This window comes from Eurosta solidaginis, chromosome 3 (genome assembly GCF_040869045.1).
Source record: "Eurosta solidaginis isolate ZX-2024a chromosome 3, ASM4086904v1, whole genome shotgun sequence".
Taxonomy (NCBI): Eukaryota; Metazoa; Arthropoda; class Insecta; order Diptera; family Tephritidae; genus Eurosta; species Eurosta solidaginis.
Window position 1 is genome coordinate 165,758,694 of NC_090321.1, and position 250,330 is coordinate 166,009,023.

The window sequence follows — 250,330 nt, forward strand, 5'->3', positions numbered from 1 at the left end:
CTTTAAGCGGATTTAAACTGCTTAGTTGCTTGGTGCAACGCAAACTCAATGCCGCTGAACCTCAACAAATGTAAATTCATGTGCCTCTCTCGAAGATCTTTGCCAGCAGCCTCGTATGTAATTAATAATTTTTGTCTTGCATCAGTTAATTATTTTGTGGTCTTGGGAGTTACGATGGTTACTAAACTTAGTTTCAACCTTCATATTATGGCTATTGTCAATAAGGCTAGAGGTGTTCTGTTATTCGTGAAACGATGGTCTAAAGAATTTAGTGACCCTTATGTAACTAAAGTCCCTTTTGCCACATTATTTAGACCGATACTAGAATACGGATCGATAGTCTGGAATCCGCGATTTCAAGTTCATGCAGATAGACTAAAGTCAATACAGAAGCAATTTTTACTTTTTTCTTTAAGGAATTTTCATTGGGACTCTGGGTATAATCTTCCACCTTATACTAGTCGGTTAAAGCTTATCAATCTTCCAACTCTCGCAAGTCGTAGAGAAATGCTAGGCATATTATTCGTGGCTAAACTACTGAATGGACTGATATCTAGCCCCTTTCTTTTGGACGAAGTAAACTCCAATATCCCATCACGAGCCTCAAGACATTACAAACCTCTTCTTTTGAGGCAGTGCATAACTAATTTCGGATTAAATGAATCTTTTCGGTGTTTGTGTTATGATTTTAACTCCCATTCCAACTCGTTTGATATAACATATTCACTTTTTACTATAAAGAAAACTGTCCTGTCCTATCTTAACTCGTAACAAAATAAAAAAATAAAAAATTAAAAAAAAAATTGTATCTTTATATAAAATGTTCACTTATTTAACAATAAAATATATGTATTATTTCCAACTGTTACGTATAATACTCAGCTAATGATATTTATTCTGTAGCTGAGCAGTTTTAGATCTCAACGCTTAACAAACCTCCGCCTATCAACAACTCGGCGAAAACAAAATCCCTGCGTCATGTGGATACGCCCCTCGTGTCGGTTGGGTGGGCTTTGGAGGGTATTTATCCGTTGGGTTTATTATTATTATTATTAATATGACCTGGCCGCTGATGGAAAATTTACCGCAAACGCTTGAAAGGACTTTAAATGCGATACTAAGGAGGCTGATTCCGCGATAGTTAGCGCGGTTTGCAGGATCCCCTACTCGTGAACTGGTTAAACAACGCTTAGATTCCACTCGTGCGGAGCACTCTCGTCCGACGATATTTTATAAACTGTAAGTTATTTTTTACCAGTTTATGAAATTATCAGGGGCATAATAGTATAAGTTTTATTGCATAAACATTGCTTCATAACATTTTTTTAAAGAAAATTTAAAAATTTGTATCTAATAGTAATTATTAGTTCTTATTTTTCCTACAACAATTATTTGTTAACGTTTACTTTTATTGAATGGTTTTCTTTTGTTGATTGTCCGACAGGGTGGATAATTGGTGTAAATTGGATCGATTTTCCATCAATCCTTCTAAAATTTGGTTTTGGAGACAAATCGGTTTCGGCGTTGCGCCATCATAAGTGTCATTTTTCGTTTTCGCTCGTTCGATGACGGGCTTTTATTTCATTGGATATGTTCTGGTTAGTCGATTGCATCTTAGTAACTATCTTTTTTTTTTACAAATAAAGGCGACATTAAAACTGAAACAAAATGTGATTGCATATAAATGAGTAAATATCTACAGTGTTACGTTTTCTTGCCGCGTAAAAAAGAGAGCCGAACTTTTAAGATTCGCATTGAGCTGCTTCTTAAGTGCGCTTCCGCCATTTATAATAAACAGGGTAATCCAAATAGAACATAAACAGTACTCAGCCGATAACTTTTTGCCTTTTTGCTTTCAATGAAAAACTTTGGTTCTGTTCATTCAATCCATTAGAATTTATTCCATAAAGCCAAGAAAACTAAGTCGGCCATCCATTTTATGGTGATTCAATCTTGCTAGAACTTAGGCGACAGGTCTTATCATCCCTATCGAATAATTATCCTATAGGCTTCAAGAATCTGAGGTTTATATTAACATAAGTATGTAAAGAAGTCTGGGTCGGTCAAAATGGGGTGATCCGGACGGACAGTGCAAACCATAAAAACAAGGGACTAATAGTCTACGGTAATGCTTCCTTCAGAATGTGTTCCGATGCGACATTTGATGACATTTGCAAAAGTTTAAGCGATTTTCAATAGGGTGGTTACTTTTGGTCCACCCGGTACTTTCCGAATATAACAGCATATTTTACGGCTTTTTTGGATTGCCCTAATCATAAGACAAATGAGCCAAATGCGCTTTATAGTAAAATGTAAATTATTCAAAACAAAAACAATTGTAAAATGTAAATTTTTTTTCTTTCACAAAATCAATAAAATGCTTAGTTCAAGAATTTGAAACCAAGAGTTGCAAATAAGTGAAAAAGCTTAAAGTTTGTTTTAAAACTCCCATAAATTTTTAATTCAACAGTAAATACCAAAAATATATGTAGATGGGAGTTTGTAATTTTCGTGTGTAAGTGAAGGCGAGTAATACTACGGCGAGTTCAGAACTACATATTTGCATTATATTATGCTAAACACTATATAGTAGGTAAATAAAAATAAAAAGGCTTAAGTACTACTTCGGAATTTTCACCGTGCAGAAGGTGATAAATGCAAACTGGAGCACATCGTCTCTTTAGGGTAATGCCTTGCGAGTTTCAAATACAACGAACATCCGCAAATGCATATACACATACATACATACATATGTACCTACATTTATATGAAGTGCTGCGATCATCATTAAAACTGCAACATTTAGTACGGGTATTGAGACCACTTGTTGCCGCTACCAACCATAGCCACCAGCAGCAGCAACATAAATTTAGCAAACAGAAAACGGCAAATAGAAGAAGCAACAAATACATAAAGCAAAGGCGACAGTGAATAGCGAGGGAAAATAACGGAATAATGCAGTATTAAACAAAATGTTTTTAGCCCAAACGCATATACAAACATACCACAAACAAATATCTGTGCGAATATATCAATTTGTTATTGTTGTTGTTGTTGCTGTTGCTACCTTCACAGTCACAGTCACCGTCACAGTTACACTCTCCCAGCCATCGTCAACGACAATCGAACTTTTCGTCTTAACTCTGGTCGTTGCTGAAGCTAAAACTGACGTTTGTGGCAAAGTCATCGTTGGTGCTTCTAACAACAAAAACAAATACAGCCAACACCGCCAGCACCACTGCCAACAACATAACGAGCGTAAACGTTACTGCTGCCTTCCCTTCGCTAGCATTCAAGACGTAGTAAAATGGAACCCTCATATGATCACGAACAACCACATCATCTGCTAACAAATTACAAGTAATATTTACATTTTTCCCATGGTTGCTTTTTTTAGTTTAATTACACCCATCTGAAAAGTAGTAGTAGATACATATCTTTGAGATAATAACCATAATGAATGAAAATGTAGTTGTGAAACTTTTTTACATAGCATACAAATGCATATACATACATACGTGCTCCTATATACATCCATACATATATAAACTTATTTATTGACCCAGTAGGAAATGGCTATATGTGACTATATAGATGAATTTCCTATCAAAACCTATAAAAAAGGCACATTTTGAACCCAACCCCTCAGATTTTGATGACATTTTGCATAGAGGTACACTTCACCTATACAAACACAACCTTATTTTTAGAAATTGAATTTTTGAAAAATTGTGGGCGTGGCAGGGTGTCAAAAATGCGTAAAAATAACGGTAATAGGTACTTCTGAGCTGTGATTACTACGGAATGGCTCAACCGATTTCAAAGATCTTAGTACCATTGGAAAGGTATTCAGATCGGCTTTACATGTACTGAGAAAATTTTTATTACACTGAAATCCTTTTTTGTTTGTTTTTAAATGCTAGATCTTTGTAATTTTTTCAATTTTAGTTTTTAAAAAACTTAAAAAAATGGCTTTTCAGCAAACTAATGTTGCCGTACAAAAAGCCTACTCCAAAGGTGGCCGTATACTGAGACTAAAAAACTGCTTTGTATTTTAATTGGAGTTTAAATTTTTGTAGAGTTTAAGCAACTACTGAAAACAGGGTCTAAAAGAAGCTATGCAAGAACATAATGGTTAAATGGCGTAACATTATTTAAGTGCCGTAGGAAGTTATTTTATAACATATGTAGGTCCTGGTTTTTGATAGGGGTTTTAAATTTGGTTGTTAAAAAACTTCTGGTAACAATATGGTAAGCTCATTCAGTCTATAGTACCGTTCCATTGAGTCATCGAGCTCTGGATCACGATCAAATCTCATTGGAACGACCAGGATCGGTACGATGAGATTTGGCAGCACTCAACGAATGTCTACACATAATAGGGTGGCTGTTATTTTCCACTTTTTCTTTCCAAATCGCTCCATAAAATTTTACTTAAAAAATGAAAACAAATTATCAAACTAATAACTAGTGCTATTAGTTCTTTGAACCATACCATAAATGCTATATGTTTTCCATATAAAATTGTATGGGATTTCACACTTCACAAAGGGGTCGGCAGTTAAATGTCGGGAGAGGTACCAAAAGAAATGCTTTGAACCAAATAATTTTCGTCCCAAGGCTGATATTAAAAATTTTACTTCTGTTAAGAGCTTTATGCAAAAAGCATTGGCACATTATGTTGTGGTTCTTGTAATTTTTATATAAAAAAATATATAGCTTTTCTGTCATGATTTAAAATGAATATAATGTATTTATTTTATGGCATTAGTAATTAGTTTTCAGACAGTTTAAATTTATGGGTTTTCGAGTGGAAAAAATATGTTAAACGTCGGTTCCCTAGTGCATAACTGCTACAAAAAACAGAGGGTATGTGTCAAACATTTTCCACAAAAAAAATCCGAAACTGATCCAGATAGATATCAGGATCACAGCGTTGTTCTTGCATTTGCATGTTAAATATTTATCCGTATCAGAATCACGCTTCACTGTAACGCAACTTTTGTTAGGTCCTCAGAGACCCGCCAGTTCAGCCTAACTTTAGTGCTGTACCAGAGTTTTAAATAGTCACTAGTTTTTTGAAGCCAAATTGACAATTCTGCCAGAAAATCTTTTGTATTTTTATACTCAGTTGAGCAGAGCTCACAGAGTATATTAACTTTGATTGGATAACGGTTGGTTGTACATATATAAAGGAATCGAGATAGATATAGACTTCCATATATCAAAATAATCAGGATCGAAAAAAAATTTGATTGAGCCATGTCCGTCCGTCCGTCCGTCCGTCCGTTAACACGATAACTTGAGTAAATTTTGAGGTATCTTGATGAAATTTGGTATGCAGGTTCCTGAGTACACATCTCAGATCGCTATTTAAAATGAACGATATCGGACTATAACCACGCCCACTTTTTCGATATCGAAAATTTCGAAAAACCGAAAAAGTGCGATAATTCATTACAATAGACAGCTAAAGCGACGAAACTTGGTAGATGAGTTGAACTTATGACGCAGAATAGAAAATTAGTAAAATTTTGGACAATGGGCGTGGCACCGCCCACTTTTAAAAGAAGGTAATTTAAAAGTTTTGCAAGCTGTAATTTGGCAGTCGTTGAAGATATCTTGATGAAATTTGGCAGGAACGTTACTTCTATTACTATATGTACGCCTAATAAAAATTAGCAAAATCGGAGAAGGACCACGCCCACTTTTAAAAAAAAATTTTTTTTAAAGTAAAATTTTAACAAAAAATTTAATATCTTTACAGTATATAAGTAAATTATGTCAACATTCAACTCTAGTAATGATATGGTGCAACAAAATACAAAAATAAAAGAAAATTTCAAAATGGGCGTGGCTCCGCCCTTTTTCATTTAATTTGTCTAGGATACTTTTAACGCCATGAGTCGAACAAAAATTAACCAATCCTTTTGAAATTTGGTAGGGGCATAGATTTTATGACATTAACTGTTTTCTGTGAAAATGGGCGAAATCGGTTGATGCCACGCCCAGTTTTTATACACAGGCGTCCGTCTGTCGTCCGCATGGCCGTTAATACGATAACTTGGGCAAAAATCGACATATCTTTAATGAACTTAGTTCACGTGCTTACTTGAACTCACTTTATCTTGGTATGAAAGATGAACGAAATCCGACTATGACCACGCCCACTTTTTCGATATCGAAAATTACGAAAAATGAAAAAATCCCATAATTCTATACCAAATACGAAAAAAAGCATGAAACATGGTAAGGTAATTGCATTGTTTTATTGACGCGAAATATAACTTTAGAAAAAACTTTATAAAATGGTTGTGACACCTACCATATTAAGTAGAAGAAAATGAAAAAGTTCTACAGGGCGAAATAAAAAACCCTTAAAATCTTGGCAGGTATTACATATATAAATAAATTAGCTGTATCCAACAGATGATCTTCTAGGTCACCCTGGTCCACATTTTGGTCTATATCTGGAAAACGCCTTCACACCACTCCCTTTTAAAACTCTCATTAATACCTTTAATTTGATACCCATATCGTACAAACTCATTCTAGAGTCACCCCTGGTCCACCTTTATGGCGATATCTCGAAAAGGCGTCCACCTATAGAACTAAGCCCCACGCCCTTTTAAAATACTTATTAACACCTTTCATTTGATACCCATATCGTAAAAACATATTCTAAAGTCACCCCTGGTCCACCTTTATGGCGATATCTCGAAAAGGCGAACACCTATAGAACAAAGGCCCACTCCCTTTTAAAATACTCATTAACACCTTTCTTTTGATACCCATATTGTACAAACAAATTCTAGGGTCACCCCTGCTCCACCTTTATGGCGATATCTCGAAACGGCGTCCACATATGGAACTAAGGATTACTCCCTTTTAAAATACTCATAAACACCTTTCTTTTGATACCCATATTGTACAAACAAATTCTAGGGTTACCACTGGTCCACCTTTATGGCGATATATCGAAACCGCGTCCACCTATGGAACTAAGGATTACTCCCTTTTAAAATACTCATTAGCACCTTTCATTTGATACCCATATCGTGCAAACGCGTTCTATAGTCACCCCTGGTCCACCTTTATGGCGATATCTCGAAAAGGCGACCACCTATACAACAACCACCACTCCCTTTTAAAACCCTTATTAATACCTTTAATTTGATACCCATATCGTACAAACATATTCTAGAGTCACCCCTGGTCCACCTTTAGGGCGATATTTCGAAACGGCGTCCACCTATAGAACTAAGGCCCACTCCCTTTTAAAATACTCATTAACGCCTTTCGTTTGATGCCCATATTGTACAAACAAATTCTAGGGTCACCCCTGGTCACCTTATGGCGATATCTCGAAACGGCGTGCACCTATAGAACTAAGGATTACTCCCTTTTAAAATGCTCATTAACACCTTTTTTTGATACCCATATTGTACAAACAAATTCTAGGGTCACCCCTGGTCCACCTTTGTGGCGATATCTCGAAATGGCGTCCACCTATGGAACTAAGGATTACTTCCTTTTAAAATACTCATTAACACCTTTCATTTGAAACCCATATCGTACAAACGCATTCTAGAGTCAACCCTGATCCACCTTTATGGCTATATCCCTAAATGGCATCCACCTATAGAACTATGGCCCACTCCCTCATAAAATACTCTTTAACGCCTTTCATTTGATACACAGTCCAGGGTTTCCCTCGGTTCATTTTCCTACATGGTTATTTTCCCTTATGTTGTCACCATAGCTCTCAACTGAGTATGTAATGTTCGGTTACACCCGAACTTAACCTTCCTTACTTGTTATATCTATTTTCTTTATTTATCGTACCATTGCTTAACTAATAACATCAGTGCATTTCCTTACGATGCATTGGTGTCCTGGCAGTCGAGTCTTGCAGGGAACCTTAAGCGAACTGCGGCCAATGCTAAAAGCCGCGGCACAATGACATTTTTCATATCGACGCGTTTAACACAAGATATTGCATTCCAATAACATCGCCACAATCAACCAAGATGTTGTGTTTGTAAATATGAAGGAACTTCACACTTGGCAATTGAATTTTATTTTGCCTTGCCCATTCACATACAAAATTTCGCGAAGCACTGTTATAATTATTCTCCCTATACAACAAAAATACTTGCTAACATATTTCATGTCGTATTCGATTGTTATATTGCAGTTCTTAATTGCGAAATATGTTAGAAAAGTTACCAACGTGTGGGAAAAATAGTTTCACTTGCAGAGTGTGCCAACACCCTTAGTCAAAGCAAATGTCAAATTCTTCTTCTTATGATTTCCTTGCAACAAAATTTGGGAGTTGGCTACTTTTCCATATCAGATGGCGCCAGTGTCACTCAATCTACCGTTCTCCATAAAAATACGTGCAATCTACTCATAATGCATAAAATTTAGTTAAACGCATCTATATGAAAAACTGCTTATGTGTTGCGGCTTTAACGATCTTAAATGACTTATGTGGGAGAACGCTTTTTTTCTGATTGAAAAAACTTGGCGGCCATCAAAACATATTTTGGTCCAGTGGAAATGTAGGATAACTTTTATTTTTAAATCAAATAAGCCAATATACATCAAACTGATTCGTTATTACGCAGCTTGCGCTGATTTTATACTCTCGGTTTCCTCTTTCACCCATTTCTCCTAAGGTCTAGTAATTTCGCGAACTTCATGCTTGGTTACCAGCTATATACACGTATATTTGTAGTTTGTAGCCATATGCGTGTGTGTGAGTGAGTAACTACTTCGGCTGATGACTACATATTTTCATGTGTGAGATATCTCTTCGCCGCTTTCTACATAAGAGTGGATGCTTTATTGTTCTTGTGCATTTATTTAGTAGCAGCTTAGTGATGCTAATATTCGTCACACTGCCCTCCACCTAAGTCGGATTTGCCCGATCAGACAAATCTCTCGATCTAAACGCTACTAGCCTCTCCAAATGAACCACCCTTCTATTTCGTGGTTTCACAATTGTTTGTATGCGGTATATGACGTCACTGATCTGCTTCACAACTTTGTACGGGCGTTCTCAGCTACATTGAAATTTTAATGGAACACCTTTCCGCCGGTGCACAGTGGCATTTTTGCATGATTTAAACAAAATTAATATCTCACTGAAAAATGAATATATTTCACTAAAACCCAGTGTATATGTTTGCATGCCAAACAATTTGCGTCGGCAACTGAAATATTGGAATATATCGAGGTGGTAAAAATTCAGAGCTTTATAAACACAAACGCAAAGCCCACATTTGCTGAAACTCTATCACACGCTCTGATTTAGGAAACAGCCTCTCATTTGTGTAAGCCAGCATTCAAGGCGCTCCGTGTGGAAGTGGAAAGGCTATACTGGGTAGACACAATATTGGAAACACTAAAAGGATGGCAACAGCGGAGAGCTTGCTCCAGCTATTAAATGGGATATTGATCTGTATCTTAAATTGGAAGAAAATCGAGCAGCCTTACTGCTGGAGGATATGTGGATGGCAAGGAGCGTTTACTGAATGTAGATAAGAGCTCATCTCGTTCCATAATCCGATCTGAGTTGGTCAATAGGAGTAAAGCCATTACATGGAGCGAGAATAATTAAGTCCAGGGTAAAGTGGTATGTGAAGTCTTAATTGGAAAGGTCAGTGTTCTACACAAATTCTTTGCGGCAGAGATCGTTGATGAAGTTATATTGGAAGTGGACTTTTTTGTTGACCATGTCATCAAGCTCTATATGCAAAGAAAGAGTATGCGTTATAAGAAAAAGGATGTGCCACTTTACTTCAGCTTTAAGTAAGGGTTCAGCAGTAAGCGACTACTGGAGGAGGAGAGTTGACAAAGACCACAAAAGTCAAAGGTAGTAGACCGGGCAAAGATTGGTGGAACGAATGGAACACACAAATCAAAACCGAATGTACCTGCGGGAAAAACACAGGCATCGACAAACCCAAATGGACGTACTTAAACGAAGGAAAGAATTTTCCAGGAAGAATGCAAGGGTGGTTTCAAGCCAGGGCGCACTACTGCATATAGTGCGAGTGCTTTGCGAAATTTTGTATGTGAATGGGTAATGCGAAGTAAGTTACAATTGTTCCTTTATATTTACAAAAGCAACATCTTACGTGATTGTGGGGATGTTACTGTCATGCATATGACTGTGTTGATTGTGTATTTTTTCATCGGGCGCTTTCAGCGAAGGCAAGTGTTGATCAACTCTTGAGTGATAATTCTCTGAACGCACAGTTGAGTATTTTTGATTCACTCTACGGTTGGGATTTTACGACAAATTACTACCCTTCAAAAAACGCGAGTACTGCATAAATAGTGTAAGGAATACTCCTTTACGAGTATATGAGTGTTCCAAAACTAATCTGTATTCATACAAAAAATGTGCTCCAATTAACATTGCGATGTCCTAGGAGAGGAGTAGGTGATCCCACTCTCGCTTTGTTTGTGAGTATTCCATAGAGTACATACGTGAGAGTACTTTCCAAAGTACTTTCACTGTAGTACTCCAGGGAGCAGCCACAGAGGATCATATGCCAAAGAACTAAAGAGGAACTGTGTTGTCGGAAAGAATAATCGGAGTGAATTTAATTTAAAATGAAAGTAAATGAAGAGGGGCAATACAACTTTTATATTTTATACTACGAATATTCTTATGTTATTTAGCATTTGCGTGAATAAAGAAACTACCCTTCAAAAAACGCGAGTACTCTATAAATAATGTAAGGAATACTCCTTTGGGAGTATAGGACTGCTCCAAATCTAATCTGTAATCATACAAAAAATGTGCTCTAATTAACATTGCTATGTCCTAGGAGAGGAGTAGGTGATCCCACTCTCGCTTTGTTTGTGAGTATTCCATAGAGTACATACGTGAGAGTAATTTCCAAAGTAATTTCACTGTAGTACTCCATGGAGCACCCACAGAGGATCATATGCCAAAGTACTAAAGAGGAATTGTGTCGGAAAGAATTATCGAAGTGAATTTAATTTAAAACAAGTCAACCAGGCGGAATTTATGAGCATTAAGAGCATAACTCTAGAGTAATTCGTACAAAACAAAATACAAAAAACAACAAGTAAGGAAGGTTATGTTCGGGTGTAACCGAACATTACATACTCAGTTGAGAGCTATGGTGACAACATAAGGGAAAATAACCATGTAAGAAAAACAACCGAGGGAAACCCTGGAATGTGTTTGTATGACATGTGTATCAAATTAAAGGCATTAAAGAGTATTTTATGAGGGAGTGGGCCATAGTTCTATAGGTGGACGCCATTTAGGGATGTAGCCATAAAGGTGGATCAGGGTTGACTCTAGAATGCGTTTGTACGATATGGGTATCAAATGAAAGGTGTTAATGAGTATTTTAAAAGGGAGTGGGCCTTAGTTCCATAGGTGGACGCCGTTTCGAGATATCGCCATAAAGGTGGGCCAGGGGTGACTCTAGAATTCCTTTGTGCAATATGGGTATCAAACGAAGGAGTTAATGAGTATTTTAAAAGGGAATGGGCCTTAGTTCTATAGGTGGACGCCTTTTCGTGATATCGCCATAAAGGTGGACCAGGGGTGACTCTAGAATGCGTTTGTACAATATGGGTATCAAATGAAAGGTGTTAATGAGTATTTTAAAAGGGAGTGGGCCTTAGTTCCATAGGTGTTCGCCTTTTCGAGATATCGCCATAAAGGTGGACCAGGGGTGACTCTAGAATTCCTTTGTGCAATATGGGTATCAAACGAAAGGAGTTAATGAGTATTTTAAAAGGGAGTGGGCCTTAGTTCTATAGGTGGACGCCTTTTCGAGGTAACGCAATAAAGGTGGACCAGGGGTGAATCTAGACTTTGTTTGTACGATATGGGTTTCAAATGAAAGGTGTTAATGAGTATTTTTAAAAGGGAATGGGCCTTCGTTCTATAGGTGTTCGCCTTTTCGAGATATCGCCATAAAGGTGGACCAGGGGTGACTTTAGAATATGTTTGTACGATATGGGTATCAAATGAAAGGTGTTAATGAGTATTTTAAAAGGGCGTGGGGCTTAGTTCTATAGGTGGACGCCTTTTCGAGATATCGCCATAAAGGTGGACCAGGGGTGACTCTAGAATGAGTTTGTACGATATGGGTATCAAATTAAAGGTATTAATGAGAGTTTTAAAAGCGAGTGGTGGTAGTTGTATATGTGAAGGCGTTTTCCAGATATCGACCAAAATGTGGACCAGGGTGACCCAGAACATCATCTGTTGGATACCGCTAATTTATTTATATATGTAATACCTGCCAATATTTTAAGGGTTTTTTATTTCGCCCTGAAGAACTTTTTCATTTTCTTCTACTTAATATGGTAGTTATCACAACCATTTTATAAAGTTTTTTCTAAAGTTATATTTCGCGTCAATAAAACAATCCAATTACCTTACCATGTTTCATCCCTTTTTTCGTATTTGGTATAGAATTATGGCATTTTTTTCATTTTTCGTAATTTTCGATATCGAAAAAGTGGGCGTGGTCATAGTCGGATTTCGTTCATTTTTCATACCAAGATAAAGTGAGTTCAAGTAAGCACGTGAACTAAGTTCATTAAAGATATGTCGATTTTTGCTCAAGTTATCGTGTTAACGGCCATGCGGAAGGACAGACGGACGACTGTTTATAAAAACTGGGCGTGGCATCAACCGACTTCGCCCATTTTCACAGAAAACAGTTAGCGTCATAAAATCTATGCCCCTACCAAATTTCAAAAGGATTGGTTAATTTTTGTTCGACTTATGGCGTTAAAAGTATATTAGACAAATTAAGTGAAAAAGGGCGGAGCCATGCCCATTTTGAAATTTTCTTTTGTTTTTGTATTTTGTTGCACCATATCATCACTGGAGTTGAATGTTGACATTATTTACTTATATACTGTAAAGATATTAAATTTTTTGTTAAAATTTTACTTTAAAAAAAATTTTTTTTTAAAAGTGGGCGTGGTCCTTCGCCGATTTTGCTAATTTTTATTAAGCGTACATATCGTAACAGGAGTAACGTCCCTGCCAAATTTCATCATGATATCTTCAACGACTGCCAAATTACAGCTTGCAAAAGTTTTAAATTACCTTCTTTTAAAAGTGGGCGGTGCCACCCCCATTGTCCAAAATTTTACTAATTTTCTATTCTACGTCATAACTCATCTACCAAGTTTCGTCGCTTTATCTGTCTTTTGTAATGAATTATCGCACTTTTTCGGTTTTTCGAAATTTTCGATATCGAAAAAATGGGCGTGGTTATAGTCCGATATAGTTCATTTTAAATAGCGATCTGAGATGAGTGCTCAGGAACCTACATACCAAATTTCATCAAGATAACTCAAAATTTACTCAAGTTATCGTGTTAACGGACGGACGGACATGGATCAATCAAATTTTTTTTCGATCCTGATTATTTTGATATATGGAAGTCTATATCTATCTCGATTCCTTTATAAATGTACAACAAACCGTTATCCAATCAAACTTAATATACTCTGTGAGCTCTGCTCAACTGAGTATAATGAAAGTAAATGAAGAGGGGCAATACAACTTTTATATTTTATACTACGAATATTCTTATGTTAGAAACTAATATTTCTCTATAATCTATACTATAGTATGTATACATAAAACCAGTGCGCGGTTGCATTTTATCAGAGTTGTCATAGTAAAATTTTATTATCAGTTATTTGTATGCAATATTTTACTTTTGGCAATTCTGTTCGATCGTCATCGTGTCGGGATCACTGTCGTTAAAAAACGAGCAATGATCGGCTGATGGTGGTCCACAAACGCATTGCAAAGGAGTATTGTTAGAGTACTCCAACATGAAGAAAATGGAACACGTAATCCAACAATTTTTGCAGGGTAAGCATACATTTTGGCCGTACATTCACTCAACGTGGTGGCTATATGATAGTTCTTTGACACTTTAAAGTGTTTGTGAATACCATTTTTCCTCTTAATATTATAGTGAAGTGTGAAAAATAATTGAGGAAGTATTTTCCCTTAAAATTTCATTTGGCATCTAACCGTTCACTGGACAAGTTTTCTATCACTCAACTGAAGGAGACATTTTGCAACGGATCAACAAAAATTGTGTTAGTTGAAAGCGCCCATTGTGTTATTGTTGGGCTGTTAAGCGCCAAATACACGACACGAACATTTCCGCGAACATTCCCGTTATGTCATGTTTCTGCGACCTTTTCTGTCGTGTATGGTGGTGTTTGCCAGTTCGCGCAAATGTTCGCCAAAAATCAAAATATTTTAATTTTTGGCGAACATTTGCGCGAACTGTTCGTGCGTGTATGGCGAAATAGCTCATAATCGTAGTAATTTCTGAACGGAACAGACGTGCGCGGAAAAGTAAAATGGACAATAAAAAATTTCTGAGTGAATTTATTGAAATGTATAAATCTTTGCCATCATTGTGGCAAGTAAAAAGCAAAGATTATTGTAATAGAATTAAAAAGAATAATGATTATGCGACTTTAATCGAAAAGCAAGGCGGTGATGAGGGGAATCGCTTCTCTAATTATTGTATCCCGTTTCGTTATGAGTGGCAAAATTTTTTGTAAAAGTTTGTCAAATGTTGCCTTGCTCATACGAACGTAATTTTTAAAATCATTTTGTGACGTGAATTCCAGTTCTTTAATAAGCTCACTTTGTCCAAGAACTGCTCGTTTTTTAAACTATTCTTTGCACCAAATTCTTTTTTTGCGATCTTCTATCTTTTTTTTACGCTTAATTGCCACAGCGAGCAATATTGCTGCAGCACAATTGTTGTCCGTATTCATCGCTGTCTGAAAGAGAACTAATGTCAAAGATGACTTGATACGAAAATCTCTCATTTTTTGCGCTCTCACGAGGGATTTATTTAAAATTTGAGCTGGCAACAATCACAGATAAATCCCTCGCGCCAGCTGAAGCGGGTGCCAGAACAAAAAATGTGCCAGCTAAAATGAAAAACGGGCCAAAAATTTCGGTAAACTTTAGTTTGACCTACAACTGTAGAAATGCGTTCAAAAATTATGGGAAAAAGGATAAAAATACTTGTTTTAGTGTATATATTATTAGTTCGAAGGCGGAGGGTAAATATTATTTCCCATTCAAAAGTTATCACTAAAAACAGGTTTTGTAAATATGAAGTCCCGATGCAACAAGTCCATTTTGATCACAGAACCTGGAACATCAGACATGTAAGATAAGCCCTATCCATTAAATGATGCTAACTATTATATCCTAAGTCCAATTTACTCAAATTTCAAAAGAATATTTGGTTTTCACTGTGAGTTAAATGCGTTACAATATTTGACTAATTCATTTAATCAAAATGTAAATTTTATTTAGATTTGTTTATATTTAACTCTAACCAGTCGTATTATTGTAATATAAATTTAAAGAAATGAATATTTTACGACTATCATTTTATTAAATGATTGAAACTAAATCGCCGAAATGTATGTGAAAAATCCCCATAGTCAGATCCGTTCATTTTAGTTTGGAGTGGCATCATTCACAAATGTTATAAAAAATGTGCATTTTGACAGCGCTCTCTCGAAACAAAGAGTTGCAAATCCATTCATCTATGACTAATGTTCGGCCAAAAGTTCGTATGGTGTATGGCCAAAGCTGCGAACAAGAAATGTTCGTGTCGTGTATTTGGCGCTTTACGATGTACATATCTCGCTGGGTATTTGTCTACTACTTATACATATCGCTCATTTGCAGAACATGAATTTTGAGTTAATAACATATAAACGTACCCAATATCATGATCTATGTTGTATAAAAAAATCTTCGTAATCCGTTAAAAATTCAGCACGTGTTATAAAAATGAAAATATGCCTTTATATGCGCAACATATGGCAGTTAAAATCTTTGAATGGCTCTCCTGGAAAATTGTGTTTTTTGAGTTATGACGACGTTGCAGCAAATGAGCGATATGTATTTATTCGTGAATTTCTATATAAGGTGTATTTTTTTCAAGCGAGCTTGAAGAAAACACTTCAACTAGCTAAATAGTTTAATTATGCCAAAACCATACAGATGGTGGAGCTTTATCAGCTAATTGTTACTTTTTTTCGCTGCTATGACATTTCTACTTCTAGCGCAGTATGTTTTTGACACTCAACCAGAGAATTACATAAACAAAATACACGAAATGCGTGTGTTTGTTTGTATGTATGTCACCCTGCCGCCACGCTGTTATTTTGTTATTTTTGTTTATCTGCACATTCGTATGTTCATTTCATTCGCTCGTTCACAATAGTGCCCTATTTTTGAATACGCAACACTATACAACACTATCAATCAGGTCGACAATTACTTAAGCGGTTTCAACTGAAAGCGCTTAGCCAACTCAACTCGATTACTTTTTATTGTTGCTTTCCATGCAATTCGGTAAGCTAGCTAGTGTTTTAATTGTACTAGTTAGCAACGAAATACAGCTTTAGTACATGAACAAATCAATCATCATTTACACACATACATACAAGGCAACGAAGAGATAACTCACACACAGCTGTAGTCTTCATCCGAAGTGTTACTCACACATGCACACGCACCAAGCAGGAGGTACAGCAGTTCTAGAAGGCGAAACGTCTAGACCAGAGGCCGGCACAGTGAGAGGACGCAATATGTGGGAATATTAGTGTGTTACGCTCAAAAATGCTTATGTGTTGGTGGTATTGCACTGGCAAAAATGTATATGTTGTATAAGTTAACAGATAAATCTTGACGTGGTCGACGTAACTTAAATTGACAGGAAAACATAAAAATCTTATGTTTTGTTTCTACTTGAACTTTTTTTTCAAGTTTTTTGGAAATTTTTTGAAAATTAAATTTTTTTTGTTTTTTGTTTTTGTAATTCATATGTGGGTTTTTTAAGAAATCAAGCCAACGTGCTTCAAGCACATTTTCGGAATTCAAAATGTACCTATGTATCTGTTGTATTAATAGTTAAATTATGAAGGTGGCTTAACTTAGATATTAATAAAAAAAATATGTGTGTATGATTTGTGTTTAGTTTTTCTTAAGTTGTTTATCAATAAATAAATAACTTTTTTTTTAAATTAAAATATGGGTTTTCAACGAAATAAAGCGAGTGTTTCAAGCACCATGAATTTAAGTAAGTTCTGTAATACGAAAAGTATCTGTTGTAGGCATAACTTAACAGATAAAAATACCTAAATATTAATAGAAATTTTTTTGATTTTTTTTTAACTTTTTTTTTTTCAATAATTAAAAATACAATTTTGTTTAAAATTCATATGTGGGTTTTCAGAAAAATAAAGCTAACGTACTTCGTGTACCTACTATGAATATTCAAAATAAGTTAGGTAATTCAAAAAAGAAAGTAGCATACCTACATATGTATATGTAATTTTTACGTGATCGTAGTAAACTTTTCCTTAGGGGAGTATGTATTAATTATTTAAGTTTTTTACATTTTGAAATCAATATTAATTTTTTGATGAAATATAAACTAATAATGTGATGATAATGATAATTACAAACTACAGAAAGTTTAAAAAGTTAACTATTTACATAAATTGTGAAACTCTAATAATTTTTCAATTTGAATTTCCTTATCGTAGCACTTTATTTTGAGCAATGTTTCCAAGTGCTTGTCCGTTAGCTGGCTTCGATGTTTGCATTTTATGAGAGACATTGACGAAAATATAGACTCACATATATATGTTGTCGAAAACATTGAATACATGTTTAATACAAGGTCCCTAGTGGCCCTGTATTTGTTAGGGCAAATATCTTTCCAAAAAGGAATGCCGGTTTCCAATGGAATAGCTAAATCCTCCCTCATTGCTAATAGCTCATCTTGAATATTTATAGGTACATTCTCCAGTGAGCATGTCGATGGACTATGAAAAATGTTTATAACACATTTCATTGAAAAAACATCTTTAAATCTACTGTCAAAGTTTGTTATAAGATTATTTATTTCTTCCATGAATTTATCTAATTTTTGGGGTCTTGGAAATTTTGAATATATTTCGGAAATTTTTGGAAAGTTAACAAAGTTTTGGCAAGCCATTTCGTTCTTGAAACTAATTAGCTTTGTGGAAAACTCAATTATTGCTTGAAGCAAGCCGCATATGCTTTTATTTTTTCCCTGCAAAACTAGATTTAAATTATTTATTTGCAACGTAATATCTGTAAATAAAAATTCGGGACATCTAATGGTATTAATTACTTGAGCATCCTTTGGAAGAGCCTCGGACTCCAAAAAACGAGCTACTTCTTCTCTAAGACAAAATAAACGATCTAAACTTTTTCCCCGACTGAGCCACCTGACTGCTGTAAATTGTAACACATACTTGTATTCTAAATCTATTTGCTTCATAACTCTACCAGCTTCCTATGTATAAGAGCGTTGTGTCCACCTTTCACACGATTGATTATTTGCACAGCAGTTTTCATTACTTCGACAAGGCCAATTGATTTTGCAAATAGAGCTTGTTGGTGTATAATACAATGAAACGTGGGAACAATTATTTCGGCCCTACAAAACCCCGCTTACGGCCAACCAAAACAGATGCTCCGTCTGTACATATAGCTGAAAGCTTCTGCTTGCCTACTATTGATAAAACATTGCGCTCGAAAGATTCGTAAATTTTTTCCCCAGTAACATTGCCATACATTGATTGCAGATTTAAAATCTCTTCAGATGCATTAAAAAAGTTGTGAACTGATCTTATGCATACAATCATTAGGCTAGTGTCGCAAATATCGAGGCTTTCATCAAAGCAAACCGATACATATTTAGCATTTTCTATACGTTCTTTGGTCTCCGCTTGTAGGAAATTCCTAACAATTTCACTTCTTCGAGTCATAGTTCTGGCAGACAACTGAAGACCATTTACGATTGCAGTCATTTGCTTCCCTACGCTTCCGAAAAACGGAAATATTTCAAGGCAAATTTCTTTAAAAAAACCCCCATCCTCAAAAGGCCTACCTTTCTTTGCTAACGCTACAGCTATTGCATATGTTGCCTTCAGTTGACTGTCTTCCAAAGCATTATAGTCAGCATGCTCTGTATTCAATAATTTACTATATTTTATCCTAAAACAGTCTTTAAGTTTAGCAATCAACTGATCTCTCTCTACTCCTCTTACTAACTGGAGATCAGGATGACGAGCGTTATAATGGCGCTTAAGGTGAAATTCGTCTTTGCATTTTAAAACTTGGCTGCATACAAGACACTCAGCATCATTAAAAATATTTAGACAAAACAAAAAATTGTTTTCCAACTCCATCTCCTGATCAATAAAATATAGTTTGCATTTTTGTTTAGTGTACCATTAAATTTAAATTTAATGATTAAATGATTAAGCAATGCGGTATCAACCTGCTTCATTTAATGCTTGCATGAAACTGAATAAAATTCGATCTTTTTGTGCTCTGCTTGTTGACGCTCGTGTTGTGTGCGTGTAATTATGTACTATGTACGTGAGACGGCCGAACATACTTCGACTCCTAGGAAAATATTTGCCTGCCTTTGGTCTAGACTTTAGTAGAAATATGTGAATGAAACAACGGAGAGTATAAAAGCAGCGCAACCTGAGTAATCAGTAATCAGTTTTGATTTAAGCACGCTATTGGTTGTGAAGTATAAGTGTTATTACTCTCAAAGTATTCTAATAAAGACCATTTTGCATTATTGAATATTGGAGTGATTTATTCAACAGTTAGCGATTCGAACGTTGGCAGAAGGTTTTTTATGCAAAACGAAATTTCTCAATGAAAGGCTATTCGAAAGCGAATACTGAAATGCTTCATGTCCAAACGATTAAGCACGTTTTGTGCTCATGCCCTGCGCTCGCTAGCTTAAGGCTCCAGCTAAGGAGTGACGTAGGTCCTAGAAAGCTTTAATAATTTACCGAGAGAACGGAGTTATTTTATAAAATAGGTCCTGGTTTCGGTAGGGCTTTATGTCTGGTCGTTGAGCAAGCTCCTGGTAACCCTATGAACCCATTCAGTCAATGTGAGGTCTTCAAGGAACCAACTAGTTTAGCCTAACCTATGGCGTTTAAAGTTTTGTGTTGAGTAGGGATGGGCACTGGCACTCATAATTTGCAAATACTTACTACCTCCTTATTTCTAGAACAAAACAGTCGACACACTCAGAAAAAAACGCCGTTCTAAAATCCAGCACCGTCGGTCTTAATTCAAGCTTTTCATGTTCTTACTTTTTGGTTCAAACGAACGACCAGTTCTTAAAACAACAAGCTTGTGCTTGAACTGACACCGTTTTCTTGAAAAGAGAACGGCTGGTCTTAAAATGTGAACAAATGTTCTAATAATGAGAACAATGTTCTTAAATTGAGAACGATGTTCTTAAATTAAGCTCAACAAAAAAGAAACGGAACAATTCGTGTGCACTACATTGTTAAATACAACATTTGGCACAAACTATCATGCATATTATGCATTTTTTCTTAAAATGCTGGACTGTATTAAAAATTTTTTGTTAAATTTTTTTTTTTTTATGGCAAAAAAATTATTAATAAAAAACAAATGGGTACCTATTGAAAAAAATACTTTTCCCTCCCATCAATGATCAAGCACAAACCGTTCTTGAATTTATCACGAAAACTGTTAAATCGACCACATGTCGTTCTCGAAGCGTGAGAACGAAAAATCTTATTTTAAGCACAAATAGTGCTTGAAATGAGCACAGAAGGTTCACACATCAATACCAAAGTGGTCATAAAATACGAACGAACGTACTTAACAGACTTTTGTCAATGAATCTTCTTAATCTTGAACTTGTTTCGTTCGTTTTAGAACGATTTTTTCTCTGAGTGTACTGCATTGCATCGGGTACACGGTCAAAAATTTGAGTTTAAATCTTCAGCAGTTTAAAAATTTTTTTTTAGAATATATGTGGAATATTGTACCGAATTTAGGAAAATACCGCTTATTCGAAACCTTCTGCTAACGTTCGAATCCCTGAACTGTCGAATAAATAACTCCAATATTCTGTATTGCAAAATGGTCTCTATTAGAGTACTTTGGGGGTAGTACAATTATACTTCACAATCATACTGCACTTCGTAACTAATAGCTTGTTTAAATCAAACTTATTTAGTTATTACTCAGCTTGCGCTGCTTTTATACTCTGGGTTTCCTCGTTCACCCATTTCTCCTAAGGTCTACTAATTTCGCCAACAGTTGTACCTCATGCTTGGTAACGGAGCAAAATATAGGCGTGTGTATGTGTGAGTAACTACTTCGGCTGATGACTATATGTGTGTGTGTGAGATGAGATATCTCACTTCTGGTCGCCTTCCTTGTATGTGTGTAAATGATGATTTAAGTGTTCATATACACAAGTGTGGTTTGTGTTGTTGCGTGATTATTTACTAACAGATTAGTGATGTCAACATTCGCCACAATATTTTAAACCTTAAAACAAATTTGAAAAAAAAAATGTCGTCTATAATTGAAACTGAACTGAAAAATACATGTGATAAATACATAGATTTAATTGTATCAAACAAGTTTAAAACACCCCAAACATTTTCGGAGCGCTCATAAATTAGGAACCGAATATGAAATACGATCTTATATGATATGATGAAAAATTTGAGTCTTTTGAACGAGTCTACCCACTCAGTAAAAAAGACAATAAAAACTGTGAAATTTACTGGACTGGCAATGAAAATAAGCGTAGTTTCGGCGTTGTCCGCTGCATCGACGGAGGAGGACGAAGAGGTGAAGTACGCATCCTACGAGCGCTGCTTGGCGAACGCCAGCGTGGGCAAGGAAGGACTTTTTTCCCCACGACGGAAAGTTCAGCCTCCACAATGAAACCTCTACTAACGAACTGAGGCTGATCGATTGCGCCGGCGCCCGAAACATGGTCATAGTCAGCACCAAGTTTAAGCATAGAGATATATCAGCCCACATGGCAGTAAAGCGATCGAAATACATGTAACTAGGCTGACCATGCTGTGATAGACGGCCGGCATTTCTCCCGTGTTTTAGATGTACGCACGACTCGAAGACCTTACCTCATCTTGGATCACTATCTTGTAGCAGCCAAAATACGCGCCCGCCTCTACGCGACTAAAAGCAAGAAACAAAAAATACAAGGAAAGTCGTCGGAAAGTTGCAACCGCAAGCAGCAACAGAACAGCTTGAGTACGAAAAGCTTAAGCTGCTAGCCACTAGGAATAACGCCCGCAAATTCTACCAATCATACATACAGTTTGTCCAAACTCATGTAAAAATGAAAACGGAGACCCCTTAACTGATGTACAGATTATGGAGGGAACACCTTTCTGTGCCCCTAAGTGGAGAGAGCGATGAAACGCCCAGGGAAGATAATGAACCCGAGCCCGCAATCGATGATGATGGAATAAATGTTCCCCCACCCGACTATGTCGAAGTAAGTAAAGCGATAACCATATTAAAAAATAACATGGCCTGTGGAGCTATTCAAATACGGCGGAGAGGAGTTGTTAAGGCGCATGCATTCACTCCTATGCAAAATATGGTCGGACACTTGTCCGACGGGCGAGACGGGACCTTCATGTTTTTTGCTGACTCCGAACGGCAACTGCAAACCATCACTGAGACGCTTTTCATGGCAGGAGTGCACAGCGAGTGTTTGCCAAATAACTGCCGAGGGGCGACCCCGCTCAGAAACAACTTTTTTTTCTAAGTTTTCGATGTTGCTTTTCCCGGGACTTGAACCCAGATGCTAAGCTGACACCACACCACGTTGGTCTCCATATCATAAATATATTGCAAGTCCCGTTAATTTATAGGAAAACTGCTCGAAAATTGGAAGAGAAGCTCGGCCTAAAATCTCTTCGGAGGTTGATTGCGCCAAGTACTATATTACCAGTAGTGAAATAATTGGACAAAGTACGCGCCTTGTATTTATTTAGTTAATGTTAAGATTAATCCCATAATCAATTTTCTTTTAAAGAAGTGGGCGTGGTCGTCAATCTGTTTTGCTGAGATCTAGTATGATACTGTTACGAATATTAGCAAAACTAAGGAGTGCTGCCATCTCCAGGCCGATGCTAAGCAGTGACGTGAATTCACATCAATAATTCAATCATTATGTATCTACATAAACGAATCAATAATTGCGTCTACACATATGTACACATTCCGACGAGCAACATTTACATACAAGGCAGCGAGAGATGAGATGTCACACACAGATGAATTTACATATACGCTTATGTGTGTGCGGGAGACTGTAAACTACAAACTCACATATGTACATCTGAGAAGCGCTAAAAAGTAGACAATTGTAAACAAGTAGAAACTGTATGAGAACTATACACACACGAATATAGTTGGTAAGTTCTGGAAATGGAAGAGCCTAGAAGTATGCAGCGTAAACTATAAAAGCGGGGCAGGCGAGTAAGAAGTAATTCAGTTTGAGTTGAGCTATCAATCAGTTTGATTAAGCACGCGATCTGGCGGCCAATAGTAGAGTTTCATTTGAGTTATTAAGTCAGCGAGTAGCAAAGTATAAGTGTTATTGTGAAGTACTTTAATAAAGGCCATTTTTCCATTATTCAATATTGGAGTTATTTATTCAACAGTTTAGTGATTCGAACGTAGCAGAGGATTGCAGATAAGAGGATTTGCAAGTAAATTCGTTACAATTGGTGTCAGAAGAGGAATTGTTGAATAAATTCCAGAGGACAACAAGGACATGGCAAAATTCAGTGAATTGAAGATCCAGCAACTGAAGAAGGAGTTGGACAGCCGTGGATTGAATACAACCGGCAATAAACTCGAACTTCAGGCACGACTACGAGAGGCAATGGAATTAGAGGGAATTAACGTGGAAGAGTATGTCTTTCACCTTGATGGCGAGGAGACAACAAAAATTGAAGAGAAAAACGAAACATCGCAGACAGTTACCAGCACAGACTTGAACATGATATTGGCTGCAATATCTGCACAAACATCGACAGTAGCATCAATGTCGTCGCAATTGGCATCCCAATTGGAAGCGCAGGAGACACGAATAACATCGAAGATTGAAGCACGGGAAACACAAATTTCTTCACAACTTGAAGAACAGAAGACGTATATGGTATCCCAACTGGAATCGCAGGAAACCCGTATAACATCACAATTGGAAGAACAGAAGACATATTTGGCATCTCAACTGGAAGCGCAAGCGGCACGTATATCTGAAATGTCGGCACAAATTTCGGAACAGGTATCATCGCAGCTCTTTGTGAAACTGGAAGAGCAGGATGCAAAAATTTTACAACTCGAGGACAAAATTGATGCCGAAATAGAAGCGTTAAAAGGTCGTATGGAGCAGTTACAACTAAACCGCCCAGCTGTTTCAGCGAGTAATCCAAAGGTAAAGACACCATCCTTTGACGGTTCTGTTCCTTTTCAGGTCTTTAAGCTACAGTTTGAGAAGACCGCAGCAGTGAACCAATGGAATGCGGAAGATAAATTTGCTGCACTGTTCGTGGCATTGAAAGGGCCTGCAGCGGAAATTTTACAGACGATTCCAGAGTACGAACGGAACAGTTATGAAACATTGATGGCTGCTGTAGAACGACGTTATGGAAGCGAGCATAGGAAACAGATATTCCAAATTGAGTTGCAAAACCGTCACCAAAGAGCGAATGAGACTTTGCAGGAGTTTGCCTCGGATGTTGAAAGGTTGGCTCATCTCGCAAATGCGGACGCACCCGTGGAATACACCGAGAGGGTAAAAATCCAGAGTTTCATAAATGGCATACGGGACGTGGAAACGAAGCGAGCTACATACGCAAACCCAAAGCTGACATTTGCTGAAACGGTATCGCATGCATTGACTCAGGAAACGGCCTCACTATTGAGTAAACCAGCATACAAAGCTCATCGTGTGGAAGTAGAAAGGCCAGAGTGGGTAGACGCAATATTGGAGGTGCTGAAAGGATCGCAAAAGCGGAGTGAAAAAGTTATCAAATGCTTCAAATGCGGGAAGTCTGGTCACATTGCACGTCATTGCGATCTTGGTCCTAATAGTTCCAACAATGTGGGTGGCCGTAAACGCAAAGCTGGAGGAGATGAGCAAGAGCGAGTAAGAGATAAAGAACGAAAATTTGCCGCGGCTATTGAATGTCCTGTGATATCTGTGTCGCAAATTGGAAGGAAATCAAGCAGTCTTACCGTCAGAGGCAATGTGGATGGCAAGGAGCGTGTACTGACTGTAGATACGGGCGCATCTCATTCCTTGATTCGATCTGATTTGGTCTACAAGAGAGTAAAGTCATTACCTGGAGCGAGGTTGCGTACGGTTACAGGCGAATATAACCAAGTCCAGGGAGAAGTAATATGTGAAGTCCTAATTGGGAAGGTCATGGTTCTACACAAATTCGTTGTGGCGGAGATCGTTGATGAAGTTATATTGGGAGGGGATTTCTTGGTTGACCATGACATCAGGATCGATATGCAGAGAAGGGTGATGCATTATGAGAACCAAGATGTGCAACTTAACTTCAGTTTGGAAAAAGGGTTCAGCAGTAAGCGAGTGCTGGTGGAGGAGATTCGACAGAGACCACGGAAGTCAAGGAAAGTAGATCGAGCAAAGGTTGATGGATCGAATGTGCCAACTAAAGCGAAATTAAAAGTACCTGCGAGGAAAAGACCGGCATCAACAAACCCTAATGGACGCACTAAAATGACTGAAAGAATTTTTCAGAAAGAATGCAAGGATGGTTTCAAGCCAGCGCGCACTTTTGTTGGGAAACGTCGGAACGGTACTGAGTATGTGAAGCCAATCCGTCAAGAACAAGCTCTACAAAGTAGTTCTTCATTGACCAAGCAACCGAGTGCGAGAGAACGATCCAGAATAATGAGTAGTAAGATGGAACACAGGTACGACAGGGAAAATAATTCGGAAGGTTTCCGGAATGGAGATTTGGTACTGTTAAACAACCCTCACCGGCGGAAAGGTGTTCCAGCCCAATTTCGGTGCAGTTGGGAAGGCCCGTACAAAGTTGTGAAGAAGATCAGTGATACCATCTACCGCATACAAACCACTGGGAAACCACGGATTAGAAGGGTGGTACATTTGGAGATGCTAGCGGCGTTTAGATTGGGAGATTTGTCTGATCGGGACGATCAGACTTAGGTGGAGGGCAGTGTTACGAATATTAGCAAAACTAAGGAGTGCTGCCATCTCCAGGCCGATGCTAAGCAGTGACGTGAATTCACATCAATAATTCAATCATTATGTATCTACATAAACGAATCAATAATTGCGTCTACACATATGTACACATTCCGACGAGCAACATTTACATACAAGGCAGCGAGAGATGAGATGTCACACACAGATGAATTTACTTATACGCTTATGTGTGTGCGGGAGACTGTAAACTACAAACTCACATATGTACATCTGAGAAGCGCTAAAAAGTAGACAATTGTAAACAAGTAGAAACTGTATGAGAACTATACACACACGAATATAGTTGGTAAGTTCTGGAAATGGAAGAGCCTAGAAGTATGCAGCGTAAACTATAAAAGCGGGGCAGGCGAGTAAGAAGTAATTCAGTTTGCGTTGAGCTATCAATCAGTTTGATTAAGCACGCGATCTGGCGGCCAATAGTAGAGTTTCATTTGAGTTATTAAGTCAGCGAGTAGCAAAGTATAAGTGTTATTGTGAAGTACTTTAATAAAGGCCATTTTTCCATTATTCAATATTGGAGTTATTTATTCAACAGTTTAGTGATTCGAACGTAGCAGAGGATTGCAGATAAGAGGATTTGCAAGTAAATTCGTTACAATACCAAATGCCAAGTCGCAAAATGATTTCAACGGCTTTTGATTTACGGCTTTCAAAACTTTAAAATGTTCTTCTACCAAATGATTGCGGTGTTATTTATGCCCATTTTCCAAAATTTCTTTATATTTCCATATTGTTTCATAAAATTAATCCACTCGCCAAGTTTCACAACTTTATAAGTATTTGTTTACACATTGTGTCAGTTTTTACATTTTTTGAAATTTTCGATATCAATCAGATTATGTCCCTTTTCAATACCAACATAATTTGTGTTCAAATAAGGTAAGGTATTTAAATTTGTGCTCAAGTTATCGTGTTAATGGACGGCCGGAAGGTAAGGTAGAAAAAAGGGGCATGGTTTCCAAACGATATCGCACAACTATACTAGATCGGTTACTGTCAAAAAACAATGGTCTTGCAGAATTTCGTTAGAGATATTTACTACAAAAATTGCGGGCATTTACTTATTTAAAAAAACTTTTAGTTCTCGTACTTTGCGCAACCTAATTAAGTCTGACGTGAAATATCAGTGTAATTTTGTTATATATCGTAAATATATTGAATTTATTTAACATCACATTTAAAGTGATCGTGGTCGCCAACCGATTTGCTATGTTTCACTTAAACATGATGGCCCGTAATCATAGTCACTGACTAAAATTCCTTTTAGTTAAAATCTTGCCTAAATTAAAAATGGGATTTAAAATTTTGGTCATAGACATATTAAATACAGCTTTCAGCTAAAATAAGCATGGACAGGGTATCCGCATGAAAAAAAGGTCTTGATTGAAGAAATTTTTTAGAAATTTTAAAAGTTCGCCCTGTTCCTTACAACCGTGGTTACTTGACTCCACATATAAAAAAGGTAATTTTTTACTTGACAAAAACTCTTACAATACCACAAAAATTGTCAAAGGAGTACCTTAAAACGCGTTTTCTATTTAAAAGTTATTAGCAAACGTTTTGTAAAAATTCGCTGTTTTTTATCAGCCGTCAATTTAAAATTGAGTGCACAATCCTTTAATTGAACATGAACATACTTATTTAAAGAAAATTTACTTAATTTCGTTATTAAAAAAGTACTTAAATCTCGCAACATAAAGGAATAAATAGTCAAAGCGGATTCGGGCTCCTTTAAGCAAAGGAAGCAACAAGGCTGTCCTCTCATACACTCGTATTCATGTTGAATAGTTTATATAGTTTGTAAGAATGTTGTAAAGAAAAGTTGTTTGCATTAAGACAGATGCGACGGCCAAAATGATGCAAACCTTAAATGTTAGGTGGCCCCAACCGTTAAAGCCGTTTAATTTAATAGACCCGAAACCTGATGGGGATATCTCTAACCTCGATACTAATAAGTATGCAGGACATTCAATGATAATCAAGTTAAATCAAATTTAGGTTTGTGTTCGCAAAGTCAGCATAAATAAACGGAGTTTAGTATAATTTTCCATAGGAAAGAAGTGACCTAGAATGTTGAGCCATTGTACATGGACCTGCAAAGTGTAAGTCCCTTTTACATTAGAAAATCATTGAACTTAAGTCGATCATGACATAGACTAAGAGGATGATATAGGGGGGAAGTAGTTCAGCAGCGCCCGTACCAGGCAGTTCTTAAAATTTTTGTTGCTAATTCTTGTTGTATTCCGCGTTTTATTTCACTCTTTCTTTTAAGAGGAATTAGCAAATGTAAAGGGGAATAAAAGACACAAAAGGAAATGCCAGCAGAATTGAATTCAAGAAATCTGTAATGTAATTCAATAATTAGAAGTCGGAAATAAGAAATTGTTCTTTTATTAATAGATATTCACAAAAAACCGAATAATTACCCTCAAACGGCTGCGAAACTGGTGAAAATTGTATCAGCGCAAAACGCCTTTTTAGTTAATTCTTTTCTGTGTACAATAATATCACCAAAATTACATCAGCCACATGAAAGTCTTAAACTTTTTTTGTGCAAAAATATCTTGACAAAGTAAAAGTATTACTTTGCCGCCTTCGGATTATTGCTTATGAAATTAAAACGCGTCATTTGACACCTCTCCCGAAATTTTTTGACATGTATTAAAAATCGACGCCTGTGCTAAATAATTCCTTCCATTGAATATTTATTCCTAAATTTAATGCCAAAATCAGTATAGGATGCCACTTTTTCTTCAAAATATACTAAAATATCAAAACTCACAAATATCTTTGAATGCGGAATAGTCTTATTTAAAGATTTTGCATATGTGGAGCCAAGTAACCATCGCACAGTTTAAGATTGTGTAATTTTCATCACAAATATGTTAATACGCATTCTAGGTGTAATAAATTAGCTCCTGACATATAGTTCCTTGTCGGGGAAGCCTTTTTTCACTTCCATTTATGTTCAGCGCGTTTAAATAGCAAATTGTTTAATTTCTCGCACGGCCGTAGCCAGAGGCACGCTTGGATGAGCTGAGCTCACCCAAAAATTGGTCGAGCTCACCCTAAAATTTTATTGAAATATTTCTAAATTTCCGACTAGAATCGATTTGAAAAAAAATATTATTATAGTAATTACAGGTTATTTCAACATTATTCGGACAACTTATTAGGTATTTTTGTAAAATAACTGCAAACGATCCATACCCATCATACAAACGTATTTATAGGCAACACTGTCATGTATGAAAACAATCAGCTGACACGTACTACGTTGTGAATTGAACACACCCTGTGTTTTTTTTGTTGTTTTTGCCCGTTCCAAAAAATCAGCTGTTACTTGCGCTACTAGTAAGGATATACAATGTCGTACGCTATACAATGTATATGTGCAATGTATACTAGATATTGTGAACTACGGTATTTTATACATAACAAGTAAGGAAGGTTAAGTTCGGGTGTAACCGAACATTACATACTCAGTTGAGAGCTATGGTGACAACATAAGGGAAAATAACCATGTAGGAAAATGAACCGAGGGAAACCCTGGACTGTGTATCAAATGAAAGGCGTTAAAGAGTATTTTATGAGGGAGTGGGCCATAGTTCTATAGGTGGATGCCATTTAGGGATATAGCCATAAAGGTGGATCAGGGTTGACTCTAGAATGCGTTTGTACGATATGGGTTTCAAATGAAAGGTGTTAATGAGTATTTTAAAAGGGAGTAATCCTTAGTTCCATAGGTGGACGCCATTTCGAGATGTCGCCACAAAGGTGGACCAGGGGTGACCCTAGAATTTGTTTGTACAATATGGGTATCAAAAAAAAGGTGTTAATGAGCATTTTAAAAGGGAGTAATCCTTAGTTCTATAGGTGCACGCCGTTTCGAGATATCGCCATAAGGTGACCAGGGGTGACCCTAGAATTTGTTTGTACAATATGGGCATCAAACGAAAGGCGTTAATGAGTATTTTAAAAGGGAGTGGGCCTTAGTTCTATAGGTGGACGCCGTTTCGAAATATCGCCCTAAAGGTGGACCAGGGGTGACTCTAGAATATGTTTGTACGATATGGGTATCAAATTAAAGGTATTAATAAGGGTTTTAAAAGGGAGTGGTGGTTGTTGTATAGGTGGTCGCCTTTTCGAGATATCGCCATAAAGGTGGACCAGGGGTGACTATAGAACGCGTTTGCACGATATGGGTATCAAATGAAAGGTGCTAATGAGTATTTTAAAAGGGAGTAATCCTTAGTTCCATAGGTGGACGCGGTTTCGATATATCGCCATAAAGGTGGACCAGTGGTAACCCTAGAATTTGTTTGTACAATATGGGTATCAAAAGAAAGGTGTTTATGAGTATTTTAAAAGGGAGTAATCCTTAGTTCCATATGTGGACGCCGTTTCGAGATATCGCCATAAAGGTGGAGCAGGGGTGACCCTAGAATTTGTTTGTACAATATGGGTATCAAAAGAAAGGTGTTAATGAGTATTTTAAAAGGGAGTGGGCCTTTGTTCTATAGGTGTTCGCCTTTTCGAGATATCGCCATAAAGGTGGACCAGGGGTGACTTTAGAATATGTTTTTACGATATGGGTATCAAATGAAAGGTGTTAATAAGTATTTTTAAAGGGCGTGGGGCTTAGTTCTATAGGTGGACGCCTTTTCGAGATATCGCCATAAAGGTGGACCAGGGGTGACTCTAGAATGAGTTTGTACGATATGGGTATCAAATTAAAGGTATTAATGAGAGTTTTAAAAAGGAGTGGTGTGAAGGCGTTTTCCAGATATAGACCAAAATGTGGACCAGGGTGACCCAGAACATCATCTGTTGGATACAGCTAATTTATTTATATATGTAATACCTGCCAAGATTTTAAGGGTTTTTTATTTCGCCCTGTAGAACTTTTTCATTTTCTTCTACTTAATATGGTAGGTGTCACAACCATTTTATAAAGTTTTTTCTAAAGTTATATTTCGCGTCAATAAAACAATCCAATTACCTTACCATGTTTCATGCTTTTTTTCGTATTTGGTATAGAATTATGGGATTTTTTCATTTTTCGTAATTTTCGATATCGAAAAAGTGGGCGTGGTCATAGTCGGATTTCGTTCATTTTTCATACCAAGATAAAGTGAGTTCAAGTAAGCACGTGAACTAAGTTCATTAAAGATATGTCGATTTTTGCCCAAGTTATCGTATTAACGGCCATGCGGACGACAGACGGACGCCTGTGTATAAAAACTGGGCGTGGCATCAACCGATTTCGCCCATTTTCACAGAAAACAGTTAATGTCATAAAATCTATGCCCCTACCAAATTTCAAAAGGATTGGTTAATTTTTGTTCGACTCATGGCGTTAAAAGTATCCTAGACAAATTAAATGAAAAAGGGCGGAGCCACGCCCATTTTGAAATTTTCTTTTATTTTTGTATTTTGTTGCACCATATCATTACTAGAGTTGAATGTTGACATAATTTACTTATATACTGTAAAGATATTAAATTTTTTGTTAAAATTTTACTTAAAAAATTTTTTTTTTTTAAAAGTGGGCGTGGTCCTTCTCCGATTTTGCTAATTTTTATTAGGCGTACATATAGTAATAGAAGTAACGTTCCTGCCAAATTTCATCAAGATATCTTCAACGACTGCCAAATTACAGCTTGCAAAACTTTTAAATTACCTTCTTTTAAAAGTGGGCGGTGCCACGCCCATTGTCCAAAATTTTACTAATTTTCTATTCTGCGTCATAAGTTCAACTCATCTACCAAGTTTCGTCGCTTTAGCTGTCTTTTGTAATTAATTATCGCACTTTTTCGGTTTTTCGAAATTATCGATATCGAAAAAGTGGGCGTGGTTATAGTCCGATATCGTTCATTTTAAATAGCGATCTGAGATGTGTACTCAGGAACCTGCATACCAAATTTCATCAAGATACCTCAAAATTTACTCAAGTTATCGTGTTAACGGACGGACGGACGGACGGACGGACATGGCTCAATCAAATTTTTTTTCGATCCTTATTATTCTGATATATGGAAGTCTATATCTATCTCGATTCCTTTATATATGTACAACCAACCGTTATCCAATCAAACTTAATATACTCTGTGAGCTCTGCTCAACTGAGTATAAAAAAGGAGAGAAATAATACAATAAACGTTACAAATATGAGTAAACGTAATACAAATCAATTGAATCAGCTAACAAAGCAACCAAAATTGGATTATTGTTTTGGTAAGAATATTATTGATGGAAATTTACATACGAATGCATTTCGATTTCTTAAAATGAAAGTGGTATTGGCATTTGATTTGAAGATTGCTCATGGTCCGATGGATTTGATTTTTCCACGTAGCTCAAATTCTTCTAATGCTAACCCAGCGAATCAAAATTCAGATGTGGAACTAATAGTGCGAGCAACTGGAAATCAAAATATAGAGATCGAAACAACTCAAGTCACAGCAACAATAACATCATCGTCGTCAACGTCAACAATGGCCAACATTTCATTATCTTTGAACCGTGAGTGGCTTTCACGTAATCGATTAAGCTTAAATATCATTCGGCAGATGTAATATCATATGTTTTTTTTATTTAAGAAATTGCAACATCATCTGGAACTAATGTCATTTCCTCCGATATTTCACCAAAGGGATCAACAAAGCTTGAGCATCGCTTAGAAGAATACAAATTTCCAAAACAATCGGACGGCAGATCATTCCAATTCAAATGGTTGAATGCATATCAATGGCTTGAGTATTCCAAGCGAAAAGATGCTGGATACTGTTTCCCGTGTCGTCAGTTTGCCATTACGAATTCAAGTGATATTTTTTGTACTTGCGGATATAAACTTTGGTCGAAAGCACTCGCCAAAGGACAGGGTTTCAAAAAGCATGAGACGAGCAACACACATCTTGATGCTATACTTGCTTGGAAGCTGCATTCGCAAACAATTGCAAAAAATCAAGAAATACCAAGCCTTCTTAATAATAGTGTGCTTGAAAAGAGGCGGTACTATTTTAAGGAAATTGTTTCAACTGTTTTATTTTTGGCAAAGAACGAGCTGCCTTACCGTGGTAATTGGAACAACGACGAGAATGAAGAATTGGGACTATTCAACAGTTTCTTCCAACACATGCTCGAAAAAGATGATCATTTGCGAAAGTGTCAGGAATCTATGCCCAAAAATGCCATCTATACATCGCCTCAGATACAAAATGAAATTATCAACATTATTGCAAATTGTCTTCGTGAATTAATTGTCATAGAGCTAAATGAATCTTCATATTTAACACTAATGGCAGATGGTTCAACAGATAGAAATGGGAACGAGATATTTTCGATTGCATTTAGATACATTGTTGATTGAAAACCAACCGAAATACTACTTTCTTTCGAAAAAGCTGATGATATCACAGCCAAAGGATTCTGCCAACTGATCATCGATCGCTTGCAAGAGCTTGCAGTGGATTGCAAAAAGATTTTGAGCCAGTGTTTTGATGGAGCAGCGGTAATGAGTGGTCGATTGGGCGGTTTACAGGCTTTGATGCAGATATATTTTGATCGCAAAATACCATATGTACATTACATTAATCATCGCCTTCATCTTGTCGTTGTGGAAATCGTGAAAAATAATTCTGAATCCCGACTTTTCTTTGATCAAGTCAAACAACTTCACAATTTTTTCAGTCGCTTCAAAGTTCGAAAATTGTATGAAGGAGCAAAAATTCCTCTGCTTATTGAGCAACGTTGGTCAGGACATTATAAAGCAATACTTGCAATCAAAAATAACTTCGATAAGCTACTCAATTCGTTGATAAAAATAAAGGATGGAGCAGGACATGATCTTGGTGCAGACGATATGCTTTTAGCTGTTGGATTGCTTGATTCCATGGTGAAGGAAAAATTCATATTTTTGCTTGAATTTCTTAGCAAATTGTTAGGAATAATGGAACCAGCAAACAAACATTTGCAATCACGTGATGTTGGCTACCGCAAAGCAATGCCTGTAATTAAGGCGGTGAAGGAAAAAGTAAGCGCTTTACGAACCGATGAATCTTTTTCCGAATTTCTAGGCTCAGCTAAAAAAAAAACTTGATGACGTTGAATATGCGCCGGTTCCGAGACCGTTAAGAATTCGACATCGATCCTATCTACTAAGCGAGTCCGTTGTATTCTCTACTCTGCGTGAGCGTGATATTGATAAAATTTCTTCTTTAAAGCGCATTTATTTCGAAATAATTAACTCGATTATTTTGGAAATGAATGAACGATTCGAAAACAATAATGATATCCTGATTGCAGTCGAAGCTGCAAACAACTTTTTGGATGAAAATTTCGACTACAGCCCTTTAAAATCATTGGCTGAACTTCAAATAATATTGCCATCACGAGAAGAGTTTTCTGTTGTCAAAACTTTTCTCATTAATGAGAAAAATAAACCTGAATCGAATGACAAAAGTATTCTTCAAATATTGTTTCCCGTCAAAAGTGCATTTCCAACAACGTATTGCCTTTTTGAGGCCATCGAGACATTTGGCGGAAGTACATCAATCAACGAATCATCATTTTCTGCGCTTTCAAGAATAGATGCGATTCGGCGTTCAACAATGACCGATCAACGGTTACGAGATCTTTCATTTCTTGCTTTTGAAAAAAAGAGATTGAATTCATTAAAAATTGATGATATTTTGCGTAATTTTGCCGACAAAAATAGGAAAATACAACTTTATTAACGTTTAATATGCATTTTTGTAATAAGTTGATATGTATTCATTCGATTTACGACTTCATCAATAAAAAAGGTGCCTTCTAATATCAACTGTTACGATTTTTACTAGAAAAAATTTCAGCTCACTCGAAATTGGTCGAGCTCACCCAAATGTTCACTGCTGGCTACGGCCGTGATTTCTCGCATTGCCAGCAGACCACTTTTGACAGCAGACCACCAACTTAAAACCTATTTTAAAAAATTTAATTCGGGCTCATGTCATTTTAAATTTAAAATACTTTTTTAGAGATAAAATAGTGTTTAAGAGGACTATAACAGACTTAAAATGATATTTAATTTAGAACCATGTTTAAACCAATAAAACTCTATTTTATTTCGACTATGATTACGGGCCGATATCTTTAACGGCTTTTAATTTACGGCTTTTAAAACTTTTAAGTTTTCTTCGTTTAAATGTGACAATGCCTTTCTTAATTTCAAAAATTTAGTCAAGTTGCTATTCTTCGACGTAAAGTTAGCCCACATATTAAGTGTCATCACTTTATCGGTCCTTGGTAAGGAATTCCATTTAAGAAATTTCGATATGATTTTTTTCAAGTGGGCGCAGTCGACAACTGATTTTGTTGCAAAAGTTTTAATTTTCTTCTTGTAAATGTATGCGGTTTCACATCAATTTTCCCAAATTGTACCAAATTTCTAAATTATTATGATTCCTTAGCTGGAAGGACTCGTTGTATAAAAAAAACTTTTTAATTTTCTTGTTTTAAAATTCATATATTTATATATATTTATATTAGCCAATATTTCGACTTCAATCTGAAGTCATCATCAGGAACATATCGATATGTATGATACATGCATGAGAGAACACTTTGGTATCAGCTTCGGTGACGTCACTCTCGGAAAAAGGCAGTTACGCAACGCCGCTCATGGCCGAGTCACAATCAAGTTTTTCAGATGCGTTTAACGCAATCCTGTGCATGGTGAGCAGATTTCACATATTTTTATGGAGAACGGCAGATCGAGCGACACTAGCGTCATCTGACATACAAAAATTGCCAGTCCTCAACTTTTGCTACATTCAAAGCCTAAGAAGGAGAGTTCGACATTTGCTTTGGCTAAGGGTGCTTTCACTTTTTGCAAGTGAAAATATTTTTCACTCGTTGGTACTTTTCTAACATTTTTCACAGTTAAAAACTGAAATTTAACAAATTAATAGGACACACAATATGTTAGCAAGTATTTTACTTGTATAGTTAGAATGTTTATAACGGCGTAAATTTGTATGTGAATGAGCAAGGCGAAATAATTTTCAGTTGTTAAGTCTGAAGTTCCTTTGAAGGTGAAGTCACTGTCATGAATAAGATTAAGTTAAACGCAGTTGCATGAAAAAGTTAATTTTGGCGAGGCCATCAATGTTACGCAGTTTTAGTATAGATTTTCCTTTTCGTACTTAGTTCTACCGATTCTTTACTGAGCTGAACTCATAGTACCTATAATGCAATTAAAAGCTACAAAAATATTGCAACATTTTTTTTCAACGCATTTTTCCTTATGGCTTTTAAAAGTTTCTTCTATTAATTGTAGGCGGTGGCACACTCATTTTCCAAATTTTGTTAATACATTAATTTAACCTTTTCCAAACATTCCTCATTTACATTTCTTTGCGTCTAGATTTTTCAGCTGCGAATTCGCAAACGACATCATCACAATCGATAGATAAAAACAATTCTGATTATATCGTCAACAACGCAAGGGCATTCAGTTTGTCTTCGGCAATGAAGATCTGAGGTAGTTTTTCACGCGTTTTAAAACAAAACGATCTCTCTGCGCTACAATTTGCAATAGGATTTGAAAGAAACATTCGCAACGCAATAATAGCATTAGGGTAATGGATATGCAAATTATCCTGTCTCAGCATTTTCAACATTTCCAGCGAAGAATAATTTGAAATGTTCTTTTCGAAGCTTTGACAAAGAGCATTTCACTTCCCAAATTTTCCACAAGATCGTGGGTGTAGTGTTAGGTTTCTAACTCGCGTGATTAGAAGTTTTATGCAAATTTTTACGCCTGATATGCGGAAAAATAATTTACAGCTTCCTTCTAATTTTGAAATGCATAAAAAATTATGAATTATTTATTATAATATTCAGACAAAAATACTATTTTAGGTGCAGCAAAATCAAAAATTAATCGACTCGAATTTTGCCGCTCTAGGATCTAGCCTATGTTGCCTATATGGTAAATCCGTCACTGGAAGTATCGCTTCTTCTTGGGGAGTGTTATCGATGTTAATGGTCCTTCGCCGCATATACATAGATCCGATACGTTCCGGTTACAAGCACCATTAAGATACTAACCCGATCATCTCTAGAACGATTTAATATGAATCTTCTAGGTATATACACGATGAATTTAGTATATGCTTATTTTGTCTTTCGTAAAAATCCAGACAAATGAAACTCATCTTACGATCTTAAACACACATAAAAATGACTGTGAAAAACCTTTTTGAATTTTTCACTAATAACATCACACGTAAATTCAATATGAAGTTGAGCTTATTTGCCTATATCCACGACATCACACATCTAGACCAAACCTGAGCTAACCCATGTATCAAGATTTTGTAGTTATGTATACCCTTAGCTCAACTCAGACCGATCTGTATGATCGACTCAATATTGGCTGATACAAATTTTTGATAAAAACTAATTCTGTTTAGTTCATATCGTTTATATTATTTTTTAAGTTGATCGCTTTCTAGACTGATATGTATTTGAGTATTCTGTCATATCTTTCAGTTTTTAAATCTTGCTTCATCCAACTGCATTAAAACTTAATTTGTGAAAAGCTTATAATATACTTGGTATTTGAGATTTAAAAAATGAAGTGCCTGTATTTTTATAATATTTTGAGAGCGGGTATGTAAGCTATTAAAGAACAAGTAAGTAAGTCTACGATCGGGTGAAACCAATAATTACATACCCAGCTGTGCACTTGAAACGCTGTTGTTGTTTGCTTTATGTGGTTAATAGTTTTATACGGCTGCGCAATAATGTTAATGTCAAATTTAGCTCGGATTGGGAGAGGTTCGATTTATGGTATTAAAAGTATTTTGGAAAGAGTAACAAAAAAGAGCGCGTCGCGCCCATTTTCAAAATTTGTTTGAGTTTTGTTCTTAGCTCAACCATACCCCTACTGAGGTAAAATATCAGTCAAATGTAGTTAAATACAATAGAGTTATTGCAAACTTTGTTAAGGTTAGACCTTAAGGAAAAGTGGGCGTGGTCTTTAACTGATTTTTAATATCTTCACTCAGTCTACATAATTTTGCAAGGATAGTGTCTCTGCCATATTTCAATGTAATACCTTTAACGGCTTTTGATTTACTGCTTGTTAAACTTCCAAATTTTTTTCTTCTAAATGTGGGTGGTGCCAAGCCCATATTCCAATTTTTTTTGGATTTAATATTTTGCATTATAAAACCAATTCACCTACCAAATTTCGTTAGCTTAGCGGTATTCGTTTTTGAATTATGCATCTCATAAATTTTCAATACCAAAAAAGTGGGCGTGTTTATCGTTTTATTTCGCTCATTTTCAATAACAATCTATTCTGGGCCCAGTTAAGCTCGTATACCGAATTTGGTGAAGATATCTGAATAGTTGCTCAAGTTATGGTGTAAAAGGACGGACGGACGGACATGGCTAATCAAATTTTTTTTCGATACTGATGATTTTGATATATAGAAGTCTATATCTATCTCGATTCCCTTATACCTGTACAACCAACCGTTATCCAATCAAAGTTATAAAACCTCGTGTACAAGTACAGCTGGGTATAAAAATGTATGCATAAACTAATGTGCCTACATACATACTTACATGTACGCAAGTCGATAGCTATAAATATAAGTAAAAGCAAATATGTACATATGTAAATCCCTTGAGGGGAGCAACTGCAATTCAGGCTGGTATTAAGTTGACGGTATTATCATCTTGCCATGCTATTTACCACGCAAGCTGTGAGAATTAGGTCGAAACAGCAAGGCTAACAAATTCCAACAGACAATCAAATAAGAGAGACCAAAGTAAATTAATTTTATTCAAGCACACATATGCATACATACGTATGTATATTATGTATGTATGTTTGTACGTGGTATATATAAGCATGGAAATGTGGTCATATCTAGGTATGATGTATGTATATGGTTTTATATAAAATCAAAAAAGAAAAAAATTTTTACCACACAAAATAGTGTTAATAGTTATAAGTAATTAAGAGTACTTACACCAATCGCCGTTCTTGCTCATTTTACATTAGGTGTAATGCAGAGTAAGATAGAGAGATAAATATTGTGACAAATATTAGCATCAATAATTGATTCACATCACTAATCTGTTACTAAGTTAATGCACAACAACAAAAACATTAATGCAAGCTACATAAACACATTAATCATCATTTACCCACATACATACAAGGCAACGAAAAGATAACTCACACACAGATGTAGTCATCAGTCGAAGTAGTACTCACACATACACACGCATATGGCTATGCGAGAGGCTATAAACTACAAATACACACGCATATAGCTGGTAACCAAGTAGAAAATTCTAGAAGAAGAAACGTCTAGACATTTGGGGCAGAAAGTATAAAAGCAGCACAAGCTGAGTAGTCAGTAATCAATTTGATTTAAGCACGCTATTGGTTGTGAAGTTAAGTGTTATTGTGAAGTACTTTCAAAGTAGTCTAATAAAGACCATTTTTGCATTATTGAATATTGGAGTTATTTATTCAACAGTTTAGCGATTCGAACGTTTGCAGAAGATTTGGAATAAGCGGAATTTCACTAAATTCATTACAATATATTCACTAGGAAAGAGTACAAAGCGCCTACAACAGAACTCGGAATGCTCAGGTGCCTGGTCAGACAATCAATTTAGATTTCGTAAATCAATATCAATTATCTCGAATATGGCACGAGAAGCCAATACCGGAAACCAAATTGAATAAAACCACTAATCTCTGATTACTTCGAACGTTTAGAAATTTTGACATTTGCGAATTAGATGCAGACAATGATAATTCTGCGGCAGTCTCGTTGTGATTGCTCTGTATAAGAATGAAATGGTTTATTTCACAAAAAATAATTAAGTGTTGATAGTATTGTTACTCACCAGCAAGGCGGCTTCGTTAAATATTTTTATTTATTTTAAATTTAGTTTGAGTCTACAGTAAAAAATACCTTACACAAAAGAGGAATATATCTTGATGAAATCCAGAAAGGGGAGAAATTATTGTAGTACATAACACATAAACACAAGTTTCTTACAAACAAATTGCATTAAGTGTTTCTATACAGTTAGATTTTGAAGAAGAAAATCAAGATGATTTGAAGTGGCGCAATACTCGCACATTTTGTTTGTTTCTTCACGGAACATTAAACTTATCTGTTTGTAAAACTTGGTAATCAGTTATACCATTAAACGCGAACCCAAGTGAAAGAAATTTGCTTAGCTTTTTCAAAGGGACCACATTAATTAGCATACACCGGGAATCGTGCGACAGAACTGGATCCTCGAACCTAGGGATCAATTGCATAAACAAAATGCGGCAAATAATTTGTGGGAACAAGTTTTGTAATTGCTCTGTTATCATATAACCTTCGCTGATAATGCCTGCAACCGCAGCTTTTCGTGTCCTGACGAATTTGGGCCTTCTCATTGTTTCACTGATAATTTACGGCGCACTAACAGAAAGTCTAACCGACATGTATTTGTCGAAATACATAACTTCAATAAATTAAGTTAAGATAGTATTATTTAAACTTTTTTCCCAATGTGTTTCGGCTTAAATTGGCGGCTAAACCGGAAATTTGCTAAAAATTTAAGTAACGGATGGCGTTTAAATGAATAACCTGCAATCTATCCCTATTAAAAATTTTGATAGCCTGCAAAAAACACAACAAAAGAAACATCTAGCATCGCCATTAATTGGCGCTTAACCGCCTAAGCAGAATCACGCCAATTGAGAACACCAAAAAAATATTTTTCCCCGGGCGCAAGAAAACATCATTACGCCACTGAAAGTGACTGTATAATTTTACCCTCATGCAACAATCTTTACAAAAAATTATTGTTCTGGCCTTGAGCTCGTTTCGAACCTTGAACACTTTATCAGTAGGCCGATAAAACAAAAACAATTGTTAATAAACCATGAGCACTTGAGAAATGTCAAACAAAGTAATTGACAATAAACAAATCCAATATTATCAGTGTCTTGCAAGAGATGGCGCAACGCTGAATAAATATAGTTGGTAAGAAGGAATAGAAGTAGCAATTTGTCAGTCAAACAAACCACCGCTGTATAGGTAAATGGTTAGCGCAATGTGCCTAAAGCGTACTAATGATGAAGGCTTAGCACCCTTCGAAATGGATAAATCTGCGCAACTATGGCAGGTTGTATGAAACAGTTTCTACTTACTATTCCAAAAACAAAATAAAATTTTTCAATTATAGAAAAATTAAAAAAAACTCATGCAGCATTCTTAACGGTTAAAATTGATGGTACTTATTTTCCCATTCAGCGGGAAAAATATTTTGTGAAATGAAAACGCAAATTTACGACAGGTCTGAGAAGAGCCAAAGAAGACACAGAGATTTTCAGGAAAGACACCATTTATCGCACAAAAAACAAAATACTCAGAAAATGCGAAAAACCGACTGCGTCCCCCATATGTTCTACGCGGTTTTTATTTGTTTACAACGTCTCGCTGAATAGTGGAGGTATTTCCGAATCGAAAATACAGCTCGGGTTTCGATTGGGAAGCTAAGTGTTATGTGTGCGATAATTTTTTTCATACCTCGTATGAAAATGCAATAGTAAATTAAGTTTGTCACGAATCTGCAAGTTCTTAGAAGAAAGGGTGGAGATCCACCAATAAGTATACCGAAATGCTCAGTTTTACAATCTGAGTTGATTTAGCCATGTCCGTCTGTGCGTCTATCGGTCTGTCTTCATGAACACAAAGTAGTACCTAAACCTATATTGATGAAATTTGGTGAGCTGGTATATTTCGGTCTCCCACTAGACATTTCTCGGACCGCCATATATTCCTTCATTTATCAGAGAAAAGCTTCATATTTCACCAGATACTTTCGTATTTGGCACATATTGTTGTCCGAAAAAATTGTAGAGATCGGACGTGTGTATTGTATATATCCCATACAACCGATTGTTGAGATAATAAGCTTTTCTTAATTTCTGCCCCATTTTGCTAAAAACTTCAAATCTCACTAAATGCTTACTTTTATGGCATCGCTTAAGTACGAACATTTATTCTCTATTTACATATTATATATCTTATACAGCCGGTTATTATTTTGTGCCCTATTCATTTGTTAAATTTCAGTTTTTAACTTTGAAAAACGTTAGAAAAGTACCAACGAGTGGCAAAAATAATTTCACTTGCAAAATTTTTAGGAACCCTTAGCAAAAGCAAATGTAAAATTCTCCTTTTTCTTTGCTTGCAGCAAAAGTTGGAAGTTGTCTACTTTTTCATGTCAGATGGCGCCAGTGTCGCTCTATCTGCCGTTCTGCATAAAAATACGTGCACTCTACTCATCATGTATAAGATTGCGTTAAACGCATCCATATGAAAAACTGCTTCTATAAGGGCTTTAACTTTCATGCAAGGTAGGAATGTTGTGTGTAAAGTTAACTTAGAACAAGTTTTTTATATTCCTGTTTTCTTTTTTCTATTCTTTTTCTTTCTTTGCTATCGCATTAAGAGAAGCTAATAACTAGTTCTAGTGGTGTCCTACCGCAGTTTTTTCAACTGACACTTTTAAAATTGTGATGTCCTACGAAATGCCAATTGCCTTCTGCTGACCTTTTGAACGCATTGTTAACTGTTTCAGTCGTAGGTGGATGTGAAATAGTCAAAGCGTTTGGTTAATTAATTTAAATACTTCTGCGGTGCTGGAACAAGTGTGGTTACCAACTGTGCCGCTCTACATCCGGTAAGCACCAGTTCGGTGATCGTCATTCAACTTGTAGTGCGAAATAGTTGCCTTGCTTGACTGTCTACCACTTTCTCTGCAGGGTATATGCACTCCTACATAGATTTATATAAATATCGACCAATCGTTCGTGTTTCTACGAGCCTTATCACCAAAGAATTTTATCGTCGTTGTGATTGCCGCATCATCGCTCCTCTCAGGTGAAAAATTATACCACCTATACATATGCAGATAAAGGGTGATTGTTTAGCAGTAGCATTTTCCAATACAAATCGAATTGGAACGGAATTATACTGAAGGATATGATATGTCCAGCCACACAGAGATTACTGCTTGACTCTGACGGAGTTTTAAATAATTTTTCGCTTTTCACTATATAATAAACAGGGAAATATAGATACTAAAAGAATGACTCATTGAGCGGGCATACACCTAACTAGGACAAAAAATTCGAAGTATTAGAAAAGTAATGAGTGAAAGGGAGGAGAAAACGAAAATGGAACGGAAAAGTAAAGGTAAAATAAAGAGGATAAATATAGCCTAAAGAGGATAAACATATCGGTAGTTATATCCGCCTACCACGCCGAGGATCCTTGGTTCACGCCTCGTGAAAAGCAACATCAAAATTTTAGAAACATGTTTTTTTCAATTGGAAGAAAGTCCTAAAATCTCTTCGGAGGTTATCGCGCCTTACATTTTTTTTAGTGTTGATCAGGATGCTAATAATGATGATAATTATGATGAAGAGATGTTGATGAATGCGAGATTAAAAACTAAGTCGAAAATGAAGAAGTGTTCCGTTAAGCCTCGTTGCAGTAACAGTTAAAGTAACCACTTTGATCAATACAATTCAATTTGCGGATGAGACAAGTTATGGTTAGCACGGTTAGTGTAAATGCTACGATTACTACTACTACGGTTTAAGTTAACACCTCCGGTCAAGGATACAGTTACGTCACAGTTATGCTACGCCAACCACACCGAAGGTCCGTGGCTCAACGACCAGGAAAAGAAAAATCAAAATTTTGAAAATAGCTTTTTTAATTAGTAGAAATGTTTCGAAGGGTGGTTGTCTCTCAGCTTTTGACCGTTGTTTGGCAAACACTTCGATTGTATTTCTGCCGTGAAAAGTGAAAACCCATTTGCTTGTAGATTTCGCATTAAAAATGTAGATCCCGTTCGGTCAATTTGTAGGAAAAGCTAAAAAGTAGCAAGACACCAATTGCAAGAGAAGCTCGGCCCGAATCTCTTCGCAGGGTAAATAGCACCAAGTCTTTATTTATTTATTTTTTTCATGGTTGTGGACATTGTTACGGTAACCCGACCGGTAATGTTTATCAGCACAGCTAATATTAACGGATGTGGCTTTGATTATTATAATCGGTATCGGTTATGGTTATGGTAACGCAAATGGTACAGAATCTGGCTTTATAAAATAAAACAGCCTGCCTTTGCCTCAAGCCTCGTTACTTGGGTCAATATTATAAATATATAGAGTTGTTCGTACTGTTGGTGCAAACAAAAAGAAAGCTTAAGACATTTTCGAGAACAACACGTTAGGAATATTTGAATTGAAGCTCACCTTTCTAGAGCTCGCTATATTTCAGTCAGCCTCCGCGCAATATCAGGTCGGGGCCGCCGTGGTACGGAGATAATGTGCTGGACTAAATAACCGAAAGTTCAAGACTTAACTAAAATAATAAACTTGGTCGGCTGTCGGAAGTGTGTTTAAGCTGTGAAAATTTTCTTAGCGGAAATTCATCAGCCTTAGGAGTCAGCATAAAACATATACGTCCGCCAACGTGTAGCAAAGATGAGAAAGAGCACATCCCAAATAGAAAATTAAGACCGATCTTAGCCTCACCTACATTGCTAGTATTATAATTACATATTAATTTTAACAAGTCCGAGAGTTACTTTTTCTCATATCATATGATGCTTTTTCTAAACGAATTCATATCGTATGCGAATCCATTTCAAATCACCCTTTATACACCAAATTACTAATATACATACATATTCATATATAAAAGTATGCGCAAAAGAGTCAGTAAAAATGCAGCATTGCATTCAGAATACAAAAAAAGGCAGTGCTTATTGGTCATTTTAAGATAAGACGGCGTCAAGTTATTTAAGCATATCACACCTGGTTCCTTCGTCGTCGAATGGGTTTGTTGTTGGTCGCTTGGTTATTTACCACTCATTTCCAAACCACATAGCCGCAAAACAGTGAGCTATGGCGGCCGCACAGCTTGTATGGCTATACTAACCTTCATACATAAATGCATACATATGTACATACATACTTACATATTGTATTAATAGCCCAGACTGGTTTCTCTTGAAATGATCATGCGCCCCTTGGCACACGCCAGCCAACGAGCGAACGAATCTCAACAACGAGAGCAAACAAATTTACCATTAAACAGATGCAGCCAATGAACTGCCAACTATGTAGCAGTGGATGCTGAGCTTTGGTTCTGCTTCATTTAGCTATGTATGGATTGGACACACCCACTAATAATATAATAAAAAATTTAAATATGTAAATTAATGAAATAAATTACATATATTGGCTGTTAATTTTGGGAAAATCACAATTTTAAGTATTTCATTTACATATGTACTTGCCTATGTATGTAAATGAAATGTGTAATTATATTGATGTACATTAGGGTGAGTCGATTTGTATGGACGAAAGTTAACCAATATCGCGCCATCGATTTTTCGATAGGATTTGGTGTCAGGAAAAAAGTACCACTACGCATACCCAAAAAAATAATTTTCGATCCTGCGAAGTTTAATTTTTTTTTACTTTTTTTCGACCGTGTATACCGTGTGCGACCCAAAAATGTCCGCTAAAAACGTGGTCGATAATAAAATTAAAATATTTTTTTTTTTCAAAATACTGTTATCGACAACGTTTTTAGCGGACATTTTTGGGTCGGACAGGGTATACATGAAAATTTTACAATCAAATGAAAATGTTTTTGGTAGGTCATGAAAAAAGCCTTAAAAATCAAAGTCGAAAAAAAGTCAAAAAAACGAAATTTCGGAGGCTGGAAAATTATTATTTTTGGGTATGCATAGTTGAACTTTTTTTCCTGAGCCCAAATCCTATCCAAAAATCGATGGCGCGATATCGGTTAATAAATCGACCCAGTCTAATACTGTTTTCACACAGAAACTTAATGATCTCATTTCACCTGCTAATAAAATCGTAAATTTTTTGCTTTCACACAGAAGTAACTGCTCGATTAGTATGAAGGATGAGACAGACAATCATGGCGGAACGATACAAGGTGGGAGCATGGTGACATACCTACAAACAAAAAAAATTCCATGTACTTGTAAATTCGATGGACAAATGTCTAAATCATACTGCGCCGGTAGTTGATGTATTAAATCAAATAAAAAAGTTATAATCAGCTGTTCGATGCGGCCACCTTGTATTGTTCCGCCATGCAGACAATGACATTTGCTTTGACAAATGACATTTTTAAGCACTGAACACACCAAAAACTAAGAAGCGGAAACGGAAGCGGAACGCTGCCAACAGAGTTGCATTGTGCTTTTGACTTCATTAGGCATTCGATTAGCTACTAATGAAATAATAATAGATTCGAATTTTGTAGGGAAGATTGAGCTCAATAAGCGTCTTAATGTAGAAAATTGCCTTTATTATTCAATAAGCCGCCTGTGTGAAAATAGTATAAAGTACATACATACATAGATAATGGAAAGACTTAGGAAAGAAACTTGATGTCCAAAGCGCGCCAGTGTTACTGATTACGCAAGCAGTTATGTGATAGATTAAAAAAAAGTGACAGAATTGAAAAAGCGTGCCAGAACTTTAAATAACGAAAAGCTTAAAAGTATTAAGGAAGCAGCGGCATAACAATAGGGTGGCAGGGCTTGCAAAATGCCACGGGCCTCCGACCCAAAAGGTCGCGAGCTCAAAAATATTATGTGGACTGATATTGAGACTCTTGATAAAAATTAAAAAAAAATGTTTAAAATGGGTGTGGCACCGCCCACTTGTGATAAAATCAATTTTACAAATATTATTAAACATAAATCAAAACCCGTTAAACCTATCGTAACAAAATTCGGCAGAGAGGTTTCCTTTACTATGAGGAATGCTTTGAACAAAAATTAACGAAATCGGTTAAGGACCACGCCCACTTTTATATAAAAGATTATTAAAAGGGTCGTGGACGAATAAAATAATGCCTCTGTTACCATTTACAACTCAACTCTGGTTGGGTTGAAATTTCGCAATTTGGTATTACAGATTACAACTCAACCTGTCAAAAAAATTTCGGTTGAGTTGTCTAGTCTAACAACTTTTTGTGGCTTTACCGTTTACAATTTTGTGTTGCCAAAGACGTCAAAATCTTAAAACTGATTACTAGCAGTTGTCTCATACATTTTGCAGTTGTTTTGAAAAAATGTACCGTTTTACAAGACGGTTCACCGCCGAATTTTTAACAAAAATTTTCAAAGTTGTTATCAAAAGACACGCTTCGACCTCCGATTTAAGAATCTGAAAACAAAAAAAAAAATAAAAAATTTAAAGCCGGTAGTTAAACCTTTTTTAGTCAAACAATAATCAACAATTTTGTACACATTTGTAGAAAAAACAAGTTTAAACGGAGGATTACATTGAATAACTTTTTGACTTTATGGAGCGACATTCCGAAGTTGGACGAGGCTGGCCGCAGTTCGGATGCAGCCAAAGTAGGTGAAATTATGCGAACGTTATACTCCTGGGAATCCTGTTTTAGAGTGGTTTTTAATCCACTTCGCACAAATATGCTCCTCAATAATATCTAAAACCAGTCCAACACCAAAATTATTTCCACAGCCTATTTGATAGCTGCCGTCAGCAAGGAATCAGAGTGTGGCGCATAATTTTAAAATAGGGGTGCAGCCGTCCCTAGAATGCGTTTGCGGCAATGGACCTTATTTTGTTTAGTAAGAAACAAAATGCTTTCTTACTTAACCGAAAGTAACTTAGAAATCTGCGAAATAACTTCATTAGAAGCTCATCATTTGTCACTTAAACATTTTCTTACTTGGTGCTTGGTAGTTCCAAGGGATTGGAATGATCACGCGAATGTTTTCCGTATTCGCGAAATGTCAATCACCAACATTTTCGCTATTATAAAATAGATTTCATATAATATCCGTTTTGTTTTTAATAACAAAATCACTTTTGGAAATGCTTAAATTTCCGCCACAAATTGATCAGCTGTTCATTTATCTGTCAAATCATCACTTTCTGAAGTTAGCAACTCAATTCAACTTCAACTGAAATAAGTTGTAATTCGTAATACCAAACCGGAGTTGAGTTGTCTTAAAGTTGAGTTGTTTTAATTACAACCCAACTAAGTTGAGTTGTAAACGGCAATAGGGGCATAAGCTATATCTTTGCAAAAAAGAGCTTTATATACGTGGTATTTCATTTCCCAAGTGGATTTATAACAATAAATAGGAAAAACTTTAAATTAAAAAAAATGGAAGTGGCACCGCCCCTTTTATGACTAAACAATTATCTATGTTTCGGGAGCCATAATTCGAAGAAAAATTAGTTCAGAATAGAACCAAATGTATATATATTTGTCTAAGCTTTGGGCAATTGAGGGCGAGCAGTTTAATAAGAGTTATAAATGAGTAATTTTATGTGCTTGTAAGCGTATGAGTCGTGGCATAGTGGCTGACGTACCCGACCAAACGCCCGGGGTTGCGGGTTCAACTCCCACCAAGCATTCCTTTTTTTTAAATTTATAAATTATTATTATTAATGGACTGTATTGAGTTTATGGGGTTTTTGATTTAATGTATTCCATTTATTGAGTTGGGTAGGTTTAGTGTTATTGGTGTATTTAAGTCATGGGAGGATGCATTGCATCAGTACACCTTTATTTATTTATTTTAAGGGATTCAGTTTATTAAGTTGGGTAGTTTTAGTGTTATTGGTGTGTTTAAGTCATGGGAGGATGCATAGGATCAGTACACCTTTTATTTATTTAATTTGGGGGCGAGCACTGGGGGCTCTGAGGCTTCGCTCTACTGAGCCACCTCATCCTCTATTTGAAGAACCCTTTAAAATGTGATATGGAGGCGAGCACGGGACGGCTCTGAGGTATTGGCACCCCATTTTCTACAAGAAAAACCTCTATTTATTTAATTTGGGGCAAGCGTTGGGCACTCTGAGGTTTCGCTCTAATGAGCCACCTCATCTTCTATTTGAAGAACCCCTTCAAAGTGTGATATGGAGGCGAGCACTGGGCTCTGATGTATTAGCACACCATCCCAAGAACCTCGCTTTTAATTAAAAAACTCAAACTATGTCTTTAGAATATTTCACTAACCAGTTGAGAATTACAAGCACACTCAATGGCTACTGAAACAAATGAACGAAAAATGTTCATAGTTTAAGTCGCTTAAACAGTATTATTGCGCAGCCTTGTAACACTATTAAGCACACAAAGCAAGCAACAACAACATTTCAAGTGTACAGCTGGGTATGTAATGTTCGGTTTCACCCGAACTTAGACTTCCTTACTTGTTTATATTATATTTCAGTGTTTTATTTAATTTGAAAGGTATATTTTTATAAGTTCTGATTAAAATCCAAAGTGACACAACTAAAGACCATAATACAATTTTAAGTTCATCAAATGCCTTAAAACGTTTAAAAAATTTTCTAGAAGACAGACAGAACGTGTATTACGGGAGTCCCTGTCGTGAAGACTTACCTCCGGTGTAAAACACAGATCAATGTCCGTTGATCTTCGGCCCAACAAGTTGGTACCAAATCGGTGAGCTGGGGTGTTCAAGTCAACCAGCCTTGGTTTGGCCGAGGAGGACTATCCATCCTCCTCTTCCATTTTCGGGTCATGGCACCCGGTTGCACGGCAACTCCACCGCGAGTTCCGTGCTTGCCTCAGAGTCCCTCTTTCATTGATTTTGATATCTCGATATCTTATTAACAAGTTAACCAGATTGAGATATTGTGTTTTTGTCGCAATTTAGGAATGTGACCAACCTTTTCTGTTCTGCAGTGTTACAACAATGTATAAATACATTGTTAACGACGGAGCTTGGTTTTGCTTAGATATTGCTTAAAGGGCCGCACTACGTTGACAAACAAAGTGAGCTTGGCATCCAATTATGCTCCGTCTTAAAACTCCATCACAATTAAAATCAAGGGATGTGACCAACCTTTTCCGCACACAGACCTGTGAGTGCCGAGTGCCCGCCTCAACAATGCCCCTCGACATCGCTTGAGGCCACACTACGTTGACAAACATTGTGTGCCATATTGTCTACTATTGGCTTCCATTTTTGCTACTAATTTCGCTCCAATTTCCACTCAATTACGCAACAATTATGCTCCGATTTGCCTCCAATTAAACTCCTACCACAATTAAGGGATGTGTCCAACCTTTTCCGCTCACAGACCTGTAAGTACCGAGTACCTGCCCCAGCAACATCCTTGCATTGCAGTCCGCCACACTGCAGTGATTTGACAACGTCAAATCTACCACATATAGGATGTGGCCATCCACACAGCGAACGCCTCCTATTCGCTTACGCAGTCTAAAGCAGCCTCAAACATCTCAAAAGACGAGATGAGCACCGGCCCACTCGTACAATTATCGATTGTTTTTCGGCTGACGATAGACATGCGTTCCTTCACCATCTTTCGTCAACTTATTTGCAGCATATTTGTCACAAATTAAGGGATGTGACCAACCTATCATCTGCCCCTCAGGGTCAGTTTCTCAATGAAATTGGGACTGCCGTGGCAAGCATGAGACCGAATTCCCTTGGGTTTGCACGTCCCAAGGGAAAACAAGTCTACTCAGAGCGTGTGTCATAAGTGAACTCTATTTGAAACCACAGCCACCGCGATGCTCCCACAAGGGGGCCATCCCAGGACAGGAGGTGAGACCTGAGTACAAAGCATCGTTCGATGCAGTGCACCAGATCACACTGGCTTCTCCTGCTCCCGCGGTAGCAGTTTTTATAAAGACCTTGCCTAGGGTCCCACAGGGTGATACACCGCGTCCACCCTGCTAACTTTCGAGTAAAACACCTTACTCATGGATTGGGTACCCATGGTATTATGGTCGCCTTTTACGACCGGTATACCTACCGTGGGCATATTCTAACCCCTAACCCACAGGGGGAATTTTCTAGAAGAATTGGAGAAGTATTTGAAAATTTAAAAATGGAAGCAAATAGTGTAGCAGATAATGGTCCATCACCCTTGAATTTTCTAAAACTCGCCATTTTGATTATTTTGCGAAGATGAGCGTATCCAAGATCTGAAAAATTTGTTCAAAGTGAATATATTTTTATCGAGTATTGGACATTATTATAAACCCACTGAGATTGTGTTTCATTACAAAGAATGAAATTGTTTCAAATTTCACTGTTTTGCAACCTTCAACTTTAAATTGAGAAAAGCTCTAGAATTTGTTGTGAGACGTATCTGAATCAATTGCCAGAGAAATCCTTACTTCTCTGTCCACTTTCAGAGACGAAAAGAAAAATCATCGTGTATTAGAGAAGGTCTCTATTTATTAATAATAAAATATCGTTTTATGTCTTGCAGCTTTCCTGAAGTATGCATTGCATTACTTTATTTTTTTATTTTATACAATTCATTTGACTACAGCTAGGACCGAATGGTCATTTTTAAATTGATAAAAACCTATTTAAGAAACTTTATGAGACATGTCAGGTGTTTTACCCATTTATACCCGAACGGGAACAACAGGACCAATGCCCATATGGGAGCGAATGAAGGCTAATCACTTTTCTCATCAAAAATCTTAGTTTTCGTATGGTGCGATGTTATGCACATTTTATACACAATGATAAAACTTGCAAAAAATTGTTAGATACATCTATGTATGTAAAAAAAAATATTAAGTCGCCAACTCATTCCAAGAGATATGGGCCGACGATAATGGAATATATGGTCCAAGTCATTTAGGTTCGGTATAGCGCTCCGCATTTTTCTTCAATAATTCGAATCAATCCTATAACCTTTTTTATTTAATTCACTTCGTTGCCGCTTTTTTATGTTTATTAAAATGAGCAACATAGGTTTCAACCTGACTATTCCCAACTGTAAGCAAAAGTGACTAGAGAGGATCAATTATGCGCTAATATAGACAAATCAATCGGAGATCGCTCTCTTTAGGGAATCGTCGCACTATTTTTTGCAGGGTGTGTTTTGACATTCCCTTTTGAAACAGTGCCACCATATCCTTAAAAAATAAACGTCCCAAAACGATATTTTTGGTCGTAATTCTATTTGTCTCTCTTCCAAATTTTGGTATATTTTTTGACGTTCAACAAGCTGCTCCAAACAGGTGTTGAACACAAGACTTGTACAGGAATATACAAGAATTGTATCTGCGGAAAAATGTGTATCTTGCCCGTTTGTACTAGGTTCAATACAATGGTTACTCCGAACTTGGCCCCTTCGCAAACATACATCAGTTTGGTTGCCACCATTGGATCTTCATTGCTAGGACAGTGACTTATACGCTTGCATGCGTGAATTGCGCTGTAGTTGAACAGAGGGCGCTGGTGCCACGAAGTGATTGATAAGAATACTCGACTGTTAAATTGTGGACCTCGACTAGAAATCCACGTCCGGGACAGTTACACAATTAAATTAAAATTTTTTTTAATCAATTTTTTTTTCTATTATTTCTATAACCAAGGAAAAACATCTTAGTTCCTTTGTTTTCAGGAATTTTTTTTTAATGTGTGCTGCTAGAAGATGCAGGAATTCTTGTGAGCAATTGTCTATCGAGACAATGGAGATAAGTTGATAAGCATAAACAATATTAAATAAAAAATAAATATAAGGTGCAATAACCTCCGGAGAGATTTGAGGCCAAGCTTGCCTTCTAACTTACGTCGTGCTCCTTTTAATTTTTCGTACAAATTGGCAGCAGGACGGAACCTACTTGTGTTATGCCGACTCCGAACAGCACCTTCAAGGCAGATGAGTTTTCACTGAGAAGGGCGACCCCGCTTAGAAAAATTTTCTTCTAATTGAAACAACTTATTCCTAACATTTTGATGTGACTTTGCCCGGCGGGAATCCAGGATCTTGATGTAAAAGGAAGTTTTTTCAAACTCCTAAAGCCAGGCAAGAATCCCATGTGAGTCTGATGACCTCCAAACTTATGGCATAATCAAAACCGTAATATACCAATTCGGGATTAAAAGGTACTCCGCATATAACCGTCCTTATAATAAGCAAATAGGCGAAATTTTAGCTGTATTAACCATCATTCACATCTTTCAACAGCTCTATAAATACTTATGCTTTTGATAATTAAATTAAAATACCCCACAAAATATCTTAAATCTTAAACATTATTTTGTTGAGGTGGCAGTGCTTTTTGAGAATTTGACAAATTGCATCTCTTATAACTAATACATTTTATGTCAAATACGTCAAAGTGAAATCAATTTAGTAATGTTCCATTGAGTCACCGATCACAGGATCACGATCAAATCTCATTGGAACGATCAGGATCAGTATTATGAGATTTGGCAGCACTAAACGAATGTGTACACATAATAGAGTGCCTGTTATTTTCAACTTTTTTCCCCGAATCGCTCCATAAAATTTTACTTAAAAAGTTGAAACAAATTATCAAACTAATAACTAGTATTATTAGTTCTTTAAGCCATGCCACAAATGCTATATATTGTCCATACAAAATTGTATGGGATTTTGTACTTAAAAAAAGCTAGATACTAATGATTAACATTTGCATCACTAGGCTGTTATAAATAATCACGCAACAACAAAAACATTAAAGCGAGCCACACTGGTGTACATGAACACATAAATCATCATTTATACACAACATAGAAGGCGACGAAGAAATATCTCACACACACACACCCATGTAGTCATCTGCCGAAGTAGTTACTCACACTTACACACGCATATGACTATGAGAAACGCATAAACTACAAATATACATGTACATATATCGCTGGTAACCAAGCAGGAGATTCTAGAAGGTTAAACGTCTAGACCTTTGGAGAAATATGCTGACGAGGCAACAAAGAGTATAAAAGCAGCACAAGCTTCGGAATGACAAGTCAGTTTTGATTTAAACACGCTATTGGTTGTGAAGTATAATTGTGAAGTACTACTCACAAAGTAATGTAAATAAAGACCAGTTTGCAATACTGAATATTGGAGTGATTCATTCAGTAGTTTAGCGATTCGAACGTTAGAAGAAAGTTTCAAATAAGCGGAATTTCCGAAAACTCGTTACACTATTTTTTCTCAAATACAGCATTTGATTAAAACTTACGTATCAGACCGAATTTTTGTTGTAAACAGTTTCTTTCTTTCTTAATTATTGTGATATTTATATGTTTGGATGTTTAATGGTGTGTTCACATGGGCGGATCTGGATAGGCATTTTGGGGTGGAACTTCACGAAAAAAATCTGATTTTTCGGTAGCCACTATCGTCTTGATCGGTGGTAGCGCCTAGCGATATTTTTTGATATCCTACTGTCATCAACCAAAAAAAACTTTATGTTAACATTGCTCATCCACTCTTCGGTCTATCCGTCAGCCTATTTGTCCGAACGATCATTATCACACGTTTTTTTTGCAATAACTTTCATTTAAAGAAATGTATTGTAATGAAATTTAACGCACTACTTCTTCTCCTGTAGAAATAAATATTTCAAAATAAAATTTATCTCTGTGATAATTCAATATTTAACGGGATGTTGCCGTCATTTATAAAGCTACAATGCTAAAATTTTATAGGATCAACTTCGTAAGGTTGACTTAAAAACTGTATTTAACTATCTTGAGAAAAAAAAGCGTGGCAACGTCTACTAAGGACGCCCCAATGTTTTGATATTATTTATAACCATCTTCCCTTTTCAAAATAGAATTTCCCTAGACAAGAATCTTAAAATCAGTTGATTACCACGCCCAATTTCTATATAAAAATTAAATATACCCATATAAAACACACATACAAATTCGATATCTGTAGCATCTACAGCTTTTTCCCGTGAATTTGGCGATACAAAATGTACATTGACGATCAACTTCTATGTTTCCCGAAATGTTTTCGCGAACTGGTAACCAATGTTCAGAGAGTGCTCAGATTCGTCCACGTCATCTAGCAAAGGTGATAATTTTCAACCCGCTCTTCACAATAATTGCTACTGGAGCATTCCATGGTTGGTACGGGACAAATCGTACGCATTTTTTTTTCATATTTAGACCTTAAAAAATTAGAAACTTTAACTTTTTCAACCAAAGTATTTAGTGCATTAATATTATGTGGGACATGTCGAAAGAAAAATAGAAACTTATTCTAGAAATATTTGTATACATATATTAAGCGTTTTCTGTACAGCGGCCTAAGCGATTTTGGCCCATTTATAACAAGTCGCGCCAGCTATCCCTGTTTCGAGATAAGTGACGGCAATTGGAAGCACCTCTCCCAAATCAGGGAGAGGAAGGGATCCCCCTTCCTCTGCTTCCAAACTGCGTTGTCGACTGAAATACTTTCTTGGCCGGAGCGCTTTCGTCCATTCGAATGACATGACCTAGCCAGTAAAGCATTTGGATTTTTATTCGCTGCACTATCGTAATATCTGCGTAAAGCACATACCGCTCATTATTATACCTCCTTCGATACACGCCATCGGCATTCGGGCAGGACCATAAATCTCATATTCTCTTGTCACCGTCCATGACACCGAGCCATACATCAGGACAGGTTTAATGGGCGACTTGAAGAGCGGGATTTTTGTTCGTCGAAAGAGGACTTCACTTTTCAATTGCCTACTCAGTCCAAAGTAGCACTTTTTGGCAAGAATTATTCTCTATTTGATTTCTAAGCTGACATTGTCAACAGTAACCTGGCTGCTAAGGCGCCAATGTGCTCTTTCTTTCTTGGATGACAGCAAGTACTTCGTATTGTCCTCATTTACCGCAATACCCACATTTTTTGTTTCTTTATCTAATCAACACTTATTGCTTAGAGTCTGTGTAATATTTGAAAAATTAAGAGTACAGTTACGATAAACTGGAGTATTCGATATTTGTGGTATACTAGATGCACTTTGGGTTCTTCTAGTCGACAATGGATCGAGGTCCCTGTATCCCGAAATCAAGAGGCATACTAGATTGTGTATTTGCGCTATGAAAATCCTCTTTTCTTTTGGTAGTAAAACGGCTTTGTAACGAATCTATAACAAACAGATGCATTCCCATTCATGGAATAAGACTTTTTGATTGCGGTTTTTATTCCTTTTTTGAAAGTAATGAATACATTTTTTTAGTCATTATTCCTTTTTGTTAATCCGGAACAGTTATTCTATTTTGCATTCCTCGCATAGCATAAAAGAAATTAAAAGCATTCCTCTTTTGGAATAACAATAATTGAATAAAACTAATGAAAAGCATGTAGTGAATAATCTCTTTAAAATAGTTTTTTTTTCATTATTTTATGTAAAATGGCCATACTTAAGTCTTTGTAATCAAAATTGTAAATGATTGATGTTACAACTTCCAGTTTTCTCAAAGCCACAGTTAGATTTATACTTAGCATTACTGTGATAACACTTTAGAAAAGACGCTCGGCCTAAATCTCCTCGGAGGTAAATAGTGCCATTCAGCCGGTTTTAGCCGCCCATATCCCCTCAGCTCTTCAAAATCCCGAAATGAATTACAACGGCTTAACGGCAGAAAAAAGAAGTTCGTTTCTCCGCTATTAAGCACAACTAGTTTTGTAGCGGGTTATTCAACCACTGCCTTCGCCAATAATAGCCGCTGGATGGGTGTCCTTGCGCGCCTAGCCTAGAGAGTTGCAAACATACAAGTGAAGCTAATACATTTAAGCGTGTTAAAAAGCGTTTCATTTGAAATGAAAAAAAAAAAAAACGAAAAACAAATAAAAATTGTAGCACCCGTAAAACTTACGCTCCTCTGCTGGCTGGGTCAAAGAGGATAAATATAATAAGAGCCGTCACTCGTTATTTTTTAGGCATTTACTCGATGTAAACTGTGAGGTAGTCGCTACTTTTGTTTTATGAGGGACATTTTTGAATTGCCTTCCATTTATCCATGCGGCGTTTTCACTTTATGCAAACGTGTTTTTTGGAAAGATAATTAAATAATTAATTAAATACAGTCGGAAAAATTAACACAAATACCCCATGAAAATGTATAGAAGACATTTATAAACATCTCGCCCGAAAAAAAGTAGCGACTAACTCATAGTTTACATCGAATAAATGCCTAAAAAATAACGAGAGACGGCTCTTATTATATTTATCCTCTTTGGCTGGGTTTCACTTGATTTGAAACGCCCGCGGGCGTTATTTCTTTTTTTTTTAGGAACTAACGCCTGGGGTTTATTTTTTTCAAAAGGAAATAACGCCCATCAGAAAAGGCAATAACGTCCGAGGGCGTTATTTCTATTTAGAATTCTTTCCAACTTTTGGAAAATAGCGCCCGCAGGTGGTTTTAAATGCAAACAAAATACAAATTACAAAAATAAAAAATATTAAAATATAACAAAAGTAGAATAAAACAAAAAAAAAAAAAAAATAAATAAATAAAATAAAATGAAATAAGACAATGTCAAAAAAAAAATTAAAAAAAAAAAAATTTAGTAAAATAGAAGGGTTGGGTATACATTAAGGGACTATTTGATTTTATTCGGAAACTAAGGAGGTTTGATCTCTGAAATTTGACATAAATATTATCTGATTGTTTCGTAATGAGTATTAATCAGTTCAATTGTTATACAAATTTATAAGATATTTGTGGTTAAAGTTACTTCGGTAGTAAACCTGCAAAAATCATTGGATCATGTGGTCCACTGGAGTACTTACCATTATACTCCACTGTAATACAGCAATGGACCAACTCATGTTTCTACACGAACATATTGTAAGCCGAGCATTGCTCGTTTTTACGATTGTAATCACTACACGATGTTTATTGGGCTGTGGGTACTCCATGGATTACTCTGATATAATGCGGAGCTGGAGTATATGGTCCAGTCCTAGGACATCGCAATGTTAATTGGACCATATTTTTTGTATTAATTGTGGTTAATTTTGGAGCACTCGGTTGGTCCATAGCGAGTACTCCATACATGCGTGCATGGAGTACTCGCGATTTTTGCAGGGAACATCACTGTTTACACCTTTTTCATTAAACTTCTTGTATTTATTTAATTCACAAAAAAAAATTAATGATTGCGCGATTCTTTTAATTAAGTTATTTTGCAGAAGCTTTTTAATTTTTATACTCAGTTGAGCAGAGCTCACAGAGTATATTAAGTTTGATTGGATAACGGTTGGTTGTACATATATAAAGGAATCGAGATAGATATAGACTTCCATATATCAAAATAATCAGGATCGAAAAAAAAATTGATTGAGCCATGTCCGTCCGTCCGTCCGTCCGTTAACACGATAACTTGAGTAAATTTTGAGGTATCTTGATGAAATTTGGTACGTAGGTTCCTGAGCACTCATCTCAGATCGCTATTTAAAATGAACGATATCGGACTATAACCACGCTCACTTTTTCGATATCGAAAATTTCGAAAAACCGAAAAATTGCGATAATTCATTACAAAAGACAGATAAAGCGACGAAACTTGGTAGATGAGCTGAACATATGACGCAGAATAGAAAATTGGTAAGATTTTGGACAATGGCCGTAGCACCGCCCACTTTTAAAAGAAGGTAATTTTAAATTTTGCAAGCTGTAATTTGGCAGTCGTTGAAGATATCATGATGAAATTTGGCAGGAACGTTACTCCTATTACTATATGTACGCTTAATAAAAATTAGAAAAATCGGAGAAGGCCCACGCCCACTTAAAAAAAAATTTTTTTTAAAGTAAAAATTTTAACAAAAAATTTAGTATCTTTACAGTATATAAGTAAATTATGTCAACATTCAACTCCAGTAATGATATAGTGCAAAAAAATACAAAAATAAAAGAAAATTTCAAAATGGGCGCGGCTCCGCCCTTTTTCATTTAATTTGTCTAGGATACTTTTAATGCCATAAGTCGAACAAAAATTAACTAATCCTTTTGAAATTTGGTAGGGGCATATAATTTATGACGTTAACTCTTTTCTGTGAAAATGGGCGAAATCGGTTGATGCCACGCCCAGTTTTTATACACAGTCGTCCGTCTGTCCTTCCGCATAGCCGTTAGTTAACACGATAACTTGAGCAAAAATCGACATATCTTTAATGAACTTAGTTCACGTGCTTACTTGAACTCACTTTATCTTGGTATGAAAAATGAACGAAATCCGACTATGACCACGCCCACTTTTTCGATATCGAAAATTACGAAAAATGAAAAAATGCCATAATTCTATACCAAATACGAAAAAAGGGATGAAACATGGTAAGGTAATTGGATTGTTTTATTGAAGCGAAATATAATTTTAGAAAAAACTTTATAAAATGGTTGTGACACCTACCATATTAAGTAGAAGAAAATGAAAAAGTTCTGCAGGGCGAAATAAAAAACCCTTAAAATCTGGGCAGGTATTACATATATAAATAAATTAGCGGTACACAACATATGATGTTCTGGGTCACCCTGGTCCACATTTTGGTCGATATCTGGAAAACGCCTTCACATACGCAACTACCACCACTCCCTTTTAAAACTCTCATTAATACCTTTAATTTGATACCCATATCGTACAAACTCATTCTAGAGTCACCCCTGGTCCACCTTTATGGCGATATATCGAAAAGGCGTCCACCTATAGAACTAAGGCCCACTCCCTTTTAAAATACTCACTAACTCCTTTCGTTTGATACCCATATTGCACAAACGAATTCTAGAGTCACCCCTGGCCCACCTTTATGGCGATATCTCGAAACGGCGTCCACCTATGGAACTAAGGATTACCCCCTTTTAAAATACTCATTAACACCTTATTTTTGATACCCATATTGTACAAACAAATTCTAGAGTCACCCCTGGTCCACCTTTATGGCGATATTTCGAAAATGCGACCACCTATACAACGACCACCACTCCCTTTTAAAACCCTCATTAACACCTTTCATTTGATACCCATATCGTACAAACATATTCTAAAGTCACCCCTGGTCCACCTTTATTGCGATACCCCGAAAAGGCGCCCACCTATAGAACTAAGGCCCACTCCCTTTTAAAATACTCACTAACTCCTTTCGTTTGATACCCATATTGCACAAACGAATTCTAGAGTCACCCCTGGCCCACCTTTATGGCGATATCTCGAAACGGCGTCCACCTATGGAACTAAGGATTACCCTCTTTTAAAATACTCATTAACACCTTATTTTTGATACCCATATTGTACAAACAAATTCTAGAGTCACCCCTGGTCCACCTTTATGGCGATATTTCGAAAATGCGACCACCTATACAACGACCACCACTCCCTTTTAAAACCCTCATTAACACCTTTCACCACCTTTATGGCGATATCTCAAAAAGGCGGACATCTATAGAACGAAGGCCCACTCCCTTTTAAAAATACTCATTAACACCTTTCATTTGATACCCATATCGTACAAACATATTCTAAAGTCACCCCTGGTCCACCTTTATTGCGATACCTCGAAAAGTCGTCCACCTATAGAACTAAGGCCCACTCCCTTTTAAAATACTGTAACGAATTTGCTGCAAATCCTCTTATTTGCCCTTTTGCTAGGTTCGTATCGCTAAACTGTTGAATAAATAACTCCAATATTGAATAATGGATAAATGGCCTTTATTAAAATACTTCACAATAACATTCAAACTGTGCAACGAATAGCTTAATAACCAAACTGATAGCTTAAATGAAACTGACTTTCAAAATAATACTGCTATTGCTCGCTAGATATCGTCTTAGTCGTAACTGCTTGACACTTCAAATCAAACTGAATTACAGCGCCTCTACATCTGTCGCCTTTTATACTCTTTGGTTTCCTCGTTCGCATCTTATAGAATTTACTAGCATTGTCCATGAGCTCTCAAACTTCTCAGCTGTAACTACAATTGCACAATTTTATAGTTTTTCTCATTGCATACTTATAGGAGTATCTCAGATTGACTCTCCGCTGCTCGTATACGTACATGGTACATATATGTAGACGCAGTTATTGTTTCGTTTATGTAGATACATGATGATTGAATTATTGATGTGCATTCACGTCACTGCTTAGCATCGGCTTAGAGCTGGCAGCACTCCTTAGTTTTGCTAATATTCGTAAAAATACTTATTAACACCTTTCTTTTGATACCCATATTGTACAAACAAATTCTAGGGTCACCCCTGGTCCACCTTTATAGCGATATCTCGAAACGGCGTCCACCTATGGAACTAAGGATTACTCCCTTTTAAAATACTCATTAACACCTTTCATTTGATACCCATATCGTGCAAACGCATTCTACAGTCAACTCTGATCCACCTTTATGGCTATATCCCTAAATGGCGTCCACCTATAGAACTATGGCCCACTTCCTCTTAAAATACTCTTTAATACCTTCCATTTGATACACATGTCATACAAACACATTCCAGGGTTTCCCTCGGTTCATTTTCCTACATGGTTATTTTCCCTTATGTTGTCACCATAGCTCTCAACTGAGTATGTAATGTTCGGTTACACCCGAACTTAACCTTCCTTACTTGTCAAAAGGTAAATAAGGCCAATCGAGAAAAGGAAATAACGCCCGCGGGTGTTTGGGAAAAGTTTAATTTGGCCTGAAAATACCATATTAGGGGACAACACTTTACCCTTTGAAAAATTTTATAAATTTGTGTCTGTCTCATCAGTAAATAGAATACATACCCACCTTTACCGTTAACTTTACCAGACTCTAACTCACAGTTTAGGGTACATTTTTGACCGCTAAGTCAATGGGATGTTGACCCAAAATATGTACCCTGGTCAGTTTCGAATGTGTTTCTACCAAATGAGAGCTTCAATATTGAAACCATTTTATTGCAACATCTTAACCCATTTGCGAGATATAGGGCAAAATTTGGCCCAGGACTTACGATATAGGCATTAAAAAAAAGTATGGAGGAGAATATTAACAACGAACGATTTTTATTTCAATATCGTAATTTAGAATATTTTTATATAAATATAGATAAGGGGTAGAACTAGAATGCGTTTCTACAACATAGGCATCAACGCAAGTAAAAGGGTTATTTTTAGTGCAATATCCTCATCCCTGAAGTATATTTGACACCCTTTGAGTGATTAAATTGCTGAATAGGAGGCACTTTAGTAAAATTTTGTCTATAAAAATCGTATTTTACGATCAATTTTACTCACAGATCCAACAACCTGTTAAATCTACTATCGACCAGATCTTCACAAAACAAAAAATCCTGAAGAAGACTCAAGGTATACATAAGACTCAAGGAAAGGTGCCACCTCCTTGCGTATTTCAAAGCAGTTTTCGACAGCTGGAAAAGAGGTTGTTTTGTATGCTGCTATGCCTGAAATTACGTTCTCTGAAAATTATATACGCCTTTGCCTAATGACGTTAAGCGACACCAGCAGCTTCCAAACTATTTGCTGGAGAAAATAATTAAAGCTTGTGTGCTGATAATATGAAAATCATTGCCTTAGCAAACGCGCAAAAAGTTTTCTGAATTCTCTGGATTTTATAAAAGGCAAACAGTGGGGAATTGCGGTGAACGAGAATGTGTTATGAAATAGCGGGTGTGATAATTTTGGTAACGTTTTACAAGACAGGAAAACAAACTTCGTAATGGGAACTATATGTGGCCTCTATATAGTATCTCGATTACTTTATTCAGTTACCAACCACCGTTACGCTATTAAAATTATCAAAGGTGGTATCAAAAGACGCGTTACTAAATACTAAGAGTGCAAACCTGCTAAGTACCCATTTTTTCAAAACTGACTTTTTCATGCAGTTTGATGGAGCAGAAGCTAATGCAGTCACTTTAAATATTCGCCACACTCAAAGTAAATCAACTTTATGATTTCACTTCCTATGCTTTCAATGAAAAATTCAAATAGTTTTTTGCCTACCGTGCAAAGCTTTTTTGTGCCGGTTTGCAGGTTTGCACTCTAAGCTAAGATATAATTCTTAATTTGACTGCGAAAACACGTTAAAAAAAATTGATAAATATTAATTTTACTGGCCTATACAGGTTCGAGATAATACAAAAAAGTTCTTGAAACATTTCCGAAAATAACCCGATATTTTGGAGCATACGGCAATACGATTTTTTCGGTAGGCACTATCCTACTAGATTCAACCGGAAAATTCGGTGGTCTCAACTGAAAACTAAGCTTATGTTAGCAATGCTCATCCCCTCATCGGTCCGACCGTCAGCGTTTTTCACCGAGGTGTCATCATCACACGTATTTTGCAATAACTTTTATTTAAAGAAATGTATTGTAATGAATTTTAACACACTACTTCTTTTGACAGCGACTAATACTCCTGCACAAATTAAATATTATTTCAAGATTAGAAATAATTAAATAAAACATTTTCTCTAAATTTGATACTAGCCAACGTAAGAGCAAAGAGAGAAGTCGCTATAGCAGTTGCTTCCTCAGGAATCGCGGATACCCTGGTGTGTGGTGGACGTACAGCTTACTCCACATTTAACTTACCACTTACCTTCCGATACACCGATTTGCAATATAAGCAAAAGGTCAGGCCAAAGTGAGGTTATATAGACATTTAAGCGTATCGTGTGGGATTAGTGCACCATTGCGCATAAACATTCGCTTTAGACCGAACCCTTAAGACCCTGAGGGGTAATGATCATCCCATGTTCCGAAAGGAACACTCGTAAACGAAGTGAATGTGTGCCCAAAATCGTGATATCTATGGCATTACGTACATAAATTAAACTCTGTACAAATATGAGAGCGCATTTGTGCGGAGACTCTTCAGCAGAAGCTTTTGTTAAATTATTTCTTGAAATCGGTAGTGGTAACGTTCCTATTTTTACTGCCAGATTTCATTTCCTTCCCTCCAAATTTTCGCAAACTTTTGACATTGCCTGAAGCTTTTATAGCTAATGTATTTCCACAAATTGAATCTAATTACACACTATACATAAATGGCTCGAGAAAGGTCAATTTTGGCACCTAAAAATGAAGATGTTAATATCATAAATGCCAGAATCCAAGAAAAACTACCAAAACCCGAAACAACTTGTAAATCAATTGACACAGTCCTGGAAGAATCCCAAGATGTGCATTACCTGGTTGAGTTTCTTAACTCTTTGGAGCCATCAGAAATTCCTCCTCATCGATTGATCCTTAAAAAGGTCCATAATATTTATGCTTCGTAATTTATATCCTCCGTTTTTATGTAGTTTTAACAAAACAAAGCTTTCCTATTCCTATCAATGAAGTTAAAGGACAGTCATAAGCTTTAGCAGGAGTCAATCTTACCAACTCATGTTTCACCCATAGCCTGCTGCAGAGTTGGATCCTCGAAACTCGATATATTCGTTCATACTACAAATAATATTACAAAAAATAGCGCGTACCCTACGGTTTCAGCAATACCTTAATTTGTAAATAAACAAACTTAAAATAAGTTTAAAATTTGTTTTATTTATTCTGCATATTTTAGAGCAACCCACGACCAAAAGCTAGTATATTATAAAAGCGAGAGTTGAAGGGTTTGGACGCCTGGATGACCCAAAGTCATAACCATTTAGGAAAACGGTTCCAGGGGGATCTGTTCACTTCTCCATAATTGCTGGACCTTCATCTATGTGGTTTATTTACCAAATATCATTTTAGTCAACTTAAAGTCGGTTACTTGAGTTACTTAAGTTTTTAGTTAGACTTTTTTAGCAATTGCAACATCCGTTGGCACCCCAAAAAAATATTACGCTTTTTATAAAAAAATGTTAAAATGGATGGCAACCGAACCAAAAGACAATTAAAATAAAATGCATGTCCAACTATTCATAGCTGTTGCAGTTTAACTAACATGTGTCTATTCTTAAAAAATAAAACTTTTGATTTCTTTGGTGTTTTCATATTTTTTATAAATTATTGAAGATCATTTATTTTTGATTGTGATTTTTTGCATTGACAATAAAGTCCGAAACACCAAGCTAAGCCGACTAACGCCCGGTTTTTCAGTACAAGTTCAACTCAGTTTGTCAGTTAAACTACGCTTAAACTTATTCTGCAGTTTGTGATTCCACTTCTACTGAAGTGTAAGCTGAGCTTAAGCGGTCGATCTGGCATTGTTAAACTCTAGTTAACCTATCGGTGATTTGCGTTCGTTCGAATTGGCGTCAAATATACTCAATAAGCATTTGGGTTTGAGTACCATTAGAGCTCATGCTGATTAATAGCTTACTTCTAAAATTTCAAGAGTTATTTTGAAACAGTTGCTCAACTTGAGAATCATAGCGTACTCAGCAAAAGAGGGAACTTTTTATAAAACGAAAAATGCTATTACTTAATTTGAAAATGACAGTTCCCAACTTGTGATTCTTTAACTGGACTCAAGTGTAAGATTCCAATACTAAAGTATTTTCCCGAAAATAAAATAATATATCTATAATTTATTTTTGATTAATTACGCTTCATTACTGCTATCAATCAGGTGTTTATTTCTCACATAAGTAACTGTTGGCTTCGGTAGTACCATTTTGGAGATTTTTTTTCAACTTCACCTCAACTCTATATCCAATGTAGCATATCAACTGGAGAAACGTGTTGAATATTCATTTGAGAACTAAAATTCCTCAAAATCTCTCAAAGGTTGGATAATAATTTGAAAATGCTAATGACGTTGAAAATCAACTCGAAAACTTTAAATTTTACAAAACTTCTCAAAGGTTGGATAGTGTTTGGAGAATGAAGTTGGATACCAATTCGAGAACTATTTGGTTTAAGAATAACTAGATAATGATGTTGGATATCACCTCCGGAACTAGATATACGTATATTTCGCTGGAGAAATATCTTTTAATGTTTGTTGGGTAAAGAAAATCCAGCTGTTGTCGTATCTAAAAATTATCTAGATAATAAAAAATAATTGTTGCCGTACAAAAAAGCCTACACCAAAGTAGAGTTGGCAAATATCCCTGTACCTGTGATTTTGTCACAGCTACTGAAATATCACAGTACATTTCAGCGGCAGCTTCGAAGGAATAATCGTGACAGGAACAAATCTCTTCTATGCTATGAACTAATAAAATGAGCGTATCATTTAAGCTGTAACTGAATGGCAGTATATGTCCCAGAAAATGATACAGAGGCGGATATAGAAGCACGCTCGGTAACGAATATATCCACTGTTAAATCGATGGTCGCAGTAATAGTAATGTTATGTATGTATATATATGCTACTAGTGAGTGAGTTAGTAGAGGCTGTTCCTTAGTGTTTTTCTGCGATATCTGCTACTTATTCGCAACACAATCCGTAGGGAAAAATATAAATTCATTTTCCGTTGTTGTTTTTGTTTTGTTTCAGTAACAGTCGCGAGTAAAAACCGCTGTGACTGAGAGGTCAAAATCAGATATAACGTTGTTCCTCAAAAATCACGGGATCGGCCAACATTACACCAAAGGCGGCCTTAAACTCTGACTGAAAAACTGCTCAGTAATTTAACTGGAGTTGTAATTTGGCTAGAGTTTAAGAACACTTAGTTCAGGCTTAGCTTAACCAACTACTGAAAAGCTAGGCCTAAATCTGTGACTCCATTATGAGTACGTCATTGATTGGCATCACGTTGGTGGCATAAAAATATTAAACATATACTAAAAATGATAAAAATTTAAGTAAAACATATGCCTTATGGCTGACGTATGTTTAAAGTAAAAAATTGGCAAATTATGACGGATGTGACGACTGATACTTCACACAGCCAACTCTTCTGTCAGTTTCTTCCTTATCCGCCAAGTAAGTCACGTTTTGTATCTGCATAAGCCATTAGGCATTCAATAAAGCAATAATGAGATAATTAAGAATTTGTGTTTTGTATAGAAGATTGAGTTCAATAAGGACTTTAACTTAGAAAACTTAACTTATTATTTAATTAAGTGTCTATGTGAAATTGGTATAACCTTTGAGTTCAATTAGAGAACCAACTTTCTCCTTTTGAAGTATATATATGTAGTCGATCCCTTTTGCCTTCAGTACAAAAACGTTGCGAGCCGTTTTCCAAAGGTGCGTAACATGATTCAGTATTATTCACTAAACAAAGGTTATTTTGAGCCATGTTTTTACCGGACAGTTGTAGAGTGGCGGGGATATTTTATCTTGATCCGGGGATTTCAACGTGTAGAAAGTTTCCAAAGCCTATCCCATCTTGGTGTCAGTCACCAACCCAGGCACCACTAGCCCCTTCATATGGATGTAACTGTTTCTACGGGCTCTTTAGTATCACATCCCGATATAGCCATATAGCTATGTATTGTAACGAATGTAGTGAAATTCCGCTTATTCCAAACCTTCTGCTAACATTCGAATCGCTAAACTGTTGAATAAATAACCCCAATATTCAATAATGCAAAATGGTCTTTATTAGACTACCTTGAGAGTACTTCACAATAACTCTTACTTCACAACTAATTGCGTGTTTAAATCAAACTGCTTAGTCATGCCTGAGCTTGCGCTGCTTTTATACTCTCGGTTTCCTCGTTCACCCATTTCTCCTAAGGTCTAGTAATTTCGTGAACTTCATGCTTGGTTACCAGCCATATACATGTATATTTGTAGTTTGTACCCATATGCGTGTGTATATGTGTGTACTACTTCGGCTGATGATGACATGCGTTTGTGAGTATCTCTCCGCTGCCTTGTATGCATATGTGTAAGTGATTGATTTGTTTACGTACATACGAGTGGCTGCTTAGTGATGGTAGTATCGTTAGTGATGCTAATATTCGTCACAGTATTTGTATAATAAAATTTTCAAATTTACTGTTAAATCAGTAATTTATTTATGAAGATAAACTTTGGACAAATACTTGGAAATTTAGTAATTCAAAGATCAAGGATTTTTGAAAAGAATTTCACCCAAAATGCCATATTTATGTATGCAGATGTGTATAAACAACTTGATCATTAAGGTAGCTATGCGTAAATATTTGGTGCTTTCTATAACCTCAAGCAACAAATTCATATATCACGTCATATGTACATACATGCGCACATATGCATACATTTATTTATGTCAAAGCATGAATAAATATGTATATGAAGATCAATAGCATGGACTTATTGTAGATTCATCCATGGCTTAGAGTTCCACTAAGAAAGTAGAGGATGGACAGTGTATTTCAGATATTTTTGTAATCGTAGCAGCAAATAAAAAAACAAAAACAAAAGCAAAAACCTTAGTCAATCGGCCCTAATAAATTATCCTGTCTCAATTGTCCCCGTTGCGTCGTCGTATAGCGAGAGTGTCGCGAATGTCGCAAATGCCGCATCTTTAGACCGTCGTTCAGCGAGCTTTGAGCAGCAATGAATGTAGTACGGCTCACCACTGTTGGCGATTTATAAGTTAACCACAAAAATAAGGCCAAAATGTGGGGCTGCTGTGAAATATTCAATTAGGCTAATTGATGGCTAAGCTTGTGCATTTCTCTCGATTTTGCTATGCACAAAAGCAAATATACCTACACAAAGTTTAACTACTATACTATACTAACTATATACATACATGTACATATGTACATCCATATATATGCATAAAAATATGTATATACGAGGCGTCCAACAAAAGTTCGCATAATTGAAATATACTTAATTTCGTATTTGCTGTTCGAACGTCGCGTGCCTGAACTTCGACGGAGATCTAAGAGACCCAATAGCGTTGGAGAGGGTACGGAAATGGCAAAATACACGATACACGTGTACAACGATTGTTCTAAATTAACAGAAGTGGGCGGCTCTGCTGTATACTGGGTCGATGTTCAAATAACAGATCCTAAAGGCGGCTAGATCAATGTAGCGTCTTTCAGGCGGAAATTGTAGTAGCGAAAAGAACAGCAGACATTTTGGAGGAAGTTTTTTCAAGCTGCAGTCGAGTCAATATATACTACATATACTGACAGCCAGGGTCTATTAAGGCAATAATCCCAAACAGCACTTCATCAAAAAGTGTCTTGGGGTGCAAACAAGTATTAGGGAGAGCGTACATCTAAATTAGGTTCCCGGTCATAAGGGGATAGAAGATAAAGAAAAGGCCGTTGAGTTGGCAAAACACCACTCGATGAACAGACGTCCCAATCCGCTTTGGAGAAACTTAAAGAAGACAGAAGCTAAGTTTCTAAGATCAAATGCAAATCTTATTATATTATTATTCTGAGGCCCATGCTTATTAATTAGGCTTCGTCAGTAAAAGCAGATGCAGTATGTGCGTGCTGCAGAAAGAAACAGTTGAGCATGTTCTGTGTTCGTGTCCTGTGCTCGCAAGGTTAAGGCTCCAGCTACTATAGGTTGGCAGAGATGTAAGATCTTGAGGCAGCCAAATGGGAATGGGTGGCTTGGTAAACTTCGCTCAACTGTAAAGTCTAGCTTAAATAAGCATAGGTAATTAATTTTGGCGACAAAAATATGTCGGTATTGAAGAAAAGCTCCGTTCTAACATATACTAATACAAGTTTTCAAACAAATCTGCCCTTCTTTGTCATTCCTGAAAAATGGCAACGCGCAAAGGGCAGTGACGTGTAACTCTACATATACTGATATGCAGGTATGACGCCTCTCATTTTTATACCTTTCATGAAAATGAAATGGTATATTAATTTCGTCACGAAACCCAAAATTGTAAGTCCTTAAAGGAAAATAGATAGACCCACCATTAAGTATACCGAAATAATCAGGATGAAGAGCTGAGTTTATTTAGCCATGTCCATCTGTCTGTCTGTCCGTCTGTCTGTCTGTCTCTTTGTATGCAAGTTAGTCCCTCAATTTTTAAGATATCTTGATAAAATTTGGTGAGCCGGTGTATTTGGGTGTCCGATTAGACACTTGTCGGAACCGGCCGGATCGGACCACTATAGCATATATCCTCCATACAACCGATTTTTCAGAAAAAGAGGATTTTTGTGATATCTTCCTCAATTTAAATAACTGAAGCTTCAAACTTCACCATATACTTTCGTATATTGCACATATTGTTGCCTGAAAAAATTTATGAGATCGGTCGTATATATAGTATATATCCCCCACAACCGATTGTTCAGATAAGGAACTTTTCGTAATTACTGCCCTATTTTAAGAGCTAGAGGCTTCAAATTTCACCAAATGCTTACGTATATAGCATATATTGTTGTCTGAAAAAATCATAGCGATCGGTGGTATATATATTATATACCCCATATAATCTCTAATTTTTGCCCCTTTTTTACGGCTAGAAGCTTCAAAATTCAACAAATTTCATCAAATAGTTATGTTTACGTCATATATTTCTGAAATACGTGATTCGTAGTCATAGTTTTTACATGCAGACCACAAAAAACGTGAAGCTTTGCATCCTCAAACAAAGTACCTACCTGGTATATTAACTATGGTGCGATGTTTGTAACGTTGAGAAATATAGAAGATAGACTCACCATTAAGTATACCGAATTGATCAGGGCGACGAACTGAGTTGATATAGTCATGTCCGTCTCTCCGTCTGTCTGTCCGTCCGTCTGTCTGTTTGAACGCAAACTAGTCCCTCAAATTTTGAGATCTTAATGAAATTTAGCACAAGGATGTATTTTTGTATTATATTAGACATTTGTCGGATCCGGTAGGATCGGACCACTATAACATATATCTCGCATACAACCGATCGTTCAGATAAGACGATTTTGGTCATTCCTGCCGCAATTTACAAAGTATAAACGTGAAACTCGGTGATATATATTCTAATATATCTTAGAAGTTATCCTGAAAAAATCACTTTGATCGGAGCTATATATAGTATCTATCCCATACAACCGATCGTTCAGATTGAAAGATTTTTGGCAATTTCTCCCTTAATTTCCAATATAAAAACGTTAAACTTGGTGATATTTATTCTAATATATAATAGAAGATTTCATGAAAAAATCATTTCGATCGGAGCTATATATAATATATATCCCATACAACCGATAGTTCAGATAGAAAGATTTTTGGCCATTTCTCCCTTAATTTAGAAGGTATATACGTGAAACTTGGTGATGTATATTCTAATATATCATAGAATATGTTCTGAAAAAATTACTTTGATCGGAGCTATATATAGTATCTATCCCATACAACCGATCGTTCAGATTGAAAGATTTTTGGCAATTTCTCCCTTATTTCCAATATAAAAACGTTAAACTTGGTGATATTTATTCTAATATATAATAGAAGATTTCATGAAAAAATCATTTCGATCGGAGCTATATATAATATATATCCCATACAACCGATAGTTGAGATAGAAAGATTTTTGGCCATTTCTCCCTTAATTTAGAAGGTATATACGTGAAACTTGGTGATGTATATTCTAATATATCATAGAATATGTTCTGAAAAAATTACTTTGATCGGAGCTATATATAGTATCTATCCCATACAACCGATCGTTCAGATTGAAAGATTTTTGGCAATTTCTCCCTTATTTCCAATATAAAAACGTTAAACTTGGTGATATTTATTCTAATATATAATAGAAGATTTCATGAAAAAATCACTTTGATCGGAGCTATATATAGTATATATCCCATACAACCGATCGTTCAGATAGAAAGATTTTTGGCCATTTCTCCCCTAGTTTCGAATATAAAAACGTAAAACTTGGTGATATATTCTAATATATCACAGAAGATTTCCTGTAAAAATCATTTCGATTGAAGCTATATATAATATATATCCAATACCGATCGTTCAGATAAGGGGTTTTTTTCCCATTTTTTATCTTATATTTATCTTAAAATCGTTTAGGTATGTAGATCTTTTCACTATATATTTCTTATCTTATACATCCGATTATTTGGAGATTACGAACGGGATAATTAATTAATTTAATTTGGTCGGGAAGTTATATAATATAAGGTTGCAAATAAGATTGCAATAACCCAGAAAATAATTTCAAACCAATCTCGAAATAGTCTCGACAACGATCTCGAAATGGATCCCAAATGAACTCTAAATTATTTTGAAACTATCCAAAAGGATACCGAAAATCTCCCGAACTATACCATGTATACTATGGGCGTCATGCATGCAAGGCGAGAACTTTCTCAGACTCCAGTTTCTGACCTAAAGGTTGGTATATTATTTGCAGCAAAAACAACTCAGAAACTTGGGGTTTGCTGTTATTTGATATGATTAGGTTATTCGAAATTGTTTAAAAGTCATCGACCAAGCGAACTTTTGCTAGTACCTCGTGTAGATATATATTACCTATTATAGGTACATCTTAGTGCAACCAATCCCGAAATCCGAAATACCGAATTAAGGACACATTTTCATATCCCGAAATCTTTTAATTGGTGCCTCGAGATTCTAACTGCATTCGTTCAAGAACCTTGTACATGACTTTGTACACTGAAAGAAATAAGCTGGTAAAATCAACCGAATTACGGGTCAATTCAAACGATATTTCTCTCAATTTGTATCCATAGCAAATTTTTGTTGACAAATTGTAGATTCTGAGTTAAATGTTTCAACGGTCTAATCAATAAAGCTCTGTAAAAAAATGCAGAAATTTTGTTTCTAACTGAATCGACTTTTTTCTAAAGATTTCAAGTTACTTTTTCCAGGCTTGGACCAAGGACTTTCGGTGCTATAACAGAGATTTTTGTGGCACGACAGTCATAAGAACAAAGCAGTGAGCGCCGTGAGCGTAAGTTTCTCTTTAAAATTAACTGCTACATTTGCATAATATTGACGTGGGTTTGCTGTTGAAATAATCGATAAAAGCAGTTGTTTTAGCAGAAAAGTCAGTTAGATTGATTGAGAATCTGTAATTTTTACAGCACGTTGTTAGCATGAGATCAACTGTTTTACTTTTGTTGAAAACTGAAAACTAAACAAACTTGGTTTCTTGACAAAAAAAACTCGGTTGAATCAATCAATATTCGATCAATTTTACTGAATGTCTGTTAATTCAAGAACAACAAATCTGATTTGTATATATTATAACGATTTTACTTACAAATCCTCTTATTTGCAACCCTCTGCTAAGTTCGAACCACTAAACTGTTGAATAAATATATAAATAATATTAATAATGCCTTTATTAAAGTACTTCACAATAACACTTATACTTTGCAACGAATAGCTTGCTTAATAACCAAACTGATTGATAGCTCAAATGAAACTCTACTTTCAAAATAATACTGCTATGGCTCGCTATATAGCGTCTTAATCGAATCTGCTTGATAGCTCAACTCAAACTGAATTCCAGCGCCTCTACATTTGCTGCCTTATATACTCTCTGATTTCAACGTTCGCATCTTCTAGGCGCTTCCAAAATCTACTAGTTTCCATCAGCTCTCAAACTTCTCAGCTGTAACTACAGTTGCACGATTTTATAGCTTTTCTCATTGCATACTTTTAGGAGTATCTCAGATATATGCATGTGTTTGTGCATTGACTCTCCGCTGCTCGTATACGTACATGGTACATACATATGTGTAGACGCAATTATTGTTTCGTTTATGTAGATACCTAATGATTGATCTATGGATGTGCATGATATCACTGTTTAGCATCGGCTTAGAGATAGCAGCACCCCTTAGTTTTGCTAATATTCGTAACACTGCCCTCCGCCTAAGTCTGATCGTCCCGATCAGACAAATCTTCCGATCTAAACGCCGCTAGCATCTCCAAATGTACCACTCTTCTAATCCGTGGTTTCCCAGTGGTTTGTATGCAGTAGATGGTATCACTGATCTTCTTCACAACTTTGTACGGGCCTTCCCAACTGCACCGAAATTTGGCTGGAACATCTTTCCGCCGGTGAGGGTTGTTTAACAGTACCAAATCTCCCTCCAAGAAACCTTCCGAATTTTTGTTCCCATTGTACCTGCGTTTCATCTTACTACTCATTATTCTTGATCGTTCCCTCGCACTCTGTTGTTTGGACAATGAACTTCTTCGCAGAGCTTGCACTTGACGGATCGACTTTGCATCATCATTATCGTCTGGACGTTTCACAACAGTAGTGCGCGCTGGCTTGAAACCACCCTTGCATTCTTTCTGAAAAATTCTTTCAGTCATTTTAGTGCGTCCATTAGGGTTTGTCGATGCCGGTCTTTCTCCCGCAGGTACCTTCGGTTTTGATTGGTTTGGTCCATTCGTTCCATCAACCCTTGCCCGATCTGCTGCCTTTGACTTTTGCGGTTTTTGTCGAATCTCTTTCACCATCACTCGATTACTGCTGAACCCTTCTTCCAAACTGAAGTTAAGTGGCACATCCTGGTTCTCATAGCGCATAATCTTTCTTGGCATATCGATCCTGATGTCATGGTCAACTAAGAAGTCCACTCCCAATATGACTTCATCAACGATCTCCGCCACAACGAATTTGTGTAGAACCATGACCTTCCCAATTAGGACTTCACATATCACTTCTCCCTGGACTTGGTTATACTCGCCTGTGACCGTACGCAACCTTGTTCCAAGTAACGGTTTTACTCTCCTGTTGACTAAATCAGATCGAATCAAGGAATGACATGCGCCCGTATCTACAGTCAGTACACGCTCCTTGCCATACACATTCCCTCTGACGGTAAGACTGCTTGATTTCCTTCCAATTTGCGACACAGACATCACAGACATTCAATAGCTGGAGCTAGCTCTCGATTTTTCCATCTGGCACGCTCTTGCTCATCTTCTCCAGCTTTGCGTTTACGGCCACCCAAGTTGGAACTGCCAGGACCAAGATCGCAATGACGTGCAATGTGACCGGGCTTCCCGCATTTGAAACATTTGATAACTTTTTCACTCCGCTTTTGCGATCTTTTAGCGCCTCCAATATTGCGTCTATCCACTCTGGGCTTTCTACCTCCACACGGCGTGCTTTGAAAACTGATTTACACAGAAGCAATGCTGTTTCTTGAGTCAGTGCATGGGATACCGTTTCTGCGAATGTGGGTTTTGGGTTTGCATATGTCGCTCGCTTCGTTTGGACGTCCCGTATGCCATTTATAAAGCTCTGAATCTTTACCCTTTCAGTGTATTCCACGAGTGCGTCCGCATTCGCTAAATGTGCTAGCCTTTCAATATCCGACGCAAACTCTTGCAATGTTCCACCAGGCCTCTGGAAGCGGTTCAGCAACTCCATTTGGTATATGTGTCTCCTATGCTCAGTTCCGTATCGTCTCTCTAGAGCGCCCATCAATGCTTCATAACAATTCCGTTCGCCCTCTGGAATGGTTTGTAAAATCTCAACTGCAGGCCCTTTCAACGCAATTAACAGTGCAGCAATTTTATCTTCCGCACTCCAGTTGTTCACTGCTGCGGTCTTCCCAAACTGAATCTTAAACACCTGGAAAGGAACAGAGCCGTCAAAAGATGGAGTTTTTACCTTCGTATTGCTTGCTGAAACAACTGGGCGAATTAGTTGCAACTCTTGTATACGACCTCTCAAAGCATCCACCTCTGCCTCGAATTTTCCTTCAAACTGCGTTATTTTCTCGTCCATACGCGCTTCGAGTTTTGATGATATACGCGCCTCACGTGATTCCAGCTGGGATGCCATATATGTCTTCTGCTCTTCCAGTTGAGATGACATTTCTGAGATACGTGTCTCCTGTGATTCAATCTTCGCTGTTATACGGTTCTCCTGCGATTCTAGTTGTGATGCCATATATGTCTTCTGCTCTTCCAGTTGTGATGACATTTGTGACGACATTCCTGACATTTGCGACGACATTGATGCTACTGTCGATGTTTGTGCAGATATTGCAGCCAATATCATGTTCAAGTCTGTGCTGGTAACCGTCTGCGATGTTTCGTTTTTCTCTTCAATTTTTGTTGTCTCCTCGCCATCAAGATGAAAGACATACTCTTCCACATCAATTCCTTCTGCTTCCATTGCCTCTCGCAGCCGTTCATGAAGTTCAAGTTTAACGCCGCTTGTATTCAATCCACGGCTCTCCAACTCCTTTAGTTGCTGGATCTTCAATTCACTGAACTTTGCCATGTCCTTGTTGTCCTCTGGAATTTATTCAACAATTACTCTTCTGACACCAATTGTAACGATTTTACTTGCAAATCCTCTTATTTGCAACCCTCTGCTAAGTTCGAACCACTAAACTGTTGAATAAATAACTCCAATATTTAATAATGCAAAATGGCCTTTATTAAAGTACTTCACAATAACACTTATACTTTGCAACGAATAGCTTGCTTAATAACCAAACTGATTGATAGCTCAAATGAAACTCTACTTTCAAAATAATACTGCTATGGCTCGCTAGATAGCGTCTTAATCGAATCTGCTTGATAGCTCAACTCAAACTGAATTCCAGCGCCTCTACATTTGCTGCCTTATATACTATTTGATTTCAACGTTCGCATCTTCTAGGCGCTTCCAGAATCTACTAGTTGCCATCAGCTCTCAAACTTCTCAGCTGTAACTACAATTGCACGATTTTATAGCTTTTCTCATTGCATACTTTCAGGAGTATCTCAGATATATGCATGTGTTTCTGCATTGACTCTCCGTTGCTCGTATACGTACATGGTACATATGTGTAGACGCAGTTATTGTTTCGTTTATGTAGATACTTAATGATTGATCTACGGATGTGTATGATATCACTGTTTAGCATCGGCTTAGAGATAGCAGCACCCCTTAGATTTGCTAATATTCGTAACAATATTATTTGCATCAAAAACAACTCAGAAACTTGAGGTTTGCTGTTATTTGATATGATTAGGTTATTAGAAATTGTTTAAAAGTCATCGACCAAGCGAACTTTTGCTAGTACCTCGTGTAGATATATATTACCTATTATAGGTACATCTTAGTGCAACCAATCCCGAAATACCGAATTAAGGACACCTTTTCATATCCCGAAATCCTCTAATTGGTGCCTCGAGATTCTAACTGCATTCGTTCAAGAACCTTGTACATGACTTTGTACACTGAAAGAAATAAGCTGGTAAAATCAACCGAATTACGGGTCCATGTTAAGCTGCAGAATGATCACACCGTAATGGGGTCTGTGCGAAGCATCGAAATCTGTAAACAGAGGAACGGCGCAGGGTATCTATTAGTTTTACATATGGAAGTGAGAGCGAAGAAAGCCTCCGCGGCACTGTATGCATGCAAGGGGATGCCAGGATTCACGTGGGGCCTATCGTCCAAACTCTCTCATTGGGTATTTACGGCAATTGTTAAACGCATAACTTTACTATGGGGTTCTTGTTTGGTAGACAGCCACACAAAAAACTACGTATACCAAAAAAATTGGGAGGGTATGCAGAGTACCAATGATTAGCATAACGGGATCCTTAAAAACTACCCCGACAGCAACATTGCATGCCATTCTACACATCCCGCCTGCAGGCCTAACAGCCAAAAATATCGCGTTAACGACTACTTGAAAAAGTTACCCTTCCACTCCCCCCATGCCACATTACTGCAGCGTTTTTCAGGCGGAAATTATGGCAGTGAAGAAAGCAGCAGAAATTCTTCTGGAGGAAGCGTGCTTGAGATACAGTCGCGTCAATATATATATTGATTGTGAGGCTGCGATTAAGGCAATAATCTTACACAGTACTTCATCAAGAAGTGTTCTAGAATGTGAAAGAAGAGGGAGAAATCAAAAGGAGACAGGAGTTGCATATGATCCATCAGACAGGAAAGGCGTGGCCAAAAGCTCGGGGCTGCAAAATTCACTCCCAAAGTGGCTCATATCTCTGAAGAAAGAACACTTAAGGCTCACAATGGGCATACTGACTCGACACTGCCTTCTGGCGTCACATGCTTATAAGTTAGGTCTCGTCAGTAACAACAAGTGCAGGAAGTGTGAACTGCAGGAAGAAACGGTTGAGCACGTTCTGTATTCGTGTCCTGCGCTCGCCAGCTCAATTCTCCAGCTATTAGGGCGGCAGAGTTGCCAGATCTCGAAGCAGCAATTAAGCTGGGTCCTAGAAAATTGCTAGTATTTGCCAAGAGGACGGAGTTATTCTACAACATATGTCCTGGCATGATTTGTGTTCTTCCGTTTGGTAGTCAAACAAATTCTGGTAACACTATGGACACATTCAGTCTATGTGAGGTCTTTATTGACCGGTCAGTTCAACCTAACCTAACTCCTCAATTTAGCGCCATTCACATGAACATAACGAAACTAAATTTTCCACTCAAAAATTTAAAAATTTTTTAAATGTTCCAGAATGTTTTTTACTTCGCATAAAGATTATTACATAGGTTTTAGAAAGTGAAGTTAAATCTTATCCATATTTCGAAAAAAGTTAAGGTTGCACTATTGCGGTTTGATTTAGAACTCCTTAACTATTGTAAGTCACTGCGAGCCGGAATATTGGAGTAAGATTTGAATCTTTTAATGGAAGTTCTCAAAATATTGGACTAATTTGTATCGTCCTTTTCATAAATACCGAAGTTTTTCGGCATCTCTGAATAATTTTTGGTATTTAGAAATCCCGTAATTGGTAAAATGCCTCAATATTAAAGACCCCAGTATCTACACAAATACATATTGATATCAAGCTCAAATACAATTGGTTGTTGTTTTTTGTTTTTATTTTTGCATAAAAAGAAAAACCTAACAACGATAAATAGAGCAGAAACTTTTCCCCGACGACATCTGGCTGGAGGTTCAAGCGCGAAAGTGGGGTAAGGTAAATAAAATTAAAGCGAAGCTGCATTCGGCAATTGCAGTTGTTCCACTGTTCCACGTTCAAGTGGCTACTGCTGGTTGTTGAGCTGCCGAACTGCCAAACTGGAGTGGAATATATTTTATTTGCCAAATTCTTGGAAGGCGAATTACTTCGAAATGTGTCGATATGTCGCATCTTCTAAAAGACTTGGTCATGCAGCCGCTTATGATATCGTTGCTCACAGCTTGCAGCTCGACGAAGCTCAATGCTTCCAACTTTGTGTCTGTCCATTTGTTTGTTGTTGGCTGTTGGTTGTCTGGCTTTTGGCTGCTGAATTCTAGTATGGTATATTTGCCTGGCCTGCCGTTTGCTTGTCTGGCTGCCGTCGGCATTTGGTGGGGCAGCGGTGCGGCCTTCTTTGATAGCACAATAGCTGCACGCGCCCAATTTACATTTATGTCTACCGAAGAATGAAATTCATGGGCCACATTCACATTCATATCCATACACAACAACTACCGCTGCGGAACCGACACTGCCACTGTCACCGCCACCGCATATACGTATGTAAGACGTTGTGCAAGCCGGCAGTGTCTCCATAAAACTTCACTGCGATTTGATTATCCTATCCTCTGGTGCATGAAAATTTGGTGGGGTAATAATGTCGCAGCAGCGGCAAGCATGACAGAAGGCGATGCGACAGTGCCGCCATGGTGGTGTGGTAGCAGATATGCGAGTAACGTTTTTTTACTTCTTCCTTTTCCACCCTCCTTTTGTAAGATTTAAGGGATACTGTCAATATATCTGTTTTGAGTATATTTTTACCGACTTATAAATCGATGGACGGCTGTAGGCTTTTGCTTGTTGGTTGTTCGTTGCTGGATGCTTTCGAAATGTTCGTTCTTATTGCTGTTCCACTAGTGTCCAATTTATGTGGACACTACAGTGCAATGGTGACTTCACCTTGAAAACCGCTGCATAATTACAGTGGTTTAAAAGTGTAAATTTTGTATCTAATGAAATGGTTTATTCGAGACACCTCATTGTTATTCGAATACCGGAACTGTCATCACCAAACCAGTGTTTTAATTTTATAAAAGTTGCATTCAAAGATATTTAGTTTTATTTTGTGATATTTTCTATTTCTGGATCACACCTACGGGGTATTCTCAGGGTAAAGCAACAATAATAATAATGGCGTAGGCCTTAATTTTCCGCATATTCAAGTTTGTACGATATTAACGACATGAAACGATAGAAACTAATTTAATGGTTGGGAAGTTAGCTCTTAACTTAATCGAAACACAAGCTACGGCCTTCCTTTGTGGTGTTATCGAAAATCCTTAATATCCAATATCCTCTAGACAGCAAGCTGTAATAGAACCTATATTGAGGACTGGGGTAGGAAGGCTTCGGCTGCCTCATTCTGCTGTCTATGGGCAATTAGCAAACGCTGGGGCTCTGTCCGTGGGTGGCTCATTGGCTGCACGATTCTCTTCTATGGCGTTTTGGTGTGATGGAGAGCACTAGACACTGCTTCCCAGTCAAAAGGTTGCAAGCAGTTCAGCGATTGGTGATGGTTGCAGTTATAGTGGTCCTTTGTACTACATATTCATTAGCTCTGTACGCAATGCTGAATTTTTATTCGGTTGACATCCAGGGCCACAGAGAGCCGAGCCGGGCCCCTGGGACAGTTGGCATTTACGGGCCCCCCTAAAAAATAAACTCAATCCAGTAAAAAAAATAACATAACATACATATATTTTTCAATTCACATTGTCGGTTTTATTTCATATAAAATAAGATTTACTGGAGCACTTACATAAATAAATGAAAGGTTAGATTTCATTGTTTGATTTGCTTACATTAACTTCTTCTAAATATGTACATTTTAAGCATTTCAATCAGCCAAGAAAACCCTTCCGTGCTTTTTGGTCTGCGAATATGGAAATTACCGATTCAAAACTAATGCTGCGAGCAAGGCTGGACTCCAACGCCAATGTTCCAAGGCTTGTCAAGTGATTTTGGCTCATAGTAGAATGTAAAAAATTTTTCACGCGAGACAATAGACTAAAAGAACGCTCCCCTTCAGCCACACTGACTGGAAGTGTTCAAAATATTCTTAATGCTATTCAGATGTTAGGAAATAATACCTCCATCTTCAGGTCATGAAATTTGTTCATAAGTTGAAATGGTGGCAGCGAATCACATCCCAAATTTGCTAAGTGGATGGCTTTGAGATTAATGATTTCATCTATTAGATCCGTAGAAATATCGATGGCATAGATCGTGCAGAATGCCGCTGCCTTTTCTCTGATCTCTTCGTCCGTCAGATCCTGATACTTCCACAAAAAAACCAAATTTAATCGCAATGTCATTTACGGCTTCGAAACGTCTTGTCATGTTACCAATCAAGCAGTCCAAAAGAACGTAAAAAACTTGCTGTTTGAATTGAGTTTCGGAATCACACTCAGGTGATTCGCCAGGTAATTCATCGAACTGGCGCTTTCTTATCTTCCTTCTTTTCTCTGCGAAGGTATTCGCCACTCCCATACTCCCTGCCAGAACCTTACATTCTTGAAGTATGCTCGACCATTGATCCCTGACCTTATTCAACTCATCAATGACCTATTTAAGCTTATCCACGGCATACTCATATGTTTGCACAAATTTGCGCTTCGCAAAACAAGTCAGTGTACTAATTTTTTCAAATTAACGCTCTAATTTATAGTCGAAATAAAATGTGATTTTAAGTTAGTTGAAGCATTTTTGACAGATAGCGCTTATAAATTGTGTCAAAAACGTTTATCTAACTTAAAATCACATTTTATTTCGACTAAGACTATGCCCCATAGTATTTGATTGGATGCTTATCATTTTAGTTTAGTGGTTTTCAATTTTAAAACAATTTTTTGTAGCAACAAAATATGTATATGAAATCCTAGTTAGAGTACTGTCAATACTGCTTTGCCTTGCCGGGCCGCCAAAAACCTTCCGTGCCCCAGGGCAATTGCCCTGGCTGCCCTGCCCTCTCCGCGGCTCTTTTGACATCATGGGCAAAATGGCCACAGCCCGGGCGGATATAAGCATGTGATATACGGGACTCTAGCATACTAACGGAGTTTGTCTTCATCCCTGGCAGAACAGCCTACTGACACCGACTTCCGCTCTTGTTTCCACATTCACCATTCATATTCCCGTCATCCAGGCGGAGATTGCCACTATTAAGGATGTGGTAGTTGGCATGCCAACCGCCGCTGTTCTGTTAGACACATTTTACATCCACTTAGATATTCAGGCGGCTATCACAGCCCTTAGTCTAAAAAGATGGACCGCAAATAACCTGCGTGGTCGACAAACGTTGGTTTAATTTAAGAACCAAAACTCAAATCCTCGGAAAACTAAGCAGGGATGGTGCCTAGTGGTGTCCTATCCCCGATACTGTTTTATTTATACATATCGAAGCTCCCTTCACCACCTGGCCCCTCAATAGACGAATTCATTTCCAAAATGAATAGTTACCTATCCCGTCTTTCTTTATTTTGCTTCTGGTGATCTGACCAAGTTCACGGCAACTCTCTTTAAGACGTGGGATAGAATATTGGACATTCACGTCGATAGCGTTATGCTATCAACTGCCAGTCACCCAAAGATGTTACGTGTAACTCTCGACAGCACTTTTACCTTTGCGGCACATGCCTCTGAAATTGTATATAAAGTAAAAAGGTGCAAAAAAATGTGCACATCGCTTACCGGAAGCATAACTTACAAAATGGAAAAGGCTGCAGGCGTGATAAAATACTGCAGTCATAACTACCACAGATGTTTTCTTATGATCTCTGAACACCACCTACATAGTGAGACAAAAGAGCTTAACTTAAAAGAGCATAACGAAATGCCGAACAGACAGTTTTATCTGAAATGTCACAATCACATCCCAGCAGACAACTGCTTGATCTAGTCCAGTATCCCATAGGGATGAGGAAACTTCTCCATGAGCACGACTGTGAAATGCGGCACCTACCAGCTCAGCCGATCTAAACCACACTGAGCTGGTAAATACCTTTGGTCGATCACGCCTGTTATCATGATGCTGATGCTGACGAAAAGACTGATATTTTGATATTTCGTAGGACGGTGCCGTGTTAAAAATACGAGTCGCTAATATGGAAAAAATTACAAAACTCGAAATAGTTAAGACTTTTGGCAAACTAGGTTTCTGCTTGTATTCAATAAGTTGTTTGACTGCAGGAGTATTCTTAATGATAACCTCTCTGAATTTTCGCTTCTGGAAATGTTTTAGCATGAAGTGGTTCAGACTCATGCTCAAAGGGTTTTTTTTATCGCATAGAACCTTTGGCAAAATTTATCTTCAATGAAATCAACATAAACGAAAAAAGAAAATAAATAAGGAAGTATCGCGTTTTATTTTCTGGAAAAAACGTTACCCTCATGCTGCACTCTTAGATTCTTACTTTTTAACTAGGCAACCTAGTGCTATCGAAATGACATTATTTGTAGGTATTGAGATCACTTTTCTTACTCAGTGAAAGATATTGTAACGAATGTTAGCAGCACTGAACGATGCTATCGTCTCTAAGCCAATGCTAAGCAGTGACGTGAATTCCCATCCATAGATCAATCATTATGTATCTACATAAACGAAACAATAATTGCATCTACACATATGTACCATGTACGTATACGAGCAGCGGAGAGTCAATTCACAAACAAAAGCATATATCTGAGATACTCCTATAAGTATGCAATGAGAAAAATTATAAAATTGTGCAATTGTAGTTACAGCTGAGAAGTTTGAGAGCTGCTGGGCTAGTAGATTCTGGAAGCGCCTAGAAGATGCGAAGGTTGAAATCAAAGAGTATAAAAGGCGGCAATTGTAGAGGCACTGGAATTCAGTTTGATTTGAGTTGTCAAGCAGTTTCGATTAACGGGCCGATTCTGAGCGTTACCGGTAAAATAGTACCCAGAACATTATGTAACCGAAAATCGTTACCAGTTCTTTTATTCGCGATTCTGGCAAAAGTGGTAATGCTGTCATCACTGAAAAACTCACCAATGTCTGTGGTGAAATTTAAAAGTTGGTTTTCTTCGCTTTACCGATGGCGGAACGATACAAAGTGGCAGCATACGACAGCTGAATATAAACTTTTTTATTTGATTTGATACATCAACTTCCGGCGCAGTACGATTTTGACATTCGTCCATCGAATTTACAAAAACAAAGTACATGGAATTCTTATTTATGTTTGTAGGTATGTCACCATGCTGCCGCCTTGTATGGTTCCGACATGGCTTTACCGAAAATGTGTCACTCGTAGACACGAGGTTAACGAATAAACGAGACGATGTGTATATATGTACATACATGCATAAGATTGTACATAGCTATATTGTAATTTATTCTGTGAAAGTACATAATGTAAACAAATATATAATATATAGCAAGAGACAACACTTTTTTACTATTATGTTTACTTATTTGCGCTTACAATTCTTTATTTTTCAGTTTTGCCTTTTTCTAAACAACAGCTATTGTGTGGTTATTTCGATGTAACCACCTACTTTTGTGGGTAAAAAATTATCCGGCTACTTTCGTGGATAGAATACCAAAAGGGTGTAAAAGTTTCCACATGATTTCGTTACCGTGGTGAAGAATGTTGTTACCACACTAGAATCGGGGCGTAAGACGATATCTAGCGAGCAATAGCAGTATTATTTTGAAAGTCAGTTTCATTTAAGCTATCAGTTTGGTTATTAAGCCAGCTAATTGCAAATTATAAGTGTGATTGTGAAGTACTTTAATAAAGGCCATTTTTCCATTATTCAATATTGGAGTTATTTATTCAACAGTTTAGTGATATGAACTTAGCAAAAAGGCAAATAAGAGGATTTGCAAGTAAAATCGTTACAATATGTTGTAAAAGAAACACACAATATCCCGAGAGATCTCAGAAAACCCAAGAGGGCGACATTATTTGCAGAAAAAAACGTTATTAGAGAGTAACGAACATTATATACTTAGATGTGAGCTTCTATCGTACAGTTAGTTTAGTCTGAGTATTGGAAATATATCACGAGTTCAGATCGCGCGAGGTGAAAAAAAAAACAGAAATACTGGGTAGATAAATATTAATTTTAGAAACTTCTTCGTCTATTGAGGGGTCAGGGCCAGTTGTGATTATCGTGCAGTCGTCGGGATAGGATATGTTGGTATCTCGTCCTGGTTGTGAAGGGAGCTTTGATATGTATAAAATATGTGCAATCGGGTATAGGACACCACCCTGAACCATACCTTGTTTAATGCTCGTAGATTTCTAAGTTTCGCTCTTAAATTGAACCGACGCTTGCCGACCACTTATATAATTTGCGGGCAATCCTTTTAGACAAGGGGTGAACCTTCTATGTCTAGGAGTAGTGTACGGTGGGTGGTTGACGGTGACAAACGTTTCCAAAAGGTTAAGTGCCACGAGCACCGTGCTATGATGGAGTTTTGGGTGGTTCAGTCCGCAGTTTACCAGGGTGTTAATGGCGTTAAGCGTATTGGTAGCGTTCTGCATTTTACGGAAGCCATGCTGATGGCTCGCTAACCGAACACTTGCGTTTAAAATGAAGGAAGAAAAACTGTTTCCAAAGTCTTCGCTACTTACTAAAGGAATGATAACAACTCACCATCGTTAGCTGGATTTTTAGGCTTTAGTGGTGGGATTATCCGTTCGATTCTTCATTATTGTGCAATGGAAAGGGCAAAAACGACAAGTAGAAAACATGCGTTAAGGTGTTCTAACATCGGCGTAGCTATTCCGTCTAGGCGTATTCGTTTAGAAGATTTGTCATTTTTAAAGGCTTCATTAATCTGCAGAACTAACGGAAAAGTATTCTCTGATCGCGTTTGTGTTTATGTGCCGATTGATTTGTACGACGTATAGCCTTGTTAATTGAAGTATGCATTGCAAATTGCCAGCAGAAAGCGTTTATGTATTTCAAAGAATCCAACAGAGAATATTCTTCTCAATGAACTATTCAAAATCTAGCTAGTATGAATAACCCCACAAAATTCTAGTCAATGAACTAGAATGTTTTCTGACTACTTTGGCTTTTGACTGCAAGGAGTTTCCATTGGTCTACATACTTAATACAAACATTTTGAAGTGGATTTCACGCCATTTTGTTTTCCATATAAGTTTTCTTAATTTTAGACCACTTACCAGACAATCTTTCTGGATGAATTTCAATGCATCAGTATCACGATGACCAAATACCTTTTGCCAGTAGTGTTGACAATCTTGCACTGCGAGACCTTTTCTTCAACTTGGTGCTTTTATCGAAACTAACCATCTCCAAGAACTGCAACTCCAATTTCTATTTTACCTATCTGAGTTCTAATGCTACATGACGACTTATCGAACATAATTTTTAGCCCTTTTTACAGTAATTTGTTTACATATATCAGGTTTCCGTGAGAGGAAGGTATGAATAACACTACCTCCACTTTAACCACATGATTTTCTCCGCTACTGGTGTACAATGCCATTTACCGCTTGCATAAACCGACTGCCCATGCGCCACTTGCCTTACAAAAATTACACCTCTTCTCCAAATTTCCGTTTGTCTTAGTTATTTTCATCACTGAGCCTCCTTCACAGAATTAACTTCATTTAGCCGGAAACATTCTTCCAGTATACTCGTCTCAACAACTTTAAGTGAGTGTTAGTTCCTCCATTTTTCTAGCTTCTAAAGCAATTATCAGGGTATCAGATGAAGATGGGAAGCTACTAAGCAGCATATTCATTGATGTTCAAATCCCTGATAATCTCATTTCGCTAATGTGTTACATTATTCGCACGCTACTCCCAAGCATTTCCTTTTGATGCTGATTTCGTAATATTTCCTAAGCCTCGCGAGCCGTTTCGCCTTTTTATCAATATGGGCTGATTGCCCTCGATACTTAAACTAATGGTTACAGTTGCCTCATCATCCAGCTGCTTCAAAGCCTCATATGGTTCTTTAAGCTTAGGTGCCACGATTCACTTCCATGTTCCTTCTTTTCGCAAGATCAACTCCAATTTATATTTCCATAAATGATACTTGTCTGCATTCAGCTTCGTTAAAGATGGTTTTAAAAACTTTAAGAAAAACTAGGGTTTTATAAAAAGACTTTATTGTAACAAAACTTCTTACAGAATGAAAATTGTATGTAGATGACAGAAATAACTCGATTAGATTATATGGTTTTTTAAATTGTTATGACAGTGAAAATATAACAAAGTATTATACGGTATTAAATTGATATCTCTTACAAAAAGAAGTTCAAAACCTGTAAATCTCATAAGCCAAAAAATAGTTTTATTTGAAATGAAAGAAGTTTAATTTGAACTGAAAAAAGTTTCATTTGGTTTCAAAAAAAGTTTGTTTCATTTGAACTGAAAATGCTATGTTATAGCGAACAAAATCGGCAACTACACTTTCTAGTACCTGTTTTAAGCCTTAAAAACTTATATTTTTATAATAACTTCTAACACACTTCACACTCTTACATAAATAACCGCCCCATCTTACAAAAATGTTTTTTTTCTCTTTTAGCCATAAAAAATATCAGCCATTTATGTCCCGAATATCCCACTACAGTCTCACACACGATCTACAAGACCAGAATATGGGCATTTCAGGAAGCGATTCTTACAGTGTTCAACACGATAGTGAACACTCTTCACCCAGTTTACATTCACCAGCCATACACCAAACCACATACGAAACAGAAATTGTCGATAGATCATTACAACAAAGTGAAGCGAATACTGTTTATTCATCACCATTTCTAACAACTACATCATCTTTAATAAATTCCAATATTCCACTTATCACGAATAATCAAGTAATGTTAAATAAATTTTTAACTCATCCCAATATGGTTACTGTAAGCGTGCCACCGCATGAAACGGATGATTGTCGAACGAGGACTGATACACCAGTATGGAACTATAATGATTATACTAAAGATGATATTTGTGCCGTAAATTGTTCATATTTGGATAGACAACAAAAGGTGAACGAAGCAAAATATCGTACTGGCGTCAATGCCACCAAATGTGCCAAAGAGACCAGAATACGGAGACCAATGAACGCTTTTATGGTGTGGGCGAAAATCGAGAGAAAAAAGTTGGCGGATGAAAATCCAGATCTACATAATGCAGACCTTAGCAAAATGTTAGGTAAGTTCGTTAACTTTTTATTCTTACGAATTCCACACTCACTAGTAACACTCTGCATACAATATTCCCAGCCAGCATTTTTTGAAAATTTTGATCAAAAAATATTTAAATATCATACCCCAAGATGATTAAAAACGTTCAAATTTAAAAGCATTTTCTGTTCGAAAATTAACGTAACGTCGGGAGAAAAATGTACCATAAATGTGATTATTCCTGAATAATAATTTATGATTCCTAATTCGAAACGCTTTTTATTCATATTTGATATCATTGTATAATTGAGCTTTAATAGTTTTTGAGTAATATTTGACTGCTTCTCACAGTCAATTTCTGATAATATTCGTGAATATATTTCAATCGTTTTGGTTGAGATTTTTCAACCATTTTTGGATGCCATTATAATGCATTTATTCTTCATATCTCATTCAAAATATGATACTACATAATAATCTTATTTCATAAGGAGAAAGCATGCGAAAGTGAGCTATTCGAATCACAGCTAACTCGCGAACAAACTTGACCGATATACACCTGCGACTACAACATCCAACATAAGCATGTCGTCTGCATCGTAAAATACGGATACGATACGGGATGTTGAAGCCGTATCCAGGTATGTCAAGATAGTTTCACTTACCTGGGGTTCAAATAGCTCACAACCTATGTATTGTCCAATCATTATGTATTTTCTGGGAAGCTGAAGGGAAGAAATTTGGCGGGGAATCTTCGTTCACGAGCAGCATTACATTTTTCTCTTGAAGAATGTCTTTTGCATAAATAATAAAATTTTTATATATTTTTTCTTAGCTTCATGATTGAAAAAATATGTGTATGTGAAAAAAATAAAATTTTTAATGAAAAGTAAAATTTCAACAAGTATAAAAGTCATTATTCAGTCAACAAATATATTCATAAAAGATTCAGAAAGCTGAATGAAAAATGATTATAAACTTTTGATCACCTAAAGTAAACACATTTGATTCAAAAATGATTCCAAAATGTGATTGAAAACTATATTTAGTTTTTGGTCATCAAATGTAAGCATATTTGATTATTCTTTTTGTTAATTTTTATGAAATATTAAAATCTAGTCATTAAAGGACTTCAAAAATGATTCCAAAAAGTGATCGAAATATGCTTTTTAGTTTTTCATCATCAAAAGTATTCATATTTTATTATTTCTTTTGCTCAATTGTATAATAACTCATTATTTAGTCATAAAGAGTAATCAAATTGTATTGATATGTAGGAAATTCAAAATTGAATCACCTAAATGCTGAGTGGGTTAGAACTGACTTATTTTGTTTTGTTGATTTTCCGACCGGGTGCATAAATGATGTATATGGAACGATTTTCCGTCATCCTTCTCAATTTGGTTCCGAGACAAGCCGGTTTCAGCTTTGTGCCATCATCAGTGTCGATTTTCGTTTTCGAACGAACACCAGAACATCAGAGCGGACAGTCGATAGGTGTTTCGATTATACTTTGAAAGAGATTATACTTTGTAAATCTCTTCAAGAGACAGCTGTCGCCTTGTCCGTCCTGATTTCTCTATAATAATAATATTTACGTACCCGCATAACTTCTCAGGGAGGCTGAGGTAGTTTTATACCAAAGGCGAGGTAAGCCTCCCACTCAAAATCACCAGATTTAAGGCACATAAGCCTATCTTAATTTTTTCTTAAAACTTTACAAATACTTCTGGAAGAATTTGTCTAGAGATCGATTGACCCATCTCAAACTACTCTGAACTGCTAATATACTAAATTGAGTAAAGAAGGCAATAGCTGCTGGTGTCTCATAAGGTTTATCTCTTAAATACTATATTGAGTCTATGCAGTCATTGTGCAGCCAATTCTACTTCGTGTTCTCGTTAGTTGGCCGGCACTTAAAAAGCCCACATACTTCAAACGCTTTTAAAAAGTCCAGAGGAGCTTGGAGTCTTGCATTAACGCCGCCCTTGGGCCCACTCCGACCAAGGCCATCAAACACTATCCTACCACAACTGAATTTGGTATCGAAGAAAATGGATGTAATCGAAACCCTGCGAATGAGAGAAACTGGCAGTTGGAAGATTTGAGGAAGCGGTCATGCTACGATTTTGCGCATCATTGCCACAGTTTCAATAACAATACGCACTGAATATTGCACTTCTAGCGATATTTCCACTAGACTGTATGCAGTGTGCATTCCACACCACAGGAATAGGCAAATATTCCGTTCAGGCTACCATCTGCATTGTTATCGGTACCTATAAGTTTAATAGGAAGTTGGTGGTAGTATAATTTCACCTGAGAGATCTCCTTTCGCCTTCCCGACCATTGTAGCATATGTATATATAGCGGAAAATGTACTTGAGCAATACGCAGTGCTGTAAGTCATTTGGCAACTGTTCCGGAAAAAGGAAAAAGCGTGATTATTTTCTCAGACAGCCAGGCCGCGTTAAAGACGTGGACTCCTGTGACATTAAGTCGGTCATCGAATGCCGCAGATCTCTCATTCAGATGGCTCGGAACTTAAGTATGTGCCTTGTAAAGTTATCTGGACACAGGCATATTGAAAGCAACTGTAGAGCTGATGAGTGGTGATATGGTGTACTCCCTGCCATTTCGACCAATTTTGAACCCGACCCCTTTAGAATTGGCTGAAAGTTTTTCTTCTTTTTCTAGCTTACGAAAGACGATTTTCAGAAGTTTTTCAAATTTTTTCATCCAACTCAAAAAAAGTTATGAATTTAAAAAAAAAACACCGTTTTTGTTTTCAAAATACTATAACTTTTTCAAAAATTGACCGTTTGGGATCTTTTTTTTTTTTTAAATGTTTTTTTTAAATGTACTTTTCGGAAAAAATACAAAAAAAAATTTTGTTTTTTTTTTTCGATTAAATAAAAAAAAAAAAAAAATTCTCGGCCCACTCCGGGATTAGTGGGGAAGATTGCAGAATTGATTGAAGTTTTTTATGAGAAAAAAAGGGGAAATTCGAAAAATCTCGAAAAACTGAAAAATTACAAAAAAAAAAACTTTAAACATGTTTTTGAATTTTTTTCCGAAAAGTAAAAAAATATTTAAAAAAAAAAGATCCCAAACGGTCAATTTTTGAAGAAGTTATAGCATTTTGAAAACAAAAACGGTGTTTTTTTAAAAATCCATAACTTTTTTTGAGTTGGATGAAAAAATTTGAAAAACTTCTGAAAAACGTCTGCCGTAAGCTAGAAAAAGAAGAAAAACTTTCAGCCAATTCTAAAGGGGTCGGGTTCAAAATTGGTCGAAATGGGATGGAATACCCCACATGTATATGACCTCTTTTAAATTCTGTACGAGCATAAACGCTATAAGAAGGGCAAATATGCTCTGGTTAGCACTTCCTACATGCAAAAGTTAGTTTAACCTTTCTATGATAAAAAAATTACTAATACTATTTTGACAATGAACTGAGTGCGGACTTATGCTACGATGCGTGTAAAGGCTCTCACTGGTCACTGTTTGATAAACCATATATAGTTAGGGTTACTTACCGTTTTGGGCATAACAATGGACCTGTTCATGCTAATTTATATTCCTCATGAGTCACAACCTGTGTACTCGAACGGCCAAAAACAAACGCGGGCGAAAATTATTTCCCTATTACAGTCCTTCTACGGTCACTACGGTGAAATATATACAAGACACCATCGCTAAGTTTTGCCATTTCACTATAATCTCAATTCCTGTTGTCGACATGCCGATGACCTCCAAACAAATTTATATTACTGAAATACAATTTAATGGGAAAGAAAGAGCGAACAAATTATGGTTCTGTTATATTTCCTCGGCCTGTGTAAATGATAAGCTCTTCTGAAACAATTTATTTTGTCGCTAATTATATACATATCTGCATTAAGACCTTAGGGCAGTTCGAAGAAAAAATTAATTTTTCCTAAAAAAATGGAGACAGTGTGGATACTAATAGGCCAACCGAATAAAAACGCATTGCGGCAGTTTTCAGTCAAAAATGTTTTATGCACATACAAATTGTATGAGAGCAACCGAAATTGAATCAATTACGTAAAAAGCTAACTCGACTTCCAATTTTAGTTCTGCGTGGCATTTTGGTTTGACGTGTTTTACACGAGGTTATCGCGCCTTACATTTATTTATTTTATGTTTTACACGCATACGCATACTTAATTCAGTTAAGGCCCAAACACACTCGACTTTGTCGCCGTTTTAGCGCTTACGTTGCGTTACCAGCTGACTTTGGTCACACACGTCCCCATGGCTATGTTCTCCATTTATAGTCAATTCACCGGCAGCCCCAAAGTAACTGGAAAGCAGTTCAAAAACTTACATTTTGCTGGCATTGTCAGTCTCTTTCTCTGCAGCTTTGAATTTTTTCTCAAATTTATTGTATTTGCAATTATTCTTTTTCAATATACAAAAATTGTTTTTTTTTTTTGTTTTTAATGTAAAGATTTATGATTTACATCATTGTGGATAAGACAAGTGTGATAACTTCTGCATAGACGTCAAAATTACAAATAGAATGGATCACCTGATTTTCAAAGTGACTGTCCTGCTCTCATCCTGTATCCCTTTCTATCACTCGCTGAAAATAGGCGACCGTATGCGCCGCCATATTGCACAACTTGATTTATCCACAATGATTTACATGTTTGGAATGACTGAAAGTCAAAATTTGAGTTTTCATTTTGCGTTAATTGTTGCAGGAAAAATCTCAACGTGCGTTCTTTCAAAGTGATGCCAGCGTTAAAACGACACAAGAGTTGAAATTTTTCGGGCCGTTAGGGCAAAAAAGTTGTATATATTTGTGCCTTACGCAAACGCAATGCATTTTTATAAGGTTGGCCTGTAATGTTGTAAAAACCTTCAGTCAATCTTAAAATGGCCGCTTTTTTCTAAAGCTTAAAAACAATTTTTGTTGTTATATCGGTCTACTGATTTGTAAGATCGCGGGTTTGAATCGAATTATTTTATCATTGCCATGAAACAAGTCCAATTTTCACATCAATTCTGCAACAGATGTCGCGGGGCTGTGAATATCAATGGGCAGGAACCGAATAGAAGTAGAAATAATGAAGACAAACAAAGAACCGCTGTGATAACTGAATGGTTATAGCAGCGGCGCCTAAACGTTGCCGATGAAGGAATTTAGCTGTCCCCAAAATGGATCTATACAACGAGCTTTGGCAGTTGTCTAAAATTTTTCTTTCTTCTATACTAATTTAAAATTTTTTCAATTAAGAAAAAATTTATCATAACAATAATAATGATAAAATAATTATTGTTAGGATTTGAGCTCGATTCAAACCCGTGATCTTAAAGCTTAAAAATTTTGTCTGCTCGCTTGGAAAAAAATTCAATTGCATAGCAAAAACAAATTAAACAATCGCGCTTAATTTGTTTTTGTTTTCCAGTTGAAAACTCGTCGTATTTCATTTACAATGTTAGATCTCGTTTCACAATTCAGTTTTGACTTCTTCGAAGTTGTCAATGTTATTCAACAATGAATTATGTCCCACCCGTGACAAGTACGCTAAAACAGATGTTAGAAATGAGTAGACATTGCTAATACGCTAAAAATAAATGTAAGGGGCGATAACCTCCGAAGAGATTTGAGGCAGAGCTCTTTTTCCAATTTGCATCGTGCTCCTATTAATTTTTTCTACAAATTGGAGGGACGGGACCTAATTGAGAAGCCATGATGTCATCACTGCCGAGGGGCGACCCCGCTTAGAAAAACTTTTTTTTTTCTAATTGAAAAACTTGTTGTTCCAAATTTACGATGTAGCTTTGCTCGGGCATGAACCCACGATCTTCGGTGTGATAGGGGGACCACGCTACCCCCACACCACGACGCCAATACGCTTTATAATCCTTAATAACAACTAATTACGTCCAGTCGAAATTTGAGTCAAAATATGACATCAATGAAGTAGCGTTTTCATGGCCTTTGAATATGAGCCAAAGCCTTGGGGAGTGAAAACTTCAAATTTTGCGTAACCTAAACTCATTTAGCCCATTAAAGGCTTTTAATTCGAACATGTCCCATTGCGACAAATGCTTTTCGACCCGTGACACTTGTGTTTTGCGTTTATAGCAATAAAATCATTCAAGAAAAATTAATTACTTTTACGCTTTTGAATCCCCAAATGTTCGTTTATCTAAAGGTATTTAAACAAAACATGCTATTTCCATATAGCTATTTTTTTGGTCCCACCCGTGTCAACTATAAAATTTATTATAATTTGCATATATACCAAAATATTGTGAGTTTTTTTTACATAACAGTACCCGTTCAATGTTCAGCTACGACACTGTCTATTAGAACCTGAAATTTCCATCTGGTGTTATCAGAATGCTTCACCAAACATAAAATATTACATACAATTGTCCCACCCGTGACGATGGAACAGCCCCTTTACTAGAGACATGTCAATGGCATTTCGGAAACGGCAATAAATCTTCCGCAGCACTTTTCTCTCCAATACTCTAAGGACGATCCAATCTTCTTTATGATCACGATACGAGGCATAGGTACATGTAGATGGCTGTGATGAGAGACTTATTGGAAGGAATTTACTTTATTTTTACTCTGAGTTTCTACTTTAAGGGATTTAGAAAAATTATTGCTGTTGATTGTATGTCGAGTTTTACTCCTGAACCTTTTTACACACGCACATTTTACAAACAATTTACTAACAAATCGATATTTCATATACGTATTTTAGGTAAAAAATGGCGTTCCCTAACACCTCAGGATAGGCGGCCTTATGTAGAAGAAGCAGAACGACTACGGGTCATACACATGACTGAATATCCGAATTACAAATATCGACCACGTCGCAAAAAGCAAGCAAAGGTGCGAACTGTACAGCCACATGCGAAGGAACAAAACAGTTCTAATCAACAAAGTGGCGCTGCAAACAAATCCTCGTCCGGTCAAAAATCAAGTAACTCTCAAGGCATGAATCAAACGTTCAATCAGTTGACAGATGATAATTCAAAAACACCCTTTAATGCGCAAACAACAAATGCTTCAAACCCAAGTATTTACGAACAAGCGCTACGATCAAATTACTCACCTGCAACTACTGTCGATTGTTGCAGTAATCCCGATACAATCGAACACATGGACTCAATGAGTTGTCAGCCTTCTAATGAAACTCGAACGACGGGCTCGCTAAAATCGTATCAATCAAAGGCAAATGACCAGACGTCAAGTTCTAAAGCAGCAAAGCCAAGTCGAAATCAATCTTCGAACGCAGTTAATTCCGACAAAGATAATCAAAAGGCCATGAGATACGGCAAAGTGGACTCCAAAGCTCAACAAGGTTCGTTTGTAGCATACCCGCTTGCATCGACCCCAAAAGCTGTCATAACGACACGAGGCATGTATGTTACGTGTAATAGTCGAGGTATACTTGATCATGGGTATTCTGTTAAGGGTACATTTTATCCACCCGTTTCCGCTTCTGAAAGCCCATCGATACGAAATAACAACTCAGGTCAAACAGTAACTGACTGCGATATTGCTAACACGTTTGGCACATCAACAGAAGTTGCATTGAATAGTAATTGTGGTGCAAACTATCGGCCCATATATTCTCACGATACAAGTGTTTCAACATCAGGTACAATTCATCAAACGATTGCAAGTTCATCCGATAGCTTTGCATGTCTGCCCAGCACCTATGCGCCCAGCCTGCATTATGATGAGTTTGCACGATATGCCACCGGCATCGAAATGGATTTTACGCCAGTGATTTGTGACAATGGGCAGGAACAGGATAAAACTGAATCGGGCATGAAATTTGTCAAATATCCTGATACAAATCATAATTATGATGATTTTGAAGCGTATAATAATCCTTTAGTGGTATCTGCCTCTGGCTCAAATTATTATACGCAGCTGCCTTACACATTAGCCGCCACAAGTGCTTGTACACCACCGACATCTTTGACATTTCCATTGCAATTGACCTCTTCGGTATATACTCATCCTCATCATCATCATCACCATCCACATCATCCGCATCCACATTCACATCATCAACAAATACATAGTCAACAGTTACAAAACGGTTATCCCCATTACAATCATTTTATTACAACAACAAACAATACCGGCGCCATTGTTCCCACAAGCACACCATTGATGTCCATCAGCTCACAGAATGGTGCCATCGCCGCCACTATGAGCAGTCCAATGCAACAAACGCCCATTTCACCTTATGCTCGTAACGGTGTTGGGAACGCAGCGACCGTTGGGAATGTTGAACGAATATTTGACGCACGAAAGGACGAAGAGATAAGTAATATATTGGCTGGCGTGAGGAAAACCTGTTACAGTAATTGACAAAGCCAATGGACAATGGTTCTACATCTTAGACATAAAAAATTCGTACATACATACAAACATTTATTGTAGTTATACATACATAGTTAATTCATGTGTGTGTAGGTAAACGTTGTTAAATTCAAATGCAAATTTTTAATAAACATTGTTGATCGACCTGGAAGGCCGCGGTTGTCATACATGTACACCAGACTCAAACTTTTTTTTTTTCAATTTTAATACAGAATGAAGAAAAAAATTTACAAATCTGTCGCACCGTCGCCGACCATGATTCAATCAAGCTGGATAAGTGCACTTTTATAACATTACCAGTAATTCAAAAAATTGATCAATTTCTTTTCTGTACTGCAATGGAATTCATTAACTTACAATTACTCACAGAAAAATATTATTAGTACACCTATCCCCCGATTTACACGGAAGATCGGTTCCAGACAAAACCGTGTAAAGTGAAATCGTCGTTTTCCTATACAAAAACCATGTAAAACATAATAAAAAACTTAAAACTAAGTATTCTTTGACCAAAAAACTCGCAATAATAGTAAAAATGATGGCTTTTTGTTCAAATTTTCATCAAACGATTTTCCTTCCACATGAACTACATACTCTGCGTTTGGTTATGTACATACATACATATTCACAATAAGGGGAATCCCTCAATATTGCAATCAGTGTTGCCAAGGGGACTCAAAAAGGTTTTTAACGATTTGTAAATCTTCGGAGTTTTTCAGATTTTGCTGATTTATGAACCGTGTGAAATAGAGGTTTACGCCGATCACTATATCGACGGCGGCGGCGTGGGCTTAGAGCCGGTATTCTTTCTTTAAAAAGCTTGATTTTTCTATTTAAAAAAATAATATTTAGGAAAGGCTTTGTGTTATGTATTTAAGGAAATCAACGTGTTGGCTATTTCGGTATGATCCGAGGTTTTTGCCTCAAGATCTCGCAGACCGTTCAAACATTTTCAGGAGTAGATCCTTGCGGATGGATTGTCCCTCGTTCACTTACTCCAGAGAGGCTTCGAACCTAACCCCGGTCTTCGGAATTGGTACTGCTGCGTCTGCTGAAAAGAAATAGAGATACATAAAATAGCCACACTTTTGTCTGTATATCTCGTGCAAAGCGGAGTTTCTCCTAGGGTTAACTCCTAATAATAGTCACGAACACAATTTCTTTAAATCAGTTGTGGCTCCTTGGGGGTCACGCACAAAGGCGACTTACGGTTTCTATTAATGGTCTATTAATACTCATGACTCTCGTGGCACAGGGCGCCTCCAATTTTTTCGGCTGTTTTTAAGAGCTACAATTCCCGATGTGCGAACAGTAGCAATCCCGACCACCAGTCGCTACCACGCCTCCTGATCCTCACACCATAAGCCAGCACAGAAGCTAAAGGACTGCGACTTCGAACTCATACCTTCGTCGACGTCACTTTCCTAGAAACTCTAGGTGTAGCTTCGAAGACTTTCCAACGGATGCTTTTATCGCGCTATGCTGCCGAGCTACACCAGAGAAACACCTTGAAACGTTAGGGAGTCACTATTCGGCCAAGGATGCCGCCTTCGAAATCATAAGCAATCTAAGTGGAAGTCATTGCGTAATGGGTGAAACTCGTATAATCTTCGGCGCATCTACAAATTAAAATTTTACAAGGACCCTGGATAAAATTTTTAAAATATAGACCAAAGTTTGCAGACGTTTGGTTTCACAATATTGATTTCGATAGTCTTCGTTAAATCAAAACGATATTTTAGAATGAAAGTCGACCGATTTTAAGTTGAAAAATGCTTTCTGCTGTTTTTCAGCCTTGTAATATAAGAGCTCATTATGTATGACCGCGTAGCTTCAGTTTTCAGACTAGTTCGACTGTCCACTACGTTAGGGTAGAAGCACACACCGTCATTAGTTCGACTGTCTTGGGAAAGCTTTTGCTTCACCACTTTGAGTATTCTTGCGAAGGACAAAGCCTCACCTGGTAAATATATGTGCTTACGTATTCACATTTGTAAAAGGAGCCGTAACGTGTAGGTGATATTTAAACTTGTTTGATAGGCTATAATCAATGTGATTCACTCCAAGGGACTAGTTTTGGATAGGGCCGCCAACTTTATGTCAAACCGGGAGACTTGGGCGTTGAAGGATGAAGTGTGAAAATAAAAATTAGCATTTCAGACGCTATTGTATAGTTTCGCAAATAAACAACAGATTTTTGAATGTAAGCCCAAATGATTTTTCAAAACCTCATACGTACATATATCCTCAACTCATAGGTATTAAGTAATGATTAGCTAATGCTAATGATTGCTAATTAACCTTCATTTGCGAAATTCTCTAATTCATTAAACAATTAGAAATAGTCAACTAATTCCTATTAGATAATTGAAATTTTTTTTCTAATGGTAAATCTAATTGCAATTAATTATTTTGATAAAGAAACATTTTTTTCAAAGAATGATTGAAGTGAACGAATAATGATGTAAATAAATATAAATAATTGATTCTAATTCGAGCTAATTGAATATCTAATTGCATTAGCAGAAGTCAACTACATTTCTAATTGTAAAGGTAACCCAATTTTTTTTGCTAATGGCAACTAATTGCAATTAGATTTACCATTAGAGTAAAAATTTCAATTATCTAATGGGAATTAGTTGACTATTTCTAATTGTTTTATGAATTAGAGAATATAAACCAATTGCATCAATTACTAATTCTAATTGCAATTTAACATGTATGCCTCAACTTAAGTATGAGGTAAGAAACATTTCAAAGGAGTGGTTATGCCCCTAGAACCTACTAAAGGATTTTGCATCAGTGATTTCGCTTATTCTTTCAGCCAATCGCAATATAAAATTTAAAAAAAAAATCGGCACATTTTTGCTTTTTTTTAACAAATTGAGGACAATTTGAAAAGCCTTGGGTAATTTTATTTGAATTCATTGTTCATTATTATTTTTTGAAAAAAATATGCAAAGGGAGCATACAAATTCATTATATAACTTTTCTTTTAGGCAAGGTGCACACGAGGCTACGCGTCATAGACGCGTACAAGATATCTCATATGGCTACAATTTCTCTACGCCTCAAGATCTGCACACGAAGCTACTTTCGAGCGTCGCTACAAAAAGCAAACACTTATTGAAAAAAATAAAAAAATTAAATTTCTTCAGCTATATCCGTCCCCGAAACCAAAGGAAAATAGCTATTAAACGTTGTTTGCATCCCCGTGCCTTTGTAAATTATGAAAGGCAATTTTAAACCACCGCGGACTAGAGAAAAGGGTGATTTCTAGTTTCCAACACTTTTTAGCATTTTAAACCCTTCAACAATGTCTAACCAAGCTGTTGTGGTGTTTAATACTCTTTTTCGCTTTGGTAATATACCTTCCACGTACTTTTATTAATTAAAGTAACATTTTTAACTAATTACACAAATTTACATACAAAAAAATGTAAACAAACATCTTGTTCTTCCTTTATTTAAAGCGTACGTACGCTCAGTGACCAACATTGCTGTGCGCTTAGCTACACGAAAATTTCATGCTTTGTCGCTTTCATGCAGCTGACGCCTCGTATGCAGCTCTCCATTCAAATACATTTGTTCGGCATCAAAGCGTACAAATTTCGCCTGCAGCGTCTATGACGCGTAGCCTCGTGTGCACCTTGCCTTAGTGTTCTGTTTTAATAACTTGGTGAATTGGGTGATGCAAAGTCTGTGTTAAGCTGACATCGAAAACGCCTGTTTTTTTAAATAACTTTTGAACAGTTAGAAAGGGTTAAATTTCGCAATTAGTTTCTTATAACTGGCGGTGATGCGCATCCGTTGATAACACTTTCGACCATATCCGACAAATTTTCGGGATGAACAATAAATGGACAGTCTTAACGAGTAGAAAATATAGTAACGCGCCGAACGCCGCCGCCGCCGCCGCGCCGATATTTTTGACATTCGACGGCGGCATGCGAAAAACGACCCTAATCGGCGGCGGCGGCGGCGTTTATCGGCGGCGTATATCTCTAATGTAAAAGCGAAATCGGGTAAAACAAGTACCGTGTAAATCGGGGGATAGGTGTAGTAATTTTTTTTTTGGCCCGAGCATATGGAATTGGAAATGTAATGGCTCAAATACAGTCGACTTTTGCTTCGTTTTGACGCTTATGTTGTGTCAGCAGCTGACTTTGAGAACAAAATAGCGGCAATTGTGAAAAGTTTTATGAACCGAGCAAATCTATTATGATTGAATCATGGAGTTCTTCACTCTACAATGTTTTGCGCGGTTAAATTTTGGGCAGGTTAAGTATGCAAGCTCCGTTCACACCGTTTTATATGAGAAAGAAATTACGTATTAAATTAATCTGATTTCATATCACGTGTTGCGAACTTACCTAGAGCAAGCTGGACTCTATCTAGTCTCGCAAAATCTTTTTTTCTCTGCAATAATGCCCCCTTGTGGAATAAAAAAACTTCTGGGATTAAAATTATTACATTCATTTATTATCAGATTATTGGATTTATTTGACTCCTAATTGTCTCTCACAAGGTCTGATAAGACATCGTAATTTAATTCCTCCTAAATGCTCAGTTTAGAAACCAAACGGAGAAAAGCTCTTTGCCAACAAAGGCTACTTTGTGGTTTGCTGGGTTGAGCTTATTGGTCGTCTAAATAAGCAAAATTTGTTTTTGTTTGATTTGCTTCAACGCGTTTCAACGCTTTATGCGTCATCCTCAGGAAGCTATTTATTGAAATATTTTAATAGTTAAAAATTTTTTAACAACAAACATGAAATTATTACTTACATTGATTAATTTACATAAATAGTATCACATTTTTTTACACTGTGTACAGAATACATATATATAGGTACCTTAATGTTGACATTTACTTGTTTTATTTTCTTTTTGCACAACTGCAGTATAGACATTACTTATGTTGTTTATATCTTCTTTGAAGTTCATTACATTGTTTATCTTTTGCTGTATTCTTAAGCTCTCTAAAATTAGTCTTGTCTTTTCTCTTTTTTCTATATCTAATATTTGTGCATGGTCAAAGTCCGTTATATGGTTACTCTTAGTCAAATGTTGCGCGGGAGCTGTGGTCATTTTCTGGTTTTTTGCATCTGCTCTGTGTTCGTTTAGCCGTATACCCAGTTGTCGCTTTGTTGTGCCCACATAGTACTGATCGCATTTTTCCTCATCTTTGCCGTTGCACTTTATTTGGAACACTACGTTATTTTGTTGCTCTTTTTCCACTTTGTCCTTTGTTTTGGTAAAAATATTAGGTCTGTTGGCGTAATTTATATTTTGAGATTTTATTGTTTTTTGGAGTATTTTCTATCCGTTAAGCCCGGTATAAATGTTACCCCGATAAATTTTTGGTTTTTTCCCATTCACAATTAGATGCTTCCTTTCCCTCTTTGCGTATTTTTTCCTTTGTATTTTCTAGAAGCATTTCAATGAGCTTCTGGGGATAGCTGCTTTTAAATAAAATACTTTTTATAATGTTTTGGGTTTCTGCCATGAACTCGATGTCGGTAAGCGTTATGGCTTTTCTAATAAGGCTTGTCGCTGTATTTAGTTTTTGATTGTACGGATGGTTCGAATGGTAGTTAATTATTCTTCCTGATGCAATGGTTTTTGCGTACCAATTCGTTAATAGTTTTTTATTATTTCAAATTATTTGTAAGTCTAGGAAGGCTATTTTACTTTCTTGCTCTTTTTCTACTGTGAATTTTAAACTATTATGCAGTGCGTTCAATACTCTTAAAATTTCTTTCACGTCCTTTCTCTTTATGATAGCGAATATATCATCTACATACTTATTTATATAAACGGTGACTTATATCTAGCTACTCAACTCCAATCTCAACTTTGGATAAATCCTCGGGAGATCCAAATGAGTCGTGACCGAAGTACTTTCGCCTAGTTCTGGCAAAAGCTGGACAGTCAAACATAAAGTGATTTGGTGATTCTACCTCATCATCCTCCATACAGCTGCAGCAGGATGTAGGTTACAGTATATTGAGACATTCCGCATGGATACCCGTGGGACAGTGCCCTGTCAAAACCCCAATGACCATTGATAGGTGAGCCTTAGTGAACCCAATTATTCCAGCAGACCTCCTGCCATCCACTTTCGGCCAGAAAGATCTTGTAACTCTGCAAGACGTGGTGTCCGCCCAACGTTTGCTGAGTTGACTCGAGGCCCAGCTATGGAGGAGCAATCCACAGGTGGCCAGCCGGATCCCGAAATCCCTACAGCCATCTTCATCCGGTTCGGTTGTACCGATGCGGGCTAAGATATCAGCTTGACAGTTACCCGGGATATCACTATGGCCCGGGACCCAGATAATCTTAATTGTAAAATAATTCGATGCAATCGCAAGCGAGGTCAGGCACTCCCAGACCACCCTCGATCGCACTGTAGTTGAGCTCAAAGCCTTGATAGTCGCTTGGCTATCAGCGTAGATGTTAAATTCCCCAACCGTAGTAGAACTGGATAGCATTCCATCCACCGCATCCTTAATCACAGCAACTTCCGCTTGGAATACACTGCAGTGATCAGCCAACTTAAACTTCCAGCTTAAATTTAGCTCTTGAAAAAATACCCCCACCAACCTTTCCATCCAGCTTCGACCCATCCGTGAACAAGTTAACCGGTCCCATACCCCAGCTAATTCCTTTTCCCCAGTCCTCTCTCGGTGGAATGACTGGGGTGAAGGTTGTATAGGGAGCAGTTATCGGCATTCAATAGTCCGTTCTGTCCGGGATAAAGTCGAAACTGGTAAGAAGGCTAGAGTGTCCGCGGTCAGAAAGTCCATATCCCATATCACGAAGCCTGACCAACGACCTTGACGCGGCCGCTTTCCCGCAATATCTACTGGGTATATGTTCAGCATGACGTTCAGTGTCAAGGTAGATGTTGTTCTGAGAGCGCCACTGATACCGATCAGCGCCGTCCGTTGCACTGACATTAACGTTTTGGAGGTGCTCGCCGTTTCCAGTGCTTTCCACCAGACCAGCACCCCATATAGCAGAATCGGTTTGACCACCATCTCATAAAGCCAGTGTACTACTCCTGGCGAGAGTCCCCATCTCTTTCCGATAGCCCCTCTGCAGCAGTACAAGGCAATGGCGGCCTTCCTGGCCCGATCTTCCACATTGGGTCTCCAGGACAGTTTCATGCCCAAAACAATCCCTAAATATTTAACCCTATCAGAAAGTACCAACGGCACCCCTCCAATCAAGGGAGTTCTGAAATCGGGCATCTTATATCTCCTTGTAAAAAGAACCAATTCCGTTTTTCCCGGGTTGCCCGCTAATCCACATGATTCAGCCCACCTAGCCACAGTATCCAGGTAGTCCTGCACAACATCGGCACGGTGCCCAGAAATTTGCCTCTGACTAGGATAGCGAGGTCATCTGCATAGGCAACCACCCGACAACCATTGGCTTCCAGCTACACAAGAAGCTCGTTGGCTACCACAACCCAGAGGAGAGGAGAGAGGACACCCCCCTGTGGCGTGCCCCTGCACACCTTCCTTTTAATTATGGCCTCTCCCCACTCCGCTGCGACAATTCTGCCGCATAGAAGTTTGCTAATAAATTCAACCAGAGCCGCCTCGACTCCTAAACCCACCAGAGCTCTTTCGATTGCCCCCGGTAAGACATTGTTAAAAGCCCCCTCGATATCTAGAAAGGCACCCAGAGCATACTCTTTGTGTTCTAGGGACCCCTCTATTTGCTTTACAATCGAATGGAGAGCCGTTTCCGTCGATCTGCCCTTGCAGTACGCATGCTGTGAAGCCGACAGTAACCCCCGAGGTATCCTTTCCCGTAGGTACAGGTCAATCTACCGCTCAAACGTCTTAAGAAGAAACGACGAGAGACTGATTGGCCTGAAATCCTTAGGCGATACATGAGAGTTTCTGCCGGCCTTCGGAATGAAAATAACCCTAACCGTGTGCCAAGACTTCGGGATATAGTTAAGCCTGAGGCAGTTAGTATAGATGATGGCCAACCAGCGGCAGGAAATCCCAAAGACTTTTGAAGTTGCGCAGGAATGATTCCATCCGGGCCCGGAAACTTATAGGGCTTGAACGACCCTACAGCCCAGGTTATTTGACTTTTCCGTATTGGAATGGCAGGCACTTCTGCATGGCCAACGACTGCCGACCATGCAGGCGAAGATCCCCGCGCAACTGGGACATCGGGAAAATGATTGTCCAGTAAAAGTTTTAGGGACTCCTCATCCACCATTCCCCACCATCATCTTTCAGATACCCCAGAGGAGCGGGATTCCTAGAGAGTATTTTTCTAAGCCTCGCGGATTCATTGCAGCCTTCTACGTTTTCGAAGAAGCTTCGCCATGCATCTCGCTTGGCTATCCTTATTTCATATTTATAAATCCCCAGACTCACCTTATAGAGCTCCCAGTCCGAGGGAAATTTACTCCTCCTGGCTCTGTTGAAGAGCCGCCGACTGGACGCTCTTAGGTCAAGAGAATCTGACCACCAGGGCGGCTTGCCCTTCCCCTGTAAGTTTTCAATGGGCAGGACAGCTGAAAGGCGCTATTGCTTGCCGAGGTGAAGTTTTCCATCAGAACTTTTATCTCAGACTCGGACAGGTCCGAACTAATGGTAGGCGCCGCAGGCAATAGCTCTCCCAGCTTCCTACAATACAAGTCCCAGTTAGTACTTTTAAGGTTCCTAAAAGATATTTTGGCGGGACGTTTTTCGTTCATCGAGAACTGAAGATATCGGTGATCAGAGAAGGAGTGCTCGTTGAGAACCTTCCGGCCAGATATCCGACCTTCCAGTTCTCTACTAACCAGGGTGAGGTCCAGAACCTCCTCCCTTACCGCAGTAATAAAAGTCGGGTCATTCTCCCTATTACATATACAAAGCCCTCATCCACAATAAAAGTAAATAACGACTCACCTCTAGTGTTGGTATCCGAGCTTCTCCAGATGCTATTGTAACGAATTTACTTGCAAATCCTCTTATTTGCAATCCTCTGCTAAGTTCGAATCACTAAACTGTTGAATAAATAACTCCAATTTGTAATAATGCAAAATGGCCTTTATTAAAGTACTTCACAATACACTCAACTGTGCAACGAATAGCTTGCTTAATAACCACACTGATTGATAGCTCAATGAAACTCTACTATTCAAAATAATACTGCTATTGCTCGCTAGATATCGTCTTAATCGCAACTGCTTGACAACTCAAATCAAACTGAATTACTTCTTACTCGCTTGCCCCGCTTTTATAGTTTACGCTGCATACTTCTAGGCTCTTCGATTTCCAGAACTTACTAGTTGTTTCGGCTACAAAATCGCCAGCCACAACTACGTGCACAAATTATTGCTCTCTCTTGTGACAACTCAGATAAGATATATGCATGTGTTTGTGCATTGCCGCTCCGCTGCTCGTATACGTACATATGTGTAGACGCAATTATTTATTCGTTTATGTAGATACATAAAGATTGAATTATTGATGTGAATGTTTGTAGTTTACAGTCTCTCGCGCGCACATAGGCATATAAGTAAATGCATCTGTGTGTGACATCTCTCTGGGCTGCCTTATATATGTGTATACTTGATTTAATTATTAACGTAAATACTGCTTGGCATGGCCTTAGCATCGCCTTAGTGATGGGATAATTTAGTGATGCTAATATCCGTGACACTGCCCTCCACCTAAGTCTGATCGTCCCGATCAGACAAATCTCTCGATCTAAACGTTGCTAGCCTTTCCAAATGGACCACCTTCATTTTGGTTCGTGGTTTATCGATGGTTTGTATGCGGTACACTACATCGTTGATCCGTTTTACAACTTTGTATGGGCCTTCCCAATTACACTGCAATTTCGGGGACAAACCTTTTTTACGTTGTGGGTTGTATAACAGCACCAAATCTCCTTCCTGAAAACCTTCTGAATTAATTGCTTTATCATATCTGGCTTTCATCTTGTCACTCATAATCTTTGTTCGTTGCCTTATCAGATCATGTATTTCTCTTAGCTCTTCTTCCAAATCACTAGTGGATTTCCTGACATTTCTCTCCGCATTGGCATCTATCCCAAACTTCAAATCAGCTGGCAGTCTAAGGTCATTGCCAAAAATTACTTTTGCAGGGGTTTGGCCCGTTGTCTCATGCACTGCTGATCGGTAAGCCATCAAGAATAATGGTATGCGGGTATCCCATTCTTTATGGTACTTGTCCACTACTTTCCTTAAGTGCTCCTCCAATGTTCTATTGAATCGTTCTACCATACCATCGGATTGAGGATGCAATGCAGTTGTCCGTGTTTTTCGAATGCCCAATGACTTACACATTTCCTGGAACACAGCTGATTCGAAATTCCTGCCTTGGTCAGAATGTAACTCCATTGGTACACCATACCTTGCAACCCAATTGTTTATAAACACTTCTGCTACCGTTTCCGCTTCTTGATTTGGGATTGGGTATACCTCTGGCCATTTGCTGAAATAATCCATAACTACCAGTACATATTTGTTTCCGCCGTTGCTAGTAGGAAATGGACCGGCGACATCCATAGCGATCCTTTCAAATGGCGCACCTGAGTTATATTGCTTCATCTGGCCATGACTTCGTGTTCTGGGCCCTTTCGCTCTGCTGCAAACCTCGCAGTTCGCAATCCACTCAGTGACCGACTGACGGCAACCAACCCAATAGAATCTCTGTTTAATCTTCTCGAGCGTCTTCGTGATTCCAAGATGACCTCCGCTTGGACCATTATGCAGCTCGCTGAGCACGTCAGGAATCCTCTTTCTGGGAACAACTATCAGTTTATTCTTGTATTTACCATCCTCACTCTCCCACACTCGATGAAGGCAACCGGATATCAATTCTAAACTGTTCCACTGTGCCCAATATGACTTCGCAATGGGACTCTCTGCTGACATCTCTTCTCTGTTTGGTCTTTCATTTCGTTCCAGCCCTTGCATAACACGTGACAGATCTGCATCTTCTAGCTGGCACTTTCTTAGCTGTTCCTTGTCCCATTCATCTGTACATGTTATAGTCATTAGCCGGACATCTATAATGTCTTCTTTAGCCTCGGCTTTTGAACAGTGCTTGCATTCCAAACTACATGGTCTTCGTGACATTGCATCGGCATTTCCATGGGTACTACCTTTTCGATGCTCAATGGAAAAGTCATAGCTTTGTAGTCGCTCGATCCACCGTGCCAATTGTCCTTCCGGATTACGGAACTGCAGTAGCCATTTTAAAGCTGCGTGATCTGTCCTGACACGGAATCGCTGGCCGTAGAGGTATTTGTGAAAATGTTTAACGCACTCTACCAATGCCAACAGCTCTCTCCGCGTAACGCAGTAGTTCCTCTCTGGTTTTCCAATCGAACGGCTGTAATATGCAACTACCTTCTCCTGTCCATCGACCAGTTGTGATAAAACGCCTCCTATAGCATATCCACTCGCATCTGTATCTAGAATAAATCTTGCTCCTGGAATCGGATATGCTAACATTGGGGCAGTGCACAAACGCTCCTTCAATGTTTGGAAAGCCACTTCTTCCTCCTTCTTCCATTCAAAAGCTTTATTTTTTCTTGTAAGCTCATGGAGGCTATGGGCTACGCTGGAAAAATTTTGTACAAATCGGCGGTAATATGTGCACAGCCCAAGGAAACTTCTTAATTCATGTAGGTTCTGTGGTCTTGGCCAATCCTTTACAGCCTCTATCTTTTCGTTCGCAGTGCAGATGCCCTCTGTCGTTACCTTGTGACCCAAATAATTTACTTCCTTTTTAAACAGCGCACACTTTTTGGGACTTAACTTCAGACCAGCGCCAGCTATTCTTTGGAAAACTTCCTCCAAGTTCTTAAGATGTTCATCGAAATTCTTGCCCAATATGATGATGTCGTCCAGGTACACCAAGCATGTTTTCCAATGTAGTCCTTTCAATACCTGATCCATGAGTCTCTCGAAAGTAGCTGGTGCATTACATAGTCCAAAGGGCATTACTGTAAATTGCCAAAGACCATCTCCGACGCTGAAGGCTGTTTTCTCTTTGTCTTCCTCCTTTACCTCCACTTGCCAGTAGCCGCTTTTCAAGTCCAGTGTGGAAAACCATTTCGTACCAGAGAGCGAGTCCAGAGTGTCGTCAATTCTTGGCAATGGGTAGCTATCCTTTTTCGTAACGTCATTCAACTTCCGGTAGTCCACGCAAAACCTCATTTTTCCATCCTTCTTCTTTACAAGTACTACCGGTGAGCTCCAGGGACTAGCTGATGGTTCGATGACGCCGCTGTCGCTCATTTCTTGTATAATTTGACTCACAATTTCCCGCTTCGCCAGTGGAACACTACGTGGAGCTTGACGGATCGGCCTCGCATCTCCAGTGTCAATTTGATGTTTCACAACGTTGGTGCGGCCTGGTTTAGAACCATCCTGGTCAAATATGTTCGCGTATTTTATTAGCAGTTGTTTTGCCTTACTCTGATAGGCTTCCTCTAGCCCATGCGTCCATGCCGTGATATCATTTGAAAGATCAGTATTACTAGATGAAACGTGTTCCTTGAGCTGTTCACAGTTAATAACTACCTCGGCCTCTTGGCATCTTCCCAAAATAGCTCCTTTGGTCAAATTGAATGGTGACTTGAACTCATTGAGTACTCTTACCGGAATGCGTCCATCTTGTTTTGTGATAGCCAGGGTTTTTCCTACAAGTATGTTCAGTGCTGATTTATTTGCTGCTTCGACAACCCACAATTTGTTTGTCCCACAATCTCCATCAACCTTTGCCCAGATGACTGCTTCTGATTTTGGTGGTATTTGCTGACTCTCTTCCACCAGCACTCGTTTACTGCTGTAGCCTCTCTCGTAGCCGAAATTAAGTGGCACATCCATGTTCTTATATCGCATCGTCTTGCTTTGCATATCGATTTTGATGCCTTGGTTGATTGAGAAGTCCACTCCAATTATGATTTCATCAACAATACCTGCCACTATAAAATTGTGTAGTACCGTGACGTTTCCAATTGCTACTTCACATTCTACTTCTCCAATTACCTGGGTGTCTTCTCCAGTGGCTGTACGCAATATTGCTCCATGCAATGGTCTGATCTGCTTGTTGACTAAATCCGCTCGAATGATGGAATGAGATGCACCCGTATCTACAGTCAGTAAACGTTCTTTTCCATCCACATGTCCTCCGACAGTAAGATTGCTCGACCTTCTTCCAATTTGTGAGATAGAGATTATGGGGCATTCAATTGAGGGAGTCAGCTGTCGCCCCTTGCTGCTGACTCGCTTTAGTTTAACGATTGAGTGGATTTGGAGATTTGCTCGTATCCTTCAGCTCTGCGTTTACGGCTACCCACATTGTTGGAACTATTGGAATTGCTACTGCAATGACGTGCAATGTGACCTGGGTTACCGCACTTGAAACATTTCATAACTCCGGCATTTTTCTGTTGTGATCCCTTCAGAGCTTCCAAAATTGTATCTACCCACTCTGGCCTTTCTACTTCCACACGATGAGCTTTGTATGCTGGTTTACTCAATAATGACGCCGTTTCCTGAGTCAATGCATGGGATACCGTTTCAGAAAATGTTTGCTTTGGGTTCGCGTATGTGGCTCGCTTCGTTTCGACGTCCCGTATGCCATTTATAAAGCTTTGAATCTTAACTCTTTCCGTGTATTCCACGGGTGCGTCCGCATTTGCAAGATGAGCCAATCTTTCAATATCTGAAGCAAACTCCTGCAATGTCTCATTTGCTTTTTGGTAGCGGTTTTGCAACTCAATTTGGAATATCTGTTTCCTATGCTCGCTTCCATATCGTCGTTCTACAGCAGCCATCAATGTTTCATAACTGTTCCGTTCGTACTCTGGAATCGTCTGTAAGATTTCCGCTGCAGGCCCTTTCAATGCCACGAACAGTGCAGCAACTTTATCTTCCGCATTCCAGTTGTTCACTGCTGCGGTCTTCTCAAACTGTAGCTTGAAGACCTGGAAAGGAACAGAACCGTCAAAGGATGGTGTTTTTACCTTTGGATTACTCGCTGAAACTGCTGGGCGATTCATTTGCAACTCCTGTATACGACCTCTCAAAGCTTCTATCTCGGCATCAATTTTGTCCTCGAGCTGCACAATTTTTGTATCCTGTGCTTCCAGCTTTGATGTTACCCTTATCTCCTGTGCCTCCAGCTGCGAGGATATGCGGGCCTCCTGTGCTTTCAACTGCTCAGCGAACTGAGATGTCATATATGTCTTTTGCTCTTCCAGTTGAGTTTCCATCTTGGATGTAATCTGTGTCGACATTTCTGACATACGCGTTTCTTGTGCTTCAATCTTCGATGTTATGCGTGTCTCCTGCGATTCCAGTTGAGATGACATTTGTGACGACATTTCTGAAATGCGTGCCTCCTGTGCTTCCATCTTGGATGTTACTGTCGATGTTTGAGCAGTTATTGCAGCCAATATCATGTTCAAGTCTGTGCTCGTAACTGTCTGGGATGTTTCGTTTTTCTCTTCAATTTTTGTTGTTGTCTCGTCCCCATCAGGATAAAAGACAAACTCGTCCACATCAATTCCTTGCGATTCCATTACCTCTCGTAGCCGTGCTTGAAGTTCGATCTTATTGCCAGTTGTATTTAATCCACGGTTCTCCAACTCCTTTTTCAGTTGCTGGATCTTCAATTCACTGAACTTTGCCATGTCCTTGTTGTCTGCTGGAATTTATTCAACAATTCCTCTTCTGACACCAATTGTAACGAATTTACTTGCAAATCCTCTTATTTGCAATCCTCTGCTAAGTTCGAATCACTAAACTGTTGAATAAATAACTCCAATTTGTAATAATGCAAAATGGCCTTTATTAAAGTACTTCACAATACACTCAACTGTGCAACGAATAGCTTGCTTAATAACCACACTGATTGATAGCTCAATGAAACTCTACTATTCAAAATAATACTGCTATTGCTCGCTAGATATCGTCTTAATCGCAACTGCTTGACAACTCAAATCAAACTGAATTACTTCTTACTCGCTTGCCCCGCTTTTATAGTTTACGCTGCATACTTCTAGGCTCTTCGATTTCCAGAACTTACTAGTTGTTTCGGCTACAAAATCGCCAGCCACAACTACGTGCACAAATTATTGCTCTCTCTTGTGACAACTCAGATAAGATATATGCATGTGTTTGTGCATTGCCGCTCCGCTGCTCGTATACGTACATATGTGTAGACGCAATTATTTATTCGTTTATGTAGATACATAAAGATTGAATTATTGATGTGAATGTTTGTAGTTTACAGTCTCTCGCGCGCACATAGGCATATAAGTAAATGCATCTGTGTGTGACATCTCTCTGGGCTGCCTTATATATGTGTATACTTGATTTAATTATTAACGTAAATACTGCTTAGCATGGCCTTAGCATCGCCTTAGTGATGGGATAATTTAGTGATGCTAATATCCGTGACACTATGATGGGCATTAGCATCGGCACCGATGATCACGCCAACGCCTCTCCGCCTTGCTTCAGTGGTGATTTCGCCCAGTATCGCAGGTGGTGGTCCCGCTACGTCCCCGTGGGCATGTACGCTGAGACCACCCATATTTCATTACTTCTTCGCTCAAGGTAGACCGTGGTTACGTCAGCATTGCTGAAATTAGAGAGAATAAAAACTTTAATCTCTTTTTTAACAAGCACACAGGGTCTAGGCCCACTTGCCTCCCCATGCACCAAGGTGTTAAATTTTCCAGTCCTTAATCCAGAAATCTTACTGCCGTCACTACTCAGCCACGGCTCCTGGACAAGGACTATATCCACTCCGCCTTTTTAAAGGCAGAGCAACCAATTTGCGGAAACCGCCTTAGAGTGCTGAAGATTGATTTGACGGATTTCCATCAAAACCGCTGTTCTTCCGCCCCCCTTCCTTGGCGGATTCGTGTTAGTCGTGTCCATTCTAAAAAGTCCACCCTAAAAGCCGCTATCCGGAGCTGATTGTGTAGCCGCCCTTCAACGGCCTCGTGGTTATCTATGCTACGCAAGGAGGCCACGCGAGGGTTGACGCATTACCTTATGAGTAATGTGTTCAGAGCCAGACCGGACGCAAAGCGGGACAATTTTCAACCGCACCTACACCACCAACTTAACGGCGACGGAGCCGGAACGTACCTTGAGGCCCGCCACGATTTTAACGGGACGTGGGCAGGTGCAGCATTGGCCTACCAGCCATGTCGGTAGGGTTTCACCCCGACCTACTAAGGTGGCAGAATACCGCACCTACCAGCCCAAAGTCATCAAGTCAAAATTTAATGTCAATAATCAAAAGCCCTAAAGAATCCAGTTCGTCACCGTTGTGTACCGATCTTGACTCTTAAATAATCCTCCCTACCCTGAGCACGGCACAATGACGGGGTGCGGGTTTTGTCGATTTGTCCTCTCTAGATCCGCCATTGTCAGTAGAAGCAGGGGTACCTCGTGCAGGACGTGATAACTAATCACGCGTGACATTCGTCACTATGGCCGGTCTAAGACTGATAACAGTCAATGATCCAGAGCCTAGAACCACTTATGATATCCAAGCCAAGTATCTTAGCCCACAGAACTAAGGCCCACTCCCTTTTAAAATACTCATTAAAACCTTTCATTTGATTCCCATATCGTACAAACACATTCTAGAGTCACCCCCAGTCCACCTTTATGGCGATATCTCGAAAAGGCGTCCACCTATAGAGCTACGGCCCAATCCCTTTTAAAATACTCATAACACCTTTCATTTGATACCCGCATCGTACAAACAAATTCTAGAGTCACCCCTGGTCCACCTTTATGGCGGTATCTCGAAGAGGCGTGCACGCATAGAACTAAGCCCCACTCCCTTTTAAAATACTCATAACACCTTTCATTTGATACCCGCATCGTACAAACAAATTCTAGAGTCACCCCTGGTCCACCTTTATGGCGATATCTCGAAAAGACGTCCACCTATAGAACTAAGGCCCACTCCCTTTTAAAATACTCAACACCTTTCATTGATACCCATATCGTACAAACACATTCTAGAGTCGCCCCTGGTCCACCTTTATGGCAATATCTCGAAAAGGCGTATACGCATAGAACTAAGGCCCACTTCCTTTTAAAATACTCTTTAATACCTTCCATTTGATACCCATGTCATACAAACACATTCCAGGGTTACCTTAGGTTCATTTTCCTATATGGTGATTCTCCCTTATTTTGCCTCCAAAGCTCTCAGCTGAGTATGTAATGTTCGGTTACACCCGAACTTTGCCTCCCTTACTTGTTTATGTTATATTTATCTTAAAAATCGTTTAGGTATGTACATCTGTTCGCTATATATTTCTTATCTTATACATCCGATTATTTGGAGATTAAGTACGAACGGGATATAACAACAAAAATTGTTAATACATCCCAGAGCACGGGGAAAAAGTGTCCATAAAATATGACACTAAGGCATCATTGCCGTGAAACAAGTCCAATTTCCACATTCATTCTGAAACAGATGTCGCAGTGCTGTGAATATCAATTGGCAACAACCAGCGATTCAAACCCGCGATCTTACAAATCAGTAGGCCGATATAACGACAAAAATTGTTATCACATTATCAATATTTACAGAAAATCTGAAATCTACCTATAATTATAAAAACAACCTATACTCTTATCAAGGAGCTTGTAAAAAACAAGAAACACAATTTGAGTCTAAGTCTTCGTCAATCTATTTGAGGTCCTTATTGACCTCGTCATCCGATTTTGTTAATTTTCGTAAGGTGTATATACTTATATATGTCGGAGATTGCTTTTGTTGTATGGCTACCAAAACTTTAAAATCTTCTCCTTTTAAATGTAGGCGGTGCCGCGTCGGTTTTCGAAAATTTTACTATATATATTGCGACCATTTGTGGAGGGTTCCTAATTATTAAGCACATTTTGCTAACGTTCGAATTTCTGAACTGTCGAATAAATAACTCAAATATTCAGTATAGCAATGTCTCCTTTCTTTACAACTGTGCTGTATTAGTAGTACATCACAATACTCGCGTACTTCACTAATAGCGTATAAAATCAAACTGATTCTGATTCCTCAGCTTGCGCTGCTTTTATACTCTCGGTTATCTCGTTCGCCCATTTCTCCTAAGATCTGGACCAGTGGTCACAAAAATTGAAACTGTGGCTGTGTCAGTAAGAGTAAAAACCCTGTGCTGGCAATGGTTTAGTAGTCGAAAAAAAGCAAGAGATAAGACGTATGCTCACATGTTTGCTAAGACTCAAAAAATAATACGCGAAAATGCCATACAAATACTTTTTTTTGCTTGGGTCTAACAAAAAATTTTAACAAAATATATTGCTAATATTTGGCCATTAAAACATTTTGCGCATGGGCGTTTGTTTGCACAATATCTGTTTGGAAACGCGCAAATAAAGAATAGCCCCCTCTGATGTTGCTACTCTGCTTGTTCAGCAAATACTAAACGAAAGAGGTTAATAATGTGTGTGAAGTGAGCGCGAATACAATTTTTGTTGTTATATCGGCCTACTGATTTTAAGATCGCGGGTTCGAATCGAGCTCAAGGCCTAACAATAATTTTTTATCATTATTATTGTTATGATAAATTTTTTCTTAATTGAAAAAATTTTTAAATTAGAATAGAAGAAAGAAAAAATTTTAGACAACTGCCAAAGTTCGTTGTATAGATCCATTTCGGGAACTGCTAAATTCCTTCATCGGCAACGTTTAGGCGCCGCTGCTATAACCATTCAGCCATCACAGCGGTTTTTTGTTTGTCTTCATTAATCCTACTTCTATTCTGTTTCGTGCCAATTGATATTCACAACACTGCGACATCTGTTGCAGAATGGCTGTGAAAATTGGACTTGTTTGTTGGCAATGCCGCCATAGTGTCATAATTTATTGACACTTTTTTCCCCGTGCTCTGGGATGTATTAACAATTTTTGTTGTTATATCGGCCTACTGATTTTAAGATCGCGGGTTCGAATCGAGCTCAAGGCCTAACAATAATTTTTTATCATTATTATTGTTATGATAAATTTTTTCTTAATTGAAAAATTTTTTAAATTAGAATAGAAGAAAGAAAAAATTTTAGACAACTGCCAAAGCTCGTTGTATAGATCCATTTCGGGAACTGCTAAATTCCTTCATCGGCAACGTTTAGGCGCCGCTGCTATAACCATTCAGCCATCACAGCGGTTTTTTGTTTGTCTTCATTAATCCTACTTCTATTCTGTTTCGTGCCAATTGATATTCACAACACTGCGACATCTGTTGCAGAATGGCTGTGAAAATTGGACTTGTTTGTTGGCAATGCCGCCATAGTGTCATAATTTATTGACACTTTTTTCCCCGTGCTCTGGGATGTATTAACAATTTTTGTTGTTATATCGGCCTACTGATTTTAAGATCGCGGGTTCGAATCGAGCTCAAGGCCTAACAATAATTTTTTATCATTATTATTGTTATGATAAATTTTTTCTTAATTGAAAAAACTTTTAAATTAGAATAGAAGAAAGAAAAAATTTTAGACAACTGCCAAAGCTCGTTGTATAGATCCATTTCGGGAACTGCTAAATTCCTTCATCGGCAACGTTTAGGCGCCGCTGCTATAACCATTCAGCCATCACAGCGGTTTTTTGTTTGTCTTCATTAATCCTACTTCTATTCTGTTTCGTGCCAATTGATATTCACAACACTGCGACCGATATAACAACAAAAATTGTTAATACATCCCAGAGCACGGGGAAAAAAGTGTCAATAAATTATGACACTATGGCGGCATTGCCAACAAACAAGTCCAATTTTCACAGCCATTCTGCAACAGATATCGCAGTGTTGTGAATATCAATTGGCACGAAACAGAATAGAAGTAGGATTAATGAAGACAAACAAAAAACCGCTGTGATGGCTGAATGGTTATAGCAGCGGCGCCTAAACGTTACCGATGAAGGAATTTAGCAGTTCCCGAAATGGATCTATACAACGAGCTTTGGCAACTGTCTAAAATTTTTTCTTTCTTCTATTCTAATTTAAAAATTTTTTCAATTAAGAAAAAATTTATCATAACAATAATAATGATAAAAAATTATTGTTAGGCCTTGAGCTCGATTCGAACCCGCGGTGAGCGCGAATATTTATTTCACTAGTTGACGACCACTGGTTTTGACGTTTCAAGAACATGCCTTCTAGAACTGTTGTACCTCATGCTTGGTTATTTAGCTATATAGCAGGCATCGGCAAAATGAAAATGCAGATGGGTTAGTGAGAGCGTAATAATCGCGCACATCACTTGATGCATTGGTTTGCGTAGTTCATTCGCTTATTAGCAAGCAACAAGACAAGATCATTTCTTATTATACTTTTGCGCAAAAGGGTTGGTCAACATTAAATATTTTTCGCTTGTGCGTCATTCGTCAACATAGCGAGCGACGAACACGATCGATGTTACTGCGCCAAATGATCAGCGACAAATAACTAAAGAGACTAACAGCTCCGACACATAAGCAGTTTTTCATACAGATGAGTTTAACACATGCTTATGCATTATGAGTAGATTGCATGTATTTTTATGGAGAATGCTAGAATGAGCGAAACTAGCGCCATCTGATATTGAAAAGTAGCCAACTCCCCAATTTTGTTTCAAGCAAATCATAAGAAGAAGAATTTGACATTTGCTTTGGCTAAGGGTGTTGGCACACTTTGCAAGTGAAATTGATTTGCCACTGGTTGGTAAATTTTCTAACATTTTTCGCAATTGAAAACTGCAATATAACAATCGAATACAACACAAAATATGTTAGCAAGTATTTTTGTTGTATAGGGAGAATGTTTACAACAGTGCTTCGTGAAATTTTGTATGTGGATGGGCAAGGCGTAATAAACTTCAATTCAATCCAAGTCTGAAGTTCCTTCATATTTACAAACGCAACATCTTGGTTGATTGTGGCGATGTTATTGGAATGCATAAGCTTGTGTTAAACGCATCTATATGAAAAATGTCATTGTGTCACGGCCATAAGAATACGTTTGAATTGAGTCTGCACAATTGTGCCATTATTTGCCGATGTCTGCTATATAGGTAAATACATGTATATCTGTAGTTTATGTAATGTAAGACCGTATGCTTTTTTGTCGTCTATGTGTGTGGAATATTCTCTACACTCTTAAACCCTGTCACATAAGCAGTCTTTCATATAGATGTGTTTTACTCTATCTTATGCATTATGAGTAGATTGCATGTACTTTTATTGAGAACGATAGATTGAGCAACACTGGCGCTAGCTGATATGGAAAAGTAGCCAACTCCCAGATTTATTGCATGCAAAGCATAGGAATAAAAATTTCACATTTGCTTTGGCTAAGGCTGCTGGCACACTTTGTAAAAGAAATTACTTTTCCCACTAGTTGGTAACTTTTCTAACTTTTTTCGTAACTAAAAACTGCAATATAACAAATGAATACGACACAAAATACGTTAGCAAGTATTTTTGTTGTGTTGGGCGATTTAACTTCAATTGCAAAGTCTGAATTTCCTTCATACTTAAAAACCCAACTTCTTGGTTGATTGCGGCGATGTTACTGAAATGCATAAGCTTGTGTTAAACGCATCTATATGAAAAATTTCATTGTGCCGCGGCCTTTAGTTGTTGGTATGTGTGCGTGAAATATTCTTCGTTGCCTTCTATGGATGTGTATACGGCTTATTGTTGTATAGCATTTATTTACTAACCGTACAGTTATGCATCGAAATTGCTAACATTCGCCACAATATATTTATTGCAACCAAATCATCCCGCCTATCAATTTCGTCACCTTAGCCACGTGTCCACTCAAATCTATCTTCTGCGTCCCATAGCGATAGCACTAATACCGTCAAATTCCTTGGCTATCCATATAAGCGTTTTTTTGTTTTGAAGAGTTGAAATATTATCTTCTTTATTATCAGATTCTGCATTGTGGTCAGAATCGAAATCCCTTCAAAAAATCAATTTTAACGATTGAACAACATCCATGTCTTTGCCGGCAGACAAATATTCAAAATCATGGTCCTTGAGCATTTATATTCGAATGGCAATAAACTTATAGATTAAGTAAGGTTCACTTAATTGTAATAAAATATTAATTCAAAGCACGCCCTGCTAGACAAAGCTGACGGAAACTCCAACACATTAACATAATTTTTGACATCACTAACACGCTTGCATGAATTTTTCTTTTGTTCCTCTTTCTTTTGGCATTTCTTACCGAAAGAAGAAGAAGAACGAATAGAAAGTAAAAAAAAAAGCGCGACATTAAACGAATACAGGCGTGGAATTTGTTTCTTTTATCAAAAATTAATTAAATTATCTATTCTTGCGGTTTTTGTGCAGTGAAAAATGAATAAGACGCATTTGAAAAACTGCATTAGCAGTGAAAAAGGCTCTTTGAAGCCAGTGTTAAAAATCTCCAAAGATTGCTCGACGCGGAAAGTGTGGAATGTGCGGTTTCTGAGGGCGAGAGTGGAAATGCTGTTTTTATAGGTCCAAGTGGAAGTACAAATGATCCTTTAATTCAAAATGTCGTTGATAATAATAAACCAAGTGATATTCTTCAGCAACTGTTTCTAAGGCAAGTCGAGCAATCAGTTTGTCGCATGACGGGTGAGATCAGCGACAAAAATCTCCATGAGACAGCGAGCCTCTTGCCGATGCAATCAAAAACTGTCGTAGCACTAGTGGAGGAAAAGCTACGCGTCCTCGAGTACGCCCAAGCTTTCACAACATACCTTCATAAAATAAAGGGGCTATCTCAAGACATATCTTATGTTGGGCGCCAGATGTTTATAGATGAACTCATGGAGAAATTCAATTGGGGGGCAGGTGGAAGGGCGGGCTTTATCGGAACTGACAATGTTTGACAAAGTTTTGCGAGGTAGGCGTTAAACGAGATGGTATATATTTTATATTTGCCCCCCAACAATGTTTTATTATTTTTATTAGATGTTTTTCAGAAGCAAGGCAATCAGGAATTCGAGAAGGCTATACGAAGGGCGCATTCACAAAGAACAGCTGTTTGTTTTTTCAAATGACTGTTCACTTATGGTATTCTGACAGGGTTGTCGTGAACGCAACAAAAAAAAAAACGATTTAATTGTAAATGGCAAATTTGAACCATTTCTTTGCAAAGTACTTGGTATAAACTTACACGTTCGAAAATAAAGCAGTTTTATTAAACGATCATTGGGATTACAAAAAACCCCTATTCGGAAAGAGCAAGGATCATGTGTGTGCATGAAGTATCCTCACTATCAAATCAGGAAGGGAGCTCTTCAAATAGGCAGACGCATTAAAATTAAACTGTTTTAAGCTGCATACAAAGCTAGGAACAAAATGTAGGTCTAGGTTATTTGTGCAAAGCGGAAAATATTGCGCGGGAACTCACCAAAGAAAAAACTAAAGGATAAATAATCAAATAATGTACCTATGTGAAAAAGGATGCTGACAGCTTCCACACGAAAAATCACCGACACAAAAAATTGTCAAAATCTATCGAATACATACAAATTTTTGGCGCATGCGCAGCTGCGAATATTCCACTCGTTCATCGGGCAAGTTATCAATTCGATTTGGAATCTCTACAGTTAGTTATCGTAATAAGATTTGTGTTATATAAATTTGTAGTGATTTTATTTTATTTTTATTCGAAAGAAACGGGCAGGAAACTGAATTATTTCGAGCCAGCACTGCAAGTAAATATTAAGAGAAAATATTAAAATATTTGGAACGAATATGATTGCAAAAATTTGTATCCAGTGACAAATTGTAGTTATAAGTAGAACATTTTTCACATTTGCTTATTTCATTTTACCCTTTATCATGATATATTTTTTCATATTTGTGTGTGTTTGTTAAGTTATAATGATGAACGCATCCATGCATCCAGATTCGAGATGAGTATTCAAGTTGATTACATAAATTTATTGGTAATTTGGAATCGTTACGCCCAGTCCATTTATGGCAACACGTCTTAACGAATTACTCTTAAAAGAGTGAATTTAAAGCGAAAAAAAAGAAAATTAAACTTCTGCTTGTCATATAAAATCGAACAGCTCAAGCACATCTACTCACGTAGTAAAATTATATATAGACATCATAACCACCGTCACCTTCACCATCAGCAGCGGTCGTCGTAATCACCGTCACCAGCCCGTCAATTGATTGCTTTCGCCAAAATGTCATTCATTGATAAATTAAAATCAACACCATTGCCGCCAATTAAAAACATTCTAAATGTTGCCGTGCAAACAGCACGTCAGCACATGCCCGAGAAGAAGGACTACGAGCAACCAGGCGGCAACGCAACAGGACAACAGCAACAGCAAAATATCAAAACACATCCTCAAGGAATGTTTAATGCAGGAACAGCCGATGGCCAATATCAAGGTAAAGAAAAATTGTTTTACGTATGTATGTATGTATGTGTGCACGGATTTGTATTGTTATATATCGACATATTATGTGCCCTTTCTTAGCAAAAACCCAGTTTTTCAGGAGAGCAAAAAAACCCCTTTGGCAGCTACATATATAGTAATTTGCTTATAATATGAAGTACGCCAACGAGAGGTGAAAAGTCCCGTTGTATACAAAAATCAGTTTTTACTTCCTTTATATTTGTTTCGTTTGACGTTTTTCCGCCAATTTCCATACAACATTGGGTACTCTTTCAATTCATTTTTGAGTAACTTACCGGAGAGCTAGAGTCCGGTAGCTTGGAACACATGTCGCAACCCGGTGATAATTTAACCTGAGAGGAAAAAAACTTTCCCAAGTTTTCCAAGGATCGTAAAAATTTCAAAATACGTCCGAACTTGGAAATTTTGCTTTCGAGTTTCGAGGAACTTTCCGATATTTAGAACTAAGAAGCTTTTAACGAAGATTTGGGTCCTCAGTGAACTCCACAAACAGGCGCCAGGAATTGTCCGATGAATCCAGTACTCAAAGAACAGTACCCAAAACTTGGGGAAGAGGAACGCATACTCCCCAGGGAAACGCGAGTCACTCTAGCTCAACTTCGTTCTGGATACTGTAACAGGTTAAACTCTTACATATCCAGAATCAACCCAGACATACAAAATGTATTGCAATGTGTCCCCACATGACACCAAACATCTCTTTAATTGTAATGTGGAACCAACGCCTCTAACACCCCTTTCATTATGGTCCACCCCTGTCGAAACAGCAAGTTTCCTTGGACTTCCATTAGAGGATATTGATGACAATTTGTGATCGGTCGCACCTATTAGGTGGCGCGAAGCACTGCTACAACAACAACAACATTTGGGATAAAAAGATTTTCTATATAGGACAGGGATCAAAATATTTGGAGGCATGTAGAAAGTCCACTTACAAAATGGAAATCTTGCGACCGCTATTTGAGTAGAGCTAGATTCTTGAAACTAAGATCATATTTCTCAAAGCCCCATTATAACGCTACATGAGGGGAAAAATTGTCGCTAGGCCGTCTAGGGATTGTGAAAATTCAAAAAATCATACGATGTTTGAAATTTTTCTTTCGAGCTTTCAGGAGTTTACAGATAACCCCGAAACATGAAACTTTGAACGATGCTTTGGGTTTTATTAGGTTGTAATATTAAGGATAAAACAGTTTTTTATATGGAGAGGGATCGGGATATTTAGAAAGTTTATTTACAACATGTGGAATCTTGCGACCGCTATTGAAGTAACTTCTCGTAAAACTAGGTTCTTGAAACTAAGAACTTACTTTAGAACCCTATGGCAATGCTAATTTCAAAGTAGCTTCTCGTAAAACTATGTTCTTGAAACTAAGAACTTACTTTAGAACCCTATGACAATGCTAATTTCAAAAGACGTGGCACCACCCACATTTCGAAGAAGAAAATTTGGAAGTTTAACAAGCCGCAAATCAAAAGCCGTTAAAGATATTACATTGAAATTTGGCAGAGACACTATTCTTGCCAAATAATATAGATTGAGTAAAGATTATCAAAATCGGTGAAAGACCACTCCCTAAAGGTCTAACCTTAACAAAGCTTGCAATAACTCTATGTTATTTAACTACATTTCACTGATATTTTACCTCAGTAGGGGTATGGTTGTCGGATGGATGTCGTATACTAGAAAAATAAGCTATATCTTGGCGAAAAATAGTTGTGTATCAATGATATTTCACTTACCAAGTTTTATTGTAAGAGGAAATTGGGAGAAATTCTTTTTAATGGGCGGTGCCACGCTCCCATTCCGATCAAGCATTACACAACATTTCTAGAACCTCAAAAAAAAAATTATCTCTTGTAACAAAATTAAAAAATGTTATTTATCTGAAATGAACTGTACAATTAAAACTCACGTTGAGTATATAATGTTCGGTTACATCCTGCCAGTTCGAAATCGCTTTATCTCAAATTCTTTTTCAAAAATTATTTCAACATTTATTTCAAAAGGGCCATAACTCAAATTTTTTTTCATAAACGCCTTATAACATGTGAAATGTATTGAATTTGTGCTCAGTTAGGACGTTTTGAAACAAATTCTGAGATGGACTCATATTGCGTACATTTTACGATCAGTGATTGAAAACTATTTTCAATCAAGCGACAACTGTGCAACTGTAAAGATATTTCTAAAAATTAAAATAGGTTATGGATCTAACAAGTCCTATTCATTTCGATCACGGATCGTGCCACGGGCCATGAAGACAATAATGCCAAAGTTATATATTTGGGAGGGTCAAAACTCTGCTGACATTTCAGAACAAACCTCTAGTAATTAAATCATGGACTGTTCCTATAATTAATAATAGCTGTGTTTTTTTTTACATCTAAAGATGTTTACGCTTAAACTTTATATGGACTGCTAAGCGTCAAACTTTATCTACTCTTCTGAAATTGCTGCGCATAAAATTAGTACTCCTAAATTTCAAAACGTATTATACTCAGATGCAACTGAAATATGTGTCTATGTTTCACCTCTACACTAATTCTATGTATCACGACTACAAATGGTGTGTGTTCACTATTCATCGCAACCGATTCAGCTATATGTTATACTTTATGGCCACCAGAGGTTTGTGTATGCGCTTTTCGGTACAACATATTCTGTAGCTAGTTGCCGCTAGATGGGTCTCCTAAGCATTATCTAAGTGAGGATACGCGTTTCTATTTTTTACTCGTAAACGTAGACGTATATACGTGTAAAAAAAAAACTATGACAATTGCCAGTCACCGAGCGCCAGAATATGGGTGTCAGCCATGACGCAATAAAACCAGACAGGTGAACAGTAGTACAACAACATTTGACGGTCCTTATAATCCGCTCATTAATTTCGAAGTAGTAGGGGGGGAAAATTGTTGGTACTATTTTATTGCTTTTGTACTACTTTGGTAATATGATGCGCGGAAAAGAGCCAAACTCGATGTATCTTCACAATGGAAATGGGGACATGAAAGAAAAGAGAGGAGTTGGATTCCCTCGGAAAAGTAAAGAAAACAAGAGGAAGATGGGGGTAAAAGTAGGAATAAAGGAAACGGTTTGAGACAAACTATAAAGAGGTTAACAGGATAGTTAAGAATGAGGGTAGGATTAAGAATAGTAGTGAGAGTTAGACTTGGAAAACAGCAAGAGCGGGAAGAGTAAGAGGAAAAGCGGCAAGATTTAAGAATGAATAAAATGTCCGTTTGAGGTAAACTAAAAATTTAGAGGGGAGAGGAAATAAGAAAAGAACAAGTTTAGACAGGGGAGAGCAGGTGGATAGACAGAGAAAGTCAGAACAATGTATTTCGGTTTTGATCATACGGCTGGAGTTTTTCGTGTTGGTGTAAACGTTTCCAGGGTTAGCCAGAGCTCTTTAAATTAAAGTTCTGATAATCTGAAGTTTGTTTGCCATGATGTAAATCTATAAGCTCTGATTTGTTGAAGCACCGTTGCTGCAAAACTTAGCCGCTATTTATTTTTAAACCAGCGACCACTTTCTGCTTAATAGATATGCTCCTCAATGCTTGGTTTACTTACATAGATAAGTGTTGGGTCTTGGATGGTATACCGTCAATCCCGAGTATTCGTATTACAAGCCTTGCAGATCCTCATCCTCAACTTCATGGTTTTGTTCCACATCATCTCATTGACGTAGGTTTCCATATTCCTTAGTGCTGGACAGCGTGATTCTCTAAAGATCCAACCATTCAGTTCCGTTGACAAAAACTTGTCCATTTCCTCTCAGGAAGAGAAAATACAGCTTCCCACAAAAAGAAATACAGACCGCAGGCGATACATACCATTAGAAGAAATGTATAAAATTTTCAGGCAAAACATCCAATGTGAGCATTGTGAATTCATACAAGGGAAAGATCTTTCCATTCCTACATTGCCACTAACCCTGTCATCGAGTACCAAGTATCTGAGACTAACAATTGACTGCAAGTTGAATTGGAAAGTATGCATCGAAGAGCGGGTACGGAAGGCCTGCATCGCCTTCTATGCCTGCAAATCAATGTTTGGTAAGAAATGGGGACTCAAGCCAAGCATGGTACTTTGGATATACGAGGCGGTTGTGCGACCGGTGCTTACCTATGGTTCCATGGTCTGGTGGGAAGCTCTAAGTAAGAGCTACAATATCACCAGCCTGCAAAAAATCCAGCGCACTGCGTGTGTTGGTGCCATAGGGGCCGGACGCACTTGCTGCTTTATACCCCATTTTGCACCTGCTTCCGATCGGCTTGCATATACTTTGTACATCGTCACAAACCGCACTGAGACTCAGGGAGTCTGGGTGTTGGAAGGATACTCAGCAAGGGCATAGTAGTATCCTAAATAAACTTCCGGATAATACATGTAGTACTGAGACAGATTACTACCCTCGCAAACTGAAGTTTGAGTACGTTTGTAATACCGCCATTCCAAGCAGGAACGAGTGGAAGATCAACCCGGGCATAGGGGCCGACGACATCCAAATCTACACTGAGGGCTCCAATATGGAATCGTGAGTGGGTGCCGGAGTCTACTCTGAGTCCCTAGATTTGTCTGCATTATTCAGACTCCCATCGTACTGCAGCGTGTTTCAAGCAGAAATCGCCACGATTTGGCAAGCCTGCAAATCACTGGAGGGCTTGAATGTAGCTGGTAAAGTTTGCATCCTGTCGGATAGCCAATCACCGATAAAAGCGCTTTCCTCACCACACATTAACTCAAAATTAATGTGGGCTTGTAAGCGACTCATATCCCAGTTATCCACCAACTTAGAACTATGCGTTATCTGGGTCCCGGGTCATAGGGGGATAGAGGGTAATGAGAAGGCCGACGAGCTGGCACGCAGGGTCTCATCGGAGATGAGCGAGGAAATATCCAGTGTCGAAGTAGGCATACCCTTAGCAGTAGCCAAGGGGAATATCCAAAGCGTCTACTTGAAGAAAGCACAAATAAACAAAGTGGGGTAACATCACCACCTGTGCAATATCAAAATCCATTTGGCCAAACTATGATGGAAGGAGGACGAGAAGTCTTCTGTACTAATCCAGGGCCAACACACGCAAACTGATAGCAGTCTGCATCGGTCATTGGGCAGTATGTACGCATGCGGAAAAGATGGGCATTCCGTATAACGACTATTGCAGAAGCTGCAAAGATCAAAATGCCAGGGAGACAGTAGAACACTTTATGTGTAAATGTCCGGCTCTAGCTAGAGCCCGACTAAGGTTCCTTGGAACCCCGTTTCTAGAAGACCTCAGAGGTCTATCTGTGATAGCAATCCCGAATATTCTTAATTTTATCAACAACTCTGGCTGGTTGTAATACATTGACCATAACGAATTACATAGCATCAAAACGGCTTTAAATAGCTACTTGGGCGACCAGGGTCGCAGCCATTTCACTTACCTACCTACCTATATTGCCATACCTACCGGTCAAATATTACCTGACAGGGAGATTGGCTGCCGCGAATAGCCAGATAATGGAAAAAGGTTTCTTTTTTGCTCGCGGTTATTGAATTGAAGTGCCATTAATTGCCCATTTGTGTTTCAAAACTGCTTTTCTAAACAAAAAATCAGACAACATATTAATTTATATTTCTAACATCTGAGTAATAGATAAAATGTTTGGAAAACATTATTGAGCATATGATTTAAGTAACCGAACAGCGATTGAACAGGTGATTGAGGCTGTTTACTATTGTGAACATTTTTTTTTAAATCTCTACTTGTATGAATGCACAATGCTTGCAACAAAAGTTGGAAAATAGCTTTTTTTCGTGTTTCAGTGCCGCCCGATCTGCCGTTCTCCATAAAAATACGTGCAATCTGCTCTTCCTGAATAAGATTGCTTTAAACGCGTCTATATGAAAAACTGCTTATATGACGAGGCTTTAAGAGTAACGCTTGCAGTCCATGGTGGAATAAGCCGTCAAAATTCTTCTTTGTTCTGCCATTCGGCTATCTGAAAAGTTTTGACCAATGTTGTCCCCAAAAAAGTGTTGCTTTTTACATTTTTCAGGAGTAAAATATGCCACTTTTAGAACTTTTTTCACATAAACTATTAGGTGAATATCGATGGACCTTCACTGGATCTAATTACAGGGATTCATTATTTGGGTACTTTGGTGTTGGCTTCCATAAGTAAGGTCGTGCTAAACTATTACGTCCATATTGTTGATGTTTCTATTATATATGTATGTTTAATTTATTTTTTATTTTGTTCCCAAAAAATTTAAACAGGGCTTTGTTAAAACAAACTATTTGTATTCACGTCATATCCAACCAAGGATTTTCCCCTGTGCAGGTTTTTCCATTCCTACAACAAGAACACCAGAACTGTTGTATTATACCTTATTTATGTAAAAACTTCGCTAAAACAATGGTGTTGTAAATATAGTTAAAAAACTAGTAACTCACTGTTGTTGTTTTACTTAAAAATCATGATAAGAGGAATATTAGAGTTATGGGTTGTAATTTACAATGTATGAATCCGGCTCGCTTCGGATGAACATCTTCTGGTTCTAGGACGACTGTCGCGGGGCTAATATATCTCCTGGAATATTTTAGTAAATCATAACTTGGTAAAATTTTTGGGGGATCTTCTGATCAAGTTTGTATAAAATATTAGAAAGGAATATGTTTTCCTTCTGACTCTCAATGTAATGTAAACTCTCACTAGTCCTGTGTATCCCCTTTTGCATTGGCGTTAGGTGGCTCTGATATGTCAAAAAAAAAAAACAGTTTCTGCAATGGCTTTCGTAGCAAGGTATTTATTTTTCTACTCCTATTTTTTCAAAACGGGTAAACCCTTTCCTGACCATTGAAAACACATCCCTACCATTTCAGATAGCGTTCATATTCTAAGTAAAGGCAGAGACAATTTAAGATAGAGATGTTGCAGGTACGAAAAATAGTGTGAAGCACGCTTCACAAAATTCTAGTAGGCCACATTCACCATTTACCACAGCAGAATTTGTTAAACTACCACTGTCTGTATTTATTATTTAAAATTATTTGTACACTTTTTATTCAGCTAATCTGTTCAGAATTTTAATTTTTAGTCTCTAAAACTCCAATCGGTGTATTTTGTGTGCTTAAATTATGTTAAACATTGTGCTAAAGTTTTTGGTGTGGTGCAAGTGACCTACTAGAATTTTGTGAAGCTCCGCTTCTTTCCACTGAAGTTCGCGCATGCAATATCTTATTCTTTCAAAAATATTTGCTAAAAGCTGGGTTTCCTCGGAAAACGGTGCCGCTATATTACGACCGCTAAAGAACGGTTGCTATACTCACCGTCATTAGCGGCACCGAGTTTTTGTAAAGCTGGAAGAACTTATCCAGCCGATTCCATCGATGATATTTTGACTAAATTGATCCCTTTTCCCGTTTTTTTGCCTATTTTATTTTTTTTATTTGTAAAAAGATTTTCAGTAATAAACTTGAAGTCTGAATATTTGTTTATTTTTAAGGGTTTGACAAAATATTTACGGCTTTCAGAATAGCGGTGGCGAAAAACGTTGATGAACGAGTTTCTACCATCATGACGGCCGTAATATTTTATGTCCTACCGCTATATTACGTTACGGAGAGCTTCACCCTCTTCTTAGTTTCCACGTAATTAATTTTATATTGCAACATTTTTGACAACGTACTCTTCCGCTATGTAGCGGCCGGTATATAGCGGTACCGCTTTCGAGGAAACCAATCCTAAAGGAATATGGAAACATACTGCTGACGTCACTGAGATGATTGAATATCTGGAACAATGTCATGAAGTTGAAGATGTGTAGGCTTGTAATACGAAGCTCGGGAGGCTTGTAATACGAAAACTCGGAATTAATGTTATACGGTCCCAAGACCCAACATTTACCTATGCAAACCAAGCGTTGAAGTAGGCTCTTTGAGCAGAAAGAAGGGGCTGGTGTAAAAATATATATAGAGGTTTAACAGCAAAGATGCTTAAAGAAATCAAAGTTTTTGGATTTACCTGACGGAAGAAAACATTGGCTCGTCAGAACTTTATTTTAAAAAACTCTGGATAATTCTGGGAAAGTTTAAACAAACATGAAATACTCCCGGCGGTATGAACAAACCTGACAGACATTGTTCTGACTTTCCACCTACCTCACCTCTGTCTAACCCTTTTCCTTTACCCTCTGCATTTAATATTTTTATTAATCCGCTCTTTAAATTTCCCTATCCCTATCATTCTTCCGTAAATTTTCCCTCTTTACTCACTCCCCATCTTTCTCTTGCACTCTTTACTTATGCGAATTCCTCCAATTGTTCTTCTATTTTCTAGTATATTATTTCTTGTCCTCGTTTCCAATGTGGAGATATATCGAGATTGGCTTTTTTCCGCACATTGCATTACTAAGGTGGTAAAAAAGTAGCAAAATAGAACCAACAGTTTTCCCCCCTTACTACCTTAAAATTCATGACCGCATTATGAGGGCCGTCGAATTTTTGTTGTTGTACTACTTACTTCTCCTGTCTGGTTTTTAAATCTAAAAGCTATTCTTCTAGCATGTTGTTTTATAAATATTGTGACGAATATTAGTGACACCAAGTGATACTCACATCACAAGTCTGATGCTAAGTAAATGAAGCCACAACAACAATAAAACAAGCAGTCAATTGTATCTACGTAAACGAATCAATCATTATGTCTACACCAGGGATGCACCTTAACGTTAAGATAATCGTTTATCAAAAAATTTCCACCGTTTCCGTTGAAACACTTCGAAATATTATCGATAAAGAAATTATCAAGATAAATTGTATCTCGTTCTTAACCGAAACGAAAAGCTTTCGTTAACGTTAAAAACGTTAACAAAAACGTGATACTTTATGTTTGAATTGTGCTGGCAATGCTATAGCCATGTTGAAGCCGTAAGGTGGTAAAAGCGAGCGGACATACACGCACAAACTCCATGTAGTTTGTTTGTGTAATTCGTTGGTGGTAATGTCAAAAATACTCTGAGAAATGTTCGTACTGTCAAAATTCATGAGAAAAGTTGCAATCAGCTAGGCTAATGCTTTCACCTTTAATGACTCCGCCATCAATCAGCTTTGCCAGCGTAGTTTGAAATTAATAATCAACATAAACGATTTGATTTCGTTTTGATATGGCAGAAAACGAATCGAAATCATTTCGTTAATTTGACGTTCTCAACGTTAACAAACGAAACGAAATGACTTTGTTTCGTTTATTAACGTTAATTATCGTAACGAAATGATATCGGTTCGTTGGTTAAGCATGCCTGGTCTACACATATGTACGTACACGCAGCAGGGAGAAACGCACAAACCCATGTATATATCTTATCTGAGATGCTCCCAAATGTAGGCAATTATCTGTGGAAGTATCACTCACATATACACGCGCATATGAGAAGCTATAACGTGCATCTGTAGTTATGTTATAGCTGGTAGCAAATTCTAGAAATAGAAACGCCCAGAAATATGTCAACGAGGAAACCAAAAAGTATAAAAGCAGCAGTGTTTTAAGCACGCTATCTGTTGAGCAGTAGAAGTGTTATTGTGAAGTACTTTAATAAAGGCCATTTTGCATTATTGAATAGTGGGGTTATTTATTCAACAGTTTAGTGATTCGAACGTTAGTAGAAGGTTGCAAATAAGAGGAATTGCACTAAATTCGTTACAATATAAATACCAAGCAAATGGCCGGAAATTGGCAATACTAATATAAATTTATATTATTTATGTTTTTACCATTTAAGCTCAAATTGCTGAAAAGCCAACTGAACTGAATCCTTTTCGTAATCCAAATGGATGGGCGGATACGGATAACGGTGAACACAAGAAAGAGGAATATCAAAATACGTCGTTTATTGCAAATGAATATGATGGAAGATATCAACAAACGGACGGCTTTAGGTAACTAAATTGTATGCGTAAATGTAACTGCAGCTATCTAAAAAATATTTTTAAGTTTCTTTTATACTTCGCAACTAATAAGCAGACCTGTTAAATAATGATTACTAATGCTAATGATTACTCGTTCAATTGATTATTTTCTTTAAAAGCCATTTAATGATTACTTGCCATTATTTTCTATTTTTAATGATTACTTTCCAATTGATAAAAAAAAAAATCAAAAAAAAAATCATAATTTTTTACGATTATTGAAAAAATCAAAAATAATCAAAAGTAATGAAAAAAGGGTTTTTTGATTACTTTTGATTATTTTTCATTATTTTTTCGATTTCTTTTATCCGCTTTGTTGAATTTGCAAAATATAAAATTTTATGGGAAATATCCTAGACGTACTCATAAGGAATTTTAAAAAATTTCAACCTAATTGACATATGTTAATAAATTTATCTGGGATATAACAACCTTTGGTTAGACATGATGATGAATGACAACTTAGAGGATCGCTCCAGTTGGAAGTGAAACTATCAACCTAAGTAGTGTTACTCATACATATTGTTTGAGCATATTGTTTTGTCGTAAGACAATAAGCACTCCCCCGCAAGGTATTCGTCGGATACATTTATAGACACGATAATTTGTAGGTGGGTATGTATGTACGCATATGCCTAGATAAGCGCTCACGATATATCGTTACATCCACCAATGTACTTGTATGTACAAAACAATCACTGCATAGCCATGACGTAACTCAAAATAGTGGATATATTTATTTTGGATGTAACAAAATTGACTAGACTTAAGGATGAAACCATAAAGGATCGTTGCTAAATGAAAGCTTTTGGACGCCATCCTATGAATCCAACATTTTTTTTACATATGGTCTGGGCAATTAAACAAATCGCCGTTTTCGATCCCACATTATTTTATATAATGTTGGTGGCGGCCACCGTGGTGTGATGGTAGCGTGCTCCGCCTATCACACCGTATGCCCTGGGTTCAACTCCCGGGCAAAGCAACATCAAAATTTTAGAAATAAGATTTTTCAATTAGAAGAAAATTTTTCTAAGCGGGGTCGCCCCTCGGCAGTGTTTGGAAAGCACTCCGGGTGTATTTCTGCCATGAAAAGCTCTCAGTGAAAACTCATCTGCTTTGCAGATGCCGTCCGGAGTCGGCATAAAACATGTAGGTCCCGTCCGGCCAATTTGTAGGGAAAATCAAGAGGAGCACGACGCAAATTGGAAGAGAAGCTGGGCCTTAGATCTCTTCGGAGGTTATCGCGCCTTACATTTATTTTTTATTTATTTTTATCTATACGATTTACTATTGCATCCTAAAATGTACTTATATGTAGAAAATATCCCGTGCATGCACCAAACGAAAATGTTCCTTTCAACAAAAATTACCACAAAATTAATCAAAAATAATTGAAAAGATCAAAAATAATCATTTACTAAAAATAATTGATTACTAATGCAAATTCAAATTTAACAGTTCCGCTAATAAGATATTTTTAATAAAAATTTATAACAAATTGTAGAAAAAGCACTGCAAGACTCGGACTGATGACTTTAAATTGTCTAACATCCATAACTATAAAATATTGAAAAACATGTTGGGAGATAATAATGGCCCTCTAGGCCATCCCGACCTTCCACCCCGTAGATCATTGAGAAACTGTTAAAGAAACACTATTCGCCACGCGTTGATAATCGGGTTGTAGAAGCTATATATTGCGCTGGCAACCCCTTGAAAGGGTTGCGCTACACAACCTAGTAAGGAAGGCTAAGTTCGGGTGTAACCGAACATTATATACTCAGCTGAGAGCTTTGGAGACAAAATAAGGGAAAATCACCATTTATCAAAATGAACCTAGGGTAACCCTGGAATGTGTTTGTATAACATGTGTATCAAATGAAAGGTGTTAATGATTATTTAAAACGTAGTGGGCCTTAGTTCTATAGGTGAACGCCTTTTCGAGATATCGCAATAAGGGTGGACCAGGGGTGACTCTAGAATGTCTTTGTACGATATGGGTATCAAATTAAAAGTATTAATGAGATTTCTAAAAGGGAGTAGCCCTTAGTTGTATATGTGAAGGCGTTTTCGAGATATCGACCAAAATGTGGACCAGGGTAACCCAGAACATCTTCTGTCGGGTACCGCTAATTTATTTATATATGTCATACCACGAACAGTATTCCTGCCAAGATTCCAAGGGCTTTTGATTTCGCCCTGCAGCACTTTTTCATTTTCTTCTACTTAATATGGTAGGTGTCACACCCATTTTACAAAGTTTTTCTAAAGTTATATTTTGCGTCAATAAACCAATCCAATTACCATGTTTCATCTCTTTTTTCATATTTGATACAGAATTATGGCATTTTTTTTCATTTTTCGTAGTTTTCGATATCGGAAAAATGGGCGTGGTCATAGTCGGATTTCGGCCATATTTTATACCAAGATAAAGTGACTTCAGATAAGTACGTGAACTAAGTTTAGTTAAGATATATAGTTTTTTGCGCAAGTTATCGTGTTAATGGCCGAGCGGAAGGACAGACGGTCGACTGTGTATAAAAACTGGGCGTTGCTTCAACCGATTTCGCCCGTTTTCACAGAAAACAGTTATTGTCGTAGAATCTAGTCCCTACCAAATTTCACAAGGATTGGTAAATTTTTGTTCGACTTATGGCATTAAAAGTATTCTAGACGAATTAAATGAAAAAGGGTGGAGCTACGCCCATTTTGAAATTTTCTTTTATTTTTGTATTTTGTTGCACCATATAATTACTGGAGTCGAATGTTGACATAATTTACTTTTTTACTGTAAAGATATTAAATTTTTTGTTAAAATTTGACTTTAAAAAAAAATTTTTTTTAAAAGTGGGTGTGTTCGTCATCCGATTTCGCTAATTTTTATTTAGCACACATATAGTAATAGGAGTAACGTGCCTACCAAATTTCATCATGATATCTTCAACGACTGCCAAATTACAGCTTGCAAAGCTTTTTAATTACCTTCTTTTAAAAGTGGGCGGTGCCACGCCCATTGTCCAAAGTTTTTCAAATTTTCTATTTTGCGTCGTAAGGTCAATGCACCTACCAAGGTTCATCTCTTTATCCGTCTTTGGTAATGAATTATCGCACTTTTCGGTTTTGGTTGTAGTCCGATTTCGTTCATTTTAAATAGCAATCTGAAATGAGCGCCCAGGAACCTACATACCAAATTTCATGAAGATACCTCAAAATTTACTAAAGTTATCGTGTTTACAGACGGACAGACGGACGGACGGACATGGCTAAATGAATTTCTTTTTTCACCCAGATTATTTTGATATATAGAAGTCTATATCTATCTCGATAAGTTTATGCCGTTACGGATGACCGTTATGCGAACAAAGTTAATATACTCTGTGAGCTCTTCTCAGCTGAGTATAAAAATATGTACTTGTAAAATATCGTTAGCTTAATGTGAAAATATGCTAAGTCACTTTTTTTGAAAAAATTGTATTTTAATGCAGTTTTAAAACTGAATTCAAAATACATCGATCACAAAAAAAATATTTAAATTTTTTATTTTTACGTGCTGTGGGCAATGATATGTAAATGTGCTGAGTCGTCAGCTGTTAAAAAAGATGTGCTAAGTCAACCTGTAAATGATATCAATCTGAATTACTAGTCATTTCTTTCTGCGCGCATTTTATTTATTTATTTAATTCATTCAGTTAAAAGTAAATGCTTTGTTGTTGTTGTTGTATTAACGATAAAGACACTCCCCGAAGGCTTTGGGGAGTGTTACCGATGTTGATGGCCCTTTGCCGGATATAGATCCGGTACGTTCCGGTAACAAAGCACTATTAAGGTACTACTAGCTCCACCATCTCGGGAACGATTTATATGACTACATTGAACCTTCTAGGCCATCCCGCCCTCCCCACCCCCTAGTTCCATAAGGAACTTGGGGTCGCCAGAGCTTCGGATGTCAATGAAACAGGATTCGCCACGGTTAGGTGAGTTGAAAATTGGGTTAAAGAAGCTATATATTGTGCTGGCAACCCCTTGAAATTGGATTTACCCAATTGATAAATGCTTTGCGCTGACTATGATCTACTTCAATTCTTACATGTCGATAACTACATGCTTTCTTACAGACTAGTTAAATATAGAAAACAATTCAAGCTTAAACTTGTATAAGCTGTTATTAAAATTAATAACACTACTGAATCGATTTGCTCGATTTATAGTCCTAGTTATAGGTCCATTCATAGCATAATTCGTTTTATGAGTTATTTCGGTAAATAACTTATTATGCGGAATATCATGCAGCGAAGTATATGGAATGAACAAATTAGATAAATCAGAGCAATTCGTGCTAAAATTTATTACATTATAGGCAAGCATGAGCGAGATAAAAGTTCTTCTGTCATGCAAAGCCTGAAGGCCAAGCAATTTGCGCCTGCTGGTATACGATGGGAGGCCGTCTGGCCAGTGAAGCATACGTAAAGCAATTTTGTAAAAATTTTTGGAACTTTCTCAAATATATAGGAGTTAGATTCATATAAAGGATTCCATATTATTGAGCAATATTCAATACCACTTCTGATCAAGGATATATAAAGTGCCTTCAACGTCATAGGGTCCTTAAAGTCACTGGTGTTACGTCTACTGAACCCAACCATTGAAACAAAATTTGAAACAACGAAATCAATGTGACTAGAAAAAGAAAGTTTGGAGTCAAAAATTACAACCAAGTCTTTACTCTCTTGACAGCGATTAAGAGATTTAGCATTTAGTTTGTAGATAAAGTATGTGGAATAAAACACAACACAGCATTTGTTTGATTTTAAAAATAAGTTATTGTCTGCACACCATCCGGCAAAAGAGTCCAGATCAGAACCGTTAGAAATAAAATAAATAAATAAATGTAAGGCGCGATAACCTCCGAAGAGCTTTTAGGCTGAGCTTCTCTTCCAATTTACGTCGTGCTCCTTTTTTTAATTTTTCCTACAAATTTGCGGGACGGGACCTACTTGTTTTATGCCGACTCCGAACCGCATCTGCGAGGCAGATGAGTTTTCACTGAGAGCTTTTCATGGCAGAAATACACTCGGAGTGATTGCCAAACACTGCCGAGGGGCGACCCCGCTTAGAAAAATTTTCTTCTAATTGAAAAACCTTTTTTCTAAAATTAGATGTTGCTTTGCCCGGGGTGTGAACCCAGAGCATTCGGTATGGTAGGCGAAGCACTCTACCATCATACCACGGTGGCCGCCAATAGATAGAAATAGTTTCACAAATAAATAGTATTTTTTGTAATTGTTTTAGTGTTATATTTCAATCACTAAAGGGGAGGAGTGATGGGGAAACATATTGAGTAAAAAGTGCTAAGTCAAGAGAAAAAATTTGTTTTGAGTGAGGAAATTGTGCTAAGTCATAAAATAGCTGCTGGGTTAGCATACATGATTTTATTTATCTTTTTCAAAGCTTCTACACTCAAAAGTATTGCAACTAAGGTATCCTCATTCAGAGTTTTGAAAAAAAGGTTATTTCAAAAATTATTCAGTTTTTTTCGTCTCCTGTAAAATTCGTAAAAAGTGACTTAGCACATTTTCACATCAAGCTAACGATATGTGGAAAAAATAATACTAAGTGTCAAAGAACTAAAAATAAAAGTACAGTTCATTAACAGCTTACATCTAAGCACATAACATTCGGTTCCACCGGAATTTAGACTTCCTTAACTTTTTATTTTATTATCATTTAGGTACTAGCCCGAACATCGCGGTAAAGATTTGATATGACCACGTTAAATCTTCTAGGCCACCCTTCCGTGAGGGACTTAAGGTCGCCAAAGCCTCACTCTTTTGCCTACTTGATTCCCTTTTGCCTTCACTTCCCTTTTTCCTACTTGATTCAAAATATATAACACTAGTGGGCCAAGGGACTTGGACTTTTAAATTATAGGATCTTAGATCTTTTGAAACTCTTAAAACTTTATGCGCTGTTCTGTCATATCTGAAAGAAAGATTCACTTAAAAATTCGGGAAAATCTGACAAACCGTTAGCGCTGTTATAAAGATCGTCCTATTTTAATAGAAATGTCTTAACTTAAAAATTTTGGTAGCAATTGCACATAGAGGGTTATTGAAATAATAAATCACGTTTTCTACATTAAGGCCCGGTTCAACTCAGTTTGTCAGTCAATATACCCAACAAGCATTTGGGCTTGAGTACCATTAGAGATCATGTTGACAACTAGCATAATGCTCAGATCTCGAAAGTTGTTTCGAAGCAGTGACTTAACTTGAGAATCATAGCGTTCTCAGCAAAAAGGGGAATTCTTTAGTTGTTACTTTAGTTGAAAAAAAGATAGTTCCCAACTTGTATTCAAGTGTGTAAAGATTCCGATGCTACGGTATTTTGACGAAAATAAAATAAAACATCCATAACTTATTTTTAATTTATACCGCTTCAGGGTTTATTTCTCACAAAAAACGGCTGCTGGTTTTGGTGGTACATCCTTGGAGAAGATTTTTTTTACACCACGTCAACTCGATATATAATGTAGGATATCAATTGGAGAATATTCATTTGAGAACTATACATTTCTCAAACTCCCAAAGGTTGGAAAATAATTCGAGAATGAAGTTCGAGATCAACTCGAGAACTATACATTAGGGTGTCCCTTATATGAACGAAATATTTCGTTTTGCAATTATCAAAACGCATACCCTCTAATTCGGTTCAGTATACAAACCTCTGCTTAAATAACAAATTTTAACTTTCCACGTAAACTTTAACCCGTGCCGACAGGGCCTCAAAAATAGCAGTTTCTTTCTTCATCTAGTAGCTAGATCAACGAAAATGTTCATTGCTTTGTTTAATAATAGAAATTTGTATTAAAGATTGTTTAATTTAAATATTGTTAATAGGATTACTCAGAACATTTTCTTTTTAAAGTCTGTTTTTTACAATCTGGATACATATCTCTATGTTCTTGCACACAGCGTAAAAGGAACTGCTTTTGTTCTTCTTCTGCGGTTATCAAACCATGAAAGTCTTGCATAAGTTTAACAGCTCTTTCAGCTGTGTCATTAACTGCTTTTAAGCACAAAATCTTCTTTTTTGCTTCTATATAGGCCACGTTTTCTTCCCACGAAGATATATTTTCCTGAAGGAAACTGCAGTCAACTTTTAGCCTCGAAAATATATTTTTGCTTCTAATAGTGATGAAATCACTCAAAGATTTTTCTAAAACAAGAACAAAAGTTTAGCGTTTAGTAAATAGTGAGCATAGCTTAATACATATGAATAAATATTCACCACATAAAGATATCGACGTTTCATCCTTCGATGGAACGTATCTCTTTCCGGAATCATCAAAGCTTTCTCTTTTTAAGTTAATTACAATGTTCTTCTTGGTTTGTTCATCAACGTCTTCGTCAAAAATTGATAGCAGGGTTATTTCTTCTGATAAATACCACAGGTGGTGACTGAATTTTCCTAAAGCTGCTTTGGAAATCAACTTGTCAACTCTTTCGTAATCCTTCAGGGTCTTTAAAAAGAGTAAGTCTTGATTCGGCGCTTTTACTGCTAAACTGCATCTTAGCCAGGGCTTAACATAAACTGTCACAATGAATAAAGAAATATCTCTAAGCGCTTGTTCGTCCTTGACGCTCATTTTAAATTGAGACTGCAACAAACATATCTTTATAGAGTAAATAGCTCTTGCCATCCACCGAGCTTGATGCAATGTGCCTGGAGGTCTGATTTTAATTTTATTCTCAGAGTTTCCTCCCAAAAAAATAATAGCTAGTTCAATCAGTTCCCGATAATCATCTCGTACAATTGACTTCTCCAGTTCGTTGTAATAAAACTCCACCAATTCATTTATCATCGTCTCACAAAAGTGTTGTTTTACGAAATTAGAGCAGGGTTCGATAGCATTAGGATTAATATTCTTCCAGTTATCTTTGAACTTTTTAAATAGTGGAATCTCGGGACTGGTACTGTCCTCTTGGATTTTAGTTTGAAATACACTTTTGAGCACAAGTTCGTAAACATGATGACGACAAGCAAAAAGTAACAATTCTCTTTCTAATGCTTGCTCCAAAAGCACACAAGCTCCATTCAAGCGACCTGTATTAGATGCTGTCGTATCACAGCACATTATTTGTACCTTATCATTAAGGTTCCAATCATTTAGCGTATTTAGTACTGCATTTGCTTGATTTTTGCCGGAAGAGCTCTCTAATTTCGGGACTGCAAGAATTTGTTCTTTCTCTTCAAACGAAATAACGATTGGCAAGCGTTCTTCTTTAGAGCTTTTTACGTTGAGACTAGGTAACAGTTTTCCATCCCAATGAACAGTAACAACTTCGGGTATGTTATTCTGAAAATCAGATTTAATGGATTCTGCTCTATGTTTTCTCATTTGCGTTCGAATGCGTTGAATAGTGCTTCCACTACAGCTTGAACTACATAAACAGAATCTCGAATGCTGAGTTGACATCTGTCTAAAGTCGCAACCAATTTTGGCGTGATGAAATTTTTTCTTCCTCTTTTTGCTACTGCACTTAAAGAACGAATTGATTGAGAAGTGGAAGGAGTCGGGTCGTTCAGACTTTCTTCAGAGCTTGCAGATTGGTCATGTAATTCTGTATGTGTCATATCCTTGTAAGCAGCAACAGATGTCGATACGGCATCTGAGGGCATTTGTTTTAATCTATATTTCTCTTTTGCTAGTTGTCTTAACCTTGCCTTTTCTTCAATTACAGCCAACTTTTTGTCTACACCCATTAAGCAACCTGGGCGGCCTGGCTCTCTCTGTTTACGTAAGAATACTTTATCTTCTTCTATTTTAATTCTGTTGAGAGCATCAGCATGTGCGATATCGAATAAATTATCCAAATCCTGTTGAAACTCCTCCTCGCGACGTTTATAAAAATCCGGTATCTTTTTACAATTTTTTTGCAGCTCTCGCCAGAACTGATAAAGATCCACAATTTTTTTAACACAATTAGGGAAAGCTCTGGTGGGTATTCTAGCTTTTTCCCACAATATAATGCACTCCCGAGCCACAAGATTTGCACTTTCACTAATATTTAACTTTATTTCGCGAATGTTGAAAAACAGAACCGCAAGAATTTGACGATTCGACGGTAATTTTGCGCCTGTTATTTGGTGATTAATCTCACCCACCAGAAATATACTGTTTTTATTGCTTCTTAGTTCCACTGACATTTTCGAAATGAAAAACCCGACAACTCAAGAATAATAATCCGTGCACGTCTTATTTGAACGAACAGTTATGTAGAAATTTTTTTCTATTAATAAGAAACGCCACCAAATCAATAATATTATCAAATTGTTTTTATTTGGAAAAAGCTAGCGTATTAGGGAAAACAGATTCAAGACGACAACGACGGTGCGGCATCTGTCAAATTATTTTTACACATGTTCTTATGGGGAGGAATTTTTTGGGTACGACACGACAAAGCGGCAATTAATCATGAATGCCGCTGTCGCTAGATTAGATCTATTTCTATTTTGACAGGCGACGGTCGTGGCGTCCTTTTTTCAAATCGTAAAAAATTGTTTATAGAACACCTCATTTCAAATGAAAAGAATTTGATCGAATGTTAACCGTTGAACCTGAACCAACTTGTTTCCAAAGTAATTCCGCACGGTTTAGAGTTTTCGTAATGAGCTTATATTTTTTTATTGAGTATATTGGATTAAGGAGAACCGATCTGAAGGGTATGCGTTACAAAAAAAGACTTCTAAAAATAAGGGACACCCTACTATACATTTTACAAAATTTCTCAGAGGTTAGATAGTGTTGGATATCAACTTGAGAACTATCAGGTTTAAGAATAATTATCAATCAGATATACAGTTATTTAAGGCTGGAGAAATATTTTTGCCACGTTTGTGGGGTAAACGAAATTCAGCTGCAAATTATCTAGATAATAAACACGTAAATTTGTCTCAAGTTCGGGTGTAACCGAACATTATGTACTCAGTGAGCTTCAATTTTACATTTCATTTCAGATAAATTACTTTTCTACATAACACGTGGCATCGCCCGTTTAAAACAAAAATGACTCCCCATTTCCTCTTACAGTAAAACTTGATAAGTAAAATATCATTGATTCAAAACAATTTTTTGCTAAGTTATAGCTTATTATTCTAGCCTACGACCCTTTTAAACTTGTTTTCTATCTAAGTTGCCGTGGTCTTTAACCGATCTCTCCATTTTTTCTAGAAATATTTCCTGCTATAGGAAAATTTGTGTACCCAATTTTATTACGATCCGTTGATTTTTCTTCGAGTTATGGCTCCCGAAAGATTGAAAATTGCTTAGTCATAAAAGGGGCGGTGCCATGCCCATTTTTTTAAATTTGAAGTTTTTCCTATTTATTGCTATAAATCCACTTGGGAAATTAAATACCATTGATATTGTAACGAATTTACTGCAATTCCCCTTATTTGCAATCTTCTGCCAACGTTCGTATCTCTAAACTGTTGAATAAATAACTCCAATATTGAATAATGGAAAAATGGCCTTTATTAAAGTACTTCACAATAACACATACTTTGCAACGAATAGCTTGCTTAATAACCAAACTGATTGATAGATCAAATGAAACTGGCTTCCAGCGCCTCTAAATTTGCTGCCTTTTATACTCTCTGATTTCCTCGTTCGCATCTTCTAGGCGCTTCCATTTCCAGAATCTACTAGTTGGCCACCAGCTCTTAAACTTCTCAGCTGTAACTACAATTGTACGATTTTATAGCTTCTCTCATTGCATACTTTCATGAGTATCGCATATGTATGCATTTGGTTGTGCCTTCCTTCTCAGCTACGTGTACCTACATATGTGTAGACATAATGATTGATTCGCTTATGTAGACACAAGTGACTGTCTGCTTTATTGTTGTTGTGACTTTATTTACTTATCCTCAGACTAGGGATGTGAGTATCACTTAGTGTCACTTATATTCGTCACAATATAAAGCTCTTTTTTTGCAAAGATATAGGTTATTTTATTCGTCCACGACCATTTTAAAAATTGTTTATATAAAAGTGGGCGTGGCCCTTAACCGATTTCGTTAATTTTTCTTCAAAGCATTCCCTATAGTAAAGGCAACCCCTCTGCCGAAGTTTGTTACGATAGGTTTAACGATTTTTGATTTATGATTAGTAATATTTGTAAAATTGATTTTATCAAAAGTGGGCGGTGCCACGCCCATTTTAAAAATGTTTTGCAAATTTTTATCAAGAGTCTCAATATCAGTCCACATGTCAAATTTCAACATTCTAGGTGTATTACTTACTAAATAATCGGGTTTTTTGTGTTTTCCAAAATGTTATGTATATAAAAAGTGGGCGTGGTTATCGTCTGATTTCGCTCATTACCAATCTATTCTGGGTCCAAATAAGCTCGTGTACCAAATTTAGTGAAGATATCTCAATATTTACTCAAGTTATCGTGTTAACGGACGGACGGCCGGACGGACGGACATGGCTCAACCAAGGTTTTTTTCGATACTGATGATTTTGATATATGGAAGTCTATATCTATCTCGATTTCTTTATACCTGTACAACCGACCGTTATCCAATCAAAGTTAATATACTCTGTGTGCAAAGCACGCTGAGTATAAAAATCAATGTTGCCGTGCAAAAAAGCCTACTCCGAAGGCGGCGTTAAACTGTAGCTGAAAAACTGCTTGTAGTTAAAGCTGGAGTCATTGGTGCCGTATGTCGTATCGCTGTATCCGTATACCTAACGTAATCAGCTGTTTATCATTACGACGGTAAACCAAAACCCAATTGGTTGGCTACGATACGGTTACGACCTTAGCGGCACCAATAATCGATTGCATTGATTCTCATAAGATTGGTCGAATCAGCTGTTATTAGGTTACCGATACGGTTACCGATAAAGCACCAATGTCTCCAGCTTAAGTTGGAGTTTGAATTTGACTAGAGTTTAAGCAAACTGGCGTGTAGCCATAGTCAAAATAAACCAAATTTTAAATTTAACAGTAGCTTTTTTAACAGATAGCTCTTAGAAAATGATGTCAAAAAGCTGCAACTAAATTTAAACCCTATTTTATTTCTATTGTGACTATGCGCCACTAACTAAGCTTTGCTTAACCAACTACTGAAAAACAGGGCCTAATAATGGCAAAAAAAATGCAAATTATTATTTTTGAAGCGTTTGCGGCAAAAGATAATAAGTATGGCTTTTTAAAAAATAGGCACATATTTGGTTAGATGCAGCATCTATGAATAGTTGCGCATGCAATTTATTTCAATTATCTTCATTCCATTTCAATTTTTTATTCTTAAGCAAACTTGATTTGGCTGCTGGCTCTGTATGAAAAGGAAAAGTTAATTATTGCATTCAAAAAAATTGAGATTCCACTAAGCTTCTTTCTATGTGAAATTGGTATCAGACTTTATATATAACGTATATAACGTAAGAAAAAAAATAAATGTTTTGACAGAAAGTGTATGCATTTAATTCTCACAGGTCAAATTCTTATTTACATAAATATCTTTTCCTTAACACGGCGGCCGTGGTGGTGTGATGGTAACGTGCTCCGCCTACCACACCCCACACCGAAGATCCCGGGTTCACGGCCCGGACAAAGCAATATCAAAATTTTAGAAAAAAGTTTCTTCAATTAACATTGTGCTAACGGGTTCGCCCCTCGGCAGTGTTTCGCAAGTACTCCGAATGTACTTCTGCCATGAATAGCTTCTCAGTGAAAACTCATGTGTCTTGCAGATGCCGTTCGGAGTCGGCATATTATAAGAAAAATTAAAAGAAGCACGTCGCAAATTGGACGACAAGCCCGGCCTGAAATCTCTTTATTTATTTATTTTTTCACATAGTATACCACCTTAAGTCCTTTGCGATTTGTGAAAAGTGATTAATAAAAAATAAAATTCATACCTATTAACAATTTTTGTTGTTCGAACCCGCGATCATACAAATCAGTAGGCCGATATAACAACAAAAATGGTTAATACATCCCAGAGCACGGGGGAAAAAGTGTCAATAAAATATGACACTATGGCAGCATTGCCATCAAACAAGTCCAATTCTTACATCATCTCACACATTGGCACGGACCAGAATAGAGGTAGGATTAATGAAGACAAACAAAAAACCGCTGTGATAGCTGAATGGTTATAGCAGCGGCGCCTAAACGTTGCCGTTGAAGGAATTTAGCAGTTCCCGAAATGGATCTATACAACGAGCTTTGGCAGTTGTCTAAATTTTTTCTTTCTTCTATTCTAATTTAAAAATTTTTTCAATTAAGGAAAAATTTATCATAACAATAATAATGATAAAAAATTATTGTTAGACCTTGAGCTCGATTCGAACCCGCGATTCATACCTATTCTGTGAAATAACCAAAGTTTTCAGTTACAATATTTTAAACCGACTTCTTCAGATACGCATTTATTATTGGTTTCCCTGAGTATGACTTTTATGTTACGACCCTTCTATTAAAATAGGTCGAGATACACAGATGCAAACCTGTAAAAAACTTTTAGAGACTTCTCGAAACTTAAGTTTTTGAATTATCTTTATTATTTCTTTCAGACAAGGAAGTGTTGCATCAGATGGTAGCTCGTTTGTGTGTGAAGGCGAAGGTGGCGGTGGAACTAATATCGATGAATATCAGGCAGCATGGAATGTTACTAATGCCATTCAAGGAATGTTCATCGTTTCATTGCCGTTTGCAGTGTTGCACGGAGGCTATTGGGCCATCATAGCAATGGTGGGTATAGCTTATATATGTTGCTATACGGGCAAAGTACTGGTACAGTGCTTGTACGAACCCGATCCCAATACAGGTCAAATGATACGTGTACGTGACAGCTACGTTTCCATAGCAAAGGTTTGCTTTGGGCCCAAATTGGGTGCACGGGCTGTTAGTATCGCACAACTAATTGAATTACTTATGACGTGTATCCTTTATGTGGTAGTATGTGGTGATCTATTGGCGGGCACTTATCCAGAGGGATCCTTCGATTCACGCTCGTGGATGATGTGTGTGGGTATAATCTTGTTACCAATGGGTTTTCTTAAATCATTGACAATGGTTTCGACTCTTTCATTTTGGTGTACAATGTCGCACATTGTTATCAATGCCATTATATTGGGTTACTGTATATTACAGATCGGTGAATGGGGTTGGTCGAAAGTGCGATGGAGCATTGATATGGAAAATTTCCCCATATCGTTAGGTGTTATTGTTTTCTCATATACTTCGCAAATATTTTTACCTTCTCTTGAAGGTAGTATGATCGATCGGTCAAAATTCAATTGGATGTTGGATTGGTCGCATATAGCAGCTGCAATATTTAAAGCCGGTTTCGGTTATATTTGTTTTTTAACTTTTCAAGATGATACGCAACAAGTTATTACGAATAATCTGCATTCGCCAGGTTTTAAGGGTTTAGTTAATTTTTTCTTGGTAATAAAAGCAGTACTCAGCTACCCTTTGCCATACTATGCTGCTTGCGAATTGCTGGAACGAAATTTCTTTCGAGGCCAACCAAAAACGAAATTCCCTACAATATGGCATTTGGATGGTGAGTTAAAAGTTTGGGGTCTAGGATTTCGAGTTGGGGTCATTGTAGCAACGATTATGATGGCATGTTTCATTCCACATTTCTCAATACTGATGGGTTTCATTGGCAGTTTTACCGGCACCATGCTGAGTTTTATCTGGCCATGTTATTTCCATTTGAAAATTAAAGGTCATCTCATGGATCAAAAAGAGAGGGCGAAAGATTATGTCATTATCGGTCTTGGGGTTTTGTTTGGCGTAATAGGCATTTACGATTCAGGTAGCGCTTTGATAAGTGCGTTTGAGCTTGGGTTACCATTTTAAAGGAAAGACAAATTTCTATTTAGCCAATTTTGGAAACAAGAGTATACCCAGAATAGGTAATTCAAAATCAAAATGAACCAGCAGCGCTAATAGCTTGTTATATTACCAAATATCACGATAAAGATTTCGTTCCGTACAGTATTTGAAAAAAAAAAGAAGAAACTTTTGAGAAGCATGCTTTTGCTTAATTTAGTTCCATTACTTTAAATTTTATTTTGAGGTACTGAAACTTGTTACAAATTATTTTTTTTAAATATGTATGTACACTAACGCTTAAAGTTTAGCTCAATGAGTCGACTTAAAAAAAAATCATGTCTTCCAAAATAATATATGTGACAATATAAAACTCGTAACGAACAAAATGTCTTCCAAAACGATAAAAATAATAGTTAAATATAATTACGATTAATCCAATGCATATTTATGCATATTTACTTCCTTAGTTTAGTTTAAAAATAATCTTGACACATGTCTTCCAAGATATACACTAATGTATATCTCATTTAATACTATAGATAGATACTTATATATAGATATATATATATATATATATATATATATATATATGTGTGTGTGTATATAAATACAAACATGTACATGCATTATAATATATAATTTTTTTAATGTTCAAAATACATTAGAAAATATAGCCTTAATTGCGTTGTTTCACTTATTTTTGGTCCATGTTTACCGTAATATAAATTTCATACAGATGGCTAGTGAAATAATTAGTAAAATATTCTACGTTAATGGACTTATTGAATTCAATCTTATATAAAAAAAAAACAATGCTTCCATTATTTCTTTATTGAATGTCCCAATTTTCGTTAACAGCTACTCTCACCTGACCACGCAGCTTATTCTATCTCCTTTTTGCGGAGGCTATTCGGCAGCGTTGTACGACTTTGATACTAAATAGCTTAGTACCTGGTGTGCAGAAGTTAGTGGAGTAGTTGTAGTACTGGTTTTCGCGGATAACTTTTGAACGGATGAAAAACTTTAACTCCGTTTTTGGATTCTTAATGTTGATATAACTACGCGTCTTTTGATATCCAAGCGATCGATCATTCCACCATGATACACACTGTTTACAAGGACATAGACATCAAGATTACAAATAGAATGGATCACCTGATCTTTATAGTGACTATCGTGGTCTCATTCTGTATCTCTTTGTATTTCTTTCTATCACCTGCTGGAGATAGCCGACCGTGTGCGTCGCCATATTGAACATCCTGTCAGGCAGTTGACGGATAAGATATCACACTTGTTTTATCAACAATGCCTTGTATGGTTTCGCTATGGCACAGTATAAAATTTAAAAATCAATTTCAGAGCAAAAGGAAATCAAAAAACAAAAAAGGCTCGCAGCATTTTTGGAAAATTTTGATCAAAAAATATTCAAATATCATATCTCGGCATGTTTCGATCACCAGAGGTTTGCTCGGCTGTCAAATTATTTGACAATAGCAGCCATTTTGCTCCCAAATCGAATTGACATCCGTTAACTGTGTTGTTTCATTGCGATTTTTCGAAAAAATATTAGTAGAAATAGGAAGCAATCAGTTTACAAACATCCAATAAGTACTGAACTGCATAATTTCTTAGAACAATTTTTTTTTTAATTTTATGATGATTTTATTAACTATGTCATGATCGATTAGTGAGGCTGAATATAAGTTTTATGAAAAGTACGGACACCAAGGAATCGTGCACTTTGGTAAACCTATGAACATACGAAACCTAAACCAATTAAAAACTCGTCGTTCAACGTCAAAACCTCAACTAGTAAATCGATTCACGTAAAAATGTCATTAGTAAATAATGGAAATGCCATAACGAAATGTATTCATTGAGCATGTTAACTTATTCATTCCGTATGTTCGGAGGAATCGTCTCCATTTAAGAATTTGAGGAATTGGTTTATTTTATTTTTTTTATCTATATACTTATTTGATATATTCGGACTTCGTGAGGTAGTATAAAACGAAAGTGTTACTTCCATGAATACCTGTTCAAAATCTTCCTATCTCAAAATATTTTTCACAAACTTCCCATTCCAGGATTTGTCAAAAAACGCCCTATTTATCTATATATATAAACTTCAAATTATACATACATCGGGTTGCATCCTAAACGGACCGACAGATCACAACCAAATTTGCACAACCCACTAGAAACCTTCCAAGGATGTTCATAGGCTAAAAATAATTTCGATATATGAAAGGGGCGTGACACCTCCCATACAAATGAAATCTTTGGTACTACATAACTCTGAAGGTATTCATGCTAGAAGATTGAAATGCTAAGGAGTTATATGAGGTTAATCCCTAACACCACCAAGAAAATGTGTGGTGAGGGAGAAGGGGGCGTGGCACCTCCCATACAATTGGAATACATCATACCGTATATCTCTGGATGTAATAATGGTAGGATAATGAAAATTTGCAAGGAGCTATATGACGTTAACTACTAACACCTCCAGTAAAATTTGGAATTGGTGAAAACTTGGGTTATTTTAACAGCTAAAGTTTGACTGCAGAGTTGAGTTTGGCTGCTATTCCTTTAAGGCGTTTAGTAATCTGCCGCCGTTAAAAAATTTTGTTAACTTCAGTCTATCTACATCTTCTATATCTATATAAAATTCAAACAAACGAGACAACTTATCAATCCATTGACACAGTCGTGGAAGAATCGCAAGCTGTGTATTATCCGGCTGAGTTTCATACTCCCTAGAGCTATCAGGAACTCCTCCTCATCGACTGATCCTTAAAAACGGTCCATAATAATTATGCTTCGTAATTTGGATCCTCCGCGCTTATGTAATGGGACAAAGCTTATCATCACAAAACTTTTACCGAATGTCATTGAAGCAATGATTTTATCGGAAAATTTCGAAAACAACAAAGTTTTCATACCAATGATTCCATTAACACCGACAGATATGCCTTTCAATTTTAAACGCCTCCAATTTCCTATTAGGTTGGCTTTCGCAATATCTATCAATGAAGCTCAAGGACAGTCATTAGCTGTAGGATGAGTCAATCTTACCAACTCATGTTTCACCCATGGGCAATTATACGTAGCCTGCTCCGGAGTTGGCTCATCGAAAAATCTTTTTATTTATACTCCAAATATTATTACAAAAAATATTGTATATCCTAAGGTTTTCAACAGTACCCAAATTTGCAAATAGACAACTTTAAAATAAGTTTCAAATTGTTGATATTTATTTTGCATATTTTTATAGAAACGTGGGGTGAAACACGGGCATAAGCTAGTATTAGAAAAAGATTGAAAACGCTTTATCTCAGAATGTTTTTCGTAAAATCCATCTTATGTCAAAATGCATTGAACTTATGCTCAGATAGGGAATTTTTGAAATAAATTTCGAGATAGTGTATTTTTGAATAAAATTCTAACGTACGGCATTCTTCAAACAAATTCTGAAAGAATGACCACACCTACATAACTCTTTATCAATTCATGAAATATTTAGTAGCAAATGAATTATTTTCCCAAAGCCTGTTGGTATTTACAAATTTAATATCACTACTAAAATACTTCAAAAAATACTTTTCTACTACATTTTTCGCTGAAGAGGATTAAATTAATCCCCGTTTTCCTTACTTCGTAAAAGCAACCCGTCCAGATTTTTCAATTTGGAGTGTCAAAGCTCTGTCATCATTGGAGAACAAGCCTCTAGTAATTGAATCACCAGATGATTAAAACGATCAAATTTAACCGTATTTTCTATTCAAAAAATAACGTACCGTCGGGAGAAAATGTACCCCAAGTGTGATTATCCGTGAAAAATCATTTGTGATTTAAATTTTTAAACATTTATTACACATCTGTTCATATATACATATGTGGCATCATTGGAAGATTGAACTTCACTTGTTTTCGATAATAATATTATGGAATCATAGTTTAATATGTTTACTATGAATTTTTTTTATCATATCTCATACATAATCTAATACTTTATAATAATCGTATTGCATCAGGGGATAAAAGCATCTGGAAGTGAGCTGTGATTATCAACGCCTAAAATTATGATATCGATTATAGTAACTTAAAGAAGTACAAACAAAAATGTGTGACGTATTTGATCAGGTATGTTGAGGCCGTGTCCAGGTATGTACATATGTATGTCGAGGAAGTTTCACTTACCTGCGGTTCAAACAGCTCACAATTTCCATATGTTCCACCCTGTATCTTCTTTTCTGGGAAGCCGCATGTGGGGAAATAGTTGGGGACACCTTCGATTTGGAGTAGTATTTACATTAATTCTCGTTCCCACTCAGCATTTAGGTGATTCAATTTTGAATTTCCCTACATATCAGTACAATTTGATTACTCTTTCTGCCTAAAAATGAGTTATCATACACGTGAACAAAAGAAATAATCAAATATGAATACTTTTGATGATCAAACACCGAATATTGTTTTTCAATCACATTTTGGAATCATATTTGAATCAAGAGTGTTTAGTTTAGGTGATCAAAAATGTTTAACCATTTTTCAATCAGCTTTCTGAATCTTTTCTGACTGTTTTTGTTGACTGAACAATAAGTTTTATACTTTTTAAAATTTTATTTCTCAATGAAAATCTTATTTTTTCACGTGCACACATTTTTTCAATCATGAAGTTAGAAAAAATATATACAATTTTTTTTATTTATACAAAATATATTGTAAATGCTGCTCGTAACCGAAGATGTCCCCAATCATTTCTCCACCTTCGGCTTCATAATGGTTGGACAATACAAAGTTTGTGAGCTATGTGAACCCCAGGTAACTGAAACTCTCTTGACATACCTGAATACGACTTCAACATCCCGTACCTTATCGTTTTTTAAGATATTGACGATCATAACTGATGTTGGATGTTGTAGTCGCAGGTGTATATCGGTCAAGTTTGTTTGCGAGTGACCTGTGGTTCAAAAAGCTCACTTTCGCATGCTTTCTTCCGCTGATGAAATAAGATTAGCATGTAGTATCTTATTTTGTATGAGATATGAAGAATAAATGCATCATGATCGCATTCAAAAATTATTCAAAGATCTCAACCAAAATGATTGAAATATGTTCACGAATATGATCAGAAAATTACTGTGAAAAGCATTCAAATATTACTCTAAAACCATTAAAGCCCAATTTTACAATGATATTAGATATGAGCAAAAAGCGTTACGAAATAGAATCATAAATGATTATTCAAGATCATATTTATGGTACATTTTTCTCCCGACGATACGTTAATTTTCCAACAGAAAATGCTTTTAAATTTGAACGTTTTTAATCATCTTGGGGTATGACATTTAAATATTTTTTGATCAAAATTTTCAAAAAATGCTGGCTGGGTGATGAATATCCTCTCTATATTTACAATTTTTCTGAATTTTATGATTTAAAAAAAATGTGTACATATGAAAAAGAAATAAGATTTTCAATGAAAAGTATAATTTTAACAAGTATAAAATCATTATTTAGACAACAAAGGTACATAGTCGGAAAAGATTCAAAAAGTTGATTGAAAACATATACATATGTAATACTCCTATATTGCTAATAGAGAATGCTCGCAATGTGTTTTGAATTCGAAATCAAAACAAGACAGCCTATAATTTTTTTGTGATTGTAGCAGCATAAGTGTGAAAAGAAAAAATTTAAATTTAGGTACATTCGATTATTGAATACAAAAACAAAAACGTTTAAACAGCAATATATCGGAACTCTGATGTTTGGGAATGTACCTAGCTTTTTGTAGCAATATAGGAGTATTACATATATGATTGAAAATGTTTTTCAATTTTTGATCACCCAATTTGAACAAATTTGATTCAAAAATGATTCCAAAATATGACTGAACAATTATTTTCAATTTTCAATCATCAAAAGTTTCTTTTTTATTTTTCTGAGCTCTTAAAATTTAATCAGAAAAGTTGTTCAAAAATGATTCCAAAAAGTAATTAAGAAATGATTTCAATATTTGTTGAACGAAAGTATTCATATTTGTTTATCCGTTTTGTGTAACTGTATGATACTTCAGTTTTTAATCATAAAAGGTATTCACATTGAATTGATATATAAAAAAATTCCAAATTTAATCATCAAAATACAGTGCGGGTACAAATTAGTTTTTGTTTGAGCAAATGTGTGATGAATTTGAAATTTTTTTCATCATATCTCGCAATTGGGTCGAAGAACACACTATCCCAAAATTTTTTTATTAACGCCCTCGCTAATGTGAAAATATATTGAATTTGAACTGAATCAGGGCGTTTTTGAAACAAATTCCGAAATAAGGAGTTATTAAAAATTGTTTTCAGATAGGCGTTTTTGTAACGGTAGCGTAAATATGGAGGTATTCCACTTAGTAGTTGATGTTTACTTAGTAGGCAACGATCCCGGGATCCCGGTCTTTAAGTTCCAAAAATTCCGGTATTATTGGACTTTAATCTCGGGATTCTTGAAAAGAGCATTTTAATATCCATTTAAATAATTTAAAATTGTTCCACAAAGAAAATATATACAAAATTGGTGGCAAGATTTTTGTTGTTGGTTTCTAAGGGTTTTTATTACACAGAACCTTAATCTGAAACCAGATTTCCATTGGTTCACATTTTCAAGAAATTCGCGTACAAAATTATGACAAACGCTCTTTTCTGCTAGATCATAAACCAAAAAAATGCAAATAAATTTTGTAATCGAAGGTTTCGACATGGTGAACCCCAGTCTGCCTCGGCAGTTCACGTCTTTTGGTTAGCTATATCTGGTGCCGATTTTAGGTACTCAGGGAAGCTATATCATGTTCCAACTAGTCCTTTCAGCAGAGTGGGGACGAAAAAAGCGGCTACACAAAAGAATTCATTCTGGATCGGGAAAATACCTTGGCTGCAGACCCAATTTCACTATGAATGCCGACATATTTCATATTTGCAGCTTCTGTTACCGTTCTAATCTCTGAGCTTTCGAATAAATTACTCAAATATTGAGTATAGCAAAATGTTCTTTATTTACACTACTTTGGTAGTAGTACTTCACAACTACATTACTCGCGTACTTCAATTAAAGCGTTTAAAATCAAGCTAATTCATTATTACTCAGCTTGCGCTGCTTTTATGCTCTCGGTTACCTTGTTCGCCCATTTCTCTTAAGGTCTAGACTTTTTACAAACAGCCTTCTCGAACAGTTGCTTATTTATTTCTCATTTCTTTGTCTGAGAGTCACATTTGTCTTCTATTTATATGCGTGCGTATGTATAAGTAATAACTTCTGCTCTTAGTTGCTAACTACATGTATGTAAGTTAAATAGTCTCTTCGCCCTTAGCTTTGATGTTTACATGTATTTATGCGTGGCTGTTTGCTTTATTGTCATTGTGTATTTATTTAGTAGCAGCATAGTGATGTATCGAAACGCTAATATTCTCCATTTATTTGAATTAGTATGTTATCATGTGCATTTGTATCTTATAAAAAATGCGTTTGTGTATCATTAATTTATTTTGACAAAGCCTTATTAGAATGGCTGGCTGTAAAGAGGAGCCCTGCAATGAAACGAAATAAAATTGAAACATCATCCTTGTTTTTAATAGCGCAGAGGCGGGTGCGTATTTTGGCTGCGATGAGATAGTGATCTGAGTGATTCTAGGTCCCTGAATCGTGTGTACTTCTTTAACACTGGAGGCTTGTCGTGCATCTATAACAGCGTAGTCGAGTTGGGTACAGAGGAATACTGTTACAAATATGAATGAATCATACACATATTTAGCAGGAGAGACTCTGGCGTACACAAGTTCCTCATGGAACTATAGGGTGGTGGCGCATTTAGCCGGAACATACCTGATCTATATCCGACAAAGGAACAAGGAGATCGATAACGGTCTTCAAAACCTTCAGGTAGTGTCTTTATTGTTAATACAACAATATACATACATGTGTATATACATAACAAGTAAGGAAGTCTAAGTTCGGGTGAAACCGAACATTACATACCCAGCTGTACACTTGAAATGCTGTTGTTGTTTGGTTTGTGTGCTTAATAGTGTTACAAGGCTGCGCAATAATACATATACATATGGATCTATTCTGAACTAATTTTTCTTCAGGTTATGGCTCCCGAAACATAGAAAATTGCTTAGTCATAAAAGGGCTGTGCCACGCCCATTTTTTTAAATTTGTAATTTTTCCTATTTATTGGTATAAATCCACTTGAGAAATGAAATACCATTGATATAAAGTTTTTTTGCAAAAACATAGCTTATTTTATTCGTCCATGACCCTTTTAAATAAAAGTGGGCGTGGTCCTTAACCGATTTCGTTAATTCTTCAAAGCATTCCTTATAGTAAAGGCAACCTTTCTGCCGAATTTTGTTACGATAGTTTTAACGATTTTTGATTAATAATATTTGTAAAATTGATTTGTTTACAAGTGGGCGGTGCCAAGCCCATTATAAAAATTTTTTTCAAATTTTTATCAAGAGTCTAAATATCAGTCCACATGTCAAATTTCAACATTCTAGGTATATTATTTACTAAATAATTAGGTTTTTTGTGTTTTCCAAAATGTTATATATATAAAAAGTGTGCGTGGTTATCATCCGATTTCACTCATTTTCAATACCAATCTATTTTGGGTCCAGATAAGCCCGTATACCAAATTTGGTGAAGATATCTCAATATTTACTAAAGTTATCGTGTTAACGGGCAGACGGACGGATGGACGGACATGGCTCAATCAAATTTTGTTTTGATACTGATGATTTTGATATATGGAAGTCTATATCTCTCTCGATTCCTTTATACCTGTACAACCAACCGTTATCCAATCAAAGTACAAGTACAGCTGGGCATACAAAATTTTAAAAGTTTTATTATTTTTGTTTTTATTAATAAAATAAATAGAAAATTGCGCTCCTGATAATGCCAAGGAAATTTGGCGAAACTTTGGGCCGTAAGGTGGAATAAACCTTGTTTTTACTCGTACTATAACCTAATAGATCAGGATAGATTAAAGGAAACTTAATCTCTACAACAACAACCATGTGTAAATGTGGAGGCTGAACTTTCGGACCGTTGGGGCAAAAACGCCTTGTTTTCCCACCATGGCGCTAAAGTCGTCAAGCAGCGCTCGTATGTGCGTTCTATGAGTTCGTAGAACGCGTCCTTCAGCTCATCGCTCTCCTCTGTCGGTGCATGGGCGCAGATGAATAACATATTCAACTATTTTGATTTTAACTATGCGGATAGCGGCGAGACGTTCGTGACACGCGTGAACCGTAGCACTTGGCGAATTTGTCTCTCTAAAACCACAAAGTCTCGCTCCCATCCAAATATCACAATTTTTACTTGTCTTTTATTTCACCGGGACATAAACTGGCCGGGCATCAGCACATATACCATTAATGGAACGGGCCTTCCAGGTGCTTAAATCGTAAGCCTTTAAACCTTTGCCGAGGTCGTCATCAAAAAAGAGGTTTATCTTGATCAGGTTCGGTTAGGTTAGGTTGAAGTGGCTGCCCGAGGGCACACCTAGGCCAGTGACATAAGGCCAGTTGTGATACCACGAAAGTATACCATTCCTCTTCGAACCATTTTGAGTACCTGACAAAAGCTAAATTGACGTCATGCTTCACAAGCTGTCTCAGATTATCTAGAAATGGAGCACCCAGAAAGCGCTGCTGTGCGCCTTTAATGCCCTGCAGTTGCAGATGAGGTGAATCACCGGTTCCTCCTTCTCATCCTGTTTACAACTCCTGCTGCATCAACGATAAGGTGCTCTTAACCTTTCTGCATGCCTACCCTTAAGCAATGCCCAACTAGTGCCCCTACAAGTGCGGAAATTGTATCCCCGTCACGTGTACAGACGGGATCTTTTAGGATCCCATCTTGTCCAGGTTTCCTTCGATGTTCGACACCCCGGTGTTTGTAGCCACCTGTCATGGGCTTGACGGTGGATGTGCTCTTTTAGCATTAACTTGCATGTGGCAAGGGGCATACCTATACGTTCATGGCCAGAAAAAATCTGCTGGTACCTATCCTACCGCCGTCCAATCATCCCTACTGGCAATGTTTATCATAAACGCGGTTTTCGCAATTGGTGTGGACGCACAGCGATCCATGCTAGGAGGAAGAGAACTGTATTTATTTAGTATACTAGAGTGTCCTGTGGACTTGTTGTTCCAATAGGACAACTCCCTTAAGCACAGGGCTGACGTTGCCGCAGCTCAAGGATGCTCAAAGCTAGATCCAGTAGAAAAATGTCAAGAATAATCTGAAGAGCTTCGCTAGGCGTTGTTCTTAGATTACCGCTTACTGGACTTTACCCAACAAGTTTAGGTTTGACGACTTGTTCAAGGCTGACCACCATACGACTATGCCATACAGTAGTATGGGTAGGATAATCCCGGTATAAATCCATATGCATATGTTGGGGGTGAGTCCCCATTTTTGGCCAATGGCAAAAAACAATGTACGCTTTCTTTGGCGCTGAATGACGTTGTACTTCCAGTTCAGCCTTTTCAGTCCAGAAGTATGCCTAGAAATTTGGCTTTATCTGCCAGGCTTAGGCGCATCCATTTAGTTCTGGCAGATTTAACGGTGGTATTTTGTATCGTTTGGTATAAAAGACAAGCTCAACTTTATCAGAATTGACGCTGAGTCCACATCAGGAGGCCCTGCATCAATTCGCATAAAGTTTGAGGGAACTTGCCTCTGTAAGCAATCGCTAGGTCATCAGCATATGCCACAATCTTCCCGCTCCCCCAAATTGTATATCTTAAAAGTGAGTTTACCCTTAGGTTCCATAGTAAAGGGGAAAAGGAAATTACTCTGGGCTGAGCCTTTGCAACAAGACAATAATCCTTTTCGGACAAGGTTGTTTCGATAGTAGAGACTATGCTATGTAGCGCAGTCTCCACTTATTTCCCTTTGGTGTACGCGTGTTGATAGCCAGGAATGAAGTTCCTATCAATAGTGATAATAAGGAAATTGGTTATTATCCTCTCTAGGGTCTTGAGTACCAAGGACGAAAGACTTATAGGTCTGTAGTCTTTCGGCTCGTAGTGAGAGGCTTTCCCTGCCTTAGAAATAAATATGGCAGTGGCACTCCTCCATGCACGTGGAATATAGTTAAGAGCCAAGCAAGCGATATATGTGTGCCTCAGCCAGTTGGCTGATAACTCCAAAGAGTAGATAAGTTGAGCGGGGACGATCACGTCTCGTCCATCAGCCCTAAAAGGTTTTAAACTTTTAACTGTCCAACTAATCCTTTCCTCAGTGGGGGTCTTTTGCTATAGTTAGGTAAGAAAAAGATGTTTGGCTCAGACTTTACCAAAATACAGGTTCTAACTTTACCTTCATCTGCAGCTGGGATGAGCTTAAGCCCAATGGCCCCAAACCTAAAATCTGTAAGTTATTCGCCCATTTTTGATGACGACCACGTCGACGTCGCCTTTAGCTTGCTCAGACTCCGGTTCTGCCGGAACTGCTGGAACTCATGCCCTAGCCCTTGGCCGAGCCGCCACTGGTCGTCCAAACGGAACCGACCCGGCGTTGCTATCTCAGCCGTTCCTTCGGTAAAAAAAAAAAAAAAAACAAATTGTTGGGTTCACCTTTTCCCTTGACTGGGAGTGGCCAGCCCGCGAGACATCTGCCACAGCCATAGGAATAATGGTCGCCATTGATCGGCATCAGCAGGCGCGTCAGTGTTCGCCGTTGCCAGCGCAACTACCCTCGCCACCATACTGCTGCCGGCGCTTGGGCCAGTGCGGTCTTTCCCCTTATGAAGGAGGACGTAGTTTCTTTTTTATATTTGTCTTTTTCGTACGACCCTTTGCTAGAAGAAGTGTCGAACGCCGCGGTAGAGACTCTTACCGCAGTAAGACCATTAATACTCTCTGAGGCGGCCGTACAAATACTGCCAGATTAACCTCCCGGCTACAAACATCCAATGGGCAGCCCACATAAGCCCACCACCAAATGAATGTTCAGTGGCTACTCGGAGGTCGCTTGCGGCCAAGCTAGTGAGCTGCTTCAACCGCATGCAAAAGAGTCGCCCTGGCCAATCCCTGGTGAATGGCGATCAGAAGCTTTCACCCATTACGTGGACTGCTACTACTTCAGCTCCACCCCCGAATCCACTGTTACATAATGTGTTAACAGAACGGACCATTAAAATGCGCAAATGACCTGTCCCTCAACTAAACAGCGGCCACCCAACCTAATCATCTAACCTGACCTTTCAGAAAGTATCTCATCTTAGCTGCCTTTTTCTTCTGATACAGTCTACAACACATTAAGGTGGCCGTTTTTTTACAAGTGCTCGGGCTCATCGGCTGAAACCTCTAACAATTAGGAAGAAAAAATTACTACAAATTAAAGTAAATATTAAACATTTATTGCAAAATTTTTAAATTTATTAAATATTTATTTGCTTATTTTATACAGTAATGTTAGTTTTATTGATAAAATATTGATATGTATGTATGTATGTATGTTAAACTCGTTTTGATGTGCACTTTTTTGTATTAAAGCATATTTAGTTTTTGACAGTTTTAAAAAATTTATGTTCGTTCGTATTTCTAGTGTGTTGGAATGCACCTTCTTTGATTTTGTGTATAGCACAAGTTGTAGCCGGAACCGTTTTAAATTCGCTACGATATAAAGTTGTCGATGAAACACCATCCATTCCCAATGAAATCGATGATTCATTCACATTTCGGCGTGTCACTGTTCTTTGGGAATGTTTACTGTATGAAGGAAAATCAATACCACTAGAAGACGAGAACTTATGCACACTACAAGACTTTGCCCCCTGATGTCTGTTATGGGAATGATCTATGGTGTTTGTGTTGTAATGACGTCGTTCACTGGCTAAAAGTGAATTATTATCTTGTTCTCTACTTTGTCTGTGTAAGCTACTGTAACTTTGACGGTCGCTATAATAAACCGAACTAGATGGATCTTCATGTAAATTTAAAATACTCTTTCGGTGAATTTTTCCATTGGATGTCAAACTGCTTAATTGGTTCGACTCATTCGAGGTGGCTTTCCGATGAAATACTGAATTCGTAACATTTGCATCGGCTGTAAAATCACTTCGGCGATGATGAAAATGCTTGGACATCGTGGTAGCTGAAGAGCTTGATGCTGTTTTCGTTGCAGCACTTTCGACTGCCGAGGTGCTGTGCTGTTTCGCGGAATGTGTTTCTTGTAAAATTTTTTTAGACGAAGCGTCAGATTCCAAATTTGTTGATCTGCTATTAACTGCACCAAACTTAGCTTGAGTGGACACCTGTTGACCAATCACATTGTCTGCCGTTGTAGTCGATAGAGCTCTATCTGAAGTGTTTCCACTTTTCATTATTTTGTTTTGTATGGAATCGTGTACTTGTTCAGAGAGCTGAGCTTGTGATGAGAAATCCATGACTTTATTTTCTTTTATTATACGATTCTCTTTAACTGAAATGGCTTCGTCATGTTTGTTTTCAATATTGACAACACTTTTGACTTTGTTGGTTTTTGCAATATTTTCAACGACATTAATTCTTTCCTGTCGCCTAACATATTCAGTTTCCGGTTCCTTTTTGACACGACCTCCAATGACAGTGGTGACTTTTTTGGTAGATACTACCACTAAACCATCGACAGGTTTATCTGAGGTTATGTTGGTGACTGGGACGGCTTGTTTACCAGATACGAAACTCATTTGATTTGTAGTCTTCAAAATGGCATTATCCTCGCCAAGCGATATCGAAGACTTGTTATGAGTATATTTCGTTTTTGTAGTTTTCTGTACCACTTTGGAAGTGTCCGTTCTAGAGCTAGTTTTCTCATTATAATCATCTCTTTTTGATATCTGCATAGTTCCCTCAAGTTTGAGGTTATCCACTGGACGTTTGACAACAACCTTGTTAGTAGCCGTTTTGAGCTGCTTCGAGTCGATGTTGTCAGTTGACGTTATATACATCTTACCTTCTGGTTTAAGATTATCTGGGTGTTTGACTTGTTTCGGGCGATCTCCGGGCTGATACTGAGGTTTTTCCTTAACGTAAAAATCACCTTCTACCTTGAAGTTGTTTTGTGGCACAACCTTTTCTGGCCTTTTAACTATCACGTGCTTCTCCTTTTCGGTAAACGTCATTTCGCCTTGCATTCGCAGATTATCTTTATGTACGACACGTCTCACCTTGTCGGCTGGTCGGTAGTCTGGCTTTTCAGGGCTGTAGAATTCTCCTTCTTGTTTAAGATTGTCAGAAGGTTTAATTTTTTCAGGCCTATTGACGTACTGATATTGTTCCTTTTTGGAAAACGTCATTTCACCTTCCATATGCAAGTTGTCTTTTCTTATAATGCGTTTAGACTTTTCTGCAGGCTTAAACGATGGTTTATCGGGCACCGTAAACTCACCTTCCACTTTCAAATTGTCGTCAGGCTTTACGATTACAGGACGCTCGCTGGGCTTATACGAAGGCTTCTCCGGCTTATAAAACTCTCCTTCGGGCTTAAGATTATCCACTGGCTTTACCTGATCTGGCTTTTTCACAAATTCATATTTTTGTTTCTCGCTAAACATTATTTCGCCCTCCGTTCGCAGATTATCTTTTCTTATAACTCGTTCAACTTTTTCAGCTTGTTTAAAAACTACCTTCTCCGGCATCGAAAATTCGCCTTCAGGCTTCAGATTATCTTGCGGTTTCTTTTGGGTAGGACGTTCAGCCGGCTTATAACTAGGTTTCTCAGGAGCATAAAATTCGCCATCGGGTCGTAGGTTATCTGCATGTTTGACCTGCGCTGGACGATCTCCGGGCTGAAACTTGGGTTTCTGAGGTGAATAAAATTCACCCTCTGGCTTTAAATTGTCCTGAGGTTTATTTTGCTTGGGACGTTCTGCAGGTCTAAACCCAGGTTTTTCTGGAGTGTAAAACTCTCCCTCTGGTCGCAAGTTATCTTCAGGTCTTTTTTGAACGGGGCATTCAGCTGGTTTATATCCTGTTTTCTCAGGTGCATAAAATTCACCTTCAGGTCGCAAATTATCTTCCGGTTTTTTCTGAGTTGGACGTTCCGCTGGTCTATATCCAAGTTTATCGGGCATGCAAAATTCTCCTTCTGGTCGCAGATTGTCCTGTGGCTTCACTTGCGCTGGGCGCTCTCCAGGTTGATACATGGGCTTATCGGGAGAATAGAATTTACCTTCTGGTCTCAAGTTATCTTCTGGCTTTTTCTGCACTGGACGTTCAGCCGGTCTGTATCCACCTTTATCGGGAGTGTAAAATTTACCTTCAGGTTTCAGATTGTCTTCAGGTTTAACTTGGGAAGGGCGCTGTCCAGGTTGATATGCAGGTTTATCTGGAGAAAAGAATTCACCTTCCGGCCTCAGGTTATCTTTTGGTTTCTTTTGAATAGGACGTTCTGCGGGTCTAAACTCTGTTTTATCGGGTGTGTAAAATTCTCCTTCCGGTCGCAGATTATCCTCTGGCTTTACTTGGGTTGGGCGCTCTCCAGGTTGATAATTGTGTTTATCTGGAGAATAGAATTCACCCTCTGGCCTTAGGTTGTCCTCCGGCCTTTTTTGTACTGGACGATCTGCTGGTCGGAAGCCAGGCTTCTCTGGGGTGTAGAACTCTCCTTCAGGTCGAAGATTGTCCTCTGGCTTTACTTGAGTTGGGCGCTCTCCTGGTTGATACTTGGGTTTATCTGGAGAATAGAATTCACCCTCTGGCCTTAGGTTGTCCTCCGGCCTTATCTGCACTGGACGTTCTGCTTGTCTGTATCCAGGTTTCTCAGGAGTGTAAAATTTGCCTTCAGGTTTCAGATTGTCTTGTGGTTTCACTTGTGAAGGACGGTCTCCAGGTTGATATGAGGGTTTATCTGGGGAATAGAATTTACCTTCTGATTTTAGATTATCTTCAGGCTTTTTCTGCACTGGGCGTTCTGCTGGCGTATAGCCAGGTTTTTCCGGAGCGTAAAACTCTCCCTCTGTCCTTAGATTATCTTCAGGCTTCTTCTGAGTAGGTCGTTCAGCAGGTTTAAATCCTGGCTTATCGGGCGTGTAAAACTCTCCCTCTGGTCGAAGATTATCCTCTCGTTTCACTTGAGCTGGGCGCTCTCCAGGTTGATACTTGGGTTTATCCGGAGAATAGAATTCACCCTCTGGCCTTAGGTTGTCCTCCGGCTTTTTTTGCACTGGACGCTCTGCTGGTCGGAAGCCGGGCTTCTCTGGGGTGTAGAAATCTCCTTCAGGTCGAAGATTATCCTCTTGCTTCACTTGAATTGGGCGCTCTCCTGGTTTATACTTAGGTTTATCAGGAGAATAGAATTCACCCTCTGGCCTTAGGTTATCCTTCGGCTTCTTCTGCACTGGACGCTCTGCTGGTCGGAAGCCAGGTTTCTCCGGGGTATAGAACTCTCCTTCAGGTCGGAGATTGTCCTCTGGCCTCACTTGAATGGGCCGCTCTCCAGGTTGGAACTCAACTTTTTCCGGGGAATAAAATTCACCCTCTGGCTTCAAGTTATCCTTCGGCTTTTTCTGCAGAGGACGTTCAGCTGGTTTGAACCCAGTCTTTTCTGGAGTATAAAATTCTCCTTCTGGACGAAGATTATCTTCAGGTTTTACTTGAATAGGACGCTCTCCAGGCTGATACTTAGGCTTCTCTGGAGAATAGAATTCTCCTTCTGGTCTCAAGTTATCAGTAGGCCTCACTTGCTCAGGCCTTATTACAAATTGATAATTTTCCTTTGTTTCAAATATCATTTCGCCTTCAGTGTGTAAATTATCTTTTCGTACTATGAGTTCAGTTCGTTCAGCGGGTGTATACGGTATTTTCTCTGGTACTGTAAACTTGCCCTCTGGTTTTAAGTTATCCTCAGGTTTCTTTTGAAGAGGACGTTCAGCTGGTTGATAGCACGGTCTTTCAGGCTCGTAAAACTTTCCCTCAGGTCGCAGGTTATCTTCTGGTCGTTTTTGTTGTGGTCGTTCAGCGGGCTTAAACCCTGTCTTTTCCGGAGTATAAAACTCGCCCTCGGGCTTAAGATTATCTTCCCGTCTGATCTGAACAGGTTTTTCGGCAGGCAGATACTTCGGCTTCTCTGGTGTATAAAATAATCCCTCTGGCTTAAGATTATCAATGGGCTTTACTTGGTCGGGCCTGATTGTGAATTTATATTCCTCTTTTGTTTCAAATGCCATTTCACCCTCTGAACGTAAGTTATCCTTTCGTATTATACGTTCTGTCCTTTCAGCGGGCTGATAGGGTGCCTTTCGTGGAACAGTGAACTCGCCTTCTGGTTTCAAATTGTCCTCAGGTTTTTTCTGTATCGGGCGTTCAGCTGGTTGATATTCAATTTTCTCTGGAGTATAGAACTCGCCTTCAGATTTTAAATTATCCTCGGGCTTCTTTTGAGTTGGACGTTCGGCAGGCCTGAACGATGGCTTCTCGTGTGTGTAAAATTCGCCCTCTGGCTTGAGATTATCCTTAGGCTTTTTCTGGGAAGGACGCTGTGTAGGTACGTAATCAGGCTTGTCGGGAGCATAAAAAGCGCCCTCGGGTCGTAAATTATCTTCGGGTTTTTTTTGAACTGGACGCTCAGCAGGTGTAAATCCAACCGTTTCAGGAACAAAGAACTCACCCTCAGGTTTCAAATTGTCTTCGCGTCTTACTTGCAGTGGCTTATCGGCCGGCAGATATTTTTGTTTTTGTGGAGTGTAAAATTTTCCTTCTGGCTTCAGGTTGTCTAAAGGTCTGACTTGATCCGGGCGGACTACAAACTGGTATTCTTCTCTTGTTTCGAAAGTCATTTCTCCTTCTGAGCGCAAGTTGTCTTTTCTGGTTACTATTTCTGCTCTTTCCGCTGGTTTGAATATAATTTTTTCAGGTATCGTGAACTCGCCGTCAGGTTTTAAATTATCTTCAGGTTTTTTCTGCACCGGACGCTCAGTTGGTCTGTAGCCGGGCTTTTCCGGTGTGTAAAAAACCCCTTCGGGCTTCAAATTGTCTTCGGGCCTTTTCTGGATTGGTCGCTCGGCAGGTCTAAATCCTGGCTTCTGGGGTGTATAAAACTCTCCCTCTGGTTTCAAGTTGTCTTCTGGCCTCACCTGGGAAGGACGCTCTCCAGGTTGGAATTTGGGTTTCTCCGGAGAATAGAACTCGCCCTCAGGCTTCAAATTATCTTCGGGTCGCTTCTGAATAGGTCGTTCAGCAGGTCGGTATTTCGGCTTCTCTGGTGAATAGAACTCTCCCTCTGGCCTTAGGTTGTCTTCTGGCCTTTTCTGAATTGGTCGCTCAGCAGGTCTAAATCCTGGTTTTTCGGGGGTGTAGAACTCGCCCTCGGGTCTTAAATTATCTTCTGGCCGCACTTGAGAAGGCCGTTCCCCAGGTTGGTATTTCGGCTTCTCTGGTGAATGAAACTCTCCCTCTGGCCATAGGTTGTCTTCTGGCCTTTTCTGAATTGGTCGCTCAGAAGGTCTAAATCCTGGTTTTTCGGGGGTGTAGAACTCGCCCTCGGGTCTTAAGTTGTCTTCTGGCCTCACTTGTGAAGGGCGTTCTCCAGGTTGGTATTTCGGCTTCTCTGGTGAATAGAACTCTCCCTCGGGTCTCAAATTGTCTTCTGGCCTAACCTGGGAAGGACGCTCTCCAGGCTGGAATTTGGGTTTCTCCGGAGAATAGAACTCGCCCTCAGGCCTCAAATTATCTTCGGGTCGCTTCTGAATAGGTCGTTCAGCAGGTCTGTATCCAGGCTTATCAGGAGTGTAAAAGTCTCCCTCAGGCCTTAAGTTATCTTCTGGTCTTTTCTGGACTGGACGCTCAGCAGGTCTGAATCCTGGTTTTTCGGGGGTGTAGAACTCGCCCTCGGGTCTTAAGTTGTCTTCTGGCCTCACTTGAGAAGGCCGTTCTCCAGGTTGGTATTTCGGCTTCTCTGGTGAATAGAACTCTCCCTCGGGTCTTAAATTGTCTTCTGGCCTAACCTGGGAAGGACGCTCTCCAGGCTGGAATTTGGGTTTCTCCGGAGAATAGAACTCACCTTCTGGCCTCAAGTTATCTTCTGGTCGCTTCTGGATGGGACGTTCAGCCGGCCTATATCCAGGCTTATCAAGAGTGTAAAAGTTTCCCTCAGGCCTTAAGTTATCTTCTGGTCTTTTCTGGACTGGACGCTCAGCAGGTCTGAATCCTGGTTTTTCGGGGGTGTAGAACTCCCCCTCGGGTCTTAAGTTGTCTTCTGGCCTCACTTGAGAAGGCCGTTCTCCAGGTTGGTATTTCGGCTTCTCTGGTGAATAGAACTCTCCCTCGGGTCTTAAATTGTCTTCTGGCCTAACCTGGGAAGGACGCTCTCCAGGCTGGAATTTGGGTTTCTCCGTAGAATAGAACTCGCCCTCAGGCCTCAAGTTATCTTCAGGTCGCTTCTGAATAGGTCGTTCAGCAGGTCTGTATCCAGGCTTATCAGGAGTGTAGAAGTTTCCCTCAGGCCTTAAGTTATCTTCTGGTCTTTTCTGGACTGGACGCTCAGCAGGTCTGAATCCTGGTTTTTCGGGGGTGTAGAACTCGCCCTCGGGTCTTAAGTTGTCTTCTGGCCTCACTTGAGAAGGCCGTTCTCCAGGCTGGTATTTCGGCTTCTCTGGTGAATAGAACTCTCCCTCGGGTCTTAAATTGTCTTCTGGCCTAACCTGGGAAGGACGCTCTCCAGGCTGGAATTTGGGTTTCTCCGGAGAATAGAACTCACCTTCTGGCCTCAAGTTATCTTCTGGTCGCTTCTGGATGGGACGTTCAGCCGGCCTATATCCAGGCTTATCAGGAGTGTAAAAGTTTCCCTCAGGCCTTAAGTTATCTTCTGGTCTTTTCTGGATTGGACGCTCAGCAGGTCTGAATCCTGGTTTTTCGGGAGTGTAGAACTCCCCCTCGGGTCTTAAATGCTCTTCTGGCCTAACCTGGGAAGGACGTTCTCCAGGCTGGAATTTGGGTTTCTCCGGAGAATAGAACTCACCCTCTGGCCTCAAGTTATCTTCTGGTCGCTTCTGGATGGGACGTTCAGCCGGCCTATATCCAGGCTTATCAGGAGTGTAAAATTTTCCCTCAGGCCTTAAGTTATCTTCTGGTCTTTTCTGGACTGGAGGCTCAGCAGGTCTGAATCCTGGTTTTTCGGGAGTGTAAAACTCCCCCTCGGGTCTTAAATTGTCTTCTGGTCGCACTTGAGAAGGCCGTTCTCCAGGTTGGTATTTCGGCTTCTCTGGTGAATGAAACTCCCCCTCTGGCCTTAGGTTGTTTTCTGGCCTTTTCTGAATTGGTCGCTCAGCAGGTCTAAATCGTGGCTTCTCGGGGGCGTAGAACTCGCCCTCGGGTCTTAAATTGTCTTCTGGCCGCACTTGGGAAGGCCGTTCTCCAGGTTGGTATTTGGACTTCTCTGGTGAATAGAACTCTCCCTCTGGTCTTAGGTTGTCTTCGGGTCTTTTCTGGACAGGACGATCCGCTGGTTTGAACCCAGGTTTTTCGGGAGTATAAAACTCCCCTTCCGGTCGCAGGTTGTCTTCAGGTTTTTTTTGAGTAGGACGTTCAGCGGGCTTATACCCTGGTTTCTCAGGAGTGTAAAATTCCCCTTCCGGTCGCAGGTTATCTTCGGGCTTTTTTTGTACAGGACGATCGGCTGGACGGAATTCAAGCTTTTCAGGTGTGTGAAATTGCCCTTCTGGTCGAAGATTGTCTTCTGGTTTTACTTGAAATGGACGCTGTCCAGTTTGATACTTGGGTTTCTCTGGGGAATAGAATTCACCCTCCGGCCTTAGGTTGTCCTCCGGCTTTTTCTGCACCAGACGCTCTGCAGGTCGGAAACCAGGCTTCTCCGGGGTGTAGAACTCTCCTTCAGGTCGCAAGTTGTCTTCAGGCTTTTTCTGAGTTGGCCGTTCTGCAGGTTTAAATCCTGGTTTCTCTGGTGTATAAAACTCTCCTTCAGATCGTAGATTGTCTTCTGGTTTTACTTGAGTGGGGCGGTCACCAGGTTGGAACTTGGGCTTTTCTGGAGAATAAAATTCACCCTCGGGCTTCAAATTATCTTCGGGTTTCTTCTGCGTAGGCCGCTCAGCCGGCTTATAGCCTGGTTTTTCGGGAGTGTAGAACTCACCTTCTGGGCGGAGATTGTCAGCATGCCTTACTTGAGAGGGCCGTTCACCCGGTTGGAACTTAGGTTTCTCAGGAGAATAAAACTCTCCCTCAGGTCGGAGGTTGTCTTCTGGCTTTTTTTGGGTTGGGCGCTCTGACGGAACATACCCCGGTTTATTGGGGCTATAAAACTCACCTTCTGGTTTCAAATTATCTGCCGGTTTTATTTGTTTTGGCCTTTCTGTTGGTGTATAACCGGATTTTTTAGGAGTATAAAACTCTCCTTCGGGTTTAAGGTTATCGCTCGGTTTTATTTGTTCCGGTCTCATTACAAATTCATATTCTTCCTTTGTTTCAAATGTCATTTCGCCTTCTGTGCGCAGATTGTCCGTTCGCGAGACGAGTGTTGGTCGTTCAGCTGGCGCATATGGGATTTTTTCCGGTACCATAAACTCGCCCTCAGGTTTCAAATTATCTTCTGGTTTCTTTTGCTTTGGACGTTCCGATGGCTGGTAGCCTGGTTTTTCAGGAGTGTAAAAGTCTCCCTCCGTTTTAAGATTATCTTTATGTTTGATTTGTATCGGTTTCTCAGCAGGTTGGTATTTAAGTTTTTCCGGTGCGAAGAACTCTCCTTCAGGTTTGAGATTGTCTATTGGCTTCACTTGTTGTGGTCTAGACACATAATGGTATTCTTCTTTTTCGGTAAATGTCATTTCACCTTCAGTACGCAAATTGTCATGACGAGTAACGCGTTCAATTTTGTCTGCTGATTGGAATGGAATTTTCTTAGGCACTGTGAATTCGCCTTCAGGTTTTAAATTATCCACAGGTTTTATTATCGTTACATGGTCGGTATTATCGTATAATAATTTTAAACGAGATTCTTCTAAATCTTTCTTTGACCATGTATTCGAACGTATTCGTGTTTGAGATTCATCTAGCATATCTGAAAATTATGTAAGAGTTTTTGTTTTATTAATAAAAATGTATCTACTTACATACATATATACTTATAACAAATTTGACTTTACCTATAGTCTCTAGGATTTTATTGTCCGTCGTTTTAACACTGGAAGTACAATGATGTCGACTAAAAATAAATGGTAATTTGGATTGAAATTGGCATATTTTTATTTGAATAAGAGAATTAATTAGGCAGTTCACAACAGTCTCATTTTCATTATAAAGCCCAACATTTTAAGCTTGGCAAATTTCTAAGAGTACGTTTTCGTTGTAAAGTCTTAAGTTTTTAATTGTTTTTATGGTTTTCAATATAAAATTTGATTAAAACATAGCACATACGCCGAAGAAGAGACCTTGTCAACTGCCTAAATATAATGTTTTTAAAGCTACCCTGCAAAAATTGTTGGATTACGTGTTCCATTTTCTTCATGTTGGGAGTACTCTAACAATACTCCTTTGCAATGCGTTTGCGGACCACCATCAGTCGATCATTGCTCGTTTTTCAACGACCGTGATCACGACACGACGATGATCCAACTCAAAAAAAGTTATGAATTTTTTAAAAAACACCGTTTTTGTTTTCAAAATGCTATAACTTTTTCAAAAATTGACCGTTTGGGATCATTTTTTTTTTTTTAATATGTTTTTAAATGTACTTTTCGGAAAAAATACAAAAAAAATTTTAATTTTTTTTTCAATTAAACAAAAAAAAAAAAATTCTCGGCCCACTCCGGGATTAGTGGGGATGATTGCAGAATTGATTGAAGTTTTTTATGAGAAAAAAAAGGGCGAAATTCGAAAAATCTCGAAAAACTGAAAAATTACAAAAAAAAAACTTTAAAATTTTTTTTGAATTTTTTCCGAAAAGTACATTTAAAAACAAATTTAAAAAAAAATATCTCAAACGGTCAATTTTTGAAAAAGTTATAGCATTTTGAAAACAAAAACGGTGTTTTTTTTTAAATTCATAACTTTTTTTGAGTTGGATGAAAAAATTTGAAAAACTTCTGAAAAACGTCTTCCGTAAGCTAAAAAAAGAAGAAAGACTTTCAGCCAATTCTAAAGGGGTCGGGTTCAAAATTGGTCGAAATGGGATGGAATACCCCATATGTATATTCGTATCGATTTTTCATTTTCATTCTAGGGGTCTGGTTCAAAATTGGTCGAAATGGGATGGAATACCCCATATGTATGTATTTTTAATTTTTTGTTTTTTTTTTGTTTTTTTGTCCATGGTGGATAAAACAAGTGTGATATCTAATCCGTCAACTGCCTGACAGGATGTTCAATATGGCTACTTTTAAGCGTTTTGGCAGCGTTTTGACAGGGTGTTCAACATGGCGACGCATAGGGCAGGCTATCTTCAGCGGGTGATGGAAAGAGATACAGAATGAGAAAGCGATAACACAAAAAATCAGGCGATCCATTCTATTTGTAATTTTGACGTCTATGCAGAAGTTATCACACTTGCCTTATCGACAATGCTTTTGTCAGAGCCCTCGTTTTTCGATCAAATCATGTGTCCGTACACCTAAGGGAACCGTAATAGACACTCACCCACAGGTGCAAATCTCACAAATGCACATTTCAGTATGCTTTGATCCAAATGTATCCTTTTTGTCGACTCCACGCTAAAATACAAACAAAAATGTTTGTTATAGAAGTTTATTTTAAATTTCAGTTATATGTACTTATGTAGGTACTTACGATTTTTGAGTCTTTTGAAGTCAGACTTTCTTTCCTAATTTCATCAACTTCATCGTAGATATTTGTGGTAAGATCCTTTCGTTTTGATGTATTAGTACGTGCATTTGTTATATTTTCACTGTCTTCTGTTATTGCGACATTCTTTTCAATTTCCACATATTCGTCTACATAAATTGTCTTTTTGGGTGTTTCAACAATTCTTTCAATAACATCGGTATGCGTTTTTTCATCCAGTACACGCCAATCGTTCAAGCTGGCATCAAAAATCTGTAAGGTTTATATTATAAAAAAAAAAAAAACAGTTAATTAAAATGTATGCGTATAGAAAATGCTTAATTCAATAGCAACAATATTTTGTAACTTATGGCCGAGGCACAATGAAATTTTCATATACATAGATGCTTTGATGGCAATATTATGCATTCCAATAGGTTAGGTTAGGTTAAGAGGGCGTGCGTGAGTGTTACCCACACTTCCACTCGAATACATTTTTGTCCATTGTGAGTGCCCTCAGTAAGTACAGGGTGGCGGAAAATTTGTTTAGCCCCACTACCTCCTAGTGGTCCTCAACGAACCACTTGCTTTCCCTGATGACCACAAGAAGAAGCGAGACGTCCACCTTCCCAACCTCTGCCAGGCTGTCGGAGAAGCGTGAGCCCAGAAATCTGAGCCTTCTTTAAAGCACCGGGCATCGGCAGAGAAAGTGGTAGATCGACTCCTCCTCGAAAAACAAAAAATTATCATCATTAGAAGTTTTCTATACGCCACTCAAATGAGTGAAGAAAAATTTGTGTGCGCTAAGCTGAAGCTGAAAATATTTTCCCTACCAGCTTTCAAACTTTAGTGAAAGTTTTTCAGTTTCGTATTTAATTTAGGGAGACATGCTCATATTGCTTTATACAATTGTTGATATTACAGAAAATTGCAAATTTTACAAACGGCGATGGTTACTAGCAAATATTTCTGAATTTCACTTCTTCATCAGCTAGCTTCTCGGGAGCTGAGTATTGAACTCGAAATCTCCAACATTCACATTATACTTTTTGTTGCTATTCCTTTACTCACCGTTTAGTTCGGCCGGGGTGCAACTGATCCTTGCGAGAGGTGAGCGCACCGGGTCGATCTCAAAGAACGGGGGTGTTTGAAAATAAATAAGAGCTGTGATTTTATTGGTAGATATTAAATAGACAGGAAATAATATTACCATTGATAAACGGCAGAGATCGTTGGCTCAGATACTCATCTATATGCTTCTTAATCCTAATTGTGTGGAATATTTATAGGCGCGCTTAAAGGTTAGTAACTTTGGATTTCTTTTTCAGTTTCGCTACCACTAAAGCTGAGTGAGGCTGATATTTTTGCATTACCACTCAGCTGTGAGTGAAGGCTCGTGCATTAATGCACTACCCCTATCTCTGAATATGATAACTTGCCGTTCTACAGGTGAGTCTTAGTTACTCGGCGAATTATTGAAGAGTTTGTGAGGGAATGGAACGATCCTGAGTACATAAACAATGTGGAGCCAAAAGATTTTTCCAATCGAACTTTAATACTTCCATATTTTGATAATGGAGGTAGACAATAAAAGGGTGATTTTTTATTTCTTTATTGCATTATTCTGCATTTCGAACGAAAGTTCAGACGAACGATTTGTCTCTTGAGATTTCGTCCTGCAATGGTATTCTCCGTCATTTTCGCTCGGCCCTTACGTTTATTACGTTATGAGAATCAGTTAAGTTTTCCAAAAATTTTCACTTCTTTTGCTAAATTTAAAAACTCTGGAAACACTTTCTTGCCATATGACATTTCCATTTGAATAATTAAAAAATAAAGGAATTTGGAAAATGTGAAGTTTATTTATCTTCAATTTATTCTAAATTTGGCTATGCTGGCAAACTTTTATTTCAAAACCATGGCACAATTATATGGTTGGCTCATCTCATCAGCTGATTTTCTTTTTTTTTTTATTTCACTGGTATAGGGATTGTCAAAAGGAATTGGAAAACCCAAAATTTAACCAAACATTGATAGTTATTTACTGCCGTGGTGTCATTTTTTATACAAAAATAGTTTCATATCACTTTAAGCTATATTTTTTTATTAAATTCATCTAGTTTAGCGCATTATATTCCCACAACACACATGAATTGCAAAGTTTTATGTTTTCTCTCCATTCCATTCGCCTAACACCAACACGCAGAGTTTGACAATCTGAACGAAGGTATGTTGTTGCTGTAGAGATCCAGAGCCAACCATATAGTTGAACCAAGTTTCAAAACTGAGGGAATTAGCATCAAGGGGGGGGAGGCATCTTGCACCGGGCGCCACTCACAGGGGGCGCCAAATGGTTCGCAAAGCAGAACTTCCTGGTTAGTTTGTATTTTTATTATAACTGATTTCTGGAAAAAAGTTTCTATACTAAACAAGTAAGTAAGGCTAAGTTCGGGTGTAACCGAACATTACATACTCAGTTGAGAGCTGTGGAGACAAAGTAAGGGAAAATCACCATGTTGTAAAAAGAACCTAGGGTAACCCTGGAATGTGTTTGTATGACATGTGTATCAAATGGAAGGTATTAAAAAGTATTTTAAGAGGAAGTGGGCCATAGTTCTATAGATGTACGCCATTTAGGGATATCGCCATAAAGGTGGACCAGGCCTGACTCTAGAATTTGTTTGTACAATATGGGTATCAAATGAAAGGTATTAATGAGTATTTTAAAAGGGCGTGGGCCTAAGTTCTATAGATGGACGCCGTTTCGAGATATCGCCATAAAGATGGACCAGGGGTGACTCTAGAATTTGTTTGTACGATATGGGTATCAACTGAAAGGTGTTAATGAGTATTTTAAGAGGGCGTGGGCCTTAGTTCTATATGTGGACGCCTTTTCGAGATATCGCCATAAAGGTGGACCAGGGGTGACTCTAGAATTTGTTAGTACTATATGGGTATCAAATGAAAGGTGTTAATGAGTATTTTGAAAGGGAGTGGGCCTTAGTTCTATAGGTGGACGCCTTTTCGGAATATCGTTATAAAAGTGGACCAGGGTTGACTCTAGAATGCGTTTGCACAATATGGGTATCAAATGAAAGGTGTTAATGAGTATTTTAAAAGGGCGTGGGCCTTAGTTCTATAGGTGGACGCCTTTTCGGAATATCATTATAAAAGTGGACCAGGGGTGAATCTAGAATGCGTTTGTACAATATGGGTATCAAATGAAAGGTGTTAATGAGTATTTTAAAAGGGCGTGGGCCTTAGTTCTATAGGTGGACGCCTTTTCGGAATATCGTTATAAAAGTGGACCAGGGTTGACTCTAGAATGCGTTTGTACAATATGGGTATCAAACGAAAGGTGTTTATAAGTGTTTTAAAAGGGAGTGGGCCTTAGTTCTGTAGGTGGACGCCTTTTCGGAATATCGTTATAAAAGTGGACCAGGGGTGACTCTAGAATGCGTTTGTACAATATGGGCATCAAATGAAAGGCGTTAATGAGTATTTTAAAAGGGCGTGGGCCTTAGTTCTATAAGTGGACGCCTTTTCGAAATATCGCCATAAAGGTGGACCAGGGGCGACTCTAGAATTTGTTTGTACGATATGGGTATCAAATAAAAGGTGTTAATGAGTATTTTAAAAAGGAGTGGGCCTTAGTTCTATGTGTGGACGCCTTTTCGAGATATCGCCATAAACGTGGACCAGGGGTGACTCTAGAATTTGTTTGTACTATATGGGTATCAAATGAAAGGTGTTAATGAGTATTTTAAAAGGGAGTGGGCCATAGTTATATAGGTGTATGCCTTTTCGAGATATCGCCATAAACGTGGACCAGGGGTGACTCTAGAATTTTTTTGTACGATATGGGTATCAAATGAAAGGTGTTAATGAGTATTTTAAAAAGGGGGTGACTCTAGAATTTCTTTGTACTATATGGGTATCAAATGAAAGGTGCTAATGAGTATTTTAAAATGGCGTGGGCCTTAGTTCTATAGGTGGACGCCTTTTCGAAATATCGCCATGAAGGTGGACCAGGGATGACTCTAGTATTTGTTTGTACGATATGGGTATCAAATGAAAGGTATTAATGAGTATTTTAAAAGAGCGTGGGCCTTAGTTCTATAGGTGGACGCCTTTTCGAAATATCGCCATAAAGGTGGACCAGGGGCGACTCTAGAATTTGTTTGTACGATATGGGTATCAAATGAAAGGTGTTAATGAGTATTTTAAAAAGGAGTGGGCCTTAGTTCTATGTGTGGACGCCTTTTCGAGATATCGCCATAAACGTGGACCAGGGGTGACTCTAGAATTTGTTTGTACTATATGGGTATCAAATGAAAGGTGTTAATTAGTATTTTAAAAGGAAGTGGGCCTTAGTTCTATAGGTGGATGCCTTTTCGAGATATCGCCATAAACGTGGACCAGGGGTAACTCTAGAATTTGTTTGTACGATATGGGTATCAAATGAAAGGTGTTAATGAGTATTTTAAGAAGGAGTGGGCCTTAGTTCTATATGTGGACGCCTTTTCGAAATATCGCCATAAACGTAGACCAGGGGTGACTCTAGAATTTGTTTGTACTATATGGGTATCAAATGAAAGGTGTTAATGAGTATTTTAAAAGGGCGTGGGTCTTAGTTCTATAGGTGGACGCCTTTTCGAAATATCGCCATAAAGGTGGACCAGGGATGACTCTAGAATTCGATTGTACGATATAGGTATCAAATGAAAGGTGTTAATGAGTATTTTAAAAGGGCGTGGGCCTTAGTTCTATAGGTGGACGCCTTTTCGAAATATCGCCATAAAGGTGGGCCAGGGGTGACTCTAGAATTTTTTTGTACGATATGGGTATCAAATGAAAGGGTTTTAAAAGGGAGTGGCCCTTAGTTGTATATGTGAAGGCGTTTTCGAGATATCGATCAAAATGTGGATCAGGGTGATCCAGATCATCATCTGTCGGGTACCGCTAATTTATTTATATATGTAATACCACGAACAATATTCCTTCCAAGATTCCAAGGGCTTTTGATTTCGCCCTGCAAAACTTTTTCATTTTCTTCTACTTAATATGGTAGGTGTCACACCCATTTTACCAAGTTTTTTTCTAAAGTTATATTTTGCGTCAATAGACCAATACAATTACCATGTTTCATCCCTTTTTTCGTATTTGGTATATAATTATGGCATTTTTTTCATTTTTCGTAATTTTCGATATCGAAAAAGTGGGCGTGGTCATAGGCGGATTTCGGCCATTGTTTACACCAATACAAAGTGAGTTCAGATAATTACGTTAACTGAGTTTAGTAAAGATATATCGATTTTTGCTCAAGTTATCGTGTTAACGGCCGAGCGGAAGGACAGATGGTCGACTGTGTATAAAAACTGGGCGTGGCTTCAACCGGTTTCGCCCTTTTTCACAGAAAACAGTTATAGTCCTAGAATCTAAGCTTCTACCAAAGTTCACAAGGATTGGTAAATTTTTGTTCGACTTATGGCATTAAAAGTATCCTAGACAAATTAAATGAAAAAGGGCGGAGCCACGCCCATTTTGAAATTTTCTTTTATTTTTGTATTTTGTTGCACCATATCATTACTGGAGTTGAATTTTGACATAATTTACTTATATACTGTAAAGATATTAACTTTTCTTTTAAAATTTGAATTAAAAAAAAAATTCTTTAAAAGTGGGCGTGGTCCTTCTCCGATTTTGCTAATTTTTATTATGCAGGTATATAGTAATAAGAGTAACGTTCCTGCCAAATTTCATCATGATATCTTCAACGACTGCCAAATTACAGCTTGCAAAACTTCTAAATTACCTTCTTTTAAAAGTGGGCGGTGCCACGCCCATTGTCCAAAATTTTACTAGTTGTCTATTCTGCGTTATAAGTTCAACTCACCTACCAAGTTTCATCGCTTAATCCATATTTGGTAATGAATTATCGCACTTTTTCGATTTTTCTAAATTTTCGATATCGAAAAAGTGGGCGTGGTTATTGTCCGATATCGTTCATTTTAAATAGCGATCTGAGCTGAGTGCCCAGGAACCTACATACCAAATTTCATCAAGATACCTCAAAATTTACTCAAGTTATCGTGTTAACGGACAGACGGACGGACGGACGTACATGGCTCAATCGAATTTTTTTTCGATACTGATGATTTTGATATATGGAAGTCTATATCTATCTCGATTCCTTTATACCTGTACAACCAACCGTTATCCAATCAAAGTTAATATACTCTGTGAGCTCTGCTCAACTGAGTATAAAAATACATGCATATATCCGGAACCCTTTCGAGGGTTGTGAAATAATTGAATGCATATATCTTTTTTTCTCAAGTTCAACGTTATGATGGGAATTACTAAAAAATGCTTTAACAAAGACTGTCAAATGTGAATCTAAAACACGATGGAGCGCCAGAATACAAACGGTTAGCGTTATCGTCGCACTATGGAGCATCTGCCCGAAAAGCCTGGCAAAAATCAAAAATTTCATGAAAGCGTTCGATAAACCTAATACATGTATTTAATAGAGAATTTTCCATGGATTACGAATATATAACTCTTACTAAACAGAAAATGATATTTCAGGAGGTAGAGTCGGTCAAATTTGATTAATTTTTAACACTTATAAAAATTTGTGGGTTTTGTTCTTTTTTGTTGTATTAAAAATTGTTTTGTCTCTAAATAAAAGGGCCCGCTACTGCTTTCTTCTATTATAACGGAAAGATATTTAATTCTAGGTTGAAGAAAAACATAAAATTTTGTTTGTTTTTATAAAAGTTGCCAGATCTACCCGTTTTTCGAAAAGCCTATTTTTAGGACCTTTTTCGAACTTTGATGGAAAATAAAAAAAGGACAAAAAAGGTCTCCGTGAAATTTACAGTAGGTATTTGGTAAATATTCAGTTACCCGAATTCACAAGGTCTACCTGCGTCCAGCTGCGATTTCACTTTTTACATCAAATAAAGTGAAGAAACCTTGGGTATAAATGCGCGCCTGAGCAGGTATAGGTAACGTAATGTACCTTAACTTTGGGACAAATTACTTTTGTTAAATAAAATAGAACGATTGAGTGTTTTATGATAGTTCGTGTCTAGAACAATCTTTAATAATATGTATATTCAAGTGTGTACAATAATAAAGTGGTTGTGCCGTAATATGTATATATAGGAATGTGTATTGTGAATCGATTGTATGTGTGTTCCTGAACCGATGATAGGGGTGTTCCTGACATCCCTCCTTTTCAGTGGTACCTTGCGGGTGTCTTAATTACACGTCCAGAGCGAGTGCGGGGTGGATGATTGAGGCTAGCTGCATCCTGTGGTGTAGCGGGCGTGGAAGGTTCAGCTTCACGAGGCACATCATCTGGCGAACACTGTTGTGTTGTGGTTTCTGTCGGTGGCTGTGTTGGACTCGAAGAACTTTGGTTTTTTGGTTCAACAGTAGGACGATCTGTGGACGAGTTAGGATCAACGTCGAGGGATGAAGTGGCTGGCTTAAGATGCCATGTGTTTCTTCTGTATATGGCGCCATCCTCTGTTTGTACTCTGTACGAGCGGTGTCCTTCTGGTCTCACTATATAAGCTGGAACCCAGTTATTATGGCTTTGTCTAAGCAGTACTTTCTCTTGCGTTGTGTATTCTCTACTCTGTTTTTTATTTCTATCTGCTGTTTCTTTCTCACCTTCCTTGAGTTTTGTTAGTTTTTTGCTTACGTTTTTTATTATTTTTGGATTGAGTAGCTTTTCATTGGTAGGTAATAGCGTTCTGGTTCTTCTGTTCATTAACCGTTGAACTGGAGACCCTAGGTCCATGCGTGGAGTATTCCGATGATGTAGCAGCGCTAGCTGTATGTCCGTGTTGTCTTCGAGGCACTTTTTCATCAGGTTTTTTTACCTCTTGTACATAGCGTTCGGCTAGACCATTTGAACGTGGAAAATGAGGGCTCGAAATTCTATGTTAAAAGTTCCATTCTTTCTGAAAAGCCCTGAAATCGCTGCAATCATATTGTTTACCACCATCTGATAATAGTACTTCCGGGATGCCGAAGGTAGCAAACCATGTCTTAAGTTCTTTAATGACGTTGAAGCTGGTGATATTGTTTAGTTGGTTAAAGTCAAAGTATCCTGAGTAGCTATCTGCAATGAGGATGTAATCCTTTTCTCTTAAGTGGAATATGTCCGAAGCGACAATACTCCATGGCCGTTTCGGTGCTGCTTGTAAATTTATTTGTTCCATCTGATTATCTTTTTGTATTTTGCTGCATGCACCGCAAGTTTTTATTTACTCAGTTAAATCTTTGGTCATTGTTGGCCAGAATACATTGTCACGGGCCAGTTTTAGCGTCCCTTGTAGTCCTTTATGACTAAGATGGCAATGTTTCATTACTAATGGCACCATTGAGTTTGGAACCAATACTCTGTGATCTTTAAAAATTATGTCCTCGTAAACGCTGAGAGCCTCTCTGTAGTACCAATATTTTTTGAGATTTACCGGCACTTTATTGATGGTCTCTGGCCATCCTTTTAATATGGTTGACTTTAAATCATTAAGGTCTTTACTTTTTGAGGTCTCTGCTTTAAGTTCGTCTTTTCGCGTTTTCGTGAATGATACAATAGCACATATTTGTAAATTTTCTGTATTTAAATCTTCACTATCTAAGTTTTCGCAGTCTCTACTCAGTAAATCTGCTACATACAATTCCGTACCTTTTTTATAAGTGACTTTTGGATTATAAGGCAGGATTTGATACATGATTCTTTGCAATCTCGGTGGTGCATCTGTAATTGGCTTTTTAAATATTGTCTCAAGAGGCTTATGGTCAGATTCAATCGTTAAATCTTTGCAACCCCAAATGTACATGTGAAATTTTTTACATGCAACTAGAATGGCGTTTGCTTCTTTTTCTAATTGGCTATAGCCCTGTTCAGTTTTTGTGAACGATTTCGCACAGTAAGCGATCGGCTTCTGTTTTTGTATTAGTACTCCGCCACATGCATAACTACTGGCATCTACTGACAGCAAAATTGGCGCTTTAGTGTCATAATACCCTAGTACTAGTGGATTCTTCAACAGATTTTTTAATTTATTGAATGCTTCATTGTGTTGCGTATCCCACACCCACTCAACATCTTTTCGCAATAATTGTCTTAGTGGTTGGGTGATATCTGCCAAATTTTTTATAAATTTCGAAACGTATGTCACCATACCCAAGAATCTTTGCAACTCTTTCACGTTTTCCGGTTGCTTAATTTTCGTTATAATTTCTATTTTTTCGGGATCAGGTTTTACCCCTTCAGCGGAGACTATATGTCCCAGAAACTTTACTTCTTGTGTATTAAAAACGCATTTTTCTTTATTAAACTTAAGGCCTGCTTTTCTGAATTTGTCAAGTACCTCTTGAGTGATCCTCTTTAGTTCTGCAAACTGTGGCATGCAAGAGAACATCATCCATAGACACCTCCGCGTTCTTTACGTCCGCTATCAACGAACTCATTACTTGTTGGAAAACTTCCGGAGCCGATGCTAAGCCAAATGGCATTCTTAAGCAAGAGTATCTTCCGAATGGTGTACTGAATGTCAGATATTCTGAAGTACGGGGTGTTACTTGCAGTTGCCAAAAGCCTTTTTTACAATCGAGTAACGTGAACCACTTAGAGCCGTGGATGCGGGCTGTAATTTCTTCTAACGTAGTAAGTGGATAATGACGTCTTTTGAGATTTTTATTTATCTCCGATGGATCTAAACAGAGTCTAATTTTATTATTTTTTACTACTACGACCATGGGTGACACAGCCGGTGTCGGTTAGGTTATGGTTTTAATTATTTTTTGCGCTACCATACTATCAAGCTCATCTTTAACCTGCTGTCTAATAGTATGCGGGATTTTTCGCGCAGGGCATATGCTTAGTTTCGGATTTTCTATTAAGTCTATGTCGTATTTGTATTGCTTAAGGCAACCAATTCCTTCAAACAAGTTTTCATCAACAGTTAAAGTTTCAATACGCTTCACTAATTTCAATTTCTCACATGTTGACTTACCAAGTACTGCTGTAACATCCGCTTTGACAACTAAGTATTTTATGGGTACCTCTTGTTTTTTAATAAGCGTGTCTATGACCACTTCACCCAGTACGGGGATTTTATGGTTTGCAAACGATGTTAATTGCTTTGTTGGCGATGGACTGATGTGAACGTCTATTTTCTTTATTATTTCATAGTTTAAAACGTTGCACTGGCTACCTGTGTCAAGCTTAAACTTTACCATTACGTTTTTGGCCAGCGTAGATTTTTCATACCAATCTTCGACGTCTACACTGTCTAAATCCGCACCTACCGTAGACACTAAAAAAACTGTAATCGTTGCTTTCTCGGTCTTGGACCAGTTCGTTGACCGTTCTGCTTTTGCAACATTTGGTAAGGTGGCCCTTTCTTTTGCATTTTTGGCAAACCTTTTTAAAGGCCGGACAGTTACGGCGACCGTGCGTGGTATCACACCTATTGCAGTGAAAGGGTTCATCTTTTTTTTTAGTTTGTTTGATGTCTCTTTTATTTTGCTTTTTGTTCCACGTAACGGCGTCAACTGTGGCCGCTTGCTTCATTGTTGTTACCTGCATCTTAACTTGCTCTGCAGAGTGACATATATCTATTGCTTTTTCCAGGGTTAATTTGCTTTCCGCTAGTAGTTTTTCTCTTGTTGTATCATTTGTTATACCTACTACTATTCTGTCGCGAATTAAAGTGTCTCCTAACGTCCCGTAGCCACAATTTTTAATTTTGCTTCTTAGATCTGTAACGAATTCATCAAATGTTGGACACTCCTTTTGTACGATGGTGTTGAATACATATCTTTCGTACGTTTCGTTCATTTGGGGTGTAAAATATTCTGTAAATCGCCTTTTGATTGTACTGACGCTTTTTTATCACTTTCTGTTAAATTAAAAGTATTGTAAATTACTGCTGCGTCATTTCCTACCGATGACATGAATACTACGACTTGCACTTCTGGTTTCTTAGTATCCAGTTCTGTCGCGATCGCGTACCACTCGAATTGTTGAAGCCACAATTTCCACTCGTTTGCCACATTTTGGTAATTGTTGATGACAAAACTTTTTGGTGGTCTAATATTGTGGTCCGGTTTTACGCTATTAGTTGCTGATTCTGGCATTTTTTCGCTTTAATTCGGGTTTCGGCACCATGTAATGTACCTTAACTTTAGTACAAATTACTTTTGTTAAATAAAATAGAATGATTGAGAAGGCACGTGTTTTATGATAGTTCGTGTCTAGAACAATCTTTAATAATATGTATATTCAAGTGTGTACAATAATAAAGTGGTTGTGCCGTAATATGTATATATAGGAATGTGTATTGTGAATCGATTGTATGTGTGTTCCTGAACCGATGATAGGTGTGTTCCTGACAGGTAAGAAGGAGGCGAATTTAGTACGGTCACTTTTGTTGTTGGAATTTGTTAATAAAACCAAGTTTTTCGGTTACAAAATTTGTCGGTTAATAAAACCAAATGTTACGGTCGATGGAAAAGTTTTAAACTTACTAACACATCATCTACATTGAAATGTCCAATCTGTAAGAAGAGTCAAAAAGACTTTGAAAATCTTGAGGATTCAATTATTGACGAACTAAATTATGAGTATGGAATATCTCCTTTGCATGCGAGGATAAGGTGCATGGAATTCCTTTTGAAACTGGCTTATACACTACCGCAACAAGGAGAAGTTTTCGACGACAATGCAACATCTAAAGAAAAACAAAAAATTAGAAAAAAAAATATTCAAGATGCATTCTATAAAGAACTTGGCCTGAGAGTTGACTGCCCAAAGTATGGATACGGCAACATATATGATGGAAACTCCTCAAGAAGATGTTTTGAACACGATGAAATTACTGCTCGCATTACTGAAGTCGATGAATATTGTCAAACGATTGGGAGTAATTTTAAATATTTTAAATTGCCATGAAAAAGTTAATGGACCTAAATTTGGAGAATATGCATCGAAAACTACAGAGCTGCTGCTTCAAAAGTATCCTGAGAAAAAGCTCACACTAACAGTACATAAAATTTTGGCCCATGGAAAAGATTTAATAGAATACGAGAGTTTACCATTAGGAGAATTGTCTAAAGAAGTTCAAGAATCTAAAAACAAGGACTACAAAAGATATAGAAGTACTAACGCTTGCAAAACCTCACGAGTTAGGCAAAAGCAGGACCTTTTCAACATGTTGACCATCTCTTCTGATCCAGTCATATCATCCATGAAGCACGTAAGACCACAAAAAGATCTTACAGACACCTATAGTTCAGAAATGGTTTCCTTGTTAGATATATTTTCAAAAGGCGAAAACTACGTTAAGATAAAATAAAGGATCCACCTTTTTCTATCACAACAAAAAAATTATTTATAACTTAGTTTTGTTATTTTATGGAAAAAAAAAAAATGAAATCAATAAATACAAGTTTATTGCTTATTATAAATAATACAGTTATTTCATTTAGTAATTATAATCATATAATTTTCGTTTTTACATCTTTTTAAAATTCATCAAATTTTAAGATGAGTTTTGAAGCACGCTTTATGTATATTTATTTTAGGCTTTGGCTATCAGAATAGTAATAAATTTTTACAGAAATCAATAAAATTTGTAAAGCGGTTATTAAGATAAAACTGTTTATCATAAGTGGGCAGTGCTCAAAGATTTATTAGTTGTTCATCTTTGGCTCAAATACAATTATATTGAACAACTTTTAATAATTTTTCTTAGTTAAGTATTAATAAAATATTTGGTTTTTGAATTTTTCAAAAATATGTAAGTAAGTTTATACAAGGAATTTTCAAGCAATGTATACTTATCCCCTAGCGTACACATTTCACTTTTATAAGAATATAACATCTTAAAAGAAGTAATGCGTCCATTAAGTTTGGTGGAGATTGATAACCTTGCTACTAAGACAAAACTTTTAATCATAAGGGGGTAGAGCCACACTCCTTCATAAAAATCATAAGTTTATCTGATTTCATGTTCGAATACATCCTCATAAAAAAATTTCAAAGTTTGTCCTTCAGTTTTGAAAAAAAAAATTTGTTTTTGTATTTTTCTACAACTTTTCATGTTTGACGAATTATTTTGAAGCACCCTGTTACTCTGGCACCATGTGTTTTAAATTGTCCAAAGTTTAAATAATTAGCTTTCAGGTGCAGTATAAATCTTTAAAATATCGTCATTAGTTCAAAAGTTGTTATATTTGCAAAGAAAAAACTCAAAAGGCGCCATAGTGCGACGATGGGCTAGAGAATGTAGTTGAACACTTAGAACAATTAGCAGAGGACACTAACACCACAAGTGACACCAGAAGCGAAGCTACATAGTTTCATACCATCAGTCAATTTCTGGTATGAAATCTTAAGGAGGATTGATTGTCTGCAGCTCAGATTACAAGTTCCTGAGATGAATTTTAGAGAAGCATATCATGATCTTAAATCTGTCTGAACTATCCGAAATTCGAGACATTCTCTGTGAAGAAGCAATAGAAAAAGCGAAGTATCTTTGTGAAAAATGGGATATTGATATAGTAAAACGTGTAAGAAGGCGCCGCAAAATGCCCGGAGAATCGGCTACTCTCTCCGCAGAATGTGAAATTTCTCGCTTTATGAAAAGTGGTCTCGATCGTCTCTAACAAGAAACACGTACTAGATTTACATAACTAAATGACCTTAATTTTAAATTTGGATTTCTCTTATACGTTGGAAATTTGTTAAACATATAATAACGACTTAGAAAGAAATTGTAAGAACTTGCGTGAATTTTATAATACAGATTTCGATGGAACATAACTTTTTATCGAAATATGTGACTGCAAAATATTACTTCGCAGTATAAAAGAAATTGAACCTAAAACTCCGTTAGAACTACTTACTTTTATAATCTCGTATGGAGAAGATGTTTTTCCAAAGTTCAAATACTCTTGCCTATCTCAGTAACAATTGCTAGCTGCGAACGTTCATTCAGCAAATTAAAACTGATTTTGACATATTTACGATCGAATATGGACCCTTAATTATTTAGACAAACTCGCGGCTACTCCTCATTTATCAAAGATCGCAAATAAAAGTTCCCGCAACCGATACTTTCAATTAAAACAATTATTTAATGACCACTCTTTACATAAATGTTATTCGAGGGTACTGCTGGCTTCGGTTTCTCACAGAGAACGGCCGTTTTGTAAGCAAAATAAAGGAAAGCGTGAAGTATAAAAAAGGAAAAGGAGAGAAAGAAAATAAAATTAAAGGAAACAAATGAGTGGAATAAGGAAAAGAAAAAAGAAAATTAGGGGAAATCAAAGGAGGGGAAATCAAGGGAGAGGAAAGGAGAGAAGAGGGAATGGAAGTAAAGCAAAGGAAAAGATAACAAAGGTTGTGGACGAGTTATCGGAATGTTATCGACAGTTTATATGCTTGTTATGCATATATTTTGTATCGGTTTTATCCATTTGCTTATGGTTCTGCGTGTTTTCCATGGCTTATAGAAAATATTACATTTGATAACGAAAAAATATTAATTTGATATCGAAAGTTATGGGTTTTTTATCGCGAAGTGGTCGGCTTTTAATTCGTTTTTTACTTATTACAGACGGCTTACAGCTATGTCGTCGATTTTGCATTGAAGTTTTATCGGTATTTGTTTCATAACAAAGCAATGAGTCCTCGATATCAAATCAAAAAATTTTCATTAACAAAACAATTTTCTTGGATTAAAATCGATAATTTTTCTATAACATATCGATATTTTTTTGATATCTGATGAATATTTTTCCGACAACAAATCTTTAACAAACCGATAATATACGAATATATTATCATAACTGTCTGAAAACAGTGCCGAAATAGTTGTGCAAATGATCCCGAAACGTTCCCTTACACCTCCCAAAATAAACTTGAAGTAGCACCAAAACCAATCGCGAAAAATGCAAAATAGTCCCGGAATTATCTAAAAAGGGCCACGGAATGATCCCAACATTACTACCAAAATTCGCGAGAATATTCCGAATTTATTTCCGAAAGGGTGTATAAAATAATCCCGACTTATAAAATCTTGAAATATAAGATCCCGGAACACATTATCACGACACGACCAAACTCGGCAATTCATTATACAGACACGACAAAATTTCGACAATTCATTATCCCGACAGAACCAAATCCCAACCATTCATAATTCCAACACGACCAAATCTCGACCATTTATAATTCTGAAACGACCAGATCCCGATATAAAATACCGACAACATGTAAATTGAGAAATGTCACCATTGGCACAGCAGCACTTACCCGCTCCAAAACCGTCTACGCGATCCACAGTATTTCTGACAGAACACCTTCCTGCGTAGGTGTAATGTATGATTACAAAATTTTTAGTAAATTTGTCCGGATTGTGTGTTGTCGGGATTTTGCCTAGTCGGGATATTATGATGTCCACACGTTTTCTTGACGGCATTTAGTTATGTTGGAATTTATTTATGATTGGTTGTGTCTTGTCGGGACTCTGAAGTCGGGATTGTGAGGTGCACCCGATTTTTCTGATTAAAATTTTGAGCAATAACAATTACTTGCAGAGCTTAGTAATAACACAATGTTAAGTCTTGCAGAGCTTAGTAATAACACAATGTTAGGTCTACATTATGCTGATTCTAACAGAGCAAAGATGAGATTTACAATAACCAAACCCTTTTTCAGTCGCAAAACAAAGTTTCTTAAATTCGTAGATAGTAAATTACTTTAAACGATCTTGGTGACAGTGAGAAGACTGCGAGGCCGAGAAAATTCAAAAATAAACACATCCCGGCTGCTCTCCGTAATTAACGGAATTGCTCTTTCTGGTTAACTGTTAAATGCAACTTCTGTTATTCATACATAATGCGAATTTCAGGAAATTCCTTATTATCTTTCACCTTCTGTTATCGCTCGAACCGCTGAATTGTCGAATAAATAACTCAAACATCCAGTATAGCAAAATGTTCTTTATGTACAACACTACTGTGATTGTAGTAATTCACAATTAAATTTCTCTCGTACTTCATTTCCAACGTTTAAAATCAAACTGATCCACTGTTCTTCAGCTTGTGCTACTTTCACACTCCTAGTTGCCTTGTTTGCCTATTTCTACTAGGGTATAGAATTTTCACGAACAGCCCCTTGGATAGTTGCTTATATATTCCTCATTTCTGTATCACATATTTGGTTGTTCAGCTATATATATGTATATACGTGAATAATGCCATCATCACTCTTAGCTGATTACATGTATGAATGCGGTTGTTGTGCATTTATTTACTAACAGCATAGTGAAACTGCTAATATTAGCCACAATACCTACAACAAGAAAAGAAAAGGCCACTTTCTGCTATTCTGTTTTGTTTGGGTAAATTTTTTTTTTTTTTTTAAAGAACACTTCACAATTCGAAATGTTGTAACATATATAAAAAAAAGGTCGAATAGTCGATAATCACAACTTCACAACTAGATGCGTGTGAAATGAAAATATCGTGTATTTTCGTTCATCAAATTAATATCGATTCCGGTTTAGGTATTACATTAAAAAGTTAAATATTGCAAGCAAAGTACGCAGTGGATCCCTTTGGAAGGAACTGGTCTCTTGGCAGTGAGTAGCAAATCATTTGAGTGCATTTTTACTTTGAAAAGATCTTCGTAATTAGTTCGTCTGCCTTAGAAAACCCCTTTCGAAAAGATCACAGGATATAAGTACTTACTTACTTACTTACTTACTTAATTGGCGCTTAACCGCCTAAACGGTTATGGCCGTCCAACTAGGCGCGCCAGTCGCTCCTTCGCTCCGCCAACCGGCGCCAATTGGTCACACCAAAGGAATTTAAATCGTTTTCCACCTGGTCCTTCCAACGGAGTGGGGGCCGCCCTCTACCTCTGCTTCCATAGGCGGGTTCCGATAGAAACACTTTCTTGGCCGGAGCATCATCTTTCATTCGCATAACATGGCCTAGCCAGCGCAACCGCTGCATTTTAATACGCTGGACTATGTTGATGTCTGCGTATAGCTCGTACAGCTCATCATTAAATCTTCTTCGGTACTCGCCATCGCCAACGCGTAGAGGTCCATAAATCTTTCGAAGAACTTTTCTCTCGAACACTCCCAAAGACGCTTCATCTGCTGTTGTCATGGTCCATGCTTCTGCCCCATATAGCAGGACGGGGACGATAAGTGACTTGTAGAGTATGATTTTCGTTCGCCGAGAGAGGACTTTACTTTTCAATTGCCTACCTAGTCCAAAGTAGCATTTATTGGCAAGATTGATTCTTCGCTGGATTTCAGTGCTGATGTTGTTGCTAGTGTTGATGCTGGTTCCCAAATAAACGAAGTCTTTTACTATTTCGAAATTATGGCTGCCAACAGTAGCGTGGTTGCCAAGGCGCGTATGCGCTGACTCTTTGCTGGATGACAGCAGGTACTTCGTTTTGTCCGCATTCACCATCAAACCCATCTTTACCGCTTCTTTTTCCAGTTTGGAGTAAGCAGAACTAACAGCGCGGGTGTTTAGGCCGATGATATCAATGTCATCAGCATATGCCAGTAATTGCACGCTTTTCTAGTATATTGTTCCATGCGGATATAAATCCCCGCTAAAAATTAACACAGAGAAAATTGAACGAGAAGCCCAAATTATGAGTATTCTTGTATTAGTATCATTTACGCAAGGACTTGAGAGCGTATCTCACAAAAAAGCTTATATTAGGTTAGGTTGAACTGGACGGTCCTAGAGAACCTTCCGTAGATTGAATGTGCTCGATCGTTTCCTCCTCCAAGCCGCAATTTCTATATCTTCTATCAATAATTATTCCTAATTTAAAAGCATCTGATGCCAGAAGGCAGTGTCCACTCAGACCACTCATCGTGAGCCTACATTCCCCTCTTTTCAATGATAAGAGTAAAGCTCCCATTACTGATACTTAGCATAGACTTGACTTGACTTGGCGTAAACTTGGCAACTTAGCCACGATTATACTCCACTTGGCGCATACAACCTGGCATCATAATCAGCGTTGAAATTTATTTTTAAATAAATGTCAATTTGTATGACCAAATGTCAAAATGAAATGGAAACAAACAAATGGCATCTCAAAATGTAAACGTCACTTAGAACTTACATAGAAAATCAAAATTCAACAGACTTCTAAGTCAAGTTAAGTTTTGAGTAATCAGTAACATGCAATGTTAATTTAACAGAACTGTAAGTGACAGTTCGCAAGCCAAGTCAAGTCTATGCTAAGTATCAGTAATGGAGCCTTAAATCTGCTAGTCCAAGCTTGTATGACCTGCACATGATCGACCAATCAGTGTCGCTTTTTTTAATCTCGCATAATCTGATAGAGAAGTCTATCGTACAAACTTCGAGGGATGCCTTCTATTAAGTTACGTAGTTTGAAATGAAAAAAAATTGCAAGTTTGGCGTGGTATATTTTTTTCAAGGTATTGATAACCTTAGCGATACTTCCTCAATAGGAACTTAAACAGCACCGTATATTGAAGAAATTATATTAAAATGGCAGGCTCCTTAAAAATATGTGCATATAATTTTTGTCAAAAGAATATTTAGGCGATATGTTCATTAAGTTGCTACCTGTTGTTTTTGTTGCCCTCATTGTTGAAGCAGTACACCAATTGGTGCGGTTACTCACATTACAGTCATCAATATCCTCTAACGGAAGTCAAGGGAAACTTCCGGTTTCAACAGGGTTGGTTCAAAGAGACATTTAGTGTTAGAGCGTTGGTTCCACACTGCAATTGAAAAGATGGTTGGTGTCATGCTGGAACACATTGCACGCAGGACATACATTGGCTATGTCGGAGTTGATTAAGTGAGAGTGTAGCTCATTACTGTATCCAGATCAAAGTTGAGCTAGAACGACGCGCGTCTCCCTGGGAAGTCCGCTTTCCCTAACTGCGAGCACGAGGCTAGCTGAGCATTTATCTACATAGCACTTTGCCGACCCTTCGTGGATGGCTGTTCCAGTGTTTTCTTTTAAGCTCGGCGACCGTATTGGGTACACGTAGAATAGAAGGCTTGCCAATTGCTTTACATGTTGCTACGAGCATTTCTTTGTATTTGCGCCAAGTGCTATCTGCGAAAAATTTATAGTTTTGTTACGGCTCTGAACTATAGGTACAATTGCGATAACATGCTCCCCAAAATTTAGGTCATTATTAAATGCTAGATCAAGTATTTTTGGGTATCCGACAGTCGGTAGTTCAATGCTATCAGCGCCGATGTCCAATATTTCCGACACTTGCGTGGTTAAATAGGAATAAGTTGTTTCAGAATGCAATTTTTTAAACCGTTAAGGCTAGAGTTATCAAACAATAAACGCTTGAAAGGCCAATTTTTCACCGATAGGATGAAAATTTGATATTAATGAAAATTTGAACACTAACTCTTGAAAAACGGGTTCAAAAAAATAAGTTTGCGTTTTTTACCGTTTTTTTTTAATTAAGAAAAATATAGTAAAAACTTTTTTCATAAAAATCAATCCTACTACAGATTTTTGGCTACAGTAATCAAACGTGTGAAAAAAGTATAAGTTACAACAATAATTTTCACTTTAAAGATCGCTAAAGTTCATTTTCAGTGCAAACAAACCAGAAATTCTAGGGCATTTTCGCTCATATACATTGGGCCCTTAACGATGGCATACAATTTGATGGTACTTTTCTCGAACTTTCGTGCTTGAACAGATTTATTTTTTACATATTCGAGTTCAGAACTAAAAAATCTATAAAAAATATCGTTGGGAATTGAAACAATTTATTTGGTGTTTCTTTTACATTTAAAAACAACTAAAAACAAGTAAGGAAGTCTAAGTTCGGACGAATCCGAACATTATATACTAATATATATATCTAGGATACTTTTAAAGAGGACTGTTACGATCATTAAACAATATGAAAGCTATAATATTGTAACGAATTTAATGCAATTCCGCTTATTTGCAACCTTCTACTAACGTTCGAATCACTAAACTGTTGAATAAATAACTCCACTATTCAATAATGCAAAATGGCCTTTATTAAAGTACTTCACAATAACACATCTACTGCTCAACAGAAAGCGTGCTTAAATCAAACTGATTCATCGTGCCTCAGCTGGTGCTGCTTTTATACTCTTTGGTTTCCTCGCATATTTCTAGGCGTTTCTACTTCTAGAATTTACTACCAGCTATAAACTTATCAGCTATAACACAGATGCACGATTATTATAGCTTCTCGCATAGCTAGATGCGCGTGTATATGCGAGTGATACTTCCACAGATGATTACCTACTTTTGGGAGTATCTCAGATAAGATATATGCATGTGTTTGTGCGTCTCTCTCCGCTGCGTGTACGTACATATGTGTAGACATAATGATTGATTCGTTTATGTAGATACAAGTGACTGCCTGCTTTATTGTTGTTGTGGCTTCATTTACTTAGCATCAGACTAGTGATGTGAGTATTACTTAGTGTCACTAATATTCGTCCAATTCTACTACTTATACACATGCAAATCTCGCCTGCCACCAAAAGCTATAAAACAGTTACTGTCATAGAGATAATGTTCTTACCAAATCTCGTTAAAAATTGCCGCTTTTTGTTCGACTTTGCTCGAAAGTTTTGTGTACGTACCGTTTACACAATTTTTTAAATTTTCGTACTTTGCGTTAACACGTCTATAACGTGAGTGTAGTTATGTGTCATAAATATATTGAATATTCTAAGAAGGTTAAACACTAAACAATTCTGCGAATTTCACAAAACTTTAAAATTTTCTTCCTCTATTTAATGTGGGCGATGCCATCCCCATTTTCCAAAATTAAAAAAAAAAAACTTTTATTTACTTTTGAATTTTTGTACTTTGCTACACTGTCACATCATAGGTGAAATATCGGTATAATTTAAATATATACCACAAAACATTTTTTTAAGTGGGCGTGGTCGCAAAACGATTTTGTTAGCAAGGTGTATATTTAATAGCAAAGACAACCTGGATGCCAAATCCTCAATGGCTTTTGATTTGCGGCTAGCAAAACTTTGCAACTTTCTTCTTATAAATGTGGGTGGGGTCACGCCCATTTTTCAAGATTTCGTCATAAGATCAACCAATATATCTAGTTTCGTCACTTAATTTGTCTTTTGTAATGAATTATCGCATTTTTTCCCATTTTCCGAAGTTTCTATATCAATTATTTTTAAAATGGGCATGGTCGCCAACCAATTCAGTTTCTTTTCACTATTTGTATATATGGGGTATTCCATCCCATTTCGACCAATTTTGAACCCGACCCCTTTAGAATTGGCTGAAAGTTTTTCTTCTTTTTCTAGCTTACGAAAGACGTTCTTCAGAATTTTTTCAAATTTTTTCATCCAACTCAAAAAAAGTTATGAATTTTTAAAAAAACACCGTTTTTGTTTTCAAAATGCTACAACTTTTTCAAAAATTGACCGTTTGGGATCTTTTTTTTTTAAATTTGTTTTTAAATGTACTTTTCGGAAAAAATACAAAAAAATTTTTAAAGTTTTTTTTTCAATTAAATAAAAAAAAAAACAAAAAAAAAATATCGGCCCACTCCGGGATTAGTGGGGATGATTGCAGAATTGATTGAAGTTTTTTATGAGAAAAAAAAAATGGCGAAATTCGAAAATCTCGAAAAACTGAAAAATTAAAAAAATAAAATACTGTAAACAAAATTATATGTATAATAAATATGTTTTAAGTTAAATGTCATTGAAAAGCAATATAATAAAAAAAATTCACAAGTAAAAAAAACCAAGTGTATAAATACTCTCCATACAGCAATTAAGTTTATGTCGAGAGGCTCGCGAGATTTACGATTAATTCGAGACACGAGAATCTCGCGAGAAGTCGAGTTCTCAATTTCTCGGGCCCCGAAAATCTCGGTTGTGTTAGAGAAGAACTCGTAAGTTATAGTTAATTTGTAAAAGCTTTGGATAGATCTAGCGCTTCGAGTACTGTTCTAGGGTGAGGTTTTTGATTTCTACCTATATGAATGCATACATACATATATCACTTATAAAAATCGAATAATTTTACTGGTGTTAAATTCTCCCACAGTAAGTGGCGCCGTTAGTTCTGCTTACTCCAAACTGGAAAAGGAAGCGGTAAAGATGGGGTTGATGGTGAATGAGGACAAAACGAAGTACCTGCTGTCATCGAGCAGAGTCAGCGCACATGCGCATATATATGGAAGCAGAGGAAGAGGTCGGCATCCATACTGATCGGAACCTATGATGGCATACATACTGATCGGAACCTAAGTATGCAGTGCCATAACATCCAGCAAACTGTATCAATTATAGCCCCAAAGACTATAAACTGTTCCAACCTTGCGTTTATTCTTTTTGCATACAATAACCGTGCTTTTTTTACACGTAAGCGTCTATACGCTTAAACTTTATATGGACTGCTAAGCGTCAAACTTTAAATACACCTCTGAAATTGCTGTGCATAAAATGTGTACTGCTAAATTTCAATACGCATTATACTCAGATGTAACTGAAATATGTGTCTTTGTTTCACACTCTACACTAATTCTATGTATTCTATGTGTATCCACAATTCATCGCAACTGATTCAGCTATATGTTATACCCTATGGCCATCAGAGGGTTGTGTCTCCGCTGTAGCTGTAGTTATTTAACCACTGCCGCTAGATGGGTCTCCTAAGCATTATCTAAGCGATACATAAGCCGTGTTTTTTAACACTCGCGTATACGTTTCGTTTGCGCGTGTTAAAAAACGCCTATCTTCGCTTAGATAATGCTTAGGAGACCCATCTAGCGGCTGTGGTAAAACAACTAGCTACAGCAACAGGGTGTACCGAAAAGCGGAGACGCAACGCTCTGATGGCCATAGGGTATAACATATAGCTGAATCAGTTGCGATGAATTGTGGACACACATATAATACATAGAATTAGTGTACAGGGTGAAACAAAGACACATATTTCAGTTACATCTGAGTATAATGCGTATTGAAATTTAGTAGGACAAAATTTATGCGCAGCAATTTCAGAGGTGTATTTATAGTTTGTCTCTTAGCAGTCAATATAAAGTTTAAGCGTAAACGGATATACGCGTGTTAAAAAACACGGCTATAGTAAGAATAAAAAGCTTACTGATAGTTGACTGTTTCACGGGATTCGTGAAAGTCACGCACTTCTACTGTGAAACTAAAATAATTCCAAGTCGAAAAATTGTTTTTCAACAAACAAATTTAATATGTATACTAACCTGGGGGGATTTGTATGGACGAACGCTAACCGATATCGCGCCATCGGTTTTTCGATAGGATTTGGACTCAGGAAAAAATTCCACTACGCATACCCAAAAAAAATAATTTTCCAGCCTGCGAAATTAACTTTTTTTTACTTTTTTCCGACTTTGATTTTTAGGGGTTTTTTCATGACCTACTAAAAAACTTTTCATATTTAAAAAAATATTTTTTTCCAAAACTGTTATCGCCAACGTTTTTAGCGGATATTTTTAGGTCGGACAGGGTATACATGAAAATTTTACAATCAAATTAAAATTTTTTAGTAGGTCATGAAAAAACCATAAAAACCAAGATCGAAATAAGTCAAAAAAATTAAATTTCGCAGTCTCGAAAATTATTTTCTTGGGTATGCGTAGTGCAATTTTTTTTCCTAAGCCCAAATCCTATCGAAAAATCGATGGCGCGATATCGGTTAATAAATCAACACAGTCTAATGTACTATATCTATATATAAAAATGTTTTTCTTTTTTTCACGCTGTTTTGAGTGTTCTTTTTTGGACTGAAAACAATGCTTCATCGCCTTTGCGATCATCTGTGATTGGCTTCTAGTCGATTGACATGTAATGAAGATATATCCACCTCCGACTATTTTTCTACCTTTGCTATACAAATGAAGTTAGATGTTGTCAAATAAAATCGCACCGTAAGAAATAACCCCTTGTAGTTAGATAACATTTCTGTATGAGTATTTCCCACATAAATCTCAATAGCCCTCGGTTCTAACGTGGTTTTGGATTATTAATTACCGAGGCGGAGATTGCCAAATCATAAACAGGCTTAATTTTCTAACTAAAAAGCACATCACCTATAAATGTGGTGATATATGTATGTATCTGCCCGTTGTTTCAAAATACCACAAAAAAAAACTACGACAAAAAATGTACAATCTGACGGTTACACCAAAAACTGTGTCCTGCTACTTTGAGTGTTCCTCATATGCCCGGCATGGGCCGTCGAAAGGGATAGTTAAGAGGTTGAACTAAATTATAGGTAATTGTTTTGTACCAAAATTTTTAATGTTAATACTTTGAGTGATTAGAAAGTCAAAGGTTTAGTGGAGTTGCTCATTTAAAACATTTACGCCAGTAAGCTTGTCAGTTTTGTTCAATTGCTTCTGCAAGCACAACTAATTACGCGCATATTTGGCGGTAGTACGAGCTTTAAATAGAGGTTTCAGAACTGTTTTTTAACAATAAATGTTTCTTCAATCAATACGTACTGGGTGACTATTGTTGTTGCTAACGGGCGGGACCACTCACAAATTGCCACCAATGTCCTCTAACGGAAGGCCGAGGAAACTGGCAGTTTCAAAAGGGGCGGATCACATGGAGATTGGTGTTAGAGGCGTAGGTTCCACATTGCAATTAAAAAGATGGTCGGTGTCTTGTGGGGACATATCGCATGCAGGACATACAACACGTATGTCGGGGTAGATTCGGGACAAGGAAAAGTTAAACCTGCTACAGTATCCAGAACGAAGTTGCTAAAACTTAGTTCAGGCACCCCGTGACTCTCAAGAAAGGTTAGTAAGCCGTAATTCAAAGAATGTGTTTCAGTTATGGAAACATGGAACATTGAAACCTAATTATATTAAAATATTTTTGCGACAGTAAAACTCCATATTTTATGGCAAAGGACGAATAACTGATCCCCATGCTCAGTAAAAATGGGCCACCATTGAATTGGGGCTTTAGTTTTGACGCGTACATTCTTGATTTCCAATTGCTTATGTAAATTCTTCGGCAGCAGACGTAAATAAAAATTTTGAAATTTTAGAAGATACTTTTGCTGCTTTGTTTTTATCCGACACTGTAATTCCGTGCATATGTTACTCATACGCCCTGATGCCCCATGCAGCAATTCTAATCTATTAAAGCATATTTTAAATTGAACCGATTAGTATATTTTTTACTAGAGCAAACCACCTCTGGTTTGTCTTGAAACAGCAATTAAGATGAGCGGAAGTTTTTTTATAAACAATAACTTCTGGTAACACTCTGTGTAACAAAAAATGCACTAAGTATGCACTACCGTCATAAGACGCACTCGAAAGGAGCAATTACCAAAGTGCAACGGTCAGAGGTACTGCTTATATAAGTGGTATGTATGGCAAACTGCGAAGAAGTTGTGAAGCAGTTAGACTGAGTGCAGTCTTGCTTTGAAGCGTTCTGGTAACCATTACAGCTAGATTATGCTATACTGACCCACTCTCTAGAAAAAAGGTTCTTCATTACAACCACAGAGGGACATGAATGGGAAGATAGATGAATTATCCAAGCTGTACACGCATCTACAAAGAAGCTAACATTTTATTTACTTTCTTTTAAGAAATTTACGAATAAAAATGTTGTTGTTTATTTTTCAATTATTCTAAAGCAATTTGGAGAGTGGGATAAAGTGGTTTAAGAAGAACTCAAGCTCAAATTGGTTTTATGCTTTTATCATGGCCTATTTCACAATATAATCAGAAGATAACGAACAAATCCAAAACGATACACCCTAATGCACGCACCAAGTGCTAAGCTTGTCTATACGTAGATATGCAAATATACAAGTACTAAAAAAAATGATTGATTACCTTTGTTACTTCGGTGGTTGTTGTTATATTCGCCACATCGGTATTATCTTTTTCAATTTCACGAACAATGTCATTTGGCACGAAAGCTTTAGCGTCCACAAACGATTTCTCTTCAACGACTTTCCATTCTCCCGTCTTAGTATCATACACTTTTGTAGTGTACGTTGTTGTTGTCGTATTAATGACATCATCAACTATTTCAGGGTAATGAGTATCATGAGCACTATCCACCGTCTTCTCTTCAACAATTTTCCATTTATTTGAACGTTGATCGAATATTTTTTTCTTATAAGTTATCTTGTAGGTACCGTCCGATTCGCGACTAACGTACCGCTCAATGGTTGGATGTTTTTTGTTTGTTACACCGGTTCCGGTCTTTTCATTCAGTTCTGTCCATTTTTTGGTTTTTACATCATAGACTTCTTTTTTTGTTGTTGCTTTGCTCTTTTTAATAGAGCTTTTCTCAATTGTTTGCTCTGAGATATTTTGCTCAATTACGGACGGCGTTGACGTTTTCGTTGACTTGTTGTTTGTTGTATTACTGGTGGCCAATTGTTTGTTATTTGCGACGTCACTCTTAAATTTTTCCTCTATATTATTATTAAGTGACGTATTTGCTGACGACGAATATTTGTGGCGTGTGGCAGTAGACGTAGAATGTATGTCGTCATCAATTGCTTTCTGTGTATTATTTTTTGTGAATGTTGTTGAAGTTTGATTGGTTTTTGTTGTTGGCAAAAAATTTAGCGGTTTTATTGCTGGTGCTGATATTGAAGTAACACCACCATTAATGGTTTGGTCATCAGTTGTTGTTTGCGATGTGTAGCTGTTAAACTCGGCACTACTGCTGCTCACATCGTTCGCCGAAAACTTGTTTGACGATGATGTCATTTTAGCATCAGTTGATGTGGCTTTGCCTGATTTTGCCAATTTCGAGGTAGACAATATTGACGACGATTTCGTATTTTCAGTGGCCATGTCGGCAATGGTGATGCCATCATCAATTATCTTACTGCTACTACTTGTAGACTCCATTTGTGCAAATTTTGAGCTACTGCTACTGGTCATAACACCGGTTTGTGACTGAGAAGAGGATGAGTACGCTTTTGCAATTGGGCCAACATTGGAAGTGCTAGCAACACCCCCAGTACTGATAATTTCAATAACATCGATCGGCACTGAGAAAACAGGTACCTTTTTTTCACTTTCTAGCAGATCGATGGATGATATAATTTTGGCATTCGAAAAATCATTAGAGATTTCTTCATAATATTCTGATTTCTGTTGAAATGAGGATGATGATGATGAAGATGCCTTGCTAGATTTTAGGGTATCTGTAATTATGGTACCAATAGGCGCTACAGCGCCGCTGTCTGTCTTACTATCAATCTCAAAATGCAATTGCTTTTCGCCACCTTGTCGTAAGTGGTATTGTTTTTGTTGTTCTGACTTTGTCTCCATATGACTTCTGCTACTGCTGCTGCTGTTGTACAACTGCGATTGCGATTGCGTGCCAACTTCTATGTTTGTCTGCGTTGATTTGACGCTGGCTGCAATTTCGGATTTTTTTATTTGCTCTGATGTTTTTGTATACGTAGGCGACTGTTGAGCCGTTGTTGTTGGTGCCACCTCCAACGCCTTCAACTCGTTCGTCGTAATTGCCGTTGTGTCACCAGTAGTGTGAAGCACAGTTTTAGAGGAGCTGGTGACGCTGCTTGTACTTGCAGCACTTTTACTGCTGCTGTGCCCAGCTAATTGCTGTTCTTTTTTCTTATTTCCTTTCGATACCATATTATTTATTTTTTTAACCCTTGAAAATCAATTATAAATTAATCGAAACACTAAATTATGCCTTTTGAATGATCACAGTGAATAGCAGCTTTTTTTTTTTTGACGCACACAAATGCAATTTGTATTACATATATAACTATGTATTAATTTTAAGTTTTTAGTCACACAGCATACACGCAAATTGAGTTAAAGGTTAAATGTACTTAAAACAAATGTCGTAAGAAAATCAAATAAAAAACTGTTATAAATCAAGATCGATATCACTAACAATCAAGCTAAATTTTATGCACAGACACAAAAGCACAGAATCGGAAAGTGCGACGATTAAACAATTGTTTATTATTTTTCGTTTAAGTTTAACTTTTGTATTTGCTTTTTTTCAATTTTTACATGTATAGGTAAATATGTATGTATGTACATATACTATATGGTTATTTTTTATTTAGTCGTTTGATTGCTAATACCAATTGGTATGTGAATGTTTGTCAATCGTTTCGTTTTTTTATTATTTTCGTTAAGAAATCACAAAATGTTTTTCCGAAGATCGCGCCTAACGCGTACCAATGCTCAAAGCAAACTGATCGTTCAATTTGTGGCTGGAACAGCTTTCAGCCTCGTCAGCTCATGTAGCATAATAAAGCATTGCGTTCAAAAATTATAGTGGGCTTCAAAGCTGTCCCCACCTTCCATACCCGCTGATCATTGCGTCGGAAAGCACGATCATTATGACGCGCCAGATACGTAGGTAGCAGCATTTTAACCTGAATAAGCAATGCATTAGGGTGTGGTGCACTTTTAATCTGCGATTTTTTGATTATGGACCTACCTAAAGCTGAAACCGACACATTTTACGTACGTATTTCAGAAAGATCCAAATGCATTTCAGAAAAACACAGGTATTCATGATGTTCGATGTGTTGACATAAAGATTTACGTCCAAAAAATTTCTTTTTAATTAACTAGGGCAAGTCAAGGGGCTAAAATTAAACAACAACAGCGGTAACTTTACTAGAAACAAATAATTTCGGGTTATTTGAGAAGAGCTTCGTGGGCTTCTTATCGGTAACAACCGTGATTACAAGTTATTACTTTAGATTTCATAAAAAGTCGACAAAAACAGATTGGGAGATTGGATAAAAAATCGATAACTTTTTTAAAACGAGTCTTTATCTTTCCGACTGCAAGCCGAAAACTTTTTGACAACACGTCGATAAATCATAGAGGTAATGTTTTACAACTTCGTTCGGCTGCTATAACACGTTCAAAAATGTCGGGGCAGGTGTCAATTTTTGCGTCCATCAGAAGATATTTCCGAAAAACCGAAAACTACCCCGAACCTCTCTTAAACCTTTCTGCTTTGGCAGCCTTTAGCCTCGCTTTTACTAATTACCTTGGTATACCCACCAATGGTGTGGAATCCAAATTAAATCCATGCAAAATCCTTTTGAGCACAATTTTTTTGTTCGTCGAGGGAAACTTTTCAATTGCCTACTCAGTCCTAAGTATCATTTGTTGGCAAGAATCATTCCTCGTTTTATCTCTGAGCTGACATTGTTTTTGCCGTTAACGCTGGTTCTCAAACAACAAAACTCTTTACAGTCTCGAATTTATATACGTCAACAGTAACATGGCTGCCAAGGCGCGAATGCGCCGATTCTTTCTTGGATGACTGCAAGTACTTGGTCTTGTCCTCATTTACCGCAAGACCCAGAAGGCGCAACTCACAGCGTGTTTGTTGAGGCCAATAAATCAATACTGGCGCATGCTGCCAAGAATTGTTTTAATAGATTGTACCATCACGGTTTAGTTCTGCAAGAACTATATTTTCCATTTCCTCCCTTGGTTTCGAGTAGCTCGGAGAGGTCCTTCCCAATCCATACGGAGTATTGCTCAATGTCATTTGGTAGAGGCTTATAAAATTTGCAGGGAACTTTAATTCAGACATTGCAGCATACAAGCCGCTTCTATTTGGGCTGGCAAATGCTGCTTCGAAGCGACGGAATAACGGTGAGTGTCGATTTTCTAATCGTGAGCCTTCTCCAGGATCTTACGCATCAAAAAAATCTGGTCGATAGTAGATTTACCAGGCCTGAAGCCGTACTGATAAGATCCAATCACTTTGTTCACTATGGGCTTCAGTCCTTCGCACAATATGCTAGATAGAACCCTGCTATATTAAGCGACTGATTCCTCGGTAATTTTCGCGGTTACACTTATATTCCTATCTGAAAGCATCAGCTCATCCGACCGTATTCCCAATCAATCATTAAATTATCGACGATTGGGGTATCGGGCTCATCTTCTCCCTCGCTACCTAGCAATGAAGAAAAATGTTCCCTCCATGACTTAAGCACACTCTGTACGTAAGTACGTCATAATCGTGGCTGCAGAAATCTAACCCGACCTTGAAACCTTGCGTCAATCGCCGGATTTTTTTTGTAGAATTTTCGAGCGTTATTCCTATCAGCCACCATCCGAAGCACTTCGCATTCACGTCGTCCTCATTCATGAGCAGCTTTTCGACGGAAAACTTTCCTTGTGTCACTGCGCGCACTTTCTTTGCTGCACAGATTCATGTACGTATCCTGGCTGCCATTGCTGTCGTGGTCTTCCACCAGAGACAAGCTGCAACCAGAGGCTTTTTAATGTTTTTTACTTACTACCCCACATATGTTTTTTAGTCTACTTACTTGGTCCTTGTGAATAAAAGCAGTATGTGTACACTATCAGCCAGGCTTCCTTTTATGAATTTGGGAGATGTGTTTTATTTTATTACACACAAAAAAAAGTTAAACACTTTTCGGAGTGACATCAAAAGTAATTTTGTAGTCAACGCTATTACTCCTTGTATTGAGTAATGGGAACAGCAAGCCGCAGTGGTGTAGTGCTGAGTGTTCCCCCTTTTACTTTAAATGTCCTGGATTCAAGTCTCGGCGGAAGTAATATTAAACTTACGTTTGTTTGTTTTAATGGTGTGTTCAATTTATACTTATTTTTTATTATTACTAAAATTTTAATTCTATTTGTAGCATAGTTTTTTACAGCTCTTCTTGGGTATGAAATTCAAACTATTTGTGGTTATTAATTAGAACAACAACACAAAATTCGGGTTTGACACCAAAATTTGTTTGTGTATATAAGGTACAAGTTTTGTACCAAAGGCAGTGGCGTAACTATGTGTACTATCTGGGGCACTGCAAATTCTTTTGATGGGACACTATCAAAAAAATCGTCACCTTGTACTCAGTTTAATTCTAATAAACTTCGAGATGTTCACCGTACTCAATTAAACATTGTAATTGTCACTAATGACCATAGCCCTCCTCTATTGGGCAAGAGAGAATGGACTATAGTCCGCGCTAGCCCAATGCCCAATGTTTTGTCTCATAGAGTTCCCTAAGAAGGTTGTAAGTAATAACAGTAATGCAGTGCAGTACTTCAGGAAAGCTGCAAGACATAAAAGGTCTCTAATACATGACGATTTTTCTATTTCATTGCCTTTCTCTGTCTTTTTTTATATATCTCAACAAATGCTTTTTTAATAGATAATAGAACTTTTAAAGTGGAAGGCTGCAAAACACTGGAATTTGAAACAATTTCATTCATTGGAATGAAATGTGATTTCAGTTGGTTTATAATGATGTCCAATACTCGATAAAATATGTTAACTTTCCGGATCTTGGAGACGCTCATCTTCGCAAAGCTCATCAAAGTGGCCTTTTACCATGCTCTGGCGAGATTCAGGTAATTCAGGGGTGATGGACCATTTTTCTGCTACACTACTCGCTGCCATTTTTAAATTTTCAAATTTATGTCGATACCTTTTCAATTCTTCTAGACAAATTTTCAAACGTTTTAAGGCAGCATTAATTCTTTCATCTGATTTGCAATTTAACAGAATGTTTTCGTAAGCGCATTTTGGACTTCTACAAACCAAACTTTTAAAGCAAAATCGGCATCATAACGTCCTGTCCATCTAGTACGGTTTAATGTTTTTAATGTTATTGAAGTTAAATACTCACTTTCTTTATTAGATATAAAACTTGATAAAATGTTCCATCTTTTTATACTATGCCCAAAAAAACTATAAATTTGTTGAATTGTTTAAAAAAAAATTTGCACCTCTCTCACGTGTTGTGTGTACACATCTCTAAAAATCAGACAACATTTTTTTGTTTTGTTTGGTTGAAATGCTTAACGATTAACTTGAAATTGTATTAGGTCTTTAGATGTCCCACTTTGGATTTTAAGCATAATTCATAAAATTAACTTTTGAAATAAAATAAAAATTCAGGTATAATGTAAATAAATATTTTTGAGCTCGCGGCCGCATGGCCCGGGTCCCTCTTGGGTTGGGGGCTTTTGGCATTTTGCCAGCCCTGTCACCCTATTGTAACGCGACTGACCAAAGCCCTCAAATATACAAAATAAATTATTAATGATCACGACTCCATCTCGTATTGTATTTGTTGATTTAAGCAAGCTGCCACTCTTGTGTACGTAAAGAAATTAATCATCATACATACAAGGCAATTGGGAGATACTCACAAACACATGTAATCATCAGCCGAAGTAGTACTCACATATACAAAAGCATATGGCTACAAACTACAAATATACATATATATGGCTGGTAACCAAGCCTGAAATTCGCGACTAGACCTTAGGAGAAATGAGTGAACGAGGAAACCGAGAGTATAAAAGCAGCGCAAGTTGAGGCATGAGTAATCAGTTTTTATTTAAGCACGCTATTGGTTGTGAAGAACTCTCAAAGTAGTATAATAAAGACCAGTTTGCATTATTGAATATTGGAAATATTCATTCAACAGTTTAGCGATTCGAACGTAAGCAGAAATTTGGAATAAGCGGAATTCCCCCAAATTCTCATTCTCAAACGATCTGACTGCTTGCTTGTCTACCATACAAAAGGACATAAAATATTGTAACGAATTTAGTACAATTCCACTTATTTGCAACCTTCTGCTAACGTTCGAATCTTTAAACTATTGAATAAATAACTCCAATATTCGATAATGCTAAATGCTCTTTATTAGACTACTTTCAAAATAACACTTCTATTGCTCGACAGATAGCGTGTTTAAATCAAACTGACTTTCGGGTCTCAACTGTTGCTGCTTTTATAGTGTTTGTTTTCCTCGTTGACATATTTCTAGCCGGTTATATTCTAGAATTTACTAGTTAGTTAGCAGCTATAAAATTTCCAACTATAACTACGTTTATAGCTTCTCATATGCGCGTGTATATGTGAGTGTTACTTGCACAAATTATTGCCTTCTTTTGAGCGCACCTCAGATACGATATATGCATGTGTTTGAGCGTTTTCTCTCCGCTGCGTATACATACATATGTGTAGACATAATGATTGATTCGATTATGTAGATACAAGTGACTGCCTGCTTTATTGTTGTTGTGGCTTCATTTACTTAGCATCAGACTAGTGATGTGAGTATCACTTAGTATCACTAATATTCGTCACACTGCTCTCCACCTAAGTCTCATCGTCCCGATAAGACAAATCTCTCGATCTAAACGCTGCCAGCCTTTCCAAATGAACCACTTTCATTTTGGTTCGTGATTTGCCAATGGTTTGTATGCGGTACACTACATCGTTGCTCCGTTTATAACTTTCTATGGGCCTTCCCAATTACACTGCAATTTCGGGGACAAACCTTTTTTTCGTTGTGGGTTGTATAACAGCACCAAATCTCCTTCCTGAAAACCTTCCGAATTAATTGCTTTATCGTATCTGGCTTTCATCTTGTCACTCATAATCTTTGATCGTTGCCTTACAAGATCGTGTATCTCTCTCATCTCTTCTTCCAAGACACCAGTGGATTTCTTGACATTTCTCTCCGCATCGGCATCTATCCCAAACTTCAAATCAGCTGGCAGTCGAAGGTCATTGCCAAAAATTACCTTTGTGGAAGTTTGGCCCGTTGTCTCATGCACTGCCGAGCGGTAAGCCATCAAGAATAATGATATGTGTGTATCCCACTCCTTATGGTACTTGTATACTACTTTCCTTAAATGCTCCTCCAAGGTTCTATTGAAACGTTCCACCATACCATCGGACTAAGGATGCAATGCAGTTGTCCGTGTTTTTCGAATGCCCAACTTCTTACACAGCTGATTCAAAATTCCTGCCTTGGTCAGAATGTAACTCCATTGGTGCACCGTACCTTGCAACCCAATCGTTTGTAACCACTTCTGCTACTGTTTCCGCTTCTTGGTTTGCGATTGGGTATACCTCTGGCCATTTACTGAAATAATCAATAATCACCAGTACGTATTTGTTTCCGCTGTTGCTAATAGGAAATGGACCTGCGACATCCATGGCGATCCTTTCATGTGGTGCACCTGAGTTATATTGCTTCATCTGGTCATGACTTCGGGTTTTGGACCCTTTCGCTCTGTTGCAAACCTCGCAGTTCGCGATCCAGTCAGTAACCGACTGACGGCAACCAACCCAATAGAATCTCTGCTTAATTTTCTCGAGCGTCTCCGTATTTCCAAGATGACCTCCACTTGGACCGTTATGTAGTTCACTGAGAACGTCGGGAATCCTTTTCCTTGGAACAACTATCAGTTTCTTCTTACTTTGACCATCCTCACTCTCCCATACTCGATGCAAGCAACCGGATATCAACTCTAAACTGTTCCACTGTGCCCAGTATGACTTTGCAATGGGACTCTCTGCTGACATCTCCTCTCTATTTGGTCTTTCATTTCGATCGAGCCCTTGCATAACATGTGACAGATCTGTATCTTCTAACTGACACTTCCTTAGCTGTTCCTTGTCCCATTCATCTGTACATGTTATAGTCATTAGCCGGACACGTATAATGTCTTCTTTAGTCTCGGCCTTTTAACAGTGCTTGCATTCCAAACTACATGGTCTTCGTGACATTGCATCAGCATTTCCATGGGTACTACCTTTTCGATGCTCAATGGAAAAGTCATAGCTTTGTAGTCGCTCGATCCACCGTGCCAATTGTCATTCTGGATTACGAAACTGCAAGAGCCATTTCAACTCTGCGTGATCTGTCCTGACGCGGAATCGCTGGCAGTAGAGGTAATTGTGAAAATGTTTAATGCACTCTACCAATGCCAATAGCTCTCTACGTGTAAAGCAATAGTTCCTCTCTGCTTTTCCAACTGAACGGCTGTAATATGCAACTACCTTCTCCTGTCCATCGACCAGTTGTGATAAAACGCCTCCTATAGCATATCCACTCGCATCTGTATCTAGAATAAATGTTGCTCCTGGAATCGGATATGCCAACATTGGGGTAGTGCACAAACGCTCCTTCAATGTTTGGAAAGCCACTTCTTGCTCCTTCTTCCATTCAAAAGCTTTATTTTTTCTTGTAAGCTCATGTAGGCTATGGGCAACGCTAGAAAAATTTGGTACAAATCGGCGGAAATATGTGCACAGCCCAAAGAAACTTCTCAATTCATGCAGATCCTGTGGTCTTGGCCAATCCTTTACAGCCTCTATATTTTCGTTCGCAGTGCAGATGCCCTCTGTCGTTACCTTGTGACCCAAATAATTTACTTCCTTTTTAAACAGCGCACACTTTTTGGGACTTGGTTTCAGACCAGCACCAGCTATTCTCTGGAAAACTTCCTCCAAGTTTTTAAGATGTTCATCAAAGTTCTTGCCCAATATGATGATGGCGTCCAGGTACACCAAGCATGTTTTCCAATGTAGTCCTTTCAATAACTGATCCATGAGTCTCTCGAAAGTAGCTGGTGCATTACATAGTTCAAAGGGCATTACTGTAAATTGCCAAAGACCATCACCGACACTGAAGGCTGTTTTCTCCTTGTCTTCCTCCTTTAGTTCCACTTGCCAGTAGCCGCCTTTTAAGTACAGTGTGGAAAACCATTTCGTATCAGATAGCAGGTCCAGTGTGTCGTCAATTCTTGGCAATGGGTATCTATCCTTTTCAGTAACGTCGTTCAACTTTCGATAGTCCACGCAAAACCTCATTTTTCCATCCATCTTCTTCACAAATACTACAGGTGAGCTCCATGGACTAGCTGATGTTTCGATGACCCCGCTGTCGCTCATTTCTTGTACGATTTGACTCACAACTTCCCGCTTCGCCAGTGGAACACTACGAGGAGCTTGACGGATCGGCCTCGCATCTCCAGTGTCAATGTGATGTTTCACAACGTTGGTGCGGCCTGGTTTGGAGCCATCCTGGTCAAATATGTTCGCGTACTTTAGGAGCTGGTGTTTTGCCTTACTCTGATAGGCCCTTCCGTCCATGCCGTGATGTCATTTGAAAGATCGGTATTACCAGATGAAACGTGTTCCTGGAGCTGTTAACAGTTAATAACTACTTCAGCCTCTTGGCATCTTCCCAAAATAGCTCCTTTGGTCAGTTTGAGTGGTGACTTGAACTCACTGAGTACTCTTACCGGAATACGTCCATCTTGTTTTGTCATAGCCAGGGGTTTTCCTACAAGTACGTTCAGTGTTGCTTTGTTCGATGCTTCGACAACCCAAAATTTGTTTGTGCCACAATCTCCATCAACCTTTGCCCAGATGACTGCTTCTGATTTTGGTGGTATTTGCTGACTCTCTTCCACCAGCACTCGCTTACTGCTGTAGTCTATCTCGTAGACGAAATTAAGTGGCACATCCATGTTCTCATATCGCATCGTCTTGCTTTGCATGTCGATCTTGATGCCTTGGTCGATTAAGAAGTATACTCCAATTATGATTTCATCAACAATCTCTGCCACTATAAAATTGTGTACTACCGTGACGTTCCCAATTTCGACTTCCCATGACACTTCTCCTAGAACCGTAGTGTCTTCTCCAGTGACTGTACGCAATCTTGCTGCATGCAATGGTCTTATTTTCTTGTTGACTAAATCCGCTCCGTAAACGTCCCTTTCCATCCACATGTCCTCCGACAGTAAGATTGTTTGACCTCCTTCCAATTTGTAAGATAGAGATTATTGGGCATTCAATTGAGTGAGCCAGCTGTCGCCCGTTGCGGCTGACTCGCTTTAGTTTAACGATTGATTGGTCTTGGAGATCTACTCATCTCCTTCAGCTCTGCGTTTACGACCATCCACATTGTTGGAACTATTAGGGTTGGTGTTGTAATAACGCTCAATGTGCCCTGGCTTTCCACACTTAAAGCATTTCACTGCATCATTATTCTTCTGCTACGTACCCTTCAATGCTTCCAAAATTGTGTCTACCCACTCTGGTCTTTCTACTTCCACACGATGAGCCTTATATGCTGCTTTACTCAATAGAGAGGCAGTTTCCTGGGTCAATGCATGTGATACCGTTTCAGCAAAATGTCAGCTTTAGGTTTGCGTATGTAGCGTTTCCACGTCCCGTATGCCGTTTATAAAACTCTGAATTTTTACCCTCTCGGTGTATTCCACGGATGCGTCCGCATTTGCCAATCTTTCAACATCCGAGGCAAACTCCTGCAAAGTCTCATTCGCTCTTTGGTGACGGTTTTGCAACTCAATTTGGTATATCTGTTTTCTATGCTCCCTTCCATAACGTCTCTAGACAGCGCCCATCAATGCTTCATAGTTGTTCCGCTCTCCTTCGGGAATTGTCTGTAGGATTTCGGCTGCTGGACACTTCAATGCTACGAGTAGAACTGCAACTTTATCTTCAGCATTCCAGTTGTTCACTGCTGCGGTCTTCTCAAACTGTAGCTTAAAACCTGGAAAGGAACAGAACCGTAAAAGGATGGTGTTTTTACCTTTGGATTGCTTGCTGAAACAGCTGGGCGATTTAATTGCAATTCCTGTATACGACCTCTCAAAGCATCCACCTCGGCTTCGATTTTTTCCTCAAACTGCGTTATTTTCTTGTCCATAGGCGCTTCGAGTTTTGATGATATACGCGCCTCTTGCGCTTCGAATTGTACTGTTATGCGTGCCTCTTGCTCTTTCAGTTGTGTTTCCATCTTTGATGTAATCTGTGTGGATATTTCTGAAATACGCGTTTCTTGTGCTTAAATCTTTGATGTTATGCGTGTCTCCTGCGATTCCAGTTGGGATGACATTTGTCTTTCCTGGGCTTCAATCTTGGATGTTATACGGTTCTAGTCGCGTTTCCATTTTGGATGTTATACGTGTCTCCTCTGATTCTAGTTGAGATACCATACTTTCAGTTATACGTGTTTCCTGGGTTTCCATCTTTGTCGATATCTGTGATAACAAAGCTAATATCGCATTATTCTCGCCGCTTGCAACTGGACTCGGACTTCCGTTCTTCTCTTCCATTTTTGTTGTTGATTCTAGGATAAAAGACTTACTCGCCCACATCAATTCCTTGCGACTCCATTATCTCTCGTAGCCGTGCCTGAAATTCGATCTTATTGCCGCTTGTATTCAATCCACGGTTCTCCAACTCCTTTTTCAGTTGCTGGATCTTTAATTCACTCAACTTTGCCATGTCCAAGTTGTATGAATTTACTAGTTAGTTAGCAGCTATAAAATTACCAACTATAACTACGTTTATAGCTTCTCATATGCGCGTGCATATGTGAGTGTTGCTTGCACAAATTATTGCCTACTTTCATTTACTTATCATCAGACTAGTGATGTGAGTATCACGTAGTGTCACTAATATTCGTCACAATATATATTTAGGCCTGTCAAGTTATACTAAAATTTAAAAGTGGAAAACAACAAATTTCGCCAGTTCAATATCGACGATGAAAATTTGGCTCGATACAGTTTTTTGTTGCTTTCGTTTTATTAAAAAAAAAAAAAAAATTCTGCATACTTTGCAGTACAAACAATGAAAAAAACTGCAGCCCCGTGTCACTTATGTGACAAGACTTCAAGTTCCATGGAAGACCTTTTAAAATTAAAATTTAGAGCTTCGCCTTTGACCAAATTTTCGTTTGGACATATTTCGTCATTTTTTCGCACACCCTATACATACATACATTTGTACGTACATCATGTAAATCATCTGAATTGCTGTGCATTCGTTGGAGCTTTACCTACATGGCCAGAGTCCATTGTCAAAACGCGTTTTTAGCTGCTGCTAGCGCTTTTTTTGCTCAATGCTCTCTCAGATACAAATGTATTGTAATATTTACATATATAAATGCTTGAAAATAACTAATCAAAAGCTTCAATATTTTTACAAACATCACTAGGCATCACCTACATTTGCTTCCTTCCATATGAATGTAAATTCGTATATTTATTTGAAAATCACCCGGCAGTCCTTGGGTGTCCGTTGTTTTCATCTACAGATTGATCTATGTATAGCTAGGTTATTTCGAGCGTACAACAAAAATGATAAGTTTCGAAACCTTAATAGTTTCTACAATTTCCTTCGAATAATTACATACATACATTACAAAATTAAAAGGTAAGTGATGAAAAATATGAATTTCTTGTCGCAGAGAATATAAATGAAATAAATAAAATAATAGATGCGGCAATTTTTCTTGCAACTGGCTAAGTATTTAATTCACCCAAACTCATCAGGCAAATTCGGGCCGCTATGCCTCAGCATTGTTTTTTAATGTCATTTAGTAGGACATCATAATGGTTAGAGTGTCCGTTGAATCTCCTCGGAGGTATGTATATCGCGTGAAATTTTTTTTTATTATTGCCCTCCTTTGAAGCATGCCTTGTCATCACGGAAGGTATTAAAAATCTTTTGATGAACCTTTCTCTCGAATACTTCCATGCCCATTCCATCTTCTTCTGGCACCGTCCACGATCGCGAAGCGTACATCCGGACAAATACGACGAAAGACTTATAGGACTCAACTTTTTTCATCAAGAGAGGACTTAAGTTCCACCCAGCGCGTTAATGGGCTAAATATAATAGCCCCCGAAGCAGTTGGCCTAGTCCCAAAATGTGCAAGTAACAGGAATTGAGGCCGGCAACGGACCTTTTATATCCTTCTCACTCGGAACGCTTTGGGGCGGGTTTTTGGGCTTAGGACGACGAGACTTGTTGGCAAGAGTGATTCTCGGTTTTATTTCTACGCTGCCATTGTTATAGATGTTCACTCTGGTATACAGATAGACAGAATCCTTCACAGCCTCAAATTTATACATATCTATAAAAAGTATAAAAAGTGTCCATGACCAAACCAATTCGGTTTAAAATTCAGATTTAACCGGTCTTCGTGAATTTGGGTGCGAAGAACTGGGTTTCACTTTTAAATGAGAGAAGTCTACACTTGCAATCACAATTACATATGTATATTACAAAACATATCATAATACTTACATATACATACATATGTAAAACAAATGTTATGAAGAAGCATTTATGCACATTGCCCGTATATGTAATACTTCTATATCACTACTACTGAACTGTACAGCCTGTCAAACATTACAGTACAGATATACAACGAGAGAAGGAGACAAAATCTCAAGGCTGTCGTTAATTTGTTGTAAAAAAGGGGTTTAAATATATGTATATTGCAACAAGCCGTCTTGCTTCTATCAATACTGTACATTAGGCATGCCCAATTGGAAATGCAAAATTAAGTTTAATAAATAAAATTTTTCAAAATACAAGTGATGCATTCTCCAATAGTATCATGGACGATCACATAGCCGGACACAGCTGTGTTACCCCTTTAATACTTTTTTTATACACGCTACTACATGTCACGAACACTAACAAAGCCCGTGCATGCGCAGAAAATACATTTGCACAGTTTCAGCAAATAATTATTGACAGAAAATTTGCACATTAAGAGCGGTACGCAGATCGCAAGTAATTGCTCAAGAAAAATTTAGCCTTTTTTCTTGCGTTAAAAATGGTAGTATGGAAGTAATTTTGACGTTTAAATATCCACGGTGAATAGTGAAACCAGCAAGAAGAAGAGCACATAAACGAAAGAAATGCAAAGAACATCACTTCCCGTTTCTCCTCCGCCGTGAAATTCACTATGTCCTTTTTGCGTTTTGGTGCTGCAGCTATGTTATTTCCATTTCTGAAATAAAATAATAACTATTTATTGCAGAAAAATTAAAAAATCTTACCTAATTTTTCCAGGTTGTTTACCTTTTTTTTCAAGAAATGTATGGCACTTGACATATTTTTTGCGGAAACCGGTGTTGCCGTATGCAAATTTGATGGAAAAATAGTAGTAAAGTAGCGTACTAAATTTCTTGTAAACTGCGTACTACCTCAAGAAAATTTACTACAAGGAATTTTCTTGAGCATTTCTTGAGCGTTTTTTATATGAAATTTTTACTTTCTTGTGATCTGCGTACCGCTCTTTAGGAAGATAGGAAGATATTGATATAAGAAGTCTTATATATATGGCATTGCCGCACTTTTCACAAATGAAATTTTTTATCTTAAAATTTTCAGTAGCAAGTTTAACTGTTGTTTTTTTTAATCAGAAATGTAGACAAATTTCTATTTTTAGATTTTTGAAACATTTTAGTCTTGTTTTGGGATTTTCAAATTTTTTTCGTTTTTTTTAACAGTTTTAAGATTTTATGCTTATTGTTCAAATAAGCTTAAAGTTTAAACAGAAATTTACAAAAGAGCTTAAGCCGATGAATGATTTGGAATTAAGGCCCAAATTTCTTATCTTATAGGTAAGTATGGGCAACTGATGTTTGCTTCGTTGCTTCGTCTAAAGCTGTTTTGAAGTCGGAACATCCATACTTTATTCACAGGTCTTCTTAATCTGGTCGATAGACTTATCCGGCCTAAAGCCGCATCAAACAATGAGAAAAGGTTTTTTCATTAAAAAAAAAAAAGTTTTTTTTAAACGGAGCCGCCTCTTTGCTGTGGTTTGGCAAACACTCCGAGTGTATTTCATCTATCAAAAGCCTCTCGGTGAAAAGCATCTGTCTAGCAGCGGCTGTTCGGAGTCGGCCTAAAATATGTAGGTCCCGCCTCGTCACTTTGTAGTGAAAATTGAAAGAAGCCCGACGTAAATTGGAAGAGAAGCACGGAGATAAATCGCGCCAAGTAATTACTTTTTGTATATATAGGCTTTCTTTCCTTTTACATACAAACAGGTACTACTTATTTTAAATCGGCCAGCCAGTACTGTAGTGTATTGAATATTTCCGACATGCAAAAGTATTTGTCAGTCGGTGATGAAAAATGCTTAAATTGTCATGTGAATAACAACAAAAAATAGAGTATATGTCTGCGAAGTCTCACTCAGCCACCTACGAATGTCTTAAAACTGGCTAAAACACGTTAATATTTTCATTCGGTTTTACACAATATGCATTTACATACATTTATGCCCGGGTTTTCAGTGCGAGCTTAAACTACAGTTAAAGTAAACTAGAGTTTTTACTTGCCACTTTGTTCGATAACATAAAATTTTGCTGCTCATCTCAGCTTATGCGTTTTACTCAATCGAATGCAGTATGAGTAGATTTCACGTATTTTTATGAAGAACGGCAAATTGAGCGACAGTGGCGCCATCTGACATGGAAAAGTAACCAACTCCCAATTTTTGTTGCAAGCAAAGCATAAGAAGAAGAGTTTGATATTTGGTTTGGCTAAGGATGCTGGCACACTTTGCAAGAGAAAATATTTTTCCCACTCGTTGGTAACTTTTCTAACAATTTTCGCAATTAAAAACTGCAGTGTAACAAATGAATACGACACAAAAGATGTTAGCAAGTATTTTTGTTGTATAGGGAGAATGTTTATAACAGAGCTTCGCGAAATTTTGTATGTGAATGCGCAAGGCAAAATAAAATTCAATTGCCAAGTCTGAAGTTCCTTCATATTTACAAACGCAACATCTTGGTTGATTATGGCGATGTTATTGGAATGTATAAGCTGGTGTTAAACGCGTCGATATCAAAAATGTCATTGTGCTGCGGCCTTTAAGCGGCCGAAGTGGCAGTGGCAGGGTTAAACTCTGGTCAACCTTAACAGTAGTTTAAACTCACACTGAGAAAGCGGGCTTTATTATACTTACGTGTACGGTTGCCACACCATGTTTTCATTTAGGACCAAAACTCATCAAAAATAAGGTACAAATCTCAAAATAGAGGACAACATTTTTTTTGGTATATAAACAATGTAATGTACATAAGAGTAATATGCATAAACATATAAACATAGCCCTCTTGTTCTAGCAGGCCAATTCGACAAGCACTGTCTCATGGCCACGTTACGATGCCCACTATCAATCTTCCTCGGTGGATACTTCTCAAGACATTTAGTTTATAATGTTGGGTATGTTGAGAAAAGGCATACCCCGAAGTCTGTAGTGTGCGGCATATTGAGAAAAAGTGTTCCACAAAATCTGCAATGTGTAGTAGGACGCCCTTGCTGTAAGGGCAAGGGTTGCAACATTGCTCAAGATATTTAGTTTTCTATATGTGGCAGGATATCACCTCTAATGACATGCCAATGTTAAAAGAGCACTGAATGTGTATAGGTGGAGGTTGCCCTCGCTACAGCGGGTATAAGAATTCTTATTCCCAGTGGCTGGCCGACCTGCAGGGAAAGTACTTCATCGAAAACAATAATTTCACATTGTTCAATGTATTAAATCTACCAAATGTTGAGAGCCTTGAGGAGTAGTTGAAAGCCTTTGGGCTATGCTGCCGTTGGACTATGTAGTGGACTCAGGTAATCATAAATTAAATTAAGAAAATATTTCTTCTCTTTCTTTTTCAATTGAAATTACAGTTTAGGGTTCTGAATGTGAAATGAAGAGTTTCCATTTTGTAACAAGAGTATATTCATTAAATTCCTTTTAAATGGCTATTATGCACATATTTCTAAAAATAGGCTTCAAATGTACCTTAGTTAGATGGTATAAAAAGGTCAGATGAACTTTTTTGATTGGAGGCACGAGCACAGAAAATATAGACGAATCGAATCCAACGGTTTTTGGTATGCCTGCCGACGAGTAACAGAAATGCCAAGTATGTATAAGTATGGCTTAATCCCACAATAGTCCTGAAATTCTTTGAGCTCATTGATTTGTTTTCGGCGTATATCACGAAATAATTTAATAAGTGATCCAATGCAAAAAATCTTGAAAGTGTTACTTTTCGTATAACACCTCGATATATTAGCAAACTCAATAATTCAATATCTTCGGTATGCTTGCACGCTTATCGTGAACATAAATTCTGTGAGTTGCATCTACTAGTGTTTCACGCAAATAACGAACTATGACAATTTTCCACGCGAGCATCAACCGTGCTAGTGTTCTATGGGATTTTTAACCCTAAAACGGCCGACGAGTCACCGGGGTGATTTTTTCATGTTCTCCCCTCAAAAAACACATTTTTACTAAAATTTTTTAACTCATTTTCCGTAACCTCTTAACTTTATGAATATTAAGTCGAAAAATACAAAATAAGGTTTTATAATTTAGTCTTAGACAACTGTAACGGGTTGAACACTTTTATTCTTTTTCTGGCAGTCACCGGGGTGACTGCGTCAGCCAAAACGTGTTGTAAAAATCGTCGGCCGTTTTAGGGTTAAACGTGCCAGTCTTGCAATTAACAGGAAGCTAAACCAGGCAAAATTCGGTGCCATTTTCTGCATTTTTAACATGCTTTTATTAGCTTGGCCTGTATGTAACGGAATCTTTGAGCTTAGTTTTCATCGGTTTCTAGAAGTCTGATTAATTTGAAACTTTGCATTCGTATCAAGGACCGGTGACAATGCATTAATGTGATGGTGTGGTGACATAAGGTCAACGGCCATAAGGTCAATTGGCCTTATTACCACTTTGAATGGCCATACGTTTGACTGAAACTTTGCGCACGTATCAAGGCTCGATGACAATGCATTAATGTGATGGTGTGGTGACATAAGGTCAACGGCCATAAGGTCAGTTGGCCTTAATACCACTTTGAATGGCCATAAGTTTGATTGAAACTTTGCACACGTATCAAGGCTCGATGACAATGCATTAATGTGTGTAATGGTGTGGTGACATAAGGTCAACGGCCATAAGGTCAATTGGCCTTATTACCACTTTGAATGGCCATAAGTTTGATTGAAACTTTGCACACGTATCAAGGCTCGATGACAATGCAATAATGTGATGGTGGGGTCACATAAGGTTAACGAACATAAGGTCAATTGAACTTATGACCACCCCAAATGGCCACAGATTTGAAACCTTGCACATAAAGCGAAAAACGCATTCCTTTATTAATGATAGAAGTGGATGCATGGCACATCTACGAAAGAGCATACTGGAGCCCTTTTTAACACGCTTTTATTAGCTTGGCCTGTATCTATCTATATATCTATGTATCCATGTATATATGTACCGGAATCTGGAGTGGAGCCGAGAGCCCCGGTAATGCAGAGCTCCGAACTCCGTTGCACCTTTTGAAGCATTTTAAGATAGGTACTTTTAGCTAGTGCAGGCCACCAGACCAAGGCACCATAAAGCAGAATCGGGCGCACAATGGCTGTGTAAATACAGTAGGTCACCTTAGGGGAGAATCCCCAGGAGGTGCCAATTGCCCTCTTGCAGGTGAACAGCTCTGCTGCTGCCTTCTTGGATCGCTCCACTATATGGTCACTCCATAATAGCTTCCTATCCAGAATGACTCCCAAATACTTGACTTGATCGCTAAACGCTAAGAACGTGGGGCGTGGGGGTACGATCGTTGGCATCACTGGAACCCAGGATCTAGCACTTGGTCGTGAGGGGATATCACGCGCCTCCACTACCTTGAGGCGCGCGCCCGGATATACCACCCCTATCAGCGTGACGGCGGCCCTATAGAGGTTTACCGACCTGGCGTCGTTACAGGAAATTAGCTTGATATTGCCCTGGAACCACCCTGGATCGGTGTAAGATGGCGGTGGACCAGGGTTGTCTTTCTTAACCTTAACGGCCACCGTAGCGAGCGCCGTCTCGATCCACTTCCACTGTTGTTTCGGGATCCTGCCATCCTCGCTGCTCTCGTCTATAATGCCAATGATCTGCCGACCCTTGGCAATTTCGGCGAAAGACCGCGTCCAGCCTCCCTGCATCTTGGCCCTTTTCGGTGCCGTGGGGTTGGATTCATCCATGGACTTTTAAAATTACTTGAACTAAAAAATTAAAAATAAATAATAGTTTAAAAAAACTAAAAAACACGTTTTTATAGCAAACCGAAATAAAAAATAGAAAATAATTTTCAATTAAAAAGAGTTTATATAACAGTAGTAGAATGTCAAACAATCGTTTATAGTTAATCATATCAAAATAAAATTATAATAAAATTTAAGTTATTAACAGAATAATTTAATTCACAGCGTGGGCTGCTTGATATTGAAAGTTATAATCATTCTATTGGCAACTATCTGAGAGGAAAGATATGAAATGTAGTCAAATGCACCCCACGCTTTTTACTCTCAATTAAATTATTCTGTTAATAACTTAAATTTTTACTATAATTTTATTTTGAGGTGATTAACTATAAACGATTGTTTGACATTCTACTATTGTTATATAAACTCTTTTTAATTGAAAATTATTTTCTATTTTTTAGTTCGGTTTACTATAAAAGTGTGTTTTTTAGTTTTTTTAAACTATTATTTATTAATGCAGAGTTGAAGAAAGAGCTATACCCAGCTCGTGGATCCTTGCTAAAAAGGACCAAAACTGACAAAAAGGGACCATCGGACTTAACAGGGTTGGAAAGGACCATTTGTTGGTCCAAACGGAGCAAAGTGGCAACCGTGCTTACGTGTTTGTTCCTGCACTGATACATACATATGTACATATATCTAATACATTTACATTTATTGATCCTATGTGGGTGTCCCTGACGACATTTTGCAGTACGACGAGTTTTTTCTGAAATAAATTTGGGTTGTCATCTTTTACTCTCAATATCCTTGATGTTAATTTCCCTTAAATAAATCTTTACTTATTTATTGTTTCCTTATACCGTCTTATTACCTTGTAATAAAAAATATTTAGCAATACTGTAATTAATTTATTTACATATGTATTCCCATTTTACGCTGAAGGAAATGAAGCTAGTAAAATCAACAAATCCGGTGTATGTTTTTTTATCTTAACAGAACTGCGGCTGACATTTGATGTACTTTTTTTTGTTGATTTGACTGTTAAAATGGTCAATACAGAATCAACAATTTTTGCGAAGTTAATTCAACAGCTATTTGCGATGGATAAAAATTGACAGAAGTAAGTATCAGTTGAGTTGAGCTTCTTTTTTCTTTCAGTGTAGTGTGTTTATACGAATATATGTATATGTATATACGGGTACATATGTACATTTGTACGTGATCTGAAATAAACATGCTTCGAAAAATTGGAAGCTAAGCCGTTATATACATACACAGCAAGTTTTTTTTTTTCAATAAAGCTTTGCCCTAAAAAGTCGTCTTCCTGCCAAAAATAAGTCAATAATGTTAAATTAATTGTCAAATTGCTAGTATCACACAAGTTCAAGTTAAGTTGCCGAGTTGTTTCATCCTTTAAAGGAGTTTATTTAAAAAGATGTTCTTAATGTAAATGAACTTCATGTAATTACCTCGCATTTAGTCTTTCGATCTGTAATGACGGAGTCTCGGTTATCCGGAACGGAGCGATGATAAACTCGTGCCGTGTTGGCTAACAGAATAGTAGTTATACTAATCCTCTAAAGTTTGCATTTGCTTTCGAAATGGACATGTGCCATATAAAAATCCCCCCTCCAATGAGTTAATGTAGCAAGTTTCAGATGAAACCTTGTTTTTCCGAAGCCCTTTCAAATGGATATACCGATGGCAACTTGTTTGATACACTCATGAAAGCAAAGAATGACACCACCACTATACAGGTACGGGATGGACGGAGCAAGGAGGAGAGATTGCACTTTGCGAAGTATAACTAAGTGGACACAGGGGGAAGCATAATACATAGATTTTGCCGTGAAAAAAAGACTTCACCACAAAGTTTTTGTTTTTCATGGCTATGAACGAACGCATAAGGGTCGCCACGATCCTCATTAAGGTCAGGTTTTTTTAAATAACATTTATTTCCGTGCACCAATAAATAATGCGGCCGACGTGGGCAAGGACTATTTGTATGTGGTAATCAGCAGTACCAACTTCCTGCATAAAAAGATACTTCGAATCGATAACTTCGTGATTGACGCCAGGCATAGCGCCAGGATCCTGGTTGTGCACACTCTACAAGGTCTAATATGCACTCGGACCATGACCATTTAGCAGCCCAAATACGCGCAAGCCTCTGTGCAGCGAAGAAAATGTACGCAGTGACGCAGAGAAGTTTGCCGCCGACAAACAGCTCATGACGCAGTCAGCTAATGATTGATTAACTCGGCTTACTGGAAGCAATTTCCACCTGACGATGTAACCGAACAGTGAGAGTTGTAGGACGCGGAAATCGTAGGAGCTGGGAACGCCATGCCTCCTCGGAATAAAGGCATGCATGGCCAAGAACGGGCTCAGCAACACGCGATGTATATGAGCGTTACAGTGATGCAAAGAAATAAGAGATAATTATATTTAAAAGAAAGAGTCATGACGCTGAATGGCGTAAACTCGTAAATAATGATCGAAAATTGTGGCATAAAGCCGAAGATTGACGTTTGGTTTCAGTAAAGGGGCGAATTTCGCAGGAGCTGACCGCATGCTGCTATTTACGATCAAAAATCTTACACGACTTTTCCAAATGACGTTCGCCATGAGATCCCTAAAGATTGGAAACCACCTCTCTCCCTCGCCATTCGAAATGAAACTAGGCTTAAGGAAAAGTTAATTAATCTCGTGCGATTTCTTTAACCCTATACTAGGGATAATAATACTACACAGAGCAAAAACGCCACCTAAAATGGCCTGTAAATCAGAACAAAGTTTAGCGGGCTTCTCTATGATTTTCTTCCAATAAGATGCCCGTCCTGTTATGACTGCTGCATATCGCTTTTTTAAAAAATTTACTGAGTAATCTGTAAACTTAAGATGAACCCCTCTGTAATATATTTAAGAAAGGAATGTTGATTTTATTAGATACTCCCCTTAATTGCAATAAACCAATGATCTTATAAATTTGAAATGATTCTCACCTAAATTTAAATACATTACTTTCTAAAAAAAAAATATCATATTTTTTGAACTGTTTTTTATTTAATCATTAATGTTTTACTTATAATTACAATAAATTTAAATACTCATACTTATAGGAATAAACTTTACATATTTGCTTATAATTTTTATAATTCGTTTTCTTGCCAACTTTACACTTTTAATTGTTATTTTTATATTTCTTATAACTCCAATAGAAAACAAGTAAGAATGTCTAACTTCGGGTGTAACAGAACATTATATACTCAGCGTGATTTTCAATTGTACAGTTATTTCAGATAAATTACTTTTTGGAATTTTGTTATTAATTTTTTTTTTTTAGGCTCTAGGAATGTTGCGTAATGCTTGATCGGAGTAGGGGCGTGATACCACCCATTAAAAAAATATCTCCCAATTTCCTCTTTACAATTGGTAAGTGAAATATCATTGATACAAAACTATTTTTCGCTAAGATATAGCTATTATTGCGTTTATGTATAAAAGTGGGCGTGGTATTTAACCTATCCCGTCCATATTTAGTAGAAATATATCCTGCTATAAGGAAAATATGTGCACTTAAGCTTGTTACTATCCGTTAATTTTCTTCGAGTTATGGACCCCGAAACACAGAAAAATGCTTGGTCAAAAAAGGGGCGACGCCACGCCCATTTTCAAAAATTTGAATTTTTTTTCTTGTTACAATTCCACTTGGGAAATGAAACACCATTAATATAAAGCTCTTTTTTGCAAAGATATAGCTTATTTTGTTCATCCGCGATTCTTTTAAAAATCTTTTATATAAAAGTGGGCATGGTTCTTAACTGATTTGATAGTGTCTCTTCCAAGTTTCAATATAATATCTTTAACGGCTTTTGATTTACGGCTTGTTAAACTTCCAAATTTTCTTCTGAATGTGGGTGGTGCCACGCCAATATTCCAAAATTTTTTCGGAGCTTATATTTTGCGTTATAAAACCAATCCACCTACCAAATTTCATTATCTTAGCGGTATTCGTTTTTGATTTATCTCATTTTTTCCATTTTTTAAATTTTCGATATCGAAAAAGTAGGCGTGGTTGTCGTGGTTTTCCTCATTTTTAATACTAATCTATTCTGGGTGCAGATAAGCCCATATACCGAATTTGGTGAAGATATCTCAATATTTCCTCGAGTTATCGTGTTAACGGACGGACAGAGGAACGGGCGGACGGCTTAATCAAAATTATTTTTCGATACTGATGATTTTGATAATCGGAAGTCTATATCTATCTCGATTCCTTTATATCTGTACTACCAACCGTTATCCAGCTATAAACTAACTATAAAGCCATTATTTAAAACGTAATAATGTATTGGCGAACCCTCTAAGGAATCAAATTTGTATCTATCTTCCAACCAAATATGATTGAAATCTCTCCGAAAAATAGATAGATGGAGAGCCTTAACTTATCTCTAAATGTGGATGTATCTGCCCAAAACTGTTTGACTTTCTCCCAAGGAGAGCAATTATGTGCCAGCCAACATTGTTTTTCCAAAACATTATCTGCAATATAAGAAATTAAGTTTAAAGAACAAATTACTAGAAATATTTAATAATTATTAATAATAATTGTTAATAAAAATAATTAATAATAATGATTAATTTAGGAAAAATTAAAACAACGTGACATCAAGCCGACAAGGCGTGAGCGGTTTTCATACATTTAAAAGCAATTAGGGCAATCCCCACTTAATTCATACAAATAATACAAATATGTATATTTGTAAGTATTTCATTCATTTGTTTTCCAATTTTAGGGCATTGGCCCAACGGGAGAACGATTTCCCTTTCGGATTATTTTTGCCATTCCAAAAAGTAAAATTCCTAAAATATAAGAATCGCGGGTTCGAATCGAGCTCAAGGCCTAACAATAATTTTTTATCATTATTATTGTTATGATAAATTTTTTCTTAATTGAAAAAATTTTTAAATTAGAATAGAAGAAAGAAAAAATTTAGACAACTGCCAAAGCTCGTTGTATAGATCCATTTCGGGAACTGCTAAATTCCTTCATCGGCAACGTTTAGGCGCCGCTGCTATAACCATTCAGCCATCACAGCGGTTTTTTGTTTGTCTTCATTAATCCTACTTCTATTCTGGTTCGTGCCAATTGATATTCACAACACTGCGACATCTGTTGCAGAATGGATGTGAAAATTGGACTTGTTTGATGGCAATGCCGCCATAGTGTCATATTTTATTGACACTTTTTTAATTCTTAATTTAGCAGTTCCCGAAATGGATCTATACAACGAGCTTTGCCAGTTGTCTAAATGTTTTCTTTCTTCTATTCCAATTTAAAAATTTTTTCAATTAAGAAAAAATTTATCATAACAATAATAATGATAAAAAATTATTGTTAGGCCTTGAGCTCGATTCGAACCCGCGATCTTAAAATCAGTAGGCCGATATAACAACAAAAATTGTTAATACATCCCAGAGCACGGGGAAAAAGTGTCAATAAAATATGACACTATGGCGGCATTGCCATCAAACAAGTCCAATTTTCACATCCATTCTGCAACAGATGTCGCAGTGTTGTGAATATCAATTGGCACGAACCAGAATAGAAGTAGGATTAATGAAGACAAACAAAAAACCGCTGTGATGGCTGAATGGTTATAGCAGCGGCGCCTAAACGTTGCCGATGAAGGAATTTAGCAGTTCCCGAAATGGATCTATACAACGAGCTTTGGCAGTTGTCTAAATTTTTTCTTTCTTCTATTCTAATTTAAAAATTTTTTCAATTAAGAAAAAATTTATCATAACAATAATAATGATAAAAAATTATTGCTAGGCCTTGAGCTCGATTCGAACCCGCGATCTTAAAATCAGTAGGCCGATATAACAACAAAAATTGAAAATATAAGAATAATAAAATATTTTTGCAAGTTTTTGGTATGTAGTTATCATCGAACTCGTGCAATTACTTATTTTCTTTAGAGGAAATACCGCAACAATTCTATTCGCCCATTGTCTCATATCAGAATATTGCATTTTACGAAATCCTACAAGCTGCCAGATGAATGTAGTGTTTTTCAGGCGGAGGTGGAGGTAGTTGCCGTGACTAAATCAGTAAAACACTGGGGGGGAATAGCTTAAACAACTTCCGCATCAATTTTTACATTGACAGCCACGCAACAATTACGGCAGTACTCTCTCCAAGTACAACATCTCAAAGTATGTTACACTGTAAGCAAATCCCGGAATGAATCGAGATAGGAAGAAATATACATCTAAATTGGAGCTCTGGGCATATGGGAATAGATGGAAATGAAATAGCGGATGAACCAGGTAAACAGACGTTCCAATGAGATTGGGTGGGATTAAAAGAAGGCGAGAGCTGCACATGATTGACCAAGCAAAAAAGGCATGGAACCAAGTTTGGGTGTTCTGACTGGACAGTCCCTTTGGCGTTTTATGCCTTTAAATTAGGCCTTACGTGTTAGTAGATCGAGCACGCGTTTAGCTCCTGCCCTTCGCTCGCAAAGCTACGACTCCAGTTATTAGAAGTGGCACAGCTATCAGATGTGAAAGCAGCAGGTAACACAAGTCCTAGTTTTCCCAAGAGGACGGAATTATTTTATAACATAGCCCTGGGTTCCGATAGGGTTTTCAGTTTTTTCGTTTGAACTCATTCTATGTGAGGTTCTCAAGGCCCAGCCAGTTCACCCTAAACTAGTCAAGTCTCAAACTTTTGATCGTGCTATTAATGTCAGTTATCGCAAATCGGGGTTGACTCGCACACCTTACTACGTACGGGGAAAAGGGCCACATGCATCCATACTACGTAAATATTTAATTAAAATTATAGTACTTTAATTCATCTATTACTATCCATAATTATCTTCAATTGAATGCAGAAATTCTTCATTCAAGATACTACCAACGGATCGATTTGCTAAACAGATTCAATTAAATAGAGCTTGGCACTTTAAGCTTAATTTGGCTAGAAATTAGACTAGTTATGATTCATGCCATGTCTCGACGCTTTCCTGATGTAACATGTTTACGAGTAGGTAATTAATTGCACTCCCATATAAAGCTCAACAAAAACAACAATAAAAACTTGATTTGCTTTCGAGCTTCAACGACGAAGGCATTTAAGTAAGTTACGAGTCGTAACTTACGATTATAAATATAAATGAATAAATAGGTACGTGTGTATGTACATATGAAATACATATCTATGCAAATATGGCAAACGTGATACATGCGAAATTGCACTTAAAAAAACAAACACTTATGCATACATTGGTTTACATGTACATACATACATACATACGTCAGTATTCTATTCCATGAGTAATTGGAATATTTTTAGACGTATTATTGATTTATTTAGCATTATTTTTATTATTTGTTTGCTTATTAACATAATTTCTACTTTGTGAACAATGAACAATAATTTGCTATTTATAAACTTAGGTATGTTTATAAAAATATTTAGTCTTATCACCGTTATCAAAATATATTTATAAAATTTCTTTAGTATTTATTAAAATTTAATCCCACACCAAAATTGCATAATGTTTTATTTTATATTATATAGTACTATACTTTTTTTTACACATGCATACGAGTATTGTGGCAAATATTAGCAATTTCCATAAACCACTAGTAAAGTAAACAATTATTTTCTGCTAAGTTATAGCTTATTATTCTAGTGTACGACCCTTTTAAACTTGTTTTATATCTAAGTTGCCGTGGTCTTTAACCGATCCCGTCCAGTTTTACTAGAAATAGTTTCTACTGTAGGGAAAATTTGTGTACCCAATTTTATTACGATCCGTTAATTTTCAACAAAAAAATCAAAAAAAAATCATGATTTTTTCCGATTATTGAAAAAAATCAAAAGTAATCACTATGATTACTTTCGATTATTTTTGATTTTTTCGATAATATTTTTTTTTTTTTTTTTTTTGTTTTTTATGATTATTTTTCCGCTAGAAATTGGCTAGACTTAAGGATGAAGCCATAAAGGCTCGTTGCTAAATGAAAGCTTTTGGACGCCAACCTATGAATACAACATTTTTTTACATATTACCTGGGAAATTAGAAAAACCGCCGTTTTCGATCCCACATTCTTTTATATAATGAGTGTAGTAAAATATGCACATGTGTGTATACTTACCGGTAGGCCCGACGAGGGGTGGGGGGGGGGGGATTCCCCGGGCCCGGGGTTTCTCAGGGGGGCCGCAATTTAGAGGTACTAAGACATTTTTTTTTAATTCAGGAGAGTCTTTAGTTGTTCCATGTGCAAATTTTAAGCCGAATTTCAAAAGCAACGAATATTGATAATGATTTTTGCCTGGGCCGGAGGAGACAAGAAAAACATCAAACAAAAATGTATGTTTACATGAATCCGAAATCGTAAAATTTTCGTGGTGACACTGATGAAGGTTCATCTTCAAAAAGTCTTCCAACAATACCACCAACTCTGTATGAAAGTCCAGATTATTTAAACGACTTCGATATCGGTACCGTGAATAATGAGTTTTTGAGATCTGAAGAAGTCAACGAAATTATTCGTCGAGGTCATCAAAAGTGTCCTGTTATTTTTCCACGTGATTGTCATGACGAGGCATTTCCTACATCGTTGTTAAACAGAATCTTGCCAAATGGGTAGAAAGTGGAGCGTGACTGGTTAGTGTGGAGTGCCAGTAGCAATGGTTTTTATTGCCTACCATGTCGTCTATTAAGCACCAATACTTTACATCGACCTAAATTTGGTCTGCGGATATTCGAAATTCCAGGTATGGAAGAAGCTATACGATAAACTGCCATCACACGAAATTACTCAAGATCACATTAAATGTTACATTCAATGGCGATTTTTACAAAATCTAATTCAAAAGGAGGCTACACTTGATACACTTACAGCTAATCACTGAAACTCAGAAGTGGAAAGAAATTTTGTGTAGAATTTTGGACACTATTTTATTTTTGGGTGAAAGAGGTTTAGTTTTCAAAGGCATGGAACCAAGTTTGGGTGTTCTGACTGGACAGTCCCTTTGGCGATTTATGCCTTTAAATTAGGCCTTACGTGTTAGTAGATCGAGCACGCATTTAGCTCCTGCCCTTCGCTCGCAAAGCTACGACTCCAGTTATTAGAAGTGGCACAGCTATCAGATGTGAAAGCAGCAGGTAACACAAGTCCTAGTTTTCCCAAGAGGACGGAATTATTTTATAACATAGCCCTGGGTTCCGATATGGTTTTCAGTTTTTTCGTTTGAACTCATTCTATGTGAGGTTCTCAAGGCCCAGCCAGTTCATCCTAAACTAGTCAAGTCTCAAACTTTTGATCGTGCTATTAATGTCAGTTATCGCAAATCAGGGTTGACTCGCACACCTTACTACGTACGGGGAAAAGGGCCACATGCATCCATACTACGTAAATATTTAATTAAAATTATAGTACTTTAATTCATCTATTACTATCCATAATTATCTTGGTGAACGAAACGATGGACATTTTTTTGGGCATCTAAGATCTCATAATTCATTATGATCCGATACTTAGGGATTATTTGGAGAAAGTTAGGATTTCACAACAGCAGCACAAATGTTTACAAGTTCACTATCTTTCCCCAGGCATTCAGAACGAGTTTATAGGAATTTGTGCAAAGCACGTGAGGGAAACTGTATAATATCAAGGCAAGAAAGCCAAGTATTTTGCTATTATCGTTGATGCTATGCATGCTGCTAGTCACGTTGACTACGTTCATTTTGAGATAACTCAATTTCAATTCGAAAGCAACAAATTTTACAATTCAAGAACGGTTTTTGGCTTTCGTGAATTGTAACCAAAAAACTGGTCAGAAAATCGTTGATCTCAACATGGTTCACAATACTGACTACCATTAATGAAATAAACGTAGTCCTCCAAGCTAGAGACGTCACCGTAGATGTTGAGGTCCGACATCTAGATGCCTTATTGGCTGATTTGAAGTTGATCAGGATCCAATGGGAAACAATTTTAAACGAAAGCAAAGCAGTTGTTATTCAACTGAACATCTCGCCAAAGTTTCCGGACATTCGAAAGAGAACACCCAAAAGACGTTCTGAAGATAATTTAAATGAGATGATTACGGATGATTCAGAGTCTGATTTTAAAACAATACATTCCTGGTGATCGTTGATTCGGTAATCACTGGCATTACTGAACGATTTGCAGCTATGAGAAATTTGAGCGACACGTTTTCTTTTTTGTGGCAATTTGAAGACATGGATGAAACTAAGGATTGGGCGAGCGCATCAAAATTTGTCGAAAAATGCAAGTCGGACATTTCTCAAAGCTTAGAATGCGAAATAATTCACTTGAAACACATTTACGAAGCAAATTTTGATAAAGGTCTGACACCATTGAAATTGCTAAATGCCATCTAAATAAATAAAAATAAATGTGAGGCGCGATATCCTCCGAAGAGATCTAAGGTGGAGCTTCTCTCCACTTTGCGTCGTGTTCCTCTTGATTTTCCCTACAAATTGGCCGAACGGCATTTGCAAGGCAGATGAGTTTTCACTGAGAGGTTTTCATGGCAGAAATACATCCGGAGCGCTTGCCAAACACTGCCAAGGGGCGACCCCGCTTAGAAAAATTTTCTTCTAATTGAAAAACTTATTTCTAAAATTTTGATGTTGCTTGCCCGGGGTGTGAACCCCGGGCATACGGTGTGATAGGCGGAGCACGCTACCATCACACCACGGTGGCCGGTGGCTGCCATCTACATATGTTCAAAATCTGCATACGATTTTCCACAACATTTGCGTTGCTTTACGTATCTTTTGCACTACACCTGTCACTGTAGCTAGCGCAGAACGTTCCTTCAGCATCCTTTTAAGAATCAAAAACTTTCATAGATCGCAAGACAGTTAAATTTTGATATTACATATTATAAAAATGTTGCAGCGAAACAAGCAAGTAAAGCTAATCCTTGATATCCGAACTTTCTATATTGAATAATTAAAACTTATAATTATCATTAAATTTATTAGAAATGTATTAAAATGTTTCCAAATAACTAGAAAATATTATTTGAAACAATATGTGGCTGTTAAAAGAGAATTTTATTTCTACGTTACAATAAAATAAAATAAATAGTAAATATTCTGTGTTAATTTTATTGTCAGCTCTTAGTCCAAAAATCATTTAGTTGATGTGGCAAATATTTTTTTGATGTAATCCATCAATAATGATTCATGAATGAGACGCCATTAATTCAAGTTAATCAAATGTATTAGTGGATTTTTTATAGGGGGCCCGTAAATTGTTTAGTCCCGGGCCCGAATTTTCTCTCTACGGCCCTGCTTACCGGAGAACATGTTTGAATCAACGCTCATATACCATTCGCCCTATATGTTGCATGTATATATTCGCCTCGATAAGCGCTTACGATTTACTGTTGCATCCTAAAATGTACTTGTATGTAGAAATTATACCGTGCATCCAACAACCGAGAATTTTTTTTTCAAATAAAGCGGAAAAATAACCAAAAAAAATTAAAAAAAAATAATAATTTATTTCTTGTTTTTTATTGCATTTGATTATTTTTGATTTTTTTTTTTTGCAATAATCGTAAAAAATCGAGATTTGTTTTTGATTGATTTTTTTAGTCAATTGAGAAAATAATGGCAAGTAATCATTAAATGGCGTTTAAAGAAAATAATCAATGGAACTGGTAATCATTACCGTTATTAATCGTTATTATTAGTAGATGAGAGAAGCTAATAAGCAAAAAGTCTAGACCCTGGGAGAAATAGGCGAACAAGGCAACTGAGAGTATAAAAGCGGCGTAGTCCAAGTGATGGAGATTCAGGTCGATTTTAGCATTTTATATACTGAACATTTACGTTATTTATTCGATACGTAGTGATTCGAGCGAAAACAGAAGCCGAGAATTGTTAAGGTCATATGGGCTCTGCATTGATGTGTACATGTGTGTGATGTTGTCTCCGCTCTTAGCTTCTATTTAGATGTATATCTGGCTGTTTTCAATTTTATCTGCTTGCATTGCTGTTGTTGTTGTGCAGAATTTATTTACCAGCGGTATAGTGATGTATCGAAATTGCTAATATTCGCAACAATATATATATTAGAGATATACGCCCCCGATAAACGCCGCCGCCGCCGCCGATTTTGGTATTTTTGGCACGCCGCTGCCGATAAAGTGATCGGCGTAAACCTCTAATGTATATACGCGGTCTACATTAAAATAAAAATATATATAATACATTTTTGCAGAGAAATAAATACTTCAACTTGCTGAACGGCAACTATCTTTATAGTTTAGAGTGAGCCTCTCATGAACTGTTACTGTTTTGAAAACTTTTAAAATGATATAACTCTGAGTTAAGAAAGACCTTAAAAAAGTTAATGAATCTCAATATTTACTATATCGAAATATTTAACGAAAAAAGTTTAATGAAATAAAATTATAAGTAAACTTTTCTCTACAAAAATATGTATGTCTCCAGTCAACCGTTAGATTCTTATACATTTCAGAATATATAGCTATGAATTTCAGGAAATTCTTGATTATTTTGTACCGTCTGTTGTAGTTCAAATCGCTGAACTGTCGATAATTAACTGAAATATTTAGTATAGCGAAATGTTCTTTATTTACAACACTACTATGGTAGTAGTACATAATTCACAATTAATTTACTGGCGTACTTCACTTAAAACGCTTTCAAACCAACTGAACATCTCAGCTTGCTTTTACACTCTCAGCTACCTCGCTCGCCTATTTCTCGTTTCTGTATCTCATAATTGGATATTTAGCTACATATGTACATGTACATATATCCGCTCTAAGCTACTGATTACATGTATGTGAAATATTCTCTTCGCCCTTAAGGCCGCGACGCAGTCAAATTTTTCATATAGATCTGTTTAACACAAGCTTATGCATTCCAGTAAAATCGCCACAATCAACCAAGATGAACTTCAGACTTGGCAATTAAAGTTTATTTCGCCTTGCCCTTCACATACAAAATTTCGCGAAGCTCTGTTCTTAGCATTCTCCCTATACAAGATAAATACTTGCTAACATATTTTGTGTTGTACTCATTTGTTATATTGCAGTTTTTAGTTACGAAAAAAGTAAGAAAAGTTACCGTCGAATGGGAAAAATAATTTCACTTAGCCAAGGCAAATGTCAAATTCTTCTTCTTATGTTTTGCTTGCAACAAAAGTTGGGAGTTGGCTACTTTTCCATGTCAGATGACCCTATTGTCGCTCAATCTACAGTTCTCCATAAAAATACGTGCAATCTACTCATAATGCATAACATTGAGCTAAACGCATCTATATGAAAAACTGCTTACGTGACGGGGCTTTTAGCTTTGCTGTTTACATGCAAGTGTGGCTGCTTGCTTTGCTGTTGTTGTGAATTTATTTACTAGCAGCATAGTGACGTATCGAAACTGCTAATATTGGTCAAAAAATGAGGTTTTCGATGCGGACCACATTTAGTTTATCATTGGGTGCTTATATTTGAATGACTCTTTTTTGGCATCTAAACAAAACTTTGTAGCGCGTTTCCCAGTAAAAAAGCGAACAAAATTGATTGACTGATATTGATTATATTAATTGTTTATCAAATATACTTAATTACTTCAAATTTGTTTTTTGGATAAACTTCAAAGAATCTATTAAGGACGATTTGCATACCTATAATCAGTAAAAAAAATAATTGCATTATCGAAAAATTTGTTTAACACACACTGTATTCCGCCAAATTGATAATGACAAAACACAGATAACATAAAAAGGTACAGATGGATTTAAAAAACATGCTTTTTTTACTAAAAGTCAGGCGAAAAATAGGTTTTGAGTTAAAAAAAACGAATTTATAGCAGTGGTTAAAAAAATTGTATGGAATCTTATGGCACGATAATGGAGAAGAAATTCCAAGAAAAATTTTACTTTTTGGATCATACCATGGAAATAATTAAAACAACTAACAAACAGATGTGTGGAATACATGTACAATATGGAATGGATATGAAAAATATGTGGTGGATAAACTCAAAAATAATGTGGAGAAGAGAAGTAATAGCAAGCCAAAGCAAGAACGAAAACATACACGGGGAGCGCATCTTAATGGAACGAATTTGAAGAATTTCTGAGTATTATGCGCCTTGTGTTATCGTTCGAATCACTGAACTGCCAAATAAATAAAAGCAAATGTTCTGTACATAAAATGCTCTGTATTAAAAGCACCACTATGGTAGTAGACCTTCACAACTTAGTGCATTGCGTACTTGTCAAATAGCGTGAAAAAATCAAACTGATTGACTATTACTTAGCTTGCGCGGTTTTTGTTGTTTCAGTTGTCTCGTTCGCCTATTCTCTCAGCTCCCACTTTCCCAGGGCTAATACTCTTCACGTACAGTCTTCTCGAATAGTTGCATATTTATTACTCGTTTCTGTATCTCCTATTGGATTAGGCTATATACATGTGCGTATCTCTAGTTTATGTAATTTCATATGCGCTCTTTATCGCTGTGTATATGTGTGAGTAGTGTTGTTGTTGTAGCGATAAGTTTGCTCCACGAAGGCTTTGACGAGTGTTATCGATGTGATGGTCCTCTGCCGGATACAGATCCAGCACGCTCCGGTAACACAGCTCCGTTAAGGTACTAGCCCTATCATCTCGGGAACGATTTATATGGCCACATTAAACCTTCAGGCCATCCCTCCCTCCCCACCCCCAAGTTCAATGAGGAGCAAAGGTGAGGTTGATAATTGGGTTTGGATAAGGTATATATTGCGCTGGCAACCTGAAATGGTTGCGCTACACAACTTCTTGAATCTGGTATTTTAGTCGCCTCTTACGACAGACATACCTACCGCGGGTATATTCTAACCCCCTAACCCGCTGGGGGTGAGTAGTGTTGTCTACGGCCTTTGTTGCAGCGCATATGTGTGAGTAATATCTACGCTCTTCGTTGCTGTTTATGTGCGTGCGTATTTATATTTTGTTTCATCGTCAGTAGGTAGAAGAGGGTTTCATGGAAAAATGTCAGTGCAAGCAGTGAATGCTCCAGCGAAACGGCAAGACTGAGGAAAATCCTATCTTAGGAAACACTGCCCAAGAAGTCCCTTGAGGCGGTACTCAACACACACTTCCCATCAGGAGATGATGCTGAAGAATTGTGTAACAACGCTCGCACTCCAAAAAACTTTTGCCAAGCTCAAATCGCCGGTTCCAAATGGGATATTCTCTTCTATGTTGCAGATGGTAGTTTGCATGGTTGTAGAATGGAAAGGAATAGAAAACCCTTCGATTGAATGGATCGAGTAGTATTCATACCGAAAGCGGAAACAACCAGTAATCTGCATCCGAAAGACTACAGCCCCATTAGTTTGACATCGTTTCCGCTCAAACCACTAGAGAGATGAATAGATGTATAAATGAAATCAAGTATGAATGAAGTATTATTCTCTTTAGCACAACTTGCTTACACCAAAGCCAAGTCAGTTGATATAGCAGTACATGGGTGCATGAATACAGAGAAAGCCCTGGAACACCAGGAATACGCCATATGTGTTTTTCTGAACATTGCCAGGCCTTCAAACATCGGCCATCATCGATAGTCTCACCTCGGTTGGATGGGATTCATGTTAAGCTGCAGAACAATTACGTCGCAATAGGGTCTATGCGAGACCCCAAAATTTGCAAACAGAGGAATTCCGGGTGGGGTAATATCCCCAACCATGTCGATGCTTGTCATCAAAAGCAACATCAAAATTTTAGAAATAGAGCTTTTCAATTAGAAGAAATTTTTTTCTGAGTGTTTAGCAAACACTCCGAGTGTATTTCTGTCATGAGAAGCTCTCAGTGAAAACTCATCTGCCTTGCAGATGCCGTTCGGAGTCGGAATGAACAAGTAGGTCCCGTCCCGCCAATTTGTAGGAAAAAATTAAAAGGAGCAAGACGCAAATTGGAAGAGAAGCTCGACCTAAAATCTCTTCGGAGGTTATCAAATTCTGTGACCTTTTATCATTGACATGGATGTGGCGTCCCACAAACGTAACAAATTAAACACTTACCGATCACTGCAGACTTTGGAGGTACCCTTTTTCTCAACATGCCTTGAGAAATATCCACTGTAGAGGCATGATAATAGGGCCATGCTAGAACAACAGGATTTTTCTTTTATTTTTTTCTGCCTAGGGGTCATTTTCCATGCATTTCCATTTTCAATGAAATTGCATGTTTTACTGCAGAGCCGGCCACACAAATACTAAAACAATTGCATAAGTGTGTGTAAAAATTGAGTGACAACTCCCCACAGTGTGCTAAAAGAAAATGTGGACTGTGAAGTTTGAAATTAAAAAGGACTTTGGTTATTTGATTTCAAGCTAATCCTGACTATATTTACTTATATTCGTATAACTAAGAACGCGGAGTTCGAGCTAGTCAGGTGAAACTTTTTTATAAAAGAAGGTATCGTGTTTATTCAATGCAAAATTTACTTAAAAAAATTCACTTTTTCATTAAGAAAGTACTATAAAACAAAGTAAATGTGAAGATAGAAATATATATTTTCAAAACATAAAGTTATTCAATAAAAAAAAATTTATGAAAATTAATAAAACTAAGTAGAATGTATAAAAATATATTTATATTAAATTGTCAATATGTTTTAATAATTAATTAATTATTATTAATTATTATTAATTATTAATAATTAAACGTATTAAAAGCCACTTTAACATTGCAGCATATTGTTTTTATTATGTGCCAAAAAAGTAGTGTGGACTTTTCCCTTTGCATTCACTGTTGATTTTAGTGAGTGACAAGCGAAAGCAAACGATCGTGATCACACATCGTTAGTGTCGCACAGGGTTTCGTATAGAACAAGCTAGCTGGACAAAAACAAAGTTCTTATTCCAGGAAAAGTGTAATGAGAAATGAAAGAAAACAAACAAAATAACGAGATTTTTGCTTTTTATACTCAGTTGAGCAGAGCTCACAGAGTATATTAACTTTGATTGGATAACGGTTGGTTGTACAGGTATAAAGGAATCGAGATAGATATAGACTTCCATATATCAAAATCATCAGTATCGAAAAAAAATTTGATTGAGCCATGTCCGTCCGTCCGTCCGTCCGTCTGTCCGTTAACACGATAACTTGAGTAAATTTTGAGGTATCTTGATGAAATTTGGTATGTAGATTCCTGGGCACTCATCTCAGATCGCTATTTAAAATGAACGATATCGGACTATAACCACGCCCATTTTTTCGATATCGAAAATTTCGAAAAACCGAAAAAATGCGATAATTCATTGCCAAAGGCGGATAAAGCGATGAAACTTGGTAGATAGGTTGACGTTATGACGCAGAATAGAAAATTAGTAAGATTTTGGACAATGGGCGTGGCACCGCCCACTTTTACAAGAAGGTAATTTAAAAGTTTTGCAAGCTGTAATTTGGCAGTCGTTGAAGATATCATGATGAAATTTGGCAGGAACGTTACTACTATTACTATATATGTGCTAAATAAAAATTAGCAAAATTGGATGAAGAACACGCCCACTTTTTAAAAAAAAATTTTTTTTAATTCAAATTTTAACAAAAAATTTAATATCTTTACTGTATATAAGTAAATTAAGTCAATATTCAACTCCAGTAATGATATGATGCAACAAAATCCAAAAATAAAAGAAAATTTCAAAATGGGCGTGGCTCCGCCCATTTTCATTTAGTTTGTCTAGAATACTTTTAATGCCATAAGTCGAACAAAAATTTACCAATCCTTCTTAAATTTGGTAGGGGCATAGATTCTATGACGGTAACTGTTTTCTGTGAAAATGGGCGAAACCGGTGGAAGCCACGCCCAGTTTTTATACACAGTCCACCGTCTGGCCTTCCTCTCGGCCGTTAACACAATAACTTGAGCAAAAACCGATATATCTTTACTAAACTTAGTCCACGTACTTATCTGAACTCACTTTATCTTGGTATAAAAAATGGCCGAAATCCGACCATAACCACGCCCACTTTATCGATATCGAAAATTACGAAAAATGAAAAAAATGCTATAATTCTATACCAAATACGAAAAAAGGGATGAAACATGGTAATTGGATTGGTTTATTGATGCAAAATATAACTTTGGAAAAAACTTTGTAAAATGGGTGTGTCACCTACCATATTAAGTAGAAGAAAATGAAAAAGTTCTACAAGGCGAAATCAACAGCGTTTGGAATCTTGGCAGGAATACTGTTAGTGGTATTGCATATATAAATAAATTAGCAGTACCCGAAAGATGATTTTCTGGATCACCTGGTCCACATTTTGGTCGATATCGCGAAAACGCCTTCACATATACATCTAAGGGCCACTCGCTTTTAAAACCCTCGCTAATACCTTTAATTTGATATCCATATCGTACAAACACATTCTAGAGTCACCCCTGGCCCACCCTAATGGCGATATCTCGAAAAGGCGTCCACCTATAGACCTAATGCCCACTCCCTCTTAAAATGCTCAGTAACACCTTTCGTTTGATACCCATATCGTACAAACATTTTAGAGTCACCCCTGGCCCACCCTAATGGCGATATCTCGAAAAGGCGTCCACCTATAGACCTAATGCCCACTCCCTCTTAAAATGCTCAGTAACACCTTTCGTTTGATACCCATATCGTACAAACACATTCTAGAGTCACCCCTGGCCCACCCTAATGGTGATATCTCGAAAAGGCGTCCACCCATAGACCTAATGCCCACTCCCTCTTAAAATGCTCAGTAACACCTTTCGTTTGATACCCATATCGTACAAACATTCTAGAGTCACCCCTGGTCCACCTTTATGGCGATATCTCGAAAAGGCTTCCAGCTATAGAACTAAGGATTACTCCCTTTTAAAATACTCATTACCACCTTTCATTTGATACCCATATCGTAAAAACACATTCTAGAGTCACCCCTGGCCCGCCCTAATGGCGATATTTCGAAAAGGCGTCCACCTATAGACCTAATGCCCACTCCCTTTTAAAATGCTCAGTAACACCTTTCGTTTGATACCCATATCGTACAAACATTCTAGAGTCACCCCTGGCCCACCCTAATGGCGACATCTCGAAAAGGCGTCCACCTATAGACCTAATGCCCACTCCCTCTTAAAATGCTCAGTAACACCTTTCATTTGATTCCCATATCGTACAAACACATTGTGGAGTCACCCCTGGTCCACCTTTATGGCGATATCTCGAAACGGCGTCCACCTATGGAACTAAGGATCACTCCCTTTGAAAATACTCATTAACACCTTTCATTTGATACCCATATCGTACAAACATATTCTAGAGTCACCCCTGGTCCACCTTTATGGCGATTTCTCGAAAAGGCGTTCACCTATAGAACTAAAGCCCATTCCCTTTTAAAATACTCATTACCACCTTTCATTTGATACCCATATCGTGCAAACACATTCTAGAGTCACTGGCCCACTTTAATGGCGATATCTCGAAAAGGCGTCAACCCTACTCTCTCTTAAAATACTCTTTAATACCTTCCATTTGATACACATGTCATACAACCACATTCCAGGGTTACCCTAGGTTCATTTTCCTACATGGTGATTTTCCTTATTTTGTCTCCATAGCTCTCAACTGAGTATGTAATGTTCTGTTACACCCGAACTTAGCCTTCCTTACTTGTTTTTTGATATTTTTGCTCATATATATTGAGTAATTGAAGTAAGAAGGCAGGAGTGGCCGTAAAATGTATTGATTAATTTGCAAAATTCTTGCTGAATATTAAGCTTCATATTTCTTTTAAGTGAACACTTTTATATAATTTTTTTGATGGATTCTAAGCTCGAAGGTAAGTAAAATTTTTTAATAGTAATTCTTTCGCAATTGGAGTATTTTCAATATATTTAACATTCCGTTATTAAGAAGAAAAGGTATTTTTTCTCTATATTTTTAACTTTAGGGACAAAAAAGTTACATACATCCGCGGACATCTGGGCTAAATTTTACACATCTATTTTTAATTTTTTTTTTTTTGTACATTTAGTTATCTATATAAAATAGGATGTATGTACGTACCAGCTCCGACGAGATATTTGAAACTTTATAGCTGATCTACAAACGGCAAAACCAATTCCCAGGTACAGGGAACAAACACGTAGCCATAAAACACACAAAAATAAACGCGCAAGGTCAACAAGAGCACACCAAAAGCAAAAAGGCGAAGATCACTGACTTCAACCTGCCACAACCTACCGCACCAGTCACCAAAGGCATAAAAACAGGTACACACAAAGCAATCCTAATGCAGGTATAACCACACAGGAACGCTACACAAAACAACCCCATTTGGTAGCATCTACGCCAAAACTCTTGAGCGTTTAATTTTAGCAAATCAAGAAGTTTTTGTTAGTTTATTACTTACAAACTTGACGTATACTTTAATCAGCAAGTGGGGTTGCGATGGAAGCTTTGGCCATAGCACATATAAGCAAAAGTTTACTTGCAGTTCTGACACTGATGAGTTTTTGTTTATATTTTCTTTCGTTTCTCTTCAATTACAGGATGAAAAAGGTAACATTGTTTGGCAGAATCCTCGACCTTCTTCTACCATGTATTGCCGTCCAATTAAATTTATTTTTTCTAAAGAAACAAAAGATTTTATTGTTCTTGAAACGAACAAAATTTTAGAGGAGATAAATGCGTTGTTGCCAACAAAGTACATGCTCGAAGAATACGAAGTTTCCGTAAATCACAATATGCTTCTAACAATGATTGACGGAAAAGTTTGCAATGCTTTGACTGAAACTTCTTCCGCACAAAAGTATTATATTTGTGGTCCCACTCCAAAAGATATGAATAGTGAGTTACGGGACTTTACGCCTAACCGAGATAATCTTGGTTTTGGTTTGTCTACTCTCCATGCATGGATAAGATGTTTTGAATGCTTGCTTCACAAAAGTTATCGCCTCGAAGTAAAAAAATGGCAGCTTAGGAATGAGGCAGATAAAGAGAGTGTAAAGCTACGTTCCAACGAAATCCAGAATAAATTTAAAAGTGTACTTGGATTAATAGTAGATAAACCAAAACCAGGTTTCGGCAATACCAATGACGGCAACACTGATCGTAGGTTTTTCGAAAATTCTGAGGCTAATGCTGAGATTACGGGATTGGATGTAACGCTCATTAAAAGATTCGACACTCTCCTTCGCGCATTAGCATCTGGGTACAATATAAATATCCAGAGGTTTGAAAAATTTGCGGTCGAGACTAAAAAACTATACATAGATCTCTATCCATGGTTTAATATGCCTGTTACAGTTCATAAAATCTTAGTGTATAGTACTGATATTATAAAATCAGCAATTTTACCTATTGGTCAACTTTCTGAGGAAGCACAGGAAGGCCGTAACAAAGACGATTCAGGGATGATAACACGCAAAGGCAGTCGCGTGAAGCCACGAATAGAGATCTTATGAATATGTTGCTTATAACATCGGATCCTTTAGTTAACAGTTTAAGGAGATACCTAAGAAAAAATTTAAAAGTCTGAATTCAGAAGTCTTAAATTTACTGTCCCCCGATAATGTTGAGGAGTCAATAAATACCCGTTGTTTCAAGCTTACACAGCTTACAAGCTCATGACTATTCCACAAGCGACTCATCGAATGGAAGTGATGATAGCGAATAATAACATAATTATAAAAGATAACCTACCCTATAACTTTTTGTTGGATCAGGTTTTATTTAATTTAAATCTATTGTCTTTTCTACTTTGTATGATACTTTACTTTTAAGTGTTTGTAATAAGCAATTTTCACATAATTAATTTAATTATTTACATTATTATTATTATTATTGTAATTCACTTGTACATTCCTGACTGGTACTATAAAATAATTTTGTAAAATTGTAGTGCCAGGATAAATACTCAAATAAATACAAACTATGTATGTACATATGTACAGTAACTCACATAAATAAGTAGACACCCCTTTTTGGACAGTTCTTACAATTTTCGCTTTCGCAAATTTGTTTTAACTAATTTCCCATAAGAAAATTTGTCACGATCTATAACAAAAACTAAATTATATTTAAAAAATTTTCAAAAAAAATTTTAATTTTTTTCCGAATTTTTAGAATTTATTAGAGTATTGAGATTTGTGGTCCATTCAATTTAAGTACAATAAAGTAATATTCTTAAGTCCTTTAAATTTTTTTGGATCTACATATGTCACTTATTCACATGAGTTACTGTATATGAAATAAGCAAATGTATGCATATGAAGTAAAATTTTGGAAAAAAAATAAAAAAAGAACATATGGCTGAAAAAAATTACGTAGTTGTAATAAATGACTGCATATGAAACGGAAAATCTCATAAAATAATTTTGTCCAGTTAGCTTGTTCTACACGAAACACTGTGTGTCGGTGTGAAAATACGAACTCAACAATGTGCAACTTGTGGCCGGCTATGTTTTACTGTATTCTCAATCTACATGTATGCACATAAATCGTGCTAAAGCATATTATTATAGTCTCAGATAATCATAGCGTTTTCATCCTGAAGGACATTTCCATCCCGGAAAACCACAATTTCGCCTTAAACAGTTACGGTATGGCAACGCTTCTTGCAACACAAAAAACATTATGACACTTCAAATGTCCTCAAAAACGTCAAAAAATTTTGAGTGGAACTACCTTCTTTTTTATACCATGGTTTTATCATGGGTATTATGAATGTGATTGAAAGGGAGATTTCTCTGTTTTTTTATGAGTTTTTTCACTTATTAAATTAAAGGGAATACAACAAAATATTTTGAGTAAATTGTTTCTTTTACGAAAAAACACAAAATGGTACAAATTTGTGCTAAATTACATTAGTACTATACCCCAATACTCTTTATTTGAAATCGAAAAGTTTATAAATAAGCAACGGAAGAGCTGTTAGTAAATTTGATGCAGCCATCCAGCAATTGCGTAAGGATTTTTTAAGAAGGCTTAAATGGATTTTGGCGTATGTCGAAAGAGGAATTCAACTCAGCTCTGTTGATGTTGCTGTGGCACCAATTCAATACCAAATGAAGTGCAATACTGTGCATTGTTTGTATTTTATTTCTCAATTTTAATCAAATTCCCAAGAGCAGTTAAACTTTTAAATTTCTTAAACGAATATAGATGCACAACAAAATTTCAATTGACAAAACAGCTGACTTCGAAAATTCTAAATTCCTATTCCCCAATTATTCTCCTCCCTAGGAGAAAAGAATTGGAGGAATTTTTCCGCGGCAATAAAAAATCCGCGAGAACAAAATTCCGAGGGAATACTTATAATCGGGCTGAATTTGTTTTGTTAAACAGGGCCCCTATTACGTGTTACGACCAGTGACTGAAAACCATTTTCACTCAAGCAATAACTATGCAACTGTCAAACTTTTTTTAAAGAATATAATAAAGAATGGATCTAACAAGTACTATTTGTCGCTAGTTCAAATATGCCATTAATAAGGTCCACTTTTCAAGAGCTATTCTGATTTAAAAAATGAGTTTCGATCACGGATCGTAACACGTAATACTGGCCCAGATTTGATAGCTCAGTAGGTAGAGTACACGACTCGGGCATAGATGAATGGATTTGCGACTCTTTGTTTCGAGAGAGCGCTGTCAAAATGCACATTTTTGCCGATTTTATAGTTTCAATCATTTAATAAATAATTGTCGAAAAATATTCATTTCTTTAAACTTATTTTACAATAATACGACTAAATATAAAAAAATCTAAGTAAAATTTACATTTTGATAAAATTAATTAGTAAAGTATTGTAACGCATTTAATTCACAGTGAAAACCAAATATTCTTTTGAAAATTTGAGTAAATGGGACCTAGGATATAATAGTTAACATAATTTAATGGATAGGGATTATAGTACATGTCTGACGTTCCAGTTTCTGTGATCAAAACGGACTGGTTGCATCGGGACTTCATATTTACAAAACCTGTTTTTAGTGATAACTTTTGAGTGGGAAATAATATTTATCCTCCGCCTTCTAACTAATAACGGTTTTTCGTTTTAGCTGGCACATGGCGAGGGATTTATCTGTGATTGTTGCCAACACAAATTTGAGATAAATCCCTCGTGAGAGGGAAAAAAATGAGAGCGTAAACAAATGTTTCGTATCAAGCAGGGATGCACCTTAACGTTAAGCTAATCGTTTATCAAAAAATTTCCACCGTTTCCGTTGAAACACTTCGAAATATTATCGATAAAGAAATTATCAAGATTAATTGTATCTCGTTTTTAACGGAAACGAAAAGCTTTCGCTAACGTTAAAAACGTTAACAAAAACGTGATACTTCATGTTTGAATTGTGCTGGCAATGCTATAGCCATGGTAAAGCCGTAAGGTGGCAACAGCGAGCGGACATACACACAAACTGCATGTAATTTGTTTGTGTAATTCGTTGGTGGTAATGTCAAAAATACTCTGAGAAATGTTCGTACTGTCAAAATTCATGAGAAAAGTTGCAATCAGCTTGGCTAATGCTTTCACCTTTAATGACTCCGCCATGAATCAGCTTTGCCAGCATAGTTTGAAATTAATAATCAACATAAACGATTTGATTTCGTTTTGATACGGCAGAAAACGAAACAAAATCATTTCGTTAATTTGACGTTCTTAACGTTAATAAACGAAACGAAGTGACTTTGTTTCGTTTATTAACGTTAATTATCGTAACGAAATGATATCGGTTCGTTGGTTAAGCATGCCTGGTATCAAGTCATCTTGACTCGGGTTTGGACAATGTCAACTCCAAACTTATGGACAGACCGATGAATTTTTCCTTTTTAACTAGTTGTGTATACTTCTCTGGTTTAAAATTGAAGCCAAGCTCTGTGCAATTGTTATCACGAGAACCGGTATAATTTAGATTTTAAGCCAAATTTGGTTTGGTCATATACATACATATGAGCTGCAAAAAAGTTTTAGAGTTAATTTGTGTGATTTTGTGTCGTTAAAGACGACAAATCAGTGTTTTCATTGACATCTATAAAATTATGCTAGGTAAAATCTTATTTTTTTGCTCCTGTCTGGCACTTTCTCGGAAACAGCTATATATACACGGCATATGCATGTATGAAAATAATTTCGCAGAGAAAACTATGTCGGTTTGGACAGAACATGGAAAAACTGTCTGCGGCGCCAACTCAGGAAAGCGGTAAATTTTGAAATGGTACGTTTCGAATCGTAACACCTGCGAAAGTGTTCCGCATTATTTGCATTACTGCTATTGATGTATTTTTCTGTAAAACAGAATTAGATTTTTTGATGTACCACATCTCTAAATTTCTTATTGCACGTGGAAGCGAACTACCAATGGAGACCCAAGTGACCCTGGCCCAACTTCGTTCTGGATACTGTAACAGGTTAAACTCTCACTTGATCAACTTCCCTATGGTCCACCCCTGTTGAAACTGCCAGTTTCCTTGGACTCTCATTAGAAGACTTTGATGACAATTTTTGAGTGGCGGGACGAAGCACTATTAACAAAGCAACAAAAACAAAATTTCACAAAATCCGAAAAATGTGTTAATTGGGAACCCTGTAATTCTATCAGTGGCAAGATACCCAGTTCGACAAGCACTTTCCCTGTTACCTTGCCCGTTATCAAACGTCTTCAGTGAATATTACTCAAAGCATTTAATTTACAATGTGGGCGATGTTGAAAAAAACTATACCTCAAAGTATGCAGTGTGTGGCATGTTGAGAAAAGCTGTACCGTAAAGTCTGCGGTGTGGGGCAGGTCGCCCTTGCTGTAAGGGCGAGGGTGTGATATATCTCAAGGATTTTAGTTTTGTACGTGTGGAACGATGGGATCTCCAATGACATGCCAATGTTAAAAGGACATATGAAGTGTATAGACGGATTATCAGCAGCAGACCCGCAGAACAACAGAGAAAGTTTTCACAGTTGTGTTATGTTTTCCTAGTTTATAATTATATCGTTGGAAATGCCTAAATCTCTAGGTATATAAATTCGAAAGAAATTGAAGAACGGTTTATACCCAACTCACGATTTTGCAGGTGTCTGGGGAAAATTTTGAATGCAGCCATTCTTAGATCTTCAAATTCTACTAGAAACAAGTAAGGCAAGCTAAGTTCGGGTGCAACCGAACATAACATACTCAGCTGAGAGCTTTGGGGACAAAATAAGGGAAAATTACCATGTAGGAAAATGAACCTAGGGTAACCATGGAATGTGTTTGTATGACATGGGTATCAAATGGAAGGTATTAAAGAATATTTTAAAAGGGAGTGGGCCATAGTTCTATAGGTGGACACCATTTCTGGATATCGCCATAAAGGTTGACCAGGGGTGACTCTAGAATGTGCTTGTACGATATGGGAATCAAATGAAAAGTGTTAATGATTATTTTAAAAGGGAGTGGGCCTTAGTTCTATAGGTGGACGCCTTTTCGGGATATCGCCATAAAGGTGGACCAGGGGTGACTCTAGAATGTGTTTTTACGATATGGGTATCAAATTAAAGGTACTAATGAGGGTTTTAAAAGGGAGTGGCCCTTAGTTGTATATGTGAAGGCGTTTTTGAGATATCGAAAAAATGTGGACCAGGGTGACCCAGAGCATCATCTGTAGGGTACCGCTAATTTACTTATATATGTAATACAACGCATAGTATTCCTGCCAAGATTCCAAGGGCTTTTGATTTCGCCCTACAGAACCTTTTCATTTTATTCTACTTAATATGGAAGGTGTCACACCCATTTTACAAAGTTTTTTCTAAAGTTATATTTTGCGTCAATAAACCAATCCAATTACAATGTTTCATCCCTTTTTTCATATTTGGTATAGAATTATGGCATTTTTTTTTTTAATTTTTCGTAATTTTCGATATCGAGTTCAGATAAGTACGTGAACTAAGTTTAGTAAAGATATATCGATTTTTGCTAAGGTTATCGTGTTAAGGGCCAAGCGGAAGGACAGACGGTCGACTGTGTATAAAAACTGGGCGTGGCTTCAACCGATTTCGCCCATTTTCACAGAAACCAGTTATCGTCATAGAATCTATGCCCCTACCGAATTTCACAAGGATTGGTTAATTTTTGTTCGGCTTATGGTATTAAAAGTATTCTAGACAAATTGAATGAAAAGGGGCGGAGCCACGCCCATTTTGGAATTTTCTTTTATTTTTGTATTTTGTTGCACCATATCATTACTGGCGTTGAATGCTTACATAATTTACTTATATACTGTAAAGATATTCAATTTTTTTTTATAATTTGACTTAAACAAAATTTTTTTTTTAAGTGGGCGTGCTCGTCATCCGATTTTGCTAATTTTTATTTAGCATACATAAAGGAATAGGAGTAACGCTCTTGCCAAATTTCAACATGATATCTTCAACGACTGCCAAATTACGGCTTACAAAACTTTCAAATTACCTTCTTTCAATAGTGGGCGGTGCCATGCCCATTGTCCAAAATTTTACAAATTTTCTATTCTACGTCATAAGGTCAACCCGCCTACCGAGTTTCATCGCTTTGTCCGTCTTTGGTAATGAATTATCGCACTTTTTCGGTTTTTCGAAATTTTCGATATCGAAAAAGTGGGCGTGGTTATAGTCGTTCATTTTAAATAGCGATCTGAGATGAGTACCCAGGAACCTACATACCAAATTTCATCATCATACTCAAGTTATCGTGTTTAAGGACCGACGGACATGGCTAAATAAATTTCTTTTTTCGCCCAGATCATTTTGATATATAGAAGTCTATATCTATCTCGATTAGTTTATGCCGTTACGGATTACCGTTATGCGAACAAAGTTAATATACTCTGTGAGCTCTGCTCAGCTGAGTATAAAAAGGCATCACTTTCCAGGTATTTTTTTGGTGTCACACAGTGTAATAATTCATAGTTAAAATATGTCACGATATGTACTAACAAATATGACTCAAACTTTATTTTTTCTTGCACAACCTTTTGTATTTGAACCGTTAAACAATAAAACGCAGGAGGAAAAAATTAAACTGCATATTTTTGATCACCGTAGCGTGTGTTATTGAAAAACACGATCGAGCTAGTGAGGCGTTTTTGTTTTATGCTAACTCTGAACTGCAGAGCAGAAAAATTTTTGTTGTGAACACCAAACCACTTCCGAGACTCGACCATGCTTTAAACAACTTTTACTAACTATTTTTCAAGTTTCTTGGTCCATGGGCCCTCAGTATGGTATAATTTGCTATTCTTTTTTTATATGTGAAAATATATTTCGATCCGTGATTTTAACTGACGATACGACCCCCGAATCGAATATTCAGACCAAACCATATTTCAGTCATTAATTTATTTTTAAAACTCTTTGTAATGCGTTCCCCCCGGGCCCGGGGTTTCTCAGGGGCCCGCGATTTAGAGGTACTAAGACATTTTTTTTTAATTTAGGAGTCTTTAGTTGTTCCATGTGCAAATTTTAAGCCGAATTTCAAAAGCAACGAATATTGATAAGGAATTTTTGCCTGGGCCTGAGGAGACAATAAAAACATCAAACAAAAATGTATGTTTACATGAATCCGAAATCGTAAAGTTTTCGTGGTGACACTGATGAAAGTTCATCTTCAAAAAGTCTTCCAACAATACCACCAACTCTGTATCAAAGTCCAGATTATTTAAACGACTTCGACATCGGTACCGTGAATAATGAGTTTTAGCGTTCTGAAGAAATCAACGAAATTATTCGTCGAGGTCATCAAAAGTGTCCTCTTATTTTTCCACGTGATTGTCATGACGAGGCATTTCCTACCTCGTTGTTAAACAGATTCTTGCCAAATGGAAAGTGGAGAGTGACTGGTTAGTGTGGAGTGCCAGTAGCAATGCTTTTGATTGCCTACCATGTTGTCTATTAAGCACCAATACTTTAACTTTACTACTATACTTGTTCCTGCGGATATTCGAAATTCCAGGTATAGAAGAAGCTATACGATAAACTGCCATCACACGAAAATACTGCCCCAGCGGGTTAGGGGGTCAGAATATACCCGCGGTAGGTATGCCGTAAGAGGCGACTAAAATACCAGATTCAAGGGGCTATGTAGCGCAACCCTTCAGTTGCCAGCGCCATATATAGCTTCTCCAAACCCAATTATCAACCTCACCTATCCGCGGCGAATCCGGTTTCACTAACAGACGAGGGAGGAAGGGATGGCCTGAAGGTTTAGTAGGGCCATATAAATCGTTCCCGAGATGGTCGGGCTGGCACTTTAATGGTGCTGTGTTGCCGGAGCGTACCGGATCTGTACCCGACAAAGGACTATCACATCGATAACACTCCCGAAAGCCTTCGGGGAGCATCCTTATCGCTACAAGAACAACAACAACAACACGAAAATACTCAATATCACATTAAATGTTATATTCAATGGCGATCTTTACAAAATCTAATTCAAAAGGAGACTACAATTGATACACACAATATCAATGACCAGCTAAACACTGAAACTCAAAAGTGGAAAAAAATTTTATATAGAATTTCGGACACTAATTTATTTTTGGGTGAAAGAGGCCTAGCTTTCATATATCTTGGTGAACGAAACGATGGACATTTTTTGGGCATCTAAGATCTCATAAACCAATATGATCCGATACTTAGAGATCATTTGCCTCGCCTTGTGCAACCCAGAGTCTCAATTTATGTGGTGTTGATGCTGCAGAATGTTGTACGACTGCAATTACTTTCTTCGGAGTTGTACAAAAATGTTTTACTATTTTCAGCAGAACTCCACAACGATGGGACATCATCAAAAAAAATGTACCGAGCTCTCTTCATAGTCTTTCAGCCAAAAGCCAAATTTGACTGCGCAAGCATACCGAGATGTTACCGGCATTATCAAGTACATCAACAAGTTCGAATGTATCTTGCTGTCCTCAATTTACTGACTACCATTAAGGAAAGAAACGTGGTCCTCTAAGCTAGTGACGCCACCATAGATGTTGAGGTCCGACATCTAGATGCCTTATTAGCTGATTTGAAGTTGATCAGGAACCAATGGAAAACAATTTTAAACGAATGCAAGACAGCTGCTATTCAATTAAACATATCGCCAAAGTTTCCGGACATTCGAAAGAGAAAACCCAAAAGACGTTCTGAAGATAATTTAAATGAGATGATTACGGACGATTCAGAGTCTGATTTTAAAAACAATATATTCCTGGTGATCGTTGATTCGGTAATCACTGGCATTACTGAACGATTTACAGCTATGAGAAATTTGAGCGAGAGGTTTTCCTTTTTGTGGCAATTTGAAGACATGGATGAAACTACGGTTCGGGCAAGCGCAGCAAAATTTGTCGAAAAATACAAGTCGGACATTTCTCGAAGCTTAGAATGCGAAATAATTCACTTGAAACACATTTACGAAGCAAATTTTGATAAAGGTCTGTCACCATTGGAATTGCTAAATGACATCTACATATGTTCAAAATCTGTATACAATTTTCCCGAAGATTTGTGTTGCTTTACGTATCTTTTGCACTATACCTGTCACTGTAGCTAGACAGAACGTTCCTTCAGCGCCCTTTCAAGAATCAAAAACTTTCATAGATCGTGTTCATCTCAAGAGCGAGTTTTAGGACTTGCCACGCTTTGTGTTGAATCCGTTTTGGCAAGACAGTTAAATTTTGATATTATTATAAAAAATTTTGCAGCGAAAAAAGCAAGAAAAGCCGCTCCTTGATATCTGAACTTTCTATATTGAATAATTAAAATTTACAATCATCATTAAATTTATCGGAAATGTATTAAAATATTACCAAATAACTAGAAAAGATTATTTGAAATAATATGTGGCTGTTAAAAGAGAATTTTATTTCTACGTTACAATAAAATAAAATAAATAGTAAATATTCTGTGTTAATTTTATTGTCAGCTCTTAGTCCATCATCAGCTCTTAGTCAATCATTTAGTTGATGTGGCAAAAAAAATGTTTGATGTAATCCATCAATAATGATTCGTGAATGAAACGTCATTAATTCAACTTAATCAAATGTATTAGTGGATTTTTTATAGGGGGCCCGTAAATTGTTTATCCCCGGGCCCGGATTTTCTCTCTACGGCCCTGCCTGGCACAATGCTATGCACTAAAAAAGTTTTTCCCACAGTGGAAAAGAAAGTTCCGATTTGAATTTCTTTGTAAGTTTTATTATATTTTTCTAAAAATATGAAAACTTATTTAAACATTTGCTTACCAAATTGAGAAAAAAATGTCTATGACAAAAAATTACACCCATTTTCCATGTTCAAAGGAAGTTTTTTTCTTTAATTTGCAGATATATAAAGTCCAGAATACGGTAAACCTACACTGGATGTCTTCTTACACATAAAAACGACATTTAATAGCCTTTCGAAATTAATTATAATAGGTGGTCTAAGGCACACAGAAATCAAGCCCTGCCTTTGGAAGCTAATGCCCCTATTACAGTATACAACTCAACTTAGTTGGGTTGTAATTAAAACAACTCAACTTTCAAACAACTCAACTCCTGTTTGGTATTACGAATTACAACTTATTTCAGTTGAAGTTGAATTGGTGCTGCCAACCAGGGAAAGTGATGATTTGACAGATAAATGAACAGCTGATCAATTTGTGGCGAAAAGTGATTTTGTATTACAAGATATTGTAACGAATTTGCTTGCAAATCCTCTTATTTGCCCTTTTGCTATGTTCGTATCGCTAAACTGTTGAATAAATAACTCCAATATTGAATAATGGAAAAAAATGGCCTTTATTAAAGTACTTCACAATAACACTTATACTTTGCTACTCGCTGGCTTAATAACCAAACTGATTGATAACTCAAATTAAACTCTGCTATTGGCCGCCAGATCGCGTGCTTAATCAAACTGATTGATAGCTCAACTCAAACTGAATTACAGCGCCTCTACATCTGTTGCCTTTTATACCCTTTGGTTTCCTCGTTCGCATTTTTCCAGAATCTACTAGCATTGTCCATGAGCTCTCAAACTTCTCAGCTATAACTAAAATTGCACAATTTTATACATCTTTTAGGCGCTTCCAGAATCTACTAGTCCAATAGCTCTCAAACTTCTCAGATATATGCATTTGTTTGCGCATTGACTCTCCGCTGCTCGTATTCGTACATGGTACATATGTGTAGACGCAATTATTTATTCGTTTATGTAGATACATAAAGATTGAATTATTGATGTGAATGTTTGTAGTTTACAGTCTCTCGCCCGCACATAGGCGTATAAGTAAATGCATCTGTGTGTGACATCTCTCTGGGCTGCCTTATATATGTGTATACTTGATTTGATTATTGACGTTAATATCGCTTTGCATGGCCTTAGTGATGGTATAGCTTAGTGATGCTAATATCCGTGACAATATTATATTATATGAAATCTATTTTATAATGGCGAATATGTTGGCGATTGACATGCCGCGAATACGGAAAAAATTTACTTCAATCCCTTGGAACTACCAAGCACCAAGTAGGAAAATGTTTAATTGACAAATGATGACCTTCAAATGAAGCTGTATGGAAAACTGAAGGACTAAACAAGCTGCTTAATGCCCCTATTACCGTTTACAACTCAACTCTGGTTGGGTTGAAATTTCGCAATTTGGTATTACCGATTACAACTCAAACTGTCAAAAAAATGTCGGTTGAGTTGCCTAGTCTAACAACTTTTTGTGGCGTTGCCGTTTACAACCTTGTGTTGGTGTAGTTGTAATCTTACAACTGCTTACTAGCAGTTGTCTCATACAACTTTGCAGTTGTTTTGAAAAAATGCTACGTTTTAGAAGACGGCTCACCACCTAATTTTTAACAAAAATTTTCAAAGTTGGTATCAAAAGACACGTTTCGACCTCCGATTTAAGAACCCGAAAACAAAAATTAAAAATTTAATTTCCGTCATATCATTTCGGATCAAATTTTCATGTGGTTGTATTTCGCCAGATTTTTTGTACACACTAATGCAGAAAGGCGTTGGACCCACCCAGGGTTATTTTTACAAATCGCGGCCAAAGACCGCCAACGCAGAGAGATGTTCTGTGCAAAAAAAACTGTGGATCGGGCCTCATATTTCGGACCCTCGGGCCCTTTTGTGGGTTTTTGTAAATATTTTTCGACAGATATAAAATTTTTAATTTCCGCCTTCGAATAATAAAAACGGAGACCAAAACGCGTTTTTTGATATCACCTTTGATAAGAGTTAGATGGTGCACGGGCTCATAAAAAGTTATCAAAAAAAAACAATAATTTAAAGGCGGTATTTAAACTTTTTTAATCAAACAATAATCAACAATTTTGTACATATTTATAGAAAAAACAACGTTTTAACGAAGGATTACATTGAATAACTTTTTGACTTTATGGAGCGACATTCCGAAGTCGGACGAGGCTGGCCGCAGTTCAGATGCAGCCAATAAAGGTGAAATTGATACTAATCACTATTCCTGGGAATCCTGTTTAGAGTAAAATACAATTTTTGCTCTTTGGGTTTTAATCCACTTCGCACAAATATGCTCCTCAATAATATGTAAAACCAGTCCAACACCAAAATCATTTCCACCGCATTTTTGATAGCTGCTATCACCAAGGAGTCGGAGTGTGGCGCATAATTTTAAAATAGGGGTACAGCCTTCCCTCGAAAGCGTTTGCGGAAATGGTCCTTAATTTTGTTTAGTAATGAGCAAAATGCTTCCTTTCAAATCTGCAAAATAACTTCATTTGAAGCTCATCATTTGTCAATTAAACATTTTCCTACTTGGTGCTCGGTAGTTCCAAGGGATTGGAATGAATGTTTTCCGCATTCGCGACATGTCAATCGCCAACATTTTCGCCATTATAAAATAGATTTCATATCATATAATATCTTGTAATACAAAATCACTTTTGCAAATGCTTAAATTTTCGCCACAAAAATCAGCTGTTCATTTATCTGTCAAATCATCACTTTCCTAGGTTGGCAGCACCAATTCAACTTCAATTGAAATAAGTTGTTATTCGTAATACCAAACAGGAGTTGAGTTGTCTGAAAGTTAAGTTGTTTTAATTACAACCCAACTAAGTTGAGTTGTATACCGTAATAGGGGCATAAGGAATTGAGTATTATTGGCAGTTTCGGCATATTGCTACCCCATGTCCAAAAATGTCAGGAGGGTTATCAAATAACTAATTTTTACCCAGTATTAATTAACCGAAATTGAAAATCAAAAATTCTTATTCTATCAAGAAATATTTTTCATAAAACAGTTGGCAAACACAACGTGTGTGATCGGTGGAAAAGTAGTATAGGGCGGTCAAACTGACGAAATTTCTATCGCTACCTCAGAATACTTGATTTAACAGGAGACAACTTAAGTTCAACAGAAAATATTTTCAAACTATTCGTATGGATTTTCTTAAAATTTGGATTTGTTATAGCCCAAGTATTGCACTATTATCAGACTAAGTTAAATGTACCGTAATTACTGCAAATTTGTTATCAGCGAAATTCTCCAGAAACATTTTTTCACAAAAAAAGTTCTTTGAACATGAGACAAAAATCACGCTGAAACTGTGAAAATAAGAAATATTTATGCGTCGGTATTCGAATATAATGCTTTAGGGTTATGTCCTTTGGCTAGTTTTATGACGTAGCATACCCAAAAGCTGGGGTCTATCCGAACCAATTAGGGATGGTCGCCATTTTTAGTTTCTTCTTATTTAACTGCGATGGTGTTTCTTAAATTAATTCAAGGCGAATTCAGTACCAGGTGGTGTTATCCTGTTATCCCATCAGCTGATTGCTTCTTCTTGATAATTTTCCATACAAAGCCTTGTACAACAAAATGTCAGTTAATCGAAATCTATGAAAATTTTCTTTTGACTTGACATTCATCTGCACGGCGAATTGA

The 250,330-nt window shown here is 37.3% G+C and overlaps 3 protein-coding genes across 4 annotated transcripts; 2 read left to right on the plus strand and 1 right to left on the minus strand.

Moving 5' to 3' along the window:
• Nucleotides 1-87,541: 87,541 nt before the first annotated feature.
• On the plus strand, nucleotides 87,542-96,566 carry Sox15 (Sox box protein 15). The gene is made up of 2 exons (XM_067777757.1): nucleotides 87,542-88,099; nucleotides 94,827-96,566. Exons 1-2 carry the CDS (start codon nucleotides 87,544-87,546, stop codon nucleotides 96,452-96,454), a joined length of 2,184 nt encoding a protein of 727 aa, XP_067633858.1. The 5' UTR covers nucleotides 87,542-87,543; the 3' UTR covers nucleotides 96,455-96,566.
• A 23,503-nt stretch (nucleotides 96,567-120,069) lies between these two features.
• On the plus strand, nucleotides 120,070-146,304 carry VGAT (vesicular GABA transporter). Its single transcript, XM_067773759.1, has 4 exons — nucleotides 120,070-120,221; nucleotides 120,386-120,915; nucleotides 130,721-130,877; nucleotides 144,502-146,304. Exons 2-4 carry the CDS (start codon nucleotides 120,705-120,707, stop codon nucleotides 145,796-145,798), a joined length of 1,665 nt encoding a protein of 554 aa, XP_067629860.1. The 5' UTR covers nucleotides 120,070-120,221; nucleotides 120,386-120,704; the 3' UTR covers nucleotides 145,799-146,304.
• An 11,878-nt stretch (nucleotides 146,305-158,182) lies between these two features.
• On the minus strand, nucleotides 158,183-197,878 carry Sdb (SAXO downstream of blistered). 2 transcript variants are annotated; one of them, XM_067773752.1, is made up of 6 exons: nucleotides 197,697-197,878; nucleotides 195,516-197,325; nucleotides 169,564-169,830; nucleotides 169,414-169,487; nucleotides 167,925-167,983; nucleotides 158,183-167,839 (listed from the first exon to the last, which is right to left on the minus strand). In XM_067773752.1, coding segments are annotated over exons 1-6 (11,706 nt in total). In that variant the 5' UTR covers nucleotides 197,699-197,878; the 3' UTR covers nucleotides 158,183-158,345. The 2 variants fall into 2 exon arrangements, with proteins under 2 accessions (XP_067629853.1, XP_067629854.1); XM_067773753.1 differs by having other exon boundaries at nucleotides 195,516-197,878.
• Between the last annotated feature and the right edge of the window lie 52,452 nt (nucleotides 197,879-250,330).

Coding starts and splice junctions, on each gene's coding strand:
- Sox15 (XM_067777757.1), top strand. CDS start 87,544: ATGGGCATTTCAGGAAGCGATTCTTACAGTGTTCAACACGATAGTGAA. Junction 88,100..94,826: donor AGACCTTAGCAAAATGTTAG/GTAAGTTCGTTA, acceptor TACGTATTTTAG/GTAAAAAATGGCGTTCCCTA.
- VGAT (XM_067773759.1), top strand. CDS start 120,705: ATGTCATTCATTGATAAATTAAAATCAACACCATTGCCGCCAATTAAA. Junction 120,916..130,720: donor AGCCGATGGCCAATATCAAG/GTAAAGAAAAAT, acceptor TTACCATTTAAG/CTCAAATTGCTGAAAAGCCA. Junction 130,878..144,501: donor CAACAAACGGACGGCTTTAG/GTAACTAAATTG, acceptor TATTTCTTTCAG/ACAAGGAAGTGTTGCATCAG.
- Sdb (XM_067773752.1), bottom strand. Junction 169,831..195,515: donor CAACCACCGAAGTAACAAAG/GTAATCAATCAT, acceptor TAAACCTTACAG/ATTTTTGATGCCAGCTTGAA. Junction 169,488..169,563: donor CTTCAAAAGACTCAAAAATC/GTAAGTACCTAC, acceptor TTTGTATTTTAG/CGTGGAGTCGACAAAAAGGA.